Below are 285,638 nucleotides of genomic sequence, written 5' to 3'. Positions count from 1 at the left end.
TGGGTCACAGACCCCTCATGAAACCAGGTCTGGGTGCACATCCCGGTGCCAGCCACATAGGCGCTCAGTAGGTGTATGTTGAAGGAATGACAAACACTTTGAAAATCCTATTATTTTAACCAGAGTTTCCATAATTCAGAGTAATTCTCAAAATTTAGTCACTATGCCTGCCACCCACTGTCTAAAACAGAAGTCCTTTTCTAACCCCTAAAGATGCCTCTATCCGTCCTTAGGAGGGCTTGCTAGGGGGTTACTGAATCTTCCAACTAGATGCACGGTTCTCTCTTTGTGTGCCTTTTGCCTAGAGGCCAGTGGGCCAACCCATCACATCAGCTGTCACACAACACTCTCCGTTCTGACTTATTCACCAAGAAAACTGACCCCCAGTGATCATCTGGCAGCATTTAGTTCAGGGGTCCTCAACCCCCAGGCCACAGACCCGTATCAGTCTGCCGCCTGTAAGGAACCGGGCCGCACAGCAGGAGGGGAGCGGCTGACGAACGAGCGAAAGTTCATTTGCCGCTCCCCATGGCTCCCCATCGCTCACGTTACCGCCTGAACCATCCCTGCCCCCGTCCACGGAAAAACAGTCCTCCACGAAACCAGTCCCTGGTGCCAGAAAGGTTGGGGACCGCTGATTTAGTTGATCTCTAGGCCTTATCTGCTTGACCTCCAAGCCAAAACCATTGTCAGGTCCATTCCCTGGGTCCCCTGGGGACTCCCAGAGAGAAGGAAGCAGGCCCATAGTTGGAAACTTGTTGGTCTCCAGGCCCCTCCCCTCCCCTCCACTCCTGGTTAAAGATTTTGGGGAATCGGGAGAACTCTCTGGAAGATTCTGAATGTCTGCCTGAATTGAGGTGGCATTTGAAGGGGTGGGGGGATTTGCAGTGGGCAGTGGGGCTTTCCAAGCAGAGGAAGAGCTTGAGCAAGGCTGTGAGGACAGAAACTATGGGGCAGGTGGGAGAAGGGCATCCGTTCAGCGGGTTTAGGGCGTGTGTAGAGTGGGGAGCATTGATGTAGAGTGGGAAGTGCCCCGCTGAGAACATTTAAATTGGAGTCAATGGCACACACGCGCCAGACGGCTGAAGAGGGCAAAGGGCGTGCCCTAGAGTCCTGCACACCGCAGATGACAGGCTGCCCAGAGAGCACTTGGCAATGAACTCCACGGCCAGCAAGGGCTGGGACTCCCTCTGGTAAAATGAGGGCAGAAGGTCAACAGGAAGACAAGCCAGCGTACTTCCTAAGCAGAAGGATTATCCTCAGCAGAACGGATCAATGCCGAGCTACAGAACCAGCCCTCCAGGCTAGACCAGCTGCCCCTCCTCCTGGTCTCTGCTTATATCCCTGCCTCAGGAGGCTGTCTAAGATCTCTGTGTGGTGCGAGCCTCCCCCTTGGGACTCCATGGGCTTCACCCGGCCGAGGCCAGCCCTGCCAAGACCTCTGCCCCAGAGCAAACCCAGCGGGCCGCTGGAGGAACCAAGCCTCTCTTCTATCAGCTGCACAGTGAGCGCCGCTTGTCCCTGTGATTTCAACACAAGCGGTGTGTCCCTGTGTTTATTCAGAGCCGGTTGCACTTGAGGGTGCCTTGCTCCCGTTTTTTCAAATCGATTTGAAGAACAGACGCTCAGCAGAGGTCGGCCTTGCTGGGCGCGGTTCCCACTGCCGTCTGCGCGGCCCCGCCAGGTCTCTCCGCGCTCTTCTTGCCTCGGTCCCGTCCCGGTCCCCGCACCCCAGCCGGCCCAGGGGTGGGTGAGCAATTCAGAGCACAGGCCTGTCCGCGAGCAGAAGCCAGATCACCAGCACAGCGGCTGGGCCTGGGGAGGGACCGGGAGACTCAGCTCTCAAACCCGCGGCCGGGCAGGCGCGGCCGCTGGGGAGCCGGGCGCCCCGATGCCCAGGCTGAGCGCACGCCAGCCCGCTCCCAGGCAGTGCCAGGGCCCATGCTGCGAGGCGCGGGCTAATACAGGTTTGCGAGTACGCTTGAGAAAAAGCTATCTTACTTTTGCAAACTTTGCAAATCATACAGCGCTACGAACACGTCGTTAGGCTCCCTTCCGCGGCCAGTGAGGGCCTGAGGCCCAGGCTATGTTCACAGCAGGGCCCCCTCTCCTCAGAGCACTGGGCCCCCCACTTGTGCTTGGCGGGGACGGGGGTTCAGGGAAGGGGAAAGGCGGACCCCGCCGTTGTCACTGGACCAAGAGCCCGATGACTTCGCTAACGGTTCATTCGCTGACTGGAGCCCCACGCAGCCAGCCCGTGAGATGCTCCGTGCAAGCACCCTGCACACACAGTGCCCGCGGGGAACGGCCCCCGTGGGTGCCTTCTCGGCAGCAAGCGCCACTGGGCCCCCAGCCATAGTGGAGCTCAGCCGCGCCCCGCCCCCTCCCAATACAGACGCGCCGCCGGACGCCCTCCCCGGATCGTACCGCCCTGGCAAACGCTTTCAAGACTGGGGCCAACCCTGCCTTCTTCCAGGAGGTTTCTCTGAGCGACCCTAGCGGTTCCCATCACGTCTGCGCGTGTCCTGTGCGTGCTCACCTCCCTCCCCCCCTCCCCCGCGTGCTGCACCGCTCCTGTCATGTCCCCTTCTGCTCCCACCTGCTCTTGCACACCTGGACATACGCATGCACTCGTCCAGAAGTCCCTGTTGAGCATTTACTGTGTCAGAAACTTCTAGGGCTCTGTCCAGCATCCCACATGTGCTGGGACTGAACTGGGCTGGGCTACTTGTGCGTTCCTGCCTGTGAGAACTGGCCCGGGCCTGGGGCAGACTGAGGCTGCGCTGAGTGACAGCGTGGGGCAGGCAGAGGCAGGGCTGGGCGGGGCCTGATGTGCACTTGTCACTTCCCACTTGCTGCTTCCCATGACCTGCCCTTCCACCTGCTCCTTGCAGGCAGTGTGATGACCGTATCTCAGAACTCACTGCACACATTTCAATAAACAGCATGGGCCTCGCACACTGTGGTCGGTAAATATTTGCTGCACGCTCCGTTGTTACAATGCAACAGCAGGCAGCATCATAGAATCACACAGTGAGAATTCTCCTTGCCCTTCTTCTCCCGTCAAGCAGCCACATGAAGGTGATTCACTTCGGCCTTCAAGGAAGACGCCCCATCATTCATCAGCGCTCCATCTCCCCACGAGATAGTCACCCACAGACCTTCCTGAATGAAATGATCAATGCAGCCCAGTATCTGCAACCTTCTATTTCAAAATCAAGCATTCGGCCTCATGCTTTAACTTACCAAAAAATATGACGCAAGTAATACTTGATTCTAATAACCATATACCACTCCACAGCTTCCTTCAACCCATAAACTGCAAGAACAAGATGAAAAGCACTTGGAATTGAACATTAAAAGAAATGTACGTGCACTTTGTAAAACGTGCCTTCAGAGCGATTATGCTTTAATAAAGAAAACACAGGGGTGAGTTTCAGTACGGTTTCCATTGCTAATTGGAAATGTCACATTTGGCAGGTTGATGAACTGCTGTTTCTTTATATACATATTAACTGGCAAGTGGTAAATTCAGTTAACTTGGTTAAAAAAAAAAAAACTTGGTAAAACAGGACGCTAAGTACCATCTTTTACGCGGGCCTCTCACTGTTGTGGTTTCTCCCGTTGCGGAGCACAGGCTCCAGACGTGCAGGCCCAGCAGCCATGGCTCACGAGCCCAGCCGCTCCGCGGCATGTGGGATATTCCCGGACCCGGGCACGAACCCGTGTGCCCTGCATCAGCAGGCGGACTCGCAACCACTGCGCCACCAGGGAAGCCCTAAGCACCATCTTCTTTGTAAACATTTTCTTTGTCCTCCCGCTGGTAGTTAAGATGCCTCCTGATAATTTCCATATCATTAAGGATCTTTCTTGTGTCTCCCTGTCCTTCACCTTAGATTCATTCAACAAACGCAAGGTGAATATCCGTTACTGCTTGCCACTGTTCCGGGTGTTTGCCACACACCAGGGAACAAGTCAGTGATTCCTGTCCTCTGGGAACTCACACCCCATTGAGGGAGACACACCAGAGGCAGGTACAAGAGGCTGCCTCTTCTGCCCCAGGCGACTGCAAACACCTTGAGGGTGGGAACCATGCCTGAGGAAGTCAAAAACAATGAAATAATAGAAAAGTCTTTGAAAGCTCGGCTCCTACTACACGGACTGCATTCCCGGAATTTGCAAATTCTAACAGCTGAGGAGACCTGCACCTGCAGCTACATCACTCACCCCAGGACCCCTGGGCCCCAGGACTCAGGCATCAAAGGCACCAGGCAGCCAGAGCCCTTCCCAGCACATAAGCTTCTCCCTTGCTCTAAGAGACGAACATCAAAGACTGAATTAACAGGTCAGAGAGAAAGGAGCTTGAGAACGTCAATGTAATTTCGTTCATTGACCTATTCTTATCTAAAGTCTTCCTGTGATTTACATGAAAATAATTAAGGCTTGGGATGAATATCAATGAGCTTGAAACTCACCAAAAGGGTCTTCACCACCTCTGAAGGCACCAGGAATAAGACGGGCCCTCCCTTCCCCACCCCACCTTTGTCAACTTCCTCTCTTATGCAAGTTTGGGAAACTGACCCCAAGACTGATGGCAGCTCACAGCACCATGGAGAAGATGGGAGCCAAACGGGAGGGCAGGGGTGGGCTTTGCTTCCTAAATGTTCCCTTAGCGCTTGTTTTCCTGAGTCCCTGGTCTCCAGAGAAGAAGGAAGGAAGAAGATGGACTGGGGGTGATTCCCCAACACAGCACCCACACCCCCTCCATGGACCTCCCAGAAAAGGGTGTCATAAGTGTCTCACCTGGAGATCGCAGAGGGGGGTGGGAATTAAGAGCTGTTCAACCCTCTGACTTTCTCAGTACAGTCTTCTATTTCCTATACACTTTTGCTGAAGACATTAGGATCCAGTTTTCCAGATGTCCTCCTTCCTAGCTGACTGAAACCCCTGAGGTCCAAGACACCATGATATATTGTTTCATTTATAAATTTTTTTCTCACTCTTGTCTGGATCCCAGTCTCAACTGGCAGTGAGTTTGGGGCCTCAGATGGGTTGTCTTTTCTTTTGGACAGCATAAAAAGTGGACTCTCCTCTGCTCAGGGCTTGTTACTGGAGGGAACTTGGGTCCACTCGCCTGCCGTGCAGCAAAGCCAATCTGCTGACACCAGTTTGTGGGGAAGGAAAGTACAGCGTTTATTTATAGGGCACCAAGCAAGGAGAATGGGCAGCTCGTGCTCAAAAGACCTGAACTCCTCAATGCCTTTCAGGGAAGGGCCTTTAAAGCAACATTTGGGGTGAGGGTTGCAGGGGGCATGAATTTCTTCTGATTGGTTGGTGGTGAGGTGATAAGGTGACGTTCTGGGGATCTTAATCATCACCCTCTGGTTCCAACCAGTCTGGGGTCCACGTGCTTGTGGTCACCATCCTCCACCTGGGTGGGGTCTTAGTTTCTGCGGAACAATTCAGAGATATGGGTCAGATTATTACATATATTCCTGGAGGAGGAACTAGATCTCTGTTTTATCCCTGAACTATTGTTTCTTGACTGCTTTTCCTTCATTTCTGCATTCCTTCACTTCCCTAATTAGTAAGTGCTTGAGTCAGCTTGTTGGAACTCAGGAAAGGCCTAGGAGACTGCAGCTTTTTTCTACAAACAAGAAACAGGGGACAATTATTAGAGAAATGGAAATCAAAACTACAGTGAGATATCACCTCACACTGGTCAGAATGGCCATCATCAAAAAATCCACAAACAATAAATGCTGGAGAGGGTATGGAGAGAAAGGAACCCTCTTCCACTGTTGGTGGGAATGTAAATTGGTATGGCCACTATGGAGAATAGTATGGAAGTTCCTTAAAAAACTAAAAATAGAGCTACCATATTATCCTGCAATCCCACTCATGGTCATATATCCAGAGAAAAACATGGTCTGAAAGGATACATGCACCCCAATGTTCATTGCAGCGCTGTTTATAATAGCCAAGACATGGAAGCAACCTAAATGTCCATCGACAGAGGAATGGATAAAGAAGATGTGAGATATATATATATATATATACATATATATATACACACACACAATGGAAAATTACTCAGCCATTAAAAAGAATGAAATAATGCTGTTTGCAGCAAGATGGATGGACCTAGAGATTGTCATACTGAGTAAAGTAAGTCAGAGAAAGAGATATCGTATGATATCACTTTTATGCGGAATCTAAAAAGAAATTATACAGATGAACTTATTTACAAAACAGAAACAGACTTAGAGAACAAATTTATGGTTACCAGGGGGGGAAGGGTAGGGGGAAGGGATAGTTAGGGAGTTTGGGATTGAAATGTACACACTGATATATTTAAAATAGATAATCAACAAGGACCTACTGTATAGCCCAGGGAACTCTGCTCAATATTATGTAACATCCTAAATGGGAAAAGAATTTGAAAAAGAATATATACATGTATATATATATAACTGAATCAGTTTGCTATACACCTGAAACTATCACAACATTGTTAATCAACTATACTCCAATATAAAATAAAATGTTAAAAATAAAAAAGAACTGACTTAAACGAATCATGTTAGAAATGTGGGGTCCTCAAATAAAAATTCTTGTAAATTGGGAAAAAAAGAAACAGGGGACATGCAGTGGCTTTTGTACCCAGGAAGGCCTGCAGGGTCCTGCTCAGTTTCAGGCATCCTCCAGAAACTTCTAGAGCCAAATCCCTTCACAGAATGCAGAACTCCAGCCATAAAGAATGCTGTCTCTGGCCATCTCCCAGTCTCCCAGTGCCTTCAGGAAAACCCTGCATTGCCTCAGTTAGCATACCTGTATAATGGGGGCAATAGTGTAGTTTCTAACTTGTGGATCTTGAGGGAATTAAAGGACATGATTCATCTGAAGCTCTTGGCCAGAGCTTGACATAAGTTCTTAAAGAATGTTCACTGTTACTTTTATTGCTGCTACTTTCTCACAAGCGGTGTTGGCTTGCAGATGTGCCACCCACATAGGTTTGTTTCTGTGAAGCAAGGAGATGCCAACAAAGGTTCCCAAGGTACTCCCAGGTGTTCCCTGGAGAATATTCTTGGCTCTAACTTAGATCGTGCGAGACGTGTATGAATCACAGAGCTATATGTGCCTTGTAAACGGACGTTGTCTACTTTCCTGGTAGATTTTCATGCATTCTTTTTTTGAGGTATTTTATCTCCTCTTTTAAATTCTAAAAGAGCTGGATACACAAAATATATTTTGGAGTTCACATACCTGAAGAAAACCCATCATAACATAGCATTCCTTTTGCTATTGTTAATACAGATGTTAATAGAGGAAATAGCACTTGGCACTTATGTAACTGTGCTTTCCATCTTCAGAAGGATTTGCAAGCATTAACCAGTTCTTCCAAGCGTTGCTTCTAGAAAGCCGTAAAGCAAGGTCTCTCCTCCATTGGTCAAAATACCTCAACCCTCCACTAAGTGAACCTCATGCTTTGTTGTTCTTTTTTTGGATTAGTTTGTTTTCAACAGGGGAGAGAGAGGGCTACTTCCTGGCTTTGCATATATTCAATATTTGATGACTTTTAACCACTGAGTCTCCCTACTGAGGAAATATTAACCGAATCTTGAGTCAGAAAATTCTGACTCTAGTGTCTTGCTCCGTTGTCGGGGGAGGTGTTTTCTTCTGTTTGTTTTCACACAAAAAGGACCAGGCAACACTGAGCCCGAGGTGACCAATAGAACTTTCCAAGTGGTGGAACTGTTCTATAATCTGCAGTCGTGAGTACAGCAGCCACCAGCCATACGTGGCTCCCGAACACTTGAAATGTGGCTGGTGTGTCATCGAGGGACTGAATTTTTTATTTAGTTTCATACGAATACTTTGAACTTAGATTTAAATAGACACACATGGTTAGTGGCTACCACATCGTACAGCATGGCTCTAACACCTGAGCAAGAAGTTGTCTACGTGGAAACAACCTAAGTGTCCGCTGACAGATGAATGAATAAAGAAGATGTGGTCCATATACACAAGGGAATATGACTCAGCCATAAAAAAGAATGAAATAATGCCATTTGCAGCAACATGGATGGGCCTAGAGATGACCCTACTAAGTGGAGTAAATCAGAAGAAGACAAATACCACATGATATCACTTACACGTGGAATCTAAAATACGACACAAATGAACTTATCTATGAAAAAGAAACAGACTCCAGACATAGAGAACAGACTTGTGGTTGCCAAGGGGGAGGGGGGTGGGGGAGGGGTGGGTTGGGAGGCTGGGATTAGCAGATGCAAACGATTATATATAGGATGGATAAACAGCAAGGTCCTACTGTAGAGCACAGGGAACTCTATTCAATATCCTGTGATAAACCATAATGGAAAAGAATATCTACATATGTATAACGGAATCACTTTGCTATACAGCAGAAATGAATGCAAGAAAATCAACTATACATCAATTAAAAAAAAAAAAATTCGTCCACACACATAGGAGGGACTGTGGCCACAAGGAAAGTAATTATATGTCCCTGTTTTAAACTTGGCTTTTAAAATGAGTTTTAGGTCTTTAATAGACATATCTGGTCACTTTAAAAAGTCTCTAGAAAAGTCAGGCTTGAAAACTACTGGACCCCTGCAAGGGGCTTCATGCTCTGTTCAAAGTGAACCTGTGTCCTGGTTGCCTCTGGGTGCGGGGAGTGTATTTGTTGACAAGCAGGCTGCCACAGGCTGGCTAGGTGCCCTGGGAGAACATTCCCTTTCTTCAGGCTCTTCCATAACTGTGTTGCTTTTTTAAACTGTAAAATCTACTGATTTCCTGTTCACCATCAATTTGTTAAGCTGTATGCATAAGTATAAAATATAGAGGATGGCTCAGGGAAGAAAAGCCCAGAGATGCTGTGGGTGTCGGGCTGGAAAGGTAGATCGGACAGAAACAAAACAAAACAAAATCTTTGTCCCAGTTGGAAAGGAAACAGCCACAAGCAATTTGGGCCATCGCCAGAATGCAGAACCGCTTGTACCTGAAATGCAAGTCCCATGGAGCAGACGTCAGGAAACCTCAGGAGAGGGGGCACGATGGGGGGGGTGACGTGTACCCTCTCAGTAGCATCGTCACAACTGAAGAGGCAAACCGACGCCTGCTGTCAGGTCAGGGGAAATCGGGCTGACAGTTCTGACCCCCGCCTCCTGGGAAGGTAGAGGCCAGCTCGGAGGCCAGGAGAGAGATGTTGTGCTTGTGTCACTCGGAGAGGGTAAGCAGGCGCGCTGCAATGTCTCCTGAAAGCAGGATTCGGGACCAAGCAATTGTGAACAACAGCTAAAGCTGAGATAGAAAGTACTGATTCACGTCAAGGTGTGAGAATTTATAGCTCGCTCTCTGTTGAGCCATTATAAGAAATATGCTAAGAGGTAGCAGTTATGCATTGCACACTCAGTGAATACGGTAGTCACCTTCTGCTGTGTAACAAATCACTCCATTTATTCTCTCTCACCGTTTCTGAAGGCACAGATGCAGGAGGGCCTCATCCGGGTGGTTCCGGCCCAGGATTTCTCCTGAGGCTGCAGTGAGATGCCAGCTGAGGACACAGTCCTCTGACGGTTTGATCGCGGCTGGAGAATCCACTGTGAAGGTGACTGGCTCACAAGCCGGGCACGCTTGGTTTTGTCCACGTCAGCCTCAGTGCACCGCAGCTGGCTTCCCCCAGAGCAAGCCATCCAGAGGCTGCGAGGAAGGGGCAACACGTTTCATGACCTGGTCCTAGAGTCACACATGTCGCAGCTGCTGTGTTCCATCAGGTGAGCAGGCAGCCCTGATTCATAGGAGGGGAACCTCCAGGGGGCGAGGACCATTAGGGGTCATCGTGGAACCACAACGCTACCGCAATGGAAAATGTATTTTTAAGATAAAAGTGTAATTGGTGACACCTTGAAGCTACAATGAAATGCCATTTTTTTATACTTCAGATAAGTAAAAATTAAAAGAATAATACTATTCTGAGCTGGCGTGTTGGGGGAGGGAAGGAATTAGGGAGGAAGGGTCTTCTCCCTCAGGGTTGGCGATAAATTAGCACAGTCAACTTGGAGAACAAGCCAGACACCAAAATCTCCATGGGTGTCCCTTCAATCCTGCTACTTGTCCGTCCTCAGCTTCTTGCCCTAGTGAAGCACCCAAGCGTGTGTACAAAGAGGTGCAAACCCGAACGCTCCTGCAGCTTTTTTTTTTGTAATAGTTACAGGTTAGAAATAGGTAGTTTCTTCACAGGTGACTGGTTGAAAAGCTACGGTACTGTGTGGAGATCATACATCTCTGAATATACTAAAACCCCCTTATTTATAGACTCTAAACATTTCATGGTGTGTGAATCATATCTCAGTAAAACTGTTAAAAAAATAGTAGATCAACAGAAGGGACTACACACAATGCAGCTGTAAAAAAAAACTATTGAAGACGATGAAGAATCTGCCTGGGGCCTCATAAGTGAAAAGACAAAATGGAGAGTGCAGCATGTTTAATATGCTGCCTTTGGGGCAAAGGGGGTAGAAAATAACAAGATGTATTCATATTTGCTTATACCTGCATGAAGAAATACTGGAAGGAGACACAAGAAACAAAAATGAAGTCGGAACAGATGGGAGAAGAAAGAGGGAGACCGGGATGGGGTCATAAAAAGGCATCATGACATATATCTTTGTTCTGTCGTTTTGATTTTGAACCAAGTGTATGTGTGACCTAATGAAAACCACAATAAAATAATAAACTACCATAAAATTCCTGCAAGTTCTATTTCTGATTCAGTTACATGCTCTGCAGTCTTAGAAATACTATGGTACTTTCCTGATTTTCAGTTTTTTCTTCTGTAAAGTGGTCTCTGATCCCTTGGCTGTCACTGAGAATGTCTCCTTAGGGCACATACACCTGGCAAAATGTTTGCCTGGCTGTCCCCCCAGCCATACTCCACCTGTTACCTGGATCGCAGGTCTGGTGTCTAGAGAGCACGGAAGCCCCCGAGCACTTGATCCACAGAATGTCCCACCACATGACTGCGGGGGGCGAGGGACCTCGGTGACTGAGAGCAAGGGTCCGTCTGGTCCCACAGATAAAATCAGTAAAACTGGAAATGGGAGGAAACACAACTTTGCAACAGCAAGAGGTGGCTAGAAAAGGGCGGGAGTCAAGACAGCTGGGGTACGAGGGTGACGAGGCAGAGACACGCAGATAACTCACGCCATCATCTCAGATTCAGGGTTGACTGTGGACCTGGACAGGATAACAGAGCAGCAGAGACCCTCCCGGGGCTCTCCCTGCGGCCGGTGCCCTGCCCCTGCCTGCACATCGCCTGCATCCCTGACTCCCCTGCACCGCAGCACCCACTGGATCACGGCTGCGCCTCCAAAGGACTCCTGTTCACAGCAGACATGTAGCGGAGTGACAGGGCACTCCTGCGTGCATCAGCACGGTGACAGCAGAGCCCTTAGTTAGCGCCGATGCGGAAGGAAGCAGGGCCGTGAATGGAAAGAGGAAAGAGGTGTGGGGAGGCCTGAGGGGCACCCCTGAGAGGGCAGCTGAGAGGCAGGAAGAAGGCCCGGTGCCCGAGAGGAGCTCGGAGGCCAGCAAAGGCTACATTTGCCTGGTTGACACTTAATACTCGGAAAGCTGTTGAGTTTCATTTTCCAGAAGGCATGCTGAACCGGAATTAAAAGGAGGAGGCGCACGGGTGCCTGGAAAGAACGTTCTACTGGGGCTGCGACACCAGACAGGCTGGCTCCTGGTGCAGGGGGCTTCCCGCCACTTGGCACAAACAAGCCGGGACGTCAGCCTGCTGTCAAGGAGGCCCAGCTGCAGTGTCCACCCCCGGATGCAAATAAGCGTCGCCAGAGGAGCTCATCACACATCAGCTTCCCGAACCTCATCCCTGGGGACCCAGGAGGCTTTGGTGCAGCGGTGCGGGAGCTGGCACTCGGGAGACACTTCGATAAATAATCTAAACACGGTTCACTTCAAGGTATTATTTTCTCTAGAGTTTGCCCTGTCCCGTGGAGAGGTCAATTCTAATAATCCTTTCTAGCTCTTTCCAGGGGAGAAAAGGACTTGGTCCTGTCACCTTTGTCTGTCTCCGTGCCATTTCTCATTGACTTCTGCATGTCATCCCAGCCCCACAGGAGGACACAGGGCACCAGAGCACTCTGCAGGGGAGCCCTGCGGTCACCCGGGGACAGGCTCTGCTGTGGTGCAGTGCCCTCCCTGGAAAGGATGCCTGTCCTCCTCCAAGGCGGCTTGTCATTGCCCCTGGCAGCTGGACACAGTACTGGGACCAGGGGACCAGGGCCTGCATCTTTTGTGACCTGACCCCTGCGCACATCGCCAGACTTCCCTGAGCCCCCGTTTTCCACCTGCAAACAAAAGCAGTTGCAGGAGGTGATTTTTCAGAAACAATTCAATTAAATCTGAAACTACAGTAACTACCATTTTCCGAGTACTTACCATATACAAGGCACACGAGGGGTCTTTCTCTAAAATGCGTGTGGGAATATATTTATATGCAGGTGTGTTACACAATGTGTGCGCACATCCATGCATGCATACATGCACACGCGTGTGTGCTGTGTGTATACATGCCATATTGGGGTATATGCACACATGTAGACACACACACCTGTGTGTGTAAGTATATATGCATATATATATGTGTGAAATAAAATTCCCATTTTATGGCAAGGCAAGAAAAATTTAAACATACAAAATCTTCCTTGCCCTTTGGCCTCCTCTCTCCCCACGCTGTGCCTTGTGTGTCTGCATTAGGCATCGACCAAACCTCCCCCACGGGCAGAAATCAACGTTAGGACCAACCTTCTCCCAGGGCCGAGACAACTCCTTGAAGATAACGTCACTTCTTGATCTCGTAAGGGGCCACGATGACACTTAGATCTGGACTGTGTAAACTGTCAATAATATGTCATTTGCTGTCCAGCCCTCTGTCTCAAAAAACGTATATAACTGTGCTTGGACTGCAAACGGGCGGGACGATTCTCGGGACTTTCTGAGATGCTGTTCCCACGTTATAAGCCTCAAATGTGGCATGAATAAAATTTTCCATTTTTTTCTTAAATCAATAGGTTAATTTTTCATCGACATATGTAGACACACATGCGTATAAGTATATACACATAAAGATACTTGTGCACAGGGACATACACCTATGGCTGTGTGTACATGTCTATTTATTTCTCTTCCTTACAGTCGCCCCCAAGTCGTCATTATTCTTGTTTTGTGGCTCGGAAGGTGAAGCCCCAAGCCTGCGGGCCTCTTCAGGAAGGTCTCACGACTGGTGAGCAGCTGAGCTCCTAGTTTGGAATCACCTGCCCTGGACTCCCTTCCTTCCAGGCTCCCTTGCACCGTCCTCCTTTGACAGCCGGGTCGAACTGTGGGGCTCCTTAGAAAGTGCCGTGGTCTGCACCCCACTGTCTCAGGGGCTCCCGGGCTCAGCCTCACAGACACACACCCTGCAGCCCATCTCTTGCAGCTGGCTTCAGACTGCTCTGTCCTCCCCTTGTCCTCAAGGAGACAGCAGAGGACCCCTTTTTTTATGCCCACCTGCACTTGGACCACTGACTTTAGTCTCCCTTGGCTGGACACCTCCCGGCCCCAGGCTCCCCTGCCTGACCTTCCCTACCCACCTGTCACTGCACAGGAGGAGAAGCTGAGCTGTCACTCTAGTCTGTCTGACAGTGGCAGCACCCAGGAGAGCTCTGGAGTTTTCCACGAGGAACCTCTCCCTCCCCAAAACAACTCCAAGTAGACACCGAATCTAAATTGAAGCAGTGGTCTTGCTACATAAGTGCAAGTTCAAGGCAATCTCTATATCTAATTGGCAAAGATCAGAGTTTGATTACATACTGGATGGACGAAGATGTGAGGAACAGCCCCTCATACATAACTGGTGAGATTGCAAATTGATTACACCTCCAAGGAGAACGATTTGACAGGATCTATCTAAATGTCAGAAGCACACACCCTCTGAGCCACCTATTCTACTTGTAGATATTCAGCAGCGTGGTCGTTTCCAACTGCTTCTGTAACAGATGACCACAAATGTGGTGTCAAAAATAACGCAGATGTATCATCTCACAGTTCTGTAGCTCAGAGAGTCAGAAGGCTCAGCTCGTGTATCTGCTCCGGGTCCCACGAGGCTTAGATCAGGGAGTGGCGGCCTGACCTCTTACGCAGAGGCTGTCGGGAGGAATCCAGCGCCAGGCTCACCCAGATTGTCAGCAGAATTCAGTTCCACGCGACCGTGGTGCTGAGGGCTCCGCATCCTTGCTAGCAGTGGGCCAGGACGCATTCTCGGCTTCTAGAGGCCGCCCGCGTTCCCCAGCTCAAGGTCCCCGCCACCTTTACAGCCAACAGTGGTGGGCGGAGTCCTTCTCACGATTCACATGTCTCTGGCATCTCCTCATCTCTACCACCTCCAGCTGGAAAAAAATCTGTGCCTTTAAAAGGCTGATGTGATTAGGCTGTGCACCCAGGGAATTCAGGACCATCTCCCTTTCTTAAGGTCTAGACCATAATTCCATCTGCAAAGTCCTTTTGCCATGGAACGTAACGTATTCACAAGTACCAGGGATTAGAGCACGAGCATCTTGGGGGATAGGGGTGGGGGGGACCGTCTGCCTACCACAGCCTCACTTGTGCAAAATGGTGTATCTACCAGAATATTCCTCGCAATAACAAAACAATGGAAACAACCTAAGTGTGAAGCGGTAGACGGCAGTTTATAAATTGCAGTTTATACAGTGGAATACTATGCAGTTGTTAAAAAAATGAAAAGATCCCATTTTTGTATTTGGTGCAAAAAGGAAGCATATAAAGGCTGCTAGTTGTCTGAAGGAAGAATATATAACTGTGTTATATATTTAACATACTACGCATGTTCCTGTGTGTATGTAAATGTATAAATGCCACACAATATTTTTTGGAAAAGATCCACAAGAACTGTTGACAGTGGTTGCCTAGAGAGAGAGGAGCTGGGATCCTGGAGGACAGAGCTGTCAGGACCTCAAGGTGAAGGGCCCGGAGCAGGGAGTGGGGCACAGGGAGGCTCTGCCCCCGCTCACGGAGTTTGGGAAGCTCATCTCTCTGTGCCTTAATCTCTTAACCTGTTCATCTTCTAACCTTCATCTCTCTGGCCTCATATCCTCCCTCTGTGAGTCGGGATGATAACAGCATCACCCTCTGGAGTGGTTGGAAGGCTTAGATGAATGAATGCGTGTAAAGGTTTAGAGCAGGGCCCGGCACAGAGTAGATGCCATACACGTGTTTGCTACTAAGACCTGTTCACATAAATGAATGAAACGTGGAGGGTGTGGGGAGACCACGGCTACACCCAGCAGCTTCCCTAGGGAATTTTGGGCCCTCCTGCTGACGTGCCACCTCAGGGTGAGGCTCAGAGAAGGGGGTGACTCACCTAAGTCACTGGGGGACATAGGAATGTGGGTCGCCATGGGCCAGGCCGAGTAGGGTCTCCTAGCTTTGGATCTGATGGCCCGTCCCCTCCCCCATCAGTAGCTGGAACAGGCACCCGAGAGGCAGTGGGCCTCTGCTCTCTTCTCATCGGCGAGGGCTTCCTTGGGGTTTTAGTAGCCGTAATAGCCATTTTCAGGAGAGGACATGTCAACCCAGGGTCTCTTTCCTGCTTCTCCTCATGTACGCCTCTTGCATGGCTCTGGGTCTCAGGGTGTGTGGGCCAGATCTACCTGAACGGGGCCTTTAACGTCCCTCCGTCCGGCTTTGCAGCTTTGCAGTGGGAGGATCCGCACAGCCCGAGCCTGAGGCTCTCAGGTTCTGTACAATTTTCTGAAGCTCTGAGAAATGGCCTCAGAGAAATACAAGAACCTTTTTAGAGGCAGTTATAACTGACTGCCAAGGAAAGTTCTGGGCCATGATCCTTTAGGGGGAAAATCCAGACATTCCCATGATTAATCAAAAGGGAAGCAAGGGAAACGGAAATAAGGAATTTGTACTAAATCACTCTGCTTGGAGCAGATGCTTCAGTCTTGGCAATGGTTTCTCGGCACTAGTTCTACCAAAGGAAAAAAAGAAATAACGTGCTGAACATTTTCTTCACCTTTTCTCTCTTTCTCCTTATTTCTTAGTTTTTCTCCTAAAGGCCAAACATATCATCCAAGCTGCCTCGGGAAATACCTGCCTTCCCCTCAGAAGCTGACAAGGCCTTGCTGAAAACGAAGCAAGTTGGTGAAAGAGGAAAGACCTCGGCCGACGGGCCTCCTGGTGACCAGCCCAGAGGGGACGCCCACCCCCTGGAGACCCCATGACAGTCTGTGCAGAAGCAGACGCTGTCACCAAGTCTGAAGGACTCTGCTCCTTTGTTTTCTCTCTTTCGGCTGCACATTTTACTCCAGCCTGTGCTGAATTATTTACCTGGGGTGGACGCAGGAAAAGTATGGAGAATTCCGCGCCTTGGGGGCACTGAGGACACAAGAGGACACGCACCGCAGTGCACTTTCCAGCTGGGAAGCAGAAGACAGGGGTCTCTTTTTAAAATCTTACCGAGGCACAGGTACAGTCAATGGATATTTGTGGAAGTGGGGCTCTTGCCACACTGTCAACACGTAGTAGCCATCCGCCGGATGTGCCCAAGCCCTGGGGACCCACAGCAGGCCAGGCAGAGGGGCCGCTCCATCTCCCTACGGGCGTGAGTTCCTCCATGGCAGAATCCACTTGGTAGAGGAAAGAAAGGGCCTGGATTCTGCCCACGCAGTTGCTAAACAGAACGAGACGTGGCCTCTGAACAGGGCTCCATGGGAACGAGACGCGAACCCCGGGGCCCCTGTGCTCAAAACGCCCTGTTGTTTCCAATTAAGTCGACTTACCTGCGCCCAGATGCCCACCACTGGTGGATCAGGGGGGCCTGAAAAGCTCCATTCTGAAACACTTAACACAGCTTCCAAAGACTCATCAGCCTCGCCAGCCGTGAGACGCTGCTTCCGTTTGACTGATGAACAGCAGCTGGTGCTATTTTTGGTCCCATTTCCAATGTTTGCCCGACGTGAGCTAAATCACTAATTTTATGCTGGGGTTTTGAGTTATTTTCTCTGGAAGCTCTGTGCTGTGTGCTGGATGGGAGGTGCTAGTGGACTGGGTCCGGGGGGTGCCTCGGGGGACGCAGAGAGTTGAAGGGCGCAGCAGACGGGACCCCCGCTCCTCTGCTTGGTGGCCAAAGAAAAGTCAAGTCCTGCTAAGAGTTACGTCCAGAGGGCAATGCTAGTTTTCATCCTACATCTCACGACATTCTTTTTTATTTTTCACTGTGCCAATAAGGAATATTTATTGTGTGCTTATTACATGTCAGACATTGCTGGCATTATTTTTAGAATTTTTATTGGAGAATAGTTGCTTTATTTATTTAGTCTGTTAGTTTAGCATATATGTGGAACCTAGAAAAATGGTACACATGCACCGGTTTGCAAGGCAGAAATAGAGATACAGATGTAGAGAACAAACGTATGGACACCAAGGGGGGAAAGCAGTGGGAGGGTGGTGGTGGGATGAATTGGGAGATTGGGATTGATATATATACACTAATATGTATAAAATAGATAACTAATAAGAACCTGCTGTATAAAAAATAAGTAAATAGGGCTTCCCTGGTGGCACAGTGATAGAGAGTCTGCCTGCCGATGCAGGGGACACGGGTTCGTGCCCCGTTCTGGGAAGATCCCGCATGCCGTGGAGCAGCTGGGCCCGTGAGCCATGGCCACTGAGCCTGCGCGTCCGGAGCCTGTGCTCCGCAATGAGAGAGGCCACAACAGTGAGAGGCCGGCGTACCACAAAAAAAAAAAAAAAGTAAATAAAATTCAAAAAAATATATAAATGCAAAAAAAAATATTCTGTTACTTTACACTTTACATACAGCATTCATTTTTCTTTAATTTTTTAAAAATTTATTTTATTTAATTATTTTTGGCCGCATTGGGTCTTCGGTGCTGCGAGCGGGCTTTCTCTAGTTGCGGCGAGTGGAGGCTACTCTTCGTGGCGGTGCGCGGGCTTCTCACTGCAGTGGCTTTTCTCGTTGTGGAGCACAGGCTCTAGGAGCACGGGCTTCAGTAGTTGTGGCACGTGGGCTCAGTAGTTGTGGCTCGTGGGCTGTAGAGCGCAGGCTCAGTAGTTGTGGTGCACGGGCTTAGTTGCTCCACAGCATGTGTGACTTTCCCGGACCAGGGCTCTAACCTGTGTCCCCTGCATTGGCAGACAGATTCTTAACCACTGCCCCACCAGGGAACTCCCAGCATTCAGTTTTGACTGAATGGAGATAAGGGAGATAAGGTTTATGATGAAAAATACGGACTTGCCATAGAGTTATTCTTGTTGCCTTTATTTAGAATCAGACTACCTGTGTTTGAATCCCTGCTTGCACGTTCGCCATCTCTGTGGCCTTCAGCACTTAATGTACACAAACTCTCCAGACCTCATGGCAGGTGCTATAAGTATCCTCATTGTATAGACTGAACAACAAAGGCTTAGGAAAAGTAGATGACTTGTTCAGGATCACAGAGTTAGTAAAGAATTTGATCCCAGGCCGTCTGAGTCTGAAAAGAATGTAACCAGCATGGGTCCTGGAACAGTTACAGTTACAGACACGCCCTGTCTTAGTCCCCTGGGGCTGCCATGACAAAGTACTGGCTGGGGGGCTTAAACAATAGAAATTTATTTCTCGCTCCTCTGGAGGCTGCAAGTCCGAGATGAAGGTGTCAGCAGCGTAGTTCCTCCTGAGGCCTCTCTCTTTGCTGTGCAGACGGCTGCTCTCTTACTGTGTCTTCACATGACCTTCCTCCTGTGGCCGCACTTCCCTGATGACTCTCTGTGTGTTCAAATTTCCTCTTCTTATAAGGACACCAGTCAGATTGGATTAGGACCCACCCTGATGGCCTCATTTTAACTTAATTACCACTTTAAAACCCTGTCTCCAAATATAGTCACATCCTGAGGCACTGGGGGCTAGGGCTTCAACATACGAATTTTGGGAGGACACAACTTAGCCCCATTTCTCCGATGAGGAAACCAAGGCACAGATCAGTTCAGTCACACAGAGAGCAGTGGTGGGAGCAGCATTTGGATGCGGGCAGAGCAGTTCCAGGGTCCCACTGTTACCTCCACACCAGCCCCTCGTGCTGGGTCAGACCATCCCTTTACGTCTTTGAGGCCACGACACTGGACGTTAGAAAAAGAGGATGCGGGGACTTAGGAGGGCTGGTAGAGTCTAGCATCGGCACCCTATACCCAAGGCAAGAACAAGAAGGTGCCTCAGGAGATTAAGTACCTGATCCAAGTCTGACAAGAAGGTCTGCAGGGAGAAGAGAGGTTTCCAGAAAGCAAGCCCTCTGGGTCAGCTTCTTCCAAGGGGCCCAGGTATCCAGACCCTAAAACCTGGTCCTGTTGAGAGCTTAGGCTGGAGTCAGACGGGGTTTCTACCAGCCTCGGGGCTGACGGTGAGTGTGGCCTGAGCTAATGAGGTTCCAGGCCCTGTGCGCGATGCCCGTCGACCGCGGTGCGCTCTCGTGACAGTGAGCCCACGTCCCAGGCCCCCTTCCGGTGCAGCCGAAGGAGCTGGGAGAGCGGCGATGGCCAGGCTGTGAGGAAGTGGCTTCAGGCGGCGGCCTCGAGCCTTGATCTGAATCACAGCCTCCCCGGGAGTGAGGAACCCGAGGCTGACTCTCCTGCTTCCAACCTTCCCGGGGCTGCAGGCAGAGCCAGATCTGCTGAGAAGCTTAAAATTCCAGATGGCTTTCTTCTCTCCAGTGGTTTGCAAAAGCTGTGAGTTTGAAAAGAAACAAACTCAAACTCTGAGAGCGAGAGGGGGCAGTGGGCCATGGCGGGGAGGTGTGGGGGGAGGAGGTTGATGGAATTTTCTCAACAAAGAAACAAGTGGCACAGGCAGTGTCCCAGCCTTACTCCTGCACTGAGGGGACAGCAAGATTGCTTTGGCCTGGAGCCGAACTAATCCTCGTTTCCTGCCTTGGAATCACAGTGGGCCGGAGCAAGATGCTGGTCCACGTAAAAGAAGGAGACAGCCCCCTGGGGGCTGTCCCCGAGGGCCGTGAATTGCGATGGGACCTCCCTGTGCCCCGGACTGAACAAGAGGCGTCCTGCCTGGGCTCTAGGCAGAGCGGGGTCTCCAGATGATTGCCTCGTGGCCCAGGGGAGGCCCTGTATCTCCTTCCCCGGAGGAGCACCTCCTCGTCTGGAAGCCAGGCTGACGAGACCAGCACTGCCCACGCATCCTGACACTGGCAGCTCTAAATAAGATGGACTGAGTGCAAGAGACTCATGAAAATAACGAAAAGGTGTTCCACAGAACCCAAGATGCTCCTGCGACCTGGGCATCCTCCAAGAACGCAGCACCGCCATCCGGGCCTCCCCACGTGCCCGGTGCAAGCTGCAGGGCCCTAAACGGTTTATGCTGCCTGAAATAGTCAGCAAATACTATTGTCGCGAGCTCAGGGCTGTGCGTTTTCCTTTATTCTCTCCCATAGGAAGTGGGTAAAAATAATGACACAGAATAAGATTATTATAATCACAAGCTCCATCAAATCAACAAACAATTATTGAGAAGCGACAAGATATAAGACCAGGCTGTTTACTGCAGGAGACTCCAGAATAGAAGTGGCTTGCGCTACACCCATTTGTCCATTCTTCCTCTATTCAGTCCAGAAGCATCTGTTTATTACCCACTGTCAAGCACAGTGCCGAGTTCTGGGGCCTCACACACTGTGATACAATCATACGTGAACATGATAAATGATTTGATAGATGAACAAAGTACCAAGGAAGAATACAGAAGGGAGTTAATCCTGACTTAGGAAATCAGAGAAAACTTCCTGGAGGAGGCAACACTTGAGCTGGTCTTAAGTGATGCTGGACTTTTAACACCTAGAGACAGAGAAGAGCTGTGCAGACAGAGGGAAGTGTCAACACGAGCAATGAGTCAGGAGGGCCCCTGGTGCCTGTCGGGGAAGAGCAGGAGATAAGACAAGAGCTCAGGGCTTCCCTGGTGGCGCAGTGGTTGAGAGTCCGCCTGCCGATGCAGGGGACACGGGTTCGTGCCCCGGTCCGGGAAGATCCCACGTGCCGCGGAGCGGCTGGGCCCGTGAGCCATGGCCGCTGAGCCTGCGCCTCCGGAGCCTGTGCTCCACAACAGGAGAGGCCACAACAGTGAGAGGCCCGCATACAGCAAAAAAAAAAAAGACAAGAGCTCAGGGTTTTCAGTCTGCCTCAGCTCTCCCCATCCTCCAGCCCCTCGCTGGACCCTCCTTCTCTCTTTCCCCAGATTCAGCTCTGCCCCAGTTCCCGCCACAGGCAAGAGGTGAAGAAAGGAATCGTTCACCCCACTGCCCTCCACGGGCCCTCACCTGACTTTGCATCACTACCTCCCCAGAAACTGAGGGGCCACGTGGGTGCCCCTCGGCTCCCAAAACTTGTCCCAGCTTTCTGGACGCCCCAGCCCTGGGCCTGCCTGGGTCCAATTTGCTGTTCCCTCTCTGCCACTGCTTCAGGCATCTCAGAGTGGAGCAGGTGAGAGCCTGATCTTGGAGAGATGGCAGTGAGTGGTCCTGAAGCAGATTCTACTTCCCTGGCCAGGAGTTGAACCTGGGCAGCCTGAGTGAAAACCAGGAATCCTAGCCGCCAGTCCACCGGAGGCTGGAGGTGAGAAGCAGAGCCGCCCTGGCTCTTGTGTCCTTATGAAAACAAGAACTTTTCAAGGAGACAGAAGCTGTAAAAACAGGTACAAAGTTCATTATTAGAGACACAGTGCAACATGCGGGAGAGCACACAGAGAAGTAGTTTATTTATTTAAGACAGGAATACACACTCAAAGAAGGGTGTGGGCATCCTCTCTACTGAGGAGGAGAGCAGTAAAGCGGTGGTTAAATCACTTATACGGGGCAGGTCTTCCAGTCTTTGCTCTCCCCTGGCCAATCATCTCACTTCCTTTCCCACATCTGACCTGCCCTAGGGCCCTCCCCTATATGTGTGCATATTTTTTGCCAAGATGGATTCCAGTGCAGAGGCCTGTGGGAGGTTTGACATCACCTATTATGGGGTGGCACTCCCTCCGTTCTGACCCCTGAGGAGCCTTCCTGCGCATGTGCAGTTGGGGAGGTTTCCCTGACCTCAGGAGTGGTAGGTGTGGTCGTCTTATCTCTTGGTTCCGGCAGAGCTCAGCTCCTGCCATTAACTTGGTCCTGGGAGTGTCCCCGGAACACAAAGCTTCACTTTCCTCTGCTTGACGAGCTCCAGCTGCCCAGCCCGGGGGCCCATCCACCTCCTGCCTCAAGCCCACCTGTGCCCCTGCTTAGAGCACAGACCTGGGGCGGTATCATGCTAACGGAGGAGCAGTTTCTTTCCTCCCTTTTGCCCAGTCCCCCACAAGGGGCAGGTGAGGGAAAAAGCCCTGTGCTCCCCACACATGCCATGCTGATCTCCATCCCAGATTGACAGCATCTCATAGACAGACCTCAGGAGCCATGGAGGGGATCCGGGCAGGGCAGGTGCACTTTCTGAAGGTGACTTGGAGTCCAGGGCCAACAGATCAGGGTCGGGGAAGGAGGGAGCAGGCAGTAAGGCAGTCTGGAGGCTTCCGCGTTATCCAAGGGAGACGTGGTGAAGAGCTGTAGTCAGGAAAAGCCAAATGGCACGGAAAGAAATGAAGACATGAGAGAGACATCCTGGCATTGCCACGGGCTGCGACTGGCAGATTCGGGGGAGGCAAGGGTTACCGACCAAGCTGAGGTTTTTGAGGCTGGAGGATGTTTGTACTAATAACTGAGTAAGGAAAGAAAGGGAAGGAGGAAAGCCTGCGTGTGTGTGTTGTGGGGAGAGGGGGCGAGGCAGCAGGCAGTTTGGCTGGGGCCCAGCTGAGGTGGAGCGGGTCTCGGCCATGCTCTGGAAGAGGCTGCAAGGTTGGTTGGATGGCCCACCTGGGGCCATTGGTTCTCCACACGCCGTACAAGGTCAAGCCACAGGCCGGGCAGGAGGAATGGGGGAGGCCAAGGTCGCTGGGCTTCAGCACTGGCGGTACCATGTCCCTGCCCTCGGCCTACCGCACAGAGGGAGCTCCCAGCAAAGTCTGGTGTCCGAGAAGGCTGCCCAGAGCTCTGTGACCCCAGACCAGACCAGAGCCATTTCTGCCCATCACGGATGTCTGTCTTGCAGAGTCACATTCAGCACTCTGGGATTTTCCTATGGACTCCAGTGTGAAACTACAATTCTGGATCATGAAACCTCTTTCAGGGAGACTCTGGAAAAATGGTGAGTCACCATTGGGTTGGTCCACATGGCATGAGGCCCAAAATTCATCAGCAAATCCTAAAAGACGGCAGGTTAGAAGCAGACAGAGCACTGAGTTTTGCTGAAAGTGGGCTGGACGGGACAGGCGTTCTTATTTCTTCCCGGGGCTGGCTGTCGCCCATAGTGTTTGTCGCCATTCGGCCTCAGACAGCAATGAGTCATCTGAACTTCCTGCTTCTCGGCCTGAGCAGGTGGCCTGAGGGAGATGGGAGGACCTTAGCTTTCCTTTCCATCTTGAACACGTGCCCATGGGTGAATGTCCAGCTCAGAATTGAAGGTAGGGGAGGCGAACTTTCTCCCCACTCCCTGGCCTGGCCCCTGACTGTCCCCCAGGACTGCGTGCTTTCACCAGTCACCAGCCTGGAGCAGCCTGCCCTGTGGCCCCAGCTCCCCAGGTGTGGCCTTTGTCCTCCCATGTGCCCCGTCCCCCCACCGCTGGGGTCCATATCCCTTGTATTATTAGTCAGCTAGGGTAACAGGGAAGAACAAACCTGACTCCACATTGGACGTTTCTTTCACATTAACCTTTGTATTCTATTGCTTTTGCTACAAGTTAAGATGTTGCCTGTAGCCTGAAATATACAGGGTAGCCCATTCTCAAGGCCCTGACCTTTAAAGGTGTAACACTTTCCATTCATATAGAGATATAAAGCTGCAGAACAGAGAATAACATTTGCCTTGTTGGAGGTTTGCAGGGACATGGTGACCTGACCCACGTGGCTGAAGATTCCCGCACCAAGAAAACCGCACCAACAAACCCAACCACACTTCCCCTGCTTTTAGTATAAAAGGATCCTGAATTATTTCTCAAGTAAGATGGTTCTTTGGGACACTAGTCCAGCATCTTCTCCGACTGCTGTCTTTTTGAATAAAGTCACTCTTCCCTGCCCCAAGGACTCATCTGATTTATTGGCCTGTCGAGCGGTAAGCACTGCAAGCTTGGACTTGGTAGCGCAAGGTGTTGGTAACAGAGAACCCCAGACTGGATGACAACAGAAATTGACTCTCTCACAGGTTGGGGCACAGAAGTCAGAGACCAAGGTGTCGGCAGGGTTGGCTTCTCCCCAGGGCTGAGAGGGAAGTCTATCTCAGGGCTCTCCTGTAGTTTCTGGGGGTTTGCTGACCATCCTTGGTGCTCCTTGGCTGTGGAAGCAACACCCTGATCTCTGCTTTCATCGTCATGTGGTGTTTTCCCTGTGTGCATGCCTGTGTCCAAATTTCCCCTTTTTATAAGGACACCAGTCATACTGGATTAGGGGCCCAGCCTCGTCTTAATGAATGACATCTGCAACAGCCCTACCTCTGATTAAGGTCACATTCTGAGGTACTGGGCGGAATTCAACATGTGAATTTGGGGGCTCACAATTCAACCCATAACAGCTCTCCTCTCTCTCTTTCAAAACCTCTTCTCAAAGCCCTCATTCCCAGCAGGAATAAAGGGTTGCTAACAGCCACAGCGCCCCAGTCCTTCCCAGTATTTGCACACTAAAGGGGGACCAGAACTTTCCAGCCGCTGGAGGAAGCTCCAGGTTGGAAACTTAGGCACCTGTCAGGGCTTATCTGAGCTTTGGGGAGCGCCAGAAACCTTAATGCACCAGCACGTTGCTAGACCAGCTGTGCTTCCCTTCTCTGGAGACCTTAGAGGCAGGACCCACATCCAGGATTATTTCCCCTGAGAGAATTTCAGTCAATCCTGGGTTCAGATGTTTGCTGGTCTATCCACTTAAAATATCCCTTTGAGTAAATATGATTCAAAGAAGTCTTGGAGCTTTGGTCAGTGTAAAAGAACAAATAATCTGTTCCTGGAGTTTTCTGCTAATAAAACAGTTTCCCCTTCTTCTTCTAAACTGCCTTCCTGCTCGGTACCCTTCTCGGACCCCCTCATCCATGAGATTCCAGAAGGACACCCTGCGGTTCGGGGCAAGGAACTTGCATCTAGCAGCAGCTGTCATCTTAACTCAGAAGACCGTCTTCAGAGACATGGCTCGTGTGATGCCTGCGGAGAGCCCAGCCCCAGAGAGCCTTGCTAGAATTTCTACGCGGACCAAGACCAGTTTGCTGAGCACCCCCCGCCATCTCCAAAGGAAGCTCCAAATTCTCTATGGGGAGGGGGGATTTGGGGGGCATCAGTGCTGGAAGGCACAGCTGGGGATTCATCTTGAAGCCACATTTGCATAGCAAACACAATGGTTTTGCGTGCAGAATATTCTTCTTTGTCTGACAAGTGTTTATGGAGGGAGTTCAAGGCCACAAGAACTTTGGTGGAGCGGTGGACCCCTCTTCAAACTGGGCTTTCTTCTCAGTCTCCAGCTCTTCCCTGAGAGCCTGAGACCCAGAGTCACAGCTGCCTCTCACAGTCAGACCGATCGACTGTTCCCACGCCGTTCTCCCCTGCCCTTCACCACCTTTTGCAGGCCACAGCCAGGCCCATGCCTAAGAGTGTGGACACGGCGTAAAGGGGTGGTCCCTTGGACCCCCGCTGAAGGCATTCCTCCACAGGTCACCTTCCTGCTTCCTGGGAAGAAATGCTTTCTAGATCTCTACCCTCTGTTCTCAAACTGCTTGTCTCTGGCATCTTAAACTGGTTTTGCCCAGTTTAGGTTTGCCAGTCAGCTTCTTATTTCCACTGACTAGGAGCCCCACAGGACGTGGCCTGTAAGCCCCTTACTCTGCAAGCAAGAGCCCAAGGAGCACGAGGCGACCCATCTAAAGCTGGGACACTGCTCACCGGTCCGTCCCAGCTCTCTGAGACTTGGACTCGGTGACTGCAGCCACCCCAGTTTTCTCAAGTGTAAAATGGGGATCAGAATAGCATCCGCCCTGCAGGTCGTAGGGATGATGAAATGGGGGCAGCCCCGGAGAGCCCCCGGTGGAGGGCCTGCTGTGACACCGACGCTGAGTCATCATCACTGAAGGCCACCGCTGCTGTCAGAGCGGCTCACACGCTCGACACGGCCGTGCCAGAGCCTTAGGGACGGGGACCTCCAAGAGCATGCAGTTCTGACCCGGTTCCCTGCAAGGCAGACCCTGAGCCAGGTTCCTGGGCGTGCTTGTTTGTTTGGGTGTCGACCCAGAGCAGGAGTGTGGGAAGGAAGACACGGGGGGGCCCTCTGGGAAGCTGAGGCTCCACCCACCCACTTCCCCATCAGCGTGGCTCCTGGGGGCTTTGAATCCCCCAGACTTCAAACTCAGGGCATCAGTCAGGGTCTGGGGTAGAAAGCAGAAGCACACAGGCCTGCGGCAAAACTCCAGGGTGGGTCGGTGGGCGCCCCAGGGGCGACCGCTGCAGGGCCGGAGACCCGGAAATGAGGGCACCATCCCCACAGCCGCTGAGTGTGTATACGGGTGAGCCCTTACTTTCTTATTTTAGTTTATTTGCCTTATCTTGTTTTACGAAAGAAATACACGATCGTAGTAAAATTCAAATCATTTATAAGACTGTCAGATGTAAACCAGGTACAAGATGCCTCTCTTATCCAAACCTTTCTTCCCACTCTCTGAAGGACCTCCATTTCACAGTTTCTGGCATTCCTTTCTCAGTGCTCTACGCGCATAAAAACACAGATACCTATGTCTACCCGCTTTTGTTTTACCCAAAATGAATTCCAACCATACATACTGCTCTTCTCGTGAGATAGCATCTCCAGACCCTATTTCACGTCAGCACCTAGAGATCTGGTTCATTCTTCTTAACAGCTGAATTATTATTCCTCCATCGTGCGGTTCTACCATAACGTGTGTAACTGTTGCCTATTAAAAGACATTGGGGTGGGCTCCAGATCTTGCTATGATAAACAACGCTGCGAGGACCATTCTTATGCGTATATGCTTGGCTTGTTTCTTCAAATATCTGCATATTTGAGTAAAATCTTGGAAGTTGTTTCATGAAAGCTACTTTTATTTAAGATCTCGACATTCATTTAAAAGCTCTCTAAACAGGGACTTCCCTGGTGGCACAGTGGTTAAGAATCTGCCTGCCGTTGTGTTTTCATTGTTATTTGTTTGTGGGTATGTTTTGATTTCCTCTTTGATTTCTTCAGTGATCTCTTGGTTATTTAGTAGTGTATTGTTTAGCCTCCATGTATTTGTATTTTTTTACAGATTTCTTCCTGTAATTTATTATCTAGTCTCTTAGCGTTGTGGTCAGAAAAGATATTTGATACGATTTCAATTTTCTTAAATTTACCAAGACTTAATTTGTGACCCAAGATATGAGCTATCCTGGAGAATGTTCCATGAGCACTTGAGAAGAAAGTGTATTCTGTTGTTTTTGGATGGAACGTCCTATAAATATCAATTAAGTCCATCTTGTTTAATGTATCCTTTAAAGCTTGTGTTTCCTTATTTATCTTCATTTTGGATGATCTGTCTATTGATACAGCCACTGTGGAGAACAGTATGGAGGTTCCTTAAAAAACTAAAAATAGAACTACCATACGACCCAGCAATCCCACTACTGGGCATATACCCTGAGAAAACCATAATTCAAAAAGAGTCATGTACCACAATGTTCATTGCATCTCTATTTACAATAGCCCAGAGATGGAAGCAACCTAAATGTCCATTGACAGATGAATGGATAAAGAAGATGTGCATACAATGGAATATTACTCAGCCATAAAAAGAAACGAAACTGAGTTATTTGTAGTGAGGTGGATGGACCTAGAGACTGTCATAGAGTGAAGTAAGTCAGAAAGAGAAAGACAAATACCATATGCTAACACATATATATGGAATCTAAAAAAAAAATGGTTCTGAAGAACATAGGGTCAGGACAGGAATAAAGATGCAGACATAGAGAATGACTTGAGGACACAGGGAAGGGGAAGGGGAAGCTGGGACAAAGTGAGAGAGAGGCATGGACATATATACACTACCAAACGTAAAATAGAGAGCTAGTGGGAAGCAGCCACATAGCACAGGGAGATCAGCTCGGTGCCTTGTGACCACCTAGAGGAGTGGGATAGGGAGGGTGGGAGGGAGGGAGACACAAGAGGGAAGAGATATGGGAACATATGTATATGTATAACTGATTCACTTTGTTACACAGCAGAAACTAACACACCATTGTAAAGTAATTAAACTCCAGTAAAGATGTTAAAAAATATATATACCTTTCTTCCCAAACGCTTCCAAATGCTGAATTCTAATAATGCTCCAACTTACCAGGACCCTCTCAGTCCCGTGAGGTTCTGCCCAGTTAGGTTGTTGCATTTTCCCTAAAGCTGGGAAGAACCGATTGGCTGCAGACAACCGCCACTCCCCAACTGCCCGAGGGTGACTGCCTTTACTTCCTGCGACTTTGCCACTTGCACTGATCGTCACAGATTGCCCCTTTGCGACGAGGTCAAGGTGGCTGCTCGCAGTGACCTTTTCTTTTTTTAAGTCACTTTGGATGAGGAAAAAGAACGGCAGTCTTGCCTGTAAGATGGTGAAGGCAGAGACAGGAACAAAGTTTCTTACACTCAACTTTCAGGTAGCTTCTTACAGCTCTGCACGTGACCTTTTAGTTGACGGGACTCCAAAGTGAGGATGGAGCCTTGTTTATCCCTGTCCTCCTTTCCAACATTCCGCCGCCCTCCTCTGCCCCTGCTTAACTCTTCTCCATTGCATGTATCATCCTGGAGCATACTGGACATTTTATCTAGTTATTTATAATCTTCGTGAGGACAGGCATTTTTGGTCTGTTTTATTCACCATTATCTTACCAACACTTAAAAGAGTTGCTGGCACAATTTACACACTCCATAAATATTTATTGAATGAACAAATGTTGAGAATATTGCTCAAGCTCTCTCTGTGTTTGTTTCACATGGAGTATTTCTGTAGATTTACTTCTTTGCTGATAAATTTCCTTCTTCCGCATCCTTTGTGGCAACTTGCTCTTTCCCTGTGGGTTCAGTTTCCTTGCTCCTGAAACATATATTTCGTCATTCTTTCAGCGAGTTTCTGTTAACAGAAAACCATTTTAGGGCGTCCCGGGTGGCGCAGTGGTTGAGAGTCCGCCTGCCGATGCAGGGGACATGGGTTCGTGCCCCGGTCCAGGAGGATCCCACATGCTGCGGAGCGGCTGGGCTCGTGAGCTATGGCCGCTGAGCCTGCGCGTCCGGAGCCTGTGCTCCGCAACGGGAGAGGCCACAACAGTGAGAGGCCCGTGTACAGCAAAAAAAAAAAAAAAAAAAAAAAATCATTTTAGTCCTTGTTTGTCTGGAAATATCTTTGTTTACCCTGATTCTTAAATAATGTTTATATTGACATAGATTTCTAGGATATCAGTTTTTTTTTAGTACTTTGAAATGAAATTCCAATGTATTCTATCTTCTGCTGTTGCTATCGAGAATCGTACTGTCAATCTAATAGTATTTACTTTTTATACCAGGTGTCTTTTTTCTCTTGTTTTTTAGAGCTTTATATTGGGTATTCTGTAGGTTCTGTATGACAAGTCAGCACGTGAATTTACTTCTCCTGATCTTGCATGGGACACACTGTACGTCATGAATCTGAATATGTGTGTCTTAACTCAATTCTGGAAAATTCTCAGCCACTTTTCTTCAAACATCAATCTTTCCCTCTTCTCTCTTGAAAGTCCTGTTAGATAGAGTTAATTCTTGTTATTTGCGGTAGTCACGTTCTGCAAAGTCGAGAATCACTGCATTAGTGAATACTGAATCATTGCTCCCAGGGAAAATACAATTAGGTTCCTGCGAGCCTCTGGTCACAACATTTTCATCAACTGATCAACACATAATTTTGTTGTCTGTGTGTGTTTAAGGATAGTTTACTAAATATTTTTGTGTATTCACTAAAGTTGAATTCACAGGCAACAGTTCTGTAACTCACGCCTGAATGAGGCTTATCTAACACATGTATTTCCTCCATAAGGCATGTCACAGCTCTGTCACACTTAGGAACACCAGACTGCACTTCAGCATGACAGCTGGGAGCCATTTTAAACAACGAAAGCAACAACACAGAGCACGTAAATGTGACAATGTAGCACTAAACAGACTGTAGAAAGGACACCTGTCTATAGCGTGAGAGCCTAGACTAGAGCATCACCCTGACCAGCCTCAGCTGGACGTGCACACAGGGTGACTCACATTTTTTTTTGTTTGTTTGCTGATCTGTACACATCTGCATATGACCATGGGTGCTCCCCAAGTATTGATTTGGGAGTTACCAATAAATTCTGCAAATAAGTAAATTAGCAAGTATGGGATACACGAATAATGAGGGTCAACTGTAGCTATTTGGTTTTGCCTCTGGGGAGTTTTCCTAGTTGCTTGAAAGCTTGATCATGCATTTCAATAAACAGTTGTGTTACTGAACCAAACTTGGGTCCGCTCGCCTGCATGAAGTGAAACCAGTCTACTGACCCTGGGTTGTGGTGAAGGAACGTGCAGCGTCTATTACAGTTGCCAAAAAAGGAGTCTTGGCAGCTCGAAACACTGGAACTCCCTGACGGGCTTCAGGGAAGCATTTTTAAAGGCCATGTGAGGGGGGGGGGGGCATCACAGGGTATGTGAGCAGCTCATGCACAGTTCTCTGATTGGCTGATGGAGAGGTAGCAGGGGTTCACATCATCAATCCCCAGGCTCCAGCCGGTCTGCTGGCTGTGTGCTCGTGGTCATCATGCAGTTAACTTCTTCGATCTGGTGGGGGTTTCAGCACCTGTAAAACAACTCAGGAATGTGCACCAGACACTGTTACCTACGTTCTTCAGGGAGGAAGTAAAGATTCTGTGACTGCTGTATGGCTGATCTATAGTTTAAATTGTTATTATTTCTCCTGGCCCAACTACTGTTTTTTCGTCATTACTACGTGTTCACATTCTTTGGACCATTAATTCTTAAGCCAGGCTTTTGTGACTCAGGGGAGGTCTGGGAGACTAAGGTTTTCTACAAGCAAGAGGCTGGTGGAGGATATGGGGGGCTCTGTCCTGGGAAGGACCCATAGGGTTCAGCTTGGTTACAGTTGTAATATTTTGATCATTGTTTCCAGGACCTTCTATAAGCAGGAAAGTCTTCAGTTTGTCTAATCCAGCCTATTGCCAGAAAAGAAAGTCTTTGCTATCACAAGTGAGTAATGAACAAATGCATCTTGGTTTCACTGTATCTGAACAAGCCACACAGGAGAGTGTCTTGCAGGTCAAGTGGGCCCACCCATAAAATAATCCGGAAGGTCTAGCCATTCCCCTCGGCAGGCGGCATCTGCCCATTCAGCTGTGTGTGAATGACAGCAAATGTTCACTGAGCACCTACTACCTACGAGGCTCTGAGCTGGTAACTAGGAAAAAAGAAAATGCTGTGCATCCTTGGAGTCCTCACAGCCTAGTTGTGAATATATTGTGGAGACAACAGTGAATCAAATCACTTGGGGAACACACGGCCTGAGCAGCTCACTCTGGGAAGTTGAACTTGGAATTGCAAGCCTGGGTTCAGCACCTACTTTCCTCTAGGTACTACACTGGGCCTGGCAACAAGGTATAAATCAGGCAGACCCAGTCTCTTTCTGGAAGATGCTTCCAGTCCAGTGGGGGACCTGGGTCAGGCGTATCTCCAGACCTCTCGGTTCCGACACCCCCTGGACCTTCCGGGGACAGACCCACGGTGGACTGCCCTGGGAATGCCAGCTCTCTCCCTGGGTTCAGAGTTGATGTCTTCTCTTGCCACTTCCAGACGTGAGTTAAAGGCCACCACACTGGTCTGAAAGTCCAGCTTCAAGTGGCTGGACCATGCAGCCCAAGGACCAGTGGAGAGAGAGCAGGGCGGAGAGCCCACGCTCCCTTGTCTCTGGGTGGCCTGTCTGGCAGCAGCGCTGTGCTGGGGGCGGAGCAGGGGCTCCTGCTGAGTGGCCGGCTGTGTCCCCTGAGGTCCCCAGAAGCTGCCCCAGCGAGCAGTGCATCACCAGGCACGTGATGCCTGCCCCCCACCTCTCTTCCTTTCTCTCTCTCACTGCCTCCAACTTGTACCTCCCGAATACAACGTTGCCACTAAATCTTGGCCTCGTTCTGTTTTCCAGGGAACCAAAGCTAAGGCAATAATCTTAATTTGTGCTGGGTTCTCTGAAAGAAATAAAGGGAAAAGCCTTCCCTGACCATTGCCTTCTCCAAGGAGGTGACTTTTAGGCTGAGCCTGGAAAGAGGAGAAGGGTGGAGCTAAGAGGAGCAAAGGTGTGTTAATCGTGTTTTTTATTTTCTGTTTTCTGATGTGTGGACATCTGGGCCTTGCTGACCCCAGAGGCACTGCCCCCTGGGCTGCCCATTTCCTACAGAGTGGACAGCTCTCCTGGAGGGCACCTTTCAAATGCAAACCAACCACCCAGAGCCCACAGCCCACCACCTCCTCTGTGGTTCTCACTCTCCAGGCCACTGTCCTCCTGCCCTAAGCACCAGGGCTGGGTACCAAACAATCAGGGGCAGCTCCTGTGTCCCAGAGCCTGGAATGATCCAAACCGGCCAGTCCTGAGCTTGCTGACCCTGCCTCACCTGTTCCTTCCCCCAGAAGCCACAGTAAAAGCTCCTGCCCATGTTTCCCCCCTCCCTCTGCCCCCTGACCGACCCTCGTGCTTCCCCCACATGCCCCCCACTCACCCATGGCATGGTGTGTCCCCTTCTCTTGGGATCTGTGAGTACAACTGTCTGAGTATATCTGTCTCAAGTCTGCTCTAACAAAAACACACAGACCGGGTGGCTCATAAACAGGAGACATTTACTTCTCACAGTGCTGGGGGCTGGAAGTCCAAGATCAAGGTGCCGATAGACTCAGTGTCCAGTGAAACCCGCTTCCTGGTTCCTCTCACTGTGTCCTCAGTTGGAGAAGGGGTGAGGGAGCTCTCTGGGGTCTCTTTTGTCAGGGCACTAATCCCATTCATGAGGGCTCCACCCTCATGACCTGATCACCTCCCAGTGGCCCCGCCTCCTAATACCATCGAGCTGGGCATTAGGTTTTCAATATAGGAGTCGAAGGAGAGATACAAACCTTCAGTCGGCAGCAATAGCAGACTCTTTTCAATGGCAGTCGTCTCCTGATCTGTTGGCCTCACCGTACCTGAATAGTGATGAAACCTACAGCTTAAAACAAAGGGAGGAGAGCACTCCTGACACTGAGAGCACTAAAATCAAAGAACCTGGTGGGTTCCAGAAACTACCAAGCCCAGTGAGGCTGCAGCAGGGAGAGGGGGCCTCAGGGGCCCATCTCTGGCACCTGGCAAGGCCCAGGCTGAGATGAGACCGGGGGCCTCACGCCCTCTTGTTATCTTTCTGCATCAACTCTACCACATTCCACTATTTGCCAGACTCCGGTGACCTTGTGTTTCCAGAGGCCCTTCACTATGGGACCTCGCTGGACCTGTCCCAGCCTGGCCCCTGGAATCACGCCCTGTTACGGATCTTCCTCTGTTTCCCTGAACCCACTCCCCCTCCCCCCAGAAAAGTCTGTGACTTTTGTCCCACCACTTGATCATGGATTTCTAGGGTGAATTCATCCAGGCTAATTTATTGTTGGGTACCACTGGGTTACTATCACATTGCTGGTCCAGGAGACACATCCATCCATCCTTTCAAAGACTATGTAATGTATTTATTAAACATATACTATGGGAGGGCTATATCACAGTTACAAGAGGGCATTTCAGAAAAAAAAAACAAAACCAAAAACATAAAAACAAAAAACAGCTGCATTCAAAAGAGTGACCCTAATGGGAAAAGAACAAGGACACCACAGGAAGCTGTCAGCGCAGAAGCTTTGGGGGCGGACACCTAAATACGCCAAGGGGCTGCCCTGCTTACCACAGTCCACTGCTCACGTTATTTCCAGGAGGCCCAAGTCCACCCTCTGGTCGTTGTGGATCCTCTGTATCTCTACTTGTCTCCTTTATTTAAAAAGCAAACCCACCATCATCCAAAAGTCTACAAACAATACATGCTGGAGAGGGTGTGGTGAAAAGGGAACCCTCCTACACTGCTGGTGGGAATGTAAACGGATACAGCCACTGTGGAGAACAGCATGGAGGTTCCTTAAAAAACTAAAAGTAGATCTACCATGTGACCCAGCAATCCCGCTCGGGGGCATATATCTGGAGGAAACCATAATTTGAAAAGATACACGCATCCCTATGTTCATTGCAGCACTGTTTATAATATCCTGGACATGGAAGCCACCTAAATGTCCATCAACAGAAGAATGGATAAAGATGTGGTACATATATACAATGGAATTGTTAACCATGAAAAAGAATGAAATAATGCCATTTGCAGCAACATGGATGGACCCAGAGATTGTCATACTGAGTGAAGTAAGTCAGACAGAGAAAAGACAAATATCATATGATGTTGCTTATATGTGGAATCTAAAAAAAGGGTACAAATGAACTTATTTACAAAACAGAAGTACAGTTACAGATGTAGGAAACAAACTTATGGTTACCAGGGGGTAAGCGGGAGGAGGGATAAATTGGGAGAATGAGATTGACAGATACACACTACTGTATTTAAAATAGTTAACTAATAAGGACCTACAGTACAGCACAGGGAACTCTACTCAGTATTCTGTAATGACCTGTGTGGGAAAAGAACCTAAAACAGAGTTTCTATACGTATATGTACAATGGATTCACTTTGCTGTACAGCAGAAACTAACACAACATTGTAAATCAACTATACGCCAATAAAAAAAATTTTTAATTTAAAAATAAATAAATAAGTAAAAAGCAAACTCTTTACACTGGATGTTGCCTCAAACAGGGTGCATCAGAGGGCACTGTCAAGCTTGGGTACCATTGGGTCTCCCAGCTTCTCGTCTTCTTCGGATGAGAAGAGTCTCTTGGCCCCGACGAGAGGTTTGGGTTTCAGTGGACAGGAGTCAACAGAGAGCCATGGAAGGGTCTAAATCCCAGGAGTAGCTTCAGGAAGCTCATCCTGGCAGCACCTCAGAGCATGTCCTGGAGGAGAGTGACGAGGCGTCAGAGAAGGCGTGTGCTGGGAGGCAGGGCGGGGCGGGGGGCGGGGCGTGAAGAGGAAGTGGCAGAGTAGAAATGGGCGTTGAGTGTGGGTGATGACGTGAACGATGGAGGCATTCTTTAAAAGAGAAAAAATAGGAGGAGGATATTTAGAAAAGAGGGCAACAAGTTCAATTTGGGGCAGATTGAGTTCAAAATGCCTGGGGGACGTTTGGTAAGAGATGTAATAGGTACTGAGCTTTGAGGGCCTGGAGTTGCATGGGGAGGTTCCGAGTCATGCCCTGAGGTTTGAAAATTGTAAGGGAGCCGCAGGCAGTTAGAGTCAAGAGAGCAGACAAGAAATACTTACATCTAAGAGGCAGAGAATTCGGGAAGGAACAGCCTATAGATGAGAGGAAAGCAAGGATAGCTTCGGCCCCAGGAGCCGGAAGAGTCCAATAAAAAGGAATTTAAAGCTCTGCATTGGATGTAACAACTGGAGGGACTGGGGGGGACAGTTTCAGAGGACGGTGTTGTGGGCCAGCGAGCAGCTGGGGTGAGACGGCGCCAAGGACGCGTGTGTGATGTGGGGAGTCTGCATGTTCTCCAGGTGGGAGTGATGGGGTGAAGGGAGCCGCGAGGGCAGCCGACGGCAGCAGGAACAAGGTCAGAGGAGGACTGCTTTCCCTCGGCACTGAGATCATTCCTCTGTAAGGGAGAGTTTTCTTCCCCTCCGCTGTGCCTTGGAGACACAGTCGTCCCTCCCTCATGCCAAGCAAGGATAGTGAGAAAAGTCTGAGAAAAGAGAGAAAAAGACAGTCTCGTGGAACCGAATTATGCTATGACTATTAAGGAAAGAAAGCTTGAGGGCTTCCCTGGTGGCGCAGTGGTTGAGAGTCCGCCTGCCGATGCAGGGGACGCGGGTTCGTGCCCCGGTCCGGGAAGATCCCACATGCCGCGGAGTGGCTGGGCCCGTGAGCCATGGCCGCTGAGCCTACGCGTCCGGAGCCTGTGCTCCACAGCGGGAGAGGCCACAACAGTGAGAGGCCCGCGTACTGCAAAGAAAAAAAAAAAGAAAGAAAGAAAGCTTGGTTTGCCTTATGTGTGTTTCATCTGGAGGCTGCACCACGATGAGCCATCTTCCTCCATCCCCTCCCTCCGCCCTCAGGACCCAGAGCCGTGCACCCTCCTCCAGCCCAGGAGGGAGACCAGCTGGCGCTCTGGAGCCAGCACCCTGGCCCCAGGCCCAGAGCCAGGAGCTGCAGGACCTGAGGGCGGAGGGCCACGGCCAGGGGAGGGGCAGGATGGAGGGGCCAGAGGCACAGCTCTTCTGCCGTTAACACACCGTTCTTTCCTGTACGTGCTCCCCAGGCCAGGTGCTCACGAGTTGAAGGGGATGCGGCGGCTGAGAGGGGTCCAGGGCGCAGGCCCTGAGGCCGGAGGAAAAGAACCTAAAGAAGAGTTTCTATATGCATATGTGCAATGGATTCACTTTGCGTACAGCAGAAACTAAATCAACATTGTAAATCAACTACAATTGAAAAGATACATGCAGGGGGAGCAGGGGGGACGGGAGGACATCGCTTCCCAACGGGCCCCGCTTTCTCTGTGGAGTGAGACAAGGCATGGGGAGGTCTGAGGAAAGTGGCGAAGCTGGAAATCCTGACGGGAAGCGGTAAGAGAAAGGAGACGGGCAAGGCCCGCGGGACCTGGCCAGGTGCCCACTGCCTCCGAGCGGGTGAGGGCAGGAAGGACGGGCATAGAGGGGGGCCGGGTGGGGAGGGAGGAGGGCGGAGAGGCCGGGAGGGGGACCACACACTGCCGAGCGCGCCTGAGAGCTGGAACCAAAGCTGGAGAGGAGGCCAGGGTTGAAAATTTCCCCCCAACTCCAAGAAGGCTCATGAGATGTCACTCCTTGGGTGGATTTCAGTTTGGTGTCAGGGCTAACAATCAATTTAATTGTTTCAATTATAACTTGGTGACATTCCGAAACTTGGGGATTAGTGGTTTGTACCTCAGCATTCTTGCAGATTTATTATACACCCTATTCTGCATAATAAATTCTTTCAGCTGTTTCCTGGAAAATGCCACTTTTTTATTGATTTCCTCTTTGGAGACAGGAAGATCAATTCTGCTGTACTTGCCCCGGGGATGATAATGATCATATAGGAAATGGTCTGGAGTTTAAAAAGTCAGCACGGGTTTTAGGGCAGCAGGGTGAGGTGACAGGCTCCCTGGGGCCCCAGCGTCCCCATCCTCTTCCAAGCAGCACACTTCCAGCAGGGCCCACACCCACCTGGGGTGGGCGAGTTAGAACCTGTGGGTAGGGGCTGCGGGGAGAGATCAAGGCGGCACAGAGTGGGAGTGCTCATTTGCACATACATCCCCCATCCTCCTCTGTGAGGCTGATTGCCCATCCCTCCATCACCACCTTCCAGGTGAGGACCACAGCTCTAACCCAACACCTCCAGTTTACAAGGGAGTGAACGGACACCCAGAAGGACAAGGTGACTTCCCAAAGTCGTCAGACCAGCCAGTCAGGGAGCCGCGAGGGACTCCAGGCCTCCGGATCCCTCCAGCCTCTGGTCATCTCCACAAGGTAGCAATTCATCCGACAGTGAGAACCCTCCTTTACTTCTACCCAGTGCTTGTGGGGTACGGAGGAACAATAACGGCTTGGGTTGTACCCATCTTATTTCCAAACTGAGAACGCATTGGGAGCAAGCAGGTTTGAGCATCTCTTCCCACCCCCTGGCTGTAGGTGCCGCTCACTCGCCCACCTGGGCTGATGGGATGTGCACCAGGGCCGTGGTTTTGCCTTGACAGCAAATACCCTCCCACACCCCCCGAAAGGTGTGGTTTGTTCCCTGGAATCCTCTGCACCCTAAGAAGCTTCAAATAGTGAGAGGCTTCGGGGAGCTGGGACCAGGACTTCCACTAGGTCAAGGGTCATAGAATCAGGCCCCAGGCTTGAGCCAGCTGTGTGTGTGTGTGTGTGTGTGTGTGTGTGTGTGCGCGCGCGCGCGCGCGCGCGCGTGTGTGAGATCCGGCTGCCTGCCCCGGGGGCAGCTCGGAACCTCCCCTGGGCTCCATCTGAGAACCCTCAGAAGCGCCTCTGCTCCTGGAACTCTGCTGCCCATCCACCTCCCAATCCACTCCCGAATCAGCCCTGACAGCGAGGTGAGGATCCGCTGAAACCGAGGAGAGACTTATTCATTCTCCTTGAGTCTGCCTTCAAGGGCAGTGGCTCTGCGCCTCTGAATCAAAGTTGCGCGCGCGCAGGCCAGCTCCTTGATCCACCGCAACCTGCCAGCTCCACCCCCCCTCCCCCCACTCCCCCCCCCACCCGCCTCTCTCTCTCCCTCTTTCTTCTGGTGCGTTCACAGCTCTATTCAGAGGCTCCCAGCATGCGCTGCACATTCTTGCCTCGCGGCGGTTGCTCTTCTACCCGGTCCAGATCAAACACACAATAGACATCTGTTGAGCAAATAATTTTTTAAATGAGTGAGTGAGCCCTGAAGAGCTGCTTCCTCATCCTTATAGGTTGAAACTCCTCACGCTGCCCAGACGTTACGTTACCTCGTTCTCAGAACTCATCCGACACCCACTGCCCAAATTCATCCTGTGACCCCTCTCCAACAGGGCCGTGCGCACCACGGAGTATGCCCTTGGGTGTCCTGTGTTCCCTGAGCTCTGCCAGTGCGAGGTGCCCCTGACACGTGGTCAATTAGCTTATACAACTGCTTTCTACGACTGTTTACTGCATAACCAGTCTCCTCTGATAAAGAATAACTAACATCTATGGAGTGCTTTACTGCTTATGAACGGCTTGGGCCTGTGACCCAGGCGGTGCCTGTAACCACCATGATGGGTAGGAACAGGTTCCCCACTGGCTGGATAAGAAAACTGAGTATCCCATAGGGAGTCATAGATTATGAGACAGACCTTCCAGGGGCAAAATTCACTGCCCCTTCCACCGGACCAGGACTGTCAGATTAAGCCTGTTAGGACCCAAGATGGGCACCCTAGCTTATTCTCAACATCCTTGCCAGGGTGTCACCGGCTCTCCTGTCTGCCTGGGCCAGGGGTTCCGGTCAGCGAGTGGACACCTCATTATTCCCCAGCAGCGAGGTAACCCAGCACGTTCGTGATCTTCCCCCTGGATTATTCCCTCTGCTCCAAAGGGTTGTTCCCAGCAGGGAATAATTATTGGACGCTTTGAAGCTACTAATTATACCGGTAAATACATATTTTCTTATTTGTAGTACGTTACGCAGAGGCTGGAAATCCTGGATTTCCATATTGCGTTGATTCTTCACCTGATTGTTTTAAATGAGATTAAGTTTTGCACAGTCAGATGGAAGGTAGTAATAAACTGACTGGCTGACGGGGTTTAGACTTGACAGCCGGGTGGAGGAGAGGAGTACAAGGACGCAGAAATGGTATCCATTTACATTGGCTTTAGTTGAGCCACTCCGAAAAGGGAACTCCCAGTCATTTTTATCTAGAATCATCCTGGGCCACAGGGAGTAGATCAGCAGCTGAGGAAGCCTGGTGAACCCCGAGAGTCTGCGGGCCTGAGGGAGAGCTCCTCCTGTCACACAAGACTTGGGTTTGCTGGTTTGGGACAGTAAAATGCAAAGTCCCTAGGAGTGGCGACACCTAAGGGTATCATCAGTAATCCTCTGGCCTTGGTGGGAGGTGGGGTTGGAGCCCCTGAGTTTTGCACATCAGTCCAGATCGGCGTACACCCCTTCTCAGTGGTACCCAGCCTGCACCCTAGAAAGATTAAGAGCTAGGCCCTAATTCACTAGAAGAATTGTACTGATGAACCTATTTGCAGGGCAGGAAAAGAGACACAGACATAGAGAACGGACGTGTGTACAGAGAGGGGGAAGAATGGGATGAATTGAGAGAGGAGCATGGACATATATACACTACCTTGTGCAAAATAGACAGCTAGCGGGAAGGTGCTGTATCGCACAGGGAGCTCATCTGGGTGCTCTGTGATGACCTAGATGGGTGGGATGGGGGGGTGGGTGGGAGGAAAGCTAAAGAGGGAGGGGATATATGTATACATATAGCTGACTCACTTTGTTGTACAGCAGAAACTAACACAACATTGTAAAGCAATTATACTAAAAAAAAACCAAAGAACTAGGCCCTAATTCAGTTTAATATTTTTCCTTCAATGCTGTCATTTTATGAAGCCTGTGGAGGAAAGGGGGTGTCATCATATTCCTTCTCTTCCAAAAGCCATTTAAAGAAGGGCTGGGCTTCCTGGCGCATTTCCCTGGTGCCTTCCTGGACCTTCATTTGCAAGTCTCACTGTGCACGTCTCTGCCTCTGGAGAAAGCCTACTGCTCTAGGAGATTCCACGTTTATTCACAACTTTCTACTTAACTGGCTGCTGCCTGGAGTCTCAAAGGCCCCCAAGTGGGGAGCAGGGAAGAAAGCCTGGTTCTTCCGTGTTCCGGGTGTCCCAGGAGGGCTGATTCCCCTGTTAGCAAATGACTGGGAGCTCCTAGGCACTCCCGAGCACTGGGTTTGGAAACCTGGGTCTCAGGGACACCCAGCCTGTGCCCAGCATGGGGGATGATCTTTTTTCTCACCTGGCCACTCAACAGCTTGGTTCTCTCTCAATCAACCTCACACCACATTGATTTAAGGAAATCTCACTGTGACATATTGCCCCATGGAAGAAGCAGAACCCAGTCCTCCTAAGGTCACCTCAAGGCTAAGCCCCACCGTGACCACTGTCAGTTTAAGCTGTGCCCCGTATTCTACCTTAGGAGTAAGCCCTGCCCCAAATGAATTACCTACTTTCTTGCTCTGGTGTTTTCTGTTTGCTAACACCCAATTCTGCATCTCAATTCCCCTGATATGCTGGTGACCAGCCTGGTACAAGCAGAAGTGTTGCATCCTTACAATTTCCCCATGTGCAGGGCACCCTCCAACAGCTGCCACCCTGTGCTAGAGAGCCCATGCTTTTATATTACAAGGAGTTGCCAGTAAGTCAGGAAACCCTCCAACAACCCCCAGGGAAGATTTCATGTTGTTTAAGTCTTTCATTAGCCAGATCTTTTCCCCCCAGTTTTATTGAGATACAACTGACACAAAACATTGTATTTGTCCAAGGGGTACAGTGTAATGTTTTGACATATTTATGTGACATGAAATGATTACCACAGTAAGTTTAGTTAACATCTATAACCAAGTTACAAATTCTTTTTTCTTGTGATGAGAACTTTTAAGATCTCTCAGCAACTTTCAAATATACAATATGGTATTGTTAACTATAGTCATCATGCTGTATATTACATCCTCAGAACTTATTTCTCTTATAACTGAAAGTTTGTACTTTTTGATCACTGTCACCTATCCCCGCCCCAAACACCCATTCTGGCAAGCATCAATATGTTCTCTGTAGCTATGAGATTGATTTTTTAAGATTCCATATGTAAATGAGATCATATAGTATTTGTCTTTCTCTGTCTGACTTATTTCACTCACCATAATGCCCTCAAGATCCGTCCATGTTGTTGCAGATGACAAGATTTCCTTCTTTTATGGCTGAATAATATTCCATTGTATATATATGCCACATCTTCTTTATCCATTCTTCCATTGACAGACACTTAGGTTGTTTCCATGTCTTGGCTATTGTAAATAATGCTGCAAAGAGTATAGGGGTGCAGATGTCTTTTTGAGATAATGATTTCATTTCCTTCATTTTAATACCCAGATGTGGAATTGCTGGATCATATGGTAGTTCTATGTTTAGTTTCTTGAGGAAGCTCCATACTGTTTTCCATAGTGGCTGCAACCAGTTTCCATTCCCACCAACATTGCACAAGGCTTCCCTTTTCTCCACATCCTCTCCAACCCTTGTTATCTCTTGTCTTTTTGACAATAGCTATTCAGACAGGTTTCAGGTGACATATCATTGTGGTTTTGATTTGTATTTCCCTGGTGTTTAATGATGCTGAGCGTCTCTTCATGTACCTAGTGGTCATTTGAATGTCTTCTTTGGAAAAATGTCTATTCAGTTCCTCTGCTTATTTTTTTTATCAGATTGTTTGTTTTATTGCTATTGAGTTGTATAGGTTCTTCAATGTTTTAGATATTAACCCCTTATCAGATACATGATTTACAAATATTTTCTCTCATTCAGTAGGTTGCCTTTTAATTTCCTTCATGGTTTCCTTTGCTATGCAGAAGCATTTTAGTTCGATGCAGTCCCACTTGTTTATTTCTACTTTTGTTACCTTTGCTTTTGGTGTCAAATTAAAAAAAACAAAAATCATTGCCAAGACCAATGTCAAGGAACTTACCCCTATGTTTTCTTCTAGGAGTGTTACGGTTTTAGGTCTTTATGTTCAAGTTTTTAATCCATTTTGAGTTGTTTTTGTATATGGTGTGAGATAGCGATCCAGTTGCATTCTTTTGCATGCAGCTGTCCAGTTTTCCCAACACCTTTTATGGAAGAGACTATCCCCTCCCCCAGTATATTTGTGGCTCCTTTGTTATAAACTAATTGACCATATATGCGCGGGCTTACTTCTGGGCTCTCTATTCTGACCCATTCTTCTATGTGCCGTTTTACACCAAAACCACACTGTTTTGTTGAGAGATTTTATAATGAATGGATGCTGAATTTTGTTAAATGTTTTTCCTGCATCTATCAAGATGATCATCTGATTTTTATCCTTCATCTTGTTAATGTGGTATATCACATTGATTGATTTGCAGGTATTGAACCATCCTTGCATCCCTGGAATAAACCCCGCTTGATCGTGGTATATGATCCTCTTAATGTATTGTTGAATTCAGTTTGCTAATATTTTGTTGAGGATTTTTGCATCTATGTTCATAAGGATATTGGCCTATAAATTTTCTTTTTTTGTGGTGTCCTTGTTTGGTTTTGGTATCAGGGTAATGCTGGCCTCACAAATTGAGTTTGGAAGCGTTCCTTCCTCTTCTATTTTTTGCAAGAGTTTGAAAAGGATTGGTATTAATTCTTCTTTTTTAAATGTTTGGTAGAATTCACCAGTGAATTCTACCAGTGAATTCACCAGTGAAGCCATCTCATCCTGGACTTTTGTTTGTTGGGAGGTTTTTGATTACTGATTGAATCTCTTTATCAGTTAGTCTGTTCAGATTTTCTATTTCTTCATGATTCAATCTTGGTAGGTTGTATGTTTCTATTCAGATCTTATCTCTAATTACTCTCTGATCTAATCTCTGATTTCTACTGGGCTTTTTAGGAAGTCTTTTAGAGACCTCAAGGCTTATTTTCCCCTCTGAACCTGAACATTGCCTCAGAACTCTGGCTATTACTAACCGATGTGGACATGGAAATTGAAACCCATTTTCCTTCTTTGAAATAACCTCTTTAATGACTAGAAGGACTCAGTCACCATGGCCAGAGAAATGTATTTTAGTACCATATGGTATAAAAGAGTAATTTTTTTTTTTTGGCTGTGTTGGGTCTTCATTTCTATGTGCGGGCTTTCTCTACTTGCAGCGAGCGGGGGCTACTCCTTGTTGTGGTGTGCGGGCTTCTCATTGCAGTGGCTTCTCTTGTTGCAGAGCATGGGCTCTAGGCACTCGGGATTCAGTAGTTGCAGCAGGTGGGCTCAGTAGTTGCGGCATGCGGGCCCTAGAGCATGCAGGCTTCAGTGGTTGTGGCGCACGGGCTTAGTAGTTGTGGTGCACAGACTTAGTTGCTCTGTGGCATGTGGGATCTTCCCAGACGAGGGATCAAACCCGTGTCCCCTGCATCGGCAGGCAGATTCTTAACCACTGCTCCCCAAGGGAAGTCCTTAAGAGAGTAATTTTTGCAAAGAGGCAGTATATTATCCAGAAGGAAGGTAAACGTATAGATTAATGTTAACTTGTGATAAATTAAGAACATACATTATGATTCCAAGGGTAGCCACTGAATGAATAGAAGCAGACTGCATAACATCCCAACTAAAAGAAGGAAATTGTGAAAGCCTGAGAGCTGGAGACTGAGCTCTAATTGAATAAGAGGTCAGAAGTCAGAGGTCAGAGCACCAGCAAATAAATTGGGCTATGAGGTGGATGGCAGCCATGTTGCTCTTTGGGATGGGAACAAAAGTCATAGGGAAACAGGAAATTTAACTGGACAGCTGCAGCTTCTCCGGTCTCTACTTACATTCTATTGCCCCTCTGGGTGTATCACTAATAGCCAAACAGGCCTATTCCTTTGGTCCTAAGATGCCTTCAGCAAGGCGGTTGCTGCTGGTCTCAGAGTGGGACCGTGCTCTCAGAAACAGTTTGATTTTGGAAAAATCTTAAAGGGTCATTTTCCAGGAGTTATTTTCTCGTTTATTTTTTTAAAATTTACCGATATCTTCACTTTCTGACCCAGAGCTTAGAGCTCAACGATTACGACTACTACCCCCACCCCATTAGAATCACAAATGAGAAGATTAATCTTAGGAAATAATTCCTGATTGTACCAAATGATAGCTAGAGAGAGTCTGCACAGCTTTACATACAAATATGAAAAAGGGAACAGTTCAGACAAATGTGATTCATGTGTGCTGGCATTCACTCAGCTAACACTCACTCAGTGGCTACTATGTAAAATTGTAACAACTAGCATTTATTGAGCACTTACTATGCTCCAGACACAGTTCCAAGCATACTACATACATTGATGCATTTGGTCCTCCCCACAAACCTACGGAGTAGGTCTTATTATCATGTCCATTTTACAGATGAAAAACTGCAGTACAGAGAAGTTAAATAATGCACAGTATAGTAATGGGGCAGAGCTGCAATTAAACATGGACTCTCTGGCATTGTCCTTGCAGTGTCCTCCACACTGGACAGTCTCTGCCCTCAGCAAGCTTTTGGTTTAGTAAGGAAGTAAGCAGGTACACGCACAACTCTAAAACCAGACAGGATGAAAAATATAAGAGTTACAGGTAGTGTAAGAGAGAGGGAGGGACCATGAACAATAAGGAAGAGAATGGCTTCGGGAGAATGAAGAGGATGTATTTCACCAGCCGCATCAATAAATATTAGCCGTAGAGTCAGTTGTATGAAGACATGGGGCAAGCACGCCAAGGGTAGAAAACTGTGAGCAGAGGCACAGATCAATAACCAAGCTGTGTTTGGGAAATGGCCAGTATGGCTGGTTTGCCTGGAATGTAGCAGTAAAAACAGCAATGATAATACGTGCAATTAATACTTCCAATGTATCAGGCACAAATCTAAGCACTTCAAGTATAATGACTAATTTAACCCTCTCCACACCCCTATGAGGTGGGTTCGGTTATTATCCACATTTTAGAAATGAGGAAGTAAATACAACAAGGACAATACTTGCATGAGGTCACAAGACTAGACATAAGGCAAGTTCAAATCCAGACAGACTGGCTCCTGCAGTGCGATGCCTGCCCCTCCTCTGGAGGGTAGGTGGACGTTAGTGAGGGTCACTTAGGAAAAGAACACATGCTTCACTGATCTGAATTCAAAGACCCATCTATTAGTGATGTGACCTTGGGTAAGTGATTAAACCTCTCTCAGTATCAATTTCCATACTTATAAGCTGACAATAAGACAATACCACCAGCCTTGGTCCACTGTAAGGAATGGCAAAGAGCCCGATACACAACTAGAAGAAGGGTCTTGCAATGCCACGTTTGGAAATAAATATCTAATTCAGTACATGCTCTTAAAGGCCTTCTGCAAGGGACGGGATTGCAGCTGAGCCGTAAGAAGAATTATTGGAAAGTTTATTAGATGCACAGGCTCTTAATTGGGATGTCCTAGACCTTCAAGGGAATTTCAGAATCCTACGTTTATCTTGTCAAAAATTATAGCATATCATCCAGGAATTCATCCTACGGAAATAGAGATGTACTAAAGATAAATATACGAGGATGTATTATTTATGAGCAAATAAATAGAAACAACTGAAACATTTTTCAAAAAATAGGATCTGGGTTATAATGTCTTTAATGCTATAAAGACATTAAAAATACTATTTTGGAGGACTATATGATGACTAAATGCTCACAGTGAATTATTAAAAGAAACAGATTATTGAACAGCATATATTGTATGACCTCATAAACAGGTAAATTTGTGTACATGTCCATTAAAAAAACTGAAAAGCTATAAAATAATGGTGACAATAATTCTTCACCAGTGGAATTATGGGTATTGTAGTTTTCTTCTGTGTATATTTTCTGTTTTCCAAATTTTCAGAGGGAATATTTACTACTTTTTATATTTAAAAAGTGTTTATATATCTTAATGTATTAAAACCTTGGGTATATAGCTTTAATTGGGAAATTTTTAGTAACAGTAATAAACCCATAAGAGGGAAAGCGATTCTGAAACATATATCTGATCAATATGGCAGGATAACAGGTGTTTTGCTTTGCTTTTATCTTGTTGTTATATGTTAGTTATTTTTGTTTTTAGGGTAAGGATTCAGAATTTGAATTTTTTTAAAATAAATTAGCTAGGTCAAATGCAAATACTGAAATCCTTTTTTCTTTGCTAAACTTTTCAAGAACGGGAGCTTTCGTCCTGATCAGCCAGGGAGGAGATGGGCATCCCAAATCAGTGCCCTGGTGTGAAGAGACTTTGCACAGCGGAGCAATATAAAGGTGGCGAAAGAGGCATTATTTCTGCTGCCATGAAAATGGGGGAGATGTAGGCTTCTTCTTACTGCGGGCTTTCCCTCTGTTTCAGAAAATCTTAGTGTCACCGCAGAAAAAACATTAAATTATTAAAGTCTGTGCTTCAGAAGCCGAGGAGAGGTGTTTTATGAACACCACTGTGACCATTAAATCCATTTGACTGTGGACAGTGATTTTATTTTCTTAAACTCACAGTGACATGCTCCTTTGACTCATGTAGGGTAGCTGGCACATTGCTTTACGGAGTATTTTCCTGGTTTGCAGAGCAGCCTGGAACCAAAAGAAGAATGAATAGCAAAGGGAGACTTGCTTGTCTGGACAAAGGTCCCAGCGGGCATTTTGTCTCATGATCATCCCTGCACATGTGCCAAGGGCTGAGCTGGAGAAGGGATGGAGCTGTCATGGGGATGGGGACAGGTGTTGCAAGGCACATTAATGCTGTTATATTATGGGGGGTGGGGGTCTCCTCTATGTGGCTGTAAACCTTACACTGGATTAGACTGGAGGGTAGTGAGTATAAACTTTCATTGGAGTTGCAACACTAATGTTCATTTGATTTTTACTATAATCATGTATTGATATCTCTCATACATCCTGTCTAGTTATACGGTATATATTGGGTTTAGATTAAAGCAAGTTTAAACTCCTTTCTCTTAAGGTTTTCTTTCTATCCCTTGACAATTGAAGACACCCTGGAGTGCCAAGACTGGGTTGGGTCTGGGTTGTTATACTTGGAAGTGGTGAGTGAGATCCTGTGAGGGGAGGCATGTGGGATCTTCCTGGACCAGGACTTGAACCCGTGTCCCCTGCATTGGCAGGTGGATTCTTAACCACTGTGCCATCAGGGAAGCCCGAGGTATAATTTTAAAGCCAGTTAAACCCACCAATTTTAAGTGTACGTGCTGATGACTGTTGACAAATGTGTATATACAGTCATCTCTCAGTATCCTCGGAGGATCGGGTCCAGCCCCTACCCCCAACCCCGGACATGCTGGAGTCCCTTAAATAAAATGGCATGGTATTGGCACATAACGTACAGAATCTCTGTATCCTTTAAATCATTTCTAGATTACTTATGACACCTAATACAATGTAAGTGATGTGTAATTAGCTGCCAGTGTGTGGCAAATTCAAGTTTAGTTTTCTAGAAGTTTCTGGAATTTTTTTTTCCAAATATTTTGGATCCAAAGTTGGTTGAATCCAAGGATGCAGAACCTGTGGATATGAAGGGTCGACTGTAGTTGTATAACTGACACCGTAATCATGTTACGGAACAATTTCATTTTTCCAGAAAGTTCCCTTGTGCTCTTTTCAGTCAATCCTCTGTTTCCTAGCAACACTGATCTACTTTTTGCCATTATAGTTTGGCCTTTTCTAGAATTTCATGTAAATGGAATCATGTTTTCTGTATGTGTGTGTTTTCTTCTGATTTTCTCCACTTAGCGTAATGCTGTTGACACACATCCATGCTGTTGTGGGTTTCAGCAGCTTTATCCTTTTCCTTGCTGAATAGTATTCCTTAGCATGAATATACCAAGAGGTGTTGATCCATTCACCAGTTGATGGACATTTGGTTGTTATCAGTTTGGGGCTATTATGAATAAAACTGCTAGAAATATGAGAACATGTGGACATATTTTTTTCATTTCTCTTAGATAAACACTTAGTAAAAAGATTTCTGGGAATAAGATAAGTTTATATTTAACTTTATAAGAAATTGCGAAACTGTTCACAAAGTGACTGTACTATTTTGCATCCCCACCAACAATGGGTGAGAGTTCCATCAAAAATATTAAGTTTTGGCAAAGAGCTACACATCTTTGCTAAAACCTGATATTGACAACTTCTTTAAATTTAGCTTTTCTAATGGGTATGTAGTAGGCTATTACTGGGATTTTAATTGGCATTTCCCTACTGATAAATAATTTGAACATCTTTTTATAGGCTTATTTATATGTCTAATTTGGTGAAGTGTCAATAAAAATTGCACCCACTTTTTAATTGGGTTCTTTGTCTTCTTCTTATTGAGTTGTAAAAGTTCTTTGTATATTCTAAATTCAAATTCTTTATCAGATATATGCTTACAAATATTCTTTTCCAGGCCGTGGATTGCCTTTTCATTTCCTTACCAGCATTTTTAAAATAGCAAAATCTTTAATGTTAATAATGCTCGGTATATCAATTTATTCTTCTATAGTTCATGATTTTTCCTATTTTTCCCTTCTAGGAGTTTCCTCTATAATTATACATCTTAAATTTTGGTTTATTATCCTATTTGAATTAACTTTGAATATGGTCCTAGATTCATTTTTATGTGATGTCCTAGTATTTGTTAAACAGACAATCCATTCCCCATTGAATTTATATCTTTGCCCAAAATCAATTCAACATATACATATGGTTGCCTTCCTGGTCTCTATTTTTTCTCTTTGATCTAATCATTGATTTCTACAGTTGTATTTTAAATCAGTCAAGAGAAAAAAGAGAATTAGAGCCAGAAAAATAAAAGTACATTTATATAGTCTTTTATATTTACCTGCATAGTTACCTTACTGGAGCTCTTTGTTTCTTCATGTTGATTTGAAGCCCTTTGATTTCAGCCTGAAATGCTCCCTTCAGTAGTTGTAGGGTGGGTTGGCTAGAAACAAAAAGTCTCAGGTTTTGCTATATGAGAATGTCTTAATTTTTCCTTCATTTTTGAAAGATTACTTTGCTACATACAGAATTTTTTTTTTTACTTTTTTTTAACATCTTTATTGGAGTATAATTGCTTTACAATTGTGTGTTAGTTTCTGCTTTATAACAAAGTGAATCAGTTATACATATACATATGTTCCCACATCTCTTCCCTCTTGCGTCTCCCTCCCTCCCACCCTCCCTATCCCACCCCTCTAGGTGGTCACAAAGCACCGAACTCTTCTCCCTGTGCTATGCGGCTGCTTCCCACTAGCTATCTATTTTATGTTTGGTAGTGTATATATGTCCTTGCCACTCTCTCACTTTGTCACAGCTTACCCTTCCCCCTCCCCATATCCTCGAGTCCATTCTCTAGTAAGTCTGTGTCTTTATTCCTGTCTTACCCCTAGGTTCTTCATGACATTTTTTTTCCTTAGATTCCATATATATGTGTTAGCAACCCAATCCAAAAACGGCCGGAAGACTTAAATAGACATTTTTTTTTACTTTTTATTTTTGGCTGCGTTGGGTCTTCGTCGTTGCACGTGGGGTTTCTCTAGTTGTGGTGAGCAGGGGCTGCTCTTCGTTGTGGTGCGCAGGCTTCTCATTGCAGTAGCTTCTCTTGTGGAGCACAGGCTCTAGGCACACAGGCTCAGTAGTTGTGGCACGCAGGCTTCAGTAGTTGTGGCTCGCGGGCTTCAGTAGATGTGGCTCATGGGCTCTAGAGCGCAGGCTCAGTAGTTGTGGCGCACGGGCTTAGTTGCTCCGCGGCATGTGGGATCTTCCCAGACCAGGGCTCGAACCTGTGTCCCCTGCATTGGCAGGCAGATTCTTAACCACTGCGCCATCAGGGAAGCCCCATATAGAGTTTTTGATTAACAATCTTTTTCTTTCAGGACTTTGACTATGCCATCCCACCACCTTCTGGCCACCATAGTAAGAAGTACACTGTTGATCTTCACGCGGTTCCATACCGATGAGTTGCTTATTTTTTTGCTGCTTTTGTGGTTCACTCTTTGTCTTTCACTTTCAGTGGTATGATTAGGAGGTACCTAGGTGTTGAGCTCTTTAATTTATCCTACATGAAGTTTGTTGAGCTTATTGAGTGTGTAGATTAATGTTTGGCATCAAATTTGGGAAGTTCTCAGCCACTATCTCTTCAAATATTCTTGCTGCCTATTGCTTTCTCTCTCCTCTCTTTCAGAGCTCCCATTATGCATATGTTAGTATGTTTGATAGTATCCCACAGATCTCTGTGGCTCTGTTCATTTTTCTTTTTCTTTTTCTTTTTTTTTTTTTTGCGGTACGCGGGCCTCTCACTGTTGTGGCCTCTCCCGTTGCGGAGCACAGGCTCTGGACGCGCAGGCTCAGCGGCCATGGCTCACGGGCCCAGCGCTCCGCGGCACGTGGCATCCTCCCGGACCGGGGCACGAACCCGCGCCCCCTGCATCAGCAGGCGGACTCCCAACCACTGCGCCACCAGGGAAGCCCTCCTCTGTTCATTTTTCTTCACTCATTTTTCATTCTCTTCCTCAGACTGAGTAATCTCAATGAACGTATTTTCAAGTTTGCTGATTCTTTTCCTGCTCAGATGTGCTGTTGAGTCCATCTAGCCCTTCATTTCAAGCGTTATACTCTTTGATTCTAGAAGTTCTATTTGTGTATATATACATATATAATTACACTAGATATATACATACATAATTGCATCTCTTTATTACTATTCTCTGTTGAAACATTGTTCTCATACTTTCCTTTAGTTCTTTATATGCAATTTCCTTTAGTTCTTTGAACATATTCAAAATATCTGACTTAAAGTCTTGTCTGTGGGGCTTCCCTGGTGGCACAGTGGTTGAGAGTCCGCCTGCCGATGCAGGGGACACGGGTTTGTGCCCCGGTCCGGGAAGATCCCACATGCCGCGGAGCAGCTGGGCCCGTGAGCCACGGCCGCTGAGCCTATGCGTCCGGAGCCTGTGCTCCGCAACGGGAGAGGCCACAGCAGTGAGAGGCCCGTGTACTGCAAAAAAAAAAAAAAAAAAAAAAAAGTCTTGTCTACTAAGTCCAAAGTCTGGACTCCATTAGAGATAGTTTTCTGTTGACTGATTTTTCTTTCCTGTGCATGGGCCATACTTTCTTTTTTCTTTGCATCTCTCAAAGCTTTTTGTTGAAATGATATAATGTGGCAATTCTGGAAGTCAGAATCTCTCTCTCTCTAGGGTTTATGGTTGATGCTTTGTTTAGTGACTTTTCTGAACTCATTCTGTTGAGTCTGTATTTTTTTTTTTTTTATGGCTGTGTTGGGTCTTCGTTTCTGTGCGAGGGCTTTCTCTAGTTGTGGCAAGTGGGGACCACTCTTCATCGCGGTGCGCGGGCATCTCACTATCGCGGCCTCTCTTGTTGCGGAGCACAGGCTCCAGATGCGCAGGCTCAGTAGTTGTGGCTCACGGGCCTAGTTGCTCTGCGGCATGTGGGATCTTCCCAGACCAGGGCTCGAACCCGTGTCCCCTGCATTGGTAGGCAGATTCTCAACCACTGCGCCACCAGGGAAGCCCCGAGTCTGTATTTTTTGATCATGTGGGCACTCTGAAGTCTCTGCTTGGTCAGCTTAGAGGTCAGCTCATCAGAAATTTCCTTAAATGCCTAGAACCGATGTCTCCCGGTCTTTGCTGTGGAGTTCTGTGTGTATGTTGGGGAACACATTCAACACTCAGCCAGACAGTCTACATTTCTGCTTTGGCCTTCACTTGCTGCTTGTACACAGCCTGAAGGTCAGCCAGAGGTGAGAGCAGAGAGCCTTCTCAGGTTTTTCCTGAGGAAGCACATAGCTCTGAGCGTGCATACGGCCCCACGTGGGCATATGTCAGAGCTTTCCAAAGCCTCCCACGGCCATCTCACTGCTCAGCTTTTAATTAAAACTTTTGGAGAACACATTCTTTACCCCAAATGCTAAATCACTCCTTCAGACAGCTGCAATGTTAAACAATTGCTTCTGACCGTCTCCAACAAACGTCCCTGGGGAAAAGGCTTTTTGCACTGGGCAAGCTCCTAGTCAGGTCAAATGAAGAAAAAGCTTGTGAGTGGTCTCTTCTAGGGAGCCACCAAATGGGTCGAGTAATGATAATCTCTGGGAATGAGGCATCAAAAGAGTTCCAACCCCATTCTGCCCCGTCTAATGGCTGTCAGGCTGCCGGTTTCCACTGTGACTGTGGGCTGTGTGTTTTCAAAGCTACTGAAGAGTTGGGGAAATGGGCATGGAAACTGGGTAAGTTAAAACATCACAGAGACTGTGTTCTTACGGAAATTCAGCTATTTTTCTTCATAAAGACTCCCCGATTTGCTGCAAGTCTTTGGTTAACTTCCAGGGATAAGAAAATATTGAACCTGCCAAATATTCCCAGTGGTCTCATTGTCCTTATGGAAGAGAAGAATTTCAGAGGTTCTTACTCTGCCATTCTTGCTGCCATCCTGTCTCTTTGATCTATATGCTCATCTAAACACAAATACTGTACCTTTACAGTAAATCTTAAAATCAGGTAGCACGGGTATTCCGACTCGGTTCTTATTTTTCAAAATTGTTTTGGCTATTTTAGATCATTTGCATTTACACATAAATTTTAGATACGACCTGCCAATGTTTACCCAATGAGCCAGCTGTGATTTTGAGTAGGATTCTCTAACTCTATAGATCAATTTTGGGAAAAGTGACATTGAAAAGTATCAGGACTTCCAACTCATGCACATGATATATCTCTCCATTTATTTAAGTCTTCTCTAATTTTTCTCGACACTATTTTGTAGTCTTCAGTGCACAGATCTTGGCACATATTTTCTGAAATATATCACTGAATGTTTTTGATGTCGTTATAAATGGCGTTATATTTTAAATATAATTGTTCATTGCTAGTATATATAAATACAATTGATTTTTTTCTATCAATATTGCTAAACTCACCTAATAGTTTAACTGCCATTTTTGTAAATTCATTAATATTTTATACATGTACAATCATGTCACATCATCTGTGAATGTAATCAGTTTTATTTTTTGCTTTTGATGTCTATGCATTTGACTTCTTTTTCCGGACTTACTGAACCAATGAGCACTTCCAGTATAAGTGAAATGGAAAAAGCAGGAGCAGATATTCCTGTCTTGCTCTAAATCTTAGGGGTGAAGCATCTGGTTTTTCATCACTAAGTATAATTGTTAGAGGTATCAGGTTGAGGAAATTCTCTTCCATTCCTGCTTTCCTGCTTTCTATTCCATTCCATTTATTTCTGAATGTTTCAAAATCATAAATGGGTACTAAATTTTGTCAAATGCTTTTTCAGCATCTATTGAGATGATCAAATGGTTTTTCTTTTCAAATCTTTTAACGTGGTGAATTCCATTGATTTTTACATGTTAACCAAACTTTGCATTCCTAGCATAAACCCCACTTCGTAATGATGTATTCTGGACCATATTACTAGATTTTATTTGCTAAACACTTGTTAAGAAATTTTCGGGACTTCCCTGGTGGTGCAGTGGATAAGACTCTGTGCTCCCAATGCAGAGGGCCCGGGTTCGATAACTCGTCAGGGAACTAGATCCCACATGCATGCTACAACTAAGGAGCCCATGTGCCACAACCAAGGAACCAGTGAGCTGCAACTAAGGAGCCCTGGAGCTACAACTAAGGAGCCTGCCTGCCACAACTAAGGAGCCCGCGTGCCGCAACTAAGGAACCGGCAAACCACAACTAAGGAGCCTGCTTGCTGCAACTAAGACCCAGCAGAAATAAATAAATAAATAAATAGAAATTTTCCTATGTTCCTGAAGGATATTGCCCTGCAATTTTCTTTTCTTGTAATGTCTTTGTATGGTTTTGTTATCAGGACAACACTGGCCTCACAGAATGAGCTGGAAAATGTTCCCTCTTCCATTTTCTTGAAGAGTTTATATAGTATTGGTATTATTCCTTTTCTAAATCTTTGTCAGAATTCACCCGTGAAGCCCTCTGGGTCTGGAATTTTCTTTATAAGTGTTTTTTTTTTTAAAAATACACTTTTTATTTTAGAATGGTTTTAGATTTACAGAAAAGCTATGAAGATAATACAGAGAGTTTCCATATACTCCACATCAAATATATCTTACCATTAACATTTTGCATTAACATGGTACATTTATCATAACTATTAGCTGATATTGATACACTATTATTAACTAAGGTTCATAATTTATTCATATTTAAATTTTTTTACCTAATGTCCTTTTTTTGTTCCAGGATCTCATCTAGGGCACCACAGTACTGCTAGTGATCATGTCACTTTATGATCTTGCTGGCTATGACAGTTTCTAAGACTTTCCTTCTTTTTGATGATCTTGAAGGTTTTGAGGAGTACTGGTCAAGGTATTTTATAGAATGTCCCTAAATTGGGACTTGTTTGATGTTTTTTCATGATTAGACTGGGGTGATGAGTTTTGGGGAGGAAGACCACAGAGGTAAAAGTACCATTCTCATCACATTATCCTAAGAGCACATGCTGTTAACATAACTTATCACTATTGATACTAACTTTGATCACCTAGCTGAGATAATGTTTTTCAGGTTTCCTCACTGTAAATTTACTCTTTTTATTCTTAGGAAGTTTTAAACTATAAATTTAGTTTCACTAATAGATATAGGGCTATCAATAACTTATCTCTTCTGAAGTTAGGTATGTGTTTGTCAAGGACTTTGCCTATTTTATTTAATTTGTTGAAGTTGTTGATGTAAATTGTTTATACTATTCCTTCATATCCTCTTCATGTTTTTAGAATCTGGAATACTGCCCCTCTCTCATTCCTAATATTAGTAATTTGTGTCTTTTCTCTTTTAATTTTCTCTGTCTTTTCTTATCCTTGTAATGTCTATTTATCCACCAGGCTGAGGAGGTTATAAATTTTACAGATCTTCTCACAGAATTAGCATTTGGTCTCATTGATTATTCTCTATTGTTATATTTTCCATTTTATTCATTTCATTTTGTTACTATTTATTTCCTTTTATCTGATTACCTTGGCCTTCATTTGCTCTTCTTTTTATAGTATGTTCAGAAGGAAGTCTAGTTCATTGATTTTTTTGAGCTATCTATATCATATAAGCATATGATGCTATAAATTTTCCTCTAAGCACTGTTTTAACTGAAACCAACAAATTTTGATGTGTTATATTTCCTCTTTTTTCCCTCAGATATCTTCTAATTTCCCTTGTGATTTCTTCATTGACCCATGGGCTATTTAGTAGTATGTGGTTTAATTTCTCAATGTTTCTGCATTCTTCATTCCTTTGTATTGAGCCAAATTTCCATCTGGTACTATTTTCTCCCTGAAGAATTAACTTCCTGTAATATTTCTTATGGTGCAGGTTTGAGAGTGATAAATAGCTCCAATTTTGTTTATCTGAAAAGTTTTTATTTCTATTGCACTTCTGAAAGCTATTTTTCTTGGGTATGAAATTCTAGATTGACAGTTTTGTTTTATCAGTGCTTTAAATACATCATTCCAGGGGCTTCCATGGTGGCACAGTGGTTAAGAATCCACCTGCCAATGCAGGGGACATGGGTTCGAGCCCTGGTCTGGGAAGATCCCATATGTTGTGGAGCAACTAAGCCCATGCACCACAACTACCGAGCCTGCGCTCTGGAGCCTATGAGCCACAACTACTGAGCCCACGCACCACAACTACTGAAGCCCGCGCGCTCTAGGGCCTGTGCTCCACAACAAAAGAAGCCACTGCAATGAGAAGTCGCACACTGCAACAAAGAGTAGCCCCCACTTGCCACAACTAGAGAACACCCACGCACAGCAACAAAGACCCAACGCAGCCAAAAAATAATTAATTAATTTTTAAAAAAGAAAAAAATTTTTTTAAATATGTCATTCCAGTGTCATCTGGCTGACATAGTTTCTGACAAGAATTCTTCTGACATTCTTATTTCTCTTTCTCTCTGTCTTTTTCTTTTGGCTGCTCGAAAAAATTTCCCTCTATTTCTGGGTTCCAGCAATTTGATTATGATATTCCTTCACATAGTTTTCCTTGTTTCTTCTGTTTGGGTTTTGTTGAGATTCTTGAATCTCTGGTTTACAGATTTCATCAAGTTTGGAAAATTTTGGCCATTATTTCTTTTCTTCTTCTCTCTCTCTTTTCCACAATTTCTGGGACCCTACTTACATGTTTATCAGACTGCTAGATATTTTCTCACACATCACTGATACTCTGGGGTTTTTTTCCAATCTTTTTTTCTCTCTGTACTCGATTTTGAAGAGTTTCCATTGCTATGTCTTTTTTTTTTCAGCAGTACGCAGGCCTCTCACTGTTGTGGCCTCTCCCGTTGCGGAGCACAGGCTCCGGACGCGCAGGCTCAACGGCCATGGCTCACGGGCCCAGCCGCTCCGCGGCATGTGGGATCTTCCCAGACTGGGGCACGAACCCGTGTCCCCTGCATCGGCAGGCGGACTCTCAACCACTGCGCCACCAGGGAAGCCCCATTGCTATGTCTTTACAATCACTAATATTCCTTTCTGATATATCTAATCTACTGTTAATTCTAGTGTGTTTTTAAATTTTGGATATTGTATTCTCCATCTTTAGAAGTTCCATTCAGATATTTTTATATTTTCCATTTCTTGCCTCATCATATTTGTCTTTTCCTGTACTTTCTTGAACAATGAAGCATATTTTTAATTCTTAATAACCTTGTCTGCTATTTCTATCATATCTGTCATTTCCAGGTGTGTTTCTACTGATTATTTTTTCTCCTAATAATAGTTCACATTTTCCTGATTTTTGCATGCCTAATAATTTTTGGTTAGATAGTGGACATTGTGATTTTCACCTTTTGAGGGTGCTAGATTTTGTTGTTGTTGTTCCTTTAAAAAGTGTAGGACTTTGTTATAGAAAGCTGTTAAGTTCCATGGAATATCTTTGTTCCTTTCATGCCTTGCTGTTAAGTTTTCTTAGGGCAGGTCTCAAGCAGTCTTTAGTCTAGGTCTAATTTATCCCAACTACTAAGGTGTATCTTCCTGGGGATTGTACCTGATATTCTGCATGTTACAAAGTCTGTCCAGTCTCACTGTTGAAAACACAAGTTATTCTTGTCCACATGTGAGCTCTAAGAATGTTTAGCTTTTTGTTTGGAGGATTCTTTTCCCATATTCAGGTAACTTCCTTTCACACAGAGGCAGATCGGCATTCATCGAGACACTGGAGTGGTTCCTTCTACAGATATCCAGAACTCTTTCTCTGGGAAGCTCTTTTTTTTTTTCCTTCAGCACTCTGTCCCACAAATCCTAGTCACCTTGCCTCCCACCTCCCCCCGTTCTGATCTCTTTATCCTGAACTCAGCATGATCGTCAGATTGTTTGAGACCCCTTCCCTGCAACACCACCTGGAAATTGTCTGCAGGCACGAAGCTGCAGAAATTGTAGGGCTAATCTTGTTTGGCTCCATTCTCTCAGCAATATCAATCATGTATTGCCTGCCGTCTGGTTTCTAAAAAACATTTAAAAAATAATTTTGTACAAATTTCTATGACACTTTGCTTCAAGCATGAGAGTAAACCCAGTCCCTGTATTCTATAATGGGAGAAAGCAGACGTCCATGATATTCTCTTAAGAAATTTTGTGTTGGCGGGGGGAGAAACAGTAGCTTAAAATTTAGACAGAGGCAAGGGAAACTTCGTCTTTCTGTTGGAAAACATGTTTCCTTCTGTGGGCAAGAGAGAATGAACAAAGGATAAATACCATTAAAGCTAAAGTCTGCAAGTAAAAGAAAAAAAAGCAACAGTTTTTCTCTACCCTCCCAGTACTTCTGACACTGTACATTAGACAATTCTCACACTAACTACCCGGAATTAGCACAGCCCCCCGCCCCCCCCCCCCAGGTTAAGGGCTGAGCCCCGCAAAGCTGTCCCCACTTTAGACACCAATTGCAAGTCCCACGTTGTGACCTGCACTTCTGACCAAGCAACTGTAAATCACGGCTCCCACAATTCCCTCCCTGGGTTCAATAATTTGCTAGAAAATCTCACAGAACTCAGGGAAACACTTCCTTACGTATTTTATATATTATAAAGGATACAACTTGGGAACAGCCCATGGATGAGATGCATAGGGCAAGTCTGGGGGTCAAGGTACACAGAGCTTCCACACCGTCTCCAGGTGTACCACTCTCCCGACACCTCAGTGTGGTCAGGAACCCGGAAGCTCCCTGAACCCCTTCGGTTAGGGATTTTATGGAAGCTTCATGACATAACACAATTGATTAAATCACTGACTATCAGTGATCCATCAACTCAGCCCCTCTTCCCTTCCTAGAAGTGAGAGGTGGGGCTGAAAGTTCCAACCCTCTAATCGTATGGTGGTTGCAAAGAGTCCCCCATCCTCAGAGACAAGGCATAAGTCACCTCATTAACATAAACTCGGGTATGGTTGCAAGGGGGTCCTTTCACCTTGATCACTCCAGTCCAAAGATTATAACCAAAGATGCAAGAGCATCTTATCACTTAGGAAATTACCAGGGTTTTAGGAGCTCTGGCCAGGAGCCAGGCACGAAGACCAAAATACACATTTCTTATTATATCACAATATCACAGCAATACTGGGCAGAAAGTTCCAAGATGCTCGTTTCTGGTGACATTTATTTTCTCTGTGATGTGGGAGTTACAGTAATCCAGTAAAATGGTAAAAGACGTGAGGTTTAGAGAGCAGCCGGTGGAGGCACGGCGCGCGAAGTAGAGCTAATTAGGGAAGATGAAAACAGACGGGACCAGACTAGAGGACCCGCATTGGAAACCGTACATTTGTAGCGATGCCAATCAAGGCGAAAGGTGAGTTGGCTGGCAGGAGCAAACCCTGTTTGAAATGATGTGCTTGACTGTGGAGATCACTGCTCAGGAAACCCAAGGTTCACATACTCTGAGTGCTAATGAAAGTCGCTCTCAGGGCTGCCTCAGCCACCAGACACCCAAGCAAGGGCGATGCGCCATGAGTGGAAGGGGCTGCATTCCCAGCCCCATTCTCAGGTCTGGCTGGAAAGCCTGCCTGGGGTTCCCGGCTCTTGTTACTCTACTAAAAATAGAATAGAGTTCATCCATGGTCAGACGTTGAGGTCAGAAACACGCCCTTAACTCTTGCGAGAGAGCACCCACTGTGGGGGTGGGGTTGGGCTGCTGGAGCTTTCAGAGAGGTGCTGGGTGGACAGGCCAGTTGGCTTCACCTGTATGGAGCACACACGAGGCCTTTCCTCTGGGCCTAGTTTGCCTGGCAGTCCTCCCCAGCTCTAGCTTTGGATTTGCCTATATTCTCAGTTTATTACCCAAGGTTTGCCCCAATTTTATATGACAAGTGTCTGAGCGTCCCCAGCCAGGTCCCCATTCTTTCCTTCACAAGCTAAGGTCTGGCCTCCCATCAGGGGCTCTTCCAGACCTTGCATACGAATTAGTAAAATGTGCCCCTTTTTTATAAGTGTGCGTAGTCCCACGTGAGGGCCCCTAGCTCCACAGGTGGAATGGAGGTGAGATCTCAGCCCCTGCCCACCTCCTTGGCCAGCTGCCCTGACACCGTGTATGACCCACATGCCTGTGCACAGCTGCCATGTGCCCTTGATCTTTTTACCTTGTTTTCCTGACTTCTTTCTTGGTATTAACAATTCATAGTGGCTTTGCCTGCCCAGCAGGTCCCTGGACTCTTAATTTGCTGGTTGTTGTTAGTCAGTTCATTTGATCCCCCAGGCTGGCCCCAATCCTGCCCAGGTTTCCAAGTGATACCTGCGGCCTATCTGCTTCGTACTGCTAATCCTTGAACCAGTGCTGGTCAGGACAAGAACTGTCTTAGGAGAAACCGCCTCTCCACTGGGGGTGTGAATCTAGTGTCTGCCAGGGTCTGCCGTCCAGGTTGCGTGCGGTGACCTGAGTTCCTGGGACCCCTTATGGGAACTGAGCTGTGGCTTCCCCACGCACCCCACCCTCAGCTGTCAGTCCACACGACCAGCCAGGCCTTCCCCCCTTCCGTGTTCCTGCTAGCCACTCTCATTTCCAAAGGAGCCCGGACCATGCCCTTTAAACCCACACTGATCAGCTGGCCTTGTTCTGACCCCTCCCCCGCATGCTGCCAGGCCTCTCCTGACCCTGAGCCTGACCCGCAGGGTCTTTGTGGGAGGACTTCATTGCCTGTGGGGTCTGGGCGTCCTCCTGAGCCCAGCGTTTGCTTTGGGATCTTCCCCTGCTCCTGAGCTCCATCCTAGCGCCTGGGAGTGTTGACACACGCAAACGTGAAAGTCCAATGTCAAACTTCAGTTCTTTGAGAAAGTTCCGGTAGGAGAGGAGTCGGAAGCTGATAGCCAAAAACGAGGCCTGGGAATGGGCCAAGGCAATACTTCTCTATCGTGCCCTTTTGACACAAAACGAATCAACAATAGATCTAAGAAAGAAATGGACCGTTTTATTCGCGCCCGCCTGAGGTTGTAACCCGGGAGACAGTCTTTCAGAAAGCTATGAGGATTATTCTGCCCGCTAGGGGTCAAAGTAGAGTTATATAAGTTTTTGAGACGAAGGGTTATATCAGTACATCGAATGACATACTGACAGCTTATACAATCCGGCTCTGTGTGTATAAAGCGAGGAGTGGGTCATCGTGAGCCCTTGGAGGATTAAGAAGGAAGGATATCTCCCGAGGAGGTCTGGTTAATACACACTAAAGGGGAGGGAGGAGGCCCAAACAGGCAGAGAAAATTCAATGCTTAAATTAAAATTCTATGCTTAAATTTTTCTCATCTTGCCATAACATATGAATTTCATTTTGTCAGTCCTGTGAAACACTAGTTCCACAGGGCATTTTACAGATGAAAAAAAAGAATCCATCTGGTCAAATATATTTGAGAAATCTGAAATTAGAAGCAGCTAAACAGACTCCTTTGCTGCTGGACTTCTCAGGGCTGTTATTACGCTAATACCTGTGATACACCTGCAGGGGAATTGGAGCGCAGCAGCTCCCAAACTTACCTGATTACAGAGCATCTGCAGAACACTCTTGGGGAAAGTTGGGGCGTGCATCTTCGTCTTGCCTGTTTCCCGTTGTTGCTTTATCAGGGATTGTCACAGGGGGCCCTCAGGTGAGGGGGAGCTGCTGGGCCTCTCTGCGATCACGTCGGCGTCTTGTGAAGCTGAGAAATAACACACAGGACGGCGGCTGCTGCTCTCTGGGTGCAGCCCCTTCAGCACCAGGCCTGGGTGATCTCTGTCTACATGCGCGTTGACTGTCTCGCTTTTGCCTTCTCAAACCTGCCGTAAATATGCTAATACGTGCCTTTGAAACAACTGGCCTGCTCATTTCAGAATGATGGGTTTTCTCTTCCAGCCCTTATTGAACTCTTTGATTAAAGCCGTCTCTAAGGTAAGTCCTCTTCTCAGTTCTCATCCCCACCCCACCAGTGAAAGAACACGTCGGGGAGGAGAACCTTTTAAATAATGAATCACCACTTCCACCCCAGACTGCGTGCTCGTCTGATCCCACTGGAGGCCGCTTTCCACAACAAAACAGGTCTCCCACCCTGCGTCGCTCCATCTGTAATGAGCAGGTGAGGGCTCTGCTTCCTGGGATGAAGATGCTCCGTGGTGACTGACCTCTAAGGAGAGGAGGGCTCATGGGGGGTGAAGAGCGTCCAGGGAAATCTGGAGGCCTGAGTCCTCAGCACTGTGCAATAGACTTAAAAAAACACAAAAAGTTGAGATGTTCATATTTCCATAGCGCAAGTTCTCACAAAACAGAGTTTCTGGTAGACCAGGCTTCAGACTCCCAGGAGGGGCTGGGATCAGGAACTTGGAGGGACTGGGTGTTCAGCAGCCCCTCTCTCCTGTTGGGTGCACCACGGTCTGCAGGAAGGGGACTTGGAGATGTGCAAGGCAGGGCGCTGGCCTCTTCCAGCAGTACTGTCGGGGAGATGAATAGGTACAGGAATAGGTACCATAGAGTAACATATGGGCTATATGCACGCATGCTGTACCAAGTAGGCAGAATAGAGCTGGGAGGAGAAAGAGCCCCGCGGGGACGTAGAGAACAGACTGGTGGTTGCCAAGGGAGAGGAGGGTGGGGGAGGGATGGACTGGGAGGTTGGGGTCAGCAGATGCAAACTGTTATATACAGAATGGATAAACAACAAGGCCCTGCTGTATAGCACAGGGAACTATATTCAATATCCTGTGATACACCATCATGGAAAAGAATATGAAAAATAATACATGTATATATATATGTATAACTGAATCACTTTGCTGTACAGCAGAAATTAACACAGCGTTGTAAATCAACTCGACTTCAATCAAAAGAATAACAGGAAGGCCCATGGTTGGGTCTCTGCAGCAGGCCTCACGCCAGAGGCCGCCTCTGAGCTGAACTGCAGGTTTCGTGGGCAGCAAAGGAACTTCTTGGCGCCGCCCCTGCCCCCATTTCCCTCACATTTCCACTGCCTCACAGAAAACCGATTTAATTCTGGCATCTGTCTCTTGCCAACACAGTCCGTGTGCTTTGGGAAACGTTTGACTCTCCTTAAGCCCATCAGCAGCTTCCGGTCCCCTGGCCCTATCATCGTTTTGGGGTGGGGAGTGTGCTCCATGTGGGCCTAAGCAGGGTAAACTTCTAGAGTCTTGCTTGGGATTCTGGGACAGAAGCACTGCTTCTCCCACCGGACACCAATGAGAAAAGCCTGCCGTCTTCTTGCACATGTGAGCCATCCAACAACCACAGGGGAGCCCCCTAAGCTGGACAGCTAACTGGAGAAATAGAAAGTCTCCAGTGCCACCCCTGAGCCTCTGATGAACTGAACCTGAAGCCTCTCTGTCTGGTCAGAGCTCCCTCCAGCTCTCGAAGGAAATGAAGCCCAGAAAACGCTGGGAAATTGTGTCTGTGGTGCATTTCGAGACACAACTCCCGGCACTCACTCCTCTGAGGGACCGGTGTGAAGGGAGCTGCTATAACCGTCAACCCAGGCCCCCCTGCCCAGGCCAGCAAAGTGGGTGCCCAGCCCCCGTCCACTCCACTCACAGGAGGCCTCAGTTAGGGATCAGATCAGCCAGGGTTGCCGGGGACTTTGCCGATTCCAGCACTGAAAGTCTCACGTACCATCAGTGCCAGGGAAACCAGGACAGCTGGTCACCCACCATCCAATCGAGTCTGCAGGAGAGCACAGCTGACTGGCAGAACCCATGCCAGCCAGCAGGAAGGAGGTGGTGCCTCTGGGTTGCAAAGGTGGGGTTCACTGCCTGACCGAAAATCAAAATGCGGGGAGGGTGTTTGAGCGCTTTTGCGCAACTGAGAATGACAAAAGTACAATAAACCACATCTCCAGACTCCCCAGGTCCGTGAACAAGCCTTAGCCGCTCCTAACTGGGCTCACAGCCAGAGCATCCCACCTGAGCCAGGAGGCTTGCTGGCAGCTTGAGCTGAATTGCGAGCGGTTGCCCCAGTGATAGTCACAACGGGGTAGGTCACGTGGCTTTCTTCCTGGGATTGCAGATCTAGCATGTTGTACCTTGGGGCGCTGGGACAAAGGAGTGAACACTAAGTTGAGTCGACAGAAAGGGAGAGTCATAAAATTTATTTTATTTATGAAATGAGACAAGATTTAAAGTTTTAACCCTCGATGAGAGTGAGTTGGGCCACCTTTCTGTGAATATGGTGTTTTGACTCCGGTGCCAAGGTCCAGACGACCAAGCAATAAACTCGAAGACCCTGAGCACAGATCTACATGAACCAGCATGTGAGTGGAGGAGGGGCGCAGGAGGCGGGGTCTCACAAATGGTTTATAAAACTGTCTGGCGGTGCATTCCGCAGCTGAAGCATGCCCGTCAGCGTCAATTACAGTTGCTGCTGAAATCCGCGTGACAGGACCAGTCCCCTGCAGGCCTGGGCAGGCAGCCACCCGGCCTGCAGGGCAGTGACACCCCGTAGGAAGCCCCGTTTGGGGCTCGTCTGATGGGACAGCAGCGAGTCTCCCGCCCGCAGCCGGCCGCCACCTCTGACAGCAGCGGCTGTAGCGCCAAAGCCACCAGGGAATGCCATCCACCCACTCTCAGGGGCAGAGGGGCTGAGGGACGGATGAGCTCTGCTCTTTGCCAGGTCCTTCTACCGTGCTCTCAGGTAGCGCAGGCGAGTGTCAGGTAGCCTGAAGGCAGGCAGGACAGGTAGTGTGATATCCGTTCTAGAGACGCGTCAACTAAGACTCCAAGGGAGTGTGACGCACCATCATCTACAGGGAGTAAGACGAGGCCCAGTGAGAAAAGATTTGTCACGGGTGACTCTCTGCCTTTCACGGGTTAGAGGCAGAGAAAGGAAGCAGAGCTCATCTTGTTTGCTAAAGTTCAATCAGCAACAACAAAGTCCATCATTTTTAACTGTTTGAATATCTCCGAATATTCCCCTTCTTCGGGCAGATTCATGTCACTCTGCAGTGGATTGATTTCTGCTTTAGGGCCGAGCTGTCAATATTTGATAAACGCATTCTCTGTGGCATTTTTTTTCTTTTATTCCACAGAGAAAAAACTAAGTGGCCTGAAGTTGCCCGACATATTCTAAACACAGGAAAGGAGCGATACCAGAGCAACTTGCCCGTATCAACCCCTGGAAAGTGTCTGAGGCCCCGTGCACTTCCCTGCCGTCTGCCTCAGGCTGATGCGCTCACGTTCGGTAGAACTTCACCACCTGCCTAAATCATCTCGCCAGCGGAAACTTCACTCTCCTTTCTGCGCGTTTCTGGACCTCCCCCTCCCATACCATTCAGAGCCATCTCTGCTGCCCTCATCCCTCACCAGCTGCCATCTGTTCTGCACAGGGGCTCTTCCGGGTTCCCTGCCAGTGCCCAGCTCTGACTCCTCCCCGCCCGCCCCCGCCCCTCCCCTCACTGGCAGGGTCCTTAGAGTCCTGCCCACACCGGCCCTCACCGAGGGCATCCCAGGATGGACCCTTCAGCCATACTTGTATTCCATGCGCTTAACTGTTTGGGGGAGGGGGATGCATTTTTCTCAATCCAGCCAATTGGATTTTCAGTTCCTAGGGACCTGGAATTGAGCCTCAGAGATCACCCCTAAAATCTGCTAGGTGGCAGGACTGGGCCTGGGAGGGCCACGGCTGGCCCATCAGCCCTGAGGTAGAGGGAGCAGGGACTTTACTTGAGAAGTGTGAAGCAGACCCGGGAGGCTCTGAGAGGTGGTGGCACGCCGGGCTGGTGGAGATCTCCGCCCCGAGAGCCAGCCCCTTTGCAGCCTGGCCCCATTGCCTGTCTTCGCCCTTATTGCCTACTTATGCTGGGGGATTTCTGTGTCTTGTCCCCATAACCATTGCTGCTGTCGACCTCACTTTTAATTTGGTGGGACGATGTAGCTGACGGCCTCTGCCCCCATCTTAACTGCAGCTTTCTCCGACTCTAGCTTTGCCTTCTCAGGGGGAAATCGGATCTAATCTGATCTCTATGTGTTATGGGCTAAATTATGTTACCCCCAAATTCATGTATTGAATTGGTTCCTCAGGATGTGACTCTCTTTGGAGACAGGGCCTTTAAAGAGGTAATTATGTCAAAATGAGGCCATCAGGGTGTCCCTAATGCAATCTGACTGGTATCCTTATAAGAAGAGGAGATTAGGACACAGGCAAGCACAGAGGAAAGAGAACAGGAGGATTATGTGAAGACACAGGGACAAGATAGCCATCTACGCACCAAGGAGAGAGGCATCAGGAGAAACCAGCCCTGCAGAAACCAGGATCTTGGAATTCCAGCCTCCAGAACTGGGAGATAATAGCTATTTAATCCCCTGGTCTGTGTAGCTTGGATGGCGGCCCCAGTGGACTCAACACTATAGACCTCCGTCTTCCTTGCCTGGGGCTTGCTCACATCATTCCTCACGAGGCCGGCCCCTGGCCCTTCAAGGAGTCACTGCCCCTCCAACGTACCTGGGAGCCATCACCCTGCCAGGCTCCTCTGCCCCGTCTCACGCCTTTACCTCCCTGCCCAGCGAGGTGCCGGCCGGCTACCGTGCGTGGCTTCCATTTTCTCTCACCCTACAGACCCCGCCGGTGGCCTCGGTGGTACAATGCCCTCCTCAGTTGAGCACGACACGGTTGACCTTGACTGACATTCCCACCGAGAGGGCCTCCCGCCAGCTCCCCTAACAAATGCCCGTCACCAAACACAGCATGTGTGTCCGGATTCCTAACTCTCCCATCACCCCGCTTCCTTGGCCTTCCTTACTGCAAAGCTCCAAAGAGTTCATTAAATCCTCTCCCTCATTTCCCCTCCTCCTTCTCTCTCTCTTTATTTGATGTTAGACTTTCAGCTGTATCTTATTGTGTGAGAGCCCAGAGCTCGGTCCCTGGCCACCTATGCCCAGCTTCACTGCGTCCTTGGTGTCCTCAGCCGTCCCTCCGTGCCCGGGACTCACATGTCCATCTCAGGCCTCGCCTCCCTCCCAAACTGCAGACACTCACATCCACGGCTCCGTGACGTCTCAGGGGAGTCTCTGCAACGCCTTGCACTCAACACATGCAGCAAGTAGCCCCTGGTCGTTTCCCAAGAACCGGCCCTACCTCCCGCCTTCCCACTCTGCTGAGGGCAGCTCGGGGCAAAGTCCTCAGGGTCAACCTCTGTCTCCCAGATCCCACTTTCCACCTGCAGGAAATCTGGTTTGTTCTACCCTCAGAACACACAGAAGCAGACCCTTTTCACCTCCTCTGCTATCCCCACCCTGGTCTGAGCCACCTCCCCGTCTCAGAACCTTCCTGAAAGATCCTCTTGCTCCTGTCCTGCGAGCGCCCCACCATCAGACCTCAGCACAGCAGCCAGCGTCCATCAGGTCTCCTCTGCCCCCCAATTCCCCGAGGTTTTCGTTTCACGCAGAGTAGAAGCCAAGTCCCTACGGCAGCCCGCGGGGGTGCCACGTGCCCAACTCGCTGCGACCTTTGACCCGGCTCTGACCTCCTTCCCTCCACTCCCGTTTTCTTCCAGAAACACCGGCCTCCCCTGTTCACCCCGCAGGCCAGACAAGCTCCCGTGGGGAGCTTCCAGCTTCCTGCCTGGAAGGCCCTCCCCGGGGCTTGTTGGCTAATTCTCTCACCCCCCTCCAGTCTGGGCGTGGTGAGGCCCGCCGGGTCACCCCTTCATGCTGCAGCCTGACACCCCCCGTGCCCTCCCGCACTCTGCTTGCCCTTCCGTCCGCCCCACTTCCACCTTCCAACGCAGCGTTCACTAAGTGCCTTACTCGTTCCGTGTCATCTCCCTGTCAGTGTCACGGCTCATCTCATCGCTGCGCTGGAACGTAAACCCCAGAGGGAACCCAGGCCCCTTGGGGCTCTGGTGTCACCCACGTTCCCGGGACAGCGCCCAGCGCCGGGCCTGCACCTCATAATACTGGTTGAACAAGTAAGCAGAACCCTTCACCCAGGCCACCCACCACTGTCCTCCAGCCCTGCAGAAACACCCTCCCCCATGGGGACCAGCCCCCACTTCTCCACAGCCTGCCCTCGACAGTCCTGCCTGGGAGCCCACCCAAGGTCAGACGCACTGCAGCCGACCCTGACAGGCGCGTAACCGCAGTACGTCCTGAAGTCATCTATTAATCTTTTTGAAAACCCTGAGCTGCTTTTAGTCTGTCACTCCGCCCCCCATGCCCATTGGATCAAGGTCAGACTACAGGCCTGCAGGCCTGCCTCCACCTACGGAGGCCCTCCGTCCAGGGGCCGCCCGGAGCGCAGCTGTCCGCACACCTCCGTCGCCGCCGCCTCTCTGCCTGTCACCTGTCCCACTTTTTGCGTCCCCCATCCTGCACTCCTCCTCCCAGAATGCTCACACTTTTGGCTAAATTATACTCATCCTTCAAAGCCCAACTCAAACTCTCCTTCACGACCCTTCCCGGGCACGCCAGTCCACCCTCACCTGTGCTTTTTCTGAATTCTCATAACCTCAATTGAGGGCGGCTTCTGATTTAAAGCCAGATCAATGCAGCGGCCAATTAAGGACAGCAAACCTTTTCTCGTTTAGAAACCCGAAAGAGGCTTTGATAGAAACCTGGGTTGCTCTCTATCACATACATTGCATTTAAAACTTTCTGTTGACCTCTTAATCGTCCTCGCCCAGCATTTTGCCACTTTATTTATTGCCTTCCTAGCTATTCCTTGTGTCTGTGTTCTGTCTTTCAAACAAGGCAATAAGTTCCTCGAGGGTAAAGGGTGTTTTATAGAGCGATACCTTGATTAGAAATTCCTCAGGAGCAAAGTTCGTTTATTCAAAGTCGACTATGTTCAAAAATAAAAACAAAACTTCTTCAGGACTTCCCTGGTGGCTCAGTGGTTAAGAATCTGCCTCCCAGTGCAGGGGACACAGGTTGGAGCCCTGGTCCTGGAGGATCCCACATGCCGCAGAGCAACGGAGCCCGTGCACCACAACTACTGAGCCTGCGCTCTAGAGCCTGCGCTCTAGAGCCCGCGAACCACAACTACTGAACCTGCGTGCCACAACTACTGAAGCCCACGCGCCTAGAGCCCATGCTCCACAAAAAGAGAAGCCCGGGCACCGCAACGAAGAGTAGCCCCCGCTCACAGCAACTAGAGAAAGCCCGTGCGCAGCAACAAAGACCCAATGCAGCCAAAAATAAATAAATAAATTTATTTTTAAAAAAACCCCAAACAAAAAACCTCTTCATAAGTCATTCTAAGCAGAGCTGCCTGCTTACAGCTGCATGTCAGAGATACTTCAGTGCTCTTCCTGCTTGTCTCTACCCGTCCTGGAGTCAGCAGGGCCTGCTGAGGGGGTGTGGGAGTCTGGGTTCGCCCTGGATGCCTAGAACCGCTCCGTTCTCATCTGCAGCCTCAGCAGCGCCCTCTTCAGGCCTCTCGGGCTGATCTCCGGGACCCACCTTCACCTCCCCACTCCACAGCCCAGTCTGGAGCAGAGGGACCCAGGGGGCTGCCCTTTCTGTTTGGTGATGAATTGAAACCCATTTCCTCTGCCTTGTACACACTACACTAGAAGGTATGAGATTTTTCTGAAGGCAGAGACTTTTCTCTGTGTTCTTCATCCATGTTCCCAGTAATCTAGAATAGAGCTTGGCAGAAAGTGCATAGTCACAAAAGTCTTTGCAGAATGGGTGACTCAGCTCAGTGGGAGTTTATAGTTTGAACCCTTTACCCCCCATTACTCAATGAAATGCTCAGGAATTATCTTCTTGGGGGAGAAATGTTCTCCCTTCCTGTACCTCTTTAAGCAAAAATACCCCCAGAAATGACCCCTAGGCCTGTTCACCTGATCCTGTAGCTGGCCTGACCGGGCCGGGGGTGAGCTGATTCCCAGACCAGCTGTGGCCGCCCCCACCACCAGCCGAATCACCAGCCTGCAGGCTCGTTAGGCCTCTCCCTCCGGCCCTCTTCTCTCCAGGACTACCCCGTCCCTCACCCCTACAGAAGTCAAACCTTTCTTCTGCTCCTTCATCCTTAACGTTGGCCCAGCTCTGCCCTCACCTGCGTCCTGGGACCTCTAGACGCCCCATGGCACGTGGCCAGCACCTTTGGCCTCACTTGGGATCCGATTCGAGAATTACTTTAGTATAACCTCTCTTTTCTGACATTCTGGGACATCCTGGAGTATTTCTCTTCCTGGTTAAGAAGTTTCTAAAAAGACATTCTTCTTGGGGATGAAACATCTTTGCTAACAGAGGTATGGATAATTTAGGTGCTTTGTGTGAACCTCCGAAGGAATTAGATCCAGAGCAAAAAAATGCTGTGGAGCTGAGTTTAATCCTTAGCAGCTCGAGAACAGGAACCCCACAGTGTACATTTTTGGTTCCCTTTCACTCTTTAGAGAAGTTCTAAACCCAGCACAGACCTGTGATAAACAAGTGTTGAGTAACTGATTGACAGACAGCCGGATGTTTCTGTCTGGCTGCAACGTGTGAGTTTTTTTCTTCTTTTTTTATTTAAGGAAAAATTGTGATTATTTTCACTGCAATTATTCTTCAGATTTCCCTTCTTTTTTCTTTATTCTTTTTTTCTCCCGAGTTTTCAGTTTGAACATTTTTAAATAAACAACGTTGAAAGAATAGGATAGTAACCCCATTATGCTCTCCACCTGGATTCAACAATGAACATGTTTCCATATTTGTTTTCTCTCTATATGTTTATAACTCTATATGTTTACAAATACTTCTTCGCTGGGTCATTTGAAAGTAAGTTGCATAAATAAATTTATTTTTAGAAAAAGGAAGAAAGGTGCAGACATCACGACACTTCACCCCTTAAGTACTTCAGCCTGCATCTGCTAAGAATTAGAACATTTGTCGACATAACTACAACGGCATTATCAGAGCTAAAAAGTAATAACCATTTCAAAATATAATCTAATATCCCTTCACTTATTCTTCAATTGGAGACATTTGCCTTTTGATTACACAATGACTTTGTTTTCCAAAATTGAATTCTACTCACTGTTCCCTACAAATTCACCAGATTTCACAGCGGTGGGAAAGACCTATAGTTCATTGCAGTCTCTGGTTCTGGGGTGATAACGGGTTAGTCAAGCCCGAAGGATGGGTTGTTTCTGGAACAGGCCATGTCCATCCTCAAGTACGAGCAGGAGTGTTGTTTTGGGCCACTGGGGGCTGCCCGGATCCCACATGGCTGTCGCAGGCTCTGAGCCCTACAGCTGTAAGTGTATGACCTCGCTCTCTCTTCAATCTGTTACGAGTGTCCTTTACCTACTTGCCTTGCAGAATTTAAACACTGTAAACGAGCCAGCTCCCCTCTTGCCAATTCTGATTTGGTAGGTGTGGGGTGGGAATCTCAGGACATCTTATTTTTACAAAGCTCTCCAGGATTAGAAGTCTGGCGGGGGGAGAGGGGGGATGGAAAACCCCCATGACACGGTCTGCCCACACAACACTTCTCTCTACATCTTACGTGTATGTGTTTGTGGGTTTTGTAAGATGATTCCAATTATCTTCGGATGTGAGTGGTGTATAAACTATAAATAAATGAGAGACTTTCCCAGCACACCATGCACACGTTCCAGTCTTGGGACTCTGCAGCTGAAGCAGGGAGGGGGCGTTGCTGTGAGCTTAGAGTGAACGACCTGGTTCTGCACTTGGCCCTGCTAGGTCGTAGTTGCATGGACGATTTGGAAAACTTACCTGAATTCTCTGAGCCTCAGGTGGTCCTCCAAGATGAGCAGAGTGATATCTCATGAGGATTCAGTGACATGTGCCTGTGAAAGCACTTTATAAAAGATGCAGTAGGAGTCCAGTCGAGTTGGAGGTCTATTCACCCAGACCCCAGGTGTATGCAGGGGACCACTAGGGCAAGTGTGCCAGGGGTTCAGGTACCCCAGGAACCGAGCCCTCCTGGGAAGAAGCCCGTCGTAAAGGAGGGCAGCAACCATGGGCTGGAGGGGAGGAGGGAGAAGAGTACTTCTGAGGTTAGGGGAGTATAGCTGCTGGCCACCAGAAGGTTCTCCCCCAAGCCCCCACTCAGGATGTGCAATACAAGAGTGTACAACAACTCGTCATCTCTGTGGAGCGTGGCCAGGGCAAGGCCCGCAGTGCTTGCTCGGCAGCTCTCGGGCTCGCTCTAACCACGGGCAGCCCGCCCTGCACACGCTCCAGCAGAGATGGCATTGCGGGGAGCGCTGGTGGCATCGCCACCCCCGGGACGGGTTTTCTGGGAGCCCTGGGAGAGAGGATTCACATGGGCGGGTGGCGGGCGAGAAGAACACCCTGGGCTGACAACAGGGCTGTCGTGGCGATGTTCTCCTTGTCCCAGGCACTCAGTGGGGGAAGAGCCATCTGGAACGAAAGGGGCCATTGTGCTGACTCCCCAGCTCTAGTCTGGACCAGGAGAGGCTGGGGTGACTCCCGGCAGAACGATCCAGAATGAAGAACAGGGATGAGGCGTGTAGCCTCCCCATGGCTTGATGTTCCCCTAACGTGGGACGAGGAGGCCGTGTGGATGCTTCCGGGATGCTCTGTTCCCAGAGGGTGGGTTGTGATGGCTGTTGAGGACAGGAAGTGGTGACGGGGGCGGCGATGCTGCCAGGGTTCTGGATGGAGGCTGATGAGCGAGGCTGAGTTTCACTGACGTGTTACAGAGACTGAAAGGGAGGCAGTGATTCCTCATCCTTTCTGATTATGTTACTAAAGCATAACTTGCATATAGCAAGTGCATCTGTCATAGTGTCCAGTCCATTGGACTTTTTCACAAACTCAGCGCATCCGGTAACCAGCGCCCAGACCCAAACCCAAAAGGTCCTCAATTTCCCCAAAGACTCTCCTGCTCGCTGAGCTGGCTTGGGCAGGTAATACAACAGCGCTGGGCCCCACGATAAAACTGGAATAGTAACAGTGTTTATTTCATCCGGCTGTTGTGAAGATTAATAATAATCACGGAAAGTAATACACGAACAGCACTTGGAACAACGCCTGGCGTGTAGTAAGCACGTCGTTAATGTTTACATCTCCAGGGCAATTGAATTCTTTAACCTAAATGACATCGATGAATTATTTCTCAGTCTCAATTCAAGTCAGGAAATTTCTGGGAAGATTATAGCAGGTGGTCAGTGTATGTATCCACTGGGTGTGGGAGGGACAGCAGTCCTCGACTCGCCGTGGATGGGACTGTTGTGCTTCAAAGTGTCCCCTCGCATTAAAGCCAGCTCATGGGAGGACCCAGGCAGCACTCTTTAGTATCTTCTTTTTACAATAGCCTCTGTATAAACACACTTCAAATTTTGCGGGGGAAAGGGTTCAGATTATCCAATTTCAGTGTATAATATTTTAGTCCTATTTAAGCAGTTAAAAGTTTGTTTTTCTTTTCTCTCCTAATTTCTCTCCTTATTTTCCTCCTATTAAAATATGTTAGAAAAGGGAAAATTGAACAATCAGATGACAAAAAAGGTTCTTGTTGCGTAAAGACACAATATACCAGCAAATTGTACAGGGCTCCTGACATCTCTACCAATAACAACTGGGACGATGAACGGCTGCAGAAGTACCTCTGCCGCACTGATGTGTTGCTCTGAGTAAGCGCTGTTCCTGCTGTATCATACGCTCAGCAGAAAAAGATGACCCGGAAGAATGACAGCCACAGAGCCGCCCAGGCTGAGCAGAGGACAAGGCAGCACTTAAGCAGAGTTTGCACTCGGCCCATCACCGAGAAAAACACAGGACCTGCGCACAAGCAGGTGTGTGTGGAGGTGTGTCGGGAAGGTAAACAGGCAAAAGAAACGGAAAGGAGAGTTCTATGTGTGCGAGCTGCCTAGGGAACCAAGACGCAGTGCAGTTTAGAGGCCTGAGTTGGGTAGCTTTACCCAAATGATGTCAGGGTTCTGCATCTTTCCTAATTCGTAAAATGCAACGAGTCATCAGGCTCAACCACACTGTCAGTTAAATCACTTTTTAAAGAAAATAAATCAGGCTTGCAGGAAATTTGCCAAAACAATTCCTACACATTCTTTACCCAGACTTATCACCTTTAAAGTTTTGCCGTAGCTGTTTTGTTATCCTCTGTCTATATTTTTCCTGAGGGTAGCTTGTGTTTATCATGTCACTTTAACCTTTGATACTTCAGTTCCTATTTCCTAAGAACGAGAGCCTCCGATGTAATCCTGTTACAGCTATCACAACCAGAATACGTAACCCTCTACGTGAGCTGGCACGTGCTATAGCACTGAGCTGTGCTATCACCTGTTCTGCATCTCTCATCCACTTTCGTTTTTTTGTGGTTTTTTTTGTAACTTAATTTTGTCGGCATTCTTGAATAAGCTAAGGACGTCTAGGTGTATATCTTTGACTTTTACAAAGAGAAAGACAAAGGTGAATAAGACAAACCAAGATTTGACTAAACTTTACTTTGTTTTCATCCATTTTAAAACCACAGCATTCTTTCACATTTCCAAGAAAATTCCTATTCCAAAGCCATATTATCTCATTCCAGAACCCCAAAAAGATGCAAGGATTTTTCAAATCGTACTACACAGTACCAAAACTGTTACTCTTAAACCTGATAAACAACAAATATGTGATCCATGTCATTTACAAACTTGGATTGTGAATCTAAATAAACATTCTAGTAAAAGAAACAACATTTGAAAGATACTAGTGTAAAACAGGAACGCGAAGAAGATATATATTATGATCTTTCCACCCCAGCTTAGCCTCTCACTATTGAAAAGGTTGGCAGCGTTGGTCAAACACAAAGTGAAGAAGCTGCGTCAGACCTCACTAAGGGTGGGAGGAACTGCTAGACATGACCTTGGAACGCACACTGGTCTCATCCACTTTTGTAAATTGTCCTCGTCACGTTTTCAGCCCCTTGTAGGGCATCACGTACTCATGCAGTTATCCCGTCTCCTTAGGTCCACTAGTCTGGACCAGCTCCTAACCCTTTCCTTGTCTTGCATCATAGTGACATTTCTGAAGAACACAAGCCAATTATTTTACAGACTGTTCTTCAATTTTGTTTTTTTTTCAGTATTTATTCGCTATGAGATTCAAGTTATGCATCCTTGGCCAGAATACCAAATAGTGTGTCGTGTCCTTCTCAGGGTATTTCTGCAGACACAGGATGTCCACCTGACCCTCATGAGTGAGTCATTTGATCACCTGGCCAGGGTGCTGCCCAGTCTCTCCACTGTACACTTACTGGTTTCCCTCTGTAACTAATAAGTATTCTGATGAAAGACATTTGCAGACCTTGTAAATGTCCTCCCTCTCATCAAACTCCCCTGTTCCTCCCCTGCAAGCCCTGCCACACACACACACACACACACACACACACACACACACACACACACACTTTAGAATCTATTGATGAGTCTTCTCCAATCTTACTATGATGGTTGCAAAACAATGATTTTCATCTTCACCTTCCCTTCACCTTTATCAGTTGGCATTCTACTGAAAGAAAGAGCCCTCCCATCTCCTCTATTTATTTATCTATTAATTATCAGCATGTACTCATAGATTTCTATTTTATTCAATATTTATTGTGACACATATATGTCCTAGATTTAGCCAATGGGTGCCCTTCAAGCTGGCTCCTGTGACCTTTTAACCAGCCCCTCCCCCTTTCTTTTGGGCTGCACGCGGGCTTTCTCTAGTTGCGGCAAGCGGGGGCTACTCTGCTTTGCGGTGCGCGGGCCTCTCACTGTTGTGGCCTCTCCCGTTGCGGAGCACAGGCTCCGGACGCGCAGGCTCAGCGGCCATGGCTCACGGGCCCAGCCGCTCCGCGGCATGTGGGATCCCTCCGGACCGGGGCACGAACCCGAGTCCTCTGCATTGGCAGGCGGACTCCCAACCACTGCGCCACCAGGGAAGCCCTGACTTTACTTTCGAATATGTGGGACATTAACATGTTTTCAGAAGTCAAGCCTAGAAGAAAGGTGACAGGTGTCAGTCCTCCTGTCCCTTCTGCCTCTTCCTACCACTCCTTACAGGTAACTCATTTCATTGTTTTCTGGTTTATCATTGGTGTGTGTGTTGCCCAAATAAACAGATATTTGTATGTTTTCTTATTTTCCCTTCTTTGTTACACAAAAAGTAGCATGCAATATATAAGCTATTGCACTTTGCATTTAATATTTCATTTCATATTTAATAATATATCCTCGAAATCACTCCATATCTGTTCACAAAAGTCTTCCTTAGTCTTTTTTATACCCCTCCCAATACAGTATCTGGTCAAGTTTTCAAATTTTTGCCAGTTTGTTGGGGGGAATAACCAGTACCTCTGTAGTTTTAATTTGCAACTCTTTTATGAGTAAAGTTTAACCTCTTTTCACATATTTATGAACTCATAAGATCTTTACTGTGAATTGTCTGTTTATGTGTTTTGCCCATCTCAATGTTTAACTTCTTTATATATTAGTGATATAAGCTTACCCCTTTATTTATGATACGTGTGGAAACAATTTCTTCCAATTTGTCATGTCGTTTTATTGTGGTAAAATATACATAACATAAAATTTACCATTTGAATCATTCTTTTTAATTTATTTATTTATTTATTTTTGGCTGCCTTGGTCTTTGTTGCTGCGCACGGGCTTTATCTAGTTGCAGCGAGCCGGGGTTACTCTTCGTTGCGGTGCGCAGGCTTCTCATTGTGGTGGCTTATCTTATTGCGGAGCATGGGCTCTAGGCATTTGGGCTTCAGTAGTTGTGGCACGTGGGCTCAGTAGTTGTGGCTCGCGGGCTCTAGAGCACAGGCTCAGTAGTTGTGGTGCACAGGCTTAGTTGCTCCGTGGTATGTGGGATCTTCCTGGACCAGGGCTCGAACCCGTGTCCCCTGCATTTGCAGGCAGATTCTTAACCACTGTGCCACAAGGGAAGTCCCTGAATCATTTTTAAGTGTACATTTCAGGGACATTAAGCATACTCACATAGTTCTGCACCAGAGTCTATCTCCAGAACTTTGTCATCTCCCCAAACTGGAACTCTGTACCAATTAAACAATCACTCCCCCTTCCTCCCTCCCCGCCCCTGGCAACCACCCTTCTACTTTCTGTCTGTGAATTTGACTCCTCTAGGTACTTCATGTAAGTGGGCTCATAGTTTTTGTCCTTTTATGCCTGGCTTATTTCACTTAGTATCATGTTATAACTTATGTCAGAATTTCCTTTCCTTTCTTTCTTTTTTTAGACATTAAAAATTATTTAATTATAAACTGAAAAACAGAATCCAAACTTGAGTTTAACTGAAAACATAGTTCCAGTCACAAATTATTCATGAAGAATTGATCATAAAACCTGTAAAGACAGAAAGTAGGTCTCTCATTATGTAGGGCTAGGGGCAGGAAGAGGGAGTCACTATAAATGGGTACAAGGTTTCTTTTTTGGAAGGTTAGAAATGCTTAAAAACAGATTTTGGTGATGTTTGCACAATCCTGTTAATGTACTAAAAATCACTGAACGTTACACTTAAAATGAATCAATTATATCTCAATGAAGCTGTTAATAAAAAATCAGAGCATTTGAAACAGAGGCAACTTGTCTTCTAAAAGGGTGTGTGGCCATTGAGCTCTTCTAATGGCATGCATTACTTTTTTTTTTTAACATCTTTATTGGAGTATAATTGCTTTACAATGTTGTATTAGTTTCTGCTGTATAACAAAGTGAATCAGCTATATGTATACATATATCCTCATATCCCCTCCCTCTTATGTCTCCCTCCCACCCTCCCTATCCCACCCCTCTAGGTGGTCACAAAGCATCGAGCTGATCTCCCTGTGCTATGCGGCTGCTTCCCACTAGCTATCTATCTTACATTTGGTAGTGTATATACGTCCATGCCACTCTCTCACTTCGTCCCAGCTTGCCCTTCCCCCTCCCCTTGTCCTCAAGTCCATTCTCTACATCTGCGTCTGTATTCCTGTCCTGCCCCCAGGTGCATCAGAACCATGTTTGTTTTTTAAATTTCCTTTCTTTTTAAAGTTGAATAATATTCCATTGTATGTCACATTTCACTGACCCATTCATTTGTTGATGGACACCGGGCTGCTTGCATGTTTTGGCTCTTGTGAATAACGGTGCCATGAACATGGGAGCACATGTTCAAGTCCTTGCTCTCACTTCTTTTAGGTATGTACCCAGAAGTGGCATTGCTGAATCATATGGTAATTCTAGGTTTAAGTTTTTAAGGGACAGCCAAAGTGTTTTCCACAACAGCTGTACCATTTTGCCTTCCCACCAGCAACACACAAGGGTTCCAATTGCTCCACATCCTTTTCCTCTTTTTTTTTTTCACATTCAGTATTTTCATTTAATTTTTTAGCAGACAATTTACATACTTCCCCCACCCCTTCCTTTAAGCTAGTGTGACAATTTTCCATAATATACTACTTAAAGAGAAGCTTTGGTCAAGAATGGAATGAAATAGCAGAACAAAAAAAACAAAAAATAAAACCCAAATCACTGCTGCTTTTAAAAAACCGATACTTTCACCAATTATTCTCAAACAAAACACAGAACAAGGTTTGCGCCATATGTGTCTTCAGTGTTTCCTGGCGGCTGGCTCTCCTCCCCAGGATGCGAATGGCGGAGCTGCCCGGCGCAGCCTGTCCGTCCTCATGCTGGATCTGGGAGGCTCGCCCTGGATAGAAGACTCTAAGGTCTTGAAATCCCAAAAGGTCATGGCTCCATCGATGCCAGTAGTGCAAAATTTGCAACAATCTTGCCTGTCTGCCTCATAAATAGACATTTGAGTGATACTGTCCTGGCGCAGCATCTCCAGGGCCGGGTTGCGGTCCTCGGTCGTGGCCCGCTTGTCCATGTTGCAGAAGCGCTCCGTGGCTGACACGTTGCGCTGGATGCTCTGTTTCGGGATGTCTAGCTTGGAGACAAAGGTCAAGCAGCCGCGGTCGGCGCAGCTAAAGAGCATGGGGCAGCAGTCATGGCCAGCAGCCAGGACGCTGTCCTCCGAGATGAAGGACACACTCAGGAGGGGCAGGAACTCTGTCTTCAGAGTTGAGATCTGCATGCTTTTTGAGGCATCGGCAACGGACACGGGGCCGTCGTGGCTGACCCAGGCCAGGCGGCTCCCGCTGGCGGAGAAGCTGACCTTGCACACCCAGCCGCCAGGGCCACTGCCACCAAACTCTGACATCAGATGACCAAAAGGCATCTTGCTGCCCCAGGGCGTACTGGCTGGCTTCTCATCCACTTCTTGAATGTAGGCAGAAAACACTCTGCATTTGAAATCACAGGATCCTGCTGCCAGCAAGACGTTGTTGGGATCCAATCCAAGCTGAGGACCGCGGAGCGAATGGGTTTTTTAACGTGCTTGCTTACCCACCGGTCATTTTCGGACTCAGAGTAACAAACAGAAATGAGTTGTGCTCCGCTGCCCACAGCAAATTTGTTCTCTAGCGGGGACCACTTGACAAAAGTGGCCGCACAGTTAATTCTCAGAATCACCAGGGTCGGCTTCCAGACACCATCCTCCTGACCCCAGACGTAGGCATTGCGGTCAACCCCGCAAGTGACGACGCGGTCACTCTTGGGAGCCCAGTCGATACCTGTGATGTGTCTGTTGTGCTCCTTGAGTTCATGAGTTTTCACCCACTGCCTCCCGTTCTTCTCATAGATGTGGATTTCGTGGTTATTGGGGCTAAGGGCAATGGGTACGACCCCTGTTCCAGGCATGACAGGTGATTGGCTCTAGCAAAAATTGATGCAGGGACATTATTCTTCGTGTTTTCCAAGGACAGAAAGCTGGGGGTCGGGGCCATCCGGATGGGCTCGGAGTGTTAAATTCCCGGATTCTGGTCAATCAACGTGAACAGGCTCCTGCGGGCTTGGGCAGAAAACCGAGGACCACATCCTTTTCAATATTTGTTATATTCTGGTTTTTCGTTTTCATTTTTGCTTTTTTAAAAAGAATAGCCATGCTACTGGAGATATCTCATTGTGGCGTTTGTTTTGTTTTTTGCATTATCGATGTTGGAGGTAGGTTCCAGTTTGCCCTCATGGATTTTAGTGGCTGTCATGAGGTCTATTTTATTCTAGCAGTTTCTTTGTCCTTACGCTTCCCCACGTCACTTCTAGCCTTTCTTCTGACTTCAGATTTACAAACTACAGTGCTTCAGCCCCACTGCCATGCACAATGGAGTTGAAGCTTTGGCCATAAATCGTCCTTCTTCACCTCGGATGCTCTTTAGCTTGTCCTACTTTGTTTGATACCAGGATCACAGCTTCTGCTCTTTTAGAGTTGGCTTTTCCTTTATGACCAAATTTGAAAATCTTTTAACAGGCAAATGAAGTGCATTTATAAATGCATATACTGGTATGGTTTGGTCTCCACTCTGTCCTGTTATTTTCTGTTATAATTACTGCATGTATTGTGGTATACTTACTGTGTTTCTTTCACCACTTGGTGTGGATTCTTTGCTATTTAATATTTTTTTTCTTTTAGGGTTTTGGAACAGGGTTTCCAATATTTATGTTTTGCTTTAGTGGTTAAGTTTTTATATTTTTACATTAATTCTTTTCTTTTTTCTTAACCCTTTAACATCTGGCCTGTCCATTTTACATGGTGTCATTTGATTAGTAACTATGACCTATTTAACAGTCAGTTACATGATTATGTTTCCCCTTTTCGCTCTCCCTTCTCCTTCAGTTTTTTTCAGTTGCACCTGTTCTATTTGATTAGAAAGTATGTGTATCTACTAGTCTTCCCATCCGTCACTTGGCGGTTTCCTCAGTTAGCTCTTGTTTGGGGGAAGCTCATTCCCCAGGAAAGGCATAGGATGCTCTCTAAATTTCTGTACTCAGTCCTCATCTGTTTGTCTATAGCTTTGATCCTTAAAGGCTGGACACAAAAATCCTTGGCTGGTACTTTCTTTCCTTAGTGTCTTGTAAATACTGCTCCACTGTTGCGTTGCTCTGTATGTTGCCAGCCTCAATATTTTTACAAGTAATTTGCTCTTTTTGCCTTTAAAATCTAATAGTTTTACTAAAACATGTTTTGGAGTTGATTATTCCACTCAGTTTTCCAAGGTACATGGAAGGTACTTTCAATATATAATTTAAATTTTCTCTTATTTCTGGCTTATTTTCTGGGATTATAGTTTCCCCCCAGTTTTATTGAGATATGATTGACACATAGCACTGTGCACAGCATAATGACTTGACTAACATATATTGTGGAATGAATATCACAATGTTTAGTTAATATTCATCATCTCATTTAGATACAAAAAAAGGAAAGAAAGAAAAAATATTCTTTTCCCGGTAATGAGAACTCTTAGGGTGCACTCTGTTAACAACCTTCAAAAGTACCATACAGCAGTGGTAACTATCGTCATCATGCCGTATGTTACATCTGGGATGACGGTGTTAATATTACTTTTGCTTCACTGTTTGGTGTTTCTACTTTAGAGACTCCAGTGACATGTATTTTGGTTCTTCTTTCCTGGCTTTCATTTCAACCACCTATCTCTGAAAGCTTTTTACTCCTTTCTTTATTTTATTTTCAACTTCTTGAATATTTTCTTGCCATTCTTCAGTGTCCTTTTACATATCTGTATTTGATATATTCTCCCTTGGGCGTCTTGTAATTCTTCTTTGTTTCTGGGATAGTTTTGTCTTTATTTTCAATTTCTATCCTGAATCTTATCAACTCCTGCTGTATTTTTTCCTAATTTTTGCCTAATATATTCTCAGGTTTTGAATTTCTGATTCTATCTGTGTGTGTGTGTATGTGGGGGGGGGTGTATCCAAATATATGATACTTTGTTCAGCTTGAGAGTTTGACATAAGGTCTTACAATTTTCCTCTGCTTTGTCGTTTTATTGATGGGGGGATTTTCATCAGGTGAAATGTTATGATTCATCTTCTCATCATAAGAAACGCATTTTTTTTCTTTTTGCAGTAGATTTATATGCAGCTATTTTGATGTTTTAGTGCTACTAGACATTTTGACACGGGGTTCATAGTTCAAGAATGTCCTCTTCTGTGTACTGAAGTGCACTTTTTAATAGGTAACCACACTGAGGGAGGGATTGGTTGTCTTTTATTTCTGCGGATCTATAATTCTCACTTTTCCTTCACCACAAGACCTCCGAAGGGCATTGCCCTTTCTCTATTTATCTGACTTTTCCCAGAAGCAAGGCTTCTTCAAGGCTGCCACCTCCTGTCCCATTCTCTTTCAAACCTCTTCTCTTTTCCACTCAAGTATCCAACCTGTGTTCAGTATTTAGTCCTTGGTGTTGGACTTTCTCTTCATAGACGGATTTAAGCCTGGGTTTCACTTAAGTCCTTGGCAACAGTGGAGGGAGCTCTGTTGGAATTTGAGGTATTTTCTTTCTTCTACTGAAGAAGTAATTTGAAGTTCAGCTCGTGGCATTTGCTCTCCTAGTAGAGCGGAAGGCTTGTTTGTTTGTGCTTGTGTTTTATTGAGGATGTGAGTAGAGATTCAGACGCAGGCAGCTGCTTCTGTCCCCTGGACTGGTCAGCTTCCGGAATCCCTTTTAAAATATCAAGCGCTAAGTAACATTTCTTTCTTCCCTAGGAACACTGGAAACTTTGCTGTTACAAGGGCATCGTCAAGGTTACACAGATTCTGTTACAAGACAGGTCTGTCTTCTTGCATCTTTAAAGCTGTTTCGTGTGCTGCCTCTTCTTTCTTCTTTTAATACAGCAACCAGTCACAAAGAAAACAATTTAAAAATATATATTGCCTTCCTTCTTCCTCATTTCGTGTTTACTTAAAAACAAAAAAGAAAACCCTGCTATTCAGCACTCCGTACATCCCTGGAAACACGCTCCCCTGAAAAATCACCTCTCGGTTTCTACTTCCAGGCCGCCACCTCTGCCTAAATAAATAAATAAAATGGACACCTGGGGATCCATCCCCACCAGGGATGTTTTGCTGCAAGATTAGTAAGAAAACTGCAGCGAGCGGCAGCCAAGTCGGGTACCGGAAGGGGATTTGCACCAAAAAACTCAGGTCGGTGGGCCAATAAGAGCGAGCCTGCCAGGGGGCTGGGGTGGTCCCAAAGACCGAGGACCGCGGAAGCGGCGCTCCCGGCCGGGCAGCGCGCGGCAGCAGCGACCGGGGGTCCCTGGTGCGGGCGCCCGCGTGTGTGCGCACATGTGCGCGCGCCCCGCGGGCGCCCGGCGGCCACCTGTCACTCACGGGGGTGGCGGGGCGGCAGCCAGCGGAGGCCCTCCCCGCGGGGCCGGCGCGCCGCCGCGGTGGAGACGCGGTAATCCCCTCCTCCGCCCGCGCCGGGCCCCCGCAGCCGCCGCCGATTGGTCGCCCTTTGCTCCCTGACCCCCTCGCTGCCTCCGCGGCCGCCGCTTCCTGCTCGGGCGCGGCGCGGCGCTCCCGGCCGGGGCGGAGCTCGGGCGCCGGGCGCGCACCGCCCTCGCCGCCAGCCGCGCCGGAGGAGGAGCCGCCGCGCCCTTCCCCTTCCTCCGCTCCTCCCCGGCCCGCGCCCGCCGCGGCCCCAGGCAGACTCGCGAGCAGCGGCCGCGGCCGGCGGCCGAGTCGGGAGGATGCGGCGGCGCTCGCGGATGCTCCTGTGCTTCGCCTTCCTGTGGGTGCTGGGCATCGCCTACTACATGTACTCGGGGGGCGGCTCCGCGCTGGCCGCGGGCGCGGGCGGCGGCGCCGGCAGGAAGGTGAGTGGGGCGCCCGCCCGCGGCCCGGCCCCGGAACCCCCGGCGCCCACGCGCCCCGGCCGCGCCGCGGGGCACCGAGGGGGGTTCCTGGTCCCTCCTGCCCTTCTCCGCCCGGACCTCCGCTCCGGCCACCCGCCCCGGGTCTCTCGGCCGTGTCCCCGAGGCTGGGGGCGCCCCCGGCCCCTCTGCGCTCGCCTGGTTCGGGAGAGGGCGACCCGGCGCAGCCCCCGGGACTGGGGCCGCCGACGCCTCTTGTCGCCCCCCGCCCCAGCTCTCCGCTCCACGTAATTTGAGTTGAGTTTCGTCCGGCTGCCGGGAGCCCGGTCCCCTGCGGTGGGACATTTGGGGGTGGGGATGTTGGGAAGCACAAAAGCGGGTGGGGGGGGAGGGCGAGAAGCGGCCGCCTTTGCGACGTGTCACGTACCTGGGGAGACAGGAGTCCAAGTTTCTTTTCAGCCCTTTGATACCAGCCGCCGCAATGCCCCCTCCCCCTTGTCGCCGCCTCGCGGGGAGGGGGCAGTTCTGGGTCTCGGCTCGGTACCTCTGGGGACGGGGGCGCCGCCAGCCCCGCGCTCGACGGAACGGACCTCCCCGGTGATGCAGGCGGAGGGCCCCCGCGCCCCTGCGCCCCGGACGAGGCCGGCCACCCACCCACACCCCGAGACCGTCCCCTCCCGGCCCCCGCGCCCGACTCGGCCGGCCCTCCCGCGCGGCCCCCGGCGCCCGCCTGTTCCAGCCCCACGCCCCCGTTCCGCGGGGTGGTCCCTCTGCTGTGTGTGTCCCGGCGGGCTCCAGGGGCCGAGGGGGTGGGCCGTGGGGACCGCGTGAGCCGCTCTGGACGGCCGGGCGCCCTCGGGAGGAAATGGAGCGCCCAGGGCGCCGGGGCCCTGCGATCCCGCTGGGAGAGCGGGGCTCTGGGCTGTGCACTTGCCGCCAGCGGTGTTCGTGGGGTTTGGTGGCAACCAGGCTTTGAAAGCGGCCTCCACACGGTGTAACCCCTCTGCTGTGACATTTGGTGTCACCGCAAACCCAGGAAATTCTGAGTTAATGGAGGTGGACCGTGGGTTGGGCAGGGACCAGGGAATGGTGTCCTGGAACGAGCAAGCCAGAGTAACTGGATGAAAAGACTTTAGCCCTAAAGTCAGACCATAAACGTCAAGGCTGAGGTTCAGCTGCTTCAGAGGTTTCCTTCCTTCCTTCCTCCTTTCATTCATGCTTAGCTGAAGGTGTTAGATTCATGGTAAATTTCGTAGGCTTGCTTTATCTAGAGGGGCAGAAATGAAAAGTCTTTCCGTGTGCAGAATTGGCCTAGCTTATTTCTGAGCTGACATGTGCTGTTAGCCCTGTTTTTTTCCCTATTTTAATCCAGGGAACTGTTGTTCACATGCATGAAGTCTCCGTTCATCCTTGAATGGTAAAGAGCAGTGCGCCCAGCGGAAGCAGTGCAGCCCTTTGAAAGCCGTGGCCGTGTTAAACTGGAATTATTTCAAAAGCTTTGCTTCCCAGTAAACTGTGCCTTCGCAGGTCCACGTAGCCTGGTGTGCTGGTGAGACCTGGCAGAGCTTCCTGCCTTTCATGTGAAAGAAAACCGAATACATAAGCCATGCTTAGTGTTGCCTTTCCTTGATCTGCTGCTCTCATTAGCACATGTGATTGGAAACAGCAACAGGGTGGCATTAGCATCCGGAAACAGCAACAGGGTGGCATTTGCATCTGGAGAGGTTGGCTTCTCCCTGGTGGGCTTCAGCTGGTGGATGGTTCTTGAGGGGTCTTCCATTTGATCCTTAGTTAAAAAAAAAAAAAAAATCCAAGAACTCCTTGTGGCCTGGTGGCAGTAGGAAGGTACAGAGACCTCGTAGAAAAAAGTGTGCGAAATGAACAATTATACGTGGATTGGTGATTTGTCAGTTGGGGAAGAGGTGTGTACATGCAATAGCTTTTGAAACTGGAGGAGACTCGTTAACGTAGTGTTGCCCCTGGTATTAAAGTAACCGCCCTGAGACTGTCTCCGGAGGGGGGTCAGTAGAATCTGCTGTCCTGAATTTCCTAATCTAGAGTATAAAGCCGCCTAGTCTTTCTTCCTCCTGAGTTGTTTCCATGGATTCAGAGACCAGAAAGTCTCTTCAAATTTAGTTCGTCCTCGTGATAAAAGGAAATATATAGATTTTCTAGCTTGTAAAGTATGGACATAAAAAAGATACGGTAGCATGCGTGTGAAGGCAGAATTTGAATACTAGCTGTCGTTTTTTAGGTGTAAGTGGACTTACATTTCTTCTCTCGTTTCATGCCGTTCAAGTCAAGGGTCTAATTCCATATTTAGCCAGTTTCTCTTCGCCCTGAGTCTTTTCACAGGGCACCAGGCTTCGGTATTAGGCTTTGGGGGATTGTCTGATGGGAGCCTGACTGGAGTTTCTGCTGCTTCAGCACCTGGCCGGGATTGCCGCTGTTAAATTACCCTGCCTGTTAGATTACTCCCCTCAGGATGGTTATTTATTCTCCGTTTGGCGAAACTTAGAGAGCCCACTCACCTCACGCCGCAGATTTCATAAACTCAACAGGGGCAGGCGCTGCCCTGCTCGGGACTCAGCGCTGAAGTTCGGGGTGTGCGGTCAATCATTTTATGCATAATATTGTTTGGAATTATATTTTATTTACATTGGCAGAGAGCCTTCCCTCCCCCGTATTTCACTCTTTCCCCCTAAATTGATGATTTGCACTTCAAGGATGCCTTTCCTTTGAGCATCCTTAAATGCTTTAAAATTTTAATCATGTTCAGTCTCCCCTGGGCCTTGGTATGTTGGCAGTGGATGGAGCTGCAGAGAGAGGAAGAGATTTCTGTCGAAATAAACCTGCCTCTGGGTGAAGTGTGGCTCTTCAGGTTGGAGAGGGAAGGGTTTTCCAGTATGGGAAGCATGGTCTCTCCTGAGAGAGAGTGTGTGACGCCAGGACCCCTTGTCTGTGCTCCCACCGCACGCCCTTGGGAGGCAGGGAGAGCATTCCCGAGGGGCACGGCCAGGGCCCGGTTACTCCCCTGCCCTTCCTCGATGAGTGGATGCTGGAGGCCTTTGGGTAAGACCTGGAGGAGGCCTTCTGGGAGAGCGGGCTGGGCCTCTTCTTGGGGCGGTGGAGGGCCTCGCTTGGCTGGAGCGGGTACGCGTGGAGGATACAGTTGGAGGAGTTTGGGACTAAATCATAGAGGGCCTCGGATGCCAAGCTGACTTGTTGGTTCTTACTTCTGCTGACCACAGGGAAGCACGGGTGTTTTTTGAGCTGGGCGGTGGACACTTATGGGGAATGGTGTGGATACATTTATCGACATTACGACTAGCTTTCTGCTCCTTCCTGCTGAGTGACCTTTACTAATTTACCGAACCTCTCTGAGCCTCAGTTTCCTCATCTTTATAGTGGGGATAGTTCTGGTAGCCAAAGACCAGCTGCCACTAGGAGGTGCTGGCAAACAGTAGGCGCAGAATAGATGCTGTTTGGAGGGCTAGGGGGAAGGAAGAAAGCCTGAATATCTGCTTGAAGATGGAGTGAACTGTGACGCTTAACTGTCTTCTTCTTGATCTCTGGAGTTTTTTTTAAATCCCTCATCCATTCCTCCCAGATCGATTTGGTTGGTTCATTTGGGCTGGCAGCGTGACCCCGACTCACATCAAGGACTGCCTTTTTGGGAAGTGACCCGGACGACTTGCCGGCTCTCTTGTCCCCAGCCGTAGTGTCAGAGCGGGGTTCCCGTCAGCGGACAGCCAGCGGGAAAGTGGGTGCAGGACACACCGTCGTTTGGTGGCCGTGTGAACCATGGGTGTTGCTGGTCACGTCCCTGAGTGGGGCTCCCGCGGTCGGGAGGCCGGCCTGCCGCCCACTCCCTCCAGGCTCTGGGCACCCAGTCGCCCTCTGCCCGCAGCCTTGCCCCTTCTGGTGGGAGAGGAGGTGGCTCTCGTCACCCATGCACTTTCGTGGGCATCAGCAGATCTGTGAATGTGTCTGCTGGGGGTGGCGGTTGGGAAGGGGGACCCAGGCCGCACCCGGCCAGCTAGAGTCAGTTAAAAAAAATTCCAGTTGAAAGGAGAGTTTGAAGTTGAGGTCGGGAGTGCAGTATTGGGGGAAAACCACCGCAGAGCCAGAGAAGCTGACAAACGTCCCTCTGTGAGAAACTTTTCTTTAAAGAAAATAAAAGTTTCGCTCTTCTGGAGTGATGCCATGCTGTCTCCGGGGCTCACACATGGTGGAAGCCGGCTGTGACTGACGGTGCACAAGTGATGGGCTCACCCCCAGCCCTCTGGTGAGAGTGAGGAACAGCCTGCCGCCTCCTGCCCCCAGCACCGAGGGGGCCAGCTTGCCTGGGCTGCGGCAGACCTCGGGGTGGAGTCCGGGGCACCCAGGGGGCTGTTAGTGGTGTGGGGAGGCTTCAGGCCCCCTGTGACTCTCCCCACCCTAACTTCTGGCGAGTGGTGGGTCCCCTGTTTGGATCAGAGGAAGAGGTATTTGAGAGAAGGCCAGAAGAACAATGGGATGGTGAGCGGGGAGATACATACATACACATGTAGTTTCATGTGTATAATTTCTCGTTCCTGCCATTCGTGTTTCTGAGATCTTTGGGGAGAGAGAAGGCACTTCGGGAAGGTGTGAGTTTCAAAGCGGGCAGTGCCCCGCTGCCTAACTTCCAGCAGATCCAGCGGCTGCTGGCCTAGTGGAAGGAGGGGCGTGGTGAGGCTGCCTGGGGCAGAGACCCGGAGCGCACAGGAGCTGACTGCCCAGGTTCTGGCCGAGATCCCGGAAGAGGCAGGGTGTTCCTGGGAGAAATCTGTGAAGTCTCCTCGCTGGCCCAGCAGAAATCGTGGGGTGAGACAACAGCCAGGCCTGGCCGAGCCCACGCCCCCTTTCGGTTCTCCCACTTTCCTCCTCGTGGACCCTCTCCTGGAAGCTCTGCTTGTGTGGGTGATGCTGAGACAGACAAGCTGGGCGGATGTCCAGGTGGAAACACACCCACAGGCACGCCGTACACATGCCACAGTGAGAGCCTTCCGTACGGATGTTAAATAAACACCACTCTCTGGGGACCCCCCGCCCCCAGCTGCCCTGTTCGTCTTCCCTTGGGACCCCCGCTCCATGGTCTCCGTCCCCACTGCAGGGCCTCTGGGACCTGGCTCCGTGCCCGTGCCACAGTGGTGCTTAGACACGCTGAGCGCGGCTTCTGTAGAGATGCTGCTCGAATCAAAGCAGGTGTTGGCCTGGTCTCACTGGCGTGACCCGAAAAGTGGCCTCCCCCTCGAGGCCACCTTTGCCTCTGTGTTGCCGCCGGGGACCCTCGTTCCAGTGCTGTGGTCTTGGGCCCTTGCCTCCGCGCTGCCCTACGGTGAGGTTTCTTCGGGAGGACCTCCTGGCGCTTCCACAGGCAGACCTCCCAGGTGGCATCTGGTGCAGGCCGGGCCTGGCGAGGAGCCCTTCTCCGTGGAGCGTTGCGCTGAGTGCACTGGTGCAAGCCTCCCGTGGACACTCCTGCCCTCGCAGTAGAACTTGACCCTGCTTTCTAACTGCTGTGAGGACGCTCTGACCTTTGGCCACGTGCTTGAGCTTAAGGGTGAACCCCCAGTGTGGAGGTTCCTGTTTATCTGTCCAGTCGGGAGAGCCTCCCCCATAGGCTCGAGGAGCCAACGAGTCCTCCCCTGGGGGGCACCGCCCCCCCTGCATCCCTTGCCCGAGGCGGGCGGGTCTGGGCCCCTGCTCGCATCTATCTGCCTCCCGCGGGGCAGGCTGAGGCACTTGGCATTTCTGCATTTAGTCATGACCGGTATCGTAGGCCCGGGAAGCATGTGTCATTGTGCACGGATTGGATTTCTTAGCGTGCTGGGACGAAGACGGCAGTGATTCATCGTGGCTGGATTTGAAAAAACCAAACATGGTCACATTGAATCTCACTCCTGGCCTTCCATTTACATTGTCTTCCTCGGCTTTGGGAGTCCTGTGGCCCTTGCTACGGCTCTTACGGGGGCTGCCTGGTCACCCGTGGCTCAGCCTACCCTTGGGCTGCCCGCCCCGGCCCCCCAGGCCCCTCCTGCTGGCCACCTGGTCCTGCCTGCTGACTCCTTGGGAGGAGGAATGGCCTGGACGGCTGGGGATAGAGTCGCTGAATTCCCAGAGCCCAAATCATGACCAGAGTTTTGGCAGGGACGAGGGTGTTGGGGGGCAGCGGTCACTCTAGCTCAGGGCCTCTCAACCTCCACACGGCTGACACTTTGCGCCGGGTAATGTTTGTTTTGGGGGCCGGAGGTGCTGCCCCGTGCGCCGTGGCCATTTAGTAGCTTCCACCGGATGCTAGGGGTACCACCCGCCTCAGTGGTAGCCACCGACATCGTCTGCAGGCGTTGCCGGGTATCCCCAGCGGGCAGGGTCGCCCTCACTTAAGAAGCACTGCCGTAGTCAGTGTTAAGTGCGATTTCTTTTTGTTTTCTGCTGTCTTCCTGGAGCCAGACTGCCTCTCTGTGTGGTCTGGGGTGGACCCCTTGGAAAGGGTTTCCACTTAATAAACACACTATTAGCCTCCACTATGTGCCAGGCGTGGTCCTAATACTTTACAGATACTAATTCATCGACTCCACATCACGGTCCTTCTATTCCTCCCACTTTACTGATGAAGGCTGAAGCACAGAAAGGTTCAGTCACTTTCCCAAGGTTGCAGAGCTAGTGGGTGGCACCCCCAGGGTGGTCTGGGCGGCCAGCGGTGGGGGGGGCTCGCTCTGGCTTCCCAGGCTTCCCGTGCCCCTTCCGTGCGCCGGCAGTGCCCGTGTCCTGCTGATGGTGGCGGGACATTCCTGGAAGGCGTTCTGGAGCAGATGCGCCCACAGTCATCCTCTCATGGGAGGGTCCTTTCTCCGTTTTAACCCTGTGCTCTGTGGAAGGTCTCACGTGTTCTTGTCCTCAGGTCTCTGCCTGTCCTGAAGTCCTCAACTGCCCCCTGGCAGGAGCAGACATGCAAACAGGCTGGGGTCCCTTTCACGTGTTCTTTCAATGAGTATTATCGAGCACCTACTATGTGCCAGGCACTGCTTGGTGTTTGGGGTGCAGCAGTGAATAGAACGGAGACACAATCTCGGCCCCTGGGGAGCTTTACCCCGGGCGCAGCTGGACTAAGCACCGTAGGTAGTAAGTGAAGTAGTGTGAGAAGGGGCTGAGTGGGGGCGGCGGGAGGGGTCAGGAGCAGGGGAGGGGAAGGTTACAGTGAGTGCAGGGCCCATGGGCGCCGTGGGGAGGGGTGGCCTGAGCAGGTTGCAGCCGAGACCCAGAGCAGGTGAGTCCCTGGCTCACTCTCCCCGGGTGCAGCCCCCGGCTTCGGGGCGTCCAGCCTGTTGGGTGCTCTCTGTGTTCCTTGGTTTCCTTTGCTAAATAAATGAGCCACTTTTCTTTCCGGGAGTCTATCGCCTCTGGTCTCCCAGTGGCGGAGTTTCCTCCATCCCGTGGCAACGTGGGGTCTTACATTCTTGCCCCGCACGGAGTTCTGGGCGAGGAGCGTTCTCATCCTGGTTAATAACGCGGGACGCACACCCGCAGGCCACCCGCCCCCACCTGGGGCCCGGGACTGCTTTAGGTGCCGCAGGTTAACTTGCTGCTTCACTTTGTGGAGTGTGCTTGTGGAACGGTCGCGTGGTGTGATTTCTGAGCTGATCTCTGCAGGGCCGGGCTGGACTGGGCGAGCCTCCGTACCCTGTTCACCGTCAGGCACGCCGTGCAATCACATGGCTCGTGTGCAGGGTGCTTTCCACACACAACACCATTTAATGAGAAGTCCCGCTGGTCCCCACTAGGATGGCGTCTCGGCGAGTTGCTGTGGTGATGGGACTTGTGGGTTTCTCATCTGCAGGAAACCGGAGGTCAGGGGCCTGCCCGGTCCCTGGGCTCTGGAGAGGTTGTTCTCGGCAACGGGGTCGTGGTGAAGCACTGCGATTTGTGATGTTTGTGGGAAATAAAATGGACGTGTGACTTCGTTGCCCACAGCCCCTTGAGGGAGTGGGACGGCGGGAAATCGCAGGTCCTCCTGTTTCTCAAGGGCGAGCATCCAGCTGCTTTTCATAGTAGCCGCCGGCGTTTGTGAGGGGCCGTCAGATGCCTTATTGGGGTGTGGTGTGTGCCGTGCGTCCAGCGTGTTTCTGGATCAGAAACGAGAACGTGGATGTGGCTGCAGAGAAGAGGTCCTTTTAAAGGCCTCAGACTCGGGAGCCCTTCGAGGTTTCTTCGTCTCCGCTTCAGGGGCCGGCCCAGAAAGGGAGCACATCTCTTCCTGAAAGGGTCCTGCTCCAGAAGGGGGGCACCCTTCCCACGAGTCACCCTGCGGGAGCTTGGAAGCTGATGCACAGTAAAGGCCTGTGTTTCAGCGACACCCGTAAATTAACACTGACTCTCGTGTGGGGGGGGGCTGTGTGTGACTGTCCTGGATGCGGAACCGGCTGGCCTGGCGTGGCAGCCTTCAAGTCATCGCCCTGGTCCTTCCTGCCTCAAGGGCTTCCCCACTGACCGAGACCCTTGCTCTGTGACCTTGGAGGCTTGTCCCCTTCCTCCTTTCCCTCCGCCCTCCCCCCCACCCCCGCCCCAGTTCCTCTGTGCAGTAGGTGATGCGCCTGTTTTTCTTCCTGTCTCACTTTGGATGATCACTGACGTCCCCCTGTGTCTGGAATATACCCTTTTTCGTCAAACCTAAGATGCCATTATTTGTGAAACCATCATTTTCTGTACCACTAGGAAAGAAAAAACACTGTTGAACTGTGACGCAGTGGTTTCTTATCAATGTTTTTACTTTCTACTTATTTAAAGAGCTCTTTTAGATTTAATTAGACATCGACTTTTCCATTTATCCCTCTTGTGCACAGATAAAAAGGAAAATATACGTGAAATACATCGGGTAGCGTGTTCCTTAAAATTTTCGAGTGTCTGCTTTTTGCCTCAGAGATATTAGTGCCTGTTTTCCTGAGACAAAGTCTTCCTTCCCCTGTGCCGCCAAGCTCTTTGGTGGGTGCAGCATTTCCTACGAGCCCTGGGTTCTGGGCTCTCACCATCGCTTGGCATTTGATAGAGTTGGCCACCTTTTGACTCTTCTGGGAATTTTGCCCAGCTCCCCAGTTCACCGTCCACTTCTGTCCCACTTGATTTGCTGTCTGGGATTTTCTTCCAAGGCACCAACATGCATCCCACAGACTCTGCTGCTGGCATGTTTTGTGTTTGAGGTAGTGCTGGTCATGACGGTGCGTCACGGCCCAGACCTGGCCACAGCATCAGAAGGTGTCACGAGCTGCACCCCAATTGCATGTCAAACTGTGAAGAAAAAATGCATCTTAGAATTCGTGAGTTAGGGTCTTTTTCTCAAGTGTCAGTTACTTCCCTCTCTGAGATCCCAGCTCCAGGCCCCCTGGCCTTGATAAAGGGAAATGGTAGCCTCATCAAAGTGTGTACATTCGCATCTGTTCACTCCCAATCCATGTAAGCAGAAGGACTTCCTGGTTTTTATTGCTGAGAGATTAGCAGCTGATGAGTGTGAACCCGTGTCGAAAGGTTTTTAAGCATTTTCTGGCTACAAGTTACCCTCTTGAGTGCTGGGATCTGCAGAAGTGAACACGGTGCTCCGTCACCCTTTAAGGAGCTCACAATCACTGACCAAACCAACTAGAGAAAGATCTAAAAAAGTAATAATTAGGGGTAAGTTGACTAGGGACTGGATAATAGGTGAAATTTAAGGCATTGTTATTAATTTTATTTAGTGGCAGTAATGGCCTTATGCTTATGTTTTTGAAAATCCTTATCTTTTGTATTGCTTGGGCAAAAAGTTTCTTCAGGTTTTTCTGTAAGATGGTATGGGAAAACCCAAATGAACTTTTTGGCCAACCCAATAGATACAGACTGAAGTATTTATGGATGACGCAGTGACGCCGAGCCTGTGGGAGAATTATGAGGGAACAGGATTGGCCGAGTGTGTTTGTTGAATGACTGATGGGCATCTGGAGTTCATCATGCTATTTTATTTTTGCCTACTTAGAAAATTTTATTTAAAAAGTTAAAAAAGTTTATAGATGTATGTAGCTTAAATTAGCAAAGCAGCAGAAAACTAGTATTTTTTTAAAAAGCAAATTTAAGGCTTTGTAATAGGGTCAGTGAAAGGTTTCTACTCCCAATTTCCTGTGTGTGTGTGTGTGTGTGTGTGTGTGTGTGTGTGGTGGGGCTGGAGGCTTCCCCTACACAACCAGTCAGTGCTCACACACTAGCTGAGTGTCCTGCATTCAAGCCAGTTCTGACACTATCCACCCGGAGATATATCAGGTCCCACAGGTTAAGGGCTCAGTCCTACAACACTGCCCCCCCACCCTCCCCCGCCCCTTCAGATGCCCTTCGCAAGCGCCAGTGGTCACCTCTACTTCTGACCAACAGGCTATCAATCAGAGGTTCCCATCAACCCCTCCTTGGGTTCGATTAGTTTGCTAGCATGGCTCAGAGAACTCAGGAAACCAGTTTATTTACTAGATTTCTGAATTGTTACGAAGGATATTCAAGGATACAGATTAACAGTCAGATGAAGAGACATACAGCAGCTTGAGGTACCTCGTGGTGCTTGGGGTCCAGCATGGTGGCACATGGACGTGTTCTGGTTCCCCAACCTGGAAGCTCTCTGAACCCGTCCTTTTGAGTGTTTACAGAGGCTTCACTCCACAGGCATGATTAATCAAGTCATAGGCCATTGGTGATTGAGTCAACCTCCAGCCCCTCTCCTCCCAGGAAATCAGGGGGTGGGACTGAAAGTTGCACCCCTCTGTTTACGGTTGGTTCCCCTGGCAACCAGCCCCCATCCGCAGGTGCTTCCAGAAACCTCACTGACATAAGCCCAGTAGTGGTGGAAAGGGGCTGGTGAATAACAGGACACCCGTGTCACCTTTGTGGCTCCGAGGACAAGAGACCAAGTAGAACAAAAGATGCTCCTGTGGCTCTTACTGTTCAGGAAATTCCAAGGGTTTGGGGAGCTGCGAGCCAGAATCGGGGAGAAGGACCAAAAACACATATGACAGATATATATTTGGTTACATCTGAATGACCAGATATATATTTCTCATAAATCAAAACGTCACAGTCAGTAAAAACATACACCAGCCTCGATACCTCCTGTAACTTAGGAATATCCAGCGATGATTCTTTTAAAAGGATACTTCAGAGGTGACCTAAGATCCTGAATTGTCGGCTGTATCACCAGGAAAATATTCTTACATTTGGTACTGTTTCTTCTCTAAGAATTACCGAAGTTCTTTGGAAATTGCTACTTCTCGTGAACCTTTTGATGGTAGAGCAGCAATTTAGGTAGTTTGTCGGATTGCTTACTCTTGACCAGACCTCTCAGTGGCGCGGAGACCCTGTCGCACAGCAGCGTTTGGTGGGGTCGTTTTATTACATTGCCGACCGCATCTCATGTGACAGGCGTCCGGAGGGCAGAACACACACGCCTGTACATTCACACGTCGCAGGCAGTTTGCCTGCTGTCATACGGGACCCATTCGGGCTGGGGATGCTTTGGGAAGCCACAGTGGGAGACCTGTAATAAATATATATTATTCCTTTCTGTTTCCCCAACAGGATATTAATGTGAAATCCTCGTAGTTTACATTGTATTTGTAAATAAGAGGTTTTCGACAGATATACGGTGCTGCATGTTTTCTGTAAGGTATAAATTCCTGGTGCTGCAAATTTACACCAGCGCCATCCCCGAGACACCCGATTGGAGCTGCCGCTTATTCACCTCTCCTCCCGGCCCTCTGCACTCACACTGCAGTGTCCTGTGGACCCCGAGGTTCTTAACTTGCTCCACCGGTCTTGTGGTAGCAGGGCTGGGGCTGGAATGTGTTTTTTAACATCTTTATTGGAGTATAATTGCTTTACAATGATGTGTTCGTTTCTGCTGTATAACAAAGTGAGTTAACCGGGCTGGAATGTTAACGTTCCCCAAACTGCCTTCGGCCCTGGAGAAAGTCCGGCTGCGGCCATCCTGGTCTCAGAACTGCAGTCCTGAGTCACCATCAGCTTACGAATGGCAGGTTTCTCTCTTGCTGTTGCAGAGCTGCCACTTCAGCCTGGAAGGTGCTGATTACCTGGGCCGGTGATCACTCCTTAACCTTTATATTGCAAAGTGCTGATGTCAGGATACAGCCTGAGCTGTTCTTGGGTGGTCTGAGCTGTGGGTCTGAGGCTGGGTGGCAGGAAGGGCCACCCAGATGGGCCCCCCAGAGGCAGATGAGGCCTCACGAGGAGCCCCCTGTGCAGAGGGCTGCTGAGACACGTCCTCTGTCTGTGCTTGGTGAGTTGCAAGGCCCCAGGCCAGTCTGCATCAAGATGTGACTCTTGTTTTCAAAAGAAAAGGAATGTAGGTGAAGTAGCCCATCCCTGGGGAGTGAATCCAACGTGGCTGTAAGTGTTTGTACTTGAGGTATAATTTTTAGTTGAAGGCGTTTTTCTCGGTCCCCAGTGGAGAGGATGGGGTGGCATCTTGTCCCAGAGGGAATTCCTGATTCCTGATGACCTAACGCTCCTTCCCGCTGCACGAGGGGTGTTTGAAAGTCAAGCTTTCCTGCTCCTCGGAGAGTTTAGCTGAGGTTTCTGCCGGGAGGGGGGGCTGCCTGCGCGGTGAGTCCGATGCCCTAGGCGCCCCCGGGTGCAGAGGGGCAGCTCAGCGCCCCCACGCCGGGCGTTCGGAGACCGTCCGCTGGCTTCTGGCTCCGGTGCAGGGGTCTGCCAGGAAAAGCCCAGGGCGACGCTGCCGGGTGGGTGGCTGGCTCAGGCGATGAGGCCGAAGGGGCCCACAGGATGCGTCGCCCAGGGGCCACCGCCTGGGTTTGAATTTGCCTTCTCTATTTGGCTCTGTAAACTCAGGCAAGTTACTCAAGCCGTCTGCGCCTCGGTTTCCTCATGTACCCGTCTCCTCACTTTTTTCAACGGGGAATAAATCAGAGCAGGGCCTGGTACCCACGGCGTAAGTGTGGATGTGAAGTCTCCTGGCGTCAGGGCAGGAGGGGCTGGTGCCCCGGCTGGCTGGGCCATCCTCTGGTTGGCATCGCCAGCCCAGGGCATCTGGGCCCACTGAGCCAGCCCTCCTTGGCCGCGTTTGAGCCAAGAGCCTCCTTTCCCAGGAAGCGCCTCCACCTCTGTGGACCTTGTCCGGGGCTTTTGCCCTGGAACGAGGGTGAGGCCAGGGGGCCTGCAGCCTTTGCCCCTCTGGTGAGGAAACCGAGCCCCAGAGAGGGTGGCTGAATGCCAAGTGGACCCCAGGTCTCTGGAGGGAGAGACAGGAAGCTGCAGGCCAGAACCCTCTCCATGCCCCCCGCCTGCCCCCAGGACATTGTTTCCCAGTTTTACCCCTTAGTCTCTTGTCTTTGAAAATTGTTCCGGGACGTGGTTTTTCGCTATGTGGCTGTGTAATTAATTTTTAAAAACTAATTGGCGATTGGTTGCTTTCTGTATCTTGAGCTGTTATTATCTGAATCCGGCATGTTATTTGGAAACTTTCCCACAAGGTTTTAATCAGTAAATATTCTTTTAGTTTCATGTGGTCAGTTTCTGACTTGCTTTTGAAACCGTAGGTGAGTGACAAGTGGAAGACAAATTAATAATCATGGCAACACCGCAAAGCACCCCTGTGAGGGCCTTGGACTAGTTCTGTCAGTTAGATCACTGTTCATGGGATTTCTCTGATGGCCCTGATTAAGACAACTTAGAACTAGATTGCAGGTTAGTAGATACACTGTGTGATGATTTCAAGGAGAGAAATCCACATGAAAACCTGGCGTTTGGTTACGATAATCCAAGGGGCCCGGCTGTGACGTCAGACCCGGATGCAAATGCCGCCGTTGCTGCCTGTGACCCTTCGTGTCTCTGTCTGTGAGAAGGGGGTTGATGGACATGAGTGAGTTGGTGGGGACGATGCCGGTGCAGTTTAATGAGGGCTCCTTTTATTTTCACTGGCGCGTGTACTCGCCCTTCTTTCTCACAGATGCTTCTGGGGCGACGCTGGGCCCCTCTGGCGGAGCAGGGGCCTGGCTGGGGGCAGACACCCAGGTGGAGGGTAGCTTCGCGGTGTGCGTCGGTGACTAGGACGTAAATCAGGGCAGAGCGCTGAGGAAGGAAGCTCTCCCGCCCTCTGTGCTCTCGGGCCTGCCATGGACCCGGGAAGCTCCCTGTTTTTGTTCAAGTTGAAGCTGTGGTGCTGAGCGGGGCCAGAAATGTCACGTTTGGGGCACGTTTAAGAGAGAGAGACTGTACTTGGCCAGAGTGCCGTGTACGTTCCCAGGGACACCGGGAGCAAAGCAGACCTAATGCGTTAATGGGCGTGATGGAGCAAGCTGGTAGGATGGTAGTTTCGTGGGTGTCTGGCTTCAAGTCCTGCCTTTGCAGTTCGCAGATGTTCCGGCGGGCAGTCTCCTCCCGGGGCCTCAGAGCCGCCCCCGCATGGGATCCCCGTGCTCCGTGCCCCTCCCCCTTAGTGCTGAGCGGGGGGACAGTCTGGCTCTGGTACCTTCCGTATTTTCTTGGTTACTTATTTATTCCGGGAAGGGAGTGTTGGAGCTGTGAGGAGAGTACTAGTTTCAGAGGTCTGCACACGTAGAAACAGTGGACAAAGCCTAGAAACCTAGCTGTTGCCCCAGCTGACAGTCAGGGGCCTATATGCACAGACCATGCACTTTTTTTTTTTTTTAATTTTTGGCTGCATTGGGTCTTTGTTGCTGTGCGCGGGCTTTCTCTAGTTGCGGAGAGCGGGGGCTACTGTTCCTTGTGGTGCGCGGGCTTCTCATTGAGGTGGCTTCTCTTGTTGCAGAGCACAGGCTCTAGGCGTGCGGACTTTAGTAGTTGTGGCACGCGGGCTCAGTAGTTGTGGCGCACGGGCTTAATTGCTCCGTGGCATGTGGGATCTTCCAGGACCAGGGCTCGAACCCGTGTCCCCTGCACTGGCAGGCGGATTCTTAACCACTGTGCCACCAGGGATGTCCCCAGACCATGCACTTTTAAGTGCTAATTAGGGACCCGGGATGTTGGAGCCGTGGGTGGGCCTGAGCTCTGCTCCACCAGCCCTCGGATGTTGGGCCAGGTGTGCGTGGGTGGGGGGGTCTGCATCTCCGGGATCCTGCTGGTCCAGCAGAGAGCAGGGCTTGCAGGGGCCCCTCGCCAGGCGCCGCTGTTGACCCCCAGGACTCCGCAGGCTGCTGGGCATCTGCATCCACTAGACTGTGAGCGCCTTGGGGGCCGGCACCTGCCCAGCCCCTCCCCTTTCAGCTCTGCTTCCCCACGGAGATTCAGCAGCAGCTGCAGTGATGCGCCTGCCCCAGGGCCGTCAGGGGAGTGAGGCAGATGAGGGCCTGGGAACGTGCGTTCTGGGAGGGGTGAGGGTTGGGGGCCACCAAGGCAGCATCGGGTAGCTCTACGTGGAGCTCCAAGGGAGCTCACAGACTCATCACAAAGGACCGAGGAGGGCACCTTTGAGGGAGAGCTCATGCCTAGAAGGATCCAGCCATGAGGATGTGGTGGAAGACTGTCCAGGCATGGAGAACGTCATGTGCAAACGTCCTGGGGCCAGAATGAACTTGGTGTGCTTGGACAGTCTAAAGCAAAAAGGTCAGCGAACAGAAGTGTGGTGGGCAGGGGCCACACAGGGTCAGAGGGTGCTCGGGGCATGGTATGCATTTAGGATTTTATTTGTGCGTGTCGCCGTGTTCCCTGGGTGTGGCCTGGCACCCGGCACATCGTTGGTGCTCTGGTTGGTGTTCCGTAATATCGGTAAGCGAGACGAGGCTCAGACTGGTGGGGTCGTGGTGGTGAGAAGGGCCGCGAGCCTGGGCTCAGCAGAGGGTCTTCTGCACTGTTGTGAGACGTCCTGGCCCTGCCGTCCCTCCCCCCTGGGCTTTGCTCCTGCCGGCTGTTACAGCCTGGGGTTAGAGAGCCACTGTGCCGCAGCCTCCCATCCGCGACAGCCGTGGTCTGGCAGAAGTGCTCAGCGTAGGGAGTCGCCGTCAATTCTGGGTGCAGATCTGGCTTCTCTGCACTTGCGGCGAGAATGTGGACCTGAAAACAAGGACAGCGTCTATCTTTCCCTCCAGAGGCGCTGCGTTGACGCTGCAGCTGCATGGGCCTGGCTCTGTTTGTAGGTTAAGCTTTTAAATCATCGCCCCTTAATTGGTGTTGGTGCCGCTTCACCTTGTCTGAGGACAGGGGGCTGTGCAGGGACTCTGGGGACAGGAGAGAGGTCACGGGTGATAGGATTTAAATTGTGTTTAAGCAGCCTCGTCCCTTCTGGCTGTGTTTAGAAAAGAGTTTTTCATTGTTAACCCTCCTTCCACTGATTCATCATCGTAAAACGCTTCTACGTTTAGACGGTCATCTCTGGACAGACACCTGGTCACAGTGGGTTCTGAGCAGCCTGGCCTGCCTGTGTGGGGACAGACCGCAAGCCTGGGGGTTAGGCATCTGCTGTTCTTGTGTCATTACATTCCTGAGTGTTTGGAGCGACCCCTGGCTTGTCATTTTAACGCTCTGTGCCTTGGATGAGCACTTGTAAAACTGTGGATATACTGCCGGCTGGTGGTGTAGGGGCTTGGAGCTGCAGGGACATTGGACAGACAAGATGGAGGTGGATTTATGTTTGTGAAATGTTGGGGCACCTCTAGGCAACACTTCGAACCCATGGGGGTGGGCACCCAGTCCGCACTTCAGGCAGCGGGCCCTTCGGTAGCATCTGTCGGAACGCTGCAAGCGACCTGTGGAGGATCTGAAGCCAGCCTCCCAAGTTGAGGGAGGAACGCGGGTGCCGCCAGACGTGCCGAGGGACCGGCGAGATTTGTCCACCTTCGTGGACTGTAGAGAACCAGTGATAGGATTTATCCCGGGACTTGGCGTTCTGCGGTGCGAGAGGAGGAACTGAGGAAACTGTGCCCTCAGTTATTTGGAGAGGGGGGCACAGAGTCCTGTGAGCCGACGGCATCTGGCGTCATTGGAGCGAGAATTTAGCGAGAGGGCATTATGGCGGTTAGTGGTGCAGCAGCTAAGTGGTCAGCTCGGCCTCTAAGAACTAGCAGGGCTTCTCCTAGCTATTCTCCCAGTCCTTTGGTCGTGGGCATGGGGGTTGGAAAAATGCATAGGTCCAGGGGAGAGAGACAGGAGGACAGCATAGGAGGGGAGGACTTCCTACAGCAAGACAACTCACCCTTTGGACATCAGGCATTCTCTCTCTTACATTTTTTTTTGGGTGGGGGGGTTTCTTCATCGGCCGAGGAGGAAAAGAGCTGTAAAATGAGCGGGTTTCTTTGCGTGCTCAGGAGATTTATTTTCCTTTTCACCCCTTGTTCCTCCTCCTTCGTTTCACCCACATACAGCACAGAACTTTTGCAGCAACAAGGATTCAGTTGTAGCCTGGCTCTCTGGGCGGGATCTCTTGCAGCGGGTCATAACTTGTCATTAATAACGGCTTGCTCAGGGCACAGCCCTGTCTTCCCAGCTGTGTGTCTGCCCTGCCCTGGTGCCTGTGGGACACTGAGTGTGCCCTGGGGGAGGGGGCGGAGGGCGCCTGGTCCCTGGATCCCCCTGGATCCAGTCTCAGCCCTCCTTCCTGCTGTGTCCTCGCACAGGTGCCCTTCCAAGACCTTGTCACCTCAGTCGGCGAGGTGGAGACAGGAACAGGGCCTGCTTCACGCGGCTGTTACCAGGACTAGGTGAGGTGTTGCCTCTTAACCCTTTGCCCATCGGTAAAAGTGTTCCGGACATTGTGTGTGTGCGCGTGTGTGTGCTCGCACCTTAATTGAGCTGCTGGAAAGTTGTTTTATGTCTGCAGCTAGAGACACGTACGCGTGTGCACACAGGTGCCGACATGTGCATGCCTCTTTCCTTCTTCCTGGCCAAAAAAGGCGTACACGGCAAATTTCGTTAGAAATGCCAAGTTGTTTTGTGGAGGTCAGCACGTTTTCTTCCATGCCAGGGAGCCACGTTGTTTCACCTGGGAAGGTGCCGGCAGAGGTGCAGGTGGAGGCCCCCAGCTGGGTCCTGGTTTCCGCGCTCTTCTTTCACGTGCCGGACGCACAGCCCCTTCGAACCCAGCACACAGGCGTGCTTAGGGTTCATATTTTAAGAGCTGTCTCATCTGATGACCAGCCCTAATTACTGAATTTCACGTATGAAAAATCTGCAGGGTGAAGGACTTTGCCTGTTGATTGCACTCACATTGCTGCATTAAAGTGAAATCTCAGGACTGCAGTAGCCTCAGACCGGCTGCTGTCACCTTCTCTCTTCTCGTCCTGGTCCTTCTCCCCTGGGTCTTCGTCGGTTTTCCTTGCAGCTTGTGTCTTTCATCCTTTTACCCCCCTTCCCCTGCCCAGCCTGGGTGCTGCGCCCCACTCCCCCCAATTCACACTGTAGACCAGTGGTTTTCAATCTGGCCACATGTTAGGAACAACTAGGGAGATTTTAAAAATACAGATGCCTAGAACCTACCCCAGACCAGTTAAATCAGAACATCGGCTCTTGAGCCGTGTTTTTAAAAACTCATGGAGTCCAGGGACTTCCCTGGTGGCCCAGTGGTTAAGACTCCGCCCTTCCACTGCAAGGGGCATGGATTCGATCCTTGGTTGGGGAACTAAGATCCCGCATGCCACTCGGCCAGAGGGGGGAAAAAGAAAACGCACGGAGTCCTCACATATATATTTGGTCTATTTTGTAGGGCTTTGAGCTTGAGTTTGGTCTTTCTTTTGGAAGACTTGGGTGCTTGCTTTTATATTCAGGGATGAATATTGATGGGCATACAGTGAAGTGCCCGTTGGATTACGGAGTGGTGCTCTTGTCATAAGCACGTATTCAGGAGGCTCTGAGAAGCTTACTGTTTACAGTAAAAGTAACGAACAACAGATATGAAAACGACAGTTTGGAGCTTAAAGAAACGACAGCTTCCTTACTGGACTGAATGAATATCCGGAGTGGCTTGAGGTGTTCGGTAGTCGAGCAATCTTGGATTCTGTTTTCCTATCTTACTTTAATCTGGGGTTGCTTTGTTTTCGTTGTTGTTTGCAGGGGGAGGTATGACCCCGTGTGTGAGGGTCAGTGGCCACGTGGATGTAATTCTCAAGGAAAACTCTGGATCAGGTACCAGCTGATTGGAAGGAAGCACTGGGAACTTTTTCATGATTAGAGGACTCTGGTCATTAGTGTCCTGCGAGCCACTCAGGGAAATGAACAGAGCCATCCCTTCCAGCCTGACCTGGAATCGGTGGGTGACACGCAGCGCCCCGCACGGCACCCCGTCTGCTCTCCCCATAGCCCTGCATGTGCCCCCTTGAGTGAAAGTGGAGGCTGTCCAGCAGGGTCCTTTGCCCAGTAGCCGAGACCCTCGCTCGGGAAGGATCAGGTGGTGCGGGCTGGATGTGAGGGGGCGTGTGGGGTACCCGCCCTTCCGAGGTTTCTGACATCCCTGGACTTGGGCTCATTCCTCTGTTGGAGGATAATAAACCGCACAGAATTTACAAATGGCGAGGTAGGTTTTCCAGGGGGAAGTTGGAGTTCTTTGTCTGTTTTCTTTACTTCTGTCTGTACCATTGTGTGTGTGTAACACATTTGTAGAAACAGTCGAGGCTTACGTGATTATTTTCTTCAAAAGACTTCTCTTTACCCACTAGTCCGTTTTCCAGTGGGTAAAGAGAGGCCAGCGAGCTGTTTCAGACAGAACTTAAAGAGAGAATCACCCTGGGTCTCTGGGTTTCATAGGTTTGGAAACTAGATGGTATTAGTTCATCTAGAAGGTTATCAGTCAAAGCCCAGGGTTTCCATGAACCAGTATTGTAAAATGTTGGTAAATAAGGATTCTGGGTCATGAATTGCTGATGGGAGCGGAGCCTGGGGGAGAGGGCTCCGGGGTGCGTGTGCTCAGGGAACCCGTGCCGCTGGGCGAGCAGCTGTTCTCCCAGGCATGTTTCCCCTCCCTCTGTGGAAGCTGGATCAGCCTTCATTCTGGGGATGTTTCCGTGCATAGAATCAATACCCTCTCCCTAGGGTGCTGATGGAGATTCATTTTTCAAAAACCCAGTGCGTAGCTTGTTAAACTGTTGTCTCAGCTCCAAATCCTTCTAGGCTCCCCTCTGTGCCGCCGGAGCTAGGACTCTGCACAGCACGTCTGTGCCCTCGGGGATGGGCGGCGGTCCAAGCACCAGCCGGGCTGGTAGGCAGGGAAGGGACTTGGTCCCTCCTCTCTGTTCCCCCGCTCCGGAGCAGCCCCCGGGGACACGCCTCCCCCTTAGCTGCCCCGGAGAACCCGCTCTGCCCTCCTCCCAGCACAGAAGGAAACAGCCTCATCGCCACCCTAGAGACCCCAGCGCCAGCTGAGCAGACCCCCTTCTCGGGGCAGCTCAGGCCCTCCTCCCTCTGCGTTTGTAAGGCTCACTGATTCCACGTCTTCCCTTGGTTCCCTCCAGCCCAGGGGTGGTGGCTGCTTCCTGCACTTGCTGCCCGCCTGATGCCTTGGAGTTTTCCTCGTGCCCTTTCAGTTACCTAGTTAACAGCTTGATACCGAGTTAACGATTGACGGTGAAGCCTCTGTTTAAAAGCTTGTCCGTTGTCTGAATTCTAGAAATCGGATCCTGACGGACGCATCTGGCATTCTTCTTAACATTCTTCAGTAAGCAGTCAGCAGAACTATTTCCCAAATGCATTATGGTTAGATTACAGCCTACCTTACATTCCTTGGGTGTTTTGCTTCAGTTCTTCTTTGCGATTAGAGTGAGCTGTTTCCTGGAAAGACGGCCACAGATGGCTCGCATCATTCATTCTGTGGGTTCTCTTTGGCTGTATTTTTGGAGGGTGGCGTCATACCACCTTATCTCCCACTTCTGTGTCCGTTACGGGACAGCTCTGAAATTTCCTTCCACTTCTAGATGGTGGCTGTTGTGTACTTAAGCTACGTATACTTCTAAAAAGATTTGAGGCACTTTATGGGAAAAAAGCATATTATGTGTAAACACAGATTCATTAAAACAAGAGTTCAAAGAACTAGGGACAGACTTGTGGTAGAGGCGTAGAGTTGGTGGGTGGGCTGGGATGAGCCGCGCTCCAGGTGGCGCCTGGGAGCCCAGCGGGAACCACGGCCAGGACAGTGGTAGCAGCTGGACTGAGCGTTGCTGCTGCAGGAGTTGTAGGCCGTTACGCTTTGCAAGCCACGAAGCACGTGGAGCCTCAAGGAAAACAAGTTTTTCAAAGTCTACCGAAATCTGCCTTCAGTGGTGGCTATTACAGAGGTGGGTTTGAACCCCAGACGGCAAAGCGGGAAGCAGCATCAATACTAGGTGTAAGCCCTGCCGCTAATAAAGGAAAAATACGAGATGCTCATCGATGAGTTGTGCTTTTAAATCGCCCAGACAAGGGAGGATCTCCTTATATAGCAGCCAGAATCAGTGACGCTGAAGATTTACTAGACGGTCAAGCTCATGAGTGAAGTAAATGTATGATGAATTTTGAGTTCTTATTCATTTATGTATAGGAGTACCAGCTTTTTATAATAAAATAAAACTACAAATTTTAAAAATGATTTAGCACAAGCTAAGTCAAAGCCTTGGTATAAATTTGTTTAAATTTGAGGATTTTAAACTGGATTATAGAATATTTATAGGTTAATACTCAAGAATTATGGATAAATGCATACCAAAAAAAAAATGTAGGGCCATATAATGGGGGAGAGGGGTAGGGCGGGCAGAAAAAGGAGAAGAAGAAAAGAAGAGGATGGAGAAGAAAGGAGTGTCTCCCTGGGCAGGTCCTGGGGGTGTTCCTGTCTGTGTTGAGTCTGGTACTCAGCGTAGCCCTCGGGGAAGGGTTGTTGTGGTCCCCGTTGACAGAGCAGGAGCCTGGGCCCCAGAGAGCCGGCCGAGCAGGGCTGTGTACACATGCCTCTCAGCGGGCCTGCACCCAGGAGACCAGGGCCGGTTCTTCAGTGCAACGCGAACTTGTATCTTGGTAGCCGAAGCACATGGGAACCGTGGTGGCTGCATAGCTTTCATTTTCTAACAAAATGAAGCATTTCTTGTGAACAATGAACATTTTCTTAGCCCTCATACTTGATAAGAATCTCGTAGACTTTAATTAAGATCAGTGAACATCCTAATGGCGTTGGGGAAGAAAATACCAAACACCAGATGGAGAGATGCAGACGTGGCCATTTATTTAAATCAGTACCTATACTGATTTAATAAAATCAGTATTTTATGTTATGTATGTTTTACCACAATTTTTTAAAAATTTTAAATAGTTTTAAAAAGAAAATGAAAAAAGGTAAGGAAATCTACTTGGTTCACTGAAAACTGATAATCTCAATATGATAAAAATAAAGAACTCCTTATCAACTGAGCCGAGGCCGGGAGCGTCGGGTCATTGTCGTGTGAAGGCAGGTCTGTGGAGGGGAGATGGTGCCTCTGTCAGTGGCCAGACCCGCAGCTCTGACCTGGTCAAGGGCATCGTGGGCTGCGTCCCTCAGCCTCCATGTCACTTCACTCCTCACAGGCAGCAAAGCGTGTTGCTAAGAGGGCAGGCTTTTGAGAAGTGGGTTTGAATCCACCCTGCACCATTTATTGGCCACGTGAGGTGCTTCATCTCTCTAATCTTAGCTTCTCCAGTTATTAAATGGGGGCGATCATAGCGTTACGGTTCTTTGGATCGAAATACATGTGCTTTTCCCGAAACATCTGGAGAGCTTATGTTCAAAGGAATATATCTGGTAGAACTAAAAACTATCAGAAGAGACATAAACAGTCAGAGCCCGACAATTTGGGGAGGAGCGATAAAGATGGGGCGGGCGGGGGCTGACCCTGAGTGTGGTTAGGTGCCTGGTACATGTTATTCCCGCTTCTTAGACGGGAAACAGGCTGAGACATGCAGAATCTAACCCTGCGTCCGGTGTGCTTGCAGCCCCCTTCGTGGTGGCGAGGATTAAATAAAGAGATGCAGGTACGGCTCTCGGGCTGGAGCCCCTCGCAGAGTCCATGGTCCCTGGGTTTTCATGGTGACCTACGCCGGCGCCTCTGTTCAAGCTGCTCTGGCTCTGAATCGCCCCTCCGCCTCTGGTTCCAGGGGTTGGGTAGAGCCTGGCTCTTCCCCAGGCCCCCACCCGGCGGGGAGCTGCTGCAGCAGGTGGCCCCCGGGTCTGTGGCTGCCCTTGCTGCCCTGGATGGGCTTACAGTGTGACCCCTGCAGCGGCGAATGAAAAGCAGCGCTCACTGCAAGCAGGGCCAGCGCCCGCGTGCTCTTTAAAGCTGTGTGTATGCGCGTGTGCACGTGTGTGCGCGTGTGCGCGTGTGTGTGCGCGCGTGAGCGCATTTAGTCCTTATGAGACTGCGAGGTGGTGCTGTCATCCCCAGGTTGTGGATGAAGTGTCCGCCGGGTGGAGAAGGCTATATGGGCTGCCTTGGCACTCGTGTGGATGTGGTGGGGTTGGAGCCCACCCGTGCCGGCCCCGGATCGACCCTCTCCGCTGCGCTCTGCCTGGCGCCCACTCAGACCAGCCGCCTGCTGGGAGAGCTCTGGGAGGAAGTGGCCTGCGGGACACGGCCACGCCGGTGCCTGTGGTGGCAGAAGCCGTCCGGCCCTGTCCCAGCAGCCCCCTCTCCCCCCCGCCTGTGCGCTCTGCCCACCACTTCCCCATCCACCAGCCTTCTGGTGGCTTCCTTGCCCAGTGGCTGCGGGGGGGGGGGGGGCGGGAGGTGGTGTGACCCCAGGCTGGCGCGGCCCCGCCGTGAGAGGCCTGGCAGCCGCCCTTTGCTCTCCTGGAGCCCAGCCGCCGGCCTTGAGCCGTCCAGGCTGCTGCACCAGAGAAGGGAGCCTCCGAGCTGCCCTGGGGAGAGAGGGGCCCCGGGAGGATGGAGCAGAGGCTCCGCCCCCGCCAGGTGCCACCCGAGGAGGACAGGGTGGCCCCAGGGCCCTGAGAGGCAGGAAACCGCGGCGTTTCCTCGCAGTAGAGTGGCACGCACCGTGCAGAGCGAGGACCCTGCTCCCTTGTGTCAGAAGGAGTGTTCACTGGAGTGACTTCTCACTGGGCCATGCCAGCTCCTGCCCCGCTGGCTTTCCGTTTTAAGAAGAACTACACACCAACTACATCTGTGGAGTCTTCTCATTCTAGGACCTGCCAATTTAGGTTGAGCCGTGGTAGAAAATTATCCCCTTTAAGAAGATTTTAATTACTGAACCAAACATATTAAAAACGTACTTATGTGTGATAATTATGACTAAAGAACTCCTTATCGGTGCAGATCAGTCATTTGCTTAAGTGATTTCATCGTGATGTTCGTTAATATGAGGATCTTGTCAACGTGAATCCCGAGCCGCAGGTAACTGGGAGAAGGGATGGCTGCTGACTGCTGAGGGCGGGGATGGGGCTCACTCCCCTCCTCCGTCCCTCCCTCCCTCTGGCCCTCCCTCCCTCCGGCCCTCCTTCCCTCCCTCCCTTCGGCCCTCCCTCCCTCTTGCTCACCAGGACCTCTGAAATGTGTCTGCCTTTGACCCTCATCTTATTTGAAGTTTTTTTTAATCTATTAGGCAAAGTCCTTCTTAATTCCCAATTAATTCCATTTTTCCAGCCTTCCCTGGTAATCCTTAGCAGCCTGGGGGTGCCGGGCTGGGAACTGCTGCCCCTGTTGAGTCTCCTTAATATCCCTTCTCTTCTCAAAGCTAGACTCGGTTTGGTCTGAAGTATGTACAATCACAGAATCAAAGAGATTTGAAACCTCGAAGGCATTTTTTCTTTTTGGGTCTAATTCATGCAGAGGTCCTCCAGTTCAGTGAAGACTTCCCTTCAGCAGCAGATGGTAAACAGATTCTGTGGGATGAGTAATTCTTTCATTTCTGTCTGAATGGTTTGTTTAGAAGCAAACAGAATGATTCCCTTTTCTCATTAAATATGTTATGAGAACATCAGGATCATACTGAGTTACTGTCCAAAGCTGCGTCTGGGAAGGGGGGAAGGAAAGTAACCAAAAATGAAAGGGCTCGTCTGGCATTTCCAGCTCAGACCCAGGATCACGGGAGACCTTACACACCAAACTCTTAATTTAATGAACCATTGATCCAAATTGTTAAAACACTGTGTACTTGCTCAGGAGATACTTTCTTTTTTTTTTTTGGCTGAATTAGGTCTTTGTTGCTGCGTGCAGGCTTTCTCTAGTTTCGGCGAGCGGAGGCTACTCGTGGTGCACGGGCTTCTCATCGCGGTGGCTTCTTTTGTTGTGGAGCACGGGCTCTAGGCGCGCAGGCTTCAGTAGTTGTGGCATGTGGGCTGTAGAGCGGAGACTCAGTACTTGTGGCGCACAGGCTTAGTTGCTCAGCGGCATGTGGGATCTTCCCGGACCAGGGCTCGAACCCATGTCCCCTGTATTGGCAGGCGGATTCTTAACCACTGCGCTGCCAGGGAAGCCCCGAGATACAATTTTTTATCATATTGAGATTATCAGTTTTCAGTGAACCAAGTAGATTTCCTTACCTTTTTTCATTTTCTTTTTAAAAATATTTAAAAATTTACAAAAGTTGTGGTAAAACATACGTAACATAAAATATTCCTTAACTGTTCTTAAGCGTGCAGTTCAGTGGCATTAAGTAGGTTCACGTTATTGCTGCAGCCATCACTACCATCCGTCTCCAGAACTTTCTCATCTTGTAAAACTGAAACTCTGTCCCTGTTAAACACTAACTCCACATCCTACCCCGGCCCCTGGGAACCACCACTGTACTTTTTGTTCCTATGAATTTGACTATTAAAGGGACCTCGTATGAGTGGAATCATGGAATATTTGTCCTTTTGTGATTGGTATATTACTTCATTTAGCATAACGTCTTCAAGGTTTATCCATGATGTAGCGTGTGTTAGAATTTCCTTTTTAAGGTTGAATAATATTTCACTGTATGTATCCATTCATCCGTTGGTGGACAGTTGGCGTAGTTCCGCCTTCTGGCTATTGTGAATATTGCTGTTTCTTATATTCTAACATGAAAATGAAACATCATAGTTGAATCTCTGCTTGATATCAGCAAAGTTTAGAATGTCTTTTTAATAGTGGAAAGTTACAGTAACATTACCAAACGTACATTGTGTCACTGATATTTAACTGGCTGGCAATTTCAGGCAGCTTTTACATTACTGAGTCGTTAGGTTTGGCATCGATAAAACAGATAATGATACTAATTCTACTAAGGTTTCAGGGGTAAAAATGAGTTGATATGTATGAGTGTATCATGTAAAAAGAAGTACATAATTCTTAGTAGTTAATACCAGAAGAAATTCTGAATCTTCTTGTTTGTATTCTGGTGAGCAGATGTTCATAGTAGAGATTTGGAATAACTTCCTTCTTCCAGAAACTTCAAACCCTTACACTCACTCTTTTTAGCACAGACTTGAACTGCATGGGGTAGTTCGTGGGATTGGGAGGTTTGGAGGCCTATCTGGAGGCAATGTAGGTTCTGTCGAGTCAGCCCCCGCCGAATCAGACTTCTTTCTTCCCCGTCACTTGGTCTGTCTGCTTTTATCCAGTGTGCGGCCCCTCCTGTGAGACAGCATCTCTTTAGACTTCGTGGGCGTGAGTTGTGAGTTGTGTAGCTTGTGGATTTGCCGGGGTGTTTCCAGGAATCTGCTTCCTGAGCCCAAGGTGAGGCAGGGCGGTGGGCGGGGTAGCTTTCACTCCATAATGGGGCTGCAGTTCTAGCTGAGCTGGTGTCTAGACCCAGTCATTAAGCGAGTCCACCCGCCCTGCCCTGGCTCAGATGCTCCCGGCTGTGCCGAATCACTTCCTCGTCTGAGCCCTCGCCGCAGCCGTCCTCTGACCACGTGCTTGTTGCTTGCTTTCTGAGAAGAGTTGCGCTCCTGTCGCCCGTATCCACCGGTGGTGGTTCTCTGATGCGGGTGTTTCCGTGGAGCGCAGGCGGCCACCGTGTGCTTCCGGGACGGGGGCGGGGTGGGGGTGGTGGGGGAGGGAAGGGGGCTGCCCTGGGCTGCAGCAGTGTCGGTGCCCCTGCCTGGCTCACCCGTTTCCTCACCCCTGTCGGCAGGAGTGGGGGCACCCAGGCTGTCTGCCATCCTCGGGAACCAACCCGGGGCACCCGGGGCCGGGGGAGGGTACGTGGCCGGGGCCCGGGGTTGGGGCCGCCGTCCTTGGGAGTCTCGGGTCGTCAAGAGGCTAGTGCGTTCATTGCTGCGAGTTTCTCGAAATCATTAACACCCCAGTGTGTTTCCGGAACCTTCAGCGAGTCCACACAGCTCTGGCTTGGCCCCGGGAGGGCTTTCCTCCACCGTCTGAGCTCTGACGCCCAGGAGGTGCCGGCTGGAACCGGGCTGGAGGCGCTGCGGCCGCCCAGGGCTCAGCAGAGGGTGCTCGGCTGAATGACATTCTGGCCTCTGTTCCTCGAAGGACATGTTTTCTTCCTCGTGTTGTGACGGCTGCCAGGGGGGCTCCCCCCAGTCATGTCCTGGAGTCCCCGTGCCTTGGGGCCCTGCAGATGGCCTTGCGCACCCAGGCCCGAGGGCCCGGCCCTCCCCTTGGGCCTGGCCCCTGTAGGAGGGGCCAGTCTGGTTCCCGGCTCTTCTCGGCTTCTGTCCCTTCCAGGGTCTGAGGCGTCCGACCCCCAGGAGCTGCCATACCCGTGGCGTCACCAGTCCTGCACGAGTGAAGACTTAGCGCCTTCCCCGCCACCAGGTCCGCAGCTCCTCGAGGGCAGGCCCGTGGTTGTCTGCTGGCTCGTCCCAGCTGCCCACACGGTCCATGGAGAAGAGCAAGGGGTTCAGTGTCTTGTTTGTTCAATGACCGATTTAAAAAATGAAGGATTGAGTCCTGGAAGTAGTTTCAATTTGCTACGATTCCAGGCCGCTTGCCCCATCGCTCTGTGCCTCAGGTTTCTAAATTCTGAGGTGTGGCTAATACACCTCAGATGGTTCCACAGGGCACGGGAGCGGCTTCCTTGTTGTGCACCTACTGTGCGCCTCGTGCTGTGCACAGTGGAGCCGCCCAGCGCTCCTTTTCACCATCAACGGTCCTGTGAGGCCTAGGTATTACGGACCCAATTCTGCAAATGAGCAGCTATAGGTGCTGAATAACTTACTCAAGGTCACACGCTCTTTCGGCAGAGATGTGTTCCAACGATGAAAATGCAGGGCCGCCTCACTCCACAGCCTGTGTGTGTGTATATACACACATGTGCGTACGGATGTATAGCTACACGCTCAAGTGTCTGGGGGAAATAGACATGGACACACAAACCCACACACACACACACCCATGTAGGACACACTTAGGAAGTGTGGGAGGGAAATATACACATATCCATATACACGCGTGTGTACATCCATCCACACACGTGTATGTAGGTGTGTGTAGATGTATATTCCCCTGACAGTTCCTAAGTGTGTTGTACACATACGTGTATGTGTGTGTATATGTGTGCGTGTATGTGTGTATATGTGTATACGTGTGTATGTATGTATAATCCACCCCTCCGCTTCCTAAACATGTCACGCCAGGGGTGCCTCCTTGTAATTCCGGCTTTTGCAGTAAATGTTAAATAAGCATCTTCCCCCCGCCCTCTACCCCTGCCCGTTCTCTCCTCCCTGGGAGGGGCTGGGACCCTCGGGCCTTGTGGTCAGCTCCGTCAGGGCTGCCAGGGGGCTGGCCGCTCTCACCCACGCCCTCCCCACTCCCAAGTACGTCAGGTGCCAGCATGTGTTTATTGAACTGAAATTCTTAAGCCTGCAGAATATACTCCCGGTCTGTCAAGACAGATACAAACAACGTGCCTTTTTTAGACTACTTAAAGGCTTCTTGACATGATCCTGATGGTGTTTTAACAAGTTTTCAGGTCCTGGTCAGCTAAGCTCAGGACCAGGAATAAATGTTTAATAAACAACGTAAGGGCGATGGAAAAATAAATGTGTCATAAGTGGGACTGTGAGTTCTGTAAATCTGTGATGGGCTGTTGTTCCTGCTGTTTTTTGTATGTGATGATTCCTGTTCTGATACTTTCCTCTCTTCCCACATGAAACTCTATAATGTGGACCCCTTTCCTGGTCCTTTGGAGCAGGGTGGCCTGGGGCCGAGGATCGAAGTCCGTAGCAGAGATTTGGGGGACAACTTCCTTATCTCCCGTTCTGCCCCTTTGCCAAACAGAAGTGCAAAGAGTGGATGGAATGAGATGCTGCCTCCTGAGATGAGCTCTCCCCGGTGGTTCCCGATGCTTGCTTGGTTGGCAAGGCACAGTTCGCCCTTCCCCTGAGCCGTCTTCATTGTGTGAAAGTGCAAAGACAAGTTGTCTGTCCGAGGAGCTAATCTTAAGTGCTAGTACGTTTTAAGGGCTTACAAGGCTCAAAACTTTTTGCTTCTCTTAGAAGAATCTCTTTTTCTCCTGAAAAACAGGCTCGACTCTTCCTTTTAAAGTCAGGAAAGGGGAGATGAGCTGAAGCCCCTTTGGGGACAGGTATGTTTTGTTTACTGTTGAGTCTCCGGAGCCCGACTGGTCCCCGGCACAGTGGGCACCCCCAACCGTTGGTGGGAGGTCGGATTTTCCATGCTGTAAACGCAGGAGCGAAGAAGCATCATGAAGGGAGCACCTGCTTGAGACGTAACTGCGGCTTCACAACAAATGCAGCAGTTTTGGTCTCAAGAGTGAAGTTGTGTCTCTCTGGAATTATAAGCCTAAATCGTTGACTTCCTGTTTTAGAATTCCCAGTTTATTTTCTGGAAGAGTTTGCAGCAGATGTGGTTCTATGGAGAAGGTTTATACCTCAGGGGTTCCAGTTTGGGGTCTTTGAAGTATTCGTATTTGCAAAAGCCAGGTAGAAGTTGCTTATTGATCTGACGTGAGGCCGCACGGGCTTTGTGACAACTGCCTCTGCGTCTGGGTAGAATGACATGTACTTAGTGTGATAACTGAGGACAGCTTGTTTTCCCCCCAAGAGAGACAGAGCAAACTAAGGCCCTCCCAGTTTTTTCCCTAGGCATTGATGGAAACAGATTCCATAGGGGAAATAACAAAGAGAGTGTTGGGTAGTGGAGAGTGAAAACATCCAGCTGCTGTGACAGTGGAACTCCAAGGGACTCTGTCTTTGGGGGGGGGCGGGGGGGGCCACAGGAGGAGCATGGACAAGGTGTCATCTGAGGACTCCCTCTGGGGCTGGAAGAAGTGACATTTTGCTTCGATGGGTCTCACTGAGGCTGAGACCGGCATCTGTTGGTCTTCCTGAGATGGTGTTTAGAGCACGACGCTTCAGGGATTCTCATAATCCTAGTCATTTGCTTTGCAGAATTTTTAACAGCTTCAACTTCCTCCGGGGTGAGGCTGTCCGGAAAAACAGTTGCTTGAAAGAGCCATTTACGGAGGTAGAGAGACAGCTGTGGTCCTTTTTCCTTTAATAATCTTTCCTTAGGTTTCACGGAGGCCAAAATCCCCTTAATAGATTTTAATAACATTCGTGGAATCTCGGTTTGCGCAGCAGAGACCCTTAGTGTGGCTTTTACTCTCTCCACTGCGGTTTACTTTGTATCCGTGAGCGACCCTGCTTTTGTGCGAAGGTGACTTATCTTTATTCAGCAAGAATTGGCGCAGAGGTGAGCGTGGAGATGCTCTCCCGCATCCGCGGTCTTTCCTCCAGGACAAGAGTCCACCGCCGCGACCACGTTTCCATCCTCAGCCCCGGGGTTGGGAAGAAATGCCAGTCGGCTCTCCTGCTCGGTTTGAGGCAGGTGTCGGTGAGCTACAAGGCTGCCTGCATCAGTGGGGCTCTCCGAGGACGCATTTCTACTTCCAGGAAAGAGCTCCCTGCAGGATTTTGTGTGTGGCTCTAAGGAAAGGAGTTGGTGGCTTTTAAAAACACCAAAACCCAAAAAACACGTAATTATCGTGTCGGCCCTGTTGCAGTTAACCCTGCTTTTGGCCTCAATTCTGGAATGAGTCAGCCGATGTAGACGAACCCTTTATCAGGTCACGGGTTGTTATTTATTCTTTCCCTTCCCCTAGTCATTTACTTGGCGAGTGATGACCTGACCTTCCCCGAGTCACGATTCCCTCCTCCAGCAGAGTTCGCTGCTCAGAGTGGAGGCGCTTACCCCCCAAAGCCACGGGCTTGGTGTCGTGAATTAACTGATTCAGCCGCTGCTCCCTGTACACCCACCGTGCTGAGCGCGCACCCTGCCCCTGCTCAGTAACTAGCGGCCTTTTCCCTCTGACTCCCGAACCTCCTTAAGCTCCTCGTATTCCCTCAGGATGTAGGATGTTGGACCTGCACACACTGGGGGCTCTGGGACTGGAAGGGGCAGCTGGAGCCGGGCGGGGGCCTCTCTCCTCACCCCCCGACCCCCGGTGTCTCCTCCACTCCTTTCTCCAGAGCTTAATGGAACCACTATCTAAAAAGGCTGAAATCCTATTTTCTGGGGGATTTGGGCATAGACAGCCCTGCAATCCTTTCCTATCATGGTAAAATAGGTTATCAGAAGCAGCTGGTGGGCCTCAGAGAGCAGTGGCTGTCGCTGTAGCCTGATCGTCAGGCATTCAGCCCCCTGGCTCTCTAGACTCAGAAATGGGAAGCTTCAAAACCCCTGCCTAGTTGGATGCCTTGAGTTATAAAATAAGTGAGATGTGCTGAGTGAGGGCGGGAGGAGGGAGACGGGTGGCCGGAGCTGCGTCGTGCTCGCTGCCCACGGAGGCTCTCCTTTCTTAATAGGCTTCAGAAATCCTGGAGTGCATAATTCACCAGCCACGGAGTCCCACCCGTGTCCCCGTTGCTCAAAATGCAAATGAACTTTGCCGAGCTGGGAAAAAGGAGCTGCGCGCCTGTTCTTTCTCTAGGTCTCGGGAGGTGCTGGCGAATGTGCTTTGAGCATTGATTGGAGCCTGTGATTACTGGTCTTTGCTGCTCACCGAGCTAATAAAGGGGCAGAAGGCGGCCGCTGTAACGGCGCCTGGGGCTTTGCCAGGCTGAGTCACAGCCAACTTAGGGAAAGGCTGCCGAGCACGCCTCCAGCCCCCCGTTCTAATTGGAGGTCTGCAGCGGCACACTCAGAAGATGAATCAGAATCGGGGAAAGTGTGCAGGAGAGACGAGCCGGGAGTGAGGTGTGGGAGGACCACAGAGCGTGCGGGGTTGGATCCCCACGTCTGTTCTGGTGGGCCTTTCTTCACCGAAGGGGTGTCCTGATGCCGGAGGCCAGGGGGCGAAGGGGGGCTCTGGTGGGCAGACCCCTCCTGTTGGCTTTGCTGGGCTCTGCGCACTGACGGGCACAGGGCGCCGTAGGCACAGACACCTTGCACGTTCTCAGCCCAGGGCATGGCAGTGGGCGGGGCATGAGAGGGCTGGCTGGTGGGCGGCAGGAACCCTCTACCGTCTTCCCCTTCCAGAGCGTAGCATGTCCCTAGCCCAGATCCACTGAATGAGAACCTCCATGAGGGACAGGGAGCCTGGAATTCAAACAAGGTCCAGGGTTATTGAAGAGCGGCCCCTGCTGGACGCCACCTCTCCATGGGCTCAAACTGACCTTGGACGTTGCGCAGTCAGGACCAGACCCTGAGCTCTAGGGCCCCCGGGATTCTCCTCGCACCGTGCCTCATTGATTTGAAAATGCACTTCTTCCCACTCACATTTTCACATCTCTGGAATCAGGTTGCGTCTTGTCATGGATGGTGCCTCATGGTTTGCTGGCTAACGTTTTTCCTCCTGAGCGTTAGGTGAAGTTAACGGCCCTGCAGCTGGTGGGTCTTGGATTCGATGAGCTTTTTGCTGCCTCAGCTCTGGTGGGGACGTGGTCTCTCTCAGCCCCCTTGCCCTCGTGGCGGTCAGCGTGGATGAAGGTACACAGAGCAGCGTACAGAAGTGAGGGCTTCTGTGGTGCCGCTGCAGCACGGCTCTGCAGGACACTCACCTGTATTTGCATCTGCTTCGGGGTTAGCGTCCTAGGGGCTCATAAGTACGATTTCCCCTCTTTTACACGTTGGGGTGTGGGCAGCAGACTCGTTTAGGATGGACAGCTGGTAAGTGACGGAGACCTAGCTCTGTCTGACGCCAGGTCCAGGCCTGTCACCTGTCAGCGCGCGCACTGTATCTTTCCAGCCTCTCCCGCTCACCTTTCTTCTCAGCCCTGTCGGTGCCTCAGCGGCCGTCACAGCGGATGCAGTAGAGATGATTCATTTCTTTAGGTCAGTCTTCGAACCTGACTTCTCAGAGGCTGGTCTTGTGCGATAGTTGCGTGTTAACCACGTGCCAACTCCATGCCAGCTTCTCCTGCTCAGGGCTGCGCACGCATGGTGACTGGGCATCGTCCTCTGTCTGCTGGGCTCTTGAGCGATAGCAGAGTTCTGGGTTCTCCCCATGGATGAGGCACGTACCTCTGGACAGCGCGTTTATTCCTCTCTGTGAGGTTAGCCATGCCTGTGGGGGAGGGGGTTCCATCGCCCAGGGAGCTGCGGAGGAGGAGGGGCGCCAGCTGGAGATAACAGCGCGGTGCCTGCTGCTGGGGCTGCAGCATCCTTGGGGCCTGGGTGGGTCCCTGGACACCTGAGGCCCTGCGTCCCTACAGTCTGCTGAAACCAGTGGTCATTTGGCCACTGCCTTGAAACCCAACTACCCCTGGAGGTGCTTCAGTGCTTTTCTTTTGTGTTTCGCTTTAGTGCCTGTTCATTTCAGTTGACATCAAGGGCTTTTGGGGGGTTGAGGTGGGACAGGATGATGTAACAGGAATGAGTGACCGGTGAGCGTTTCCTGTGTGCCAGGCGTTCGTGAGAGGGCATCTGCTGATAACGCCTATGGCTGGTTTCTTCTGTCCTTGGTCCTCCTTTAACAGTCAGTCTTGCCGAGCACGTGCCAAGTCCTCGGACGGCAGGCGGGCCGCACGCGCTGGTGTCCCAGCACAGTGCCTCTGGCCCTCGGTGGTGGCCAACGAATGTTCTTCGGCTGACAGAACATGCTAGAGAGTCTTAGTGCTTCACATGTGAGGGTGATGCACGGCCTGAGGGCGCCCCCACCAGGTGTGGCCGGAGCTGGGAGCAGCAGGAACAGCATGGGGATGGCGGCCTGTTCAGTGGGGACCGGGAGCTGGTTCCAGAAGTGGTGGTGGAGAGTTCCGTGGGCTGCGAGCCCTGGTCCTGGGGAGGCGGCTCTTGAAAACTCTGCCCGCCACGCCTCTGCAGGCTGCTCGAGCCATTGTCCACTGATGACCTTTGATGTAAAGGACATTGTCTTTGGGAACCCTGTTGCACTGCGAAACTGCTGCTTGGCTCCTAGGCCTGGTCGGGCCCTAGTAGAGAGGATCTGATGATCAGTTAAATCATCCTCCGGGAGGGCGATCCAGAAAGCGTCCCCGGGCGGGGGCGGCGGGGCCTTCTCTAGTGGGCGGGGGGCGGGGCCTTCTCTAGTGGGTGCGGGGGGCGGTGGGGCCTTCTCTAGTGTGCGGGGGCGGCAGGGCCTTCTCTAGTGGGCGGGGGGCGGGGCCTTCTCTAGTGGGCGCGCTGCGCGGTTCCCAGGGAGGGGCCGGGTGTGTGTGTGTGGGGGCCTTGGAGGTCGGGGCGTTGGGTGCAGCAGGAGAGGCTGTGGAGGCAGAGGAGGCCGGCGGGGCTGATGGAGAGGTGGTAGCCGGGAGGAGTCGCAGAGGTGGGATTGGTCTGTGAAGCAGGCCCAACACCACCCCGGGCGAGCTGGAAAGAAGGGCCAGCAGCTGTGGGGTGGGGTGGGGAGGGGAGGGGGCGCAGTTAGGCCAGCAGGCCAGGAGCCCCGAAGGCAGGAGGCTGGCACGTTCATCTCATGAGTTTGCTACCCTCTGGGTCTTTGGACACGGTGTCCACGTGCCAGGCTTGTTTCTGATTCCTGCACTGGCATCACGGGTGTGGAAAGGACCCCGCGTGCAGCGTGTGGCACCGGCTGGTGGCCTTGCGGGCAGAGCTATGCAGGGACCAGCGCCCTCCCGCTCTGTGCCCGCCCGTGCCGGTGACCGCGACACCCTGACTCAGGGTGGAAGTGTTGGTCTAAGTTGGGTGGCCTCGGGCCCCACCTCGTCCCCCCCGCATCTGGCTTGCAGCTCTAGGTTCCGGTGCTGCAGGGCTTTCGGTTCTGTGGCCTCCTCCTTCACCCCCTCTTTCGCGTCTTCCTGTGCAGAAGGCTCATTTGGAGGAAGAAGGGTCTCTGTCTCTGAGGATGGGACGGAGACCGTTCTGGGCTGTCCTTGTCTGAGTCACAAACTCTGAGGGCCGGGGCGCCCCCCATGTCCCATGGGCCAGGACTTGTAAAGTGGCTGGAGCGTGGCTCCTTGGGGTGGGGGCCTGACCCTGCCGCCAGGTGCCCTCCCCCTCCTGGGAGATGCCAAGGCGCGTGAGAGGGTGGGTGCGTGAGTGATGGGAGCACGTGGGGCAGTGTGTTTTACACGGAAGTGACACGGTACGCTGCTCCCTGCTGCTGCCCACACGTTATTTATCTGTTTCTAACTTCTTTGCCTGAGCCCTGAAGGTCCCTCTCAGCTGTGCTTTCCTGGGTTTTATTTTTTCTCCAGCGGATCGGTCTGGGGACTTTTCTGGTTGAGGTGAGACTGGGAATGCGGGTGCATCGAGTGGGAGTTGAGAGGCTTTGGGCACCAGCCGACCTTCCTGGAGGGTAGCGGAGCTGCTGCAGTGGGTGAGGGAGCGGAGGTGCAGGACAGGACCATGCGTGCAGCACCTGCCCTTCCGGCCGAGCTCTGCACAGGCCAGGAGAGCAGGTTCCTGGGAGACCGTGGGACCTCGGGGGGGAAATTCACGCTCTTCTCTCCAAATGCAGGAAGCACCACTACCAGGCGAGCTCATAAAGGATGAGTCGAAGGCGTTGGTCATCCCTGACTTGTGGGAATGTGTGTGTGTGTGTGTGTGTGTGTGTGTGTGTACCTGTGCGTGTGTGTCTGTACCTGTGTGGAGGCACGTGTGTGTACCTATGTGTCTGTACCTGTGTGTGTGTGTACAGGTGGGTGTGTGCCCACGTATGTACGCTCCCAGGTGACTCTTCCCGGCTCAGTCTGACCATGATGCTCTCAGGTATTCAAAAGCAGCAACGCGAGAAAGCACTGCATCCTCAGGAAAGGAACCCAGGTAGGCTTTCTCTTGCCAGCTGAAATCACGAGGGCTTGTTTCAGAGTTTCAAGTTTTGATTTTCACTGCTTTAAATCCCAGACCCAGCACTTGGATGGAAACGAGTTTGCTGTTGTACCTTTTACTTTGATTAGCTTGTTGCACTGAATTAATTGTCAGGTTGCCTGAACCAGAACTTCTTAAAATGAAGACTGTATCACTCAGATAATTTATGTTAGATCGAAAATGGAAGATTGTGTCATTCAGGAAAGAGAAAAGTATCTTGAATACAGAATCTAGAGTTTAGGACCTGAAGTCTGGGAGCAAAACGTTTATTGCCCTTTTCCTGTATCACCTGTGCGGAGGCCCCCAGATTCTCATACCAGCAGTCTCTTTGCTCTTCTTTGATTTCTGATGTATTTCCTTTAAAAAGATCTTCTTGGTTACAAGTAAAAGCAGCCTATTGAAGGCTAGCTTCAGCAGAGGAGGGAGTTTATCGTGTGGCTGTTAGGGTGTCTCATGGTACTGAGAGTAGGAGGGCTTTCTGGCCTCAGAGAGCCGGGTGAGAATACGGGCCTGGGAACAGCCCAGACCTTGGTGGCCACGCTGCATGCCAGCTCCGCTTCTCCAGGCCTCCTGGCTGCTCTCTCCTCCCCCTGCAGAGGACCCCTACGTCTGCTCGTCCTGAGCTCGGCCCCCAGCCTAGGCGGACCTGCACTTCCCGGGAGGAGCCGACTGGCTTAGCTCGGCGTGGGCGCCCACTCCCGGTGCGTCTGGAGGGGTGTGTGGCGTGCCGTCTGCGCACGCGGGGCAGGTGCTTCACAGAGGAAAGAGGCAGTGCCTCAGGAGGTGCCGGGAGCCCCGCGTTTGAACGAGTGTCCGCAACGTCCAGGCGCTTTAGTTGTCCTGGAGTCTGAGGGTCAGGCAGCGCTCCGCCTCCATTTGTGGGTTGTGGGGTGGCCTCTGCTCTTGTGTGGATGGGAGGGCTAGGAGGGGACAGGAGGGAGGGGCGGGTGGGCTGAGAGGAAGCTCCATCGGCCTCCCTGAGCTGCAGGCCACCTTGCGTGGGCTCGCCCGGGAGCAATCAGCCCTCGAGGTCCAGGTCTGGGCTGTCAGCCGGGGCAAAAACCTAACACGGGACAGGTGTCTCTCCCAGGAAACAGTGTCTTCATGCACCTCCGCAATGCCAGTCACTGTGGTCTGCCCACGGCGTTTTGTATTTTTTTTGCGGTACGTGGGCCTCTCACTGTTGTGGCCTCTCCCGTTGCGGAACACAGGCTCCGGACGCGCGGGCTCAGCGGCCATGGCTCATGGGCCCAGCCGCTCCACGGCATGTGGGATCTTCCCAGACCGGGGCACGAACCCGTGTCCCCTGCATCGGCAGGTGGACTCTCAACCACTGCGCCACCAGGGAAGCCCTTTTTTTTTTTTTTTTAAGGTTTTTTTTTGATGTGGACCAATTTTAAAGTCTTTATTGAATTTGTTACAATATTGCCTCTGTTTTCTATTTTGGCTTTTTGGCCGTGAGGCACGTGGGATCTTAGCTTCCCAACCAGGGATCAAACCCGAACCCCCTGCATGGGAAGTGCAGAGTCTTAACCACTGGATGGCCAGCAAAGTTCCCGCCCAGGGTTTTGTTGGGGTCTCTGATGACCGGGAGCGGGACAGGGCCCTGCAGAGACCACGCACGTGCTCGTGTGTTCCCAAGCGCGAGGCTCTCCTCCAGCGCTGCTGGCCTCGCGGGAAGCTCTGCACCCACATGGCTTGGGCGGCAGCTGGACAGAGACCCACACGGTCCTTCCCCTGCCAGGCTTGAAAGCTGGGTGCGAGAAGGTTGCAGTGCGTGGGGCCCGGCGTCTGGCGGGAGGGAGCCCGAGAGCTGCAGGGTGGCCTGGCCTGGTCCCCTCGCGTGACGCCCAGGGCTCTGACGGGGGCTGCGACAGTCCAGCCTAGAGCCGGGGGGCCGGGGAGGGTGGGCCTCAGTTTTCGGTGTGCAGCTTCTTCCTCTCTCTCCTCCCTCGTTCAGCATCTAGTCTGCCCGGCCTCTGTGTCCAGTCTATACTCGGAGCCAAAGGGTGCAGCCTTGCTTGCCGGGAGCCCTTGGGAGGGGATGCGGGGGTCCCTCCCTCAAGGACAAGAAGCCTGCACAGAGCAGCTAGAGACCGTCTTGGGCAAGAGCTGAGCTCCTGTGAAGTTGTAGAGAAGCATCCCAGGCAAAGTGCAGAAGAAGGGGCTGGGGACGGGGCCGGCTCATCGCTGAGTGCCGTCTGGGAGCTAGAGGTGCCCGTTGGGACTTTGCCCAGCGCAGACAGCGGTGGGGTTTCAGATGCTCCTCCGGTTGCCTTCAGAGCCCAGGGAGTGCTGGCAACTTCTTTGTGCCTGATGAGGTAGGTAAGAGTCCATGTTCTCCGAGAAGGAGATTCTGGGGGGAGGGGACTGGTGCCTCCAGGCTTGCGGGATGGGGCACTGATTGGGGAGGTGGGGCCTCTCTTCCCGTTGCTGCTGTGACTCATCGCCATGGCGAAGGGCTGGTTTCTTTTTTGCAGAGTAATGTTGACATGTGCTGTGCACCTGGCAGACAGGTGAGGCAGTGGACGAAGGACTTACTCTCTGTGCTTCTCTGTGCAGCACTTGACGTGACAGCACGAAGGCCATTGTGTTACAAGCCTTGGGTGTCAGGAGTCTCATTCTAAGGGAAACCCGTTTTGTCGTCTGTTTCCTTTAAGTTCAGAGCTGGCTTCCATTAGAGTTGGAGGTTCCCGTGCACTGAACTGCGTCCCTGGTAATCTGAGGTTTTTGAAATGGGCCACAGTGATTCCTTTTTGACCACATTGAACATCAGGTTTTCTGTTGAGTTTCCTGTTCTTTTCACACCTCATTCCAGTGGGAGGTTTAGTCATTCTTGCCCTTTCTCTGCGGTCACCTGGTAGCTTCAAGCTGTTACTTGTGAAGGAATTTTCCCAAGTGAATCCTCCTTGCTGAAACTCAGGAAGGCATGTGAGGTTAGTAAATTGACAGAGATTTTCCATGTTATTACCTCTTTAACTTTGAAAGAATTATTTTTGAGTGGTAGTGAGGTGGAGGGATTTCTTAGCCAGAGGAGGGTGAGTGGGCTTAAGCGGCAGCATGATGACCTCAACACTGGTGATGGGGTGGGAGGGGGACGGGCAGGAGTCCACTGAGCTGGTGGTCCTGGACCTGACAGTGAGCTGGCCTGCTGTGGTGGAGTGCGTGCCTGACCTGGGAAACGTGTCCTCAGCCCACCTTCATCTGGTCTAGAACACAGGATCGAGCTCTCGATCTCTGTGGTGAATGTGGTGTGGCATTAATAATAGCGGTAAGGACGGGCCACCATCTCCAGCCTGCAGGCTAGCCGTTGACAAGGGGCATTAGTCATGCATAGTGGCCAGTGCCACCATCTTCAGGGTCACCACAGTGACCTGCGGTATTTCAGTCATAAATAAGGCCAGTCACCCTATCGCGGAGTCCCAGCTTAACGGCTTGGGAGGAAGGGCCCTGCGTGACCAGGTTTTCCCTGCCCTCCCCAGCCTCAGCGTGGCCTCCCTTCCACCCTGTGAGGACCATGTCTTCGTTTGTTCAGGCTGCTGTGACACAACACTGCAGACCAGGTAAACAGCAGACATTGGTTTCTCAGATTCTGGGGGCTGGAAGGCTGAGCTCAGGCCAGCGGGGTGTGTTCTGTGGGGGGCCCTCTTGTGGGTTGCAGGCTTCTGTGTCCTCACAGGGGAGGGGACAGGACTCTTTCCTTTATAAGGACATTAGTCCCATTCGTGCCAGCTCCCCCCTCATGACCTGATCACCTCCCAAAGGCCCACCTCCTAACACATTGCGTGCTAGGCTTTCCACCTGTGAATCTGGGGACACAAACGTGCGGATGGCCGTGGGCAGGCTGGTGGTTCTCCTCTCGTGTCGCCCCTCCAGCCCTGCACTCAAGCCCCCTCTGTGAGGATGCCACCCCAGCCTGCAGTTCTGATCTTGCAGGACTTGCTCCAGATCTCACCTCCTCTGGGTGGACCTTGCTCTTAGCCCAGCCTGGTTTAAAAAAAAAAAAAACGTCTTATGGAGAAGTTCCAATAGACGTAAGTAGACAGAATGGTATTATGAACCCCACGCACCGCACCTGTTACCCTGCTGCAATCACCAACAGCCTGTGGTCACTCCTGCCCGTCCCCAGGTCCACTCCAGGCAGACCCCAGAAATGATTTTTTCATCCGTAAATATTTTAGTATGTATCTCTCAAATATAAGGACTCTTTAAAAAACCTAATAATGCTGTAGATCATACCGCCAAAATGAACAGATTCCTTAGTATCATCAAATATTCGATTATTGTTCACATTTCCAGTTGGTTCATACATGTCATAAATTTATCTTATAGTTTTTCCTTAATTCGAAATTCGGATAGAGAGGGAGATTGGTTCAAGATGGAGTAGACGGATGTGCGCTCACTCCCTCTTGTGAGATCACTGGAATCACAGTTAACTGCTGAACAGTCATTGACAGGGAGACAATGGAACTCACCAAAAAAGATACCCCACATCCAAAGACAAAGAGAAGCTGCAGTGAGATGGTAGGAGGGGCGCAATCACAGTAAAATCAAATCCCATAACTGCTGGGTGGGTGACTCACAGACTGGAGAACCGTTATACCACAGAAGTCCACACACTGGAGTGAAGGTTCTGAGCCCCATGTCAGGCTTCCCAACATCTGGCAATGGGAGAGGAATTCCCAGAGAATCAGACTTTGAAGCCTAGTGGGATTTGATTGCAGGACTTTGACAGGACTGAGGGAACAGAGACTCCACTCTTGGAGGGCACACACAAAGTAGTGTGCGCATCAGGACCCAGGGGAAGCAGCAGTGACCCCATAGAAGACAGAACAAGACCTACCTGCTAGTGTTGGAGGGTCTCCTCCAGAGGTGGGGGATGGCTGTGGCTTACCGCGGGGACAGGGACACTGGCGGCAGAAGTTCTGAGAAGTACTCCTTGGTGTGAGCCCTCCCGGAGTCCACCATTAGCCCCACCAAAGAGCCCAGGTAGGCTCCAGTGATGGGTCGCCTCAGGCCAAACAACCAACAGGGAGGGAACACAGCCCCACCCATCAGCAGTCAAGCGGATTAAAGTTTTACTGAGCTCTGTCCGCCAGAGCAACAGTCAGCTCTACCCACCACCAGTCCCTCCCATCAGGAAACTTGCACAAGCCTCTTAGCCTCTTCCACCAGAGTGCAGACAACAGAAGCAAGAAGAACTACAATCCTGCAGCCTGTGGAACAAAAACCACATTCACAGAAAGATAGACAAAATGAAAAGGCAGAGGACTACATACCAGATGAAGGAATAAGATAAAACCCCAGAAAAACAACTAAATGAAGTGGAGGTAGGCAACCTTCCAGAAAAAGAATTCAGAATAATGATAGTGAAGATGATCCAGGACCTCGGAAAAAGAGTGGAGGCAAAGATCGAGAAGATGCAAGAAATGTTTAACAAAGACCTAGAATATTTAAAGAACAAGCACCTCGATGAATTAAAGAACAAACAAACAGAGATGAACAATACAATAAGTGAAATGAAAAATACACTAGAAGGAATCAATAGCAGAATTACTGAGGCAGAAGAACAGATAAGTGACCTGGAAGACAGAATGTGGAATTCACTGCTGTGGAACAGAATAAAGAAAAAAGAATGAAAAGAAATTAAGACAGCCTGAGAGACCTCTGGGACAACATTAGACACACCAACATTCACATTAAAAGGGTCCCAGAGGAGAAGAGAGAGAGAAAGGACCTGAGAAAATATTTGAAGAAATTATAGTTGAAAACTGCCCTAACATGGGAAAGGAAATAGCCATCCAAGTCCAGGAGGTGCAGAGAGTCCCAGGCAGGATAAACCCAAGGAGAAACACGCTGAGACACATAGTTATCAAATTGACAAAAATTAAAGACAAAGAAAAATTATTAAAAGCAACAAGGGAAAAATGACAAATAACATACAAGGGAACTCCCATAAGGTTAACAGCTGATTTCTCAGCAGAAGCTCTGCAAGCCAGAGCTTCTGCTTGTAGCACAATATATTCTGTGGCACGATATATTTAAAGTGATGAAAGGGAAGAACCTCCAACCAAGATTACTCTACCCAGCAAGGATCTCACTCAGATTCGACGGAGAAATCAAAACCTTTACAGACAAGCAAAAGCTAAAGAGGATCCAGCACTACCAAACCAGCTCTACAGCAAATGCTAAAGAAACTTCTCTAAATGGGAAACACAAGAGTAGAAAAGAACCTACAAAAACAAACCCCAAACAGTTAAGAAAATGGTAATAGAAACATGCATATCGATAATTACCTTAAATGTGAATGGATTAAATGCTCCAACCGAAAGACACAGGCTGCCTGAATGGATACAAATACAAGACCCATATATATATATATGTTGTCTTCAGACCTAGGGACACATACAGACTAAAAGTGAGGGGATAGAAAAAGATATTCCATGCAAACGGAAATCAAAAGAAAGCTGTAGTAGCAATACTCATATCAGATACAATAGACTTTAAAGAATGTTACAAGAGACAAGGAAGGACACTACATAATGACCAAGGGATCAATCCAAGAAGAAGATACAACAATTATAAATACATATGCACCCAACACAGGAGCACCTCAATACATAAGGCAGATGCTAACAGCTATAAAAGAGGAAATCGACAGTAGCACAATAATAGTGGGGGAATTTAACACCTCACTTACACCAATGGACAGATCATCGAAACAGAAAATTACTAAGGAAACACAGCTTTAAATGACACAATAGACCAGATAGATTTAATTGATATTTGTAGACCACTCCAACAGAAAAGAGCAGATTACGCTTTCTTCTCAAATGCACATGGAACATTCTCCAGGATAGATCACATCTTGGGTACAAATCAAGCTTAAATTTGGGTACAAATTTAAGCAAATTGAAATCATATCAAGCATCTTTTCCAAACCACAACACTGTGAGATTAGAAATAAATTACAGTGAAAAAAAAACGTAAAAAACACAAACACATGGAGGCTAAGTAGTATGTTAGTAAATAACCAAGAGATCACTGAAGAAACCATAGGAAATCAAAAAATACATAGAGGCAAATGACAGTGAAAACATGACAATCCAAAACCTATGGGATGCAGCAAAAGCAGTTCTAAGAGGGAAGATTACAGCAATACAGTCCTACCTCAAGAAACAAGAAAAATCTCAAATAAATAATCTAACCTTACACCTAAAGGAACTAGAGAAAGAAGAACAAACAAAACCCAAATTTAGTAGAAGGAAAGAAATCATAAAGATCAGAGCAGAAGAAATAGAAACAAAGAAAACAATAGCAAAGGTCAATAAAACTAAAGGCTGGTTCTTTGAGAAGATAAAGTTGATAAGCCTTTAGCCAGACTCCTCAAGAAAAAGAGGGAGAGGACTCAAGTCAATAAAATTAGAAATGAAAAAGGAGAAGTTACAACGGACACCGCAGAAATACAAAGCATCCTAAGAGACTAATACAAGCAACTCTAGGCCAGTAAAATGGACAACTTGGAAGAAATGGACAAATTCTTAGAAAGGTATAACCTTCCAACACTGAACCAGGAAGAAATAAACAATATGAACAGACCAGTCACAAGTAATGAAATTGAAACTGTGATTAAAACTCTTCCAACAAACAAAAGTCCAGGACCAGATGGCTTCACAGGTGAATTCTATCAAACATTTAGAGAAGAGCTAACACCCATCCTTCTCAAACTCTTCCAAACAATTGCAGAGGAAGGAACACTCCCACACTGATTCTCCGAGGCCACCATCACCCTGATACCAAAACCAGACAAAGATACTACAAAAAAAAGAAAATTACAGACCAGTATCACTGATGAATATGCAAAAATCCTCAACAAAAGATTAGCAAACAGAATCCAGCAACACATTAAAAGGATCATACACCACGTTCAAGTGGGATTTATCCCAGGGATGTAAGGATTCTTCAATATACGCAAATCAATCAGTGTGCTACACCATATTAACAAATTGCAGAATAAAAAACATATGATCGTCTCAGTAGATGCAGAAAAAGCTTTCGACAAAATTCAACACCCATTTATGACAAAAACTCTCCAGAAAGTGGGTATAGAGGGAACCTACCTCAATGTAATATGACAAACCCACAGCAAACATCATTCTCAAAGGTGAAAAACTGAAAGCATTTCCTCTAAGATCAGGAACAAGACAAGGATGTCCACTCTCGCCACTGTTATTCAACATAGTTTTGGAAGTCATAGCCACGGCAGTCAGAGAAGAAAAAGAAATAAAAGGAATCCAAATTGGAAAAGAAGAAGTAAAACTGTCACTGTTCGCAGATGACATGATACTATACGTAGATAATCCTAAAGATGCCACCAGAAAACTACTAGAGCTCATCAATGAATCTGGTAAAGTTTCAGGATACAAAATTAATGCACAGAAATCTCTTGTATTCCTATACACTGACAATGAAAGATCAGAAAGATATATTAAGGAAACAATCCCATTCACCATTGCAACAAAAAGAATAAAATACCTAGGAATAAACCTACCTAAGGAGGTAAAAGACCTGTACTCAGAAAACTATAAGACACTGATGAAAGAAATCAAAGATGACACAAACAGGTGGAGAGATATACCACGTTCTTGGATTGGAAGAATCAACATTGTGAAAATGACTGCACTACCCAAAGCAATCTGCAGATTCAGTGCAATCCCTATCAAGTTACTAATGGCATTTTTGACAGAACTAGAACTAAAAGTCTTAAAGTTTGTATGGAGATACAGAAGAGCCCGAATAGCTAAAGCATTCTTGAGGGGAAAAAATGGAGCTGGAGGAATCAGACTCCCTGACTTCAGACTATACTACAAAGCTACGGTAATCAAGACAATATGGTACTGGCAGAAGAACAGTAATATAGATCAATGGAACAGGATAGAAAGCCCAGAGATAAACCCATGCTCCTATGGTCAACTAACCTATGACAAAGGAGGCACGGATATACAGTGGAGAAAAGACAGTCTCTTCAATAAGTGGTTCTGGGAAAACTGGACAGCTACATGTAAAAGAATGAAATTAGAACACTCCCTAACACCATACACAAAAATAAACTCAAAATGGATTAAAGACCTAAATGTAAGACCGGACAGTGTAAAACTCATAGAGGAAAGTCATAGGAAGAACACTCTTTGACATAAACCACTGCAAGATCTTTTTTGACCCATCTCCTAGAGTAATGGAAGTAAAAACGAAAATAAACAAATGGGACCTAATGATACCTAAAAGCTTTTGCACACCAAAGGAAATTATAAACAAGATGAAAAGATAACCCTCAGAATGGGAGAAAATATTTGCAAACAAACCAGTGGACAAACGATTAATCTCTGAAGTATATAAACAGCTCATTCAGCTCAATAGTTAAAAAGCAAAGAACCCAGTCAAAAAATGGGCTGAAGACCTAAATAGACATTTCTCCAAAGAAGACATACAGATGGCCAAGAAGCACATGAAAAGCTGCTCAACATCACTAATCATTAGAGAAATGCAAATCAAAACTGCAATGAGGTGTCACCTCACACCAGTTAGAATGGGCCTCATCAGGAAATCTACAAACAAATGCTGGAGAGGGTGTGGAGAAAAGGGAACCTTCTTGCACTGTTGGTGGGAATATAAACAGATACAGCGACCATGGAGAACAGTATGGAGGTTCCTTAAAAAACTAAAAATAGGGCTTCCCTCGTGACTCAGTGGTTAAAAATTCGCCCGCCAACACAGGGGACACGGGTTCGAGCCCTGGTCCTGCAAGATCCCACATGCCGTGGAGCAACTAAGCCCGTGTACCACAAGTACTGAGCCTGCACTCTAGAGCCCACGAGCCAGAACTACTGAGCCCGCGTGCCACAACTACTGAAGCCCACGTGCCTGGAGCCCAGGCTCTGAAACAGCAGAAGCCACCGCAATGAGAAGCCCGTGTATCGTAACAAAGAGTAGCCCCCGCTCGCTGCAACTAGAGAAAGCCTGTGCGCGGCGACGAAGACCCAACACAGCCGAAAATAAATATGAATAAAATAAATAAATAAATAAAAACACAACTAAAAATAGAATTACAGTATGACCCAGCAATCCCACTACTGGGCATATACCCAGAGAAAACCATAATTCAAAAAGACACATACACCCCAGTATTCATTGCAGCATTATTTACAATAGCCCAGTCATGGAAGCAACCTAAATGCCCACCGACAGGTGAATGCATAAAGAAGATGTGGTTCATATGTAAAATGGAAGATTACTCAGCCATGAAAAGCAACGAAAGTGGGTCATTTGTAGAGACGTGGATGGACCTAGAGACTGTCATACAGAGTGAAATAAGTCAGAAAGAGCAAAACAAGTATGGTGTATTAACACATATATGTGGAATCTAGAAAAATGGTACAGATGAACCGGTTTGGAAGGCAGAAGTAGAGACAGATGAAGAGAACAAACGTATGGACACCAAGGGGGGAAAGCGGCAGGGGGTGGAGGTGGTGGTGGAATGAATTGGGAGATTGGGATTGACACGTATACGCTGATATGTGTAAAATAGGTAACTCATAAGAACCTGCTGTATAAAAGAAAATAAGTAAAATAAAATGCAAAATTCGGATAGAGTCGCCCTTTACAATTGAAGTGTGTACGTTTCTTTAAATCACAGTTGCCTCTTTTCTCTCCCGTGTTGTGTGTTTTGGGCTTGTTGGTTTGTTTTTGTGATGCACTTGTTCAGCGGGCTGGGCTTTGCCTACTGTTTTCCGTGGTCTGGGTTTTGCAGGGTGCATTCCCAGGGTGGAGTTTAGCCAGTTCCTCGGTGATCTTTTATGTCCTGCAAATTGGAGCTTGGATCTGAAGTATGGTGAGATTCAGGTTTGGGTTTTATTTTGGTTTTGGAGGGGTAGGCTAGCCGCCCTCGTGGGTGGGGTTGTGATCGTCAGGCTGGGGTCTCCAGTTGAGCAGCTGTTGGCGTCTGTGCCTGCACCCCCCCTCCCTGGGTTACAGCACCTCATTCTTTAGCCACTTTACTTCCTTGTTAGAGGACGTCTGGAAAGGACAGCTCTCTCTCGTCCGACTGTCTGCTCACCTTGGGGTTCTGCCTGGCTGGGAAAGACCGCACACTTCTGGGTTCTTTCACTCTTATTTATCAGTTTCCAGTCAATGGTGACCAAGTAGGGCTGTGTGTTTGGTTTGGTTTTGTATCATTATGAACTCGTGGATTGAAACATTTGTGTTTCCGTTGATTGCTGTTACTGCTCTTGGTCACGTTAGACTTGTCCCAGCTTTGCTCAGTCGGAGCGTCTTCAGGTGGCCCCTGGGTCCTTTTGCTGTGATCCTTGTGTCTTGCTGTCTGGTACGACAGGGTTTCCAGGGTCACGGTGTGTATTTCCTGCCCCAGACCTGGAATCGGCCTCTTTCAGGGAGTGGCGTTTGCAGCCCCCGTCTGGGCCCTCCTCCCCGGTGGTCTCTGTGCCCCGGCTGATACTTCTGCGGGCAGTGCCGCCGTATAACGTGATGATCTCTCATCCCGTGGTCCTTTCCTGAGATGTACGTGTCCGGGCTCAGTGTCAGGTTGGTCCGCCTTTGGGTTCTCAGCACGTCAGTGCTGTCACGCGGTCCCATCCATCGTGCCGGGCGCCGCTCGCTAGCAGCCTTTGAGGTGCTTGGGTCTCACGCCGCCTTGTGGACGAGTGCCTGCGCCCGTATCAGCCCGGCCAGGACTTCTCCTGAGAAGGGTGTGGTCCGTGCCCAGGGCGTGTGTCTGGAGCTGCCAGGCTGCAAATCCTCCTGGTGCCTGAGCCCCATCCGTGTCTCTCCGAGTCTCTGCTCTGCAGAGCGCTGTGTTCTGTGTTAAATGGAGCCTGTGCGCCTCTCCCCTCTGGCGTCACCGGGCCAGCTGGACACACCGTTTAGGCCCTCGTGGCTCAGAGCTGGACACAGCTGCTCCTTCAGCTTCCCCTCTGCGCTTCCCTCCACAGGACTCACACACACACACACACCCCGTCCACGGTATTGCTCCCCAGTGGCCATGCCCCGGGTCATCAAACGTGGCCAGGCATGGCGAGGCTGTACCAGCACAGCTTCTGCCCGGTGGTTAACATACGATTTCCAGCCATTTCCTTACTTTTCGGCAGGCCGAGCGCCTCATCAGCAAACTTCGGTGTAGGCGCCAGGCTAGATGTTGATTAACCTTGGTTTACGTGTCTCAGCTTTTTGCACGTTCATCAGAGCCCCCTTAGGATGGGTGCGTGGCAGGTGCCTCTCCGTGGCGCTGCCTTGTGCTGGCCACGCAGTCCCCGTGCAGGGGCGACCTTACAGCAGCTGCAGCCAGTGTCCCCGTGGGACGGAGCCGCTTCCCTGTCACCTGGGCGTCCGCTCTGGCTCATCCCTCTTGTCTGCTGGGGTGGTGGTCCTCCGTGCAAGGACGTGAGGGCTCCCAGAGCCCCCTGGAGGAGTGCTGTCTCTGCCCCGGGCCAGGGAGGTGCCCAGCGCTGGAAGAGGCACCAGCAGGGTTTTCGCCCGTGAACAGACAACTCTGTTTGCTTCCTGTGCTCTCCTCTTCATTTTCCTGACTCCCCCCTTATTCTTCTGCTTCTGCCGCAATCCGAGTTTCACGCTCCGGATCTCACCTTCCTTTTGTTCATCAGTTTTCTGATTGGCTGCGTCGCTGACAAGGAGAGCTTTAGTGCTGTCCCGGCATCCTCGGGGCGGGGGTCGGAGAAGGGAGGGTCAGGCAAGTGCGCAGTTAGGCGGCTTGCAAGGCTGTGTGTGTGTTGCAGGGGCCACCGGCGTCAGCCTCGGTTCTGGGCAGAGATCTTTTCTTCATGTTGAGCCTCTTGGAGGTGGGTGGTCTGACCTTTGGAACCATTAGTGCTATGTGTCCCCTGGGAGGAGGGCCACACTGGGGGGACTTGTGACATCATCATAAGGACGATGGGCTGGCTGGATCCCAGCTACGTCTTTTCTTGGAGAAGAAAGTGGCATAACTTTCCCTTGAAAAAACTCACTCTCCATTAGATCCAGGTTTACAGAGTCTGAATCCCAAGCCTTGAGGCTCCCAGATCGGTGACCCCCCCGCTGCCCCTGCCTCTCCCCCAGCCCCATCTTCTCGGTGAAACCCACACAGTTTCACGTTGGGAAGCAGGTGTTCTGGGGAGGTCCTGCATTAGTGTTTGTGTTTGCGCTTTATCTCATGTTTCTTAGTTGCACCTTTTTAATGCGGATTTTTTCTTCCAGGTGTAGAGAAACCAGAAAACCACAGCCAGTCAGTCAGTGTGGAGGGATGTGCAAGGTGGGGCTGCGTGTGTTTTCCTCCAGAGGACTCTAAAGGTCTCAGCTATTATTAACATTGAATTTATTGTCTATATTTAGGATAAACCCACTAAAGATGGTTGGGATGAGCTAGGGGTTGAGTCTGTGCAGCGTGTGTGTCTGCCCCCGTGCGTAATGCACACTGGGTCTGCACGCGCTCCTGGGCGCTGGCGTACGCCCGTGTGGCGCTGGCGTCTGTGCAGCGTCGTGTTTCCTGACCTTGATTAGCAGTTCGAGCACTCGGTGTACCCTCGTTAATAACAACTCGTTAGGGGTTGCTTTGAGTTGAGGGTGTGCAGTAGTGATTTATCACGGGTGACTGTAAACCGGAGGGATGGGTTTCAGACTCATCAGAATGCGTGGGTGCAGAGAAGGGGCGACCTCCCCCACGTCCTGCTTGGGGAGGAGCCCCCCTCCCCCCGCAGTATCCCCGCCCAGAGCGAGGTTGGAGGGCTGCTCTCGGCGTCACCACCACAGCTGGGTTATGAGCCATGTGAGAACACGCACTGGTTGTTTTCAGCCCACTGTGAGTTTCTGACCAAGAAAGAAATTACTGAGCTGAGTCACCCACCTTCTTCATGACTCTTGGCTCTGAGCGGTCATTAGCTGTTTCCAGAAAAACAAATAAGCCTTAAAGGATGAAAATTATGCTGTGGGCTCTGGGGGCCCCATCTATGAGAGGAGTTCCAGAAATGATTTGAGTCACGGCACCATCCCGGGCGTGCCAGAGGTCTACCCTGCGACTGTTTGGTTCCCACCACCGGCATACGAGTTCCAGGATCTGAAAGCAGCCCGCCTGTACTGACTCTCAGAGTTCAGTGCAGGCTCCCGAGCCTTTCCGGCCCCGGAGGGCTGGGTCCCTCACCACTGTCCATCTTGTCTTTCACTCTGTACCTATTTGACATGGTCCCGCCCGAGCCCATGTTGGGAAAGACCTTTACTTCATTTTTTGGAGGTCTTTTTTGCTTCTTCGTTTTCTGCTGATATGGAAAGGGGGAACATATATAATAGTTATAAGTCAGCAAGTGTACTTCACCCTTCTCCTGTATTGTGGGAAACAGAATGTTTCAGTTGCCTTCTTTTGTCTCCTTTAGCCCCACGATCATAACCTTTGTTTATTTCTTGGCATCTGCAGTTTTGAAAATGACCTTAGCAAATGTGTTATAGAAACCACACCCCGAAACCACACTGTACGAGCGCTCTGAACGTGTGAGAACACCGCAGCGCTGGTTTCTTAGTCTTCTGCTCACTTGGTGAACTTCGGAGGCCCCAGAGCGCAGTTCCCACCGTGTAATTAAAACATGCAGGTGGCAGCTTGCAGGGGAGCTGAGATGCTGGTCCCTGCCCTCTGGACTTCCAGCAGCACTTAAACTAGCCAGGTGCCCGGCTCAAATCTGAAAAGAAAAGAAGATGTTGTCATCAGATCTGTACAGTGTAAACAGTATTACCCAGCATAGCCTCAGAGGGAATTAAATTAAGTCAAAACACTGATAGGTACTTTCTCGGAGTCAATTTGATTATTTCCTTCTCTTTAATTTTGCTGAAAACTTGGAGGTGGGGAGAGGGGACGACTCCAGCTCTGAAGAAGGCAGTGTGATGCTGTGTTGGTGATCATTGCTGAAAGGGCTGTCCCTTGATCGGAAGAGCCCTTCTGAGCCAAGCTGTGGTTGTACTGGGCTGTGACAGACTGGCATGTCCCCTTGTCACTAGTGTTATTAAACGTTATTAAAGAGCAAAGAAAGTATAATTAGGAATTCTCCCCAAATCTGCCCATGGCGTGAAAAATCTCCCTGCTTGCACTGTGTCCGAAAGTCGCTGAGGCATAGCGTAAAGGGGGTTAATTTCAGGTCTCTGGATGCCTCCCGGGGATAGGTCATGGGGGAGGGCGAGACCTGCTTTCACGCCCCGCCTAGGTTCCCCCGTGGCAGGTTAGGGTCCATTTGGTCTGGGAATATGGTCTTTCCCTCCAGAACCCACCTGTGTGGTTATTAAATTCAGGTTACTGCACTCCAGTCAGTGGTCTGAGCGTTGGAAGATGCCAGCTCTTCTGCACCACCTCCCTTCAGATTCTGCTTTATTTGTTGAAGAAGTTGGAAAAACTTGACTCATCATGTAACCTGATTTCCACCAAGTCCTTATTCTCTATTCTTGTCAAACGGGAAGACGTCTTAAGCCTGGTTTAAAGTCAATAGAGACAAGAGAAGACGGCCCAACGTTTGAAGATGTGATAACCCGTCGCAGAATTACAGTGTTGGCTCCCTTTCCCCAAATCAAACAAACTGAAATGGGGCCAAGGATGTTGTACAGGGTGGGGAGAAGGTGCGGAGGAAGAAAGGACATCTGGTAAAAGGTCCCTGTGCTTTTCAGATTCTGCAGTTCGCTGGGCGCCCCTCAGCCTCTTCCTGAGGAGTGTCACGCCAGGCCCGGCTGGAGTTTGATAGCATCACGAGTTTTAAATTAAAGGCAGATCAAATAATGAAAGATGAAAGGTTGACTTACTGCGTTTGGCTTGTGAGCCTTCCAGCCAAGATTGTGTCTTAAATTTTGTATCTTGTAATGTCGCACGTATGGAAATGTCAGTAGTTTTGAAAGTATCCCAAGTTGTGTAGCAGGAGGATGGGGGTTTCTCATCAGAGGTCGCAAATTTCGGTGACAGGGGAGCTGTGCGTTTGGAGGGGGTTGGTCGCAGCCTTCAGGCACTGAAAACTCAGAGTTTCCAACAGTGACGTTCCCGTCTTCCGTTTCCGTGAAGACCTAAGCTCGTTTTAAACACTCTTGTCATGCTTCATGTCATCTTTTCTTCAGAGCTGGAACACACGTGCCCAGCCCTTCTAGAAAGGATTTTCGTCAGAGTTCTGATTTCTCCTCCTGTCTTTCCTCGATTCTGTGTTTCCGTGGCCACAACTTGCCAGACAGTGGGGAAGGGGGTGGCTTCTCCAAGTGCCCAGAGGCTGGCGGAGGCCACATGTGAATAAAGGGACTGATAGGGAGGGAGATGAGGCCACATGTGAATAAAGGGACTGATAGGGAGGGAGATGGGGAAGCCTCTTGGAGAGGGGACCCCGATGAGGGGCATTACCCAGACGGTGGGTGGGGGTGAGATAATCCTGGCTCATGAAGCAGTCCAGGGGAGACCCCGGGATGGGGAACCTCACAGGGCGAGGTGCCTGGGCAGGGGTGGGCGCCCGGAGCTCGTGGTCCAGAGCCCAGAGCTGGGGCACGGTCAGGGAGAGATGGGGGAGGCAGGTACCCCCTGCTCTGCCAGGTGCACAGAGGGGCCTGAGGAAGAGTGTGGTCCAGGACGGGGGTCAGCCTGCGGGCTTTGGAGCTCCCTGGGGCGCTCTGAGGAGGTCAGTGGGACACGGAGGCTGCAGCCCAGGCAGCCCGTATTGCTCTTGGATTATAAAGGGGCTGCAGTTGAGGACCAATGGATGCTGATGCTGTAAGAAGATTGGGCTGAAGAGGAGAGGACCCCCGATCCCACCCGACAGCAGGAAGAAATCTGTTGGTGCTCCCGGGCCAGAGAGCAGGCGTGAGAGCACAGCCCGGGGTCCGCGCCCTCGGGCAGGCTAACCTGTCAGCTCAAGGGCGCACCTGGCCTCCGTGGTGCCCTCCCCTGAGGCCAGGAGAGGGACTCCAGCGGATGACGCCGTCCAGCGCGGGGTGAACAGTGCCCAGGACGGCCCTGCCCTCAGCGTCAGGAGGAAGGAGAGGCGGGGCTGATTTGTCCCCAGACCTCAGCCCTTCCCTCCTGTAAACGCACAGCCCCGTTGCTCCTGCTGGGGCTCCTTGTTCCTGGTGGCTGGTCATGGGCGTGCCCGGGAGTGTCTCCTCACTCGGAGGATGCTGATCTCTGCACGTCAGCAGAGCCTGAACGAGAGGCAGAAAACGCACGCTCCCCCTGCAGGCCGGCAGCACCTGCCCAGGGGCCAGGGCACCCCTGGGAAGAGGGCCCGGAGCAGAGGCTGCCGCTGAGTCCCGCTCTGTGACAGGCTGACCCCTCCTGGGTCCCCTCAGGGGCTCTCCCGGTCGCCTGCTTTGGCGGCCTTAGTGTTTGATTTCAGATTCATTATGAAGTTCTCGAGAGAACGGGCCGTAGGCACCCTAGCTGCGTGCCCTCCTTGCCGTTGGCCGCCTGCCTGCCCCATCCCCTCATCAGTGCCCTGCAGCCGGTGCGGGGGGCACGGGGCCTCTGAAAGGGGTCATCGTGCTGGATGCACTCGTGGCCACAGCGTTGCTTCCGCGGTGTGTGACACAGCGCGTCTTCGCAGGAGAAGACAGGGTGTCCCCGTGCTCCTGCCCCGAAAACGGTGCCGTGACCTTAGTGCTCCTGCAGGGTCCCTGGGCCCCGGACAGCCTCTGCGGGCTGCGCTGGGGGAGCGAGGACAAGTAGGACCCACCGTTGGCCTCAGAGGCGGTTTTTCTGTCCCTTTTCTGGTGTGTCTCATCTTTGCGGGGTTCGTGTCCACGTCCTCTAGGCCGTGGGCACAGGACTGTCACCCCCACTCATCACGGTCCCAGACTCCTAAGTGCCGGGGTACCCGAGCGGGGCCTCTTGTAGGACCTCAGTGGTCCCAGTGATGACGGGGTTGGGGGCACTCTGTGCTGGCCTGGGCGCCGGGGGTCGACGCCGTGCTGCCCAGAGTGTCCCCCCGCTGGGGCCGTGGAGCCCAGGCGTCTGCGTTCCCGACTGTGCAGTAAAAACCCCCAGTTGGTTCTCATGCCCTGGGGTTGGAACCACTGGGTTCCAGTTTGTCTCCAGAGAGCCGCCACTTCTTGGGGGAGGGGAGGAGAGAAACGCGGAAACTGTCTCGGAGCGGAGAAGGGAGTTTGCCAGGACATCCGTGTGGGACTTTGCTCTTTCCCGGGTGTGTCTCCCTGAGTGGCCCAAGTACCTGGGCTTCGGCTAGGAAGCCTCTTTCTCCCAGACCCTTCCGTGCTCAAGTTCCAGTCTCCCCTTCTCTGGAACCCCCTCTTCCCTATGCTGGCGTGCTCCCCTTGTCTCCTGAAGGGGCCCCGCTCAGGACAGCCTTCTCGAACCCCCGTCTTTCCAAATCTGGGCTGGTGCCCCAAACCGCAGGGCAGAGCACCTGTGCTCTCCTGTCCCCCCGTGCCTTTCAGGGCCGCTCAGCCCAGGCGTCCTGGGCCCCGGGACACGGGTCAAGTGCCGGGTGCATTTTGAGCGCGCGTAGTTCCGTGATGGGTTTGCTGTTCGTTTGTAGTCTGCTTCTCATCTGGCTCATCGGGAATTAGCAAACTTGTCTCATGCTCAAAATAGAGTCTGTTGCCAGGGTTTAAAGCCAAATTCTGACTGCAGATATGCTGTGAATTTTTCTATTTCTTACTACTTGTTTTCTTTCCTGTCCTATAGCCTATATGCTATTTGGGGACAAAATCCACACACCTAAATCTTTCGAGAGGAGACAGTGCGCCCGAGTGTCCTTCAGGAGTGGCTGCATGTCTGGTTCCTCCCTCTGTTGCTCATTCAGCATCAGAGCATTAGGTCTGCGAGCTCCCACAGCTGGCCGCAGTGCAGCCGTTTCCCCCTCGGCCCCCCGAGGACCCTCCTGCTGGAACGTTCTGAGCAGGCAGGACCACAGTCCCGTGTCGTCCAGTCTGTGCGGAAAGGTGTGTGTGACCTCAGTCTTCTGAGCTGTAAAGCGCAGGGCTCAGTAGACAGTCCTCTCTGTCTCCGAAGCTTACTGGCTGGCCCACCTCTACCACCGTGGAAGGTAGACAGTCCTCTCTGTCTCCGAAGCTTACTGGCTGGCCCACCTCTACCACCGTGGAACTTTCCGCTCCTAATGCCCATGAAAATGCGCATGAAAATCTCCTGAGTATCTGGAAAGCGCCACCTTCTCCGGACACCCACATCTTCCCTCTGTAAGCTGAACGTCTCTAATTCCTTCACACTTCAGCGTTTGAGAAGTTCTTTCAACAGCCCCTCCACTGCCTACCGCCTGCGTGCACCTGGCGGCTTCTGAGCTGGGGCCAGAGCCCTTTGTATGGGAGTTGCCCATCCGCGCAGAGCACAGGCCACGACTGCCTTCCGTGTTAAGGAAATAACGTGGCCTCAGAGAAGCCTCATTAAGTGCCCATTTCTGGCTGCCGCCGTGTGTGGGCTCGGGAGAAGGACGCGCTGTGCTGGGAGCGCGGCTGGAAGGGGTCTGGATTCCTTGTGTGGGGCCCACGATTGGGTGGGGTGCCTCAAGGGGCACCCAGGGGACACAGGCCAGGAGGTTCGGGGTCCACGGGGGAGGCAGCCGGCTCGCGTGGCACTGTGTCTGGAGCACGACGGGCCTCACTCCTCCGCGTGGGGCGCTCCTGCCCACTTGCCGCGAGGGTCCTCTGCAGACGGGCTGTCTGGAATTTCCGCTTAGCCGGATTGGGAGGTCTGAGCTCTGTGTGTTTAGTCGAGCTTGACTGAGGATGGCTGACCCACTTTGATGAGTTTGTGGGCCACCAGCGGAGCAGCAAACCGGGTCAGGATGGAAGCTGGGGGGATGGGGGCAGAAGCAGCAGAGGGGCTGGCCCCATGCCCCACCCCCAGCTGACTGCTCTGTGTTTCTCAGGGGAGCAGACAGCTGGAGGGTGAGTCTCGGAGAGATAGCGGGGACTTGGCCGGGCCAGGTGCGGGTCCAGCCCTCTTCTGATCTGGTTTCATAGCCCCAGAGGGGACAGAGATGGGGGGATGCCAGGACCTCCAACCCAAGAACCTGGGGGCTTCTGGGGAAAGAACGTCCCGACTCCTCTCCTGGGAGGGCTAGGTGGCCATCTGTCCGGCTGATGCTGGCGTCCGCACAGTGGGGCAGGCTGCCTGGTGGGCATCGAAGCTCCTGGAACCCGGGGAAGGCCCCTCCAGCTGGCTCCCAGCGTGGCTGTGGGACTGGAGAGTTGGCTGCCAGCTTGCCCCGCCCCCGTCGCCGATTTTGCTGCAAGGCTGGGTCCTGCTGATCAGTGTGAAAAAGGAGCCTTAAGGAAGGGACTTTGTGAGCCTGGTGACTTGCAGAGTGTCTTGGCGCTAGCTTGGGGAAAAGAAGGAGAAGATGGTGATACTTAATTTAAGAAAAGGGACGTCTGTGCATTTCTTGAAGCAGGTAGAGCGGTGGTTGAAAGAATTGCGAAGCGGTGATTAAAAATGTTTTGAGCGGTTTGTTGCAAAATAAAGAACGACTATGTTAGATGTTTCTCTTCTTTCTGAATACCACTAAAAATATTCTAGTGTTTGTTGTGACAGCCTCCCTTTGCCTTGGATGAGAAGAGAAGGATATTCGTCCCTTACCCGCACCCCCGTTGTAGAACTGATGCATTTAATTATAAAAATAGGGAAGAGCATCGTAGGACGCAGCAAGAAGTAACGCGTAACCCATACCTCAAAAGCAGCACTGCCGTGGCTCCTTCTAAGCTTTATTCTCTTTGTTTCTTAATATCCTTGAGATAATAACATGTACAGTTTTTTTCCTGCCTTGAAAATTTTAACAGTACATCATAAGTAAATTTTCTTGATCTGAAAAGCTATAACAATGTGAGGGTATCTCCCAGTCTACCCAGCTAGTTCTCTGTCGGTCATTTAACTTACAATGAGCACCTTTTTACACAAACCTTGGCTGCATTTTTTCACTGTTCCCTTAGAATAAATTCCTGAGAGTAGAGTTACGGGGTCAGAGAGTTTGAACTCTTCCGAGGTAGATGTTGTCACCTCCTTTTCAGAAAGGTTGTACCAGTTTATCCTTGGACCAGAAGACTCTTTTGTACCTTTGCCACAATAAATGTCAACATTTGCAAATAAAATCTTTGCTCATCGTGTGCATGGTAGTTGACGTGGCCATTTTCAATTCTTTAATCCTGTTGAATGGGACGGCTTCCCACAGTATTAACTGATCTCATAGCCTGTTTTCTCTCATTATGTTGTATTCGCTGTTGAATAAATATTACAGATTAGATCCCTTTGTCTATTTCTAAGGGCTAATATTTCCCCTGACTTTCTTTTTCTTTTTCTTTTTAAACAGGAGGCCTAACTGTGTGTAGTTAAATTCTCATTCTTTTCATTCGTGGTTTCTCCCATTGCCTTCAAGCTCAGAAATGCCTTTTTCGTCTAGAAATCAGGTATCTAGTATTTACTTACACAGTGTTCTGGTGTTTGGTTTCTTTGCTTGCTTTCCATATTTAACTCTTCATCCACCTGCATTTGTTGGGTATTGTGGGAAGGGGAGCTCTAAGTCCACCAGACTCCCAGTAGCTACCCTGTTGTCCACATGTGACAGCCATTCACTCTGTTTCACGGCCCATTTCCAACCTTCCCTCCCCAATCCTCGCATCCTTCCAGGCGGGGGCCAGGTGGAGGGCATCCCAGGCTCGGTGGGGAGATGATTTCCTTGACTCAGCCTCTGTTGAGACCGGCTCTGCATGCCCCCTCCCCGCCCCCCGGGTCAGCGCGCAAGACGTCTCTTGGTTTTGATCTTAAGGCGGTACATGGCACGGGGGTGAGGGGGTGAGGCAGCCGCCAGTCCACCTGCATTTCACCTGCAGCATCTACGCTGAACTTGCAGGCTCCTCCCCACGGGCCCAGCTCAGACGATTTCAGTCCAGTCTTGGTGCTGCTACTTGTTTAAAAATATCCCCGAGCAGTCTGCCTCTGTTTCTCCACTTTTACTTAAGAACAGTGGGAATTTAAAAACCTATTTGACTTACCTCTGGTGAAGCTCCAGTGAGACAGAGTATTTGAGAGGGTTTTGCCTCATCTAAATGTTAAGGGATGAAACGTTATGTAATTTCAAAGCTATACATTGTAACACATAAGTTCAGTCTTAGGTGTGAGGGACTGTAAGCTTCACCCTCATTTTATTATCTCTAAGAAATAGACCATGACACAGTGTCCCACCGGCAGTGTTCAGACGCTCGTCTTCATTTCAGAGCTGTTGAGATGGGAACAGTCCTGCATCCAGGAGCAGGTGACACTTGGTGTGTGGCCCTGACTCTCCTGAGGAGGGAGCGATGGTGGAGATCCTGTCCTGGCCGCAGGCGTGGGTCTGGATGCTCGTGTAAGAATTGCAGAGGAGGACAGTCACCGATAAACCCGTACTTACAGGATCTTCATTTTGCACCGATTCCTGAGGTGTGACCTTTCTCCTTGTGATGCTACTTGGTGATGCTTGTTGGAGAGGAGAAAGTATTTTCCATATTTCTTCACCTCACTTCCACTGTGCTGACAGAGAAACTCTGAACTTAGCCCGGGTGCTTTCCCCCTTTCTTCCTTTGAATTGTCAGGCCACAGATGCCGCCATCGTACCTGCCTTCCCCGTGGAGGGAGGTGTCGGGAAGGTGACATCTCTTAATGACCCGGTGACGCTGACTCGCCCTTCCTCCTGCCCCCTGCAGGGTGGGGGTGGGGTGGGGGACGGAGGGGCCTTTTGAGCCTGCTGGGCTGGGCTGGGCTGAGAATGTGTGAAATCTGTCTCTGTCATTTGTTGCTTGAGGGATCTGAGACAGGTGGCATCTTTCTGACCCTCAGTTTTCCCTTCTGTAAAATGAGGATAAAAAGACTTACTCAGGAACTTGTCAGGAGAATGGAGTGAGCTGAAGTGTGTAAAACCCTGGGCCTTCGGGAGACACTGCAAAGCGTCACTTGCCTCCTCGCCTGTCTTGGGAGTCGGGGGCGACACAGCGGAGAGCAGGGGATGTAGGTCCCACTCTCGTAACCGCTGTTGAGCCCGTACTTATTTTTAACACCGGATCAGAACACGCCTGACCCGTTCGCTCCAGTCTTACTGTCCAGGCATCTGGCCGCCCACCGTCTGCAGATGGCCCTGCCCTCGAGCTCCGAGGGAGGTGGGCTCTGTGCCTTGTTGATTAGGCGTCGGGGTGTGTGCTTTACATTTCACTGAGCATTTCAGGCACGCTGCGGCCCTAAGGCCCGTTTGTCCCGGGTTCCCTGCCCGCTGTGGTTTCTAGGAGGCAGTGTGGCCTCCCGACCGCCACCTGGCCCAGGCCACGGCCTCCCCTCCCTGGGAGAGTACGTCCACCCCGAAGAGGGGGGCGTCTCATCACGGACTTGGGGGTCCTGCTCGCCCTGGAGACCTGGGCACCAGAGCCCCGTGGAGATGATGGGCCGAGTCTGCTGACGCCGGCCTTAGACTCTTCAGAGCACCGCTGGTTTGGAGCCTCCCAGGACTTGGAGCGGACCAGTGGGAGGACGTTCCTGGTCGCGCCCTTTACAGGAAGCCAGGCTGTCAGCATCTGGCCCAGTGTCATCCTGCAAGAGCCTGTGGAAATCACCCTGAGACCCAGAGCCTTTCCTACCGCTCAGCTGTCTCCTCCCCGCCTTCCCCCGTGTCTGGCTCATTCCTGCGTTAAGACTGTCCTCCAGGCAGAGGACTGGTCCTGCCCCACGGGCTTCTGCTTCACACCCCTCTCCTGAGGCAGAGCTCCTGGCCAGGGGTGCGAGCAGAGAGGAGGCAGGATGCTTGTGCAGATGAGTCGGGGTAGCTGGGATCCCTGCTGTGCAGGGGTGGCCGATGCAACAGGAGGGTTTCTCTGGGAGCCGCGTCCAGTTCTGAGTCACACTGTGCTCAGGCGGATGTCACCCTGTGCTGTTACCCAGAAGGTGAACTTGGCCAGGTGCCGGGGCCAGGCCAGGGAGAGGGTCTTGCCTCTCCTCACCTGCTACTGCCCCAGGGGCTACCTGCCCTCAGCTGGGCAGCCCACAGCAGCTGTCCCAGCAACCAGGGAAAGAATCACTGTCTCTCCCAAGGCTGAGGGGTGGATGTGAATTAATTACTTGCAGAAAGGCCATTGCTCTCTAGTTAAATTCTCCTGGCTCTGGGGCCCTCCCTGGCCGGAGTGTCAGGAACCCACTGCTGCAGACCCCGGTGTCCTGACACAGCCGAGGGTATCTTCCGGCCTTTCTGGAGGTGTCCAGCTTGGATTGCAACCCAGTTAACTAAACACACTGAAGGGAGGCAGGAACTAGTGATAAAATAAGATTGCCTCAACGTTGATGTTGTATAGGGTTCAGCTTTTATTTTCTTTCATGAATGAAAATGGAAACACTTTCTCCTTTGACTTCTATTGACTTTATGGAAATGAAGATTTCCTTCAAGTCTTTCAACATCATCGTCGTTTTCCGTTATTTTAGTTGCGATTTGTTTTACCAAACAAATCGCCTCATTCCAGTCCTTCGCTCGTCCCTTTTTCCTTTTTCTCCTTGGACTTTGTTCGGTGGCGGCTTGCTGGAAAGCCCTTGCCTGTCACTGCTGACACCTTTCCCAAGTCCTCTGATTGCAGCCCCCCTCCGTGGTACCATCAGCTGTCGGCGGTGACCGCTGGCATCCGCCGGTATCCGCTCTCCGAGGGACTGTCGCCTGTTGGGACCAAGCAGGAGCCTCGGGCTTTTTCTAGCTGCTCTGTACCATGGACCATTGCAGTCACCTCACTTCCCTGACCCCTTTCCTCACTGTGTGAAATGGGTGATTTATCCCCATCTCTGTATATCTAAACAAGGAAATTCAGGTGAGGGCACTGAGGTCTCGTTGCTGCATCTGAAGAATCGTGATTGAGTGTTGAAGCCCGAGCGCTTTTTCCCGTCTGTGTGTCTTTCTGATGATGAGGGGTGCATCCATCTGTGCCTGCTGCCCCCGTCGCCACCCCCAGCTGCGTGGGCTGCACAGAGACGCCTGCTCTGGGCTGTGTATCCCGCTCCCCCGCCTCGAGGGGAGGGTGGTGTACAGTATTCTGCGCACGGAGGAGATTCATGTCCTAGTCCACAGTCCCTGCCAGGGAGGTTTGGCTGAGAACTTGGGTTTGGTTTCTACCCCTGCCGCTGGCTCTGCCACCTGGGCCGAGTTCCTGACCTTTCCACCACGGTTTGCGTCCGGCAGTGCCCGAGTGGACGCGCCTCGGCCTCTGGGTGCCCGTGGGGGTGCAAACACAGTGACTTGTGACGTCCCTTTGAAGCCCACTGCCTGTTGCTATAGAAATTCAGAATTGTAACTGTGAGCGATGCAGCGGTGCTGGGGAAACTTGTCATTTCTTCAGGCTGCATTTCCTGGGCTGGCTCCCTCCCACCGCTGGAGGCTTTTTTGCAAATGTATCATGGTTTCATCCTTTCCCCCTCCTACCCTAATTCTTTCTGCACCGGTGTTTAGATACCATCTTGTTTAGGAACCTCCCCTAAGCCCCGCCTTTTCTGTTCCTCGGGGAGAGGCTGTGTGGGCCTCAGTGGTAAATGAATTGTCTAAGTCATTTAGTGAAGCGTACAGTAAGGTGGCTCTCAGAAGTATGTGCCTTTATATACCCACTTATACAGTATTTAAATTTATTCAGAGGATCTCCTGTCTGATTACCAAATGGTGGTGTTGAAGGGAAGAAAAATTAAGACTTCTGCTTTCCTGGGGTCTGAAAGAGCTGTATCCTTATTTCTCTGGTTTTGTGTCATCATGGAAGAATTTCAGCATTCCTTGCAAACGTGTACGTTTTGGAGCAAACTACAAACTAAGCAAGAGTGCGTAGCTATGTACATAAAGTTTCTTAACAACATTCTGTTTTTTAGGGGGTGGGGTGGGTGGGTGAATTAGGTCCCGGTACAGGAGAAGAGTAGGAGCTGATATGTTTTGGAAACAGTGTGCCGTGGAGTCTTAACCTTACAGCTGAAAGGAGAGACCTTACCCATCATTCAGGATAGCCTCCAGCTCTGGGTCAAACCTGCACCCCCTGCATTGGAAGGCGAAATCTTAACCACTGGACCGCCAGGCGAGTCCCCCACCTCCAGAACTTTTTCATCTTCACGAATTATAACTCTGTCCCCATTGAACATTAACTCCTCATTTCGCGCTCCCCCCAGTCCTGGCAGCCACTCTTCTACTTTCTGTCTCTGTGAATTTGGCCACTTTGGTACCTCACATTCATGGACTCATACGGTATTGAGGACACTCGTGTTGTTCCTGCCTTTAGGGTATTGTGAATAATGCTGCTGTGAACTTGAGCACAGAGTCTCTGCTTTCACTTCTTTTGGGTATATACTCAGGAGTGGAATTGCCGGATCATACGGCAGTTCTACTTTTAACTCTCTGAGGACCCTCCATGCTGTTTTCCACAGCGGCTGCGCCATGTTACACTCCCACCAGCAGTGCACAGGTTTCAGTTTCTCCACATCTTCGCCAACACTTACTATTTTCTGGGGGTTCGGGTGGGCTTACTTTGCTTTTTGACCTTGGGTTGTTGAAAGAAATGAGTTAACACATGTAAAGGGCTCAGAGCCTGGTAAACACTCCAAAGCCTTGCTGAGCAGTTTGTGTTGCGTTTCAGCTTGTGGACAGGGAGGCCGAGGAGAGACCCTGGCTGCACCCCACGCGCCCTCCCTTGTGGCTGCCCGCGGAGGGCCCATGACAGCGCTGCTGTCACCCCAGGGCCGTGTCCTGCTGGGAGGTGGAGGCAAGTGATGTCAAAGGGTCCGTAAAGGGTTTTCACTTTTCCATGAGTTGGTTGTTTGGAACTTGGAGAATCATCGTACTTGGTCTTGGTGTCGGTCAGTCCATCCAGAAAAGCCACGCACTGCTTAGCAAGAGACAGGGCTGTGTTTCAGGACCAGGAAGCCCAGCTGAGGCCAGAGCTGGAGGAGACAGAGGCCTTTGTGAGGGGGAGACTGCAGACAGGCAGGGCCTGTGGCCGGGGAGCCCCATCTGCCAGGCTTTGGGGGCGTGGGATGGTGCGCTCCCGGCCAGTCTCCTTTCCACACCTGCAGAAACTCCAGGTGTTTCTTAAAGCAGCACTTAGCCAGTCCAGCCGTCCTGGGGGTGGTGGGGAGCCGCGTGGTCAGGGGTCAAGGCTGGGGTCTGGAGCCAGAGGCTGAGTTTACATTCCACCCCTGGGGAGGTGGCTTAACCTCCCTGTGCCTCTGTCCCTCCTGTGTGAATGGGACTAAAGCAGTCCCTGCCCACGGGGCTGTTGAGGCCCAGCTCAGCTGGTTTAGCTGAAGCACCTGCCGTGCACGGGGAGCACCATGTAAGCAGGGACTCTGCTGTGGGTGAAGGTAGGCCTGCTTCTGCTGCGCCTGCAAGTCTGGAATTGAACTTTATAAGCAGAGCGTTGCCTGTCTGTTCACTTCCGTAATAAAATACATTCGCTTATTTGCTGAGTGCTCCCTGGGTACTTACAGGACAGCGACTTGCGACTTCTCTTCCCCCTGCCTTACCTGGGGGCCTGCGAATGCTGGTTTTCCTGAATACTCACTTATCAATTATCCTTTTAATGTGCACAGCGGGGGTCGGCTTGGGTACACACTAGAGGAGATGCTGCACCCTGGCGGGGGCTGCCCAGCCAGCACCACGTGGGAGGCGTGGGCTGCAGGGCTGCCTGTGTGCCCCTGGCTGCAGGGACAGGGGACTTTCGGCGTGGCCCCGGTATCCAGGAGCCCGGCCTGGAGGCAGGACCCCCAGGGGTCTCTGAGCGGTGGACCCTGGGAATCGGGGGGCCAGGCCACTCTGCCTCATTGCCCGGGAGCCTGGTGACCGGGGCAGGATCCCCACTTTCCTGCTTTTGGTTTCCACCCCTGAAAGCACAAACCAGGCGGGCTCTGTGATGCATAGTTACCTCCTGGTGAGGGATTCGAGGGGCGCCCTGCCCGGGGCTGAAATGCACAGAGCCGGTTCCAGACGTGTGGGCGTGGGTAGCTCCCGCCCTTCGGGTGACCCTCCTGCCCCAGAGGCAGCACTCGGGGCCAGCTGGCGTCCTGTGAGTGCCAGTGCCACTGTTGCTCTGTAAAGGGTGTGACAGATGCGGAGGGGCCCGCGAAGGAAGGCAGCCCGCAGCCGGGCCCTGCTGTTTGCTCCGGCCTCCCTGCCGCTCGCGTGACTGCAGCGCTGGTTCCCCCAGGCCTCTACTGCGCTCTCGTCATTCAGAGGGTGTCACGCCTGCCTTTATGTGTGACACCACATAGGGGACGTCCGTGAGACGCCCAGACTTTCCAGCTGCGCCAGCTGTTCACGGATGTTTCTTCGGGCGCATTTGACTGGCGCCGAGCTCGGCAGTAAACAGCTCATTTTGTTTCTCCCTGGTGATGTCCCTCCGGTCATTTGGGCATTTGTCAGTTTCCAAGAGTTTTATTTTTGGTGGCTTTAATTGCTAACCTTTCAATCTTAATCCTATTAGAAACAGCACCCTTTCCAACAGAGGTGGGGCTTTTTAAAACGTTCAGAAATCTGAATGCTCCGAAAGCTGCTGAAATGTACTTTATTTACAAAAGCACCACCCGTGAACACTTTGCAGCCTGACGCCGGCGGGAGGTGTGTGAGGGAAGACCTGGCCGGCATTTGGACCTGGATCGCTACGTACATACAGCATTGGGGGGGTGGGTAGACGTTACTGTGCTGCGTTGGGGCCACGTTTCAGAGATGACCCTGTTGTTCCCCGGGTTCAGTGTCCGACCAGGTGCTTCTGAGCGTGGAGGCCGTGGGCTGTTAATTACACGAGGACAGTGGCTGGAGGCCAGGACGATGGGGGCCACTTGTCTGTAACCAAATGACCACAGATCCAGTGGCCTCCATCCCCTGCCTGGCATTATAATTATGGCTACAGATTCCTAGCATTTTTTTCTTTAAAATATTTTTATAGGCTCCTAGCATTTTTTCTTTAAAATATTTTTATTATGGAAAATCCAGAGAAGCTGATGCTGTGAACTCCTGTGTAGCCACCCCCCGCCTTCCGCAGCCATCAGGCTTTGCGGTGCTTGCTTTGTCTTTTCCTGCATATGCTTTTCTTTCCCCTTCGGCCACTGTACTTGCAAGCAAGTCCCAGGCATTGTCTTTCTTCTTGTGATGCTTACTGCACCATTAACGTGTGTCTGAATTCTCACATGGGGCCAGAAGTACGGGAGGATTAGTGAGAGGCCAGAAGCTCTGTTTATGAGGTACTGGAAACTTACGAGAGGACGTGGCTGGGCTGGTGCAGGGGGTACGCTGAGCATTTCTGAAATGGTGGCTTCCAGACTTCTTGTGGGGATGATGTGGCTCTGAGTTAATCTTCTGCAACCTTCAGACACCTGCCCTCGGGCCTTTGGGAGAGACCTTTGGGAGTGACGTCGGGCTTGTCTCGCTCAGTAACCTATGGGACCAAGGAGAGGAGGGGCCGAGGCCCCAGCAGCAGCCCTAGTGGCACCCCAGAGCCAGGGCAGCTGTCGTGTGATGGCCAGAGTCTCACTCATCCTCCTTCTTCCCCTTGGTACCGGGCTTGTCCTGGGACCACCGTTTCTCAGAGTGTGCCCCGCCCCTCAGCCGTGTTGCCTGAGAACAGGCGGATTCCGGTCCAGGCCCTGGGGTCACAGTCCCTGGGAGTGGGCCCAGAAATGTGTATTTGAACCTCCCCCTGGGCACCCAAAGCTTGGAGTCTGGGTCTAGCCCAGGCCTGCCAAGGTGCTTGGTCCTGGAAATCTGGTCTTGTCTTCCGCACCCCGTGGTTCCCCGCGTGTCTGGTGTTCGAAGCCGGTCTCCAGCTCCGGTTACATTCTGTGCTTAGAATGCTCTGGTGCTGGGTGCGAAGATGCGGCCAAGCTGCTGGTCTTCAGCCCGCCAGAATCCCCTGGGGGTCCTCAGACCCAGCTGTTGCATCGCAGGGTTGGGGCTGGGGCGTTGGCCAGTGGACTCTGATCCACAGATAGCGGGACTTTGCTGCATGGTGCCGGGGGCGGGGAGTGGGTGGAAGCCCCGCAGACCATCAGCTGTCGTCCGTGGAAAGGTCACATTAGAAACGTAGACCTTGCCCTGGGTGTGGATGGCGCTCTGCAGTCTTCCCCCTGGCAGCACTGGAGGGAGGGCATCAGGGAAGCCGGCCTGGGGCTAGGTGAGCCATTGGGAGGGTCTCGCAGAGTCCAGGTAAGAGAGCAGATGGGCCTTCCGTGTGGCTGTGAGAATCGGGAGGGAGGGGCTGGAGCTAGAGAAATAGGAGGCCAAGTCCGTCGGGCCAGCCGGGTGGTGTGGCATGGGGTCTGGGACTGGGGCTGGGTAGGGGCATCACAGAGTGGGGGCGGGGAAGCAGTAGGGCTGATCCCACGTGATGTTCTGAGATTTTACACCGTCCTCAGTTTGGAGGAATTGCTGTGCTCCTTCCTGAATGTCGCCGCTGGATGATAAATACAGCAATTAAAACGAACACCCCCAAAACCCTTTCCTCTGGCGTCTCCTTTCCTAGTTTAACTGACCATGAGTTGTAACGATCTCATTTTATTAAAAACATTCATTATGGTGAAAACATTTCACAGCACGCTACCTACTTCAAGGTGACGGTGTGGTTTTGCCTGTGTGCCCACTTTGCGAATCCTTGACCCCTGGTGGAAATTACTGGCGAGCTCGTCATGCAGGGACGGCCCGTGATCTGAGGCTGGTGAGTGCCTCTCCTTGGGAGGGAGGAGAGGAGCCCCAGGACTTATCCTGCTGTGTGCATCTCCTTCCCTGGCCTGCCCACTGCTTCCCCTCCCCTGACCACTTCCCTCCCCTCCCCCCCTTCCCCCTCTCCTCCCCTCCCCCTTCCCCTTCCCTTTTAAAATCTCAGACGGAGCTTGCTGGCTGGTGACCTCGCCCACTCCTTTTCGGGGGTTGAGGCTGCCTTCCCCCGTGCCGTGCCACGTCCCTCCCTTCCGTGGTGGGCTTGTCTCCCGGGAGATGCCTCAGCCTCACCTGGTGGGTGGGCATGCCATTGGGGGCTGGCAGTAAGCTGGGTTCCGAGGGGCCGTTTCTCCTCACCGAGGCTGCCCTGCAAGTGCTCAGGAGCGAGCTTGCAGCCCAGGTCTCCACGGCAAACACTCCCCCGCCCCCCCAAACCCCGCATCATCCCTCTTTGTTCCTGAAACTGTCCCCACTTGCTGACCCCAGGACAGGCGTTGACAGTAATAAATACAGGTGCGACCTCTTGCACACCTGGCTGGTGTGCCCGGCCCAGTGGACACAGGCCTGCTTCCCCATTTTTCGGCTTCAGGTCTTAAAAGACAGAGACGCCGTCTGGCCGAGAGGTGGGCGATGGATTGTGTGAAGGCCGCCGCGAGGAGCGAGGTCACCCGGGAAGCTCATGTGCCGTGCGCTCTGCGGGGGGCCGAGTGCTGGCGGGGGCCTTCTTCAGCTCCGGACGTTTCAGCACAGTCTCTGTGACTGTGGAGTCCTCCTTGGAGTCTATGAGCGGGGTAGTGGGTCCTCCAGCCCCACAGGACTGGACCAGCCCTTGTCTGGCAGGCTTGTGCTGCCTCCATCCCCACCCTTCTTGCTGCAGAGGCAGCCGGAGGCCTCGTCCTGAAGATGCCCCCCTCCCTCCTCCCTCCAAGCCAGCGCTCGGTGCTCAGCCTCTTACAGGCTCTCCTGTCTGATTTGCAGCCACCTGGCTGCAAACGCTGCTGCTGCTTTTTTTTTTTTTTTAATTAATTTGTTTTTGGCTGCGTTGGGTCTTCGTTGCTGCGCACGGGCTTTCTCTAGTTGCGGCGAGCGGGGGCTACTCTTCGTGGCAATGTGTGGGCTTCTCACTGCGGTGGCTTCTTTGCAGAGCACGGGCTCTAGGCACGCGGGCTCAGCAGTTGTGGCGCACGGGCTTAGCTGCTCCGCGGCATGCGGGATCTTCCCAGAACAGGGCTCGAACCCGTGTCCGCTGCACTGGCAGGTGGACTCTTAACCACTGCGCCACCAAGGGATCCCTGCTGCTGCGCTTTGACTGGACCTTGTCTCTCCGGGGAGGGGCAGTGCGGGACCACCTAACGTGTAGGAGCCTTGGTCATGGTGGCTGCCTAGTCGCCAGCTCACAGGGTGCTCTTCCATCAGCTGTCTGCAGTGTGTGTAGTTACTGGGGTGGCGCTTGGGTCTGGGTCTCGGGGAGGGAGGTTCCCCCTCCTCCCAGTGGTCCTGCGTGGGCCATGCTGGACTGGACTTCTTTGGTGTACGGGAGTCAGCAGAAGGTTCGAGGACCCTTACTTGTATTAAGAGGAGTGAGAAAACCACTCGTGTGTGTGTGTGTGTGTGTGTGTGTGTGTGTGTATCCTGCACGCTGTGCCGCCTAGGTCGGCTTAATGAGGCAGGTGGCAGACTTTGTTTTGGTTTTGTTGTTTTATGTCTCAGCTGTGTAAATACAAACAGATTCATTGAATAATTCCATGTCCTGGGTGGGAGATTGCAGCCAGGCACCCTTCATGCTCAGAACGGCGCAGTGGGATGGAGCCCCCAGGACGCCGCCTCCAGTCGTGCCCCCTCCAGAGGACTGCCTCGCTGGGGCCGGGCAGCGGCCCCGGGCAGATCGCTGGACTAGCTCCTCAGAGCTTCTCTGGAGGCTTCGGAGCAATCGATCTTGACGTGCAGGGTGCCTATTCGGGCCTCCCACCCTCGATTTAATCCTTAGAAACACTTGGTATCACGCCGTGTCGTCCCTAATTATGCCACCATGTAGCGTGGCGGCTGCACGGTGTGACAGCCCCCAGGGTGAGGATGACTGCCGGGTCAGAGCCCTGCGGGGCTGCGCCCCATCCCAGGGCTTTGGAGCAGGGAGCATCAGCTCATTTGGTGACTCACGTGCTGCCTGGCCGGCGGCCCACCTCTGTGCCTCCGTTTCTCATTCCTCTCGTTCTCACCAAGGAGGCCGGAGATAGGACACCCAGGAGAGACTTCACAGGCAGTATTTCATACATCTCCCAGAAACTTACGTTTGGACAAAACAAACGAAAATCCTTTTTGGAAACTTTTGAACCTACTCCTGAAGCCACTTTACGAAGATGCACGAAAACAACTTCAGCTTCCTCTGTCCTTGCGGTTTGTTTCTGTCCGCAGCCTTCTCCGAGAAACGCATGTCTGCACTGGGGTTTGAACTGGGGACAGGGAGGGGACGTGTGTCTTATTTTATTCTGAAAGCAAAGTCTCATCCCCTCTCTGACATGAGCCTTTCTTATAGAGTTCCCTTTTCCCTTTACAGTAGTTTCAGAGCTCTTCGGGAGCTTTTTTGCTTTGTCTTGTTTTGAGACTTCGCGCTCCACTTACCGTTCTGTCCAGGGCGCCTCTGTAGAGGGGCTGCGGGGTCTGGCCGCCCACCAGAGGAGGTTTGGGGACATCCAGCCCTCCCCTCCCCCTTTCGAGGTGGCGCGGGGACACAGGAGCAGCCGTCCAGGCCGTCAGCCTTCTGAGCTGGGGCTCTGCAGCTCATTTCTGACTGTGTGGCTCTGGATGGAAGCCTGCTGTCCTCTGAGCACAGAGGAATCCACCCACGTTTGCTCCTCCTTCCCTGGGGAATCTGTCCTCATGGCCTCAAAGCAACTCCCAGAACCCCCAGGTAGGGCCGCTGATGGCAGCTCTGAGGACCAGGCTGGATGCGGCGGGAGGGCAGGTGTGCTTTTGTGTGTGTCCACTCGGCTTTTCTCCCCTTACGCTACACTACCCGAGTTGCTCCCTGGAGCGGTGGATTCTTTCTCTTGCGGAAATATGTTCAGGATTTTGTGTGGCCTCGTGGACTGGACTTTGTTTATCAGCATAATGATTACAGGGCAGTTGTGTTACGGAGTCCAAGCTTCCTCTGCTCACTGCACGACAGGCCAATGAATTGGGAGACGAGGTGCTGAGGCAGGGAATGTGACTATTCGGACAGCCGGCAGACCGAGAAGATAGCAGACTAGTGTCTGAAGAAAACCATCTTATTGGGGCCTGGGTGCCAGTTTCTTGACTAGCATCAGAGAGGGAGAGGCGGTGAGGGAGTAAAATAAAGGGGCCATTGGTCTTGCAAAACATCTCCCGGAATGACCAGCCTCAGTGAGGGGATGCGTTAGCTTCTCCTTTCTTGCAGCCATCCACAGGTGGACAGGGTCAGATGATCTCCCCGTGAGCTGAACAGCAGAGGGGCAGGGCTCCCCGAGGCAGGCCATCATGTATGATTATAATAACAAAAGCAACGAAAAGCAAAGGTTAAAGTCTAAGAAACAGATCCAGCGTGGAGTCCCATTTAGCTCTTCCCTGTCACAGGTGGTGATCACCACGGCCTCTGTCTTCTCTCTGCTTCTCCTGTCCCCTGCAACTCACAGGGCCGCCAGGTTGTCCCCTTGCGGGGACGAGCCCTGAGGGTGTGTGTCCCAGTAGAACCTCAGTCGTGCGTCTCTTGCTCCGACTGCCGTTTAGATCCAGACCCGGGTGAGAATAAAGGTGATAAAGGGTCTGATCCTCCATATAGGTGCCCCCAGGAAGCCAGGGGGGATGGCCCTGCCAGAAAGGTAAACTGCCTTCAGAGCACAGGGTGCCACAGAGGAGATGATGCGAAGTCCTGAAGCTCTAAGGTCCTGACCCCTGTCCTCTCCACCATGGCCCCCCAGGTGGTGGACTTCCTGTTCTCTAATTAGCTCAGACTTACCCTCCCTGGGGCATCCTCCCTGCTTTGGCAGGGCTTCTAGCGGCAGGCCTGAGGCCGGGCCGAAGGGCCCCTGGAGCTCATCTGTGATCTCAGCTACAGGGGGAACGAAAAGAAGGCTCTCCGAGGGCTCAGACCAATGGCTTCTTCTGCCTCTTAGCCTCGGGCGTGGACTCGTGTTGTAAGCGGACAGGCTAGAATGGGCGTGGACTCGTGTTGTAAGCGGACAGGCTAGAATCTTGAACGTGACTTTTCCGAAGACGAGGGCAAGCCCCAAATTGTTAAGTCTCAACCCACTGAGTAGATCATGAAACTGACTTAGGAGTATTTAAAAGAAAAAAATAAATAGAGAAGAGAGAAAACACTAGCACGTCGCACGGTGTAAACGCAGGTAGTATTTTATGAAGCTTGTTACATACTTATATATGTGTGTGCATATGTGTGGGTATATATGTATGTGTCTGTATATTTATTATATAAATTGTGTGCTGTTTCTCTACATCAGATTTCTCTCTTACTGTGCGTTTTGACAAAGAAGTTTGACGGCTGCCGGGCTGCCGGGCTGCCGCTGCGTAGCCAGGGGAGCCCGTGAGGCAGCTAGCTCATCCTCTAGCTCATCCTCTTGTTTTTGTGCGTGACGAGCGTCATACACCTCCCCAGCCTCGGTCCAACCCTAAGATCCGCCTGGGTTCACGGGGCAGGGCCTGTCTACTGCCCACCTGTCCCCCCACGTCTCCTGGTCCCCGGTACTGGCAGGAGGGGACTCGCCACCTTCCTTACGTCCCCAGGCTCTGGCTTGCTTCCCTGTTACCTGTTCTGTTGTCTTCTTCCTGGTTTTGGCTTCTGGAAAATCACTCCCATCTTCCTGTGCCTCGGGGTCTTTTGTCCACCGCTGTGAGTAAAACTTAATACTTGACTAAATGCATTCAGTCCTTTTAAATATATTTAAATGAGATAAAATTAAATGAGCTGATGAAACCAAATATGCCTGGTGCCGTGCCTGGGACCGCAGATTTTCACTGGTGGTCCCTTCTGTTTTTCTTACATCCAGGAGTATTTCTGTAGTCAGATTTGACAGACACTCTGAAACAGTCATTTATGAGGGCTCACCCTTAAACATTTTAGAGATTTTTCTGTCTTCTTTTAAATCTCGGCCAGTACACTTTAATTCTCTTTGTTAGGGAAAGAGAGGAAAAAAATACCCATAATACTTTCTACAGAGAAACAAGCATTACAATGACCTTGGTGTTAATTTACCCAGTCCTTTCAAAAAATAATTTGTAGAGAACGTCCAGTTTTGTCTGAGGACGCCTTCTAATTCACCAATCATCAGCCCCCCATGGCGCCCTCCCAGCCCCCAGCCCTGCCGTCTTTTCATAATTCCAGCCCCAGGGTCTCGGTTGTGAACCTTCTTTTGTGAGACACAGTGAGCTCAGCCGTCTCCCGGCGGCCTGCTCCCCACTCTGGCGAGATGGATTACACCCTTTGTCCCGCAGCCCAGCCCTCCTGGCAGGCCGGCAGCAGCAGGGGGCCAGAGGGCCTGGGGGCTCCCGCCGGGACCCCTTATCGTTCCATTCATTATCATTCAGTCGCTTCCCTTCATGGCGGGGGGGGGGGGGGGGGGGAGCTGGTGGAATTGATACGTTAATAAAAGCTACTGGTGCCCCGGCCCTCTTACCAACTTTTATGCAGATTGATTGTGTGGGCCTGTCTGCCTGGGTGTCTGTCTTACAAAGACTCAGAAATGGTTTCTTTTTTCACCCATTATTTGGAGAGAATAATAAGTCTCTGTCAGATTAGCTTCTTGGAGGCTCGCAGCTTTTTGAAAAGACCTTGCATAATCAGTGCCTGTTGAGCTGCTTCCCGAGAACTTATCCCTGTTGTGCAAGGAGAATTGTGTATTTTGTATGTTTTAAATTTTTGAATGTCCAGTCTCCTCAGAAATCACGCAGCCGCACACCCTGTGCTCGAAGGCAAGCTGCAGCCCGAGTCGCATGGCGGGTGATGACGTTTTTTTTTCCGGGTGGGACACTTTCTTAATAGAGAAGAACCTCGGCCCGGCCCGTTAGCACACTGGCTGCCCCAGCTTCCCTAGGAGATTCAGAGCCCGAGTCACCCACCTTTTTAAGGAACAGTGTTTATTTATTTATTTATTTTTGGCTGCGTTGGGTCTTTGTTGCTGCGCACGGGCTTTCTCTAGTTGCGGCGAGCGGGGGCTACTCTTCGTTGCGGTGCACGGGCTTCTCATCGCGGTGGCTTCTCTTGTTGCGGAGCACAGGCTCTAGGCGCGTGGGCTTCAGTAGTTGTGGCGCATGGGCTCAGTAGTTGTGGTGCACGGGCTTAGCTGCTCCGCAGCATGTGGGATCCTCCCGGACCAGGGCTCGAACCCGTGTCCCCTGCACTGGCAGGCGGATCCTTAACCACTGCACCACCAGGAAAGTCCTAAGGAACAGTCTTGAGTCAGATGGTCCCTGAACAAATAGCCCAGGTCAGTGAGAGAGAGTATTATCTGTGTTCCCCCAAAAAACAGCCCCAGGACCTCAGAATGTGACCTTATTTGGAAGAAAGGTCTTTACAGAGATAATCAAGTTACAGTGAGGTCATTAGGGAGGGCCCTGCTCCATTGGGACTGGTGTCCTTATAAAAAGGGGACATTTGGACACAGATACAGACACACAGAGGGAAGTCGATATGAAGACTCTGGGGCCCCAGAGCAGACCTTCTCCTCGCGCCTGCAGGGGGAACGGGCGCTGCCCACACCTTGACTTTGGACTTCTTGCCTCCAGAATTGAGACAGTAAACGTGTTTTTAAGCCCCCCAGTCTGTGGTGTGAAATCTGTTATGGCGGCCCCAGCAAACGCAGTCAGGTAGTGTTTGTCAGTTTATCGTAAATCAGCTTTATGGAAGGTTTTACCACTCGGCATGCCGGTCCAAGACCTCTTGCAGTTACGGTAGTTAACCACTAGTACTTAAAAGATTGCTGTGACCTCGCGGGGTCTGTGCCAGGTGGGGCCTTGGTTTGGGGCTTTGCCTTCCACGCCAGGGCCCTCCCAGCCAGGGCTGGCCCTCTGCTCGGTTCTCAGTACGTTCTTCAGCTGAAGTGTACCGCCTCCGGCCGTCCTCCGGACAGTTTTCTCTAAAAGTATTTCCCCAGATCCGTGGGTTCCCTCCTGTCTGAGAGCATCACCACAGGGCAGCAGAGGGCAGTGTCCCCCGCCCCCACGCCCCCAGCCCGGGCTCTGCCTGAGGCTTGTGGAAGCCCCGGTGCCAAGCTGGGCTCTCCTGGCCTCTCCTGCCGCCCCTGGCCTCTAGAGAGGGGCCTCCTCCGCCCACCGTCCGAGTCCCACCTCCCCTCTGACTCCAGGCAGCGCTGCAGCTGGGCAGGAGCTTTTCTAGAACAGCCGTTAACTCAGAAATCTAAGGTAAAATTTTAGCTTATTCCAGGACCTTCAGAAACAGGTCGGGAGTTGGGATGCCTTGGGAGAGGTCATTCAGTCTCCTTCCCCCCGAGCGTTACGGGTGGAGGGGTTGACGGCCAAACAGGGTCGCGTCCCAGGGGCCGGTGGCGGCAGTGCAGGACCCTCAACACAGCCCCACAGGCAGAGCCAGGCTGTGGGGGGCTGCAGCACGTGTAACCCAAAGACCGTTCCTGAGCTCGCGTGCTCGTAAGCCCAGAGCGGGATTCCCAAGTGAACAGCCAGGTAGAGGAGCTCAAGACTGACCAGAGGAGAGCGATGAGACGAGCGGCCGGGTCCAGGGAAGGCCGCGGGGGTTGCAGAGAAATGAAGCCTCAGCGTGCAGACGGTTGCTTGCGGGATCCCAAGCAGGGCTGAGAGTGTTTATTCCAGGGGCCTGGTTCCGTAGTGGCTCGCTAGACAAGAGAAGAGGGAACCGTTGAGTCAGGCCGGGGAAAAGCACCGAGGCCACGCCGGGGACTGGGGCGCACTGGTCCGTGGGGTGGTGAGAGGGAGACCGCCGTGGCACCTGTGGAACGTGGGTCCCTGATCGGGCAGGAGGGGAGAGTGGAGGGAAGGGTGCCGGGGGCTTCTGTGGGTGATGATAGAGGATAAGGCTCTTGTTTCTTTCAGCTGTGAGGGCATGTGTTTGGGGTCGCTGCTTTGAACAGCAAGTAGGCCTGGCCTTGGGGAGGTGACGCCCTGGGGCCTGGCTTGGGAGACGGGGAGGGGCAGAGTCTAGAGAGGTGGGCGTGGAGCAAAGCCCTGGCTCCTGCATCCCGACCTCGTGGGGACAGCACGTGAGGGATCGCTGCGTGCACCATGGGGCTTCCCGTGGGGCTGCTTTCCATCACCTTCCAGGGACAGGGCCGAGGCCGGCTGTGTCATCAGAACCATTTCTGGCTTTAGCCCTGGTTTCCATCATCATCCTGGGGTGTCTGCTTGTCCCTGGGAGGATGTTAATTGCTTAATTAACTCTAGGAGGCTCCGTCTTGTGTTTCTTTTGCCTTTAATGTTTGTTTTTAAAACAGTGATTCTTCCCTCATGATGTCAACAGCTGTTTTTACCCTGCCCTGTAGACTGGGTATTTTATTACCATTTGTCATGAATCAGTTTATGGTGTTTTCGGGGGTGGGGTGTGTGTGGGGGGCTTTACCTTGACCCCAAACCTACCACATTTTCTGCAACTCACCTGCCCTAACCGTCTGACGCCCCTGGCAGGGCAGATGCGACCCGCAAGTTGTGGGACCCCGGGGCCATGGCGCGCAGGTGGGCAGCGCCCGCTCTTTAGAGCACACCTCTGCCCTTGGTCTCCACACACCTTCTACATATTCTGATGCATTTCTGTCAGTCCCTGAAATGCACAAGATGGAAAGGGTAGTGGTGGGGAGACAGGTGCTCTGGCCCCAAGAAGAAGCATCGTGCTTGGGAGACCAGAAGCGTGAGCTATTTTGAGAATACTTTGGTTCTCTATCTAGAGATCAGTGAGGCAAATTAGGGAATTGATTAAGTGCAATAAATGGCAGACTGGGATGTATTATGTTATGATTTGGAGAAACTGTCACGCAGGAGGTAGAGTATTAGCCAGAGCACGAAGGAGCCCGGGTACTTCCTGAAGGAATAAATAAGGTCGTCCTGGGAGAGATCTCGCTGGAGACCGTGGATTTTGCAGTCATTTGACCCTGGATCAGGGGTCACCTCAGCGTCCTCATTTGAAAGCACTTAACTGTATAGAGTTCAAATGAGCATTAATTGAGATATGTGTGAGCCATTAACATGGTACTTGGTGTGTACTGAGTACAATTGCAGCAAACAAGAAAACTGTGTTATGTCACATACACCTATTAGGATGACTTAATTTAAACCGAAATGGTAACGGCACGTGTGGTGAGGGTAGAGCAGCAGAGCCGTCACTCCCTGCCGTGGGAGTGCAGAACGGCATAGGCGGTTTGGAGGACAGTTTGGCAGTGCTTACAAAGTTAAACACACGCTCCCAGGCCACGCGGCAGCCCCACGTAGATATTTATCTGAGGGAAATGGAAATGTATGTGCTCCCAGAATTCACAAGACTTTATTTGCATTTGCCCCAAACTGGAAACTCCTTCACTGTCCCTCCTCCAGGGAGTGGATGACCCAGCCGTGGGCGCCTGTACATGGGACGCGGTGGCTGGCGGTGGAGACGGCCTCACAGCTCGAGGGAGCAGCACACGCGGTGGATCCCGGGGCGTCCTGCGAGCCGAGGAAGCAGGGTCAGAGGTCATGTGCGGCCTGATTCCGTCTATGTGACATTCTAGAAAAGGCAGCGCTCTAGAGTCGGCACAGATCGGGCTGCCTGGGGTGGGGTGAAGGTGCGGGTGGGGTGAAGGTGCGCGGGGACTTTTTCTGGGTGGTGAACGGCTCTGTACCTTGCTTGTGGTGGTGCTTGTGAACAATCGTCAGAACTCAGAGTTGTACACGAGCGTGAATTTCACTGTATTTTATACCTTACTCTAAAAATGAAAAAGAAAATCTCGAGCCTAGGCAAGGAAGTGAGAACGATCTCGGTGTATCCGGGGTACCTGCGGAAACTGGCCCCTCTTACTGAGGGGTCCGTGAGAAATGAGCTCAGGGGGTGGGGTGGAGTTGGGGTCTGACTGCAGGGACATCGAAGGAGCAGCTCTACCTGATGGGACGTAACACGGTGGGCCCTCCGCACTGCCCGGGCAGCGGGTGGCAGGGTGAGGGTGGCATTGTGTGTTGTGCAAGGACGGATAAGGGCCCAGTCAGGGGCCGGTGTGTTTCTCCAGCACGTGGGTGCGGCCTGAACACGGTGCGTCTAGCAGGGGACCGTAGGGAGGCATGAGGCTGTTGCTCACGTGGACTCCCTTCCTTAGATGGGGAAACTAAGCCGTGAAGTCACCAACTTTCGTTTTGGAAAACCCGCCAGAAACAGGAGTGAAGGCCAGGCCTCCCAAGACACTGCTGGACGCTGGGCCAGTGGACGGTCTGCAGGATGATGTGCGCCAGGGACCCCCTGTTGGCCGAGGAGCAGAAGTGGTTGGCTGAAGCCGCAGAGCCCGAGCTCCTCGTTAGACGGGCAGCCAGGCCTCCTGCAGGCGTTCCCATCATTCCTCCCTCCGTGTAAATCACATCAGGTCGCAAACCGCCAGACTTGCGGGGCCTGTCCTTTGCTCTCCCTCCGGAGCTCTCGCGTTTTCCGTCCCAGTCGCAGATGCAGATTCTGCACCATTAGCCTCCGAGTCAGTTGGGTGGATGCTGCCTGGAGGGCTTGTCCGTCCGCAGAGCTGTGAGTCTGTGGCGCCAGAGTGTTCTGAGCAGCGCCCCAGCCCCGCGCCGCCCAGGTCTCCACCGCCGGGCGGGGACTTGTTTACTGACAGAGGATGTTTGAAGTGGGTGAAGGGGCAGCCCCCACGTGTCTGGCAAGGCTGCCACACCGCTGTTAGAGGTGGCGGCGAGGGCCAGCAGGTGACGTAGAGCTTCGCACAGAACGCCCTCTGACCCACCGTCTGTCAACTCTGCTCTGCGCTTGCCCAGCCCTGGAAAGGGCACCCTCCATCCTGCACTTGGCCGCTGTGGGCGTGCTGTTGTGTTTACCTCGGGAACTTCCTTTTCTCTCACTAGCTGCCCCTTCCTCCATAGAAACGTGAACTGTCCCGTGACACCAAGTCCCTGTATTGCTTTTCTCCCAGCGTGTTTACTGCTCCCTTCAGTTTATTAGGGTCTCCGGGCCCTCAGTGTGAGGCCGGGGTCAACCAGAGAATTTCACCCAACTCCCCTCCTTTATCTGGATCCCTGCTTGGCATTTTGGCCCAGTCTGAAGAAGACCCTGAAAACTAGTCTAGTTTGGGACCAGATGCGCCCGACTTTTCTCTTCGGGGGAGGGAGGGTTCTTCGCTCGTGTTTGGCCCTAGGGCTGCGTGCCGCACGGGACCACACACGGAGCCTTCGGGGACCCTAGGGTGTGCTCTGGCCTCAGGGGCCCAGGTCGCTCAGGGCCTTCTTGGTCCTGCCCAGGCAGGCGGCACCACTGATCCGAGGGGAGGCCTGTGCAGGGTGAAGGCCGCCAGTTGTGGAGCGGGGCCGACTGAACACTGGTCAGCACAGAGGGAGGCCTCCTCCCGCCAGGCTGGCCACCTCTGGCCACAGCTGCTCCCTCTCTGAGTCCTGGGCCAGCGTCCTAAGTCTCTGCGCCCTCATCAGACCTTCCTCTCTTTTTCCCCAGGCAGACCACTGCCATCTGCTGACAGCCCCTCCTCACGTCCTCCCTCCTGCAACTTCTCCAGCCCATCTCCGTGTCACAGCGCAACGATGCCACCATTAGTATCAAGATTTTACTTGACGCTACTGGTGATATCGTTAGTATCAATGCTAGGGTTACTGAACATGTATAGCACGTGTCATTGGTAACATTAGTATCGATACTAGTGTTATTGCACGTGTAGTGTGTGTCAGACACTATACCAGGAGCCTGCAGAGATCCTGTGCAGTGGCCATTAACCGCTGTCCCCAGGGAGGGCACAGATGTGCCCAGGATCACACACCAGGTGTCTGATACTCGAGGGCAGGGCCTGACCATGTACAATGATCTCTTCATCTCTGCCTCCTAGGAGAGGACCTGGCCTATGGTAAACATTCAAGAAAATACCTGTTAAATGAATAAATTGGTTATATCAGAGATGGCTTCTAAAACTCAAAAGCTCTCTCTCTTTTTTTTTTTTTTAGCCCTGCTGATGCACTGGCTCCCTCGGATGCTCTTTTACATTTTCCGGGGGGGGGGGGTCTAATATTCAAGATGCAGGCTGTTGCTCAGGCTGTGTGTTTGGCACTGGTTTTGCTCCACGCGGAATCCTTTGCCTGAACTGCCCTGGCATGTCTACGCCCAGGGTATCTGTGGGCAGCAGCCATACCAAGGTGGCTTCCTGATGCCGTGGAGCCGTTGTTGGGGATTTCCTACTTGGGCCTGTCCTGCCTCCTTGTGGCCCTTACCTGCGGCTGCCCAGCCCACCCTCCTGAAGCAGGGCTGGTGTATGACTTCCCACAATCCTGTAGGTCGCCGGACAGTTCTTTGCTGGGCTCCCCGAGGCTCACCTGCGTCCCTGCAGTCAGGTGACGGCTGAGTGGTCTGGGTGTTCGAAGACGGCCTCACGCGCGTGTCCTTGCTGCCTGTTGTCTGGGGTGCCTCGGCTTTCCAGGGTCCTCAGCCGGCTTTCTTACGTGTGGGGACCACAGGGCCGTGTTCTGAGGGGCTGACGAGCCCCTCCTTGCTTCCTGGTTTCTGACACACAGTCGGCTACAGCAAGTCACAGGGCCCAGCCTGGGGTCCAGGTGGCTTGGGGCCATGCACTACAGCTCCTTGGGCGGGGGGAGCAGCGAAGAAATGAGGCCTCAGGACTCCCCTGGTGGCGCAGTGGATAAGAATCGCCTGCCAATGCAGGGGACATGGTTCGAGCCCTGGTCCGGGAAGATCCCACATGCCGTGGAGCAACTAAGCCCATGCGCCACAACTCCTGAGCCTGCGCTCTAGGGCCCGTGAGCCACAACTACTGAGCCCGCGAGCCACAACTACTGAAGCCTGCGCGCCTAGAGCCCGTGCTCTGCAACAAGAGAAGCCACCACAATGAGAAGCTCATGCACCGCAACAAAGAGTAGCCCCCGCCCGCCACAACTAGAGAAAGCCTGCGCACAGCAACAAAGACCCAACACAGCTAAAAATAAATAAATAAATTTATGTAAAAAAAAGGAAAGAAACGCGGCCTCTTTCCTCCACCACCACCCGTGATTCCACATCCATTTCGTTCACGACGGATTTTAGGATTTTCCACCAGACATCCAGTGCGTGTTAAGGTACTTAGCACTTCACGTGTGATGAGAACGTCTGATCTGAATTGGGCTCTTGCCTGATCATGTCCTGTTCACCCTGGGCAGACTCCTTGCCCTTGACTGGTCCTCATTACACCTTAATTCCCGTTCCTGTTACTTTTACTTCTGTTTCTGGGAAGCTCAGAGTGAGAATTCAGACTTGCTTCCTCCTTCCCTCAATCCTGATGTTCCATTTCTTTTGTGTTTCTATTTAGATCTTTTGGTTTAAGCTACCCAGTCCCTTTTGGAAGAATCTGAGCCTTTTGGTGAGGCTCCCTAGCGGAATTTCTTTAAAAACAGATCCTGGCGCTCCTAGTTCATGGGCTTTGCCGGTGGGATGCAGGATTTCGTGCTGTTGCGTAGGCCTGGGTGCACATGAATGAGAGGGAGTTTGCATGTTGTGCTTCATTTCACTCAAGTCGACTCTGCGGTTTCACACCCATGTAAGGCCCGCCTGCCTTCTAATGAGTTCTTTCCGGCCCGTCATTCATCTGGTCCAACACATCCTCAAGGTGGTAACATCTACTGTGTTCAAAGTGTTTCACATTTACTTTCCTTAATCCTCTCAAAATCTAGCATTCTGGGTAATGCTACTGAGAATTTGAAAGATGGATAATTTATACATTTCTGGAACCCAGATTTGAATCTCGTTCTTTCTAGTTTCAAAGCCAATGGACACGTGAATCTTTGGGCTGCAGAGAGTAAATTAACAGGTAAACTGGCTCTTTGAAAGTCAACATTTAAAAACACCTGTGTCAGAAGAGGTGGTTCAATTCTCAGACTTTAATTAACATGCATCAGCAGTGAGAGGCAAGCACCGCGTGGAACACACTCCGTGGGGTTGGCATATCTCGGTGGTGATTCCTGAATGCTACAGACTCTGGGTCTGCAGTGGATAGAAGTCTCACGACTGCTCTTTGTAACTGTGGGATCTTGAGTAATTTGGGTGATTTTTTTGTGGTTTACTTTGCTCTGCCCTAAAATGGAGTGCCTTAACCTTCCAAGGCCGTGGTGTGGGACATGGCTTACTTTTTTTTTTTTTTTTTTGCGGTACGCGGGCCTCTCACTGTTGCAGCCTCTCCTGTTGCGGAGCACAGCCTCTGGATGCGCAGGCTCAGCGGCCATGGCTCACGGGCCCAGCTGCTCCGCTGCATGTGGGATCCTCCCGGACCGGGGCACGAACCTGTGTCCCCTGCATCGGCAGGCGGACTCTCAACCACGGCGCCACCAGGGAAGCCCCATGGCTTCCTTTTTATTGAGAACCTACTACGTGTCACACTCGGCTAGCATCCTCCCACCCTGTTTCACTTAGTTCTTGCAGCGTCATCATGGGTAGCCGTCATGATTCCTACTGCTCTGAGCTCCAGCGCAGGAATCAGAATTGGTCTGTGAACCCTGAGTTCCATGCAGCAAATCACCTCTACCCCATTTCTCCTTGTGATTAAACAAGATAAAGTGTGTGGGCAGGAAAAGCAACCTTGGAAAACAAATATTAGTATAAGATGATAATTTTCTGAAATTGAATAAAAGAAGAGGGGAGGGTAGGCTGCCCCCATTTACTGTCTGACCAGCCGGGCACATCAGACCGCGGAACTGGGCTTAGTTATTCTAACTTCCGGGGGGCTAACAGTCCGCCCAGAGCTGGCCTGGCCTTGTGGACGGAGCATGGACCCTGGGCCGGTCAGACCGGGGTGTGACCCTGTTGCGCTCACTACCCGTTTGTTATGTGCTCTTGATTCAGTCTCTTTGGTTCTCGATTTTCTTGTCTTTTAAATGGAGACGTTAATACTGCCCCTCAAGGATGCCATGAAGAGTGACTGAAATATGTGCACGCAGCTGCCCTAGGGCCCCTGCTCACAGGGAGTGCTCAGTGAATGTCAGGTCTGTGGAGACGGCATCACTGCCATTGTGATCCGCCCCCCTGCGTTCTCTGTCGAGTTAGGGACGGGCCTGGTAGGACAATGGGCTTTGGTCTCTGCACGTAATCACCAGGGAACTTGTGGGAAGGTCTAGCTGCCCCTTAGTTTAATAGGTCAGTGCCAGCCGTGGCCACAAGCACGCAAGATCAGTTCGGTCTTTCGTTGTCCGGTTTCTTGGAAAAAAATGCTCAGTAGGGAAAGGGTTGGACACAAAGAGCTGGGCCCTTCAACAGGCCTGTCGGGGCAGAGTCCAGCAGTCCCTGCCTGGACAGCAGCCCTCTCTGGGCCCGTCTCCAATTCCAGGGCAGGGGAGACCTCCGCGGGTTCTAGAACAGTGCCTCGCCCTCACACCTTAAAAGCAGGGCCAGGCTCACACCTGTTTCTAGACCTTGGGCAGCTCTTGTAGCCTCAGGACATACGTGAGCCTGATGCCTTAATGCTATGAAATAGTGTGTAGGTTAGAAATTCCAACCTAAACACGCCTGTGTTAAAATTTATTATTCATGAAGGTAATTTAAAAATATGACGGAAAGTTTGAGAAGCGGAAGACAACGCTCATTCTTCTCCACTCCCAACACAACCATTTTTGTTTTAGTGCGTTTCCTTCCAGGCTCATCTATACGGATAACCTTTTTTTATAGTTTGTTTTATTGTGTACATAAAATTTTGTCTCCTGCTTTTCCATGTAATGTATTATATGCATTTTGCATACGGTTGTGTGGTCTTTATAATTCTTAATGGTTGCATAATATTCTTTTGAGGGGCTGTACCGTAATTTAACTCACCTCCTATTGGTGAATGTTTTAAGTTTCTTCTTTTTTTCTTTTATAACCAATGCTGCAACATCCATGCATAAAATCTGTTTCTTATTTTGGGTTAGTTCATGAGGATAAATTCACAGAAATGACGTTTCTCAGCTTAAAAGTTACGTGTCTTTCTAGTTCTTGGTATGTGGTGTCAGATTGCTTTCCAGTCGAGTTCAACTAATTTACATTCTATCCTTTTGCTTTTTTTTTTAAGATGTTGGGAGTAGGAGTTTTAGTAATTTATTTTTGCTGTGTTGGGTCTTCGTTTCAGTGCGAGGGCTTTCTCTAGTGGTGGCAAGCAGGGGACACTCTTCATCGCGGTGCACGGGCCTCTCTTGTTGCAGAGCACAGGCTCCAGACGCACAGGCTCAGTAGTTGTGGCTCACGCGCCTAGTTGCTCCGCGGCATGTGGGATCTTCCCAGACCAGGGCTCGAACCCGTGTCCCCTGCATTAGCAGGCAGATTCTCAACCACTGCACCACCAGGGAAGCCCTGCTTTTTTTTTAAAAAAACATCTTTATTGGAGAATAATTGCTTTACAGTGGTATGTTAGTTTCTGCTGTATAACAAAGTGGATCAGCTATACATATACATATGTTCCCATATCTCTTCCCTCTTGCGTCTCCCTCCCACCCTCCCTATCCCACCCCTCTAGGTGGTCACAAAGCACCGAGCTGATCTCCCTGTGCCATGAGGCTGCTTCCCACTAGCTATCTATTTTACGTTTGGTAGTGTATATATGTCCATGCCACTCTCTCACTTCGTCCCAGCTTACCCTTCATAACCTTTTGCTTTTAAATAAGGGAGTGAGACATCTGTAGCCCATGTTGTAATAGCACATACTTGGAATCGTGTGGAAAATGCCCCCGGGCAGAGAATGGACATGTAAATAAGTGCGCCAGAGGTAAAGAGTCCGGCAGCCTGTCCCTGACTGGGACGGTGCACCTTGTCCCAGGGCAGAACAAACGAGGGAGGGGCTTCTGTGCAAACAGCACCCCTGGAACCTGCTGGCGGCCAGTGCCCAGCGGGGCTGGCTTTCCTGCTCATGGGGGCAGGTCTCTCCACACGGAGTCCTGCTCTCGTTAGGGGCTGGTCACTCACGTTAGGAGCTGCATGTGAACGGTCCACCTGGCTTCTGTAATCTGATCTAAACAACCTTGGAGGAAAAGGGCTTGGCACTGTAGAAAAACCAGGGTTTTGGAACAGGCTCAAGTGGAATCCAGGCTCCGGTGGTACCGCCTTAACCCCCTTTCCCAGGTGTCACTTCTCTGTGAAATGGGCTAATGGTGCATGAGTGTTCAGTTTGCACAAATCCATCGTGAAAGAGGAATTTGTAATTAATAAAGACCTTATGAGAAAAATAGATTTAGGACAACCCTTCTGGAGTGTGTGGGTAATATTCACTTCGCAAGTAGCCGTTGAACTCTAAATCAAGAGAATGTTGATGGGAACATGTAAATTTTAAATTAATAACAATGCTGAACAGTTCCCATTTACTGTTGCTCATGTGCTAGAAATTTCAGAAAATCTCTCCCTGCCATCTCACTGAGATGCTCACGAGTTTATTTCCTTGGTTGCGGTGACATGCATCTTTCAAGATGTACCTCCTACGTGGTGTTTCTGGTACTCTAGGCACATCACTAATTCCCTTTAAAAAAATCCACGTGGTCACCTTCATTTTACCTGCTGACCTTGACGTGAATTATCACAGATCCTTCAAACACCTTCTCCTTACGCCTTCAGGCTGCCGGGCCTTGCCTGGCCTTGGCCTTGGCCGTGGGCGTGGGCTGGGCCCTCTGCCCTCCCCTCTCCCGGGGCGGCTCTGGGAAAGCTGCCTCCCTCCCCTACTGCACCACGTCTTCCCTTTTCCCGACGCCAGGTCTCTGTGATTCTGGTTGTCTCAGAAGAGAGGTGGATCGACATCCACATCCTGCCTGAACTGAGACTGTTCCCCCGGTACCGGCTGCGTGCACCGTGGTGGGCAGTTACCTGCTCCTGTGCGTTGGGTGTCACTGGGTGATAGGCCTTCCCGCTCATGCTTGGTCAGCTGTTCCTGGGCCACACTTCTAGGAATTTATGATTCTGTGAGGATTTGCGATTAGAGAAGGGGAAAAACAGTTACAAATTTTCCATTTCATTTGTAACCCTGGGCCGCCTTGGAGCCTTCGCATCTCATTCTAGGACCCACTTTTCCCCTGGAGCCACCCTTCAGAAGACTCAGGATCTGGTGCCCATGGAGGGTCTAGTCTCACCCATCCCTCCCCGGAGCCAGTTCTGACTCAGGTGTTTACCGAGCTGAGCAGGGCAGGGACCTGTGGGATGAGGACCCGAGGCCCCAGTGGAGGGGACGTAGTGCGAGCTGGCGGCACCTACTGGTGACAGGGCGGCGTTGCAGCCGGTTCTGCGAGCCCGCATACACCTGGGAGCCCAAGCAAGTGGGGAAGCAGCTTTGCCAGAGCATCGAAGCCGCCAGGCCGGGCGTGGAGGGGGTCCTGGAGGAGATGAGAATGCGGGGAGTGGGGTGGCGTGGGCGTGGCCTCTGGAGGTGGAAGGGAGGACGTGGTGGTGCAGGGCCGCCGAGGAAGCGCTTGCCTCTCCCTGCAGCTCTGCTCAGCGCCTGGCCAGGCGGCTACATGCTAACCTCTCTCCTGCCACTTTTTTCCTCATCTATTGGGAATTACTGTTTTTCAATATTAAAAGACAATTGACTTTTACATAAGTCATGGGGGAAAGAATTTTCTAAAATACATTGGGGTTTTTTTTGTTTTTTTTTTTGTAAAAAGACATTTTCTAGTCAAGTTTGCTGCAATTCATCATTCGCCTCAAGTAAGAGAACCTGCTTCAGCTAATGTTGAGAATCCCAGAACATGAGGGGCAGCAGTTAAGAAGGGGCTTTGTCCAAGACTCCTAACAGGAGAAGCCGTTTCTCTGTTTACAGGAAGAAAGAGGTGGAATGAGAGCCCGTGATAAAGGAGGAGGCCATAAATGTCAGGCGCTTAGCCCAGCTGTGGCCTCTCCTTTGTCATCTGCTTTGGGACCCGGAGCGGTCTTGCATCGTAAACTCTTGCGAGGAATAAGGAATGTTAATAGCCCTCCTTGTATTCCCCACCTGCCCACCCTGCAGGGCCACCTGCTGCTCTGCCCTGAGCACAGGCGTTAGGATTGATGGATTGCTCTTGAAAAGGGATTGTGGCGTGAAATAGGTTGCCCCTGGGTGTGTGTCTCATTGCAAAATTGGCTTTAAAATCAGGAAATGCTGACCCACACCTTAGTTCCCTGAAGGGAGAGGGCTTAAAATTGCCATTAAAAATGGAGACACCCTGGAAGTACATGGTTGATAGGCGTTGGCTCAGGAGTGTTTAATATGATTATTTTCCTTTTACGTAAATAAGATCTCCGGGCACACTTTATCTTTAGAGCTGTTTTAGATTTACAGAAGAAAATGGGAACACAGTGCAGCGTTCCTATGCACCCCTAACCAGTTTCGCTTATTATTAAAGAACCAATGTTGGTAATGTTATTATTAACTACGGTTCTTACTTTATTCTCATTTCCTGAGTTTCTCCCTAATGTCCTTTTTCTGTTCCAACAGCCTGTCCAGGTAGCACATTTCATTTAGTTATCGCATCTCTTCAGGCTCCTCTGGGCTGTGACAGTTTCCCCGCCTTCCTTGTTTTGATGACCTTGACAGTTCTGAGGAGGCCTGGTCAGGGATTTTGTAGAATATCCCTCATCTGGGGTTTGTCTGATGTTCTTGCCCAGAGGCTGGGATGCAGCGGGCGGGGGCAGGACCAGGCCTCGGGGAGACTGGCCTTGCCGTCTCGCTGCCTGGCTCGCTGGCCGCGCAGGCCCTGATTCTTTAACCCCCAGCCCGTTGACTGTCGCCTGAGTAAGGGTTGGGACTCTGGCGGGAGCTTGCTGTGGGAAGCTCACCTGAGCTGTTCCAGCTCCTGCAGCCTGTTCTACCAGCTCTGCCCGAAGTGATGAGACAGGATGGGCTGGGCCAGGACTCACTGCCACCCACACAGTGTTCAGAAGCGGTGGGGTGCCTGGGCCCAGCACTACCCCTTCCTCTTCCAGTGATGACCAGCAGGAAAGAGGACATTCTTCCTCTTACACCAAGTCACTGTTCCAGCGGGTCTCTTACTTAGAAGCAGCAACCCCGCTCTGACTTTATAAATGCAGTGATGTGGGTGTTTGCGGACTGCAGGCTCCCGGTGTTAGGAGGCGCCTAGCCTAGCTGAGGGGCCTCCCAGGCGTTCCGGCCTTCTTTCCTCAGGACCCTTTCCGAGTGAGTTAAAACTGCCTTTGTCACTTTGTCAGTGAGTTACGTGCCCTAGGTAGAAAGCAGACGTTTGGATGCTGCCACCTTGTATCAGAGCCTTCCTCACCCTCTGGAGAGAAGACCTCGGGACTGGTCCCCACCCTGACCAGCTAGAAACAAGGATAAGCCTCTGTGGTTCCCCTGTGGTCACTTCAGAGGGAGAATGCTAGGCGGGGAGGGTCTAGGTCTTCAGCCGGAAACTAAATCCACTCTTGAAAATGTGCTTTCAAGCAAACCCCTTAACTAGTTTTCAGTGTCTTAGCTTGGCAGCGCGCTCTTAAGAAGTGGGCTGTGGAAATAGAAATTATCGCATCTTTTTAACACATCTGGCAGCCTGGCTTTCTTTCCCCAACCTGGCATGTTGCTGTACAGATTGGTCATGGTGGTGGTAATCACTGAACAGTCATCAAATAACGGTGAAAAGTAGACAGTTGGTGAGAAAGGAATCAAGTAGTCATTCAGATGGTATTTTTGATAAGTTGATCTGCCTCTGAGCATACGGTCTAGTCAGCTGAAGGAATTTGACGGTGACAACATGTATTTCCATGAGCAGAGGGTGAAAGCAACCTGTTTGTTTTCTTTTTTCCTCCCCAGCGGATGTTTTTACCTTTGCTAACAAAGCGTTAGGCATTTAAACTTAATGGAGGCATCCTTTGATGGTTCAGCTGTATACATTTATTCTTTGTTATCTAGTTTTCCATGTGTAGGCATGTTTATTTTGGTGGTGGTTCGTAATTCAAACACGTTACCGTAGGCGGGAATAGTCTTTATATCGGGCGGTGGGTAAGGGGGCAGCGTGAGGTGCAATGACATTTTTACCGCACAGACTTGCACACGCGAATCGCCGTCGGGGTACAGTGGTGTTCTGTCTGCCTGCGGGATAGTTTGGCCCCATCGCTGACATTGTCAAGTCAATGTGGTGGATTTAGAATCTGTGCACCTCCTCTCGCCAGGGGTCTAGGCCCATCCTCTTGGGTGCAGGCTGGACAGGACTGGTGACGCGCCTCTCGTGGATGACGCGGAGCTGCGACTGCGTGTGGTTTCCAGGACCGGGCCTGGGGTCCTCTCTCCCTCGACTCCGCCTCCCCTGCCCCTCTTCCCCTCCCAGGTCACTTACTGGGGGAGGCCAGCGGCTGTGGGTGAGTTCTTGGTGAAGAACTGGGTCTCCAGTCAGCAGCCCTGGAGGGGCCCGTCCTGGAAGCATCCCTGGGCCCCGTCGGACCTTCAGATGGCGACGGCCCCAGCTGACTCATGGGCTCACGAGAGACTGTGGGCCGGATCCAGCCAGTTTCTTGACCCTCTGAAGCTGTGCAGGATACTAAGTGCTTTCTGTTTTAAGTTACTCAGTTTTGAGGGCGTTGGTTTGGCAGCAGGTGGGAACACAAGAAGTCACCTGGCCCTTCTGGTTCTCTCCTCATCTGTGACATGAGGGTTGGCCTAGTGCCCTTAACAAGTTGACAGCTGTCTGCCGAGCCTCAGGGGCAGCCCTGCCAGCCGGCTGTGCCCGCCCCTCCCACGGCGGCCTCCCTGCCTCTGTCCCACCCGCTTCCCTCTTGGCCCTGGCTCACCCACTGCCGGGACTGGAACTTTGTCTCTGGCAAAAACCAAGTGCACGGTTTATTTATCTCCTCTTTTTTTTTGGCTGTGTTGGGTCTTCGTTGCTGCGCACGGGCTTTCTCTAGTTGCGGCGAGCGGGGGCTACTCTTCTGTTGGCGGTGCACGGGCTCAGCAGTTGTGGCTCGCGGGCTTCAGTAGTTGTGGCTCACGGGCTTCAGTAGCTGTGGCACGCGGCCTCAGTAGCTGTGGCACACGGGCTTCAATAGTTGTGGCTCATGGGCTCTAGAGCACAGGCTCAGTAGTTGTGGCACTCGGGCTCAGTAGTTGTGGCTCACGGGCTCTAGAGCACAGGCTCAGTAGTTGTGGCACACGGGCTTAGTTGCTCCATGGCATGTGGGATTTTCCCAGACCGGGACTCGAACCTGTGTCCCCTGCATTGGCAGGCGGATTCTTAACCACTGCGCCACCAGGGAAGTCCCTTTTTCCTTTTATTTTGAAACAGAGACAGGATCACATTGGGAATAGAGTGGAGAAAACCATTTTAATAACTAAACCTATATTTACACTTAATTTTCATAACTGTTCAAGAAACCAACCTATCGGATTTACTGTTTCTGAAAATAACGTCATTTTGTTAAAAGTCGTTGCTGCTTTACCTACTTAGAAATAGGATGGATTTTGTCGGCCGAACCCTTTACTTATGGTAGATAAATAGACGTTCCTCAGTCGTTTATTTTCATTTGGTCTCACTCATGGCCTGATTTAATTCCTCTTGTGCTTCAGGTAATAGACTGTTTCTGTTGTATGCATCTGTAAGAATAATGCATGCCTTGGGCTCTTGGACTGAAAACTAATCAAATTCAAATATCTAATAACTACCAGCTAGGTAAGTTAGTGAGTAGGGGGAATTAACGTTTGCAGTATCTGGCCCAAATGCCATCTAATAAGGAAGAGAGGGTCTCAGTGCGCTAGTCGAGGCTCTCTGGGTCTTTCCGGAGGCCGCATGCGGATGTAGCAGCCAAGGCTGTAAAGTCGAGTAGGCGGGCAGCGGAGTCGTCTCAGTCTGGTCGGTAGAGAATCCTAGTTCTTGGGTTACATTTCCTGACAGAATTCAGTTTTCAGTGAGAACCAGCGAGCCTTCCCTGGTCTGCATTTGTCTGCAGTGTCTTCTGTGTGTGGGTGAGTCATTACGTATTCATAGTATCAGCATCCCTCTGAGGGCGGGAGAAGCAAAGCAGAGATGGGTCTGCATCCTGGGAAATAATAGAGGCTTACGGATCAGATCACAGGCTTTGAATTCTCTGCAACTTTTGACCCAGCATCAGACCACATCATTACTCCTCTAATCCCAGCAGTTTATGGTTGTCACTAAAAAGAGGACCTGTCTGTCCCTGAGTCTCTGAACACGGAGAAAACCAACAGCTCAGTTGTGGCGCGTCCCGGATACCAGCAGGTACTGGGCGAGAGAGCCTCTCCCTCTGTTTGTATTCGGTGCATTTCCATTTGTAAACGGAGCCTCCACTGGTGTGAATTAGTCTTATAACGTATGCAAATGTATGGGAGGGGGATGGTTATGATGAAAAGCGTCCACTGCGAAGTGAGCAAAGCCAGTTAATCCAATCTGAGTAAATAGGACGAGGGTTTTCTTCAGCTGCATTTGTTATTGAGCAGTTACCCTAAGACCACGCCACGCTTTTGTGGGTGCAAAAGAAATGTGCCCGAGCCCCTACCTTGAAAGGACACCTGCAGTGCTTCTAGATACCGACCCTTAGCGGATTACAAGTAGCACGAGTGATCAAGTGCTCCTGCGAGGGGCTGCTCCCTGGGACTCCAAGGGGACCTCCAGGCACTTAGCCCCCGTCCCTGCCTTCGAGAAGATAGGCCACTTGCTCAGCCCCCCAGGGTCACCGGCAGAGCCGTGGCCAGAACCCGAGGCTCTGGCTCCCAGGCCGGGGCTCGTCCCAGCGTGCCGTGGGTCCTACTTGTCCCTGAAATGCTGGCCTCTCCTGCCACCCTGGACCCTGTCCTCACTGGGGTCACCCCCGCCACCCCCCCACTCCGGGCCATTCCAGAGCTCCAGTCACCGGTCCCCATTTCTTTTCCGCCTCTTGGTATCTCGCGGTAACCCCAGCATTTCTAGAACAGACCGGTCTTTACTTCCTGGCGCCACCCACCCCCCACCCAAACGACTTCCCCCGTTTCTTGTGGGTGACTGTCACCCCCTGCCAGCTGTGCCGCCCCACCCTGGCTGCCTCGCCCTTCGGGCCTCCTGGCCCCTCTCCTGTCCCCTCCATCACCCCCTCACCACCACCAGAGTGACATTTCCAGAACACGAGTCTCAAGTCTCTGAGTGTCTCGCCTCCTCCCTGTCGTTCTGTTTCCTTGTTTCTCTTGTGGGGTCCGGTCCGGACTCTCTGCTGAGGGGCGGTGACACGGGCACGGGCCATGCCGTCCCACGGGGGTGTCCCCTGGGCCCTCGGCCCTTCCCTGACGTCCGGCAGAGGCGCGGGACGGTGACCCGCAGAGCAGGCATGACAGGCGGGTGGCAGGCGGTCCTGCGGGCACCGTCTCAGCCGGTGGATCAGGTGGGCCGGCCCGAACTAGAGGAATTTAGAGTGACCTGACGTGTTCTGACTGGGAAATGCACTGTTTTCCTCTACTTTGGGCTGCCTTGGTGCTGGAGGGGAACTGTATTCTCCGAGGGCGGGGCACTGGGATGATAGAGACCCTGGAGGCCCCGGCACTAAATTTCCTGCAGCTCATCTCTAACCTCACTGTGTGTTCTGTGTGACTCGGTGTTCGGTGCACCAGCTTCCTCAGCTGTAGGATGGGGCAGTGCTAGCGCCTTAAGGAGGATGAACTTGTGGGCAGGGTCTAGAATGGGGCTGGGCACCTAGGAAGTGCCCTGTATTAGCGGCAGAGGTGTTCCCCCTCCTCCCCCTGCGCCTCCCTCCTCTCCTCCCCCTCCCCTCATTCTCCTCCCCCTCCCCTTCCTTCCCTCTGCCCCCTCCCCTCCCCCTCCCCCCTTCCTCCCCTTCCTCCCCTCATCTCCCCTCCTCCTCCTCTCCCTCCTCCCGTCATTCTCCTCTTCCCCTCCCCTTCCTCCCCTCCGCCCCCTCCCCCTCCCCTCCCCTCCCTCCCCTCTCCCTCCCCTCCCTCCCCTCTCCCTCCCCTCCCCTCCCCTCCCCTCCCCTCCCCCTCCCTCCCCTCCCCCCTCCCCTCCCCTCCTCTCCCCTTCCCCTCCCCCTCCCCTCCCCTCCTCTCCTCTCATCCTCCTCCTCCCCCTCCTACTCTGGGAATTGGCAGTGAACATGGTGATTTGCACTATTTGACTTGGAGTCCAGAACAAAACAGTCCTTTGTGGATGACTCCCTAGAAACGTATTCTTGGATTTTTCTGACATTGTGAGAATCTCGCTCTTGTAACTTGGTTCAAACTGAGCCCTGGGCTGCCATTCCCATCCTGATTTATAAAGGGCCAACTCGAGCTGCTCGCCCACTGTGTAGCCTGGACAATTTGCATAACCTCTCCGGTCTTCTATGCCCCCATTGTAAGATAGGAATGATAAAATGGCGGGCTTGTTGCCAGGATGAAAAAGTATCTTCGTACAGTGCCTGGTGCATAGCAGGCACTCATAAATAGCGCATAGCATCATGTCGCCCGCTGGGACCTTGCGGTGCCCTCGTTATGTAGCAGGTCCTCGTCCTCGGCCTTGGTTCTATGGTGGGCTCAATTCATTGTCCCGGGGAGTGGGGGGGGAGGGGAGACAGGTTAGGGTGTGTTACATATGGACCAGTCAATCTTGTTTGTGGGAAGAGGGAGACATTTATTTTCTAAGAAAACATTGATGATTGACTTACAGATGTTGATTTGGTGAATATTACAGTGCGGTGGCCACATCAGCAATGTTCACTTTTTTTTTTCATTCACTTTCGATTTTATTCGAGTACAAGGTTAAATGGTGTGATCCATTTGCCAGTGTGTGTAGTAGGCCAGATGCCTGAGGGAAAAAGTTGTTAGCCACAAAATGTTACAAGCAAGCTGCAAAATAAAAATTAATAAGCTTAATTAGAAGTCTACCCAGTGTGACTCTGCTAATTTCATTACTTGCTGGATTTAGTGTTCGCACGTTTCTTTACGTCGTGAAGGCAGAGAGTAGGTCAGATTCTCTCACTCCATTGCAGATGCCGAGATTGCCTGGAAATCTTTGCCAATAGTAAATTGAAAGTTTATTTATAACCAAGTCATCTCAAAAGCCAAATTACAATTCGAAACATTTTTTTCGCAGCCAAAAGTATTTAAATTGGGATACAGATGCATTTCAATACATTTGTTACAGTGTGGGCTAGGATCTTCAGAAGTCAGAGCACCTGGGCCCCTTGAAAGCCTGAGAAGGCCTTGTGACAGGTCGCCGGGGTGGGCTAGGACCACCCAGGTGCTGGGCGTTGCTGACCTGCGCACTGTGTCTACAGGGAGTCATCCTCCCAGTGCCCCCCCCCCCCCCCGCCCATCATCCCCGTGGTGGCCTTGAGGGGATAAAGCAGCTTCACTTCACCTCAGAAGCAACTGAAGGAAAAGCTGGCCTCCAGAGGAGGAGACTGAGGCCGTTTGTCTTTAATTACTCTACTTTTTGAGTAAAAATGCAGATTGTTGGGAGAGCAAGTTGCCTTTGGGAAAAAGATGTCTGATTTGGCCTAGCCCCTGAGAATTAACGCTTCCTGCAGATCTCGCTTCACGTCTTAAGAGCCAAAATGCCCCCAGCGGTCACGCAGCCCATGCTGGCTGGAGGAATGTTAGTGGAACAGACGTGAGCAGAACTGGTTGGGTCTCCCCTGAAGGAGGGGACCTAAGGCCGCCAACAGCCTAATAGCATCTGCTGGGGAAATGGCCAGTTGACAGGGCTTGGCCCACCGAAGTCTGTGTGGGAAAATTACTAGCCGTGGGGTATGTCTTATCTGGGTTATATACAGAAACCTTTCTTGTTGTATTCGCAGAAATCAGGTCCCAAGTGGTTGAAAAACATACTTAGCTCTGTGGTCATGGGGTTGTCTGATTCATGTTGATGGATTAAATTGCTCGTGCGGATGAGTTGAATAAATTCTACCAGAGTCTCTCTTCTTCTGGTTTTACAAGAAGCCCTTAGTTTGCAGCTCTTTTCCACTGGCAGCCCTTCTAGAGGAGCGGAGGAAAATCTCCGCCATCCTTTGCCCTTCCTCCGCTGTTACTCAGTGGGATGAAAGGAATCATTTAACAACCTCTGAGCAGGGCTCAATGGCCCTTAGGGAGACTCTCTGATCCTAAGGTGCCCTTAAGCCACAGAAGACGTCTGGAGAGCTGCCCTTATTTTAATGGCTTTGATTTAACCACTATTGAATTCTCTTATTTAATCCAGTTTCCCTATCTCCCTTCCCCACCCTCCCAGATCCTCAAAGCCCAGGGAGTTTCCAGAGTATTTCTTTCCATAGATAAGTGATACACATAGACAATGGAGAGAGAAACACAGGTCCTTCCTTGGAAAGTTCACGCCAAGAACTTGGACAGAGTCACTTCTGTCCTTGGGTCTCCACCACTGAGCAGGTCTGGGGTGCAGTCCTCGGATGGGAGGACTCATTGTTTATTGACCTGATGAATGAAGGTGGGCTCCAGGAACCTGTCGACTCACTTGGTGTCTTTGCTCCCCCAGGAGGACTGGAATGACATTGACCCAATTAAAAAGAAAGACCTTCATCACAGCAACGGGGATGAGAAAGCACAGAGCATGGAGACCCTCCCTCCAGGTACTGCAGCAGCTCCCAGGGCCAGGCCAGCCTTGGGCTGCTGGTGGGTGGTGGGGACCTGTCTTGCCCACTAACTGTGAATGAGCTGAATGTGGCATCTGGAGTGTATCGCCTGTGGGGTAGGGAATGCACTTCCTAGGGCAGCTGGAGACACTGCCCTAGAGCAATGTTTTGCTGTCTTCCTTCAGGCCTTTAGTGGGTGGTGAAATGAGTTTACTGGGAGGTGACAAGAATTTCTTGGAAGAAAAAATATCGGTAGAATAAACTAAAAAATACAGGATGGGATGTATTGGTTCACAGATTTTTGTTTTTTTAACAGACTTTATTTTTTTAGAGCAGTTTTAGGTTTGCAGCAAAATTGAGCAGAAAGTACATAGGTTTCCACAGACCCCCCCCCACCCCCCCACCCCCCACCCCCGCACAGACTCCGCCACTATCAACATCCCCCACGAGATGGGACATTTGTTATAATCAGTGAACCAACACTGATGCATCGTCATCACCCCAGCGTCCATAGTTTACGTTAGGACTCACTCATGGTGTTGTATATTCAGTGACATGAATTCACCACTGCGGTATCCTACAGAGTAGTTTCACTGACCTAAAAATCCTTTGTGCTCTGCCTATTACCCCTTCTTCCCCCAATCCCTGGCAACCACCGATCCTTTTACTGTCTCCCTGGTTTTTGCCTTTTCCAAAATGTCACATAGTTGGAATCAGATCAGACGTAGCCTTTTCAGACTGGCTTCTTCCACTTAGTAACATGCATTGAGCGTTAATCTATGTCTTTTCACGGCTTGGTAGCACTTTTGTTTTTATCGCTGAATTGTATTCTGTTGTCTGGATATATCACAATTTATTTATCCATTCACCTCCAGAGGACATCGTGGTTGCTTCCAAGTTTTGGCAGTTATGAATAAAGCTGCTGTAAACATCTGTGTGCAGTTTTCTTGTGTGGACATAAGATTTCAATTCATTTGGGTGAATTCAAGGAGTGCCACTGCTGGATCATATGGTAGGAATACATTTATGTTTATAAGAAATCGCCAAACTATCTTCCAAAGTGGCTGCACCATTGTGCGCTCCCACCAGCAATGAATTAGAGTTCGTTTTGCTGCACACCCTCACCAGCAATTGGTGGTGTCACGGTTTTTTTTTTTTTATTGTGGCCCTTCTGATAGTTTGGAAGTGGTAGCTTATTGATGTTTTAATTTGCAATTCCCTAATCTGTAAAACTTTGTGGAAGTGTCCCGTTCAGGTCTTCTGCCCACATTTTAATCAGGTCGCTCCTTTTCTTATTGTTGACTTTTAAGAGTTCTTTGAGTATTTTGGATAATAGTCCTTTATCAGATGTGTGATTGCAAATATTTTCCCTCAGTCTGTGGCCTGTCTTCTTATTCTCTTGACAGTGTCCTTCCCAGAGCAGAAAGTTTTAATTTAATGAAGTTTAGCTTTATGAGTTCTTTCGTAGATTATACCTTCGATGTATCTAAAAAGTCATCGCTATACCCAAGGTTACCTAGATTTTTTTCCTATGTTGTCTTCTAGGAGTTTTATCATTTTGTGTTTCATATTTATGTCTGTGATCCATTTAGTTATAAGGTCTGTGTCTAGATTTTTTTTTTTCTTGCACGTGGGTATCCAGTTGTTCCAGTATTATTGTTGAAAAGGCCATGGTTGTTTCATTGTGTTGCCGTTGCTCCTTTGTCAAAAGTCAGTTGACTATATTTATGTGGGTCTATTTCTGGGCTCTGTTTTCTCTTCCATAGACTTATTTGTCTGTTCTTTCCCCAGTACTATGTTGTCTTGATTACTTTAGATTTATATTTGGTCTTGAAGTTGTTGAGTAATGTCAGTCCTCCAACCTTGCTCTCTCCCTTCAGTATTGTGTTGGCTTTTCTGGGTTTTTTTTGTTTGGCTGTTTGTTTTGCCTTTTCATGTAAACTTTGGAATTAGTTTGTTGATACCCATAGAATACAGCTTGCTGAGATTTTGATTTGGATTGTGTTGAATCTACGGGTGAAGTTAGTAAGAACTGAGCTTGACAATATTGAGCCTTCCTATCCATGAACATGGAATATCTCTCCATTTATTTAGTTCTTTTTAAATTGTTTCATCAGAGTTTTATGGTTTTGGTCATATACATTTTGTGCCAATTTTGTTAGACTTGTACCAAAGTATTTTGATTTGGGGGATGCTAATGTAAATGGTATTGTGCTTTTAATTTTAAATTCCACTTGTTCATTCTTCATATATAGGAAAGCAACTGACTTTTGTATAACTTGTACCCTCCAATTATAACAAGCATTGCTATAATTACTTATCGATTCCAGGAATATTTTTGTTTGTTGATTCTTTCAGATTTTCTACCTAGACAGTCATGTCAAGTTTTGTCTCTTCCTTCGCAATCTATATTATACCTTTCGTTCCCTTTTCTTGTCTTACTGCATTAACTAGGACTTCTAGTATGATGTTGAAAAGGAGAGATGAGGGAGGACATCCTTGCCTTGTTCCTGATCTTAGCAGGAAAGCTTTTAGTTTCTCACCATTAAATATGGTGTTAGCTGAAGGGGTATTTTTAGATGCTCTTTATCAAGTTGAGGATGTTTCCCCTCTATTCCTAGTTTGCTGAGAGTTTTTATTCATAAATGAGTGTTGAATTTTGTCAGATGCTTTTTCTGCATCTATTAATATGATCATGTGACTTTCCTTCTTTAACTTCTTAATGTGGTAGATTACATTAATTAATTTTCATATTGAACCAGACTTTTTCATACCTGGGATAAATCCTACTTGGTCATGGTGTACAGTCCTTTTTCATTGTTGGATTCAATTTGCCAATATTTTCTTGAGGATTTTTACATCTATATTCACAAGAGGTGTTGGTTTATAGTTTTCTTTTCTTGTCTGGTTTTGTTATTAGGGTAATGCTGGCCTAATAGGATAAGGTAGGAAGTGTTCCCTCTGCTTCTATCTTCTGGAAGAGATTGTAGAGAATTAGTATAATTTCTTCCTTAAGTGTTTGGTAGGATTCACCAAGGAACTCAGCTGGGCCCGGTGCTGTTTGTTTGTGGAGGTTAATAATTGTTGATTCAATTTTTAAAATAAATATAGCCCTGTTGAAATTGTCTATTTTTTCCTGTCCTAGTTATGGAGATGTGTTTCAAGAAATTGGTCCATTCATCTAGGTTATCAAATTTGCAGGCGTAGAGGTGTTCATAGTATTCCTTTGTTCTCCTTTTAATGTCCATGGGATCTGTATTGATGTCCCCTCTTTCATTTCTGATATTCTAACTTGTGTCTTCTATCTTTTTCTCATAGTTAGCCTGGCTAGAGGCTTATTGATTTTATTAATCTTTTCAAAGAACCAGTTTTCAGGGTTTTTTCCTATTTCTTAGATTTGTAATTTTTATTATTTATTTTCTTTTGTTTACTTAGGGTTTATTCTGCTCTTCTTTTTCTAGTTTTCTGAGGCAGAAGCTTAGATGATTGATTTCAAGTCTTTCTTCTTTTCCATATTGTATTCAGTGCTGTCAGTTTCCTGCCAAGCACTGATTTCACTACATTACACAAATTTTGATAAGTTGTATTTTCATTCTTATTTGCTTCAAAATATTTTTAATTTCTTTAAGATTTGTTCTCAACCTGTGCATTCTTTATGTTGTTGAATGTCTAAGTAATTTGAGGTTTTCCAATATTGATTTTTAGTTCCACTGTGGTCTTAAAGCAGATATTATATGATTTGTGTTCTTTTAAATGTGTTCAGGTGTGTTTTATGGCCCAGGATGTGGTCTGTCTTGGTGACTGTTCCATGTGAGCTTGGAAGAATGTATTCTGCTGTTGGATGAAGTAGTCTGTAGATGTCAGTTGTATCACTAGTTGGATGATGGTGGTGTTGAGTTCACCTGTGTCCTTACTGATTTTCTGCCTGGTGGATCTGTCCCTTCCTGAGAGAGAAGTCTCCAGCTACGATAGTGGCTTCATCTGTTCTGCCTTGCAGGTTTCTAAGTTTTTATCTCATGTGTTTTAATGCTCTTGTTAGGCACATACACATTAAAGATTGTTATGTCATCTTGGCAAACTGACCTGTTTGTCATTACGTATTGCCCTCCTTTGTTCCTGGTAACTTTCCTTGTTGTGAAGTTTGTTCTGTCTGAAGCTAATATAGCTCCTTCTGCCTTCTTTTGATTACTATTAGAATGGTATCTCTTTGCCATCCCTTTACTTTTCATCTATGTGTGTCTTTATATTTAAACTGGATTTCTTGTAGACAGCATGTAGTTAGTTGGGTCTTGTTTTTTGATCCATTCTGACAACCTCTGTCTTTTAATTGGTGTATTTAGACCATTGACAATGTAAAGTGATTATTAATATAGTTGTATTAATGTCTACCATATTTGTTACGCTTTTCTATTCCTTGCCCTTGTTCTATGTTCTTTTTTCTTCCACTCTTTTTCTGCCTTTCATAGTTTTTTTTTTTTTTTTTTTTTTGCGGTACATGGGCCTCTCACTGCTGTGGCCTCTCCCGTTGCGGAGCACAGGCTCCGGACGCGTAGGCTCAGTGGCCATGGCTCACGGGCCCAGCCGCTCCACGGCATGTGGGATCTTCCCAGACCAGGGCACGAACCCGTGTCCCCTACATCGGCAGGCAGACTCCCAACCACTGCGCCACCAGGGAAGCCCTAAATTTTTTTTTTAATATAAATTTTATTTACTTATTTATGGCTGCATTGGGTCTTCGTTGCTGCACGTGGGCTTCCTCTAGTTGCGGCGAGTGGGAGCTACTCTTCATTGTGGTGCCTGGGCTTCTCATTGCAGTGGCTTCTCTTGTTGAGGAGCACAGGCTTGTGGGCTTCAGTAGTTGTGGCTCATGGGCTCTAGCGCGCACGCTCAGTCGTTGTGGCACCCAGGCTTAGTTGTTCTGCGGCACGTGGGATCTTCCCGGACCAGGGATCAAACCCGTGTCCCCTGCATTGGCAGGCGGATTCTTAACCACTGCACCACCAGGGAAGTCCCTGCCTTTGGTAGTTTTAATTGAACATTTTATATGATTCCATTTTCTCCCTTTTTTACCTCTTTTTTTTTTTTTTACAGCTAATCCAAGTCTAACTTCAGACAACACTGTCCTGCTTCACAGTTAGCACAAGTGTATTACAGCAAAATATTATGAATCTCTCCCTCCCATTCTTTGTATCATTGCTGTCATTCATTTCATACGCCATTCATATATATATAAACATGTATAAACATACAGAATCAAATACACAGTTGCTCTTATTATTTTGAGCAAACTGTTATCTGTTAGATCAATTAAGAATAAGAAAAATGGGACTTCCCTGGTGGCACAGTGGTTAAGAATCCGCCTGCCAATGCAGGGAACACGGGTTCGAGCCCTGGTCCGGGAAGATCCCACATGCTGTGGAGCAACTAAGGCTGTGTGCCACAACTACTGAAGCCTGCGCGCCTAGAGCTTGTGCTCTGCAACAAGAGAAGCCACCACAATGAGAAGCCCGTGCACCGCAGTGAAGAGTAGCCCCCGCTCACCACAGCTAGAGAAAGCCTGCACGCAGCAACAAAGACCCAACGCAGCCAAAGATAAATAAATAAAATAAATTTATTTAAAAAAATAAGAAAAATTACAAATGTAATTTTACTTTCACTTATTCCTTCTCTGATTCTCTTCCTTTCTTTATGGAGAGCTGCATTTCTGACCTATATCAGTTTCCTCTCTGAAGAGCCTCTTTTAATGTTTCTTGCAAGGCAGATCTACTGGCAACAGATTCCCTCAATTTTTAGAAAGTCCTTATTTCTCCTTCACTCTTAGAGATTAATTTCACAGGGTCCAGAATTCTAGGTTGATGAATTTTTCTCTCAACCCTTGAGTTATTTCATTGCATTCTCTTCTTGCTTGCATTGTTTATGAGGAGTTGGATGTAATTCATACCTTTGTTTCTCTAAAGTGGTATTTTTCCCCTCTGTCTTCTTTCAAGATTTTTTTTTCTTTATCATTAATTTTCTACAGTTTGAATATGCTGTGCCTGGGTGTAGTTTTTTTCGTATTTATCCTGCATGGTGTTCTCTGAGCTTCCTGGATCTGTAGTTTCGTGTCTGACATTAACTTGAGGAAATTCTCAGTTATTATCACTGCAAATATTTCTATTCCTTTCTCTCTTCTCCTGGTATTCCCATTACACGTGTTTCACCTTTTGTAGTTGTCCCACAGTTCTTAAGTATTCTGTTTTGTTTTGGGCTTTTTTTTTTTTTTTTTTCAATCTTTAATCTTTGCTTTTTATTTGGGAAGTTTCTATTGTCATAGCCTCAAGCCATGAGGTTCTCACATCAGCCATGGCCAGTCTCCCAATGAGCCCCTCAAACTCATTCTTCATTTCTGTTAGTGTTTTTAACCTCTAGCATTTTTTTATAATCCTTCCTTAGAATTTTCATCTCTTTGCTTACAGTATTCGTTTGTCCTTCCATATGGTCTACTTTTTTCATTAGAGCTCTTAACGTAGTAATCATAGTTGCTTTAAATTCCTGGTCTGATAATTCCAACATCCTGCCATATCTGAGTCTGGTTTTGGTGCTGGCTTATCTCTTCACACTATGCTTTTTGCCTTTTAGTGTGCCTTGGAATTTTTTTCTTAGGAACCCAGATACGATGTCCTAGGTAAAAAGAACCCCAGTAACCAGGCCTTTGGTGATGTGCTGATAAGGTGTCGGGGAGGGGAGGCGTGCTGTCCTTACGTGGCAGGTGTCCGTCTCCTAGTGAGCCTGCGCCCCAGGTGTCAGCTTCACAACCGCTTCTCAGCTGTCCTGCCGCTCAGGTGGGACAGGATGGTTAGGGTCCCCCGGAGCTGGGCATTCCCCTTCCTCCGGGTTGATTAGCTCTCTCGAGGGCTGGCTTTGTTAACAATGGAGTGCTTCCGCTATTTCAGAACGGCTCCTTCCCCCCGCCACTGGATGCCTGAAGGGGTGAAAGTCATGGAACTGTGGGGTCCCTGGGCCTCCCCCGCCGGAGTTCTTACCCGTCAGGCTCGCCCACAGTTAGCCTCCGGTGGTTCATTCTGCTGCTCGGGTCCCTCCCCGGCTCTACCTCCTGCAGAACTTGCTGCCCTGGAAATTTTGACCCTCTGTATTCACCTGCTGGTCTCCCCAGTTCTGGGAGCAGCGGTTTGCCCTGTGAGCTCACTTCTCCGAGGGATCTACGAGGACTTGACTTTTCAGCCTGTTCAGCTTTTTATTCGTTGGAATGGAGTGATGACGTCCAGACCCTTTACATGCAGGACTGGAACCAGGAAGTTAGTTCATGAAATTTTGCTTTGATGGTGACAGAGAATTTGATTGTTAGCGTTTCTTTTTGGGGAGGGACGGCGTCAGCCCAGGGGGTCCAGACCCTCCTGTGTTACACCCTCCACATGTCCCAGCTGCACTAGACTTGGGGGCATGTGTGTACGTTAGATGTCTCCATGAGGTCTGCCGCCTCCTTCCCCCCTGACTGCGAAGCCCCGAGCCACAGTCCCTTCCTGTGTGATAGGCATTACCCGTGCAGTGGAGAGCGTATCTGCATGGAAGAGTTAGCTCTTAAGCGTTTCTTTATTATAATAATAGGATGTACTTCTGCTGTGTGGATTAATGAGAGATTTCCTGTGGGTTGTCTCCTATCAGCAAAGCCAAGTGTTCTCTTGAATTTTAAGGCATATGTGGCGAGTGGGGGAGAAGTCATGTTCAGGGCATGTCCTAGACGTGACCACTTAGAGTCAGACCCCATAGTTAAAATCAATGTGGCATTGACCCGGGCTTTCATGTCCTTAACTGTTATACAGTTGATTTCCCTATCTTCAAAGGCATAGGAATGTACTGGTTTTCCTCTTTTTTTTTTTTTTTGCGGTACGCGGGCCTCTCACTGTTGTGGCCTCTCCCGTTGCGGAGCACAGGCTCCGGACGTGCAGGCTCAGCGGCCATGGCTCACGGGCCCAGCCACTACGCGGCATGTGGGATCTTCCTGGACCGGGGCATGAACCCGTGTCCCCTGCATCGGCAGGTGGACTCTCAACCACTGCACCACCAGGGGAGCCCCTGGTTTTCCTCTTTTTTAAGTTATTACTAATAACCTTTGATGAATGCACCATGTCCTTTTATTTTGCCTTTGAAGGACTTTATCTTCTTTTTTTTGTTGAAACCTTTTTTCTTACTCAGCCATCACACACATGATTTTTTTTCCTTCAGAAACTATTTTGTTGTGGTTAAGAAATACATTTTCCCCAAGAATCCTGGGCACAGCCAGAATTCTGTGGTCTGCAAGGAACCATGGTCACAGCACTTTCCACTCTGTGAGTAGGCTGTTCAGGAACTCAGCGGCTTCCTGTGTTCTAGGTGTTGGGTATCTGGTATGTGTAGATGGATGGATGGGAGGAGGCAGCACTCAGTCCAGTGTGGGCAGGAAGTCCACTGGCAGATGGAGAGCCTGATGTAAGAGCGCAGTAACGCCCCCAGGCAATGGCCTCCAACCTTTTTTAACCACTCACCCTATGAGCGAAAAGCATTTGCTCCACATTGCAGGTCCAGGGTGGAGGATGTGCCCTTAGATTCCGTGATTATTGTTTCTAACTCAGCATCATGTTTTCTAGCTTGAACCATTGAATTTTTTTTTCAATGCTGATTTTTAAAGTGTTGTTTCAAATAGAGTATTTATTTGTCAGTCTTTTATTTTTGAAAATCTATCTGATGGAGGTGAGTTTTATCTTTTTTTTCCTGGGTGCAGAAAAATGCTCTTGGGTCTGAAAATCAGTTTCTCCTCATAATTCTCCCTCCTGTATCCTCTCCTCTTGTCTCCGCAGCATCTCTGATCTGACTGGTGAGACCAGTTGGCAGGGTAGTGGTGACGCAGAAGGACCGGTGAAGGAACAGGCCAGCCAGGGGTTGAAGGGCCGAGGTCTGGCTTTGAGGACGGCTGTGGGTGGAGGGAGCCAGGGAGCTCCCATCCTTAGAAGACGTGGCCTTTGAGAGCAGATTTTCTTCTGGCCTTTATGAAACCTCAGGGTCATTCTCGTCATGTTCATTGGGAACCTCGTGTGAGGGGGTGAGCCTGAGAGAGCAGGTAGGGAGAGCGTTGAGGAAGGAGAGTCGTGATTAGGTTTTGGGTCTCCGGGAGGTCCCTTCCGTCCTTGGCTGGGTCTTCACCCCGCCCCTCTCCCACCCGCTGCTGCTTCATCACCCATGACAGTTGATGTCTCAAAACAGAAATTGCTCACGTTCATGTAAAGGTGAATGAAATGGGAATGGCGAAGTGTGGAACAGGTCTTCAATCCCGGCTGTGAGTTGCCTCTGATGCTCACCACACTTAACTCTTCTGCTTCCCAGCAGAAGGTGAGGTGAGCCACCTGTGTGTGTATGCAGCCCGTATGATAAACTTGACTGGAACCAGTGATGTTTCAGATTAGTTAGAAGACCTTGAATACAATTGGCCAGAATTTCCACTGTACATTTTCTCAAACAGGTTTTCCAATACTAACGCTGCAGGGTTGTGGGGGGGGCGGTGCTCCCCTGACCTCTCGCCCTTCTTGTTACCAAGTGCAAGCTCCCTCTGCTCGCCAGTGAATCAGAGACAAGGTACTGAGGTAGAGAACAGAGAAGGGGGGAGGGGATGAGGAAGTAAAGTAAAAGGGCCATCGATCTTGCAGAACGTCTCCTGGAATGGCCAGCCTCCAGAGGGGATGTGTTAGTTTCTTTTTCCTTGCAGCCATCCACTGGTGGACAGGGTTCCCTGAGGCAGGCCATTGTGTATGATTATAATAACGAAAGCAACAAAAAGCAGAGGTTAAAGTCAAAGAAACAGATAATGCGGAGTCCCGTTTAGCTCTTCCCTGTTGCATTCTGAGAGGTTCTGTGGGTTGCAGCATTGTGCTTTTTAAAAATTATGGTCAAATATATATAACAAAATTTACCGAAGTGCACAGTTCAGTGGCATTAAGTGCGTTCACCTTGTCTTGCAACCATCACCGTCATCCCTCTCCAGAACTTTCTCATCTTGCCAAACTGAGACTCTGTCGCCATTAAACACTGACTCCCCGTCCCCCTCCCCAGCCCCTGGCCCACCGTCTACTTCCCCGCTCTCCTCCAGGCATCTTGCATACAGGAGAGTCACACGGTATTTGCTCTCCTGTGACTGGCTTCTTTCCATCGGTGCAGCGTCCTCAGGGTTCCTCCGTGTGGTAGGTAGCATGTGTCAGTGTCTCCTTCCTTCTCAAGGTTGAACACTCTTCCATTTCGCCCCTGCACCTGGACACTGTGAGCGCATCCTCCTGGGTAGCACGTGCGACGCCCGGGGGCGGCACGGCAGCTAACACCACACAGCTCCTGCGACCCGGGCCTGAGGCCCCGGGGTCTGCACAGTGTCCTTGCCAGGAACAGAAGTACCTCTGAGTATCCCGAGAGAAACATCGCAAAAGCAAGCAGTGGACTTCCCTGGTGGCACAGTGGTTAAGAATCCACCTGCCAATGCTGGGGACGTGGGTTCGAGCCCTGGTCCGGGAAGATCCCACATGCTGCGGAGCAACTAAGCCCATGCACCACAATTACGGAGCCTGCGCTCTAGAGCCCGCGAGCCACAACTACTGAAGCCTGTGTGCCTACAGCCCGCGAGCCACAACTGCTGAGCCTGCATGCCACAACTACCAAAGCCCACGCACCTAGAGCCCACGCTCCTCAACAAGAAGCTACCCCAATGAGAAGCGCATGCACCGCGATGAAGAGTAGTCCCCACTCGCCACAACTAGAGAAAGCCCACGCGCAGCCACGAAGACCCAACGCAGCCAAAAAAATAAATTAACAACAACAACAAAAAAAGCAAGCAGCATTCACACCTAATTCGATCACCTCTAAATAACCACTCTTCTTCTCCCACTGCGGTTCCTCCGGCCTCGTCCTGAGCATGCATCTGGGTGCACTCACCCCCGTGTCCGAGGTGAGCTGTCTCTGCAGCCTCTCGGTGCACCGGCCCCAGCACCGGAGGCCCCGAGTCCTAGACACCATCTCTGAGTCAGCTCCTGGGCCTTTGGGCCCCTCTGTCCGCTCGTCCATGTTATCCCGCCTTCAAAGTTCAGTTTTCTCATGGATTCTTAGAAAAAAATATCCAAGTCGTCTGCTAGATGGGTAACATTGCCAAAGACCTTGGGCATAACTGGGAAGTCTACCCACACATGCCCCTCTCTCCCGCAGTATCACCTCGGGGTTCTCCCCAGGTCTCGTGGAGCGCCCCCTCCACCTTCCTCCTGAGGCGGTTTGGCAGCAGCCCCTACCAGCTGCTCACATCGAGATTCTTACAGCTAAGATACCGCACTGTCTTCACCTGTTTCTTCTTAGGGTGACATGGCATTAACACCTTTTCATGTCCTTAAATATCTCCTACATTTTTTTTTTAGTTTTTGTTTATTTATTTATTTATGGCTGTGTTGGGTCTTCGTTTCTGTGCAAGGGCTTTCTCTAGTTGTGGCAAGCGGGAGCCACTCTTCATCGCGGTGCGCGGGCCTCTCACTATCGCGGCCTCTCCTGTTGCGGAGCACAGGCTCCAGACGCGCAGGCTCAGTAATTGTGGCTCACGGGCCCAGTTGCTCCGCGGCACGTGGGATTTTCCCAGACCAGGGCTCGAACCCATGTCCCCTGCATCGGCAGGCAGATTCTCAACCACTGCACCACCAGGGAAGCCCTCTCCTACATTTTGAATGACAGCAATGTATCCATTACTAGTAAGCTTATGGAACTTTTCCTATAGTATAGGACATATGCAGGGTTTCCAGCCAGTATCTTTATATGTAAGTCTTATAAATCTTTGTGTGTCCCTAATTATTTCCTTGAAACAAATTCCTAAAAGTGAAATTGCAGGGTCAATGGCAACGCATGTGTTTAAGGATTTTTTTATATTAATTGCCAAGTTGTCTTCTGAAGGGCGGCAATCTCTTGCACCATAGCCAACATTAAAAACAAATCTTCCAGGACTTCCCTGGTGGCGCAGTGGTTAAGAATCCGCCCGCTAATGCAGGGGACACGGGTTCGAACCCTGGTCCGGGAAGATCCCACATGCCGCGGAGCAGCTAAGCCTGTGCGCCACAACTACTGAGCCTGCGCTCTAAAGCCCGCGAGCCACAACTCCTGAGCCCATGTGCTGCAACTACTGAAGCCCACATGCCTAGAGCCCGTGCTCCGCAACGAGAAGCCACCGCAATGGGAAGCTCACGCACCATAACAAGGAGTAGCCCCCGCTCGCCTCAACTAGAGAAAGCCCGCGGGCAGCAATGAAGACCCAACACAGCCATTAATTAATTAATTAATTTTTAAAAATCCAAAAAACAAGTATTCTGTTGTCCTTCCCCCATTCCAACGAGTAAGAAAGCAAAACCGAGGACTTAGATCAGGTCGGTAGCCGGAAAACGGGTGGAGCTCTTAAAAGAGCATGATTTTGAGCTGGGTTAGTAGAAATATAGCGCCCAAAACAATTCCGGTAGCGTCCAGTGCCCTCCGTGCTGTGACCCACCCCTCCAATATTTCGTTCTGTTCTGGGCACAGGGTGTTCAGAGATGCTCGTAAGTTCGAGTCGGTCCAGATGATGGTGACTCAGATGGGCAGGAGGCTGGAAACAGCATCCAATGAGAGCACTTAAAATAAAATGGATGTTTTTACGGCGGGCCGAGAAGGGCGAAGTGGGATCGTGATGCCCAAATATTTGAAAAGGTGCTACAGAAGACGGGCTCGTCGTTTTCCTTTTATTTGAGACTCTGGAGAGTGGAAGTTGCAGGGAAGCAGCATTGCTGTAGAAGGGAACCAAGGCCGGCCACTCCAGCTGGCTTCATGTGAGGGGTTTAGTGGGGAGATTTTCACACGTGCATCCGTGGGGCCTTCTGCCTCCAGCGTTGAAGAGAGGCCCCACGCCCTCCATCCAGACTGCACTGGGCCGGGGCGGGGCGGGGGGGCGGGTGTGCTGGGGAAGGAGTGGGACCTGCATTGTGACGCTGCTCCTTGGTGCTTGGTTGCAGTCCCACCCACTTCAGAGTGAGTTGTCATCCGCAGTGGGAGGAACACGGCTTTGGGAAGAGAGAGACCTGCCTTTGACTTGTGGTTCCATCTTTTTTTTTTTTAATATTTATTTGGCTGCACCGGGTCTTAGTTGTGGCACACGGGATCTTCGTTGCCATGTGAGGGATGTTTTTAGTTGAGGCTCTCAGCTGCGGCATGTGGGATCTAGTTCCCTGACCAGGGATTGAACCCAGGTCCCCTGCGTTGGGAGTGCGGAGTCTTAACCACTGGACCACAAGGGAAGTCCCATGGTTCCATCATTTTAGTTTAACTTCCAAGTCTCACTTGCCCAGTTAGTACAATGGAAACAGTAGTGGTCACATGTACTTTGCAGGGTGATGCTGTACTGCGTTCGGTCTGTACGCAGCGCCTGTCCTGTGGGCGCTGGTTAGCGACGCCCTCTTGCTGTCCTCCTGCCTTTCAAGTATCAGCCCCAATTCTGCGTAGTAGGTTCACTTTGATATTTTTATTAATATTTGGGATGAAAAACCATGTACAACCAACCAAATTTATTGTGTTTAGACACTATCACACACGGAGGCAGAGAGAGGAGTTTCTATTTAAAATTTGGAAAAGAAGCATGTATGGGAAGATGCCGTCATTTCAAGGCGGGTGTAGATCTCATAGTGCAAATCAGACTCTCTCATGGTGGGTTTTAGTTATTTTGACAGCACAAAGAATTTTAAATAAGTCGAGTATTTACCCTATAGCGTCTGATTTTTTTCTTATATTTTCTTCTAACTAGCTTTTAATCACTCCTTTGAATTTTCTATTTTTTCATCCTTAAAAATGAGTTGTGTAGGATCCCTTATTTCAGGAGACAGTTTCTCACAGGTGAACAAGCCTGTCACACCAGCTATCCAGTGACAAATAATAAAGTATTATTTACATATCTTTGTTACTGAAATGGGTATATTCGTCTGTAATCCCGGCCTCGCCCTGGTCTTCTCTGTTTTGGTGTAGCATTATGACCTCCTAGAGGAAGAATATGAGGAATTTTTTTCCTTTTAAGCATAGTAAAATTACATTCAATCTGAGATCAGCCGAGAGGCTCCACTGAATCGGAGAGCTTTGTCCTGTGATTTAGAATTCATTCTCTTTCCCTCCTCAGCCCCTTTCCCAGAAGAGGCTCGCTGTTTCACACAGGCTAGCTTTCAGTTTGTTCAAGCCGTCCTTCCCGGGGAGGACTTGAGTGAAGATCTGCAGGCTGGCCGTGCTGCCCCGTCCCCTGGCTGGAGGGACCCCAACATCGGGGCCCTCCCTGCCCCTCGTGCACCTGTGGGTGTGGACAACAAGGCTGCCCTCGGCGGGTGTGTCAGCAGAGGGTCCTGGTCCCCCAAAGGACTGTCACACCTGAGCGGTCTCTAATCTGAAGACCACGTGTAGACGTCTTGGTGTTGCCATGTGTTCTGTGGGGTTAATCCTCTGAACGTTCATTTTCATAGATTCACATCATTGTTTGTTTAAATACGAGGTTTAGTAAAAATGAAAATTTTAAGAAAGAGACCATGGTGTTTGGAAATGTTTAAACTTATTTTAAAGTTAATTGAACAAGTCGTCCAAAGGCAAGCGGTTTCTTGAACATAAAAGTGTCTTTTCTAAGAGGTAATTGGAGGATTGGGTATTAGGAGCCTAGAATGAGCTTTCCCACGGCAGTGATGTCCTGAGTGGCACCTAGGACCCTGCGTGAGCCAGCCTTGCCCTGACCCCACAGGGCACAGAGCTGGGGGCCCCCGACCCCTGCACCCTGTGCAGGCTCCATGGACCATGCGTGGTTGTGATTCCCGGCTGGCCTCTGCTCCAGGGATGCTGTGCTGTTCTGCAGTCTGGTTAAGAGGGGCAGAAGGGGAAATCCCAAAACTCCACTAGGAAGAAAAAGATTCTGGAAAGACAGATGTAACTCAAGGCCTGGTGGGTGGATAAGGGGAGAGAGAAGAGACTCTGGGTTCCAGAAAGTAAGTGCAAAGGCTTGTGAGGGACAGCAGGGGTGACAGAGGAAGAATGTTAGTGGCCAAGTAAGTCGGAGATGGGAAAGGAAGAAAAGAAGAATTGCTGGGCCAGGGAGCTGCGGGTGGTGAGGGCGGGGCGGCCAGTGGACAGGTGTGTGTCCCGCGGAGGGGGCCACGGCAGGAGTGGCAGGAAGCTGTCTTCCCAGCCGCCCCCTTTCTCCTGGTCCTGGCGCTTTTCTCCCAGAGGCAGCTGCCCCGGGCCCCGGCTTCTCCCTGCCCTTGGATGCTGTGTCTTGGCTGGAGAGCCGGAGCGGCTGCACCGCGCCCTTTCCTGCTGCCCACCTGGACGGCTCGGGGCCGCTGGGTGAGGAGCTCCCATCAGAGACCAGATGAGCAGAAGAGGAGGCCAGGGTGACCGCGGGGCCCTGGGTCTCTGGGTGCGTCCACAGAACTATCGGAGGCTGTATAGGATGCCGAGGTTGGACGTGGGCTTTGCAGGGTGTGGTTTTAAACAGTCATTAAACGTGTGCTGTGCGGCGGGTTCCAGCCCTGTCGGCTCCGGAGAAGCAGAGAACTGGGGGTGGTTGGTCCCCAAGCAGGTGACCGTGCGAGGGAGGTGCTTGGGGCCAGCAGGGGGGGCGGGGGGGGTGACAGGCTGAGTCGTCGTCCAGCCCGCCCCACCCCTACCCCACCCCCGCCCCCTCCCCCGGCAGGAGGCAGAGGAAGCCGAGCTGATCTCCGGCCTCTCCATCTAGACCTTGATGTCCAGACTGGAAAGCCTACAGCGATTCTGTTAGGAGAATATTGAAGGCTGAGCGGCTGAAGAGACCTCAGATGCTTTAAATGAATGCATCTCCGAGTCCAGACCGTAAACAGACAGGGCACGTGGTTCCTGGGGACCGCTGAGCGGGTGGGGTGCCGGCAGAGCAGGGCAAGCAGCAGTTAGAGGTGAGCCTCGGCAGGATTTTGGGTTAGTTATTAGATGGAGGCGTGGTAAACCCCGTGAGGCCCTGCGACAATAGGTGTGTGAGAAAGCCGTTGTGAGGATGGAGCAGCGTGTGAGGAAGGCCCTGGGGAGGGGCTGCAGCTGGGGATGCCAGGGAGGCTTCCTGGAGGAGGTGGCCGCCCTGGGAGGCTGCTGGCAGAGCGGAGTAAGTGCGTTAAAACCAAACAGCCCTGGGCTTCCCTGGTGGCGCAGTGGTTGAGAGTCCGCCTGCCGATGCAGGGGACACGGGTTCGTGCCCCGGTCCGGGAGGATCCCACATGCCGCGGAGCGGCTGGGCCCGTGAGCCATGGCCGCTGAGCCTGCGCGTCCAGAGCCTGTGCTCCGCCACGGGAGAGGCCACAGCAGTGAGAGGCCCGCGTACTGCAAAAAAAACCCCAAAAAACAAAAACCAAACAGCCCTGCCTTCTAGTGTCGCAGTTTCGCCTGGGCTCTGCGTGGATGGTGGGTCAGGGAGGGTTTAGTAAGAGCTCACAGGCCTCGCCCCGTGGAGGGCCGAGGGGCGAGGCTGGCCAGAATGGTGATCAGATCTTTGTCATTAACGTTCACAGAGCCAGAGGTCCTGTCCCTGGGGCCCGGCTTCTGCGGTGGCTCCTGGCTGAGGGGATGGGAGGCCGGCTTGAGAGGGCGCCATTTAGAAAAAGCCTGTAAACCAGTGGAAGGAGGTCTAGGGCCCACGTCCAGCGCGTTCAAGAACAGTCCTCAGGTGTGGGTATCAGCAGCGGGAGACCACGTGTGGGAGCCGGGACTTCTTCCGAGAGATGCACTTCCCCACGATAAGCCCGGGCCGCGGGCAAAGCAGGAGGCTGGTCCTTGCCCGTCAGGAGCCCCTTCCTGACCCTGGGAGAAATGGAACCACAAGGCCATCAGGGGACGATCTTGGCCTCGAAGGGTGGTTGGCGGGGGGGACTTGGGCGGCCATGGGTGTCTGTGGAAGGGGCTGGGAGGCCGCCTTAGGGCTGTCAGTGGGGCGGGGGGTGTCAGCCTGACGGAACCATCAGGAAGCCTCACCTTCGTACAGAACCAGAGGTGTCAACACTCAGGGTCACACAGTCCCTCTTTCAGCTTCACAGACCACGTCTAGGAAGGCCTGTCTTCGGGAAATGAATCTCCTCGCAAAGACCTTCAGAGCCTAGTGTAATAAGCGAGCGGTTTCCACAGCCCTCCTCAGGGTGAAGGTCCCTTCCTCCCCTCCTGTTGTTTCATCACCTGTTCTCTTTTCCTGTCATCTCGGTGATGAAGCTGGCTTCTGTCTTCTCATGAGAAGTTTCATATCTGGGGGGTATTTTCCATCCACTGCTTCTGCTTAGCCAAGTCCATTTTCACTAGATTTTCGTGTATTTTTTGGAAACTCTTATTCTAATGCTCTTTCTAAGATTTTAAAGAGGTGATAAAAGTACAAGATGTTTTATAAGTGTCGTTTTTAAAAAAGTCAATATATTCAGACGCGGTATCTACAGTTTTGATGGTTTCTCTCCAGCCTCTGACTTGCTGCTTCCCTTCCTGCCTGGGGTTGGACCCAGGCATATATTCCCTCTGAGAACCCTGCTCTCGCTGCTTTTTCCTGACTCTGCTCCAACCCTAGCAATTCTGTGTAATACAGAAATAACTGAGATCTATCATGGTTCTTCAGCCCGGGGGGTCTGACCCGTTATTAGACTGTGGAGCCAGTTTTATGAGTCACACCCACATGAAACAATAGAGTATTATGTGTTCACACGTAGCGAGGGGAAAACCTTCGCTTCAGCTGTGTGTGCGTTTACAGCGTGACGTCCGGGCCACGGTGTGAGATGTGTCATCGTCGAACATTTCTGAAAGTCCCTGCTGCGCTCTAACATATCACTGAGCTATAAAGTCATTTATAATCTGTCTCCAGTAAAATGGTGTGTGCCTTGGGAAATTAACTGTCACCGGGTCAGGCAGGGCCCCCAGGAGTGCTATAGAGGATGTCATGTCAGAGGGCAGGGGTCACTGTGGGGTGCCTCTGCTGGGGGGGTGCGTCACACCCTCTTTGGAGGTTGAAGAAAGATGTGTTTCTGTGAAGTCACGGAGGGCTTCTTCTCCACTGCATTGCTGGCTGCTGAGCTCTCAGCTCAGATGCTCCTTCCCCAGGAGGCTCTCCCCTCCCGGCACCCCCTTTCCGTCCAGACCGGGCTCCTCTGTTAGGTGCTTCCGTAGAACTACAATCCTCACCGTCTGAGCACTTAGCTCAGGCTTCAGTGGTGCAGTAGTTACCATGGTCATTATCTTCTTGTCTATTGCAGCCCCCCGCAGTCTCCCAGAGTGTGACCGCCACAGGTGGGCATCAGCTCTGTGTTTGCTGTTGTACCCGCAGGAGCCAATGAGATACCTAGCATGTGGTCGACACTTAGTACACAGCAATGGCTTGGGGCCGAGGCAGGGAAAACCCCAGCCCCAGAGCGGATTGACATGAGGCATCCATGAAACCCCGTGCTGCCTATTGCAGAAAGGGGTCGGGGGTCTGATGGCACAAAGAGATTGAAGGTCCAGGAGCTCGGCAGAGGCCTTACCCCCCACCCCCACACACAGACCCCGACGACCAGCCCTCTTCCTGCTGACCCCGGTTCTCCACGCAAGAAGCAGAACTAGAGACGAGCATCTCTTGGGTGACGGTCCTTCCTCTGGCCTTGGATGGGGCGACGTAGTTCCAAGTTCTTTGTGGCAGTGAAGAGTTTTCAGGCCATTAAACAAATCCGCGGGAGCCGCTCATCTGGATTCTGTGGTCGGTGCAGCTGGGGTGGATTCTGGCCGAGGCTCCTGCTTCACGTAGCCTTGAGGGGTGAGGTCATGCAGTGAGAAGGGTTTGGTGTGCTGAGCACAGGGTGAAGGCAGAGAGGTGGGGAGAGTGGATGATCCATAGGTATCTCTAGGGCTGTCAGCGTGGAAAACGTGTGCTGGAAACATTTCATCTTAGATGGAAGAGACTGCGGCAAGCGGGCCAGCTCCTGTAGCCATTTATCAGGGGCACGGGATCACCCCGGAGCCTGGGAGCTCGTGGGTTTTGGAATTGCTTTACTGTTTGAGAGGATGGACCTTTGTGACCCTGAGCATCATTTCCATGGCAACCAGCTGTGATGAGATGGGGGTTTTGACCTCGCAGGACAGTTGTAACAAGAAAGCGGATGGGCTTTGAGATAGAAAGTTTCCTTACGACCTGGAACAAATCGCAGGTGACTTGGATCTCAGTTTCCTCATCTCTGAAATTGAGAAAGGAACATGGCATTCTTTTGATGGTGTGTGGAGAGGCCTTTGTTGGGCAAGCACGCCTGAAGGTACACACGCTAGTGTCATGACTCACTATTGATCTTAACCAAACGCCCAGCATTTGACGCGCTGCAGAAGGGGCCCTGCCCCACCCTGGGGCCTTGGTGCTGTGGCTCCCGTGCTCTTCCCCAGGTCTACAGGGCCACCCTCCCTCGTGAGGGCATCTCTCAGTCAGACCAGCCCTTGCAGAACAGCAGCCCCCAGCTGCCCGCCCCTTGGCCTCCTGTTTCTCTGTTTCGTCACGGCACTGTGACCACTAGAGCGTTACCACTTCAAGGGGACAGGGGGTGTTCTTACTGTTTTTCTTTCCCTTTCTTTTTTTTTATTTTTTAATTCGGTTTGAGTTTGCACATCTACTGAATTGGCATATTAAATCCTCATGAAAAATCTTTTTTCATTTTATGTATTTATTTATTTTTAGGAAACTTAAGTTTCAAAGAATGAATAACTTGCCCAAGGTCATAGAGGTAGCAAGTGATAAACAGATTTCAACGCGGGGTGGGGCAGGTGGACAGTTAAGTCCCAGCTCTGTTTGGTCTCGAGTCGCTCTTTCCTCCCACTGTTCTCCCTCTGAGTATCGGTGCATTTGCTCGTCTCTCTGCCTTCTCACGCCCGGGCTTGTCCAGGCTCACCCCACCGCGCAGTGCCCTTCCCTCCAGATCCCAGGCTACACCAGCACTGCCCCTACCCAACCCTGGCACAAACTTCCCGGCCAGTGCGTGTTCTTGGAGAACCCTGTGCTGGTTCCTGGAGCCGCAACAGCTAATCCAGGCAGTGGAGTCAACGTATGTGTGGCCAGCCCAGACTACCTCAGTGTCCGTCCCCTCCTGCTGAGGACATGAGTGTGATCAGGGTGAGCGTGCCAGGGTGTGAGCATTCCAGGCCATGTGTGTCCCAGGACATGAGTGTGCAAGGATGTGACCGTGTAGGGGGTGTGTGCCAGGGCGTGAGTGTGCCAGGGCGTGAGCGTGCCAGGGTGTGAGGCTGCCAGGGCGTGTGTGTCCCAGGACGTCAGTGTGCCAGAAAAGGCTTCACGTACCATGTCAAGGGGTCGACGTGGCAGTGGCTGCAGGAAGTGCCTCTGAGGAGGTCGTTCCGGGGTTGTTTTGGTGTCCTGTTCTTTGGGGGTGTTATTTTTGTGTAAACACTTATTTTGTGCCGCCTGATGTCACACGATGGGGTGCCTTACTTTCATTTGTTCAGGATCTTTGTCACCGTGTCTGAGGTGCTTTTTGGCATTACTGTAATCCCTGGAAAGGTGGGACAAGCAGAGCGTATCTCCTTTTGTACGGAGTGTCAGTGATGCCATTCTCAGGGATACTTCGATTGGCGTAGAATTCTATTCAGGGACAAATACTTGAAGTCTTGGTTTTAACTTTCACGCTGCAAACTGTTGCCAGTTTACAGGCATGATGCTGCCTGCTCTCAGGTGGGTTGCTGGTTAGAACTGCCAGCAGCGGCAGCCCTGGCGCTGTTCCTTGAAGTCGCACTGACGCGTGGCCTTGGGGCCGAGCGCTCTGCTCCCTCGTGCCCTCGTCCCACACCCTGTGCTCTGCTCCTTGCAGGGAAAGTGCGATGGCGGGACTTTAACCAGGAGGCTTACGTTGGCGGGACGATGGTCCGCTCCGGGCAGGACCCCTATGCCCGCAACAAGTTCAACCAAGTGGAGAGCGATAAGCTGCAGATGGACAGAGCCGTCCCCGACACCAGGCATGACCAGTAAGTGTCAGCCCGCGGCCGGGCGCCACCCTGGCCACTTCCTACCTCACAGTGAGTAGCTTCCCCCAGGGATGCTCCTTTTTTCTGTTGCTCTGCAAAACAGCGTGTGCCGTGTCTTTATGGGGCCGGAAAACTAGGAAAATTCCGAGGCACGTGGTAAAGGAACTTCACCCGCAGGATGTGAAAGGGCTCCTTGGGGCCAGGTTCCAGTCCTCACGACGCGCCCGGCATGTCCAGAGGCCGCAGGCTGCTGGTCAGAGCATGAGAGTCACCGAGGGAAAGTGGTGTGACTGCCCTCCTCTGTACTGGTCCCTCGTTGTTTTTAAAATCCTTTCACAAAATAGTTTTGCATCGTTCACAAGCTCAATGGGAGGAAGTGCTAAAGTCTTGCTTACTGGGAAGCTTTCGTTGGGAATGTTCTAGAGACCAGAAAGGGGAAAGAAACAGCCCCGCAGGGTCGATGTTAAACCAAGCAGAACTCAGAGGCGGGGGCCCGGGGCCACCTCCCCACTTCGAGTGCTGGGGCTGGTGGGAGGCTCTGCTCTATGTCCTTCCCTAGATTCCTCGGGGACCTGGGGGTTCTCGGGCCTGCAGACGCTCAAATGTGCATTTGTCACCACTGACTAGGAAAGTGACAGCATGACCCTCACTGCCACTCTGTGCCTCTGAACCTTGCTGGTAACGATCTTTGATTGGGAGGCGTCCACAGTGGGGTCCTTAGACGGTTAGTCTTGTTGTATTAAAAAATAAGGAGCCGCATCTGGAGGGCAGCTGTTGCCCTGGGTGCCGCTAGGCCTTCCTGCTCACTTGGCTACTTGTAGAGCCCTTCATCCATCACGTAAAGGTACGTGGATGCCACGTCCACCGCAACTGAGACGCTGCACTCGGGTCCCAGGATTCCAGCCAGAGAAGCCTCCCCTGCTCTGGCGGATGGGGAGGTGACGGGGTGGCAGGAGGTGAGGGGGCAGCACTGCCCTTGGACAGTCTGCTCCAGTCCAGCGTGTTCAGGGCACCCGGGTGACGGGAGTCCAGGTGAGTCCTGAGCTGGAGGCATCTGGGCAGGAGGCCAGCGACCGGGCTGTGACAGGCAGCCCTGGTCCCCCAGAGGACCAGCCGGGTCCCATTTCTCTGGGTGTGAGTTCTCGGGAATGAGGGGCAGGTGAGCTGAAGAGAGACAAGAGCGACCAAGCTCCCCGTGAACACGTGTTGACGCTTGGCTTTGTTTTCTAAGTTAAATAGCACGCCTTGAAAGAGGATTTTCCTCTCGTGCTTTCAGGGGAACTTTGTAACCGTGTGAGCACCACCTAACCACACAGGCGCTGTCTCCCTGCCCTTACCAAGCTTTTGGGGGGGTGTAGTCAGCTCTGTGTACCCAGAACAGCTCACAGGTGTGTGGAATTACAGTTCTTTCAGACTCAGGATGTGTGTGTGTGATATAATATGTGAAACATATGATTGATATATAAACATATATATTGCACATGATACTAAGAATCTCATCATTTTTCTGAATCCAGCCCAGAAGATTGTCTTTGCTTAATATTCCCTGTAACCCATTAATTTATATTTAAGGCAGCTTTGCTCGGCCCCTGTGCCAGGCTGCTGCTTCAAGTCAGCCCAGGTAACTGGTAAACACCCATGTGGAATAGGGGTTGCTGAGCAGGGGTCCAGGGACCGCGTGGCCTCCGGGAGAGTCCCGAAGCCACCTGCACATCACGGGAGGGTCCCAGACGCACGCGTACCCGCCACCCTCATCCCCAGGCTCGTGGGCCCACCGCAGCCAGCCTGTGCCAGCTGCTCCCCGCAACTCATGGACGGGACACGAAGGTTGTCCTTGCTGCACAGAGAGCAATGTCCCTAACTTGCCTGGTGGTGACGAGCAATGGCTGAAGGCCACAAAGGGCCAGCGCGGCTTTTCAGAGGGGCTTGGCCTGAACTCAGGAGCGGGTTCAGGTTCTAGCAGAATCTAGCTCAAAAACCGTGCCTGGGGCTTCCCTAGTGGCGCAGTGGTTGAGAATCCGCCTGCCGATGCAGGGGATGTGGGTTCGTGCCCTGGTCTGGGAAGATCCCACATGCCGCGGAGCGGCTGGGCCCGTGAGCCATGGCCGCTGAGCCTGCGCGTCCGGAGCCTGTGCTCCGCAATGGGAGAGACCACAACAGTGAGAGGCCTGTGTACCGCAAAAACAAACAAACAAACAAACAAAAATCATACCTGGCGACTGGAATTGACCGCCTTGAATTACATCTCCGTGAGATGGTGTGGGTTTCACCTCACTGGTTTAAGAGCTGTTTTCCTGCTGTGACCTTCCCTCAGAGCTGAGACAAAAGGGTGTCCTTTCTGATGGCTCATCAACGTGTGGGCCGGGGTTCTGTCTCCACTGCAAGTCCCTTAAGTGTCCTCAAAACTATATATATATATTTTTTTTTTTCAGTTTTTGAAATACGAGTTTGTCCAAACAGATGTTTGAATATTCATCCCGCAGTGGGCTGTGTTTTACGTGGCTTTAATTTTAGTTCCAGCTACTGTGTCACGTTCATTTGCATGTGTGAAAGTAGCAGCTGGGATGCCTTCCACGTTTTTTGGGTTTGGGCTAAATTAAAATCTCCCCAAACTCAATTTGATGCCTGGAACTGAGGCCATGTCTGTCTTCAAAGTATCAGCTTTAGAACAACCAATATTATTGACTGTCAGGTTCAGGAGATTCAAGTTACTTCTCTGCATCCATCCCGTCTCCTTCCATATCTAACAGAGGGCTGTTAAAGTGTGTGACCTTCCTATCTAAATACAGTAGTTTTGGGCTCTGCAGTATCTCTCTTTCTATAGGCCAATGGACATGCTTGCCCAGTAGAGTTCAGTCTTCACTTGTGATAAATCTGACAGCAGTGCAGGTGGAGGTTAATTAGGAACAAGGGATTTGGAGTCATACAGACCTCGGTCGCACTCGGGACTCTCCAGTTCCTGATCTTGCGGCCTTTGTCTTTCCTGAGACGCTGTAACATGATGACGTCTGGTCTGGCTACCGTGAGGGTTAAAGAAATGTTCCCAAGGGCCGCCTCCTCCTCCCCTGAGATTTTGTTCCAGACCCTCCCTTGATCTCCTGCCCTAGGAGTGAGGCCCCGGCCCCAGCATCTCCCTACCTGATCCTTCTCCATGACCCTTATCACCGCCTACACAGCATGTGTCTTACCTATTTACACGATCATTTGAATGTCCTCATTGGAGCAGTGGGCTGCACCCGGGCTTGTTACTCGGCCACCTCCCGGCACTTGGTAAACTCGGTATTTGTTGAGTGAATTGCCTGGCCCAGTGGCCAGTGTATGGTGAGTGCCCTGTGAATCACTAATAATATGAAGAGTCATAAAAGAACAAAGGCGGATGGAAGGGAGATCTCTAAGCAGTACGGGAGGTCAGAGGAACCCCCAAGGTGAGTCTTCTGTGTCGGGTTCTCCCAGGACTGGAAGGTGACACGGTTACTTACAATCTACCCCTTCTTCACTGCCTTCCGGGGTAGGTCCAAGGAATCAGGTTCAGAGCCTTGCAGACAAACAGACAAAAACCCCATACTTTGGGGTTACGCTTTAGTTACCTTTTTTTAAGTATATAGCAAAGAATGTGCCAAGAAAAAGTATTTACGTGAAGGAGGAAGCGTAGAAAAGCCTTCTGTGAGTGAAATACTTGATAGGACGTACAGGAATGCTTAGAGTCTCTTAGAAATTAGAAAGACGGTAGCCCACCCTAGTCTTGAAAGTACAGTTGAGAAGTCAAAAAGAAAAAAGAAGAAAAAAAAAGATTTTCTACCTCATTTAATGTTATTTGAAATTTCAAATAAATTATCAAGACTTAAAAGCAAATTAAACCAATGGGAATTTAGAAGGTGCCTTTTCAGACAGCTTGTTTCTCCCCGCCTCACCTTTGGAAGCTGTTGTTACTGTCCTGGCAAAAGGTAATGGGACTCAGCATCGAAGGTGGGAGTCGGTCACACCTGGGCGTATTCTGAAGGCAGGGCCCACAGGATGGGCTGATGGGTAGACGAGGAAGGTGGCTCGGAGCGAGGCCCCTCGTGAGACGGAGGAGCTGTGGGCGAGCAGGTCTAGGGGACACGTCAGAGGGTGAAATCCAGACACGTTAAGTCCAAGGTGCATTGAGCATCTAAGGTGGGCAGACCTGCTGTGTAGGTGTTTGGAAATGTGTCAGGAGAAAGGTCTTAGTGGGGACGTGAGTTTGGGAATGCTCAGTGCACAGGTGGTACTTAAAGCCATGATGTGGGGCATCATCCCCCAGGCAATGAAGAGAGACAGGGAGGAGAGCGGCCCAGGGCCAGCTCTGGATGCTCCAACACCGAGAGTGAATTTAAAGCCAGGCTGACCTGGAGTCCAGTCCAACATTGCAGGGGCTCAGACCTCACGCGGTGCCGAGGCCCCGGCAGAGATGCTGTGCTGCCTTTTTAGAGCAGAGCTGTCGTGAGGGGAGGGTCGTCTCCCTGCTAAAGCCTTTCCAGAATCTGGCTCAGAAGGGTTTTGTGTTGTTTTGTGTTTTCTGGTGTTCTGTTTGTCCAGAGTTGCGTCTGATGGGGAAGTGAAGCGTAGAAGTGGGGCGGAGCCCGGGAGGTTTACGGAACATTGTTCTGTCTGCCGGGGAGAGCTCGCGCTGGTTTACTTTAAAATTGTTTATGTAAATAAAATCGAATAAACCCTTGGGGGAGAAACATTATCTTGTTTTCTTCTCTCCCCCGTCAGCCAGCCCTGTTCGTTTTCATTTACTTATGTATTAAGTCCCTTAAAAATGAGAACCACTTGGTCAAGAAACAGATTTCCTTCGGCTTTCAAAAGTTAAATCGTTAGAGAGTTCCATCTTTTCCCTTTTCTCACGAAATTAAAAATGAAGGGTTTTGAAACATCTTTGTGTCTAAAACTGAAGTATTGCTCCTGAGACCAGAGCTGCCTCAATCAACCACGACCCCACGAGGGTCCTTCTCTGGGAGAGGACTTCGTGCAGTTCCCACACCTGGTGGGTTTATCCGGCAGCCTTTCCATCAAGGACATATTGTGTTGACTCAACTTGTAAATTACAGTCATAAGGTTTTGTTTTGTTTCCTTGAAAAGAATCACTAAAGGACTCTGTTTTGACCAGTTTTTTAAAGGTCTGGCTTTAATGCCGCCCAAACAGAGATCAGAACTCGTGAGGGGCTGGGTTGTTTTTTTTCTCTGCTTTTCTTTTGTTTTTTAGAAAATGTCATCCAGCGGGCAGGCCCTTCAGTAATGGGCTGTGCTGATTGCTCCGGTGGAGCGTGGAGCGTCCGGGTGGATGTCGGTTGTCTTAGGAGAGCAGCTCATCAGGATGAAGGGCTGTAAGAGGGATGCCGTCCAGACTCTTCACTGTTACTTGGGAAGAGTAAACATTGTTGAGGCCAAGGGAAAGTTCTCAACGTAAACTCAGCAGCTTGGCGTGAAGCTTTGAAGGCCATTATTGTGAGATTCTGTTTTATTTTTAGGAGAGCAGATCTGGGGGAGGAAGAGGAAGCCCAGCTCTGAAGGGCGTCTCCGCTTCTTGTCAGTGGGGTGCCAGAGGGGCTCTCATTTCGGGGGCCGAGAGCCTTGTTTGCTCGTTACATTTTTCTTACGGAAGTCGTGTTTCATGAGCACACACAACCAAGCCTCCGGCTTGGCCGCTGCCCCACCTGCCCCCCATTCGAAGGGCCAGCCGGGGGCCGGGCGGACCCGCTCCGAGCCCATGGGGCCCCGTGGGCAGGGTCCTGGTCGGCGGGGCTGGCGCTCCGCGGAGCGGGGCCCGCTGCTTGCTCTGGGCTTTGCTGGCCTCGGAGGCATCTTGGCTGTCGGGGCAGTGGGTTGGCTGTGGCGTGACAGCGAGCCTTAAACGCCTGTTCTACAATGACCGCAGCCACGCACTGTCAGACACTGGGTGGTGTCCTGGCCTGCACTCAGCTTTTATATGCTTTCACTGTATTCAGTCAGTGGAGGCTCCTTCGGAGTCAGCAGGGAGATTCTTCTCTGGGTGACATCGCACGCCAATCCCCAGAGGCCCCCGACTGCAGAGCCCACGTCCGGGAGGGCAGCTCAGGCAGGGTGGCCCCAGCCTGCTGGGCAGAGGCAGGTGAGATGGCCCGAGGCCCCTGTCCAGGTGCCCCTCTGTGTCTGGAGCCCTTCCCCAGGGGTCCTGGACGTTACTGTCATTGTGCCATGTGCTTTATCCCCGTCCGTACGGCAGGTGGGAGAGCCGGGCCACCGCTGGGGCGTGGGACCACCTGCCTGAGGTCGCACAGGGAGGGGAGGGAAGGAGGGATGGAGCTCTCGGTGGCCAGGTTCCTGCTGACAGTTGTACGCGCCTCGCCATCCGCTCTGCACAAGTGTCTTGTCTGCTCCCAGTTTTCAGGCAGGAGTCTTCGGCATGAGGCCCAAAGGCACCCAGAAAGCAAGAAGGCCTGGGTGTTGGTAGCTTGCAGCCAAACTCCTGAGAAATTGTGTTCTCAGCTGACCACATGCGGACAGAATCCTGAGAAATTGAGAAGAACCGAGGCTTTTGTTCCTCTTTTTCCCGCCTCAGGTTCTCCAGGGCAGTGTAATGGCAGAATGTGCTGTTTCCATTCCCCTGGAACGTTCTCGTGCCCTGAGGGAGGTGAGGCTGCTGCCTGTGCGCCATCAGTGTGACCTCCCTGTCCCGGCGTGAGAGGCGGGCAGGTGCAGGAGCCGGTGTGGCCAGGCAGTGGGAGGGGGCCAACTGCAAGGCTCTTTGCTTCACACCTCCCCCCAACTCAGTGCAGGGGCTAATGTGCACCTTCTGTGCAAAATTCAGACCAAAACCATGCCATTATTCATCATCTGCCGCTTTGCTTTCTGTTCGTTCAATTGTTTTTATTACTTTTAATGTTTTTATAAAACCAACTCCAAGTTTTTAGCACCAGACCACTCTTTTTTTCCCTTTATATGTTCTTTTGGGACCGTTTCAGGCCTTGTCTGCATCTCGATTAAAGAATACTCTGGGCATTGAAGGAACATATCTCAGTGTAATAAAAGCTATTTATGACAAACCCACAGCCAACATAATACTCAACAGTGAAAAGCTGAAAGCCTTCTCGCTAAAATCTGGAACAAGACAAGGATGCCCACTCTCACCACTTCTATTCAACATAATACTGGAAGTCCTAGCCACAGCACTCTGATAAGAAAAAGAAATAAAAGGTATCCAAATTGGAAGGGAAGAGGTAAAATTGTCATTATATGCAGATGACATGATACTATATATAGAAAACCCTAAAGACTCCACATAAAAACTATTAGAACTGATAAACGAATTTAGCAAAGTAGCAGGATACAAGAATTAACATACAGAAGTTGGTTGCATTTCCTTACACTAACAATAAAATATCAGAAAGGGAATGTAAAAAAAAATCCCTTTTAAAGTCACATCTAGAAAAATAAAATACCTAGGAATAAACCTGACCAAGTAGATGAAAGACTTATATTCTGAGAACTACAAAACATTTAATAAAGGAAATTGAAGACGATTCAAAGAAATGGAAAGATATCCCATGCTCTTGGATTGGAAGAATTAACATTGTTAAAATGGCCATACTGCCCAAAGCAATCTACAGGTTTAATGCAGTCCCTATCAAATTACCCATGACATTTTTCACAAAACTAGAACAAATAATCCTAAAATTTATATGGAACAATAAAAGGCCCAGAATTGTCAAAGCAATCCTGAGGAAAAAGAACAAAGCAGGAGGCATAACCCTCCCAGACTTCAGACAATACTACAAAGCTACAGTAATCAAAACAGTGTGGGGCTTCCCTGCTGGTGCAGTGGTTAAGAATCCACCTACCAATGCAGGGAACACAGGTTCGAGCCCTGGTCCGGGAAGATCCCACATGCTGCGGAGCAGCTAAGCCCATGCACCACAACTACTGAAGCCTGTGCGCCTAGAGCCTGTGTTCCACAACAAGAGAAGCCCACACACTGCAATGAAGAGTAGCCCCTGCTCACCGCAACTAGAGAAGCCTGAGTGCAGCAATGAAGACCCAACACAGCCAAAAATAAATAAATTTATAAAAGAAAACAACAATGTGGTACAAAAACATACATATGGCTCAATGGAACAGAATAGAGAGCCCAGAAATAAACCCACACACCTATGGTCAATTTTCAGCAAACAAGATAAGAATATACAATGGGAAGAATACAGTCTCTTCAGCAAGTTGTGTTGGGAAAGCTGGACAGCTGCATGTAAATCAATGAAGCTAGAACACACCCTCACACCATACACAGAATAAGCTGAAAATGGCTTAACGACTTAAATGTAAGACATGACACCATAAACTCCTAGAAGAAAACATAAGCAAAACATTCTCTGTTTTCTTAGGTCAGTCTCCCAAGGCAATAAAAACAAAAGCAAAAATAAACAAATGGGACCTAATCAAACTTACAAGCTTCTCTACAGCAAAGGAAACCATAAGCAAAATGAAAAGACAACCTAACGACCAGGAGAAAATATTTGCAAATGAGGCGACCGACAAGGGCTTAATTTCCAAAATATACAAACAGCTCATGCAACTCAACAACAGAAAAATAAAAGAACCAATTGAAAAATGGGCAGAAGACCTAAATAGGCATTCCTCAAAGAAGACATACAGATGGCCAACAGGCATATGAAAAGATGCTCAACATCGCTAATTATTAGAGAAATGCAAATCAAAACTACAATGAGGTACCACCTCACACCGGTCAGAATGGTCATCATTAAAAAGTCTACAAATAACAAATGCTGGAGAGGGTGTGGAGAAAAGGGAACCCTCCTCCACTGTTGGTGGGAATGTAAGTTGGTACAGACACTATGGAAAAACAGTATGGAAGTTCCTCAGAAAACTAAAAATAGAGTTGCCATATGATTCAGCAATCCCACTCCTGGGCATGTATCTGGACAAAACTAATTCAAAAAGATCCATGCATCCCAATGTTCATAGCAGCATCATTCACAACAGCCAAGACATGGAAACAACCTAAGTGTCCATCGACAGATGAATGGATAAAGAAGATGTGGTATACACACACACACACACACACACACACACACACACACACTAGAATATTACTCAGCCATAAGAAGGAATGAAATAATGCCATCTGCAGCAACGTGGATGGACCTAGAGATTATCATATTAAGTGAAATAAGTAAGAAAGAGAAAGACAAATACCATATGATATCACTTATATGTGGAATCTAAAATATGATACAAATGAACTTATTTATGAAACAAACAGACTCACAGACATAGAGACCAGAGCTGTTGTTGCCAGGGGGGAGGGGGCGTGAGGGAGGGATGGATTGGGAGTTTGGGGTTAGCAGATACAAACTATTACATATTGAATGGATAAACAACAAGGTCCTACTGTAGAGCACAGGGAACTATATTCAATATCCTTTGATAAACCATCATGGAAAAGAATATGAAAAAGGATGTCTATGTGTGTATAACTGAATCACTTTGCTGTACAGCAGAAACTGACACAACATTGTAAATCAGCTATACTTCATTTGAAAAAAAATTTTTAAAAAGAATGCTCTGGGCCTGGGAGAGAGTCTAAGGCTTCCACAATAGCGATCCAGCTTGTGTCTGTGTTAGCGTCTCTGAAGGGCCCAGCATAGGTCTCTGGAAAGACCGTGAGCAAACATGTGCAAAGCTTCATCCCCGAGTGCCTGTCCACACTTGTGGCCCCGTTTCCCAGCTGTGCCTCCGGGTTAGCACTGGGGCGGAAATGGTCAGATCGCTCTAAACGAGCAATATAGTCTTGTGTCTTTATCTTTGGTGCCCCTTCCCACCGTCACCCTGGGAACCCAGCGATGACAGGAGCATCATCTGTGGACTCCAGGAGCTGGCCATGCGGGGGGCAGAAGCAGGAGGGGTGACACCCCGCTCTGCATTGGGCTTCATGGAGCTCCCTCTAGCCTTTGTATTTAGACCTGTTGGTGAGTTTCTGTTGTGTTCGCGGGGACTGTGCCCCTTTGTCGTTATGAAGAGCCCTCTTTATCGCTAGTAGCGCTTTTGTCTTGTTCAGCATCAGTGCAGACACACCACCTTGCTTTAATTCAGTGTTTTTGCAACTTCCAGTCGTTTTGTGTCCTTATATATATTTCCAGTGTATCTCCTATAAGTAGCAGATAGTTGGATTTTGGATTTTGATCCCTCTGACAGTCTTGTCTTTTAATTGGAGTTTTTAGTCCTTTCCCGTTTAGCGCAAGTGCTGGTGGGCTGTTGGGGGTTATAACACTAGCGTCTGGCTGTCTGGGTTCTATTCGTCCCACCTGTTCCTTGTCCCGTCCTTTCGTGCTTCCTTTGGATTAAGTATCTCCCCAGCTGTTAGCTTGTTAATTAGAGTCTAATATAAATGAATACTCTTGTTTTCTCCTGGATAATGCACAGACCACTTCCCCTCCTCTCCCTTTTATGCTTTATTGTCATATGGTTTAATTCCCTTTTTATGCGTAAACGCTGCTGGACATCTTTTATTGTTTTTTTGCAATAAACATCCTTTAGATTTACCCGCACATTGTTATTTCCATTTTGCCTCATTTCTTACCTTTTCATTTTTCCCCCGAGACTGTTTCCCCAGTTCTCATCCAACTTGTGTATTTCTCTTAGTGCCAATTTGTTGGCAATGAATTCTATCCTTTCATTTGCCTGAAAAAACCTTTTATTTCACTTTCATCTTTGAAGAGCGTTTTCACTGAATAGAGACTTCCAAGTTGACGGTTACTTTCTGCGCTCACGCGTCGTCATTTACTCGTCTTCTGGCCTCCACTGTCCCTGGAGAAACAGCAACTGTTGGTCTTATTGTTGCTTTTCGAAGGCATCTTGACCTTGTCCTCTAGTTGCCTTGAGGATACTCAAGCCTGGCTTGAGCCTGGGTGGGGCTTGTGCCTCTTCCTGAATCTGTAGCTTCGCGTCCGTGTCAGTTTTCTTGCGCCCCGTCTTCTCTCCCCACCCTGGATGTTTCCACATGTCCTGTGTCCCCCTTTACACTCTTTCCCATATTTTTTATCCTTTTTCGTTCCCTGAGCTTCAGTCTGGACATAATTCTCTTGGCCTTCCTTCCAGTTCACTAAGTCTTTCCCCTGCTTTGAAAATCTATTCTGCTTTCAACTCCACCGATTGAATTTTAATTTCAGTTATTGTATTTTGTTGTGTATGAACAGATACGGAGATATTTAAAGTCCGTAGCTGATGTTTTCATCCTCCGAAAAGGATCTAGTTTTGCTCTCTGGCAGGCAGTTAAGATAGGGCAGATGGCCTTGATCGAGGCTGGAATTGAGCTGGAATAGAGCTGGGGTTCTGTCTTCTGTGAGAGAGCTGGTGAGCGTCCAGATCTCTGTGCTGCTGGGCAGCAGCCCTTTGGGATCCTCCCTGGAAGTCTGGGCTGTTTATCAGAGGCCCTCTTCCTCGGCGCCCTGACCCCCAGCCCCATGCCTCTGGCAGGAGCCCGGCGTGGCCGCCGCCTGCAAAGCCATCGTTTCTCCGGGCTGGTTCAGCCTCTGGGCTCCACACTGCTTGGGGGAGGAGGGTCAGAGAGCGCCTGACTCATTCTTAGGGCTCCAGTTCCTTCCTGGCACCTGGCCCTACAGCCCCAGGCTGCCTTGTTAAATAAACTCTAGTGCCTTCAAATAGATGTTCTGGTGTGTTTCATCAAAAATTTCTAGTTGCTTTCAGCAGGTAGGTTGGTCTACAGCAAGGAACTTGACTATCACTGAGAGCAAGAAAAAAAGTGAGTACTTTATTTGGAACTAAATTCAGTATGAAGTTCACAGGTCATAAATTTTGCCCTGAGCCGCAGTGTCTGTTCCAAATGAGAGTGCATCGAAATAGCAGTGGACTTGAAGTTGGGAAGGGTAGCTTTTGTCAATGGCTCTACCGCTTACTCCCAGACTCCCACCACTTCCCAGAAGGTGGAAGTAATCTCTCTAAACCCTGGACTTGTGATCTACGAAACAATGCCTGCCCTGCCCATCTTACACATTGTTCTTAGGCTCAGATGTCTATGAAAGGACTTCATAAACTGCCAATAACGACACAAATCTAGGATGTAATTGTATTGTTGTTGTATGTGCCTAGTGGCATGTGAGTTTGTGAAATCGGCTTTGAGTAGAGAGTGAACCGTTATTCTGTTGAGCTTTGCTCCCGACGTGTAGGTGGCGTGGAGAGCAGACATTCAGCCTCCCGCGTGTGACACCTGTTACACTGAGGGGCACCTGGGTCTTCTCACTGCAGCGCGAATTGGAGGGTTTCATTATTGACCAAAAGCAGTTGGAGAAACACCTTTGAAATGGCAATCCTACCTATTTCACAAGAAATCAAAGCAATTCAAATGGGGTCAGCAGAGTATTGCTTTGTTCTGTGGGTCTGAGCAAACCATCCTGTTTGAGCCACACTTTTAAATGAGTTGCTTCACCATCACCATGGAACCATTAAAAAAAAAAATCTTTTGTATATTTTAGGAAATAGCCAAAGCAGTATAAAATGTGTTTCAACCTCGTCAGTCATTTAGGCCCCCATTTCACCGTTTCTGAGACAGTGTGACCTCAGGGATTCCTTTTAACTTTTCTTTTGAGCTTGACAGCAGCAGTGTTGTCAGTGGACGTAGCCACACTCTTACCCCAGAACGTCTGCCTGCTCACTCGTGGAACTGACCCGTCCACACGTACTCTGAGGTGGTAAGTGCTAGTGATGGAATCTGCAAGAACCCAGATCCCCTTTTCAATCTGTAAAATTAAAAGTACAGACTTAAAATAACACTCATCTTTTTTTTATTTTTTATACAGCAGGTTCTTATTAGTTATCTGTTTTGTACATTATGAGTATATATATGCCAATCCCACCACCGTCAACACTCATCTTAACTATATTGGATCAACCATGATTTCCTCCATCTGACGGTGATGAGAGAAGAGAGAAAATTCATGTCTTTGGAAATTCAGTCTGTTAAAAAAGGAAATATCCCAATAGGAATATCGCACTTGGATTCAAAATTTTCTGTTATTCAGTGTTGGTTTCTTTTGATTCTTGCGTTCCTTTATTCATTCTGCAAGGATTTGAGCGTTTGCCGTGTGACAGGTATTTTTCTGGTCACTGGGGAAACAGCAATGAACAAAACTGATAAAAAAATCTCTGCCTTTATAGAGCTTACAGTGAGGGAGTGAAAGTAGAAGAGAATAAAATAGCTGATCAAATTATAAGGAATAAGACAACGTTAAATGCAATAGAGAGAAAATAAGGATGGAGGTCACGGAGTGTGCAGGTCAAGGTCGAGGGTCCAATAATAAACAGGTGGTGAGCACAGCAAAAGGAACAACCAGCAAAATGAAAGAACAACCGACAGGAAATATTTGCAAATCATGTGTCTGATAAGGGGTTAATACCCAAAACATATAAAGAACTCATGTAACTCAATCGCAAAAAAAAAAATAATAATAATCGTATTAAAAAATGGGCGGAGGGGCTTCCCTGGTGGCGCAGTGGTTGAGAGTCCGCCTGCCGATGCAGGGGACACAGGTTCGTGCCCCCGGTCCGGGAAGATCCCACATGCCGCGGAGCGGCTGGGCCCGTGAGCCATGGCCGCTGAGCCTGCGCGTCTGGAGCCTGTGCTCCGCAACGGGAGACTCCACAACAGTGAGAGGCCCACACACCGCAAAAAAAAAAAGGGCAAAGGACCTGAATAGACATCTTTCCGATGAAGACATACAGATGACCAACAGGTACATGAAAAGGTGCTCAACATCACTAATCATCAGGGAAATGCAAATCAAAACCACAATGAGATACCTCACACCTCAGATTGGCTTTCATCGAAAAGACCAGAGATAACAAGTATTGGTGAGTTTGCGGAGAAAAGGGAACCCCTGTGCACTGTTGGTGGGAATGTAGACTGGTGGAGCCACTCTGAAAAATGCATGGAGTTCTCTCCAAAAATTAAAAATGGAACTACCATAGAACCCAGCAATTCCACTCCTGCGTATACATCCAAAGACAACGAAATCACTGTCTCAAAGAGATAATCTGAACCCCCGTGTTCATTGCAGCATATTTATAATAGCCAAGACATGGAAGCAACCTAAATGTCCATTGATGGATGAAAGGATAAAGAAAGCGTTACACTCACACACACACACACACACACACACACACACACACACACACAATATGGGATGTTCAGCCGTAAAAAGAAAGAAATCTGCTATTTGTGACTACATGGATGGACCTTGAGGGCATCATGCTAAGTGACATAATTCAGACAGAGAAAAACAAATATTGTATGATCTCACTTATATGTGGACTCTTAAAAAAAAAAACTCATAGAAAAAGAGATCAGATTTGGTTACCAGAGGCAGGGGTAGAAGGCGGAGGAATTGGATAAAGGTGATCACAAGGTACAAACTTCCATTTATAAGATAAACAATTTCTGGGGATGTGATGTAGTTAACACTGCCATGCGGTATATTTGAAAATTGCTAAGAGAGTAGATCCTTCCTGAACTGTCTCCTGTATCCTCCAGTAGTTAGATGCATGTCGTTTTATATAAACAACATGATACTGCAGTTGCTGTTGGGCAGCCTGCTTTTTTCACTCAGTACTACATAGGGAATATTTTAAATCTAGCTTTCTTTTTAATTAATTTATTTTTGGCTGCGTTGGGTCTTCCGTTTGCTGCACGCGGGCTCTCTCTAGTTGCGGCGAGCGGGGGCTACTCTGTTGTGGTGCACGGGCTTCTCATTGCGGTGGCTTCTCTTGTTGTCCCTGGGTCAATCGATATTTGATGGGTGTTTTTTTTTAAAGGCCAGTAGTGTCTGTCATTGTTTCAGAAATTCAGAATCTACGCGTTAAACCAACCTGATTAACTGCATTCAAAACCTCTTGATTCTTATTACCATCCACTTGACAGGAGAGTTTGAAGTACCTGCTGCAATTTTGTGACACCTGCTTATTTCTGAGTGTTAGCTGGATATGTTTGAATACAGTGATTTGGGGAATAGAAATTATATTGTGTACCCTTATTAGCATAGAATGACTCTCTGGCATTGCATCTAGTGTTTTCCTTTTCTCTATATGTTTTACTTTTTTAAAAAAAAATTTTTTTCCACACCGCACAGCATGCGGGATCTTAGTTCCCTGACCAGGGATCGAACCCGCGCCCCCTGCATTGGGAGCACAGAGTCTTAGTCGCTGGACCACCAGGGAAGTCCCGTTTTTGTCTTCTATGAGTTTCATTTTTTGGGTGTCATTTTGATTTAGGTTTGCCTCTTGTAAGCAACCTAGTGGTGTATTTTTATTTTTAGATCAACGTGACAGTCTGAAGTTTAATAGGACAAAACTATTTTCGTGTTTGGTCTTTAATTTTTTTATGTCATTCTACTTCTTCCTGCTTCCTTGCTTTTTCTACCATTTTCATTCTTATCTTAATGTAAAATGTGTTCTACTTTGTTGGTCCTTAGTTTTGTTAGTTTTTTTTTTCTCCAGGGGTTAAGAAAGTTTGTTTTCTACATTTAATTCAACTAGTTGCAATTTTTCGTGTTTACAAAAATTCAACAAAAACATTGAAAATTAGAGAAATGTTGGTTTAATGCTAAGAATAAATACCAAGAATAAAACAATATATATTTTAAGGTGAAGAATGAATATGTTTATACTTTTTCCCACCCACTTTCTGGTTTTATTGATTTATCTGGAGTTAGATACTGTTTATTGTTAAAATTATATTTTATGTAATTATTTAACAAAATTATATTTTATATAAGTATCTTCTTTTAAGAAATTTTTCATTTGTATAAACATATTTACACACGTCTACTAGGCTATACTGCTGAAGTAGTTTTAATGCATCCTAACATTTCATGTCATAAGTTGAGTTCTTGGGTTGGTTTATTTAGTTATTTATTTTGAGAGTAGATCTTCACGTGGTTTTTCAGATGGCTCAGATAATTGAAACACTTTCCTGGCTTGCTTACCTGAGAACTACTTTCCATTCCCTTCATACGAGAATGGTAAATTCACAGCGCATAGAATTGTTGCGGCGGGTCTGTTTTTCCTTTGAAACTCTGTATACGTTGTTCCACTGTTTTCTGTTTAGTTCTGTCACTGAGAAGCCTGAAGCCATTCTGATTTTGTTCGTTTATTTTATTCTATCAGTTAGGATACTTAAAGCAAAAAAGACATTAAATTGTTTAACATGGAGTCTGGAGGTCGTCCTCTAAGGCTGCTTCAACTGGGCTGGGAACTCTTTCTGATTCCCTTACCATCCTCTTCCGCATTTTGGCTTCTCTGCCTCATCCTTTTTGCCTCGTGTGGTTGGAAGAAGGCTGCCATAGCTCCATGCATTATGGTCACTTTCAAGGCAGGAAGCAAGGGGGTCAGAAATGGCGTTTTCTTTAGAGACTCTCTGCTTTTATCAGCAAAATCCATCTTTTCTGGACGCCCCCTGCAGACTTTCTGTTACTGTTCATTGGCCAGAACTAAGTCATGGTTATTTGTGACCATGACAGGGTCTAGGGAAAGGAGTTTGTCTTTGGCCAAGCAGGACTTGCCTCTGGGGCTCTGCAATTCACCGAAAACATCTGTAAGAAAGGACCGAGAGGGGAATGATTTTTGTGTTGCCAAGATAGGTGTACTCTTCTTCAGGTGTGTACAGAAGAAATTCCACGATGTTACAGAGTCAGAAGCACCGAACATACATCGGTAACTGTCAGTGTCGGGGAGCGTTTATCAAATAACCTTATCATTCTGTCATTAACTAGAAGTTAATTTTTTTTTTCCTGATAGTCCAAAAGGAGGCAGTTACACTTGACATGAGCAAAGTCTAAAGGAACCAAACATCATCCTGGCTTTTGTTGGAGTGGATGAGATCATGCCATGCCAAGTCAAGTGCTGGGTGTTTGTTTGTTTCTTTCTATGGAACCCTGATAGGCTGGGGCCAAGGAGGGGAGTTAAAGTAGTGACTCTTTTGCTTCCAGTTTACATCCTGTATCAATACTTATCCAGTGACAGGATGATCTGTTTGCCTTTCGTCCTTGTGAGGAAATGGGTCCAATGCAACCTTTGATTACCAATAACAGTGTCATTAAGTGAAAAGTTGATCTTTGTACAACAAGCAAAAACATAGAGCAGGGGCTTCCCTGGTGGCCCAGTGGTTAAGAATCCCCCTGCCAATGCAGGGAACACAGGTTCGAGCCCTGGTCTGGGAAGTCCCACATGCCGCAGAGCAACTAAGCCCGTGTGCCACAGCTAGTGAGCCCACGTGCCACAACTACTGAAGCCCGTGTGCCTAGAGCCTGTGCTCCGCAACAAGAGAAGCCACCGCCATGAGAAGCCCACGCACTGCAACGAAGAGTAGCCCCTGCTCACCGCAACTAGAGAAAGCCCGTACGCAGCAACAAAGACCCAACACAGCCAAAAATAAATAAAAATAAAATAAATTTATTATTAAAAAAACAGCAACATAGTGCAGTTAACTGTCTTTGAAAAGTACCCAGAAGCATCATCCTTGGCAGTATGTCGGCGTCCTTAAAAGTCAGAACCACTGCTAAGTGGCCACACAAAGTCAGTTATTTGACTCGGGTTTGCAGGGAGGACTGAAAGAGAAAGACGCAGGGCAGAGAAGAAAGCCCCTGACTGAGTCCCAGAGGGGCTCTGTTGAGACAGCAGGGAGCACGTCTCTTCACAGCAGTGCACAGAGCAGCTTGGAAACCCCAGTGCGCGGTCCGGAAGGGAGACTGAGGCTCCGAGAGACACCCCGAGTCTGGGGGTGGGGGCAGGGACCCGCGGCTCTCATCATCCCGAGAGGGCGGCTCCCGGCATCGGCATCAGGAGGGATGAGAGGCTCAAGCGCTGGGTGGCCTCTGTCTGCACTGACCCCACCCCCGGCGGTGAGCCGGGGGTCCTGCCTGAAGTGAGCTTGGAGGGATTAGGAAGTTCAGATGGCCTCATCCACGGCTGTTATTTTCACAACTTTCAATAGCCCTTGACTCTTGAAAAAGTTTTCAGTTAAAATTTAGTGTCTGTAAAACTGGAGGCAAAAGGGCAGGTGATGCTTGTTGCAGGAGAAAACATCTCTCTTTCACCAAAAGGTGCTGGCTGAAAGCAGCAAGTGGAAACCTGACGTCCGCCCCCTCGGGGCGAGGGGAGGACCCTGTGTGTTCAGGGTGGTGTGTGTTTTCCATGGCTGGTGCTGCAGTGACTGCGCAGCAATGAGCCCGTGCTCGGGACTGGCCGCTGTCCTTTCAGCCTCTGGAGCCCTTGGCTTTTCCAGGGGATCGGAGGACTTCAAAGGGAGAGCAGTAAATACGACAGGCTCCCGTTTCTGGTGTCTCGGGAAGGGTAGGTCCTTGGTTTAAGAAGACACTCCTGTGTCAGACACAGCACAGGGCACCAGAACGCGACTTCAGACCGAGAATTTCAGAGTGAGACAGACCTGCCGTGATTCCTGGGGCTTGCTGAAGTCTCCTGACAACTGGGTTTTTAAGAAGCTTAATTTCAGATGGGTCCTGCAGAGGTTTTAAAATATCTTAGGATTTGGTTCTCTTCCATTTTAAAAGACCTCCGTAGAATAAGCTCTTTAGCTATTAGGACTGATCAGAAATTAGTTGATTAGGTGGAATATTATGTCATCATCACTGTTTGAAGGATTATTAAGAGTGTATTTTAATTAAATGAACATTATACAACAGCTGCTAGCCTTCTTTTTTTTCCTTCCTGCTTTGTTTCAATTTTAATTCCATTTCCAACTCCCATTTTATCCCCCGGCCCGCCCATCCTCCCCAGACCCTCCAGAGCAAGCGTCCCATGGAGATGGCAGTGTGAAACCGACCCCTTGTTTTCCTTGTGGTCGGAGCAGAGGTACCTGAGGTCGAGGCTCTGAGGATTCTTCCTGCTCGGAAGAGCAGAGAGGGGTGGCCAGGTTCAGGTGCACGGCCCGTTGCTGTGAATCCAGCCTCCAGCTATGACTTGGTCTCCTTCCAAAGGGCCCTGAGCGCTGGGGCCTTATTCAAAGGCCTTAGGCCCGACTCTCCAGGTGGGAGGGCTTGAGGGGTGCAGCACAGAGGGAGCTTCTAAAGCTCAGCTCCCCAGGCATCACCCAGACCTACTGACGTGGGCAGAGCCCAGGCATCTGCATGTTAATAACATGCTGTTGGGAGAGTCTGGCACTCACCAACTGTCCGAGCTTTGTGGTGACCGTGAGTCCATGCCAGGGCAGCTGGCAAAGCAGGGCGTTCCCTGCTGAGGAGTCTGCCCAGCCCATGGTTGGCTCCACAGCTTGTATGGGAAGCTCCACCTCCTGTGGAGACAGCTGTGTCCGGCTACCAGGGCACAGTCACTCAAACAGCAGACCTGCCCCTTTCTTCCTTTGAAAAGGAAATCATGTCAGCATTCCCTGGGGGTGAGGGCAAGGGAGCAAAAGGTGCATTCGGGGCCTCATCTGGGTCACCTGCTGCTCAGAGCCTGCATCCCAGGGTCCCTGTGTGGTAACACCCCTACACACACACCTCCATGTACAAGCAGGGGGCAGAGAGCCTGAGAAGTGACAGTCTGCTTTGATCGGTTCTTTACTTTTTTTAAATTTATTTATTTTTAGCTGCGTTGGGTCTTAGTTGCTGCACGTGGGCTTTCTCTAGTTGTGGCGAGCAGGGGCTACTCTTTGTGGCGGTGCTCGGGCTTCTCATTGCGGTGGCTTCTCTTGTTGTGGAGCACGGGCTCTAGGCGTGAGGGCTCAATAGTTGTGGCACACGGGCTCAGTAGTTGTGGCTCGTGGGCTCTAGAGCGCAGGCTCGGTAGTTGTGGCGCACAGGCTTAGTTGCTCCGCGGCATGCAGGATCTTCCTGGACCAGGGCCCACGCCCATGTAACCTGCACTGGCAGGCGGATTCCTAACCACTGCGCAACCCGGGAAGCCCTCTTTTGGCTTTTGAACCCTCCTGGCCCCACCGTCTGAGCTTGACCCCCACACGAGCCCTTTTGGTTTGTCTCACCTGGACTGAGGGTACACGTGGAGACTGGCACCTTTTCAGGTGCTGGGTCTGCTGGAGAGACCGAGGTCAGAGCAGCCCAGAGCTCTGTTTGCTGTCCATCTCCCCAGGCACCGCCCTACGTGTGTACCTTGGTGCAGGGTAGAGGCAGGTGCCACGTCGCTCTGTCCCAGAGTTAAAGCTACTCATTACACCTACTGGCACCTCTCCCCGGTTCACCCTACCTTCCTCTCTGTTGAGTACAGAACTGCCTTTGTTTCTCCAGTGATTGAATTCAGTTGTATTTAAAGCCGTAGGGCAGCTCTGTGAATCAAGAAGTTACAAAGAAAAACAAAAAACCAGAGTAAACCTCAAAATAGAAGGAAGGACGTAATGAAGGAAAAAGAAAAAAATTAATGAACTAGAAAAATAAGAAACAATAAGAGGATAATATAAAGCTTGATTTTCAAAAATTAGAAATCTCTAAGAATACTGATAAAAATAAAAACTACAATTAAAAAATATCAGGAAGGCTTCCCTGGTGGCGCAGTGATTAAGAATCTGCCTGCCGATGCAGGGGACACAGGTTCGATCCCTGGTGTGGGAAGATCCCACGTGCCGCAGAGCATCTAAGCCCGTGTGCCACAACTACTGAGCCTGCACTCTAGAGCCCGTGAGCCACAACTGCTGAGCCCACGTGCCACAACTACTGAAGCCCACACGCCTGGAGCCCGTGCTTGGCAACAAGAGAAGCCACCGCAATGAGAAGCCCGCGCACCACAACGAAGAGCAGCCCGTGCTCGCCCCAACTAGAGAAAGCCCACGCGCAGCAATGAAGACCCAACGCAGCCAAAAATTAATTAATTAATTAACTATAAATAATATCAGGAATAAAAGAGCAAATGTAACTATAGGTAGAGTTTGTAAGGATCGTAAGAAAATTGTAAGCATACTTTTATGCAAATATAATACACTTAAAAACTTATATGGAATGCTTAATTTTCTAGGAACATGAAAATTACCAGAGTCATTCAAGAAATAGAAAACTATGAAGACATTTTCAGCGATAAAAGCTTTGCCTTCCCGGGTTCACAGGCTCAAGTGGGTTTGCATAGAGCACAGACTGTTTTAGAGAATTTGTAGGAAAAGAGGGAGAGCTGCCCCGTTTGCTTCTTGAGAACAGGAGTGCCTTGCTGTGAAACTGGAAAGAGAAAGTAGAAGAACAGAAAATTGTAGATCAATGACTGTTATGGTTATAGATTGAAAAAATTCAAAGCCAAATACTAGCATATCTAACAGAGCTCTATTTGTTTTAAAAAAAGCCATAGCCAAGTAGAGTTTATTTTAGGAATGCAAGAATGACAGAACAGCAGGAGATGTATTAATATAGTATTCTTTCTCAACGGATTAAAGGAGAAAAGCTATATGATCCCCCTAAGAGATGCAAGGGGAAAAAAAATCATAAAATTTAGCACTTGTAAGGGAATTTCCTTAACCTGATTAAAGGTGTCTGTAAAACATCTGTGGCAAACATTACACTTCATGAAAATCTAATTGCATTCACCTTGAAGATGGGACCAGGGCAAGGGTGCTCTCTACCACCTTTTTTATTGCATGTTGTGTTGCACGCCATGAGCGGTGCCTTATTAAGACAAGAACCGCAGACGTAGAAGCGTAAAGCAAAGGACAAAATGTGGATGAACTGATGAATGGAAAAATCCAAGAGAACCTACACATTCTCAGAACTAAGAGAGCTCAGTGAGGTCGCTGAGTGCAGGGTCCACAGCCACAAGCCAGGGCCAGCAGTAGCCTGTGAGCAAATGTAAGAGGAGAGACCGCGTGCACTGTAGCAACAGGGCTGTGAGGCCCTTAAGAGCAAATGCAGCACAAGATGTGTAAGGCTTTTATGGAGAAAATTAGATAATCACAAAACACAACTGAAGGACGTTGAAAAAACAATATTATAAAGAAATGATTATAATAATTCCCTTCAAATTAATCTATAAATTGAGGGCAGTATCATACAGTGCTTAAAGACCTGATCCTTAAATTCATAAGGAAAAGCAGATGGCCACAAATAGCCCGTGAAGTCTTGAGGAACACCGCATGGGGATCAGCTTACCCATCAGATGTGAAGGTCTACTTCAGAGCCACAGCCAGGCAGCAGTGGGGGACGAGTACAGAGAGACGCACAGAGCAGGAGGGGACCAGGGGTCAGCGTACACACATAAAATGTGGTGTGACAGCACAAGTCGGCAATGACATAGCAAACGGTTAAACGACACTGGGACAACAGGCTAGCCATATGGGAAAAAATGAGATTACTTAGTCATACCATTCATAAAAATATGTCTAGGCAGGTAGATGGGTAACCTCAATGTTAAAAGCATTTGTAAAAGTTAAAATATTTGGAAGAAAATCTACTAAATTATATTAGAGACCTTAGGTTAGAAACCCTTTTTCTGAACATTACCCCAGGGCCACAGTTTGAGAAACCAAAATTTAAAAATATGTTTGACAGAAGACATCTTAAACAGAATTACAGGGTCTGCCACAGACTTGAAGATTTTTGCAGTGCATATGGCTGACAAAGGATACTATCCAGAATATATAAATTCCTATCATCAAATAATGATGGGGCTTCCCTGGTGGCGCAGTGGTTGAGAGTTTGCCTGCCAATGCAGGAGACACGGGTTTGAGCCCTGGTCTGGGAGGATCCCACATGCCGCGGAGCAACTGGGCCCGTGAGCCACAACTACTGAGCCTGTGCGTCTGGAGCCTGTGCTCCGCAACAAGAGAGGCCGCGATAGTGAGGCCCGCGCACCGCGATGAAGAGTGGCACCCGCCCGCCTCAACTAGAGAAAGCCCTCGCACAGAAATGAAGACCCAACACAGCCAAAAAAATAAATAAATAAATTTATTAAAATAATAACAATAATAATGATGTAAAAACCTAACAGAAAGTGGACAAGGGTATGAGCAGGCAGTTAACAGAAGAAACTATCTAATCATCTCATAAACATATGAAAAGATGTGTGCCCTCGCTAGTAATCAGGGAAATGAAAATTAGAATAATAAGAGGCTGTTTCATACCAACCTGGTGGGCAAAATGTAAAAATCTGATGCTATCAAGAGATGGTTAGAATATGGAGCCGTGTGAACCCTTGTGGATGAGATGAAGCTGGGAACAGCCTTTGGAGATCAGCTTGCTGAAGCCAGTAAATCTAGTAGTCCTCCCTGTGGGCAAATGATGCAGAGAAACCTTCTCACATATGTAAAAAGACAGTGTCCATGGCTGCGTTATTCCTAACAGAGGGAAACTGGCCATCAGCAGAAAGGGATTGGATGTGGTGTGTTCCTACAAGGGGCAGCTGTGCAGCAGTGGGTGTGAATGAAACAGAGCCGTGCATGTCAAGACAGGTACCTTCCCAAAGGCGGAGAAGCAAAGCACAGTGCATTGTCACCCATACACGTTTTGAATATATGCAGAACACGGCTCTGTGTTATTTGTGAAGATGTACACATGTAGTTCGTTGAAGACATACATAGGAATACTGATTTACCAAATTTAGGGTAGTGGTTACCGCTGGTGAAGATGGGATTTGAGGTGGGAAGGACATCCCAGGCCTACAACTATTACATGTCAGGTTTTGTTTCATTTTAAAATCTGAATCAGGGACTTCCCTGGCGGTCCAGTGGTTAAGAATCTGCCTTCCAATGAAGGGGGCGCGGGTTCGATCCCTAGTCAGGGAACGAAGATCCCACATGCCGCAGGGCATCTGAGCCCACGTGCCATGACTACTGAGCCCACGCGTGCGCCTCAACTGGAGAGAAGACCGCAATGAAGAGCCCCACGTGCCGCAATGAAGACCCAGTGCAGCCAGAAAAAAAAACAGTTCTTTGTGGCACTCTCAGTAACAGTAAAATAAAACTTTGAAACATGCTGAGAGAAGAATCTACATCAAATGCCAAGGTTGCAAAATATTAAGATTTGAAAACGCTGAGTGGAGGGTGCATGGGCACTTGTATAACATCTTGTAGGTTTTTTTGTTTTGTTTTGTTTTGTTTTTTTTGCGGTACGCGGGCCTCTCACTGTTGTGGCCTCTCCCGTCGCGGAGCACAGGCTCCGGACGCGCAGGCTCAGCGGCCATGGCTCACGGGCCCAGCCGCTCTGCGGCATGTGGGATCCTCCCGGACCGGGGCACGAACCCGTGTCCCCTGCATCGGCAGGCGGACTCAACCACTGTGCCACCAGGGAAGCCCCATCTTCTAGGTTTTATGTTTGAAATATCTTGCACACGTAACCACGATGATGGGGGTGACGACCTGGGAAAAACAGGCCACAGGACATTCGTTACCACACTGAGTTGATCACGACCCAAGACTTGATCCTTAGCTTTGTGAACCCAGGGAAATACATTTTTTTTTTTTTTTGCTTGTTTATTTTTTTTCCCCATGCTTTGCTTTGCTTTGTTTTGTTGTCAGCAAATCGAAGGTAAATTTTCTCTCAGGGGCAGACTCAAACTAAAATCATAGGCTGAATGAATCCAGAATGCCAGTTTAATAATTTGCAAAGAGAAATGCATGTGACAGCAACCGGAACCTTGAAAAACCGTGACTGATCCTGGCGTCTCCCCTTGAGGTGTCTCCTGGGAAGCTGAGACATGGTGGGAAGACCTGCTGTGGCTGCGCAGTAAGAAGTCACTGCCGTGGAGACTGACACTCAGGGTCCCCATTTGCCAGAGGTTTCCTCCTACGGGGGACTCCAGAGCATGGTCAGAACGCGGGCTGGGTGTTGAATGCTTAGGGTCGTGGGGTCTACACCCCGCTCTCTGGGGACCCTGCTGGCTTAGAGGGGTGGGAAAGATGCCTAGGTAACCCCCACAGGCACTGTTGACACACAGCTGCCACATGCATGTGGTAACCCTCATTAGGACGACAGGGACCTTTCCAGTATTCAGAGTCCTTCTTCGCTACTCGATTGTCCCAACAACCTGCCAAGATTGTAAGGGCCAGGCCTCCCCGGTGGTCCAGTGGTTAAGACTGTGCTTCCACTGCAGGGGGCGCGGGTTCGATCCCTGTTCGGGGAACTAACATCCCACATGCCACACAGTGCAGTCAAAAAAAATTTTTTTAATTTAAAACAAAAAAGAATAACATATTAAAAAGAAAAGATTTACAGGGATGAAGTGCCTCGGATCACTCAGTTACCAAGGCTACCACAGGCCAGATGAGCTGGGGTGGGGCTGGGGAGGCACCCTGGGGGCGTGGCGTAGAGGGTGTGTTTCTGTGCCCCTCTCCACACCACGGAGCAGCCTTCCACCATGTTAAACGGAGCCTCTCGCTTCCCAGTCTGAGGACGTGTGTTTGATTGTGTCATCAGTGTCTCGACCAACCGCAAGTGTAGCATCTGCGTCAGAGACAAGCCTCCCCGGGTTCGTTCTGCACCCCGAGGGCTCAGGAGCTCCCTGCACTTGATGTCCGCTGATGCAGAATCCAGCTTTGATGGCCATCTAGTCTCAGAGAAATGTAAAGCTAAATTAGAGATTTAAAAAAAATCACTGTGTCCAGTTTTTTCAAGTCCCCATTTGACTGGACAGGGAGTTACCAGAATGACCCTTGGAAACCCAAGTGAACTTGACCCAAAGCCCATCTTCAGCATCACGCTGCTTCAGCCGCATCAGCCGGGAGGGAGAACAGAGCTGACTGCAGACTCTCCTTGATGCCGACTCCAGATAAACCCCAGCTTCTGTCAGTTCCCAAAGAAGCTCAAGTTGAAGGTGCCCCCGGCAGCCGGCTCCCCTGGCAGGTTTCTATAGCAGGCGGGTGTTCTTCCCCCAGCTCCGGAGCAGAGAATTCTGCTTGGCAGGGACAGCGCTCTTTACATGCAAGATTTATTCTGTTTCTTTTTAAAGAAATTCTTCAAATACCACCCTCCCCTTTTATCTTGGCACAGTGTGTGGACTTAGGATCCGAATTCATATACTAAAGCTGTAACACTCAGACTCACGGGGTATAAGATACTCCTCAGTCTTTACTTGTCATCCCTCTTTACCTTAGGAATGGGATATACCTCTGAAATTTCCTCATTGCCAGTTCCTAGCAAAACTAGGTGCCTGGTGCCCTGTGTTATGGAATTTTAATAAAACGATGTGAATGCAGCAGCCCTGTGTGTTCTGAAAAATGTTTCCAGAGCCCCTTGAGAATTCCAAGTGCTTGGAGATGGGGCTTCCTGCAGAGAAACAGAAAATGCGAGAATAGGACCTGATTGGATCGGCTGAGTTTACTAGGATTTGAGCCTGAAAAATGCTTCCTTCTCTCCTTTTGATTCTCACGTGGCCTCTCCAGCCCGAGCTCGGCTCAGCCCTCGCCACTGGGTGGGTTGGGGCCTGATTGCAGAGGGCGTCCCATTCTGGGGTTCTTACTTCATTAGCATTACAAGATTGGGTTCTTGGGAATGACATTCGTTGGTAATTTGTTTACAGTTGAACCTTGCAGCGTCTTACTTATTACTTCCTTAATCTAACAATTGGCGGATTCTTGAAATTAAAAAACAACAACAACAAAAACCCAGCCTTATCAGTCTACTTGTCGTTAAATACTTAGCCGTCAGGAGCTATAATGATCAACAACAGTAATTGCGGAATTCTTTCTTTTCCCAAACAACAGCAACTGGTATATTACGTTGTTTTCTCGTGGTTAATTAAAATCCAGCTATCCACATAACTGACATAAACAAAAGAAGCCCATTTTGTGATCTGACCTAATTGCTTTTTAATTTTGCTGCTTTTCTTGTTCATTTTCAAAATTTGCTCTGAAGTAGTTTTACCAGTCACGAGGGAAAATCAGTGTCTGTTGACTGTCTTCCTCTGAGGCGCAGCTGAGCACCAAAGATTTTTTTTTTAATCTTTCTCCTTTTCCTACTGATTTCCCATGTAAGATAGACACCTTTAATTCTGGGAGCAGATCACTTACAGCTGTGGTCAATTCCATTAAGAGCTAAGGAGTAAAACAAGTTCTTGAAAATGTACTGGCCCCATGGAAGGTTTTCCAGCTTCTCCAGTGGAAACCACTGAAGTGATACCTGTGCAGGGACCCCCAGATGGTGAGTGCAGCCTGGAGGGACCACGTCCTGGGCGCCGGCTGGTGTTCCCTACCCTACTGCAGGCAAGACCGTCACCTTCTCCACCTTGGGTATAAAATTACTGGTTGAGAACTGCTTCCAGAGGCCAAAGATACTCTAGCTGTCCGCCTCACCCCTTCCCCCTCCCGGCTTCAGTAGTACCACCAGCCTGGTAACTCCCTGAATGCACTCACGCCACGACTTGACTGTTCACAGACGTCCTCGTGAGCTGTGAGCCCGCCCAGGGGTCTTGTTCTCTCATGGGAGCATCACCTCGACACCGGCATGTTCTTCAAGTTCATGGAGCCTTCAGGGGATTGAAGGGTCCCTTAATGATGGGTTCTGCAGAGCCCAGTCTCCCTTTACTAGTCCTTTCTGTCGCCTAGTGGGTGATGCCTCAGCATCTTCAGCCTAGGGCTATAGCATCCTGTGTTTTCAAGCAGCTATTTACGGCCGTGGCAGCCTTGTGTCTGTCTGCAGGGACCAGACGTGACAAGTGCCTGTTGTGATCTGCCCGTAGTCTGCAGGCCTGAATCAGCTTTATTCAGAGCGGTCCTGGGTTCTTTCAGTACTGCTGCAAGTGGAAGGGGGAGCCGACAGGCTCAGGTGCCCACCCATCCTTCCCTTGCTCGCAGCAGCCTGCACCGCTGTCACCTACGTCGTGTGGACGCGGTCTGGCGAGGGGAGGGGCGTGTGTCCTGCATTCCAGGATCGGGGGCGCCGTCAGTGGGGTAGTGCCAGGTACCACATGCAACTTTGGGAAGAATCCCAGCGGTTCACGTGCTTGCTGCAGGCAAAGTAGGAAACGAGAAAAGAGCAGCGGTGCACAGTTGGTTCCACCGCTCAGAAATAACCACTGTGAACTGTGAAAAGCACATCCGTAGAGGTGTATCTGCATGTGAGACTAAATGGGGTTTCACTGTTTTGAAACACACTTTTTTTTTCAACATGTTAGAAAGATGTTCTCAATATGTTACTTTTCACTGAAATCTCTCATCTTTTAAAATGTTGCTCTGGTTGTGTTTTTCTGTGTCCTTATGTGCCGTTGTCGCCGTATCTCGGAATAGGCCAGGGCCCCCTGCAGACGACAGGTCCACCCCGAGTGCCCGTCCTGCAGGGCCACCTGCCCACACTGTCGGGGTCGCGCCGGGCTCGTCGTTCAGGTCACTCTTTCTCCTCCTTCAGGTGTCAGCGGAAGCAGTGGCGGGTAGATCTGCCGGCCACCAGCGTGGTGATCACGTTTCACAATGAAGCCAGGTCGGCCTTGCTGAGAACAGTGGTCAGGTGAGGCCAGCGGCTGCCATCTGTTGCCACCCATTGCCGCTTATGCGGGCAGGGGACGTCCCCCGGCAGGGATGCTGAACGAGGGCCGGATCCCCAGCACAGCCGGGCTGGGGCTGTCTTTGGGGGTGCAGACAGGGCACCTGACTGTGCAGCCCCGCGGGGGCCAAGGGGTGAGGATTGCACACCCCAGTCATAGCCTGAAAGGCCTGCAGCTTTATCTTTCTGCCTTTCCTCAGCGTGCTTAAGAAAAGCCCACCCCGCCTGATAAAAGAAATCATTTTGGTGGACGACTACAGCAATGACCGTAAGTAGAGACCGATTGCCCCCCCCACCAAGCATCCTCCTCCGTCTGGCCCTCTGGACCCAAGCCTTCCTGGGCTGCGGGTGCTAAGCATGAGTTTCAAGAAAAGGCCAGAAGTAGGGGCCGCAGAAAGAGGGTGCCTCTCTGATGCCCCGAGGGGCTCACCAGCCCGAAGGTGATGGAGAATCACTGTCCCTGCCCACCGAGCCCTCCGTTAGTTAACTTGAGGTTCAAAAGCTTTGCTTCTTTTCTTTTCCTAGCGGAAGACGGGGCACTCTTGGGGAAAATTGAGAAAGTGCGGGTTCTCAGGAATGATCGGCGAGAAGGTAAGACTTTTCTCAATTCAGTACCAAGACAGTTGAATTCTGACTTTTCCTGAGCCCAGTAATAATGTGAAGAAGCGTTTCAGCTCCAAGAACAATGAACTGTCTCATGTTTTGTCTGCCTTCCTCCAACAGAGCCTCTTGGGAGCCTCTCCCAGCAACCCCAGGAAGGATATCGAAAGCTTAACTAATTGAAATTGTTTGCGCACCAGGGCAATAGTTCAACTTACGCTTTTATTTATGTATTTAGAAAACTGGCTTCTCTCTTTCTTTCACAACCTAGGAAGTCTTATCAGTCCCTTGAGTACTAGGATTTAGAAGAAAAACAGAGATTTAGCATTGAGAACTTTAATGACTCCATGCTGCAGGCATCTGTTAAAATAACTGGGGTTCCAGTTTGACAGCCTGCCCAAGGTGAACTATCAAAAACAAGGGAAAGCCCACCGCCGTTACGTGCTTACTGGATTTTGCAAATGCCAGCCTCGAAACCTGATGTCAGTCTTGTCTTTGCTGGAGCTGGGCTCATCGAGCCCACTTTATTGGTAGTTATAAGAGAAGCTCCAGAGAGGAAAGCATTACTTTGAAGTGTCTGGAAAGGAAGCCAGACTCATAATGTAATTAACATCCAGCGCATCCATGCTGGTACAGAGCTGGTGGCTGGATTCTCAGCTCCTCCGTGGTCCTGAGAAATCTTTCTGTAGGAAAATGGCAGAGCTTTAAAACATGTGCCGTTTTTGCTGTTTGAGGCTGACTGTTGATCTTGGAGTGGTGGCTGTGCCGTTTGGTCAGCGAACATTGTCTTTCTTCTGGTCCCCTGTGCAATCCAGCTGGAGTCGGGAAATACAGTTTTTCTTAGCAAGAATCTAATCAGCCAGTAAAGTGGGTGAGCCCGTTAGGGCGATGTCATCAACACCATATTTTAACCAACTAAGGTCATCAATCCAGATGTTCAAGATGCATAAACAATGGGGTCAGCCTTTCCCCTAAGCAAGCTGTTTGCTGGACTCACATCTGCCCCCGAAGCTGAGATTAAACCAGAATCTTGCATTGTATTTGCCCCTAAAGAAACTACATGATAACTTGTTGAATTCAAACCCAAAGTGTCTGCTGGCACAGGGGAAAAAAAGAAGATGAGGCGGGAGGAGGGAATAAAAGAAAGAAATTAGCTTTCATGTGGGCATTTTGTAACTGACAACCACGTGCTAGCTCTCAGAGAGGGGCTCTAACCTGCTTAGAAATCAGAAGCAGTCCTTCTAAATATAAATTTGCATTTGCTTTACGTTAGGCTGTTCTTGTGGGTAAGAACCCACACTGAGGCCTTGTTTGGGGAAGGAATGAAGAGAGGCAGCTGTGGGAAGCCAGATTATGGTAGAACTATATGGAACAAGTGAGGAATGTGACAGTCCAGTGAGAAAATGCACACACACAAATGTATGTGTGCTTGTGTGTGTCCCAAACAGTTAAACATATACACAAATGCTCATAGCAGTGCTACTAGGTGACATAGAAGATCAGTTGCATAAAATCATGGCCTTGGGTTCATTTAGTGTTGGGGATTTAATTGTGCCAGCGATTCTTAACCTGGCTATTCATTACAATCACTTGGGGAACTTAAAAGAAGACCATGGGGCTTCCCTGGTGGCGCAGTGGTTGAGAGTCTGCCTGCCGATGCAGGGGACACGGGTTCTGTGCCCCGGTCCGGGAGGATCCCACATGCCGCGGAGCGGCTGGGCCCGTGAGCCATGGCCGCTGAGCCTGCGTGTCCGGAGACTGTGCTCCACAACGGGAGGGGCCACAACAGTGAGAGGCCCGCGTACCGCAAAAAAATAATAATAATAATTAAAAAAATAAAAGAAGACCATGCCTTGACCCGACCCACAATTGAATAAAAATTTTTGTTTTTCTAGGGGTGGGGCCTGGACATCTGCATTTCAATAATACTGATGTACTTTGAAGGTTGAAAGCCTAGTCCTTCTCGTTGTGCAGATGGACATATTAAAGCTGAAAGAGGTTAAGTGTCTTTTTCAAGGTCATCCAGCTATTTAATAATGGTAGTGGAGCCAAAACCGTGTTCATAGGCCAAGTTCTCTATTTGTCCTGTGTGCTTTTTATTCCTCCATTCCCACTGTCCTGCCTGATTAATTTATTTTTTCCAGTTTATTGAGATGTAATTGACATATAACACTATGTGAGATGTACAACATGATGATTTGATATATGCATATATTGTGAAGTGATCACCACACTAAGTTTTTTGGTTGTTTTTTTTTTTTGCGGTACGTGGGCCTCTCACTGTTGTGGCCTCTCCCGCTGCAGAGCACAGGCTCCGGACGCGCAGGCTCAGCGGCCATGGCTCACGGGCCCAGCCGCTCTGCGGTGTGTGGGATCTTCCCGGACCGGGGCACGAACCCGTGTCCCCTGCATCAGCAGGCGGACTCTCAACCACTGTGCCACCAGGGAAGCCCTACTTTTAATTTTTGAAGACCCTCCATACTGTTCTCCACAGTGGCTGCACCAATTTACATTCCCACCAACATTGCACAAGGGTTCTCCTTTCTCCACATCGTCACCAACACCTGGTATCTCTTGTCTTTTGATGACAGCCATTCTGACAAGTGTGAGGTGATATCTTATTGTAGTTTTGGTTTGAAGCCCCTGATGATTAGTGATGTTGAGCACCTTTTCATGGACCTGCTGTCCATTTATATGTCTTCTTTGGGAAAAAAAGTCTTTAAATTCCTCTGCCCATTTTTAATGTGATTATTTTGCTTTTGTTTTTGTTTTTGCTGTTGAGTTGTATGAGTTCTTTATACATTTTGGATATTAATGCCTTATCAGTTATATGATTTGTAAATACTTTCTCCCATTCCATAGTTGCCTTTTCATTTTGTGAATACTTTTTTTTGCTCTGCAGAAGCTTTTTAGTTTGATGTAATCCCGTTTGTTTACTTTTGCTTTTGCTACCTTTGCTTTGGTGTCAAATTAAAAAAATTATTGCCACCACTGATGTCAAGGGGCTTACCTATATTTTCTTCTAGGACTTTTATGGTTTCAGGTCTTAACGTTCAAGTCTCTAATCCATTTTGAGTTTATTTTTGTGTGTGTTGTAAGATAGGGGTCCAGTTTCATTTTTTTGCATGTGTCCAGTTTCCCAACACCATTTATTGAAGAGACTATCCTTTCCCCATTGTGTATTCTTGGTTCCTTTGTTGTAAATTAATGGCCATATGTGTGTGTGTTTATTTCTGGGCTTTCCATTTATCCCATTGATCTATGTGCCTGTTTTTATGCCAAGGCCATACTGTTTTGATTACTATAGCTTTGTAATGTAGTTTGAAGTGATGTTTTGTGTGTTTTTGGTTTTTTCAGTGTTCCATTTTGAATTTTCTCGTTTTTTAGCTATACATTTCTTTTAGTGGCTTCTCTGAGGATTACAACATGCATCTTTAACTTATAACAGTCTATTTAGAGTCCATACAACTTTACCTTAAATGTAAGACCTTGCAACTGTTTTAATTCCATTTCTGTTTCCTGTCCTGTATACTGCTGTTGTCATGTGGTTTCCTTCATATGTTGTTAATGATGGTTTAAACCCCACAGTGCAGTGTTAAAATGTTTGCTGTAAATAATCAGTTATAAAGAAATTAGAATGTATAAATGGACTCTAAAATTTATCCTCGTATTTTTCATTTCTAGTATCTTCATTTTTTCCCACAGATTCAGGTTTCCATCTAATGTCATTTCCCTTCAGCCCAGAGAACGTTTAGAACTTTATTTTTTCTTGTAGGCAATAAAATCTCTCAATTTCTGTTTATCTGAAAAGTCTTTCTTTCTCCTTTATTGCTGAAGAGTATTTTCTCTGAATGGAATTCTGAGTTGACCGTTAGTTTTTCTTTCAGCACTCTGAAAATGTCATTCAAATGTCTTCTGGCCTCTGTTTTTCTGTTTAGAATGTAGCTGTCAGCTTATTGTTGATTCCCTGTGTGTTATGGGTTGTTTCCTCTCACTGATTTCCAGATTGTCTCTTTATCGTTAGTTTTTAGCAGTTTGACTGTGACTTGCCTAGATTTGATTTGCTTTTTATTTATCCTGCTCCAGGTTTGCTGATCCCTTTGAATATGTAAGTTGAAGTTTTCAGCATATTTGGGAACTTTTTGGCCTTTTATTTCTTCATATATTGTTTTATGCTTATTCTTGGACTCTAGGTGCACATATGATATACCACTTGATATTGTCCATAGGTTACTCAGGCTTTTTTTCTCTTTCAGTATTTTTTCTCTGTTCACCAGACAGATCAATCTCTATTGATCCACCTTCAAGTTCACTGGTCCTTCTGACATCTCTAATCTGCTGTTACGCGCCGTCAGTGAGTTCTTTCATTTCAGAAAATTGCAGTTTTCAGTTTTGGAATATCCATTTAATTCTTGTGGTTTTCATTTCTCTGCTGAGATTCCCCGTGTTTGCTCATTCCAATGATCATTTCCTTGGAGTTCTTGGGTATAGTTATCATAATAGCTGCTTTAAAATCCTCATCTGTTAATTTCACTCTGCGTCGTCTCGGAGTGAGTTTCTATTGACGTTTTTTCTCTTGGATATGCATCACATTTTTCTCTTCTCTTGTCTACTAATTTTTAAAATTTTATATTGGATATTGTGAATGGTATGTTGTAGAGACACTGGATTCTGTTATCTTTCTCTAGGGCGTTGATCTTTGTTATACTGGGCGATTAAATTACTAGCTCATGACTTTGAACTTGTGTAGGCTTGTCTTTATACTTTGAAAGCATATGTGTATCTTGGATGAATCCCTTATTCCTGAGACGTAGTCCGTATTCCTAAATGTATTCCCTCTGGAGTTTCTGTAGAAATGAGGTGTTTGCCAAGTCCTTCTAGGCACAACTCAATTGCCAAAAATTGTGTCCCTGATTCCAGCTGAAATCTTAGTTCTTTCTATCTTCTAATTGTTTCTCTTCATGGACTCCTTGGGGTCTCCCCTGTGCCTGCAGGTTCAGGCGTCCGCCAAGGATTTAAGGGCAGTTATCACCAGATTTGGGACTTAGCTCCTTCCCAGGATCTCCTCCTTCTGTTTCCAGCCACTCTCCAGCCCCAAACTCTACCCTCTGACGCCTCAAGCCAAAAAAGGCTGCACTGCAGTGGATTGGAGAGTAACATCGGGGGCAAATACCATGTTTACAGGGATTTCACTCTGTGATTTTCTTCTTTTAAGGGTTGAATGCCCTCTAGGTTCTGCCTGCCCTCGGCTACTCTAGCCCTTTCCTATAGTTGCATTTTCTATTTTGCTCAGTTTATACTTGTTCTCTGAGAGAGGGTTTGCCTATTACAAGCTGCTCCATAATACCAGAACTAGAAGTCGTTGCCCTTTTTCCTACTCTGTCATGCAGCTCTTTAAGAACCATGGAAAACCCTTCCTGACTGCTGTGCTGCATAAAGAACTCACAACACTGTCCTTACCAGTTGTGAATAATCTCATATCTCCATGGATAGATAAAAGCCCAGCGTACATAGCAGAAGCCACTTATGACCACACCATCTAGTGATGAATATTACTATGTGTGATAATGAAAAATGATATCACTAACAGATCACAGCTATATAAACTCTGTAATGTGACCAACAGCGTTACTAATTTTGTGTAGAAGCCAAACAACTGGGCTTCATCATTTATGTTCATTTGGCTCGCGATGAGTCTTAGAACACACAGATACTCACAACACTGTTATCATGAAATTATCACCATTAAATTTGGCCCCATTAGCACTTAAAGTGTCTGGGTGACACGTGCCTTAGCCCAGTTAATTAGAAAACTCTATTGCTGTGTCAGAGGAGAGTAGTTTTAGAAGTTCCACATTTCCATTGCTTGATAAAGGAGACTTCAGTTATGTCAAAGCCTTCCTCATAAGGCAGTAGTTCCAAGTTGTTTTCTCAGTCATCCAATTAACTGAAAAAGAAAAAGGTCCTGACAGAACTCTTACCTGGGTAAACTGCAAGGCGGTATTGATCCCTCCACGCACGTTGGCGATAAACTCTGTGCCCAGCAAGAGGGCTGCGTGGGGAGGTGTCGGTGCAGGTGCTGGGGGTACAGTTCTTGTTTGTTTTTCTCGCGTTCCCTGGGCATTCCCCCGCGACGTGTTTTTGACCTCACTCCACAGGCCTGATGCGCTCGCGGGTGCGGGGGGCCGACGCGGCCCAGGCCAAGGTCCTGACGTTCCTGGACAGCCACTGCGAGTGCAACGAGTACTGGCTGGAGCCCCTCCTGGAGAGGGTGGCCGAGGTGAGGATGCAGGCCAGAGGAAGGGCCTCTGCGACATGGTCCTACGAGGATTTTATCCTCCACAGGAATCTGTCAATAGGGGAAATTCATTTGTCAGGTAGGAGGCCAGGGTCAGCAGAGGCTACGACAGCCCTTCCCCTAGGGGGGTCTTCCTTCCCTGCCTGAAGCTTTGCACTGACTCTCGGAGCTCAGAGGGGGCAGAGCGCTGAGGACAGAGGCCGCGGGGTCCCCAGCCCGGCCGTGCTGCCCTGAGACCCAGGCTGCAGCTCGTGGGGGGGGCAGAGTCCCAACCACACAGGGACGCGGGAGGCTGTCGGTTGACCCGAGACCGTGCACCTTCGCCTTCTAGAAACATCATCACTAGGATGACCTATGGCCTCTTGTGATATCTCTCTCGCCTTCTGCTTGCTTTATTGACTTTCTTTCCTCCCTACTAAGAAAGCACTTCCTTGAGACAGTAAAGTAGATGTAATGAAAGTACTAGAGAAATAGTAAAGTCATTCTTTTTGCACCATAGCAGGGATCGCGGTTGGACCGTGAGTCCTGAGACATGAATAAGACAAACTACTAGTGCTCTGACCCTCACGTTCACTGCCGTTTACTGAGCGCTAACTACCTGCCGGATGCTTTACACGTTACCTTAATCCAGGGTTTCACCCCCATTTGACAGTTGAGGGAACTGGGGTTCAGGGAACTTTAATCACTTAACCAAAACTCATACAGGGGGCAGAGCCCAGGCTGCAAAGTGGGATTCGCTGAGTCCCTCCCTGAGTCCTCCCACACACACACGCATGCCCATCCCGGGGGCCCCGTCCCCGGCTACTCACTCCACCAGGCTGTGCGTCCCAGGGACGCAGAGGCGAAGTGAAAGCTGCCATGATACCCGGGCACATGGAGGCGGCGTGCCTTGTGGTCAGACTGTCAGGGTTATTTAAACAGCCCCCCACCTCCTAAAGAAAGAATGGGAAGAGTTGAGAACTGTCGTTCTCCCTCATTCTAGTCCCATCAAAAGAGATCAAAATAAAGGGCGTGGACTTGGACGTGGGGCAGTTGACGATCTGCGGCACCATCCCCAGGCTGAGCGGGCATGGAGGACGTCACCCTCTGCGCTGGGGGCTGCATGCTGTAAGCCTGCCCCTGGTGGTGGCTGAGCTTCGCCCTCTGTTCTCTGAGCGGAGTCCTCTGACGTGTTACGTTCTTAGCTCCGCTTGCCCTGTTACTGATTTGTTTCTCGAAGTCTTTCTCTGGCTGATTCAGGTTCTTGCCGTGGCTCAGGGAAGCGCCACCCTTGTGTTCCCTGTCAGCGTGGGGCAGAGTTCCTCCCCAGCACCAACTAGCCCAGTTTAAAGAGGGCAGGAGAGTTCAAAGGTCTTGTGTTCACAGACTCTAACCAGAGCAGCGACAGTGTGGCCTAAAGAAAGGCCTCAGCCTAAGGGAATGTTTTGTGTTGGGTGGAACCGCGGGTAAGACAGGCTCGGGCTCCGGGTTCTCCAGTCAGTTCGGTCGCCGTCCGCCCGTGATGCGGTTGGAACCTCTACACCACACTCGGCTCCCAGGCCCGGGGTCGCATCTGAGTGGGCGTCGCAGCCGTGAGTCCTTTCCTGAGGCTTCCTGCAGCTCACACATACTGGTGTTTAAGTACAGCCGAGCTTAGATCCTGTTAGAATGAAAATTCCTCCATGGTTGAGGTTTGACATTTGGGAAAACACTAAATAAAACACTCCAGTCTCACGCTGGCACGCTCTGAGAACTCCTTTGGAACTAATAAAAATTGACATTTGCTCCTGGCTGTTTGGGGGAAAAAACAACAACTCAGGAAGGGTCCCGGGAGAGGCTCTCAGCCAGTGAACACCTGCAGGGTGGCCCCGTGCGCTCGGGCGCCTCCTGGGGGGCAGCGTCCTCTGCGCCCCCGACACCCAGCGCAGCGCAGGGCTGCAGGTGCCCAGCCGGGCCCCCCAGGGCGTGGGGTGGCAGGGGACCAGCGCGGCCATCTCCCCGTGAGCGGTGACGCTCAGACCTCCACCTGTGCGGGTCCCGGCTGCCTCTGACACCTGCTGTTGCCTTCGCTGCGTTGCAGGACAGGACCCGCGTCGTGTCCCCCATCATCGACGTCATCAACATGGACAACTTTCAGTACGTGGGCGCGTCTGCGGACTTAAAAGGCGGTAGGTGCTGCGCGGGTCCCAGGGGCGGCGACGGTGCCTGCACGCGGCCGTGCCGGGCCGCGGCCAAGAGCGCCCCTGTGTTCAGCTGGCGGGGTTCACCAGGGGACAGACACGGCCTTGCCTCCCCTGGACGGTAGGCGTGGGTCCCGTCCCTGGCACCGGCTTGGCGTACGGAGCCGGTGTGGAGACGCCAGGCCGATGGGGGTCTGCCCTCTCCACCCTCCCCCTCACCGCAGCGTCCATCGCCTGCTGGAAGCCCATCCGCCCCGCTCACCCGTGACTCCTGGGCCCCGAGGCCTGCAGAGCGCAGCCCTCCCGCGGCCTGGCTGTCAGCCTCTTCTGCCCGACAGCCACCCACGTCCCGCCGTGGTGGAACCTTTCTGGGGAACCTTTATCTGAATGACCCTGCCAGTTTCCAGGGGGTCCTTGGGCTCAAGTGTGACCCCTCAAACCCTCCCGCCGCGGGGTCCCACAGTGATTTGTCTGAGACTCTCTTTACCTTCTTAAAACTTCACATTGAAGGCCCCAAAGAGCTTTGTTCACGTGGGCCGTAGCGATCAGCGTTTGCCGTGTTAGAAGGTGAGGCTGAGAACGGTGAGAACGCCAGGTGACGCAGCCACGTGGGCGCTGCCCGTCCTGCAGCTTCCGGAACGCTCCTTCCTGCACTTTGGAAAAATGAGATGGAAAGGGGCCTGTAGAGCCTTAGCATAAACTGAAAGCAGTTTTCACGTCACACACCCGCTGAAAGGGCCTGAGGACCCCGGGGGCTCCTGGACCCCAGCTGGGTAAACCGTGTTCTCGCGAGGAGCTTCACGAAGCTGCTGGGCGCACGGGAGTCCCGCTAGCCCTGCCTGAGGAGCAGGCTTCTACTGTGTCCCTGTGTCCCCGGGACTGAGTGTACGTGGGGGTGACCTGTGTCCCAGGGACTGTGTGTGCGTGGGGGTGACCTCTGTCCCCGGGACTGAGTGTACGTGGGGGTGACCTGTGTCCCCGGGACTGTGTGTACGTGGGGATGACCTCTGTCCCCGGGACTGAGTGTACGTGGGGGTGACCTCTGTCCCCGGGACTGTGTGTACGTGGGGGTGACCTGTGTCCCCGGGACTGTGTGTACGTGGGGGTGACCTGTGTCCCCGGGACTCTGTGTACGTGGGGGTGACCTGTAGCCCCAGGCTCCCCTGTGTCCCCGGGACTGTGTGTACGTGGGGGTGACCTGTAGCCCCAGACTCCCCTGTGTCCCAGGGACTCTGTGTACGTGGGGGTGACCTGTGTTCCTGGGGACTGTGTGTATGTGGGGGTGACCTGTAGCCCCAGGCTCCCCTGTGTCCCAGGGACTGTGTGTGTATGGGGGTGACCTGTAGCCCCAGGCTCCCCTGTGTCCCAGGGACTGTGTGTGTATGGGGGTGACCTGTAGCCCCAGGCTCCCTTGTGTCCCAGGGACTGTGTGTGTATGGGGGTGACCTGTAGCCCCAGGCTCCCCTGTGTCCCAGGGACTGTGTGTACATGGGGGTGACCTGTAGCCCCAGGCTCCCCTGTGTCCCAGGGACTGTGTGTGTATGGGGGTGACCTGTGGCCCCAGGGCTCCCACACAGCCCAGTAAATGCCTCCTGCTCTGAATCTCAGCTGGCCGGCAGCCTTGCCTCTCAGACCTCGGCTGAGAGCCAAGAATTCAGCGAAGCCTGCTGTAGAGAGAGATATAACAGAGATGTCAGAGCCTTTACTTTCCGTGTGTAATTTATTCACTATTGATTTTTCATACCTGAGATGAGTGAACCCTTTTTCCAGCATCCTAGCACCCCTGTTTCTTTCTCTAAAATGAGGGGCTTCTTTTCCCATCTCCAACATTTTGAGCTGATTAGGAGATGGACTGTTCCAGACAGACACACAGACTGAGGGTCAACTGACATCCAAAAAAGGACACAGTAGAACCGTGGCCTTGGACGGAACCTCAGAAATCAGAACCCTGGGACCGGCCAGGGAGGCCCGGGCTCTGGTGCCTCTTTCAGGCGGTGTCGCCACGGGAGCTGTTTTTCCTCTGGCCCTCGGCGTCCCTGTCTGAGAAACAGGTTGATAATAGTGCGGCCGCACAGGGCGGCCGGCAGAGGGCAGGGCTGTGACCAGGCAGCTCCCCAGAGGCCTCTGGCCGGGCCGTCATGCTGGGAGGACGCACCTAGGTTGGGAAACAAGAGTCAGGAGAGTCTTAGAAGATGGTGAGCACGCTGGGGCTATAAAGAGTTCGGAGCCTTGGCTGTCAAGAAAGCGTTAGTGTCCAGAGTGTGTCCCCCCCCCCCGAGGATCTGCCGGAGCTGAGATGTGACGGTTCTCCATCTCCCGTGGCAGCCGCTTACGGCGGAGCCGGTGCAGGACAGTGAGATGCCCTGCGTGGGAGCGGCCTGCCGCTGCCCCAGGGCCGGGCCAGATTCACTCTAAGAGCATTTCACCAAACCCCTTTTAGGAAAAAAGAAAAATCAAGGATGATGTTTTTAGCAGATTTTTAAAAATCTAATATAGCTTGGCTCTTCGGACCAAATTGATAAGCTAAATAATAATGAACATTCCCCCCAAAATGCAGGTAATGTTACATCAGCTGGCCAGTGGAGGCCTTTGTGTTCTGTCAACAGTGCACCGGGACGTCTGTTTTTCCCTGGCTGGCGGTGCTTGTGTGCGCAGCAGGCCGTGTCTGGGGAGAGCCGGGCTCCTCAGACAATCAGTCTGTGTCTGTTTCCTCTCCGTGCACCACTGGTGCCTGGCCCTCCAGCCCCTCGCTCCCATTTGCCAGCCCGCTGCGCTCTACAGGGACAGCGGGGGCACCTTTCTGTCCTCTGGTTGAGCCATGATGTGTGCCACGCCGGCCTAGGAGCCCCCGAGCCCCTGTGCCATCCTACCCTGTTCAGGCTGCAGGGCAGATAAATGCTGGATTCAGAGCACACAGACGGAAGGTCTGAACTTAGGCATTGCACCAGCCCTGCGGACAGAAAGCCTGCTGGCAGAGGGCTGAGGGATGGACGGCCCTGGAGCAGTGAGGCTTGGCTGTCAGACCCTGGGCAACGCGGCCCATGCTCTGGAGAGCGTCCGCAGGTGGGGTGTGCCAGGTACCTTCTGAGGAAAGACAAGATCCGACAGCTATGGACCAGGGGCCAGGCCCGGGCTCTGCCACCCGCACGGCCTGTGGATTCTAGAAGTGACGTGGGGCAGGTGCCATGTTATCAGAAGTGAAGCTCGCTTGCCCCTTCATTCCCACCTACTCCTGCGCCCCCTGCCTTCCCTTCCCTGGGACCGTGTTGGGGGCACCTGGCAGATTTTTTATTAAGTCGATCCCTCTTCTTTGTCGCCTCCTTACAGCCCTTGGATATGTCCTCACAGACTCCAGTTCTCTTATTTCACATTTATTCTTATGCATTCTGGTTTTAGAAAAGTCTGACCCACACCTTCTGTTTTGGGTAAGCTTCTTGGGGAAAGAAGATTTCAGTGTGCGTCCTCCCGGCTGGTCTCCGTGCCCCCCCCCCCCCAGTCACTCTCTTCCCTCTGCATCGTTTTTGTTTGTTTTTCCTTTGTTTGGGTTACAGTGAGTCCATTCCAAATAACAAATATTTTTAAGCTGTGACGGACAGCGGTGCCAGGAGCAGACAGCCTGTTCTCACAGCATCCTGTGTTTCTTCTCTCTTCTGCAACCAGCAGGCTTTGACTGGAACTTGGTGTTCAAATGGGATTACATGACGCCTGAGCAGAGACGGTCCCGGCAGGGGAACCCGGTCGCCCCCATAAAGTAAGTGGCAGGCAGGCGTCCTTCGGGTGCCCTTCTCTGGGGTGGAAGATGAGACAGCAGGCCTAGGGACCTAGTGGAGCTCTCACCTTCCAGCCATACCCCCATTTCCCCTCATGCTAGCTCAGGGGAGAGTCTCTGCCTCCAGATTATAGGGTAAAGTATTTTGAGATTCTTTTTCTATGTACGTGTATCAAATCTGCCAGTTCCACGTCCTTCGTGTCTTGGTGGCATAGAGCGTTTTCCCGCACAGGGTGGGGTGTTGGGCTGCCCTCGGGGACTGGGGAGGCGGTGGGCAGCAAGTGGGAGCCTCCTGCCCGCCCCCGGTGGGCTCCGCCCTCCTGTCCCCCGGAGGAAGCACTGGGTTCACTACCAGCTGGCTTTGAGCCGCGCCCGGCTGGGGTGGGGACGCCTCCCCAGGGACGCGTGGTTACAGGGAACCCCGCGGATGCCGGCACCGTCTGCACTGCGGCGATTGGTCCCCCGTGAGCAGTGAGCTCCAGACGTGCGGCCCGGGGCCCTGACTTACCACGGCGACTCCGCAGGCACAGGGCTGGGGTCCTGTCGCCGGCCTGTCCCCAGGCTGATGGGGACGCGAGAAGGTGACGGTCCCGTCCAGCAGAGGAGGAAGCTGCCCGGGATGAGGTTGCGTTCCCTACGTGCGCTGGGCGCTGTAGCCTCTTACTGTTTGTCGTCCTCCAAGGAGACCGCGGCACAGAAGAGCCGAGCACCGGCCTAGGGCGCTGTCAGCGAGGGGCCCAGCTCCGGCGGCTGCCCTCTCGTAGGGAGGCTCCACGCAGCCCCTCGCCCTTGGGAGCATCTGAGCATCCGAGTGGGGGGCACTTGAAGACAGCAGGGCTCAAGCAGAGAGGGGCACCCAGAGCTCTGGGCCAAAGACCATGGCTGTGCTGTTGTTCCTAAGGTCGGCCTGTAGGCTTGACCTTGGCATTAGAATGCTGGCGATCTAACCTTGACCTTCGACCTCTCCCTCTCTTCCCTTCTGCCTCTTTAGAACCCCTATGATTGCTGGAGGGTTGTTCGTGATGGATAAGTTGTATTTTGAAGAACTGGGGAAATACGACATGATGATGGATGTGTGGGGAGGAGAAAACCTGGGTACGTATGAGCCTTGTGTCTTCGGACACCAAACCGTTTCCAATTCTGCTGAAACCGTGGTCTTTTCCTGCCCACCAAGAGGGGTAGAAATGAAAAGTGGAAGCTTTGGAAGGACTGGTAAGCAGGAGTTTGTGGTATGCAGGGTGCCCCTTGGAAAAGGTTTGTAAAGACGTTAAAGTGACGGTTTACTGAACACAATTAGTCCCCCATAAGGTGCAAATAGACCCTTTTTATCCTTAAGTGTCTTGGGTTGGGCGTTATGCTAGACACACAGTAAGTCTTTGAAGGGAAATGCACACTTTTAATGTCACCCGAATCCAAGGTCTGGAAAGCACGCTGACAAAAATGGGGGGAGGATTTCAGCTTCTAAGATTCATTTTTAGCCACATGGGGTGGAAAGTGAGCCCTGGCGAAGCCTGTCGGACTGGCTGAATTGTGGTCGTGGGAATCAGATGGGGTGGAGAGGCCGGGGCACTTGTCCCTTCCTGACTACTTTGTGAATGGTTCTGATTGGTTTTCGTGTTGTTTTGTTTCGTTTTGTTTTTTGTAATCACACAAATCATTCTACCTATGTTTACGGACATTGGAACTTTATAGACTTCAGTCTTTATTGGTAGCTGCACTGTATTTACTCCATAAAGATAAAAAGACTCTTAATTTATTTGTTTGTTTAGGGGTTTTTGCTTGTTTCACTTTTGAGTTGTCTCCTTGGCTATTGGATGCTGTTAAATTACATTATCCCCGGGTAGATGTACCCTGGGGGGAGGGGAGGGGGGCGAGGAAAGGAGGTAAAAAGGATGCCACTGTCACTTTTAGTAGTTTTTACTTGTAACAGAGACTTTGATTTTTTTTAAGTTTAAGAGACTAGACAAGCCCATTATTTTTCCCTCATTTTATGATATCAGTGTTAGTGATAGCGTCTCACCTGTGGAGAGAGGTTGTTGCCTTTGTTGGTTCTGAAAGCTGCTTTAGACTCAGTAACTACACCAGGACGAAGGTTCAGAGTCAGATGCCTTTCGGTTTTGTTAACAGTACACTGACGGGCAGGGCTTGATGGAAGGCTGTGGAGCACGGAAGGCTTCAGAAGGATTGTTAACCTTCTGAAGGGAATTCTGAGTCACCCTCGCCCTGCAGACATCCCTGGGGAAGCCCAGCCAGCCAGGACCACCACTCGGGGGGACCAGAACGCGGTGGGGTTCGCAGCAGTGTGTGCCATTAGGCTGACGTGGTTGGAGGGCAGGTGGCCTTTTGTATCAGGGTGTAAGGAGAGTGTTGATTTAAGTATCAAAGGAGACCTTGCACCCAGAGACCAGTGGGAGGGGAAATAATGTTTCCTGTTACCTAGTTTATTGTTGGTTTGGTTTGTATGTTTATGTAGCTGTGCCCTGTGCGAGGTTCCCTGGAAGGGCTCAAGGGGCTCAGGTAGGGTGAGGCACGGTGGGTGGGGAGGAAGGGCTGGGGCCACCCGGCCTGAGCATCCTGGCACCTCCTCCCGTGACAGGCTCTGACACGGCCGCTCTGGAGGGTCTTCTCTCATCGGGGTTAAACAGGCACGAGGGTTTCAGCAGGAAGAGTCCGTGATGTGAGCCTCCCTCTCTTCTTGGTGCTGCTCAGACTGGATTTTCTGGGTGCTGCCTGCACACCCCCAGCAGTTGTCCAGCCTGAGGGCTTGTGTGGGCCCAAGTTAGGAGAGGCGGGGACGGGGATGCCCAAGTCAAATCCGAACACCCCCTCCAGGTGCGCCCCGCCAAATCCACTGGTGCTGCCAGACCGCCTGACCAGCAGTGTAAGTCTAATTGAAGCAATTGAAAAGGACAGAGGCCTTCCCTGGTGGCGCAGTGGTTGGGAGCCCGCCTGCCGATGCAGGGGACGCGGGTTCGTGCCCCGGTCTGGGAGGATCCCTCATGCCGCAGAGCGGCTGGGCCCGTGAGCCATGGCCACTGAGCCCGCGCGTCCGGAGCCTGTGCTCCACAACGGGAGAGGCCACAACAGTGAGAGGCCTACATACCAAAAAAAAAAAAAAAAAAACAGTTTTAGAGGAAGATGGCGTATATGATTGCCTGTTACATCAACCTTAGGGCTGATGGTGGGCATTTCATGCCTTTTGATTCACGGCCGTGCGCTGTCCGTTGCCTTTTCTAACTCAGGGCTGATTCCCAGAAGGCGCATGCGATGCTCCACGATGGAGAACCGGCCAGAGAGGAGCTCCAGGCCGTGTCTCATGCAGTGTTTGTGACATTATAGGGTCTGATGCCAGGAGTCTTTCTGTTCTCAGTAGGCCAGGGAATCACTCTTGTCTCAGGGCTTCTAGTCTGAATTTGAAAACTGTTTCTGTAGGCTCACTCTTACTTCTTTTTAAATTTCAGATAGAATTCTTTCATGAAAACATGGGATTTGGTGACACAGGTAGAGCTGGCATCTGTAACTCTGATCAGTGCTGCAGTGGAGGGAGCGCCTGCCCCAGTGTGGGTAGTTCGCGGCATCTGTAACTCTGGTCGGTGCTGCAGTGGCGGGAGCGCCTGTCCCAGTGTGGGTCGTTTGTTCGGCATGAATTATCTCTTTTTGCCTCCACTACTTTACGTTGTCTGTGAAACGACACTGTGCTGTGCAGACACCCTCTTAGTGAACTGAAGTAGGACCTTTCATTCAATCTTTTTTTTCCCTCCACCTTTATCGAGGTTTCAGTGACAACTTAAAATCGTACATGCTTCGGTATACAGCTGGACGGTTTGACGTGCCCTAGGCCCCATGACCCTGGAGCCTAGAGACGTGGTGTCAGAGGTCCCCACGCGGGACGTTCAGGACCCTCTGGAAAGGGAGTGCTCCCTGGGCATCGCCTCAGGCCATGGGGGTAGGGTGGGCATCCGCACCCCATGGGGGTGGCCCGGGCTCTCGGTCACCCCGTGTCGTTCACCACCTCAGAGATCTCGTTCCGCGTGTGGCAGTGCGGCGGCAGCCTGGAGATCATCCCCTGCAGCCGCGTGGGACACGTGTTCCGGAAGCAGCACCCCTACACCTTCCCCGGCGGCAGTGGCACCGTCTTTGCCCGGTAAGTGGCCGAGAGGCCGAGCAGGGCCCAGTGCACCGCTGACCGCCCCGTACGCAGGGCTGACCGTGGGCTGTGTGGAAACGTGTGCTCTAAGGGGCCGCCGCTCGGCAGTGACGAGGGCAGCTGTGGGGACTGAGGACAGCGGCATCCCGCTGAGTGACAGATGCTGGGCTCAGCAGGTTCCATGGGGCACGAGGTCACGCGCAGGACAGCCTCAGAGCGACACAGCTGTCCTGGTGGAGAGCAAACAGGGGTGGCCGGGGGTGAGGGTGGGGCGCAGGGCGGGGTAGGGCCAGTGGGACTGGTCACCGAACCGGGTGCCAAAAACGTGTTATGGGGAGATAGGAGAGAGGAGTGCTTGGACTTTTTAAATCACATGTTACCCTTCAAGGTGCAGCTATGAACAGCGCTAAAGGCAGCCACACAAGTTCAAGCCCAGGACCCACTGGGCTGTAGAGGCAGATAACACACGATAGATAACAGATAACACACGATAGATAATAGGTAGATTTTTGCAAACATGAAGACAGCAAATGAAGAGTTTTCTGAAGAAAAAACAGCGAATTACCAGTGCAGGGGACGCCGTTTTTTCCTCAGGAATTCTTTCAGATGCGCAAGACAGAACCGTGCACAGGCCAGCCAGCCTGGCCCAGGGAGACGGGGGCGTTCAGCTGAAAAGATGACTTCAGACTCCGAGAGATGCTGCGAGCTAGGCGGAATGTGGTCACGCGGCCAACATGCTGGGGCAGGAGGACGGGTTTGCAGGGTGGGCGGGCGCTTGTCCCAGAGCCAGAGGAGCCCGTGGGGAGCAGCTCCTCAGTGCCGAGACGAGCCTGCAGAACAGAAGGCTGCCCAGTATGGCTGGAGCCCAGAGAACGAGGGGACAGTAGGCACCGAGGGAGACTAGACCAGCTGGGTCTGCACTCTGTGCGTTGAGGGAAACTGGGTGTCTTTCGATGCAGGAGGAGGGGCAGCTCCTGTGGGTTTTACGCAGATACTCGACTTCTCTGTTGTGAACTTTAAGGGGGGTCCTTCTGTCCCCTGGGCGGAGGGCCGCGAGGATGATGCCAGGAGGAAACGATGGTGCGAGTGACATGTCCCCCCTCCACTGCAGGGCCGGGCAGAGCCGGGTGGCCAGGGCCAGGTACCAGCTGCGGCCCCAGGCAGGCGTGTTTACCAATGGACGGGAGGGGGCCGGGGGGACTCAAGGGTGACCCCCAGGCTGCCGGTCACACACTTTGCTAACGGGATGCCCCTATGGACACAGGGAAACCTCAGAGCAGGGTGGGCGTGCACGGGGGGGAGGATGGCCAGCTTATCTTTTATGTGGCATTTGATTATAAGTATACCTGTCTTGTACAGAAGGTGGATTCTTAGCGTAACGTATCAACTTTCTAGGCAACCTTAATAGAAGCCAAATGTCAAATGATGCTTCTGACCAAGTTACCTTCTCCTCAAAAGTGTATCCTTTCCCAAATGTTGTCTAAACATCATTTCTGCTCTGTTAGAAACAAAAATATGCTCTTATACGATGAATTCTACAAAATCAAACAAACGGTGATAATGTACATTTCCTCCGGGGCAGCATGAGTTGCTTCCCAGAAACCTCTCATTAGAGACATCAAATACTTGGAATCAAAGCACTGATACCTACCAGCAAAGCGTGGGATTTCAGAGAACAGTGTTAAAGCACACAAACATTGCTTTATGCACTTTTTTTAAAGGAAAAAAGAGGCGCTCGTTTTTAGAAAGAAAACTTTTCCGTTGTATTTTACAGCCCGGGAGTCCCATACACTGGAGATGCGGGGAGGAAAGGGAGCCAGGCTTCAGAACTAGGGGGCAGCGTGGGTCTGTTAGGCCTTCAGCACGGCCGTCGCGGCCCCCGCCCGCCCTCTCTCTCTCTCTCCCTCTCTCTCTCCTCTCTCTCTCTCTCTCACACTCTCTCTCTCTCTCTCTCTCTCTCTCTCTCTCTCCCTCGGTTGACTCACCTGAAAGATAAAGAGGTGGAATGTGTTATTTCCGAGGTCCCTTTCCAGTTCTCTTTAATTTCCTCTAATATGTGGCATTCAGTGTATAAGTATTTCGCCACTAAAAATTGGGACTTAACAGCAATAGCTAATATTTATGGAGCGTTTCACGTGTGCCAGGCTGTTGAGTGCCTTACAGATATTCACTTACGTACTCCTTATAAAACCTTAGGAGTTAAGCACTATTATTAATTTGCACTTTGGGGGCAAGGGAGACTGAGGCACAAAGAGGTTCGGCTCCTTTGTCTGAGTTCACGCAGGTGGAAAGTGAGCCTCATCTCCGGCCCCTTGGCTCTGGAGTCCGCGTTAGGTTTCATCTGGACCCCTAAGCAGTTAGTGCCTGTGGCTGCCGGAACTCCGGGATGAGGTACAGGTTCTAAAAGGCACTCTAGCGTAGCAGGTAGGGGACCACCTCATTTGTGTAGGGTCACTGTGTAAGAGAAGCAGGGGAGGATGAATGAATGGAGAAGGGGCCTCGTGGGGTCCCGCCTTGTCTGCCCCCCAACCCTAGCTGTGCCCTGGGTGTGCCCCGGGCGCCTGCTGCTGTAGGGGGACCCAGGTGATGACACACCTGCAGGCTCTTCCATCACCTCACGTCCCTGGAGTCCAGTTGAGAGAGAACCGTTGGGCAGTTCCTGCCTCTGCTTTTTACACAGCTGCGTTTCCAGTTGGCCCCTTACAAGCCTCTTACATAGCCCGTTGGGAGAGTGTCGCGTGTGTGCTTGCGTGTGCGTGTGGATTAGAGTTTCCCCAAAGGCCAGGGGGGCTCCGGGTCAGAATAGCCATGGGGCAGGCGCCTTAGAAGGGTATTTGGGTTCACGTTGAGTAGTTAATGGTGAGACTCATTCATGGCGAGGGAAACTACAAATAAATTAAATACAGGAGACAGCGGTTTAAACTTACTCTCTTACTAGACGTTTTTCTGTTAATACCACCAGGCAGTGTAACTGGCCAGTTCCACCCTCTCTGTCTCCTGCTTGCTTCCCGCTAGAGCTACCTTACCTGCACCTGGTGGGGGCAGGAAGGGAGCAAAGGCGGGAAGAACCCGGATAGACGAGAGCGGGCCCGGGTGCCCAGTACCTGCGGCCCCTGGAAGACCGTGTAGCGTATAGGAGGCGCCTAAGAAACATGTGAATAAATGACTTGAAACTAGTGCTGAGCGGCACATGAAGCTCATTCTCTGCAGCTACCTACGTATCTTTTCTATTAAGTAGACAGAGAAAGGGTGGTTTTGCATTTAGGAGTTGAGAAATGACTTAATCACTTAATGACTTAGGTGATTTAAAACCACTTGTGATTGCAATTCATAAAACCTTATAATTTGGAGAAAACATCCTTCAATCTCCCTCTGTCTCCCTCCGCCCCACCCTTCTTTTCCCTCCACACACGTATCGACTGTGTACTGTTCTGTTATCTATTGTAATTTCACCCGTCAAGTCAGGGCCATCAGTCCATGGCAACAGGCAACATGTACACCAGTATCTTTCATGGCCACGGAGGAGTCCATGTGTTGGACCACTTTACTGTTAACGGTCATATAGTTTCTATTTTTTCTGCCATTATACACTGTGCTAAATTGAGCGTATTTTCATTGATTATTTCCTTGAGGTAAATTTCTAGAAGGTGGAACTGCTGGATCAGAGGACGGGTGCTCTCAAATTGTCTGCTGCTTACGGGGCTTTCTAAACAGCAGTCCATCTAGGTACATACGTCACTTTATATGAAGGATATATGCCCCAAACAAATTATTTTAGTCATTGTAACTCAGATGATTTGAAAGGCTCACCATTTAAAAGAGACCTTTCTAATAGAAGGAAGGTATTCTTGTAAAAGGTGAACGTTGCCTTCCTAATGTGTTTATCTTGGAAGAACAGCACCTTCTATACGGGTTCTGACAGAGCATTGGCTCTATCTAAACCTAAGGTGTGAGTCTGCTTTGGACCAGAGTCCAGGGGTACGGAGCACAGACTCACTGTCGTCACGCTGCCTCACAGATGCTCTAAAGAGAACTCCGGCAGGAGAAGATACTGATGCCGTGTGTGCGTGGCAGCCTTTAGTACATGTCACACACTCGAAGGCAGCTCGTCCCGGTGGCCTTGCTGATCGTGGGTCATGGTACTCTCCACAGCTGTGAGATGTAAGCACGGATGCCTCTGGCCTTCCAGAGGAGCCTGTTCCATCTTTCCCCTTCCGGCGCAGGGCAGTAAGAACCCCAGATGTGGGGCACACACTGCTGTCCCCCACTATTCCTGGTCCAAACAGGACAGTCCCTCAGCTCAGCTCTGCCAAAAGTAAGTTTTAGAGTAACTGTGGTGTGCCCTTAGCTTCTCCCCGGAGCTGTCCAGTAGTAGCTCTATCGCAGCCGCCTGAGAAGGGCTGCAGAGCAGAGGCCAGGGATTTCTTGGCCGTGCGCCCTGGCCCCAGCCTTCTGCGGATGCACGGTGAGAGTTACTGCAGAGTGATCCACTTCTGTCCTTCGCGCAGCCCCTGTGTAACATACCTGCCTGTGCTGTAATTCTGACTTGGACTTGTGCTCTGTGACAATGTGTGTTCTGTGAAAGACGAGGATGCGGGTTCTGTTGTTCAGTGAGCGCCTGGGAACGCCAGCCACCCCGATACAGCCCGGGGGCTGGGGAGCAGCCTGCCCTCTGCTCCGCGCAAGCACCACCGCCGGGCCACCAGGCCCCCCTCCCCGCCAAAGCACCCTCCCCAGCAGCACTTCCTCGGTGCAGACAGGACGCCGCTGACAGAAGGATGGCAACGCGCAGCTCAAGGAGATGTGTTTTGTTTCTAGTAACACCCGCCGGGCAGCAGAGGTCTGGATGGACGAATACAAAAACTTCTATTACGCAGCAGTGCCTTCTGCCAGAAACGTCCCGTATGGAAAGTAAGTGTGACTCGTGCCCTCTCTTGCTGCTTTGCCTGGGATCCGTGCGTGTGCGTGCGTGTGTGTGTGTCAGCCCACACCCCAAGCAGCGTTCTGTGGCCAGAGTTGAGAAGAGCCACCAGGTGTTAAAGGGGGGCCCTACCCAGGGCCGGCGAGGGCCCTCTCGGGAGGTGCTTGGGAGACAGCGGGGTCCTGGGGACAGAGGTGTGGACGGTCCGGTCTCCACCGCCTGCCCCAGCTCTTGTCTCATCGGCAGACCTCCGGCTTTGACGTAGTGCCCGTCTGTTCTTTGCGTTTATAAAGAAATCTTGTCCCCTTCTGCAGTATTCAGAGCCGACTGGAGCTCAGGAAGAAACTTAGCTGCAAGCCTTTCAAATGGTACCTGGAAAATGTCTACCCAGAGCTAAGGTGAGGCCCCGGGGCCGGGCTCTGCCAGTGGGCGTGGGGCCTGGAGGTGGTGGAGTGCAGACCATGCTCGGGGCGAGAGGCTGGGAGCAGGGCCCCAGCGCTGTCCCCAGGCCGCCCCCCCCACCCCCGGTTCCTCACAGACCTGGAAACCCTCCCAGGTGTCAGTTCATGCAGCTCGTCCCCCTGGCGAGATGACGGGGCTCCGTGAGTGGCCAGAGGGGCAGCCCCCAGCCTCCCGAGGGGTGCCCTGTGCCTCCAGCCCTCAGGCCCTCCCAGCCCGGGCCTCACCCTCCCGGCTCCTCTTGCCCTGGAGACCCCAGGCTAAACCAGCTGCATCCTCTTCCCACCCATGGGCCAGCGGGTGACGGTGCCCGGCAGAGGCCCGGAGGATGGCCTGCCCGGGGCGCCCCCTCCTCCAGGCTGGTTTTGACCTCACGTGTCACGGGAGTGACCACGCTGGCCCCCTGCTCCCCTCCACGAGGACTGATGACACAGAAATACTCCTGAGCTGCCCTCTTCACCTGGCCTGTCCTTTTAAAGGACTGCCCGCTCGAGGCCTGAGGGAGCGCTCGGAGGACCTGCCGGTCTGCGGGCTTCAGGCTGCACCTGAAATTCCTCTTCTTAAAGGGCTTTTGCCAGACGGGCTTTGCCTCCAAGTGGCCCATCCCTTTTTCCGAATATTCCAGCGCACCTTATAGCAGGTCACGTGTCTCGAGCATGGGGTCTGTGACTGCAGGAGTCACCACCATCCTCTTGTGTGCTGACGGGCCCTTGAGAGCCCTTGTCGCAGAGATTTGAGAGTCGGGTCCCGCGGCCTGTCCCCTGCTGTTCACTCCCGTCGCTCTTTGGCTCCCTGTGCTTTTAAAGGGAGGCCGTGCGCCCCATGCCCCGAGGGGAAGGACATCACCCGTGGGGCGCCCCTGGGGCGCCCCTGGCCGTTGCCTCTCCCCTGGTCGGCCAGGGGCTTCACAGCAGTGGGCTCCAGCCCCTAACGGCGCCCACTTCGCTTTTGCTGTCACGGTGGCCTGTGACTTGGTGACGAGACGCCCGATGCAGTGACATTAAAGCACGGTTTCGCCCTGAGGCCCCTGTGATTTGGGGCGACTTTGGGCCCTGCACCACCTGAGACCACATCTCAAGCGTTCACGCCACGGCGGTGGGTGGACCTGCTGCCCTGTCCGTGCCAGGCAAGGGGGGCGCCAGCCTGATGTTCGCGTGTGTCAGCGACACCTGCTGCCGTCCACTGCCTGCTTCCTGCGGGCCCGGCCCTGCGCTGAGTGCCGGGGTGCGGTGCTCCACAGCTCTCGCGGCAGCCCTGCGGGGAAGGACCGTGCGAAGGGGGCACGGGGCTGGAGAGGATGCGCCTGGCCGGCGCACGGCTGGTCCGCGGCCAGGGCGGGGCCCGGGCTCGAAGCCTGCCCCGTCCCCCCATTGTGCTGCCTTGCCCTGTTTATACTAGGCCACCTGACAGACCCACCTGTGGTCTCCCCTCTATTAGGTAAAGGCCAATCCTGAGTCTACTGGAAAGTTCCAGGCAGCAGGATCTGACCACATTAACTGCTTTCCTAAATGCCTGTCAACAACTAACCCTGATGAGACAAGGGGCTTTTTCTTTCCCGAAAACTGTCCCTGGTACGAGATAGAAAGAATACTTAGACTTAAAACCTGCACTTAGAGTTAGGAGTCGAGAGGCTCAGAGCCGTGCTGTCTCGGGGCACGGCCAGGCCTGCGCTGGCGGCACGTGCCCTGGGGGCAGCCTTCTTGCCGCCGGCCCCGTCGTGAGGCAAGGGCTCTGAGCACGGGGCGGGGTGGGGCGCAGGCACGGAGCCTGCGGCCCTCGAGCTCAGCGAGTGACTCTCTCCTTGGCTCCAGGGTTCCCGACCACCAGGATATAGCTTTTGGGGCCTTGCAGCAGGGGACCAACTGCCTGGACACTTTGGGACACTTTGCTGACGGCGTTGTCGGAGTTTATGAGTGTCACAACGCTGGGGGGAACCAGGTATGTGCACGGGGGCACCAGGGAAGGGGGCCCGAGGCCATATGTCCCACTGCCACCCTCCTCCTGCGATGGCTGCCCCCTCACAGCCGGCCTGGGGCCAGAGGGGACATCCTGCTGGAGCTGCCTTCCGCCTTGGCGGGCTTGTCTGTGGCTGCAGGGCCGTGTGCCCCCCCCATCGCCTTCCTGCCCCCTCTGTCCTGCCTGGCCGTGTGCTCCTCCCAGGGCCCCTGTCTGCGTCTGCACCTGCCCGTGTCCCTGCTCACAGACGCTTAACCACGGCCGCCAGGGCTGCCTATTAGATGATAGAAGCTTAGATCTGAAACGCCCACCCCCTCGGTCCTCGTGGAAAAGGAGGGAGGTGAGTGAGGGCTTGACAGGCCCAGCCGTGGCCTGTGTGTCCCAGAAGAACAGGGCTCTAGAAGGTGCTTTTCCCGTGAGACAGTAACAGGTATTTGGTAAAATGAGGGCCTCGTGCCCAAAAATGTCCGGGCGATGCTGGAAACACTCATCTACTGGGGGGGCCAGCCGTTTTAAACAAAGGCTCTTTAACTCAGTGTATCCCAGAGCCTCCTTTAAATAGAACCGTTTCAAAAGGGCGCCTGCCTTTGTGTGAAGTTGGCTGACCCCATCCTCCCGAGGAGCATCCTAGCAGACGGCAGCCCCGGACTCTTGGCCTCCTGTCTCCTGGTGGTGCTGTCTTTGCAGCTGCCCGGCGTGGCCCAGGCCTGGTAGTTGAGACAAGCGAGGCACAGGGAGGGGGCAGCCCCCAGCCGGCTCTGGCCGCTGTCCCAGGCAGATGACCTCCCTGGCTCTCGGCGGAAGAGCCGAAGAGCTTCTGGGAAACACGGGTCCCAGGTCCCCCGCCCGGATAGCCTAATTTCATGAGTCTGGGGTCAGAGAGCATCAAGGTATTTGAAAGCCCCCAGGGTGGGTGACCCCACGTGAGTGCTGGGCAGGAGGGCTTCCCAGCAGGAAGGATGCAGGGGCAGGTCACAGCGAGGCGGTGTGCCGCTTCCAGCCCCGCCGTCCCCCGAGGACCAGTCTGGGCCAGCGAGCCACTTCCGAGATCAGGCCGCCCAGTAGTCCTTTGTGTGCTGACAAGAATGTTCTAGATCTGCACCACCCAGCACAGCAGCCACCAGCCACCTGTGGGTGGCGAGTGTGACGGGATGTACAGTTCTCACTTTGTTTAACTGTAATTCGCTTAGCCACGCGCGGCTGGGGCCCCGGGGAAGCATCCTGTGGAGGTAGGAAGCCAGGGCCGCAGCGGCTGCGCCAGGTGGTACCCTCGCGAACCTTCCAGAGCGAGTCCCGTCTGAACTGAGGGCAAGTGGGTCCTGGGGATGAGAAGCGAGGGGTAAACGGCATTTTCTTATGGTAAATCGGGCCCATGCTCTGGAAGAAAAAGGTGTGTCACCTGGTTTCTGGCTGGGCCTCAGCAGACACACAGGAAACGGGGAACTTGAAGAGTGGCAGCTCAAAGGAGCGTTTCTTAAATATTCGTGCACTTTGTTTTGCAAATTCAGATCACTGAAATGCGCCAGAAGAAGAAAGTGCAGCTCTCTCTGCTGTTTGCAGAGCTGAGTTCGTTTTTCTGGAATTCAGTGTAAAGCCTGCTTTAAAATAGTGAAGCACGCCATAGCAAGAAGTTGTAGCAACATTCAGACGTGAGCTTTCACTGGGGATCAGCACCCCCCCAATACCTTCCAACACCTGCTTCCAAGAACAACCGAAAACCCCTCTCCGTACAGAGTCACCCACCCGTCACTCCTCTTACCCAGGTGGGGACGGGGTCTTTTTGTCACTGGATCACACAGATGGTCTCCTCCTTCCTGGGACCTCTGTGGTACCTGGTGGTGCTTTGAAAGCACCCCATTCCGCCCCACCCCCCTGTGGAAGGAGAACATTGTGGAAGATTGGAACCAACCCTCAGGGCCCGGCATGTGGCCCTTCTGACGAGGCACTGCAGACTCAGAGCCAAGAGCCCCCAGGGACAGGTGGACACAGGTGTGCACAGGTGTGCACAGGGCGTCCGAGTTTGGGCAACGGTGGAAAATAGACTGGGCAGGACCTTTCAGAACCTTTGGTAGGCTACTAGTGAATCTGCAAGAGAGATGCGGGGTCCAAATGCAGTGTTTCCCTAATTTACTTGACCTAGAACCAACTTTTCATAGAATTCCTCACAGAGTACGCTTGGAGAAACCCTAATTAAAAGGTGAGAGGGCTTCCCTGGTGGCGCGGTGGTGGAGAGTCCGCCTGCCGATGCAGGGGACATGGGTTCGTGCCCCGGTCCTGGAGGATCCCACATGCCGTGGAGTGGCTGGGCCCGTGAAAAAAAAAAAAAAGGTGAGAAAGTTGAAGCTGAGGGGACTGCCCAGTCTGACTCCCTGTTAGGGGACAAGGAAGCCTGCCCACACGCCAAGGGGCTTGCCCTTCCTCTCCTGGACAGTGACCCGAGCCCACCCCTCCCAGCTGGACCTGTGTCTCACCGCTGGCTGGGGGAGGGGTGCGCGTGTGGCCTCCAGGTGTCATTGCTTTCTTCTTTTAAGATTTGATGAAAGTTCATAATAATGCAATTGACAAGGAAATTTAGTTATTTCTGAGGTATACATTTTAAAGTAATAACTAGAATTATGACTTCTAACATTACACCAGAACAGAACATATAAGATTTTTAGAAATTTCATGTAATGTCTGAAACATTTATATTAACATATTTCCATACAAATAACCGAAAGAAAGTTCTAGTATTAGTTGTTTTTTTGACATGTATGCACTGATGTGTATAAAATTGATGACTAATAAGAACCTGCAGTTAATGCTTTCTTGATAACAGAGCGTCTGCGCCAATGTGACTCGGGTACTGAGCAGTGAGGCTTCTCGGAACGGAACGTTCTGTATTCCTTCCCTTAGCTCTGTCCCCTGAGGACAGAAAAAAGAAAAACAACGTCTCCCTAGCACTTAATCGTGCCTAAAGTTACATGACACAAGCACTAGTGTGATACCCGCTCTCCCACAGGGGAGGAAGCCTCCAGGGGGCAGGGCCTGGCCTGTGTGCTCGCTGCCAGGAGTCTGAGTCATTGCAGGCGCTCAGCGGACAGTCAGTGGGTGGATGAATGGACAGACGGATGGACAGATGACTTGCAGCAGCTTTCCTGGATTTCCAGCAGAAGCGGGGCATGGGGAGGGCACCCCCTGTGGGATTCTGAGTTGGAAGAGGCGTCGCTGCTTCTAGATCCTGAGGGCTCGCGTGGGTTTTATCCCTTTGCAAGGGTCAAGTCCTCGAGTGCCAGTCAGAAGCCTCACCCTCCTGTCTCCGCCATAGCCCTGCCAAGAGCAGGCTCCCTACCTCCTCTCCCGCCTTCCACCCTGTGACCCCACTCACCCATCGTGTCCCCTCCCCGGCCTCCTGCCCTTTCAGACGCTTTTGTTTAGTGTTCAGAATACGTAGTTCCGCTCTCAGCTCTTAAGGGACGTGTGTCTATCTTTTAAGATCATAGGCAAGTTATTTCAGCACTCTCTGCCTCAGTTTTCTCATCTGTAAAATGGAGATAATAGTAGCTTCTCACAGGGCTGCTGTTGAAGGGCTTAGAACAGTGCCAGGCGCATCACAGGCACCCAGGGTGCAATACTGGATCCGTTCCTGGGGACCTCACGGAGCGTCCCGAGCATCGGTAGGCCAGCTTAGTGCTCAGTGATGAGGCACGTGGTCTGTAACTTCACACGTGACAAGCCACAGTCACAAATGCTGTTTCCAAAGCACACCCGTGTTGGGGCAGCCAGTCCAAGGAAATGCTGACCCTGAACTGTCCCCCTTGGGGGTAGCCAAGCTGGACCTGCAGCGTTCACAGCCCGCGGTGCATGACGGGACATGGGGTGTGGAGCTCTCACCTGTGTCTGGGCTTAAGTTCTTCCTACTGTTGGCCGAGTGCTCAGTCAGTCATGAGGCTCCCCGACACCCCCGGCTGGAGACTTGCTCTTAGGCACAAAGTCCTTTGCTGGCCCTGAGCTGGTCAGGGCTTCTGAAGCCTGTTCCCCGCGTGCCGTCCCCTCCGGGGCCCTTCCTGTTGCATCCTTCACCCCGCGGCCCCGCGGGCCGAGCCCTGACCTTGGCTTTGTGTTGCAGGAGTGGGCCCTGACCAAGGAGAAGTCGGTGAAGCACATGGACTTGTGCCTGACCGTGGTGGACCGGGCGCCTGGCTCCCTCATAAAGCTGCAGGGCTGCCGGGAGAACGACAGCCGGCAGGTAGGTGCCGGCCGGGGGCCAGCCCAGCAGGCCCAGCTCCCCCGCCCCCAGGGCCTGGGTCCCAGCGGGGACGCTGGCTGTTCACAGGCGGCACCTTTTGACTCTCGCGCTGTTCTGCGTCCCCGCGTGGAGCCCCTGAGGGGCGCAGGGCGCGGGCTGGTCCTTCTGCCGGGAGGTCACCGTCCTGGTTATTATTCCTCCCCGCCTGCATCCATCTGTTTATGTTTGGTCTGTCCTCTAACAGGCTGCAGAGGCAGGGCTGTGCTTTGAGGCTGCGTGTTCAGCTCCTTCGCGGGTCTGTAAGGGCCTCCTAGGCTGGGCACTGGGGCAGGGGGTGGTCCCAACACCAGAGGCGGCTCCCCTCACCCTGGCGGCCAGCTGAGCCGGGCGGGGCCCTTCCTCAGACGCGGCCCTCGTGCCCAGCTGTGGGTACTGCGCCCAGAAAGGCTCTGTCTGGTGATGCCCGAGAGCACCCAAGGGACGGGGATGCTGGTGGCCAGCGTGCGTGGGTCAGCACGCCACCGACCCCTGCGTGGAGGCACAGACCCCTGGTCCAGGAGGGGGTGGGGTGACCAGCGGTGTCCCTGGCCCCTGGCTTCTCTGTAGCTGGTGCAGCCCAGCCAGTGCACCCCACCAGGAGCAGTGCTGGCCCGAGCCAGCCAGAGTTCAGCTTGGCTTTAAAAATGAAAATGTTTGACTTTACTCACGAGAAGTTAATGAAACACTGACCTACAAACCAGCCTAGAAAAGGTGTTGAGGTTCATGATAATGTCTCCAGAGGAGGTGTTTCACCCCGGTTCACTTCCATTGCTGACGAACCCCCCAAGCCCGAAAGGAAGGCCTATATTTTATAAAAATATATATAAAGCGGCCTTTATTTCTGAAGCCAGAGGCCTGCTGTGGCTTATTTCCGAGTATGTCCTCATTCTCTTCCCCACACCACTGGCCATATTAAAGAGAAATTCCGCGCGTTTTTGTTTATTCATTAAGTATTTTTCCTTTTTAAGTTTACAAATTGTAAACGATTAAGGTGCAACTGGATGAAACGTTACACGCACACTCGTGTGACTTTTTTCCAAACGGTTCAGAACCTGTGTTTACCTCTTTGGCCGGTTTTCTCTGACCTGCGCCCTGGGGGTACCTTGGGGGCAGAGCCTTTCTTGGGCCTAGGGGGAGCGGCTAGTGCAACCTCCAAAGGACTTTCCCACGTGCCCACACGGGGAGCCGGGCTTGTCCTCTTCCGTCCCTCCTCACGAGACTCACGGGTCTGGGGAAACTGAGGCCTGGGGCTGGCTGGAGCCGGGAGCCCACGTGGGCTTCCCACCCACCACTCCTTTCACAGAAGGGAAGCTGAGGCCCAGGGTCCCCCAGGAGCACCGAGGCCCACACCAAGCTCCCTTGCTTGGAGCCCAGATGTCAGGAAACACTTGAAAAGGGCCGTCTCTCCTCTGTCCCTGCCCCCACCGCCTGCTTCCAGGTGCCCCCCGCCCTGCTCTGCAGAACCCCAGCAGGTCCCTCAATGCCCATCTGTGTTGACAGCTGTGGCTCCCGAGTGAGAAGGAGAGGGGCTGGTAAACACGGAGGCCACTGTCCCCAGCCCCAGCCTCCTGGGACCTGCGTCGGGTGAGCGAGGTGCTGGGCCAGGTGCCCTGCCCCGGCTGTAAAGGCAGGGGCGTCTAGGGTAAAGGAGGGACAAAGTGATGACTTTATCTGGGCTCCAAACCTTTGTTCAGAACAGACAGATGCTCCATCTCTGGATGCTCCATCTCTGGAGGGGTCTCCTTCAGTGAGAGCTTGCTGTACGCCAAGGGCTGACGTGTTCCTGCCACCTTCTGGCTCTCACCCTGAAGGGCTCACGTCATAGGAGGGGGAAAGGCCTGCAAACAGTGAGCTCTTCTGGGTGTGTGGTGAACATAGTGGGGATCTCTTAACCTGTCAAGCCCGAGCCCTTCCTTGCCTGGTAGAGAACGTGTGGCCCTTTCAGTAGAGCCTCTGCATCTGGGAATCTGCCCACCCCACCACAGCCGTCTGGGCCCAGGGCTCCGGGCTGCCGAGGCCGCCTCCCACGGACGGAGCTGGGGTTTGGGCGTTGTTGAGGCCTTCCACCTGGCGGACGCTGTGACACAGGCAGCGCTCCCCAGGGAACGGAGTCAAAGTCCACCCATTCCAGATTCTTTGTCAGGCAAGCCCTGGCCACTCAGTGACACGTGGACGTTGGCAGCGTATGACAGCGCAGGAGGAATGGCAGCAAAGAGGGAACAGGAATGAAGGAGGAGGTGATGGGCAGGTGACGGGCGGCCCCTCTCCCTGTGCCCATCGGATTGCACTGCGTTTCACTGTTGGCAGAAACTCCAGGCCGGCAGGCTGACTTCACAAGCGGCCCAGGGTCCCCACGGGGGCGTCCTTGCAGGGCCCCTCCCTGCCTTGCTTTGCCTCCTTTGCACCCCATTCACTTACCCTTTGAGAGGAGGCTTCTCAGCTGGTTCTGTCTCAAAGCTGCACTCCTCTTGCCAGTTGGAACATTGGCTTTCCAGGCACATCTGTGTGTTTGTGTTAGGTGTGCATTTGCAGAGTCAAGGGGGAAAGGAAAGCAAGAGTAAGAAAATGTAATTCCACGACGTCCAAAGGATTTGCAAAAATACCAACGGAAGGGAGCTTCTGTGCATACAGTGTAAAAAATTAACTAGAATCACAGACTGCATTAATGAAGGGAGAGCTTATGGAAGAAAAAAGCATGTTCCTTTTTTTTTTTTTGTAAAGAACAGGCATTCGAGATTTTTACATGGGGATAAACAACATGAGAGGCCCTCAGGTTTCCCACGGCTGGGCTGTGGGCCTGTTCGCTGCTTTGCCTGGCCGGTTTGGGTTTAGTGGGGCACAGGTGCGTACCCACAGGCGTACAAAGGCGCTACGCCCTGGACTGTACGGGTGGCACACGCAGAACTCGGCAGGTAGCGCTCGGGGACTTAGGGTAGCTGAGACAGGCTTCCACAGCCGCCAAGGTGGAGAGGGTGCAGAGACAGTGGAGAGGTGGTCTCCGCAGCAGGGCATTCTGTCCACACAAGCATCCCTTTCCCTCCCATTGGCCTCACCCCATCCCTCTGGCGCAGCACGAGGCCCTACGTGTACGCGGGCACGCTGAGGGGCCCGGGCCCGGCACCGGCCTCAGCAGGGCTGCTTTCAACAGCCAGGGGCAGGCAGCCTGGGCCCTCCTGGAGCTGACCTGGTTCCTGTGGCTGCTTCCTCGAGGGGAAATATCCGCAGATGAGGCCGTCTTGTGAAAGAATGACAAGTCTCTGCAGGAAATTCCCCCATGTGTCGAGTCCTTAAGACCGAGGAGGGGCGGGGGCCCAAGCATGGGGGGCTTGGTCGAGGGGATCCCCGAAGAGGGTGAAGGATGGGTCAGGGCAGCGGTCTCCAGCAGGGCCCGGAGACGAGGTTTGGGGCTGCAAACCAAGCGGAGAGTGCTGGTTTCTTCCTGGGCCCTCAGCGGACCCTGTTTTGTCCCCGTGAAACAGGAGGGAATGGGGCAGGGCACAACCTTTAAAAGAATGACATAGCCCGAGGACACGATATAAACTGATTAGAACCAAATGGGTCCAAGATGGCGGACGAGTCGACTTCCACTAGACCTTGAGTCCCAGTATACGCTCACTGTAACACATCAGCAAGCTAAATGACACACCCACAGGCGCCATGACAGTTCCAAGAGCGACCACAAGGGTCAAAAAGAGGGCGGCGGCCCAGTTCCTGGAAATCCCCGCCCCTTCCCCCAAACAGCTGGAATACTCCTACCACTCATTAGCCTGTGAAACGACCCACCCCTATAAAAGCGGACAACCCCAGACCCTGGTGCCACTCTCGCCTTCTGAGATGGCCCACGCAGTCTGTGGAGTGTGTGTCTCTAAATAAATCCACTTCTTACCCATCTGTCACTTTGTCTCTCGCTGAATTCTTTCTGCGATGAGACACCAAGACCCTGAGAAGGGAAGTGTGATCTCAGCTGGAAGCCTGTGGGTTTTGGCCGGGTTGGAGTTACAGCCGCGTGGGTTCAGGTCCCAGTCTGAGGTGCGTGGTTTCACCCGGGCTGCTGCGGATGCCCGTCCGTCCTGGTCAGAGACCTTGTGGTGAGTGCAGCCCGCAGACCCCGAGAGCAGCCCCGCTGTGCCCTCTCCTGGCGGCGCCCCTGCTGTAAGGTGTTCTCCTGTCTTTTGCAGAAATGGGAGCAGATCGAGGGCAATTCCAAGCTGCGGCACGTGGGCAGCAACCTGTGCCTGGACAGCCGTGGGGCGCAGAACGGCGGCCTGAGCGTGGAGGTGTGCGGCCCCGCGCTGTCCCAGCAGTGGAAGTTCTCGCTCAACCTGCAGCAGTAGAGCGAGCCGCCCGCGTCCTCCCGCGCCGTCGGGCCCGACGACGAGCCTGACCGAGCCCGACGTTATTGATTCTGTTTCTTAAACTTTTGGAGAAACTATATACCTCAGTATTCCATCACGGTCTGAAGGTCGGAGGACCTCGGCGCGGGGCGGGCGGCACCGGGGCGGCGAGGAGGGAGGAGCTGGCCCACCCCGACCCCGGGCCCCGCCGCCTCTCCCCGCCCCGCGCCAAGCGGATGGATGCGGGAGCCCCACGCCTGCGGGCGGCAGGACCGGGAGGGAAGGGGCGGCGGCCGCAGCACAGCGAGAGGAGCTCTCCAGCCTCCACTCGGATCCGCGGATAGCACGTCCGGTTTCCATCCGGGTCACGGTCACGGTCACGGTCACGGCGTTTGCCCTGCCCCGCCCTCCCAGCTGTCTTCCCGGTGCAGACCCCCTTCCACGTGGCGTACCTGCTCTCTTTGGATATGAACTTTGCTGTGGTGGGACACTGCACACAGACATGTATGAAGAAAGAATGTACGGTCAGTTCCTATGGTTTCTGTAGGTCACCCTCATCCTGTAAGTTGTCCACAAAGCAGATCACAGCGTCAGGAGGAGGGGCTGAGCCCTTCGGCGCCCGAGGGAGAAAGCGCCTCCTTTGCCCCCGGAGCCTTATAGGTGGGTAGGTCCTGCTGTGGCCGCCACCCCGGGAGGCTTGCCCTGCCCCGAGGCCCGGACCCCGGCGGCATCTCGGTTTGGCTTCAGCTGGGAGTCGTGTCCTGCTCTGTGTCGGAATCTACTTTTCGTGCCCTTGGTGTCCGTAAACCCTGAATGGGTTATGTAATTTGACAGAGTATTGCTTTGGGTCTTTGTAAATTAGGTTTCTTTTCTCTAAGGATAAAATGAGTAAACAAGCCTCTGCCGGCTCCCAGTGACGGTGGGAAGCTGTCCCAGGCGGCCCTGGGCTCATGCTGAGGGCCCTGGTGTACTGGCACCGCTGTGAAGGTCACCTGGGCCCAGCCCCGCCTGCCTCAGGGGCTCTGGGTCAAGAGTTAGGAAAAGTGAAAACCAAACAGCACCCGCTCAATGCCGCTGACGATTCGGGGCACAAAACGGGAGCTTTGTGGCTTAGGAGGCGCAGGTCGGCATAAACCACAAGACGGTCATGAACTAAAAGTAAAGCAGGAAGAGCGGCCTGGGCGCGGCCCTGACACCCAGGCGTGTCCCCGCAGAGCCCTCCTTGCCTCCGAGGTGCCCACACGCAGGGGTAGCCCAGCCGCAGGCCCCACGGGGCGCCCCGGTCACTCTCGTGGTCACTGCCCTCCTGCCTTCCTGCGCCCCCCTCACCCAGCACTTCGTCACACAGATGCCCCGTGTCCAGGAGGCGTCACACGGGCACACCTTCAGGCCCCTCTGGGAGGGCCTGGGAGGTCACAGAGAAGTGACCCCAGAAGGGTCTGCCAGGTTGGCACTCGGCCAAGTGCAGCTCTCTCCTGCCTGTTTCTTCTAGGAAAGGGGACGTTGGTCTTTCTTCCTCCACTGCAGAAGCCCCCCATGTGTTTGCTTTGTGACGGTGGGCTCGGGCCTGGAGGCGTGGCTGGGTGACTTTGTTCTGCTTCTTTTGGCCCCCTGCCGACCAACCAGGTGTATCTTCGGTGGACCGGGAGGCCGTAGCTGGATTAACTCGGCACAACTGTATCTTCAGAGGCTGATCGTGACCACCCGTAGGCTCTTAGGGGGAGTCCTGGGTACCTGTGCAAGGCTGCTGAGCACAGGTGGGGCAGGAAGCAGCCACCCAGATCCTGGGTTCCGTTGTCAGGCGACTTCTACTGTTAGGAAAAAAATCCCATGGACGGACAACAAATTTGGCTTTAAAGTAACACAAATTTTAATCAGGTTCTTGACAAATTCTTTGCCCACCCAGAAGTCTTACCAACCTTTGTACCCTTGAGATGCGTCCCCCCGGGGCCCTTGGGGGGCAGCTCCGCCATCCCGGGGGTGGTAGGGCTGGCGGCCTTGGCAGGCGTGGGCATTGTGGGCTGAGGTGGGCTGGGAGGGCTCCCTGGGTGAGCTATGTTTACATGACACAGTGTGCCAAAGTGACTTACTGTGGCTGCATTACTTTCTAGTCATCGGGACTGTCCCCCTCTCCCACTCTTGTTTTTACAAGTAAAGATCCTTTCCTCAAAGCCCTTGGAGCAAAGCGTGGCGAAGTTAGTTGTCTTCTCTGTGCTGGTCTTTCTTATGTCTTCATAAAAGCTAAAATGATGGTATCTGTGATATGTTTTGCAAATTCAAAATATAGTTTGGTAATTTTTTTTTCCAGTTGATTTTTAAAAAGAACTGCTGTACAGAGCTTGTACTTCGTCCATTTTATAGATGGAAACCATCCTTGAAAATTGTTTAACTTAAATAAAGAGGAGATACTTTATAGATACGCTCTGCTGGCGGCTACAGTCACTCTTGGTCTTTATAGGACGGACTTGCCTGGTGTTTGGGGGCTGTGATTATGGTCTCTTGGGAGAGGGGTGCTGCTCGATTACCATGTCTTATCACACTTTTAAAATGCGTTCACCTTTTACTGCTGCACCTTTTGCTGTTTATTCTTTTTTTTTTTTTTTTTTTTTTTGCGGTACGCGGGCCTCTCACTGTTGTGGCCTCTCCCGTTGCGGAGCACAGGCTCCGGATGCACAGGCTCAGCGGCCATGGCTCACGGGCCCAGCCGCTCCGTGGCACGTGGGATCTTCCCGGACCGGGGCACGAACCCGCGTCCCCTGCATCGGCAAGCGGACTCTCAACCACTGCGCCACCGGGGAAGCCCCGGATGTTTATTCTTATTTGGAATAATAGCCGTTATCATCTGTGGAGTGTTTATGATGTGCCAGGCCCCACTCCAGGCACTTAAATACATCCTCATTGCCTTCTCCCAGTAACCTGGGAGGTAGCATTACGGGCTGCATTTTACAGTTGGCTGCGGAAACTGGTGCTTAAAGCTGCTGGCCTGCTCAGCGTCACAGGCTAACCTGCCCAAGGTCACGCCACTCCTAAGTACTCCCCTGGCCAGCCCCAGGCGCTGAGAGCCAAAGCCTGCGCTCCAAACTAGGGCAGGGGAGAGGCTGAAGGGCCAATATCATCACAGCTTTTAGAGTGTTTTAAATGCTTATTCTATTTACCAGTTACCCGGGCTCTCCAGTTCCATTCCAGGCGAACTTGAGTCCTTGCCCCTCTTCCTGGGCCTTTAAAACTACCTTCCTTTGGACGACCCCACAGGTGTGTCAAGGAAACACAACACTGACCAATTCTTCAGCAATTTGGGTTGCAACTGGGGAGGCTGAAAAGATGGCCCTGATGAGTGTTGTGAACCTTCTGGAGGCCCTGTTTCTGCATCCTCTGTCTCTATTATTTGAGACAACCAAAATTTGCTCCGCTGCCATCTGAGAAACAGGAAGAGCTCTTAGCGTAATTGTGCAGGACCCATCAGAGGCCTTTAGGAACTCTGTGTGTGTGTGTGTGTGTGTGTGTGTGTGTGTGTGTGTGTGTGTGTGTGTGTTTACCGCTTTGACAACAGGAATTTTCTGAGAAACTCTCTATGTTGCCCTGATGCCCTGGAGACCTAAGAGCAGGGGGAACGTGTTAAATGCCAGAAGAGGATGAGCAGAGTGTCTGGCAGGCTCAGGGTGGGGCGTTTGGAGACAGGATTGGGTCAGTCTGGCCAGAGGTGGAGTCCCGCATGCTGAGGAAAGACTTTGGGCCGATTCTGGGGGGAGGGGAGCTATATGAGCCTTGGACTAGAGCAGGGAGGATCAGGTTTGCAAAAATATTTAGAGTAAGGGACTTCCCTGGCGGTCCAGTGGGTAAGACCCCGCACTCCCAGCGCAGGGGGCCTGAGTTCGATCCTTGGTCGGGGAACTAGATCCGGCATGCATGCCGCAACTAAGAAGCCCGCGTGCCGCAACTAAAGATCCCACGCGCCACAACTAAGACCCAGCGTGGCCGAAATAAATAAATATTTTAAAATATATATTTAGAGTAAAATACTTAACCCACCTCGGCTCTTTGATTCTGCAGTATATTTCACGGTTTAAAAAATATTCAGCCAGAAAAATAAGATGTTTGCACGCCCTCTTCTGTCCACGGACTTACCTGAAAGAAAAAAGAAAATTTTCTTCCTAGATGTTCTTACATATTCCTGAGCAACTTACTAATAATACAATATATATGTATTCGATCTTATGTATTACGTGTGCCTGCACATGATAAACGTGTTTCCAAAAGCCCTTGCATCTGTGGGGTCCCAAAGAAGTAATGAGAAGTATTCCCCCAGCAGTTCCTGCCTGGGCACCCGCGGGGCCTGGCCCTGGGTGCTGGGCAGGGGCTGCGGAAAAGACCGTCATGGTCCCCGCCACAGGTTACACCCCCAGGGGAGTCCGACTTGGACCCAGATCTTGAACACAGGAAGATAGACTGAGTCACAGCAAGGTGCTGGCCTCCTGAAGGTCATGGAAGGAATCCTCGGGGTTGACGGGGGGCAGGGGGGTGTTGAGGGGCGGCGGTTTGGTTCACCGTCGAGGGCCAAGATGTGAGAACTCAGAGTGGCCGGTGCAGGCTCACTGAAGAACTTCCAGAAATTAACTGTCCACGGTGTTCTTGAAGTTGTGCAGAATTCTCTGCTGAAGCACTTTCAGTGAAGAGTGTCAGAAATCCAACTGAACGTAGTATAAATGGAGACATTTATTATCGTATATGACAGCAAGGCCCAAGGTGACAGGGTTCTGGATTGGTTCTGGGACGTGACTTCATTGTGAACAACTACCCTCGTCTGCCCGACCGTGCCCTCCCCCGTCCGTCCCAGAAGCGGGAAAACCCTCCTCGAGAAGGAAGCGTTTCCTGCTGCCCTGTGCGTCTTTCTCCTTCTTTACTGCCCTCCCGCCAGCGCAGACGCCCCTTTCCCAGTGATCACCGCCCCCTGCACAGAACCTCTCGGGCCCCACTGCCCAGAACCCGGCGCCCAGGTGCCAGGGCAGGGGACAGCAGTCCCCTCCCAGCGCCACCGCCCTGTGTCATGGGGTGGGGGTCTGCCGGCGGGGAGGACAGGGCGGGGCAACCGCTAGGGCGGGCGCAGCACCTGCCGCATTTGTCGTCCCTGAAAGACGGCTGTACGGCCGGCCGAACGGCCCGGGCGGCCACGTGGTCACAGGCTCCTGCGTCCTCGGTGGAAGGCGGCTTCACCCTGGTCCTCTGGCGCCTGCTGGCCACGTGGGGCCTCTTTGTTTTCAGGTGAGTGAGATGTATGGCTTGGGGTCGCAAAGACAAATGATGCCGAGACGGTTATCAAAATATGTTTATAATATGTGTTTCTGAATGCGTTAAATAACGAGGCCTCATGTCTGATTGCTGCCAGAATTTCAAAGTAGTAATGCGCGTAAGCAGTAGTTTGAAAAATCTAGTTAACGTGATGTGAAGATACCTGTGGTGTGTGTGTGTGACCAAGCTTCCAGTTCATTGGCTACGTACGTTCAGTTGGAGGCAAAACAAAATAAAGCTTCTGGAAAACTCTAAGAATCTCGGAGTAGATGACACCTGTCACCCACAGCTGTGCTCTGGGACCAGCTCTGCGCCTCGGCGGCCACCTCTTCTCCTCCCAAGCTGACCTTGACCCCGGGCCTGGCTCCAGCCTTCTTTCTGTGGGCCAAGTGGGACAAGCCTGTTGCCCAGGTTACCCACAGTGAGACTGTCCTCCTCCTGGTCCAGCGGGAGGGCAAGGAGCCCGGGCAGGACACCGTGGGGCGGGGCGGGCTGGCGCCCGGGAAAGCTGGGGGGGGCGGGGCGGGGCGGCGGGCGGAGGGAGGCTTGGGGTGCGCAGCGAGCGTCGAGGGGCCCTCAGCGCCATTCTTGCCTCCCAGCCCCCGGGTCAGCACAGGAAAGTCACTTCACCGGGTCTGAGAGGGGGGCACGGTCACGGTGAAATGCGGCCCGTGAGATGTGAGAGCATCCCCGGCGGGGCGGGCCTCACGGCGGGCGGGCGGTGGGCGCGTGCGGTCGTACAGGGAGGGGCCTGGACAGGGGCCCCGGGGGAGGCTTGTTACAGGTGCTGAGTTGCCCGCGACATGTCACTGCCTGGCTGGGGGGTGTGGAACCTGCTGTCGCGTCGCCCCCGAGCGGCCGCAGAAGAGGAGACGGGAGGCACGGGCCCGACGGGGAGGCTGAGTCCAGGCCGGGGAAGGAGAGACCCCGACGAGGGCCGAGCGAGGCGGGGAAGGGGCGCGCCAAGCCAGGCCCGGCCGCTGCCGAGCGAGCGTGGGCGCAGGGACATCGCGTGGGCTCGCCTCCAGGGCCGACGACCAGCGGGCAGCGGGTGACGGCGCGTGGGGTGGGCGGACAGAGGCCGCGCACGCAGTCAGGCTGGGGTCTGCGGGCCAGGCCGGCGGCCCTGCGGGTTTGCAGAAGACGGGAGGGAGGGAGGATGGACCCCACTGCCCTCCAGCCCCTCCGACAGGACGGCTGCCGGGACTCAGGGCGGCTAAGCGCCCCTGGGTTTCCAGGGCTCCCCTCCCCATGGCCACGCGCCGCTGACCACAGCGAGAACGTGGCCCACGTGTCTCCCACCGGAGACAACAGGGGCCTGAAGGGCTGGGGGAGGGGGACGGGGGACACCGCTGCCGAGTGACGGCACAAAACCACTGGGCCAGCTTTTCGGAAGTAGGAAGTGTACGGAGGCTCGTTAGGGACTGAATTGTGTTCTCTCCAAAATCCGTATGTTGAAGTTAGGACCTCAACATCCTAACCCCCAGGACCTCAGAATGTGACTCTATTTGGAGACAGTCTTTAAAGACGGGAGTTAAAATGAGGCCATCAGGGTGGCCCCAATCCAGTATGACTGGTGTCCTTATAAGAAGAGATTAGGACGCAGACAAGCACAGAGGAAGGACCAACAGGAGGACACGGGGAGAAGACGGTCGTCTAATAGCCAGGGAGGGAGGGCTTGGAAGGGACCAACCTGCCAACCCTTTGATCTCCGACGTTTAGCCTCCAGAATCATGAGAAGATACATTTCTGTTGACTAAGCCACCCAGCCGGTGGTACTTTGGTTTGGCAACCCTAACTAATGCCAACGTTGGTACCAGGAAGTGAGGTGCTACTGTAACAAATACCTAAGAAGTATGGAAGGGGCTTTCGAACTAATAGTGGGCAGAAATGGAGGAGTTTCGAGGAGCGTGTTAGATAGAGCCTGGGTCGCCTTGAAGAGACTGTGGGTGTGAAAGGTGATCCAGAGAGAAGAGGGGGCCTACAGAGACCCCTACAGAGAGGAGCACACACACCATCACAGACAGGATACAAACATAACCGCTGAAGGTGCCCCCGGTGAGGTCTCGGAGGGAAATGAGGAACAAGAGACGGGGAAGGGGAAGGGAACCTGGAGGAAGGCGCTCCCTGTCAGAGCGGCAGAGATCTCAGCTGCATCACGTGTTCTAGTGTTTTGTGGAAGCAGAACCTGCAGGTGACCAGCGTGGATGCACAGCTGAGGAGGTTTCTTTTTCTTTTCTTCTTTTTAAATTTTATTTATTTTTGGCTGTGTTGGGTCTTCGTTGCTGCGCGCGGGCTTTCTCTAGTTGTGGCGAGCGGGGGCTACTCTTTGTTGCGGTGTGTGGGCTTCTCATTGCGGTGGCTTCTCTTGTTGCGGAGCACGGGCTCTAGGCATGTGGGCTTCAGTAGTTGTGGCTCACAGGCTCAGTATTTGTGGCTCGCGGGCTCTAGAGCACAGGCTCAGTAGTTGTGGCACACGGACTTAGTTGCTCCACAGCATGTGGGATCTTCCCAGACCAAGGGCTTGAACCAGTGTCCCCTGCATTGGCAGGTGGATTCTTAACCACTGCGCCACCAGGGAAGTCCCGCTGAGGAGGTTTCCAAGCAAAGTGTTAAAGGTGCAGCCTATTTTCTCCTTGCTACCTATAGTAAAATTCAAGAGGAAAGAGATAAATTGAAGAGGGAGCCAGAACGTGTAGATTTGGAAAATTCCCAACCAATCCACACTATAAAAAATGAGAAAAGCTTGTGCTCTGGAGAGAGCACTTAGAGTGGTGCTGGGCAGTGTTTGCTAAGAAGCTTATGGACATGTGCCTGATGGATCCAATCAGCCATCTCGGCAGAAGCCAGGGTAGAGGGGAGCTTCTCCAGGGGAGATCTGCGGAAGACCCTCTTGTTTGGTGGCTTAGACCCACCGAACCCAAGGTTTCTGAGAGCTTTATATCAGCAGAAATGCCACGAGCTTGGACTGAAGGAGACCGAGACAGGATGAGATGAAGGAAAGGCTGTCCAGGATTCTATAGGACAGGACCATAGCGCCAGCCCGGCAAACATGCCTCATCCTCCAGGCAGAGGGAAGAATGACCCTGAAGAGTGGTTTAAGGTTGCCTGTCACACGGCCCAGGGCACCGCGGGGGGGCAGAGCTGAGTTCTCTATTTCACTCCAGGGCTGAAGGGTCACGGCTGCCACCCTGGTGGACCCAGAGAGAAGAGCATGGAGCCAAAGAGGATTATTTTCTTTTAATTATTAAGTAGAGTTGGCTTAAAGTATTGTATTAGTTTCAGGTGTACAACATAGGGATTCGATATTTTTATAGATTACACTTCATTTAAAGTTATTATAAAATAATGGCTATGTTTCCCTGTGCTGTACAATATTACCTGGTAGCTTATTTATTTTATACATAGTAGTTTGTATCTTTTAATCCCCTCCCCCTATCTTGCCCCATCTTCCTTCCCTCTCTCCACTGGTAATCACTAGTTTGTTCTCTATATCTGTGGGTCTGTTTCTGTTTTGTGATATTCATTTGTTTTATTTTTTTAGATTCTACATATAAGTGATAGCATACAGTATTTGCCTTTGTCTGACATATTTCACTAAACATAATACCCTCTAGGTCCATCCATGTTGTTGTAAATGGCAAAATTTTATTCTTTCTTTTAAGGCTGAGTAGTATTCTATTCTATACACACACACACACACACACACACACACACACACATACACCACATATACATATATATACCACATTTTATGTATCCATTCATCTGTTCATGGACACTTAGCTTGGTTCCATATCTTGGTAATTGTAAATAATTCTGCTATGAACATTGGGTGCTTGTATCTTTTCAAATTACTGTTTTCATTTTTTTCAGATATATACCCAGGAATGGGATTGCTAGATTATATGGTAGTTCTATTTTTAGTGTTTTGCAGAACCTCCATACTGTTCTCCACAGTGGCTGCATCAATTTACATTCCCCCCAACAGTGTACTAGGATTCCCTTTTCTCCACATCCTTGCCAACATGTGTTATTTTTTAACTTTTTGACAATAGCCATTCTGACAAGTATGAGGTGATATCTCATGGTGGTTTTGATTTGCAGTTCTCTGATGATTAGTGATGTTGAGCATCTTTTCATGTGCCTGTCGGCCATCTGTATATCTTTTCTGGAAAAATGTCTATTCAGGTCTTCTGCCCATTTGTTTAATCAGGTTGTTTGTTTTTCTGATACTGAGTTGTATGAGCTGTCTATATATTTTGGATATTAACCCCTTACATCATTTGCAAATATTTTCTCCCATTCAGTAGGTTGTCTTTTCATTTTGTCCATGGTTTCCTTTGCTGGGCAAAAGCTTTTAAGTTTAATTAGGTCACATTTGTTTATTTTTGCTTTTGTTTCCTTTGCCTGAGGAGACAGATCCTTAAAAATATTGCTACAGTATCTCTCAAAGAGTGCTCTGCTTGTGTTCTCTTCTAGGAGTTTTATGGTTTCCAGTCTTACATTTAGGTCTTTAACCCATTTTGAGGGTTTTTTGTTTTTGTTTTGTATATGGTGTGAGAAAAATGTTCTAATTTCATTCTTTTAGATGTAGCTGTCCAGTTTTCCCAGCACCACTTACTGAAGAGACAGACTGTCTTTCCTCCATTATATAGTCTTGCCTCCTTTGTCATCGATTAATTGACCATAGGTGCATGGGTTTATCTCTGGGCTTTCTATCCTGTTCCATTGATCTCTATTTCTGTTTTTGTGCCAGTACCATACTGTCTTGATTACTGTAGCTTTGTAGTATAGTCTGAAGTCAGGGAGCCTGATTTCTCCAGCTCTGTTTTTCTTTCTCAAGAGTGCTTTGGCTATTCAGGGTCTTTAAGTTTCCATATAAATTTTAGGATTATTTATTCTAGTTCTGTGACAAATGTCAGAGGTAGTTTGATAGGGACTGCATTAAATCTGTAGATTGCTTTGGGTAGTATGGACATTTTAACCATATTAATTATTTCAATCTATGGACATGGGATATTTTTCCATTTCTTTGTATCATTCAGTTTCCTTCATCTATATCTTATAGTTTTTAGAGTATAGATCTTTCACCTCCTTGGTTAAGTTTATTCCTAGGTATTTTATTATTTTTGCTGCAATTGTAAATGGGATTGTTTTCTTGAATTCTCTTTCTGATAGCTCATTATAATGTATAGGAAAGCAACAGATTTCTGTATATTAATCTTGTATCCTGCAACTTTACTAAATTCACTTATTAGCTCAAAAATTTTTTTGGTGAAGGCTTTAGGGTTTTCTCTATATAGTATCATATCATTTGCAAATAGGGACAGTTTTACTTCTTCCCTTCCAATCTGGATACATTTTATTTCTTTTTCTGGTCTCATTGCTATGGCTAGGACTTCCAATACTATGTTCAAGAAAAGTGGTGAGAGTGGGCATCCTTTTCTTGTTCCTGATTTTAGAGAAAAGGCTTTCAGCTTTTCACTGTTGAGTATGATGTTAGCTGTGGGTTTTTTTGTTTTTTTTGTTTTGCGGTACGCGGGCCTCTCACTGTTGTGGCCTCTCCCGTTGCGGAGCACAGGCTCCGGACGCGCAGGCTCAGCGGCCATGGCTCACGGTCCTAGCCGCTCCGCGGCATGTGGGATCTTCCCGGACCGGGGCATGAACCTGTGTCCCCTGCATGGGCAGGCAGACTCTCAACCACTGCACCACCAGGAAGCCCTAGCTGTGGGTTTTTAATAGAGAACTTTTATTTGTTGAGATATGTTCCCTCTATACCAGCTTTGATGAGAATTGTTATCATGAATGGATGTTGAATTTTGTCAAATGTTTTTTCTGCGTCTCTTGAGATAATCATGTGATTTTTATCCTTGCTTTTGTTATTGTGGTGTATCACATTGATTGATTTGAGGATATTGAACCATCCTTGCATCTCTGGAATAAATCCCACTTGATCATGGTGTATGATCCCTTTTATATATTGGTGAATTTGTTTGCTAATATTTTGTTGAGGATTTTTGCATCTATATTCACCGAAGATATTGACCTGCAATCTTCTTTCTTTGCAGTATCAAAGAGGATTATTCTTAAACCTTAAAATCTAATGGAATTTGCCCTGGTAGGTTTCAGACTTCCTTTGGACTGTCACCCCTTTCTTCCTTCCAATTGCTCCCTTTTGGAACGTGAATGTCTATCCTATGCCTGCCCCACCACGATACTTTGTTATAGCAGTTCTGACTGGCTAATACACTGTTGCCCTCATGAATCCCCAAAGCCACATGCACAGCTCAGCTTGGCCTCCTGCCAGCTCCAAACCAGATGTCCATAGGGTGCACACATCTGCAGGGACAGCCCTCAGCACTGGACAGGGCCTCTAAGCTCACAGCCCATGATGAGCTCCAAGAGCGCAGGTTCAATCCCTGATTGGGGAACTAAGATCCTGCAAGCCAGTATCCTTAGGGTCAGAGGCCTTTGAGTGACAGAACTTATCATAATGCTAAAGTAGGCAATAAAATGAAGAAGGGTTGCAGAAAGCATTCAAATATAGACAGTGAGAGCTTCTTGGGGGAAAAGAACGGCTTGATGGGAGCAGGGACCAGAGAATCCAGTTCCATGTGGCCCCTGGGCTCAAGCCTGAGGCCGACGGCTCATTCCTGGACTCTGGGAGAAGGTCTGTGTGTATCTCCGACACCTCTAACCAGCCCTGCTGGATCGGGGACTTAGGTGATAAATAAACTAACATAGACAGGCTCACTTCCATCACCTCCCTCAAAGGGGGAGGAAGTGGAACTGAGAAATGTATTTAAAGAAAGTACATTAGTGCAAGTTCTTCTTTTGGTCTATGCTGATAGCTCAGTCGGTTTCTTTGGTATCAACTCCTTAAGGAAGCATATGGACTTCAGGCCAGTTCTTTGGGGAAGCAGTGAGGATCCGATTGGGACACGGGTCCTCTTTCCGGGTGGCTGCTCTCACAAGCCCTGCAGCCAGAGCTCACCACGTGCCCCTCTGTCCCTGTAATAAACGGGCCTTTACCCCGTGCTCTCAGCTGCAAGGAGCACGTGCGGAAGGGGAGGAGATGCATTCCTGAGGCCCTGGGCATGTTGGCCGAGCCGACCCCTCCCTCCGAGAAACACCCACCGTGTCCTTGCCTTCCTGGGACAGCAGGGCTCCTGAGAGGGCCGGTGGCTCCCACCCAGGGAGGGCCGGAAGCAGAGCTGCCCACGTGATAAGTGCTCTCGTCTGTCAAGTCTCTTTTCATGACGATAGTTTTGGGGAAAGAGCTACTCAGACCATCAGCTTGGGTCCCACATGCCGGACCTGAATTTTATTAGCTGCATCTGTCTCTCTCACTCAATGAAAACTCAGACTTTCCTCCCAACCCAGCCTTTCACTGCTGCATCCTTTTACTTTAGCCGAGTCACCCCAAGAGACAGAGGACCCAGACTGCGAGGGACGTCTCCAATAGTTAGAAGCCCGCTGTGCAGCGGGGGCCTCCAGCATGCCCGTGGTCACGCCACTGCAGAAGCACCAGATGGCCAGGTCCGTGTCTGCATTCCAGTGGCCAGCGTCTAAAGCCAGCTCTTACACGGAGAGGTTGCCTGGGTGACGGGATTTTAAAAGATCGCGTCACCTCAAACTATCATGACCTGTCAATCTGTCACACCACCAGCAGTATTATCATTAAGATCCGTTGTCCCTCAATGGATATGAGTCTTATAGAAGGGAGGACCACGGTGCTTTTTAACTTGACCATCAACTACTCGCAGACCGAGCTCCCCTGACAACCAGATGACAGCCTCACAGGCAGCGAGAGTGGGCAGACACCCGCAGGGGAGCCAGAACCCCCGTTCAATCACAAGATGGGGCAGTGGGGTTCCTGACAGACGCTGCCTGTGCCCCGATGCCTGGCCCAGGGCTCTTTCTCTGAGTCACCCGTCATCATGGAAATGAAGAGCCCTCACTTCCAGGAGGCTCGTAAAAGCTTCTTCCTAAGACATTTTCTATTAAGGCATTTTCCTGTTAAGAAGACACACGGCTTCTCACCGCACACAAGGCTAAGCCAGATGCCATGCTGGCGTCCAGACTAGCGTGCGGGCTCTGAGGACACGGGCAGGTGAGTTCTGAAGAGGCTGAGGGGACACTGGGCAACGGAAGGCACCTGGAGAGAAATCGAGGCAGAGGTGAGATGCTAGGCAGAGGGCAGCGGGGACACTGCTGCAGGGCAGAGCCCTGGTCACCCCTGCAGACTCAGGACATCCTGGTCTCGCGGCAGCTGAAGAGGACATGGATCTGTGATTGGGCCCGTTGTTCCCAGGAACGTTCACGCCACGAGGCCACGCCCCAGCTTGCCTCCTTCCTGCCCTGCACGGACTCGGCTGGCTTCCTCAGAGCACGTGACGTGTGGGTCCTTCCAAGGCACCGTGTGCGGGGAGAGGCTGTGGATGGGGTCTCACAGGAGGCTGTCGTTCACGTAGGAATCCGTGGAGCTCCTGCTGGGAAATTTGGGGGCCAGGGTGACGGAAGAGCTCAGACTTGGCCCGGCAGGGCTGGGTGCCCAGCTCAGTGGTCACTTCCCTGTGCAAAGTGACTTGCCTCACAGGTCGCTGTGAGCAAACAGGTGACCAGTAGAGGAGAGGCGGGCGCCCCTGCCCCTGTCTTCCTCAGCATCCAAGGGGGCCTGTGGAGGGCCGGGGCGGCCACATTCGCCGAGGCCCTTGCTCAAAAGGGAAAGAAACGCTGTGGGGGCTTCCCAGGTGGCGCAGTGGTTGAGAGTCCGCCTGCCGATGCAGGGGATGCGGGTTCGTGCCCCGGTCCGGGAAGATCCCACATGCCACGGAGCGGCTGGGCCCGTGAGCCATGGCCGCTGAGGCTGCGCGTCCGGAGCCTGTGCTCCGCTACGGGAGGGGCCACAGCAGTGAGAGGTCCGCGTACCGCAAAAAAAAAACAAACAGCTGTGGACGGCTACCCCAGAGCTGACCCACAGGCCAGAAAGAAAAAGGGGCTGGAGAGTTTAGTTCAGTAAAGGTCAGGCGGCCTGCATAATAATCATCAGTCAGGCTTGTCTATTATTAACTAAGATACAATTGTGCTAAATACTCTTAATAAAGATACTCTTTGACACAATAATATCAACGGACACCAGCATAGTGCTAGCAGCAGAGTCAGCAAATAACCACCCAAAGATAATAGGTCCTAATCCCTGGTGCCTGAGCCACGGGACCAGAGGATGGAGCCTCAAGCCCCAGAGGGTGACTCCCAGACCCTGAACCTAATGGAATCTGCCCTGCTGCGTTTCCAAAGGGCTTGGGACTGGTGGCCCCCTTTCCCCTTTCATTTTCCCCCTTTTGGAATGAGAATTTCTGTAGCTGTTATTCTAGGCCTGTCCCACCATTTGTATTTTGGAATAAAGAATTTATCTTCTAGTTTCGTAGGTCCAGAGGTGGAGAGGAAACTTCCCCCAGGACGGTTCACATCCAGAGTCTTACTGAAACCTGATTTACATGTTGTGATTTGAGGCTTTTGAGCTGATAGATTTAGATGAGATTTTCAACTTGAATTGATGCTGTAATGGGTTGAGACTTTGGGGGATGTTGGGACGAGGTGAATATATTTTGTAATTGGAATGGACGTGAACTTTAGGGGCCAGAGGCTGGACTGCTGTAGGGTCGCTGAATAATGGCCACCCAAAGATATTAGGTGCTAATTCCTGGAGCCTGTAAATGTTACCTTATAAAGGAAAAGGGTCTCTGCAGTTGTGATTAATTTAAAGATCTTGATATGGGGAGATGACCCTAGATTATGCAAGAGGGCCCTAAATCCAATAGCAAATGTCCTTATAAAAGAGAGGCAGGGGAGAGGTGCCACCAAGGAGGAGAAGGCAATGTGAAGACAGGCAGAAATTTGTGCTCACAAATGCCTGCAACTTTAGGGAGAGAAATGAAGCCTCTGGGTATGGAGAGATCGGATTCCTGTATGAGGGAAGCTGCGGTGCAGGGAGGATGCGGGACACCCCTGCTTAGAGACGCCCCGAGAAAGCTGCAGCTGAGGGTGTTCTCAAATTTGTTGTGAAAGAAAGAGCATCAGCCCCGGCTTCCTGGGGCTGTATTAACAGACCCCTCCCATCTCCCCACAGCCATCCCACCTCTCCGGGGTCAGGAAGCCCCGCAGACCTCCTCCCCTCGCAGAGCCTGGGGAGAGGGAAGCGCTGGCCGGTGGCTGACCTCCCAGGAGAGTCAGGGGTCAAAGCCCCCCCTTCCACCCTCTGAACTTCCACCAGAAAAGAAAAAAGAAAAGAAAAATAACAGCGGGCCCGATCCCCGGGGCCAAGGGCCAGACGCTGTCCCGAGGGGCAGAGGCCTCCCAGGCGCCTCTCGGAGGTTCCTTGGCTCCCGGGCTGCTCAAGACGCGGGGTCAGGTGGTGCGGTCAGACCTGCTGGGTCCGTCCCGAGATGCCTGGCGTGAGCCAGCTGACCGGGGCGTGGGGCTGGGGTCCTGTCTCCATGCCCTTCCGGAGCCTCCCTCCCGCCGGCGCTGAGCCAGGGCTCCCGCAGTCCCCCTCCTTTAGGGAAGCAGCTTCCCAGGCCCCCTTACCCCTCGCTATGTGGGGCAGGGGCTCTTACTCTGAACCTTCGCTTCTCTCAACGTAAATTGCATTTTCATTTAGTTATTTTTATTTTGGCTGCACTGGGCCTTAGTTGCCGCAGTCAGGATCTTTCTTAGTTGGGGCGTGCATGTGGGATCTAGTCCCCCGACCAGGGATGGAACCCAGGGCGTTAGGGGCACCGAGTCTTACCCACTAGACCACTAGGGAAGTCCCTAAATTGCATTTCTAAGAAGCCACAACAACCAACCTGGATTTTGTGTTGCCTTGCGTGTTTTCTAAATGGTCTCATACGGTGAAATCCTATTTTCCCAAACTGGCTAAAACGGACTTGAAGCCACATCTTAGTGACACCGTGTGATAGCTGAGGGTGAGGTCAGGCTGCCTGAGTTCACGCCCTGGCTTCGTCACTGACTGGCTGTGTGATTTTTGACCAAGTACATAACCTCTCTGTGCTTCAGTGTCTTCATCTACAGATTAGTGACCATGACAGTGCCTGCTGCTGGGGCTGTTGTTAGTATTAAAAAGAACTAATTTATGTACAGCACTTAATATAGTGTGTGGTACTTAACAAGTGGTATGAAAAAGATGTCAGCTGTTATCATTAAAGTTTTCTATAAGCCCTGCAGCACCCAGAAATATACTAGGCACCCAGTGCCTCCACTCAGTAACTATTAATGATTCCGAAAGAACACTTGTGTGAAAGCACCTGCATAACTTTACATAGCGTCTGGTCTCAATTCTCCGTCTACGGATGGTGAAACTGGAGTCTAGGAAGAGTCCAGAGCTCGGGGTCATAGTGGACCTCACCCTCCATCAAGTCTACCCTCACTTTCTTTGAGAGAAGCCCTTTCGAACCATGCCAGCAGCTCACCATTCAGTGAACAGATTCCCAGCTGCCAGGGTGGCACAACTCACAGCAGATCTTCACATTATCAGAACAAGTTCTCTTACACGGAGCCCAACTCTGCCCTTAACTCTGACCATTAAGCTTACTGAATTAGTCCATTTGCTCTTGATCTGACAGCACTTCAAATACTTGACAACTAGGAACTCTTCAAGGGTCCACAATGGTGCTCCAAGTTCCAAGTCAAGAATAAGTGATTTAGCTAAAAGTTAAGCAACATAGTCAAGGCCCCTCAGCCAGGCTCATGTACCTCCGGAAACAGAGGCTCTGCTCCTGACCCCCAGTCCACACATGCTCCCCAAGGCCTGGGAGTCAGGCTTCATCACTCTTTCCTCCAAAACATACCCCAATTCAGGGGTGGCGCTTATCTTCCGCAGCTACCCCAGACCAAGCCCCTACCTTCTGTGGCCGGCCAGCAGCCCCGAGATGGGCCTCTTTGCATCCATGCTTGCCTTTCTTCAATACTGTCTTTCCCAACATCTAAAGTGATTTGTTAGAAAGAGATCACAAGCGGAAAGATACTCGACCTCAGTAATCACTAGGGAAGTACGAACTGAAACCATAAGAAGACACCACTTCATACCCACTAGGGAGGCTATAATACAAAAGACAATAATAATAAGTGTCGGCAAAGGTGTGGAGAAATTGGAACCCTCACACATTGCTGGTGGAAATGTAAAGTGGCAAAGTTGCTTTGGAAAACAGTCTGGCAGGTCCTCAGAAGGTGAGCTATAGAGTTTACTGTATGACCCAACAATTCCACTCCAAGGCATCTTCCCAAAAGAAATGAAAATATATGTCTACATAAAAACGTGTACACAAATGTTCATAGCAGCACTATTCAAAGAGTCAAAGTGAAAACAAGCCACATGTCCACCAACTGATGAACAGATACATAAGATGTGGGATATACATACATGAGAATAGTACTCAGCCCTAAAGAGGGGTGAAGCGCTGATACGTGGACAAACCTCGCTAACATCACGCTGCGTGAAAGAAGCCAGTCGTAAGAGACCACGTATTGTCTGATATGAAATGTCCAGGATAAGCAAATCTACAGAGGCAGAAAGTAGATTAGTGGTTGCCCAGGGTTAGAGGGTGAGACGGGGGTGGGAGAGGGGAGTGTTTGCTAATGGTGGGGGGTTTCTTTGGGGGATGATGACAGCGTTCTAAAATTCGATTACGGTGATGACCGCACAACCCTATAAATATACTAAAAACCACTGGACTGTATGCTTCAAATGGGGGAATTTTGGGGTATCTAAATTACGTCTTAATACAGCTATACACTAAAAGGGAGTTTTCGTCGCCATTTATTTTTTTATTCGACAGCTTATACACTTAAGATTAGTGCAACTGACACAACTTACCACACACGTTTTCTCTCTTAAGAAGAAAGAAGAAAGAAAACAATGAGCCATTTCTTTGTGGAGATGGAACCATCCTGCTAGTGGTGGTGGCATCTGGGGGCTGCACACGTGATGTGGCGTCACAGAGCTGTACACACAATTTCTACACGGAGAGAGAATCTAAATCAGGGCTGTGCCTGAGTTAGCAGCACTGCACCAACGCCAGCTTCGTGCTCTAGACGGTGGACGGTTGCCCTCCCCTCACACGGGGCCCAGGGGTCCCGAGGTCCAGGAGGAAAGGCCTGTCTGTGCCCGGACGCTCGTGGTACTGCCGCCGTCCTGCTCTGGCCGCGCAGCTGTCTGCCGGGCCTTCTAGAGCGCGCTGTGTTTCTGTACAGACACACCGCTACTCAAAAGCTCCCAAAGTCTTGCCCTCACACAAGGCAGGGGTGCTTACAGATTCCTTTGCAAATCTGATCAACTCTACAGCCTTCTTTCCAGAAAACAAAAACAAACCTATGCATACACAAAACACTATTTTCCTTTACCCTTGGAGTCCCTACACCTGCCCTACAGGGGAGCAGAACAAACCCTTCCCTGCCCTGCCGTCCCCACCAGGTCCCTTTCTCAGCGCTCCCTCACCCTACAGTGGCTGTCCAGCGGACATCCCTCCCGGTGGCGCAGCGGGTTCCCCTGAAGCCCCAGTTCCTCTCAGTCAGCTGCTCTCCCTAGGGCAGGCTTTCAGGTTTCGAGGCACTTTGCACAGAACTCTAACCTGAGTGTGCAAGTGCTCACTGCTTCTGCATCAGGACGTCCCCTCCTGGCAGGACCGCTGCTGTGGAGGATCTGGGTCTCACCGAGGGCTGTCGCTGGCATTTAGGAAATAGTTAAGATCCTTTATTTGTGCAAGGTTCTTCCTTGAATGACTGGTTGAATGTATTGAATGAATGATGGCAGTGAACTAACTTACATTAAACAGTTAATGGAAGACATTATTGTTTTTTTACTTTATTTTTTAATATGCTGTTCTTTTTAAAAAATTTTTCTTTATTTATTTTATTTTTTTGGCTGCGTTGGGTCTTCGTTGCTGCGCACGGGCTTTCTCTAGTTGCGGCGAGCAGGGGCTACGCTTCGTTGCGGTGTATGGCCTTCTCATCGTGGTGGCTTCTCTTGTGGAGCACGGGCTCTAGGCGCGCGGGCTTCAGTAGTTGTGGCGCGCGGGCTCAGTAGTTGTGGCTCATGGGCTCTAGAGCGCAGGTTCAGTAGTTGTGATGCACGGACGTCATTGCTCCGCGGCACGTGGGATCTTCCCGGACCAGGGCTCGAACCCGTGTCCCCTGCATTGGCAGGCGGATTCTTAACCACTGCGCCACCAGGGAAGCCCGGGACTTTTTATCTTAAATGAGAGACGGTGGGCAGTGAGGTGGGCAGGGGACAGTGCAGGGTCTATGAGATCATAGGGATGAGGCCCACCCTGCCCACTGCCCACTGCCGGGCTCCTTGGCTAGAGCGTGGTGTCAGCTGTGACTGTACCCTGCAGGGTATCATCTGCAGGAGCAGAGAACTTGCTTATTCTAACGCACTCCTGCTGAGTGAGCCAATCCTCAGATAATCAGAGACGCGCGAGGTCCCTGTGTCTGCGCTGTTCATTCTCAGTTTGTTTACGCTTGTCCCAAAAGACATCCTGAAAGAAAGGCACCCAGTCCTTCCTGCAACATCCCTGAGGCCGCAGCCCCCCTGGACGGCAGGGAAGCCCTGCTGATTCAGCTACTGGAGCCCAGCACACAGTGGAGACGGGTGGGGAGCGTAGCTTCTCCCTGCCGGGTGTCTGGCTGCTGCGTCTTCTGTCTTTACATTTTATCTTATTGTGGTAAGAGCACAGCGGGAGCGCGAGCCTGGAGCTGACGGGTTTGTACGCGTCCAAAACGGTGCTGTTGACCACGGCCAACGTGACACAGGATGTCGTACGGCAGATCCTAGCGCCCACTCCTCTCGCCCCCCTGAGACTTTACGCCCCCTGACTGCAATTCGATTCCCGCCCCCGCCAGCCCCGGCAGCCACCATTCCCCTCCCTGATTCTGTGAATTTGGCTATTTTAGGGACCTTATGTAGGTAGAGTCCTGCCACTAAGGCTAAGGTCCTCAAGGTTCATCCACATTGTCACTCTTGCAGAATATCCTTCTTTTCAAAGACTAACGTTCCATCTTATGTTGACGAAATAAAAATTCTTTTGAAGGCAGGACAAGCGAAAGTTTTAAACATAAAACGCTCTCTCTGTCCGTTTGGGCCCTACCCCTCTTTAGTGTGCGTGGCGCATCTGCATTACATGTTAACCACGTCCCTTAGAGGACGCAGGAAAGCCTGCTCGCCAAAAGAGAAAGGCAATTTCCTCCCGGCGCCAGCGTAGTAAGTGTTCCGGAGATAACATTCCCTTCTCAATCTTGTAAGGGGTCACAGTGACCCACCACTCACCTTGCTGGACTATGTACTCTGTCCACATGTTACCGTGATGTGGGATCCTTTGTCTCAAAAATGTACACAACTGTGCTTTGTCCTCAAGGCTTCATGAATGACTGTCTCCTGGGTTATAATCCTCATGTTGGCTTGAATAAAAACTTCCACTTCTTTCTTAGATTGACCATTGATTAACTTTTCATCCACGATGTATGTCCCACGTTTTCTTTATCCATTCATCTGTCGGTGGACGTCAGGTTGTTTCCACATCTTGGCTGTGGTGAATACTGCTGCAATCATCCTGGGAGTGCTAATGTCTTTTCAAGATCCTGATTTCAATTCTGTTGGATAAATACCCGGAAATGGAATTGCTGGATCACGTGGCAGTTCTATTTTTAATTTCTCCAAAGAAGACATACGCATAGCCAACAGGTACACGGCGGGCGGGGTGGGGGGGGGGAGCTAACATTGCAGTCATCAGCAAAATGCAAATCAAAACCACAATGAGACCTCACACCTGTTAGACTGGCTATTATCAAAAAGACAAAGACGGCGAGTGTTGTCAAGGATGTGGAGAAATTGGGAGCCTTGGACGTCTTCTGGGAGGATGCAAAGCGGTGCAGCGGCTGCAGAAACCAGCCTGGAGACTCCTCTGTTTTCTACTTTGGACTCTGGTGGTAGTTGGTCAAGAGAGCACAGTCTTAATACCTAATTAAAGCCTTTTGATTTGACTTGGAGGCAGACCCTCTTCTGAAAGCACCTGGACATCCACCGTCAGCTTTGGGCCCCTGGGTGTCCTCTATCCATCCCCATATTTTGAGCACCTCTCTTGTGCCCACATTAGTGAACCTTTTAGTAGCAAATGTCGCCTGTTACCAAAAGGAAGGGTGGGCACTCTGCAAGCAGGGGCGGCTGGTGAAAGACACAGATTTAGAAGAAAGGAACCCCTACAGGGCTGGGGGTGGAGGGACCTAGGAGGCTTCCGAAATCTGTTCCGGCCTCCCAGCTCCTAAGATGTGGACAGGGGGCGCCTCCTACGGCGCCCTGCCCGTTGCCGTCATCCCGCTGCCCACATGCCTTGGACCCGTGGGGTCCCTCGGCTCCCCTAACCCCAGCCTGAGCCGGACTGTGTCTCCACCGGCTTCTGCTGGTGCGTGGCTTGGAAGAAAAAGGGGACACGGGATCCCCCATGAAACCCCCCCCCGGGATCTCATCTTTCAGGGGGTCTAACTTTTCACCCTGGAAAGATCGGCCTCTTCCTGGACCGTGCCCTGCGTGTTCTATCCTTTACTTGGCCTTCCGTTACCGGCGGGTGGGGAGGTGGGGGAATGGGGGGTGTGCGTGGCTGCACACCAGGCCCCCGGAGGGCCTGACAGCAGGAGGCCTGGGACAGAGCTGACCTCCAGTGTCACCGGGTTTGTCACTCAGCCGGCCGAGCTCGCGGTCGTTAATGGGGGCAGCAGTGCCTGGGTGTCTACACCCCTCACATCACCAGGGTAACCTTGGGAAGGAAGCCAGGTAGGTATTTTATCCCCAGAAACCGAGGCCCAGAGAGGCAGTGGGCGCGTTCAGGGCGGAGCCTGTGCTCGGCTGGAAGCTCCGAAACCTCAGAGAGCATCCCCCCTGCAGGGGGGTCATCCAGCATGGGATCCCCAGGACCCCCGCGGCAGGGCCAGGCTGTACGGGGCCGGCAGGACCTGGGCTTCATAGGAGACACCTTCCCTCCGCCTCCCCCTCCCTGTGGGCCAGTTCTCTCTGCCCCGGGACGGCCCGGCCCTGCAGCATCCTGTCCTCCTTTCCTGCTCGGCCACTGTCACGATGGTGGGGAGAAGCCTCCTGAGATGCTCCAGGCTGCCCCTCTGAGGCTGCAGGGACACACAGGGGACACGCAGAGAGCTCTGGGCAGCCCTCTGGAAACTTCCAAAGGGTGTCGGGGCCCCACGCTGAACCCACCAGCTCTGCGGGGTCAGACTCTATGTTCTCCTTGGCCTTTTGGAGGGTGTGGCCAAAATGGAAGCTGGGAGACTCCCAGTCAGAAGTCAAGGCTCACCTGGCTCGCCCAGGGGGGACCCCAGAGGAGGGGGCGGTTCTGGAAGCTGAGACCACCCGGAGACCAGGGCAGCTTGTTCGAGGGGGCCCGGCCCGCAGCCCTCCCTCCATCTCCCTCCCCCCCTCCCCTTCCCACCCTCTTCTCTCTCCCTCCCTCCCTCCCCTCCCCACATCCAGGAACCACTTCCTCTTGATAGTGGATCAGCAGGTCAAGTAAGCCAGGAAACTGTTAAAGTCGGTTTCCTCTATCATGTGCAGGTGTTTTTTCTAACCCAAATGCAAGAGTGCATTTATATTTTATTAACATTCTTTGAATGCCTACTACATGCAAAACATGACGCTAGCTTCTGCTCCGACACCCTCCAGGGTCCCTGAGTGAGCCTTCCCCGTCCTGCTGGGCTGGTCATCTCCTCCACCGCAGCCTGTCCGGCCTGAGGTCGTGCTCTTCCCCAAGGGCACCGGGCGCTGCTGCTCTAGACCCGCAGCGCCCAACCTCGGCCTGGGATGGGCCCAGCAGCCCTCGCGCCCCCGCACAGCCCGGCTGAAGACGAGGCTGTCGTGGGTCCCTGAAGCTGCTGGGCCGACTCTCCCCTTGGGACTTGCCCCAAACAGACCCTCTCAGCCTAACCTGACCACCTGCTGCCTCAGCGCTCCCCAAACCTGAACCTTCCCGTCTTCTGCAGAACTGGATCTCTTCACAAATACTATACAGGCACTTTTTGGTTTGCTATGTCCTCTCCGCCCTTCGGGAGGGCAGGGGTCTTTGTCTTGTACCCACAAGGGCCTGAACCTAGGAAGCACCCAGCACACATCTGCGGGAGGAATGAACGTGGAATTCAGCACCAAGTTCCCTTCCCACTCCCGCCCCGTGACAGCACGCGTGGAGGTCTATGACTTGTTTATGGTTCTCTCTCCTCGCTCTGGAGCAATAGAGACCTCGTGTGTCTTTCTTACCTTGGCATCCACGGTGCCTTAGAACCCTGTGGGACCCTAACTCAGCACCTCTATGGAAGGAACGCGCTGTGTCTGCAGCCGCGAGAGGCGCACGAGGTGTCCTTTGCCGCCCTCTGCTGGGCGGACGTGGAGAGTCTCACGGAAGGCAGGCGGATTCTGGGAAGGCAGGGGCTGGACCAAAGACCAGGTGTGAAAACATCGTTTTTCATTCTAACACTCTTGAAAACAAACAAAGCTGCCCACACCTTCCCAGCGCTTGTACAGTCTACAGCAGGACAACAATCCTTCCAGGTTTTAAAATATTCCGTCCTGTTGTCTTCATGAATACACTTATCTGGCCGGCCGTCTCAATTTAGGGCTTTGCTTACTTGTGGTCTCTAGACTTTCTGCCTTGGAGGATGGTGACTGTGGATAAAAAAGCCACTGCTACCACCTGGCTTGATGCAGGCTGGCCAAGGTCAGGCTGCTGCTAAGAGCTGGGGCAGCCATGAGAGGGCAGAGCTCACCTCACCTTTTTCCAGTTCCTGGCATGGGGGGAGGGTGACAGGGAAGGTGGGTCAGCCGCTGCCCCCAGACAGGATCTGCCTAGCAGAAACCCTGTGCCCAGCTGCCAGCAGGGGTGTCCCACCCAGTCCCGCCTCCTGCCCACCAAGAACGCTGCCTCTGGTGCGGGATGTTTAGCAACAGGCAGGGTGTCCCCTGCTTTCGGAGGCGTCCTGTGCCCATGTGGGGCAGCTCTAAGTGCCGGAAAGCACTTCCCCACTGAGCTGAAGGCTGCCTGCTGGTGATGTCCACTGTATCCCAAGAGGGACTAGGAGACCAGAGACCCCTGGCATGCACCCCTGCCCCGAGTCAGCGCTGCACCACACTCATCACCCCGTTTGCACAACTGCCACTCGTAACATTCAGCTTTGATGTGGACCCACTGTCCTTGCCTCCTGGACCCCTGACTGGTCGATGTCTCCTGCTGTAGGGAGGAGCCAGGACTGGACACGTGGCTTGACTGGTACAGGAGCTGACAAGAGCATCCGTCCCACTTTGGATACTGTACTTCTAGTGATGAGTAGTGATAAGGGGACAAAACTTCTGAGTCACATCATACTATGCCATTATCTTGAAATGGATGAAAGTTACCCCAAAATGCCTCAATCAAAAACCCCACAACCCCACAACTCCAGATCTTAAATTCACACCTAAAAATGTATACAACTGTTCTGAGTCCACCTTTTTAGTCTACTGAAATCAAAGAAACCCCTTCCCCTCCTTCCTTCTGTGTTCTACTCACAGGAAGGAAGCTCCCAACTGTGAAGCTA

The 285,638-nt window shown here is 50.7% G+C and overlaps 2 protein-coding genes and 1 pseudogene across 3 annotated transcripts; 2 read left to right on the top strand and 1 right to left on the bottom strand.

Moving 5' to 3' along the window:
• Positions 1-78,440: 78,440 nt before the first annotated feature.
• Positions 78,441-79,939, bottom strand: LOC307175115 (actin-related protein 2/3 complex subunit 1A-like). The gene is given in 2 exon segments (XM_079899991.1): positions 78,441-79,441; positions 79,444-79,939. Coding segments are annotated over 2 exon segments (1,149 nt in total). The 5' UTR covers positions 79,850-79,939; the 3' UTR covers positions 78,441-78,698.
• Positions 79,940-83,521: 3,582 nt separating this feature from the next.
• Positions 83,522-263,156, top strand: GALNT2 (polypeptide N-acetylgalactosaminyltransferase 2). The gene is made up of 16 exons (XM_079899955.1): positions 83,522-83,830; positions 178,254-178,347; positions 199,218-199,371; positions 227,679-227,777; positions 228,014-228,081; positions 228,339-228,404; positions 234,572-234,693; positions 236,771-236,858; positions 240,534-240,621; positions 241,631-241,734; positions 244,657-244,783; positions 249,605-249,697; positions 250,022-250,105; positions 251,978-252,104; positions 256,231-256,350; positions 260,568-263,156. Exons 1-16 carry the CDS (start codon positions 83,705-83,707, stop codon positions 260,721-260,723), a joined length of 1,716 nt encoding a protein of 571 aa, XP_079756081.1. The 5' UTR covers positions 83,522-83,704; the 3' UTR covers positions 260,724-263,156.
• Positions 100,859-105,507, top strand: LOC307175149 (mitochondrial import inner membrane translocase subunit TIM14-like; annotated as a pseudogene). Its single transcript has 2 exons — positions 100,859-100,864; positions 104,928-105,507. The product of its transcript is annotated as a mitochondrial import inner membrane translocase subunit TIM14-like (transcript).
• Positions 263,157-285,638: the final 22,482 nt, after the last annotated feature.

This window comes from Stenella coeruleoalba (genome assembly GCF_951394435.1).
Source record: "Stenella coeruleoalba genome assembly, chromosome: 16".
NCBI classification, from domain to species: domain Eukaryota; kingdom Metazoa; phylum Chordata; class Mammalia; order Artiodactyla; family Delphinidae; genus Stenella; species Stenella coeruleoalba.
The sequence above is the reverse complement of the archived record's forward strand: the minus strand, read 5'-3'. Positions and strand labels throughout refer to the sequence as shown.

Excerpts from the sequence above, each read along its gene's own strand:
- GALNT2 (XM_079899955.1), top strand. The coding sequence starts at position 83,705 with ATGCGGCGGCGCTCGCGGATGCTCCTGTGCTTCGCCTTCCTGTGGGTG. Across the intron at positions 244,784-249,604 it reads AGTGGCACCGTCTTTGCCCG|TAACACCCGCCGGGCAGCAG; the intron begins GTAAGTGGCCGA and ends TTTTGTTTCTAG. Across the intron at positions 252,105-256,230 it reads ACAACGCTGGGGGGAACCAG|GAGTGGGCCCTGACCAAGGA; the intron begins GTATGTGCACGG and ends TTTGTGTTGCAG.